The 274,380-nt window shown below is 51.7% G+C and overlaps 4 protein-coding genes across 13 annotated transcripts; 3 read left to right on the top strand and 1 right to left on the bottom strand.

Annotated features, from left to right (window-relative positions):
• The first annotated feature begins 64,334 nt into the window (after positions 1-64,334).
• TMC5 (transmembrane channel like 5) lies at positions 64,335-114,412 on the top strand. 3 transcript variants are annotated; one of them, XM_062180301.1, is made up of 20 exons: positions 64,335-65,017; positions 68,306-68,478; positions 71,240-71,329; positions 77,967-78,066; positions 80,355-80,442; positions 83,943-84,191; positions 87,347-87,498; positions 89,352-89,496; positions 91,129-91,284; positions 93,428-93,579; positions 96,235-96,313; positions 97,481-97,578; positions 99,931-100,026; positions 101,907-101,982; positions 102,140-102,273; positions 105,078-105,251; positions 107,925-108,003; positions 110,400-110,504; positions 113,584-113,626; positions 114,366-114,412. In XM_062180301.1, exons 1-20 carry the CDS (start codon positions 64,335-64,337, stop codon positions 114,410-114,412), a joined length of 2,919 nt encoding a protein of 972 aa, XP_062036285.1. The 3 variants fall into 3 exon arrangements, with proteins under 3 accessions (XP_062036285.1, XP_062036286.1, XP_062036287.1); XM_062180302.1 differs by lacking the exon at positions 105,078-105,251; XM_062180303.1 differs by lacking the exons at positions 64,335-65,017; positions 68,306-68,478; positions 71,240-71,329 and adding an exon at positions 75,773-76,082.
• Positions 114,413-124,069: 9,657 nt separating this feature from the next.
• GDE1 (glycerophosphodiester phosphodiesterase 1) lies at positions 124,070-139,844 on the bottom strand. 3 transcript variants are annotated; one of them, XM_062180171.1, is made up of 6 exons: positions 139,493-139,837; positions 135,718-135,893; positions 131,904-132,009; positions 128,449-128,541; positions 125,855-126,066; positions 124,070-124,688 (listed from the first exon to the last, which is right to left on the bottom strand). In XM_062180171.1, exons 1-6 carry the CDS (start codon positions 139,751-139,753, stop codon positions 124,541-124,543), a joined length of 996 nt encoding a protein of 331 aa, XP_062036155.1. In that variant the 5' UTR covers positions 139,754-139,837; the 3' UTR covers positions 124,070-124,540. The 3 variants fall into 3 exon arrangements, with proteins under 3 accessions (XP_062036155.1, XP_062036157.1, XP_062036156.1); XM_062180173.1 differs by having other exon boundaries at positions 135,718-135,889; positions 139,493-139,569; XM_062180172.1 differs by lacking the exon at positions 128,449-128,541 and having other exon boundaries at positions 139,493-139,844.
• Positions 139,845-142,347: 2,503 nt separating this feature from the next.
• Positions 142,348-167,639, top strand: CCP110 (centriolar coiled-coil protein 110). Of its 5 annotated transcripts, XM_062179792.1 has the most exons (16): positions 142,348-142,527; positions 145,282-145,410; positions 147,116-147,271; positions 149,993-150,121; positions 152,344-153,988; positions 157,892-158,022; positions 158,504-158,681; positions 159,225-159,364; positions 159,834-159,950; positions 160,278-160,379; positions 160,568-160,684; positions 161,563-161,636; positions 162,170-162,232; positions 162,904-162,963; positions 163,471-163,556; positions 165,840-167,639. In XM_062179792.1, exons 3-16 carry the CDS (start codon positions 147,131-147,133, stop codon positions 165,890-165,892), a joined length of 3,036 nt encoding a protein of 1,011 aa, XP_062035776.1. In that variant the 5' UTR covers positions 142,348-142,527; positions 145,282-145,410; positions 147,116-147,130; the 3' UTR covers positions 165,893-167,639. The 5 variants fall into 5 exon arrangements, with proteins under 5 accessions (XP_062035776.1, XP_062035777.1, XP_062035775.1 ...); XM_062179793.1 differs by lacking the exon at positions 145,282-145,410 and having other exon boundaries at positions 157,895-158,022; XM_062179791.1 differs by lacking the exon at positions 145,282-145,410.
• A 2,564-nt stretch (positions 167,640-170,203) lies between these two features.
• On the top strand, positions 170,204-272,433 carry VPS35L (VPS35 endosomal protein sorting factor like). Of its 2 annotated transcripts, none has more exons than XM_062179780.1 (31): positions 170,204-170,283; positions 173,561-173,660; positions 174,239-174,406; positions 176,424-176,546; positions 178,180-178,204; positions 180,971-181,047; positions 183,543-183,671; positions 192,195-192,279; positions 196,462-196,521; positions 198,963-199,059; positions 199,804-199,851; positions 200,555-200,648; positions 204,690-204,767; positions 205,127-205,249; positions 215,385-215,431; positions 216,175-216,286; positions 216,814-216,930; positions 218,613-218,666; positions 222,229-222,309; positions 227,972-228,034; positions 229,649-229,734; positions 230,506-230,586; positions 233,038-233,101; positions 234,536-234,634; positions 235,632-235,709; positions 237,010-237,124; positions 247,357-247,496; positions 258,008-258,173; positions 266,590-266,708; positions 271,000-271,146; positions 272,177-272,433. In XM_062179780.1, the coding sequence occupies exons 1-31, from the start codon at positions 170,267-170,269 to the stop codon at positions 272,273-272,275; spliced, it is 2,892 nt and encodes a 963-aa protein (XP_062035764.1). In that variant the 5' UTR covers positions 170,204-170,266; the 3' UTR covers positions 272,276-272,433. The 2 variants fall into 2 exon arrangements, with proteins under 2 accessions (XP_062035764.1, XP_062035765.1); XM_062179781.1 differs by lacking the exon at positions 272,177-272,433 and adding an exon at positions 272,024-272,148.
• The last annotated feature ends 1,947 nt before the right edge of the window (positions 272,434-274,380 follow it).

Genomic DNA, 274,380 nt, shown 5'->3' with positions numbered 1-274,380 from the left:
TTTGGAGAGTGAATCAGTGGACGAGAGCTCTCTCTCCCAGACAGACAGACAGACCAACCTAGCCAGGAGGATGAGGAAAACCAGAGCTGATGGTAATGTAAAACGGTGCCAAACACTAGGAAAAACAGTTTGGTGCTTCCTCAAACTGTCAAACACAGAATTACCCTATGACCCAGTACTTCCGATCCCATGCAGACCCAAAAGTGATGGACCAAGAGTTCTCAAACACAAGTGTGTCACGGACGCTCATGGCAGCATTTCCAAAAGGTGGAAATGACCCAATTGTCCACCAGCGTGAAATGGAAACACACATGAGGTCTCTCCATACAGGGAGTACTATTCAGCCGTAAAAAGGCATGAAGTCCTGGTACATGCCCGCAACACGGATGAACCTTGGGCACACCAAGTGAGGGGACAGCAGCCAGACACAGCAGGTTGCACACACTGTATGATCCCTTTGACATGGAATATCCAGAAAGGGCTCATGTATGGGGATGGAGACAAAGGTGGTGGCGGCCTGGGCCGAGGCGAATGGGTATGGATGGGGCTTCCATTTGGGGTGAGAACTGTGCAGATCTGGACAACGGTAAGAGTTGCGTAATATCTATCAGTGCAGCAGACGCCACCGAATTTCCACCTTCAAATGATTAAAACGGCAAATTCTATGCAGTGTTTATGACAATAACAACAGGTTTTTTTTTTGTTTTTGTTTTTGTTTTTGTTTTTTGACAGGTAGAGTTATAGACAGTGAGAGAGGAGAGAGACAGAGAGAAAGGTCTTCCTTCCGTTGGTTCACTCCCCAAATAGCTGCCATGGCCAGCGCTGCACCTATCCGAAGCCAGGAGCCAGGTGCTTCTTCCTGGTCTCCCATTCGGGTGCAGGGCCCAAGGACTTGGGCCATCCTCTGCTGCCTTCCCAGGCCACAGCAGAGAGCTGGACTGGAAGAGGAGCAACTGGGACTAGAACCAGTATGCTGGCACTGCAGGCGGAGGATTAACCAAGTGAGCCAAGGCGCCAGCCCCAACAACAGATTTTAAAAACGAGCCCCGCCGCGGCTTTCAGAGGCTCAGTAGAGCCGTGCACACCCACCTGGCGATGCTCTGCCTCCAGCACCATGCCTGCAGGTTCACATCTGAGCCCCTTCCCAGCCCAGCGCCAATCCGGGCCCCACGCTCCAACTCCAGGGACACCCAACCCTCTTCAACTGCGCCGTCACTTCACTGATGTCTCCCTCCCGCAGGCAACGGCACAGGAACACACAATACTCAGGAGCGGGCGCTTGATGCAATGATCAAGATGCCAATGATTGGGGGCCGGTGCTGTGGCGCAGCAGGTTAAAGCCCCAGCCTGCAGTGCCGGCATCCCATATGGGCGCCAGTTCTAGTCCCGGTTGCTCCTCTTCCGATCCAGCTCTCTGCTATGGCCTGGGAAAGCAGTAGAAGATGGCCCAAGTCCTTGGACCCCTGTAACCTGCGTGGGAGACCTGGAAGAAGCTCCTGGCTCCTGGCTTTGGATCAGCCCAGCTCTGGCCGTTGCAGTCATTTGGGGAGTGAACCAGCAGATGGAAGATCTCTCTCTCTCTGCCTCTGCTTCTCTCTCTGTGTAACTCTTTCAAATAAATAAAATAATTTTAAAAAAAAGATGCATGATGAAGTTTCTGATTCAAGTCCTGGCTCCTGCATTTTCGCGCAGCTTCCCACGAAGGTGCACCCTGGGAGGTGGCAGGTGATGGCTCAAGCACTTAGGTATCTGCTGCGAGAAGGAGACCTGGACAGAGTTCTTGGTTCCTGGTTCCAGCCCTGGCACAGCCCCAGGCACTATGGGCATCTGGGCAGTGAACCAGTAGTCGGGCACATGCTGTGTGTGTGTGTGTGTGTGTGTCTGTCTGTCTGTCTATGTGTCTGCTTCTCAACTATTTGCTGAAACACTGGCCAACTCCAAGTCCAGAGGGGGACCCACATTCTGAAATCAACAACTACATACCTGTGGGGAAGCACTGCCTGTGGGAATCTGGGGCTGGGGAGGCCCAGAGGAGGCACCCCAAGTCCAAGTTGGTGCTGGGAGGCGAGATAAGAGGGAGCAGGGGAAAGGTGAGAGGTGAGAGGAGAGCAGCCAGAGTGGCTGGAAGGCAGTCGAGGCGTGGGGTGTGTGGACACCCCGACTTCAGCCGTGCCCCCCACCCAGCAGTGGGGTCTCACTGTCAATGGCACCTGCCTCCACTGGCCCTCTAGGTTGTCCTCCTCCATTAGATGGGGAGCTCTTGGGCAGGGAAGGGCCATGGACCCTCCATTTAAATGGGCCTCGTTGTGTTATGCCTGTTTCCTTATCTATAAATTAGGGTTAGTAAGGTACCCACCCTCAGGCCAGTGGTTCTCAACTGCGGTGATTTTGCCTTCCAAGGGACATTAGACAATGTCTGGGGAATTATTTTTAATGTTCATTTATTCATTCTTATTTATTTGAAAGGAAGAGTGCCAGAGAGAGATAGAGAGAGAGTGTTCTTCCATCTGCTGGTTTACTCCCCAAATGGCTGTGACAGCCAGGTCCAGGCCAGGCTGAAGCCAGGAGGCAGGAGCTCCATCCTGGTCTGCTCACATAGGTGGCAGGAGCCCAAGGGACTTGGGCCATCTTCCGCTGCCTTCCCAGGTGCAGCAGCAGGGAGCTGGATCAGAAGAAGAGCAACCACTGACTTGACCCGGTGCTCCAATATGGGATGTGTCAGTGTCTCGAGTGGCGGCCCACCACGCTGCACCACAACACCCAGCTTTTGGAAGTGTGTTCATATACTGAGCCCAGTGGAAACAGGAATGGCCCAGCTGACTTGCAGACTTAGGAAACTGTTGTTAAGCTATTAACTCGTGGGTATCCAGGTGCTTGCCTGACACGCTCACTCCTTTGCATCTCCCCCTTTCTACTGGCTGGATCCTAACGATGGCGCTTGGAGCGGGGTGCAGAGCCACGGGATGGGAGGTGCCTAGGTCCCTGAATGGCTGCAAAGACCCCACCAACCTGAACTTGGGACTTTATGTGCGCAAGAGGCAAAGTTCCAATACGTTGGGCTCTTCCAAGTTCGGGTGTCTTGGTCCCAACAGCCCAGCTTAAGGAATAAAGTTCTCACGACGTGAGCTCTTCCAGAAATGTACTCAATGCCCCTACCACACATCACAGCCTTGCACGTGGCTACAGACCTGAGCCGCCGCTTCTCAGAAATGTTCAGGGCGTACTTCCGAATGGACTGGCTGCTGAGGTTCTCAGCTATGCCTCCCTCCACGTGGGAGCTGTAGGAGTCCGTCGGCTTCAGCAGAGCACCGCTCTGCTTGTCCCGGGCCGGGATGGTCCTCCTCCGTGCCACCGACCGGTAGCTTGGCAATTCTTGAAGGAAGTTCACGGGCGGCGAGGAGAAGCTACTGGAGTCCAGAGAGAGGTTCTCTGGTCAGAGAAGAAAACCGTCATTCACTCCTGTGAGCCTGGAAGCCAAAAGACACAACTTGCCCAAGATTTGCATCTCTGAGACTGTCACCAAGGCATGCAGATGGCCATCAGCCTGGGTTGGCGACAAAAACTTGCGGATCTTTTTTTGTTTGTTTGTTTGCCATGATAATGCTAAGGGAAAGGACAGGCTGTGGATGAGTTCACTTGTGGTATGCATGTTTGCCAACACAGCTCTTGTGCTACAATACTCGGGGCAGGCTATCTGTAAAGTGTGCTTCTCCCTTGTCCAGTGGAGGTAGCAACTGCTCCCGCCATCCCCACACTCACACCATGCAGGGTGTCACAATGCAGGCAGCAAAACTTGGAAAAGCAAAAAGCACTATACAAATACATGGCAATAATAACTTCCACTTCCTGGGCTTTTCCTAGGTGCCAGGCATGGTGTTGGGGAAGGGATGCTGCGCCGGGGCCAACCCCAGCCTCGGGAGGGCTTGCAGGCTCCAAGTCCTGCCTGGAGCAAGCTGGAACAAGCCCGAGCTAACCTGCAGGAGGATGGCCCTGGCTGAGACCATCCAGACCAGCCCTCGGGGTGTTGAGCCTCCGTTGGCTCGGATGCTCCCAAGTACCTAGGTGAGTACTATTATTATCCCCATTTTGAAGATGAGCAAATAGTCATTGATGATCTGACTCCACCTCTCTGGTTCCTCCGCTCCCACATCTTATAGGGTCTCTAAGCTACTGACACGGGCTCAGCTTCCTCCCCCTCCTCCGAGCCTCTGTGGGTGCTGTTCCCTGTGCCCGGATGAACCTGCTCCACCTCATCTCCCTATGAACTACTCAGAAGCCACTTCCCCACGGTCCCCGCCTACCCGCACCACAACAGGTGCCTTGTTATACATCTCCCTGCACCCAGCAAGTCCCCGTGAGTCACGGCTCTCTCCCCCATCAGACGCTACATTCTCAGAGGGGCATGCACCGTGCTCATGGCCTCACCACCACTCCCCAGGACCCAGCACGGCCCCGGCACACGTTATACTCTGTGGATGAATGAATGAAGGGCGTAACTGACGTGCTGTCTTTAGAAAGCGTGTGACCAGGGGTTCTAGAAAAGCGGTCTCTCTGACGGCAAGACCCACGTTCTTTCTAGAACGTCAGGCCACAGCCGAGGCTCAGCTTGGCCGTGCCCTGCGCAGTGGTCTAAAGGAGGTGGGATCTCTGTGGAGGGGGAGGGTAGCCACCTTCACGGTGGGCCTTAAGTCTGATCGTATCTTCACCGCAGGAAGGTCACTGAGCTCAGGGGAAGGAGGACACAGGCAGCCATTATGACCCCAGGCATCAGCCCAGTGGGAGGAAGCTGTGCTGGTCTCCTGCTAGGGGCTGAATCCTGCCCCTGTAGATGACTGGCTGTGTTTCTTCGGGAGAGTTATTTAACCTGGCTGAGTTTCAGTTCCCTCATCCTGAATATTCATTCAACAAACATAACCACGGTGAACAAAGTGCCCGTCCTACTCACGTGGCACTTATACTTTGAGGCAGGGGAGAGGGAAGTCAGAGAATAAACTGGCAATAAGGGGTGATGTGTGAGATGAAGGAACCCATGTAGAGGAAGGGGATGGAGGCAATGGTTGCTAGGGGGGCTGCACTGCTTGTGCTAAGGTGGGGTCAGGTGTGGTTTCTATCATGTGACATTCAGCTGGAGTATTCTGGGGACGAGCACCCTGGGCAGAGGGACACAGCAGGTGCAAAGGCCCGGTGCAGAGGTGAGAGCAGCCTGTCTGAGGCACAGCATTGCAGACTGCCGTGGCTAGAAGAGAGGGCATGAACAAGGGTCTGGTAGGCTCTTTGGCTGGTGTCCCCTTCCCTTAAATCTGAGCTGGGTGTGACAGAATGGAAGCTCTGCTGGCTCCAACCCCACATCATCAAAGGGCCTGGGGCAGCTTCCACTCTGTGCCCTCAGGAGCCCAGGGCTGCTGCCTAAGAAGCTGGGCTATGTTAGCGCCACCCTGTGGACAAGGAAGAGGCCTGAAACCTAGAGGGAGGAGCCCCAGGAAATGGGTGGACAGTGAGAACCGTGGCCCCAGCCTTGCAACCCAGCTCCTGGGGCATCCTCACCGGGCACCGCCGAGAAGAGGCCGTCTTGTACGCTCCGCCCCCGGCACACATCACACGCAGCGGTGCGAGCCGTCTCCTCCAGGCCCTGCTGCACTCCTGATGTACAGAATCAGCAGAAAGAACAAAACAGCTTAAGCCACCGCTGCAAGGGGAGCTGCATGTTGGACAACAATAGGGGGGCCCAGAGCAGAAAAGCTGAGGTCAGGGAGGCGGCAGGCAGCCCCTGAGTGCTGTGGGTCAGACATGTTTTGCCCTGGCCACTGTTAGGGGGTCACCATGGAGTCTGTGAAGCCAAGCAGGGGACGGGGCACGCCAGCCCCATTACGCGCACCAGGGGCGGTGCTCTACGTGAAGGCGTTGGCACAGAGCCGGTGCCGAGTTCAAGGAAGAACGGTTGGGCGAGGCTTGGGAAAGTAGCCAGGCCAAAGCTTGCTCTGACACACACACCTGTAATCTTTGCCTCACTCTGACAGCCAGGTTCAGACAGGAAGGCACAGCGGTCCCAGCACAGATGAGCCAGACACGTGCACCTGCCTGTAGGCATGGGCAAGTCTGTCCGGGGCTTACTCACCCTTGGTTTCCCTGCCCAGCACCCCCTGAGGCTATGACACACTGCTGTCCGCTGCTCCCCTCAGCAGACACGGGGGGCGGGGCGGGGCCCTGGAGGCCACTCCTGCTCTGAGCGGCAACAAAGCACTATTATTCACCAGGAAAAAAGGTCTTTGAACAGAGACCAGCACCGACCTCCTGAATATTCAGTGGCCGAGTGAGGTCAGGGCCCAGGCTTGCAGCTGCATCCTGGCTTGGTTTCAAGTGCTGGCCTGTCACCCTCCAGCCGGGCCACCCGGGGCGGCACAGCGGTCATCCTGGAGTCACAATTTTCTCAGAAATGGAGGATACAAGACCACAGGCCTCATCAGCACGATAGTGATGACAGAATTAGAAACAATATAACAATACTGGGGTTGGGGCTGGCGTGGTACAGTGGGTAAAGCCGCCGGCTGTGATGCCGGCATCCTAAATGTGCACGGGTTCCAGTCCTGGCTGCTCCACTTCTGATCCAGCTCCCTGCTAATGCGCCTTGGAAAGTACTTGGCCAAGTACTTGGGCCCTTGTACCCACGTGGGAGACCACATTAAGCTCCTGGCTCCTGGTTTCAGCCTGGCCCAGCCCTGGCTAGTGCAGCTATTTGAGGAGTGAACCAATGGATGGAAGACCTTCCTCTCTCTCTCTGTATGTACATGTTTGTGTGTGTTTACCTCTCCTGATGGTCACTCTCAGATGCCTACTGAGGGTCTGGCGTTGGGGCACAGAGGGTTAAGCTGCTGTTTGTGAACCAGCACAGCTGGGTTTAAGTCCTGGCTGCTTCACTTCCCACCTAGCTCTTTGCTAAGATGCCTGGGAAGGCAGTGGATGATGGCCTAAGTGCTTGGACCCCTGCCACCCATGGGAGACCCAGATGGAGTTCCTGACTCCTGGCTTTGGCCTGCCCTAGCCCTGGCTGTTGTGGCCACTGGGGAGTGAGCTAGAGGATGGAAGAGTTAGAGAACTCTGCCTTTCAAATAAATAAATAAATCTTGAAAACATAAAACGTCTAACTCACTAGTGCACCAAGAGCGTCACGACCAGCCAGGTCACTTTAAGGCCCACGGTCACCCACGTGGGAGGAGGGACCACACCGTGGCCAGTGGGACGCCTCCATCCAGGAATGCCCAGAACTGCTTGGCCTCTGCAGCCAGAGCTCGGCAATCAGGAGTTTATTCTTCAGGCAGGAGGGGGCCTGGGTAATTACAGGGAACCTGGGGGCAGGGGCGGCCACAGCTACTTTCTCTGCCCTCTGGTCTTCTTCCCGTTAAGGACAAAGTCAGTCTCTCTGGGGCTCCGGGCAGTGCCCTGCTCCGCGAAGGCCTCCATCCACAGAGGGAATGTATGAACGCGTGAGCGAATGGGTGGACACAGGCAAGTCTGGAGAGCACCCTCACGTCCTAGCTTCTTCCCGGACAGCCTTGCCACGGGAGCCCCCATCCCACCAGTGGACATGAGCCCTGCCAGGGCGTGGGCATGAGCCCAGGGTGATCTCAGAGGCACGAGAGCCACCGCCAGCTCCCAGGCGCCCACGCCGGCCGTGTTTGGTGCTCAGTCTCCTGCAAGGTTCGGCTTCCCACACACACAGGATCGTGGAAACTCTGGGTAAGAAGGGACCTCGCGGGTCACTGGGCCTGGGCTGCTGGCCAGCTGCCGGGGCAATGCGTTCTGTGTGATGGCTGGCGTGCGTGCAGCCCCTCCCTGTGCCAGACCTGGGCTGGGGGTCGCGGCTCTGGAGAGGTGGAGGAGGACTTGCTCCTGCCTCCTTCACTCCCACTCAGCCCCGTCACAAGTCCAGCCTTTACCAGTGTTCTGTGTTGCCTCTGACCCTCTCGCTGCTCACTCAGCTAGAGCCTCCACCGGGACACGGCCCTGTCTCTCTCCACCACCTCTGCCTCCTTGGGGCCCGGCACAGAGCCCGGCGCCTGCTGGATGCTCAGTGCACACCTGCTGAATGAATGAATGAATGAATCTGATGCTGGTGAGCATTGGCTCACCCACCAATCCAATCAAAGTAGACGCTTGGGGGGCGTATTTGGCACAGCAGTTAAGACGTCAACTGTGCCACCTGCACCCAATAGCAGAGAGCCAGGGTTTGAATTGTAGCTCTGCTTCCTTCTATAGTACACCCTGGGAAGCCACAGGGTCCCTGTTATCCACGTGGGAGACCCATATTGAGATCCAGGTTCCTGGTTTCAGCCTAGCCCAGCCCAGGCTGTTAGAGGCATTTGGGGAGTAAACCAGTGAATGGAAGATTTCTGTCTGTCTCTCTGGCTTTCAGATAAAGTGACAACACATAAATAAAAACTTGCAAGAAAAGAAACAAGCGAGGCCACACAGGGGCGTGTGGGTAACGATCAGGACACGGGCTTCCACTGCAGAGGGGTGGACGGCAGAGAAGCGATGACCTAATTCAGGCTTCTGCCTCTGAGCTACGTGGGGTAGCAGGCGCCAGTCCAAGCCAGGGCACCCTCTACAGAAGGCAGATGGAAGAGCACCCGCTGTATTTGTGCTGCCCAACACGGGGACCCCGTAGCCACGGGGACTCTCAGGCAGCTGAGACGGGGCGGCGTGGCAGAGGGAACGCACGATGTGGGCACACACGGCCCAGTCGTGGCTACTGTCCTGGCCAGTGGGGAGGAAGCCCCAGAGCCTGCTCTGAGAGGGGAGGAGTCAGAGGCCCCAAGCGCCTCCTCCGCCTGCCAGACTTGAGAACAGCTGGGCTGGCAGCACCTGCGTGAGTCATGCCAACCGGCACCCGGGTGGGGCCTGGGCCTGGCTGGCTCCCACGCTTTATGGCCAGATGAGCAACCCGCCTTCAGGAGCCGTGACTACCTGGGTCTCAGGGTCTCAGAGAGTGCAGATCTCCTGGTTTTCAGGCCCGAGGGCACCTGGTGGGCTGTCTGTGGAGCATGTGCTGGGATTCTGTCTGTCATAGGGGGTGGCAAGGCAGGGTGGTAGCAAGCAGCACAGCCTCTGAAGCTCCACTTGCCACCTGGGCAACCTAGCCAGTTTCTCGACCATTCTGTGCCTTTGTATTCCCACCTGCAAAATGGGTACAACAGTTCCCACATCATGCTGCCATCATAAGGATTAGGTGGCTATCATAAGAGAATACATCAACAGACTCAGGGCAGAACGTAATTAAAAGGTAAGTTTATCTTGGTACAAAAAAACTCTTGAAATCCATGTGCAATTTTCTTCTTGATATGCATTTTCTAAGAACTTTTCCCAGAACTCCTTGGGTTTCAAAACATTTTTCATCAAAGTAAATGTATTTTTAATTCCATTTTTCCAATTTTTTTTTTACTTTTTAAATGTATATAAAGGGAACAAATTTCACGTATTTCATACATACAATGAAACAGGATCTTTTTGAAGTACTCTCAGATGTAAAGTGCTTGGAACTCAACAAACCTTTCCTACAATGAGCCAGAGAGCCAGTGTTTAGGATTTGCAGCAACTACCATGGGAAGGCAGCTACAAACAAAGGGGCCTGGCTGTGTTCTAATAAAACTTTATTTACAGAGGTCGGCATTGCAGCACAGGTTAAGCCACCCCTTGTAACCCTGGCATCCCATATTGGAGTATTGGTTCAAGTCCCAGCTGCTCCGCTTCCAATCCAGCTCCCTGCTAATGCCCCTGGGAAGGCAGTGGAGGATGCCTGGGGCGCTTGGGCCCCTGCACCCTCGTGGGAGACCCAGATGGAATTCCTTGCTCTTGCCTTTGGCCTGGGCCAGCTCCAGCTCCAGCTGGTAAGGCCATCTGGGGAGTGGACACGCAGATGTCCACTGGGGCTTTCTCAAGTTTACCTGCGTCATTCTCACCTCCAGCCCTTCACTCTCGCCGTACCCTCCACCTGCTCTTCCTGCGACTGGCTCTGGCTCATTTCTACTCATTTATTTGCATTTTATTTGAAAGGCAGAGACAGGCCGGCACCGTGGCTTAACAGGCTAATCCTCCACCTAGCGGTGCCGGCACACCGGGTTCTAGTCCCGGTCAGGGCGCCGGATTCTGTCCCGGTTGCCCCTCTTCCAGGCCAGTTCTCTGCTATGGCCCAGGAAGGCAGTGGAGGATGGCCTAAGTGCTTGGGCCCTGCACTTGCATGAGAGACCGGGAGAAGCACCTGGCTCCTGGCTTCAGATCAGCGCGATGCGCCGGCCGCAGCGGCCATTGGAGGGTGAACCAACGGCAAAGGAAGACCTTTCTCTCTGTCTCTCTCTCTCTCTCACTGTCCACTCTGCCTGTCAAAAAAAAAAAAAAAAGAGAGAAAAGGCAGAGACAGAGAGACAGAGATCTTCCATCTGCTGCTTGTCCAGCAGGCAGGAGCCTGCACCCAAGTACCTGAGCCGTCATCACCAGCTGCCTTCCAGAGTGGGCATCAGCAGCAAGCTGGGTTGAGAAAGAGCTGGGACTTGAACCCAGGCACCCTGAGAGGGGATGCAGGCATCCTGAGCAGCGACTTTTCTGCTGCACTGCCCCCATGTAACTTTATGAATCTTTAGGCGCTCAAGCCTCGCTCAGAAGCCACCTCCTCCGGGCGACCTCCGGGTGCTCTTCACCCGCTGAGTGTGTCTCCCCTTAGACACAGCTCGGTGCAAGCAGGGCCCCTGCATCTCAGGATCCAGGGGCCTGGGACAAGGTCGCAGTTCAAGGTCACTTCTCCTCCCTTCCTCCTCCTCAGGGAGAGGCGAGGAGGGGGCAGGGACAGCCCAGCAGGAGGCCTGGGTGGTCACAGACTCAAACAATGCTCCTTTAAAAAGCGATCAGACGGCAACAAAAGTCGCAACACCCAAAGGTTATTTCCCCCTTTTATCCCTCTCGAGTCTTCACTTCCTGAAAAAACAAACAGAAAAAGCCTCGGAGGGCCGGGAGGCCTAATCTGGGCCTACAGTTGCTGGGCAGAGCTGTGAGCGCCAGACAGAGGGGCAAAAAATAGCTCAAGTCCAAGGGAGGGCTGCCAGAGAAATGGCCTGGCCGGGGTGTCCGGAACTCGCTCCCTCCTGGGTGACCAGGATGAAAGGGCTCCGCAGATAAGCGGGAGAAAAATAAATACTGCGGGTCATTTCATTATGACGGGCTCTCAGACCGAGGCCCAGAGCACCGCTGTATAAACGGCCAACAGCACATCTGCAGAAAGTGCAGGTGCACCACCCCCCCGCAGTCATCAAGTCTTATACTATCAGGGTTGGAGAAGGCCCGATGATAACAGTAGGAGCGGGGCTCAGAAGCTCATACCCCGAGGTACGGCCCCGTGGGCCTCAGAAGCAGCCCCAAACACCACTTTCTCTCTGAACACCTGCTGTCTCCCATTACGCTTTCTCAAGCTAAGGCTGCGTTTCCCCAAAGCCTAAAAACCGCACTCTGTGAGCTACCTTGGCTGAGAGTTGATCATGAAAGACCCCAATCCAGAGAGGGTCCTGGGGCATTCTGGGAGGAGGCAATGCTGCCAACCACAGGGGCCGTGAAGACTCTGAACAGACAGGCTCTGCCGGGGGTCCCTGCGCCACCTGTCTCCTCTCCACTGGATCACACCCTCCCTTCCTTCAAGATGTATTTATGTATTTGAAAGGTAGAGTCTCACACACACACACACACACATCTTCGATCCGTTGGTTCACTCCCCAAATGACCACAATGGTTGGGCCTGGGCCAGGCTAAAGCCAGGAGCCAGAAACTCCATCCAGGTCTCCCATGAGGTTGGCAGGGGTCTCAAGCACTTCGGGCATCTTCTGCTGCTTTCCCAGACACATCAGCAGGGAGCTGAATTGGAAGCACAGCAGCCAGCATCACAGGCGGTGGTTTATCTATGGGGCCGTAAGCCCAGCCCTTAGATCACACCCTTTGATGCAACTACATTTCTGCCCACCTGCCCCTGCCTTGGCTAGGACGCCACCTGGGCCACCTTCATCCCCTACTGGAGTGCCTGTAGTGGAGTCCTGGCTCCACTCTCAACCCAGCTCCCTGCTAACGCACACCCTGGGGGGCAGCAGGTTCAAGTAGCTGGGTCCCTGTCACCCATGTGAGAGATCCAGATGGAATTCTAGGCTCCTGGCTTCAACCTGGCCCAGCTCTGGCCATTGCAGGTATTTGGGGAGCGAATCAACAGATGGAAGATCTCTCTCTTTCTCTCTGCCTTTCAAATAAATAACTTTTTTCATAGATCATTCACCCTGGGTCTTTGGGTCTTTATTCTGAAGCCTCCTGGGCATACAAAACTCTGATAAAATAAATGCGCTCTATCCTGCCTCTCATCAACCTGCCTTGCGTTACAGGGGTGTTGGCGAGGACCCTCACGATGGGTGAGGAAGGGACCACCCTCCTCCCCTCCCCTGCAACCTCAACTGCTACTATGTGGGCGTGCAGTGCCTGTGGGCTTAGTGCTGAGTCCTGGACACTCATCTCGCCAAACCCTCCAACAGATAAGGGCATCATTACTCCACTGGGCAGAAGAGAAAGCTGAAGGTTCCAGGCTTGCCCGGGCCACATAGCTGATAAGCTGGGCCAGCCAGGCTCGATTAAAAACCAGAGGTGCTGCTCCTTTGCCTTACAAAACAGAACAAAACCCAGGTCCCAGCCCTGCAGGGGGAGCTCCCAGGGACTGCTTTGCTGTTTGCCTTTTCCATTCCAGGTGTTCCCTGCTCCTGGTGCCAGGACCAAGCCCCGCCCTCCAGCAAGCTGGTCACCCAAACATGGTCACTCCAGGGTCTTCCCAAGAGCAGCCTGGCAAGGGAGGGGAAGGGGAGTAGGGGGAAGGCCAGGTTCTGTAGACGGCACACGGGGTTCCATGTCGCCTGGGCCACCAGGAAACAGGGAGCTGGGGATCCTGGCTGTGTCACTGGGCAATGATCAGTCAGCCCGCAGGGAGGTCAAGTCCCCGACCCTGGTTCATCCCTGTCCGATGGCCCAGCCATCCCGATTCTCGGCATGGATCCAAAAGAATAGAAAACTGACATTCAATCGAAAACTTGCACCAGAGCACCCACAGCAGCTGGGGACCCCGACGCCCACCAACGTTGATCTACCCACACAATGCAAGATGTGGTGGCCAGCACTGGTGCCGGCTGCAGCACCTGAGCCAAGGAAACATGGTGCCGAGTGCAAGAAGTCAATGCTTTCTATGGAACGTGTAGGGCAGGCACATCCATCTGTGTGCACAGAGAGCACGCGGCTGCTTGCTAGAGGCTGCGGGACATGGAACTTGACACCGGCAGCGGCAGCCGGCCACTGTGAAGACTTTGAAATGGCTGAGCTTCTGAGAATTATACATCCGCAAAAGGAAGCAAGGGGAGCAGAGAGGAGAGAGAGCAGGCAGGGCTTTTAAAGCGGACCTCACAGGAAGCACTTAGTGACCGCAAACCTTGAACACAGGGAAAAAGCCAAGAAGACTCCCATTCAACAGAGCAGACGCCAGGTGCCACGGGGTCCAGAAGGCCCTGGGGTAGGCAGAGTGGCTGTCAACAGGGATGTTAGTTAGGGTGAGGAGGCGACATTGCAGCTGAGATCGGAGGCCGGCTCTGCTGCCCATCATGGGAGGCCCAGAGTGAGGTCCCTGCTCTTGGCTTCAACCTTGCCCAGCTCTGATGGCTGCAGGCATTTGGGGAGCAAACTAGTGAATAGGAGCTCTAAACTTATCTTGCAAATAAAATGAAAATGAGTAAATATAACAGGAATAACACCAAAGACACTGCGGCTCTAGCTTGCTCCGTCTGGGATCATGAAAGCCAGCCGCCACAGCAGGTGCACGCCCACACCTTTTGGGTGGGCCCATGTACAGGGCAGCAGGTGCCGAGTCAGCAGCCACGGGAGAGGGCCACACGGTGAGGGTCCCTCCAACCCCCATCTGTAGCATCCCTGGACGACACTTCCACTGCCATGTCTTGAGAGAGCTTGCGGCACAGCCTCCAGATCACTGAGAAACTATGAGATGGCAAGTTATTACTGCTATTACTGTAAGCCACCAAGTTTTGGGGCAATTTGTAATTGCATAGATAACTGATATAATTACTTACTAAGCTTGTTGCCCCCTTGCACCCACGTGGGAGACCCGGAAGAAGCTCCTGGCTCTCCTGTCTCCGGGCTGGCTCAACTCTGGCCATTGCAGCCATTTGGGGAGTGAACCAGCGGACGGAAAACCTCTCTGTATCTGCCTCTCTTTAACTCTGCCTCTCAAATAAATACCCAAGGACACTGAGCCACCTAGCACTTCACCGCCTCACCCAAGGACATGAGCAGTAAGTGGGAAAACGAAGACTTGGCCCTGGAGACTCCGGAGTACAGACCGGTAACCCTGGCATCACAGCGGCCGGCATGGCTACAGGTGAGCGCCACTCATCATTCATTCCTTCAAAACAGAGGTGGCATTTGCCACATGCTGGACACCATTTGGGGGACAAAGGGAATGAGACAAAGCCCCCATTTTTCATGGTACCACGTCTTTTTTAAAAGTTAATTTGAAAGGCAAAATGACAGAGAGCGAGAGACAAAGAATGAAAGAGAACTTTCCAACTGCAGTTTCATCCCCCAAATGCCCACAATGGCTGGAGTCAGGAGCCAAGAACTTCCCCTAGATCTCCCACAGGGTGGCAGGGGCACAGCAGAAGCCCTTGGGCCATCTTCCAATGCTTCCCCAGGCTCATGAGCAGGGAGCCAGATGGGAAGTAGAGCAGAACCGATCTGGCACCCTGGAATGGGATGCTGGGGCCACACATGGCAGCTTAACCGGCTGCACAGCAATGCTGGCCCCTAGGAGAGACGGTGTGTGGGGGGGCACTCCTTTAGAGAAGACAGTCCCAGATGTGCGCCTGTCTGAGGCAGCGTGGGAGCAGAGAGCCGACAGCAGGAGGACCAGGCTGTCACGCGAAGAGCAAAGACAATGATAGTCCAAGCACAAATAGCAGATGCAAAGGCCCTGAGACAGAAACAGCCCTGATAACGCTGGAGGAATGGAAAGACAGCCAGAGCAGCTGTAGCAGGGTTGTAGGTGATAAAAGCTTGGTCCGGTGGGCTGGGGTTCAAGCACCAGGCCTTGTTGGCTGCCACAGAAGAGTCCAGAGAATATTCTCAGAGCAGTGAGGAGTCACTGATAAGTTTTGTTTAGGCAGGGAGCGATCTGTTTTATCACTGAGAAGGATGAGTAGTTCCGGTTCTTTAAGCCAGACCCTCTGTCTCCTGCCCCTACCCAGCTGTCCTCCCATGATGTGCATAGAGCCAGTGACTGTACACAGAGCGCTACAAAGTGACAGTCACGGCCCCTTCCAAGCTGCCCATCTATGTAGGTTCAAGGGTTCAAGGTCAAAAAAAGTACCACCTGTGCCAGGAGCAGAGGAGACCTTTGAGTGAGAGGGGCCAGTCACACTACGAGACGGTGCATGGGGCAGACCCTGAAGGGCTCCACAAAGATCCAAGAAAGAGGCATCTCCTGCCCTCTCCAGGGGAAATGGGCGTTGGCCTCGTCTTAAAATAAAAGGCAGATAAACAGAAACCACTAGGAAAATACTGGACGGCTATTAGCGAGAGGCTGAAGCGGAGCGGGTGCCAGCAGGACAAACACTGAGCTAGAAAATGACTCTCGCTCTGACCTCGCCTGAGCACTTTCCCAGGCTTTGGCTCCTTCGGGGTCTCTCCATGCACATCTGGAGGGGCCCCGTGGCCGCACCCACACTCACCGACTGCTTGCTTTTCTTAAATTTCTATTCTCAGACAGAAACAGAGAGAATGCAGCAGCTACAGCTCATAGCACAGGCTTGTGTTGGGTTCAGGGCAAAGAGACATCACAAATAGAACAAGGAAGGCTGCCTGGGGACAGTTTTTCTATCTTGACTGGGTGGCAGTTGTATGTGTCTGTAGAGTCCACGCTGGACATTTTCCTGGGTTTTATACCCAATTAAAAAAAAGAAAAGGATCATAATGATTTGCTAACTTCACCCCCCACCCCAGGTAGAAAGAGAATGAAAGAAATCTCCCATCTTTTGGTTTACTTCCCAAATGCCCCAACAGGAGCCAGGAAGGCAATATGACACAGGTGGCAGGGATCTAACTACCTGAGCCACCCCCCACTGCCTCCCAGGAAGCTGGAATCCCCCTACCCCAGCCCCTAACTCTGATATGGGATGTGCAAGTCTTAACCACTCAGCCAAATGCCCGCCCCCAGGCTACCACTTGGCTGTGCCTTTGTTTGTACCTAGCCCCGGGCTGGGCGTTGCACAAGTTTCTAATGTCCCCGCCAGGCTATCCCCATTTCACTGCTGAAATCTAAGGCTCAGAGAGAGCGAGCCACTTATCAAAGGTCACGCAGCAATAAAAAGCTGAGGCAGAATTCGGTTTCACATCGGGGAATGGTAAACACGGCCTGGCAAGTGTGGGAGGCACGCACCTTGCCCCAGGCTGTTGAGGCTGGCGGAGCCCTGTAAGCTCAGAGACTGGCCCGCGATCCCTCGCCCAGCTAGCTGTCGGGCAAACCCATCACGGCCCGGACTGCCACCCAGAGCCCCTTTGGAGCGGAGCCGGCGGGGATGGGCGGAAGGAGGGAACCAGAGGGAGCCCTCTTTCCACCTGCTTAGACCCAGAGCCCGGAGCCGCGGGCGCGCGGAGCTGGGTAGGGACCATGGCTGCGCCCAGCCTCCCGCACCTGGCGCCCCGCGAGCGCCCCCGGCCCCCGACGCCGCCCTACCTTGATGGACGCTCCCATGTCTGCTGGGCCTGCCCGGCGGGAGCGCACTGGCTCCAGGCTCGCTCATGGCTGCGCGCCGCGCCGCCTCCCCGCCTTCCCTCCCGGAGCCGGGATTCCAGGTTCCGGCGCCAGCGTCACAGAGGCCGGGGCGGGGCCTCGGGGCGGCCCCACCCACACCGCCACCCCAGGGACCCCCGAGAGAGAGCCCGGGCGCGGGGATGCCGGAGGGGCCCGGAGAGGCGCGGGCTGGGCGGGCTCCGTCCCCGCGGCGTTGCAAGAAGTGGCCACCTGCAGGTCTCGCTGGAGAGCAGGAAAGCACCTCGGAGCCCGACGAGGGGACGCGGGGAGCCGGCCGCCGGGTGTCCGTCCGTGCGGGGAGGTCTCTCCAGTCCCGGGCACGGTGGCGAGCACGGCGAGGCGGGGACTTGCACGACGCGCAATTTGGGTTTTAAAAGTTTACACCAACGGTACACAAAATTGGCCCCACATCCACGGTTCATTCTACGTGTACACAGAGCCATGTGCAGCTTTTTTTTTTTTTAAAAAAATGATGGATTTATTTATTTTAAAAGCGGAGTGACAGGGGCGGGGCGGGGAGTGGGGGGAGAGAGACTTCCACCCTCTTGTTCACTCCCCTAACGCACGCAGTAGCCCAGGCTGGGCCAGGCTGAAGGCGGGAGCCATGAACTCCCTCCAGGTCTCCCGCATGGGTGGGAGGAGCCCAAACCGCCTTCCCGGGGCGCACCAGCTGGAAGCCGGATCTGGCTTTTTGATAAAAGCATCCGAAGTGGATGCTTAACGCCCTGGGCCCCAACGCAGGTCCCCTGTGTGCACCTTAAAAGAAAAATTTAAAAATTGCTGCGCATTAGGGCCGGCGCCGTGGCTCAACATGCTAATCCTCCACTTAGCGGCGCCCGCACACCGGGTTCTAGTCCCGGTCGGGGCACCGATCCTGTCCCGGTTGCCCCTCTTCCAGGCCAGCTCTCTGCTGTGGCCCGGGAGTGCAGTGGAGGATGGCCCAAGTGCTTGGGCCCTGCACCCCATGGGAGACCAAGAGAAGCACCTGACTCCTGGCTTTGGATCAGCGCGGTGGGGCGGCCGCGGTGGCCATTGGAGGGTGAACCAACGGAAAAGGAAGACCTTTCTCTCTGTGTCTGTCTCTCACTGTCCACTCTGCCTGTCCAAAAAAAAAAAAAAAAAAAAAAAAAAAAAAAATTGCTACGCATAAACTATTAAGTAAATAGGGAGATGTGATTGTTGTGCAGAATTCCAAATCTTCCCTTCCTGCTCTAAGGTGGCTTAGACCAGCGTGGAGGCCGGAGACGAGCAGCTTTAGTGGGCAAGACTTGACCACGGTCCTAGGACAGGCAATGGCCCGGAACACCATCAATGGCTGTCACCTGGCTACTGGGCACCGGGATAGGACGTGGTGAGAGTGCCGTTTGGTCTCTGTGCTTTCTCCTAAAAACCCATCAGCCCAGGCGAATTGCAGAGAAAAAAGACAAACCCCAGCGGAAGCGTGTTATACAGAATCCCTGATCAGGACTCCTCACAAGGTCAAGGTCATTTATAAAGATAAACACCCTGAGAACCAGTCACAGCCAAGGGAGCCTCAGGAGAGGTGACAGTGATCTTACACGGGACCCCGGGACACATGTCAAGCAAAAACTGTGGCAATCTGGACAAACTACAGAAGAGCTAACAGCCTTGTGTCCACAGCCACGTGTCGGTGTAAGACGTTACAGGAGGGGGAACTGGGTGTAGGCACGTGGAAACTCTCAAAGCAGCCTCAAAATTTTTCTGTAAATCTGAAAGTATTCTAAAATAGAAACCCTTTTTTTTTTTTTGAAGTGTTATTTTAAGTAACTGCCTGTCTCAACGTACAGAGAAACCTTCCATCCACTGGTTTACTCCCCAGATGCCTACAACAGCCAGGCCTGGACCAGACTCCATCCAGGTCTCCTCCTTGGATGACAGAGACTCAAGCACTTGGGCCATTACTGCCTTCCCAGGGTCCCCGTTAACAGGAGGCTGGAATCAGGACCAGAGCCAGGGGTCAATCCCAGGTACTCTGATCTGTGAGTTGGGCTTCTTAGCCACCAGACTAAGCAAACGTTAACTTAAAAACCACCACTAAAGAATGCGGCACAGAAGAAGCGTCAAGAAATTATAACTAGGGGCCAGCATGGTGGTGCAGCGGGTTAAGCCGCCACCTGCCACACTGGCACCCTATACCTAAACGCCAGTTTGAGTGCCGGCTGCTCCACTTCAAATCCTGCTCCCTGCTAATGCACCTGGGAAAGCAGTGGAGGACGGCCCAAGTGCCCCTGCTACCCACATGGGAGACCAGGATGGAGTTCCTGGCTCCTGGATTCAGCCTGGCCCAGCCTGTGCAGCCATTTGGGGAGTAAATCAACAGTCTCCCCCGCCCCCGCCCCGCCTTTCAAGTAAATAAAGATTTAAAAAGGAATGACTATTTTCAGTTGAGAGTCAGCCTCTCTTTCCCTCCTCACCAAAGACCACCTCCCAGCCCCCAGTCCCAGCCAGCAGATCTGCAAGGGTTCCTGGGACGGAAGCACGTGATGCACTTGTCGGGACGGGGATCCCCAAATCTTGTTGTGGGGACCGAGAGCGCTGACTGAGCTGGGTGGGGGGAACCCCAGCTAGGCTTAGCCCAGGTTCTGTCCTCCCGCGTGTAAGAATCCAGCCGGGACACGCGGACACAGGTGGACTGAAGAGAGGCGGAGGACTGCGCATGCTCGGATGTGAGTGCGCGCACACGCGGCCGGGCGGACCCCGCCTCCCAGGCTGGGGCCGACCCCTGTGGGGCAGGGCCTGGTGGGCGCTCCGAGGGCTGAGGGGTTGTGTGGGGCCGCGGTGCACGTGGGCGTCCCAGGCAGGTGTCACGGCGTCTGGGGCGTGATGGGAACGAGGCCGAGCTGCTCGGCGAGGGGCTGCGCCGGTCGTCAGCCATGTTGGGTGGGCGGGAAGATGGCGGGATTTGGGGGAGCTCCCGGCCTGGCTGCCGGCAGCCCTTAGCTCCTTCTCCCCCACCCCCCGCCTCGCCGCACCACAGGGACCGAGACAGGGGCCCAGCACTCCAGGCGCTCGTCTTCCTCCTGCTGGCCTCCCCTGGCCCCCGGCCCTGGTCAGCTATGCATCCTGCACCAGGTAAGGCCTCGGGTTCTGTCCAGGCCGCGGAATGAGTCCAGGACCCTGAACGGTCGCTTCTCTCCCCGAACGGGACAAGGTCATCCCCGCGCATCCTAGGAAGTATGTCCCGGGACCCCGGTGGACACCTGAAACCGCAGAGGTCCTGCGCCCTCCCGGTACTGTTTTTTCCTGGACAGGCACACCTGTGATAGAGGTGAATGTACAGTTAGGACACAACACCTGTGATAGAGGTGAATGTACAGTGAGGACACACACACCTGTGATACAGGTGAATGTACAGTTAGGACACACATACCTGTGATAGAGGTGAATGTACAGTTAGGACACACACACCTGTGATAGAGGGGAATGTACAGTGAGGACAGGCACACCTGTGATAGAGGTGACTGTACAGTGAGGACACACACACCTGTGATAGAGGGGAATGTACAGTGAGGACACACACACCTGTGATAGAGGGGAATGTACAGTTAGGACAGACACACCTGTGATAGAGGGGAATGTACAATTAGGACACACACACCTGTGATAGAGGGGAATGTACAGTGAGGACACACACACCTGTGATAGAGGTGAATGTACAGTGAGGACACACACACCTGTGATAGAGGGGAATGTACAGTGAGGACACACACACCTGTGATAGAGGTGAATGTACAGTGAGGACACACACACCTGTGATAGAGGTGAATGTACAGTGAGGACACACACACCTGTGATAGAGGTGAATGTACAGTGAGGACACACACACCTGTGATAGAGGTGAATGTACAGTTAGGACACACACACCTGTGACAGAGGTGAATGTACAATGAGGACACACACACCTGTGATAGAGGGGAATGTACAATGAGGACACACACACCTGTGATAGAGGGGAATGTACAGTTAGGTGCAGCAAGACAATAAGAGCTATCATAACAGACCAATGATCACAATGAAGTACAATAAGTTATTGAAAACTTGATAATTTATTTGACATGCAAAGCATGAGAGAGATCTTCCATCTGCTGGTTTACTTTCAAATGCCCATAACAATCAGGGCTGGTCCAGGCAGAAGCCAGGAGCCTGGAACTCAGTCTGGTCTCCCACGTGGCTGGCAGGGACCCAAGTACTTGAGCCATCACGGCTTTTCTTAGAATCAGCATTCATAAAAGAGAAATTAAATGAAGTTTTTACTTCAAAATCCATTATAGGACACCTATGCTTTTTACCCCTGTGTTTTCTCTTGGATTAGACGCTTAATAGACAACTACAAAGATGCTGAAGACACAATTTTGATCATAGTGAAACCAGTAAATATTAGGCCAGCTCCTTTACTGACTGGCTGTGTGGAGTCCACAGCCACCCACATGTGCAACATAAATGGGCTGCAGCATCGTGGTGACTCCTCCCCCTGGGGGCACTTGGTGGAAAGGCAGTTTGAAGTCACCACCCATAGAGGACTCTAGTGGGCTTTTCATTTCAAGGCCAAGGCCGAGGTTGCTCTAGCAAGCAGCAGCCTTCCCACCAGGTAAACATCCTTCTTCCCGGGATGCTGGCTCAGCAGGTGAAATCTGATAAGATGACCTGCGCCAAGAATAAGCTCCATTTTTTGCAAGGAAGCACCTGGTATTGTATATGCTTTCAATATGCAGTGGATTTTCTTTTTTTTTATTTTTTTATTTTTTTATTTTTATCTTTTATTTTTTGACAGGCAGAGTGGACAGTGAGAGAGAGAGACAGAGAGAAAGCTCTTCCTTTACCATTGGTTCACCCTCCAATGGCCGCTGCGGCCGGCTCATTGCGCTGATCTGAAGCCAGGAGCCAGGTGCTTCTCCTGGTCTCCCATGCGGGTGCAGGGTCCAAGGACTTGGGCCATCCTCCACTGCACTCCCAGGCCACAGCAGAGAGCTGGCCTGGAAGAGAGCAACCGGGATAGAATCTGGTGCCCGACTGGGACTAGAACCCGGTGTGCCGGCGCCGCAAGGCGGAGGATTAACCTAGTGAGCCATGGCACCAGCCATGCAGTGGATTTTCTAAGAACCCAACTGTCACGCATGTTGCGAGAAGAGTATATTTTCCTTAGTCTCGAGTTTTTCCCAGACTCATTCCCTGTTTCAGAAAATCAAAGCCGCTTGGAGTGTTTGATCACTACCACGTTCCTGTATCATTCGCTTTTATAGCTGTGGCATTAGTGGTGTTCATTTACATATATACAGTTTCACTTATTGGTTCTTTAAAAATGTATTTGAGAGACAGTGAGAGAGAGAGGGAATGAGAGAGAATGAATCAGCCATCCACTGGTTCATTCCCCAAATGCCTGCAACAGCCAGGGCTGGACCAAGCTGAAGCCAGGCGCCTGGAACTCAATCCAGGTCTCCCATGTGGGTGCCAAGTACTTGAGCCATCACTTGCTGCCTCCTGGGGTGTGGGTAAGCAGGAAGTTGGACGGGAAATGGAACCAGGACTCAGATCTAGACACTCTGATTCAGGACTTGAACTGGTGCTCACATACGGGGTGTCGGCATCATGAGTTGCACCTTAACTTACTGGGGCCCCTGTGAAGTTCATTTTAGAGCTGTCCTAGGGAATTCCAACCTCTGGGGGCACTCCTGGTGAGTGTCCTCTGGAGCCTGTAGACATCCAAAAACCACTGGCAGATGGGTGTGAAAACATGATGCTTTTTCACTTGTAGTCAAGAGACACAATTTTCATGCACAGGTTAGGCAAGGCACAGCCTGATGTCAGGAGACACGGGCCCAGATCACGTTCAGCTTGGGGGGCTCCCAGGCCTCCTGGCAAAGGGCCACTGCCAAAGGTACTTTGTCCATCTGGAGACAGCTCAGTGGCTGGTTTAGACCCTTGGGCTCTCAGCTGTTGGGGCTCTGTACCCTCAGGCGCAAAGTCGCTGATGGTGTCCTGCTGCCTGCTCCTCTGGCTTCCGCTAAGGCAGGCCATGGACACTAGGAGGCCACACCCCTTTTCCGGAAAGCCAGCCAGAAAACCGGAAACTCGTGCCCTGATCTTCCAGAGCTGCCTTGCTGTCTTAGAGCTGGCCAAGGACGTCCTGAGTGGTCTCGTCTGAGAGTCGGTCATACACCCCCGATCCAGAGGGGGCTCTGTCCCGTTCCCAGAAGGAACCTGAACACACAGGCCTCCCCCGACCTGGGCCCTGCTGTGCTACACCAAAGTGTGCAAACCGATCCTTCCCCCTGGGGCTTTGGGTTTGCCACCAAGAGAGCAGGGTTTAGGCAGAGGGGGAGCACAGGGGCGGAGAACCCAGCACAGTTCTCTGCCTTGCGCTGCTTTCTCGAGGCCGTCCAGGAAGGCCCCTCTCGCAGCACTGTCCCTGAGGACCCTGGGTTCCGGTCAGTTTGGAAAGATGTGCGGCTGCAGCAGGAAGGGCCCTCCCGCTCCCCCAACCCTTGCTGTTACAGCCTTGGAGGCAGCTGCCCACCTCCCCTCCACTTGTCCCAAGGAGATGAAGCTCTCCTTTGAGCAGCCCCAGAGTGGGCGACATGCCAAGCCAGCAGACCCCTCACACCCCTCTCTTGTCCCCTAACAGGTCCTCATGCTGAATGCAAACTCCTGTACACGCAAACCTCTTTGCTATTGGAATGTCAATCATGATCCTGCCCCTTCCTTCCCCTCTGGGGTCCTGCCCCTGCCCCCACCCCATCCCCCAACCAGGGAGCTCAGCATCTCTTCCTGCCCTAGACTTCCACCTCCCTACCCTGCAGCCAGCCCCAGCCAGGCCCTTTCCTGCTCACCACGCCCAGCTGCTGTCCCCTCCCCAGCTCCTGGGGGCGGGGTGGGAGAGGAGGGTTCCAGTTTCAATCCCCTCCCCACCGCCAAGAACCAGCTGCTCACAGATGGCCAGCCTTCCCTCCTGGGGATGCACACAGCCTAAAAGCCATCTGCCCATGATCATCAATCATCGGAAAGACCCAGGAGCCCCCACTGTGGGGCAGGAAGGGAAACCAAGTTTTCAGCTGCTTTTCACAGAGGCCAGAAAGCTGTAGGGCACAGGGCAGCTGTGCCATTAAAAGTTTGCCATGGGGCTGGCGTTGTGGCCCTGTGAGCTTGCGGCATCCCTATGGGAGCTCCACTTCCCATCAGGCTCCCTGCTGATGCGCCTGGGAGAAGAGCAGATCATAGCCCAAGTGCTCAGGTCCCTGCACCCAGATGGAGTTCCAGGCTCCTGGTTTTGGCCTGGCCCTGCCCTAGTTGTTGTGGTCCTTTGGGAAGTAAACCAGCAGATAGAAGAGCGCTTTCTCCTTCTCTCTCCTCTGTATGTCTCTCTGTCACTCTGCTTTTTGAATAAATCAATCTTTATATATAACTCTTTGTTACAATCCCCTGCCCATGTGGCACGCCCATGTGCACACGCACGTGCTTGCAAGTGTTTTAAGTTGCCAAGTGCCCTTTCTTGGGGAGGACTGTCACCATGTGACTTTTCGTCCGCACAGTGTCCTATTTGCAGAGAGGAGGTGGTTAGGAGCCCGAGAGCCTGGGGTCCACGGCTGGGTCTGTGGCTCCCCAGCCGTGTGACCCTGGGCAGTTTCTCAGTCTCTCTGTGTATCACTCTCCCATGGCACCTGCTAAAGCTCCAGCAGGCAGACTCCACTCAGGGCTCTGGTGATAAGGGTGAGGACCGGAGTGTAGGGTTTTTGCAGCTGGGGAGAGATGGGGCTTCACTCCACCCACTCGCAGCGCGGACAGGTGGAAGTTTACAGCCCTGGAGCCGCATGCGGGTCAGTGGATAGGAAGTAACTGGGAGGAAACCTCAGGGGTCAGGGGGATTCTGGCTAAACCAACCCACCCACATTCTTGATTCTCTTGGAGTAGGAACTCAAGCGAGAAAGAAAAACGCAGAAGTAGCCCTGTCTTTTGTGAGCCAGCTTGTAAATCACATATAGCAGTGTCCTCTCTCTGTGTGGGGGATGTGGTCCAAGACCCCCAGCAACTGCCTGAAACCAGAGATAGCACAGAACCCGAGAAAGACTGTGTTTTTCCTATGTATACACACCTGCAGCAAAGTTTCCTTATAGAGCAGGTGCAGGAAGAAGTGGACAAAATAGCTACCAGTAATAAAATAGAACCATTATAACAAGACAGGGATTCTGTAATTAAGTTGCTAGTATATCCCGACTCTTGTGCTTTGGGGCCATTTTTAAGTCAAAAATATAAAAGATTATTTGAACAGAAGCACTGTGATACTGTGACAGCTTATGTGACAACCAAGATGGCTACCAAATGACTCACAGGCGACTGATGTGTACAGGGTGAGTGCACTGGGAAGAGAGATGGCCTACTCCGTGTGCAGGGCGAGGCACACGGCACAAATTCTATAGCGATGCTCAGAAGGACGTGCACTTTCAAAACTTCCGCATTGCTTATTTCTGGAGCTTTCCATTTGAGATTTTGGGACCATGGTTGGCATGAGTAACTGAAATATCAGCAAGGGGGACCTCTGGGCCATCATTGCTAGAGTAGCCAGTGGGCGGAAGACTCGTAGTGGCGAGACCCCGAGGGGGCCAGGAATGGCCGCTTTGCCAAGCGCATAACTCAAGGGCTGCTGCAGGTGCCTTAGCCTATGGCAGGGGTTCCAGACCGACGCCCTGGGTGCAGGAAGTGCTCATAGCGCTCGCTTCTGCTGTTCTTGGCGCACAGGAGAGGAGACTCAGCTCACGCCACGGTCAGATTGGAAGGTGACCGTCTTTCTGCTGGCCCCCGTATGTCCATGGTAGAGCGGCTGTCCTAGTGTTAGGTAAACAGGCTGAGTGTGCGCACGTGGTCGGTGATGGGTAGTTGTGGGAACATTTCAGCCCAGGCGTGGGGAGGGCGGCCTGCAGCCAACTGCTCGCCATGCATGGGCACTGCAGGAGGTTTTGCTTTTTCCAGGGGGTAGGGGGTGTTTGCACAAACTGTGACTCCCCGCAGCGTGGAGCGGAGGCACTGTGATGTACTGGATGCACTCCGTTCCAGTCCACAAGGCGGTCCTGGGGGCAGTGCGTGGACGTGGAGGCCAGGATGGGCCTGGGGCTGAGAGTGGATGCTGACCCACCAGTGGCTGACTTCAGGCAGTTGCTTCTGTCCCAGTTTGTCTGCATCTCTCTCAGTTTCCACGGCCACCAGCCCCCTAATGGAGATATCAAGTGAGCTCACTCATACGTGATGTCCCATGTCGGGTTGGGTGCCAGCCTAGGGCTTCTCCTCGGACAACAAGATTTCCTTAGTCTAGGTTGATCCGCTCCTCAGTCTAGGTTAGGCCCATCCCTTAGCCTAGGTTAGCCCCATCATTAGCCTAGGTTAGCCCCATTTATGTCTAGGTTACCCCCATTCTGCAGTCTAGGTTAGCCCCATCCCATAGCCTAGGTTAGCCCCATCGTTAGCCTAGGTTAGCCCCATTCCTCAGTCTAGGTTACCCCCATTCCGCAGTCTAGGTTAGCCCCATCTCTCAGTCTAAGTTAGACCTATCTCGTCTAGGTTAGCTCCATACCTTAGTCTAGGTTAGCCCCATTCCTTAGTCTAGATTATCCACATTCCTCAATCTAGATTAGCCCCATTTGTCAGTCTAGGTTAGCCCCTCTCCTCAGTCTAGGTTAGCCCCTCTACTTAGCCTGGGTTAGACCCATTCCTCAGTCCAGATCAGCTCCTCTCCTTATTCTAGGTTAGCGCTATTCCTCAGTGTAGGTTAACCCCATCTTTTAGTCTAGGTTAGCCCCATCTTTTAGTCTAGGTTAGCCCCGTTCCTCCCTTAGGTTAGCCCCCTGGCCTAGGTTAGCCCATTCCTAATCTAGGTTAATCCCACTCCCCAGTCTAGGGTAGCTCCCATCCCCTGGTGAGGGTTAGTTTCCTTTTCTAGGCCAGCTCCGGACTCCTGCCGCAGCGCCTCTTGAAGGCAGCAGGAACGTCCACCAGGTGGCGCACGTGAGCACCCCAGTGATTCGCCGTCCGGGAGCAGTGCGCGGTCGGTGCCCAGGGAGCTCAGGTTTGTGTTTACTGCAAACATCTCTGGGCACGTAAACACGTTGGTCTCAGGAGACGTGCAACCAGCGCGCGTCGTGCCTGTAACGAGTGCTCCAGGGGGTGGCCGCAGCTCTGCTTTGCCTCCGGGGAGCCTGCCTTCCGGTTGCTATGGGTTTTTCACAGCCACTCTCCCGAATGCACGAGTCAAATCCCCACTTTGCAGTCTGTCTCCAGCACGAATGATGGCAAAGGAACATGTTTACATTAAAAAAAAAAACCAAAAAAACAAAAAAAAAACCCTTTTTTTTTTTTAACAGCTACTCAGGACATTCCGGATCACAACGTATTTAGGGCTCAAACTCAGCCCATGAGGGAGATGCCAGTTTTACCCCCATAGATGGAGTGAGAAAATGGAGACCGCTTTCCCGAAGTCAGGCAACTAGGAAACACTGGCGGCGAGGTCCTGTCTGCGGACTGCCCAGCGGGTGTCTACCCATGGCACTCACAGCCTCAGCCCAGGTTCAGGAGGACCGGGCTTGGGAACCAATGGCCCATGGCCCTGGGCAGTGGACTGTGGCTATTTGTGCACGGAGCACTGGGGTCTGGGGGGCTCCCGCGCATGCGCTGCGAAGGTGCTGTCAACCTACAGATCACCCAGAGAGCGATTCTTCAAGGACCCAAGCAGCACACTGTGCCCATCTCGTGTTGCCGTGGACCAGGAGCGGATCCGAGGAGGCTGCGGCCAGGGCAAACTTCTGAAGGTAAAACGGGGCAGGAGCACGCATTCTGGGGCCATCGCGCACGGCTGCAAGGATCAATACCAGGTTGGCAGCGGTCCAGGACTCAACAGCCGGCTGCCGACCCGGGGTCCTCTGTGAATACGCGCCGATATCAGCTGGCATTCGTGACACCCCTCCCCCACCCCCTCCCTGCTTTGTCTTCCCCCCCCCCAGCTTATGGATGGGGCTGGACAAAAGCGACTCCGCTTGGATTCAGATAATGTTCACGCTTGGTAAACTGATGACGACAGGAAGGAAACTTCCCCGAGCCGGTGCTGTGGCCAGCGGGTTAAGCTGCCGCCTGCCGTGCTGGCATCCCATGTGGGCACCAGTTTGGATCCCGGCTGCTCCACCTCTGATCCAGCTCCCTGCTGATGGCCTGGGAAAGCAGCGGAAGATGGTCCAAGTGCCTGGGGCGCTGCCTGGCACGTAGGAGATCAGGGCGGAGTTCCAGGATCCAGGCTTGGACCTGGCCCAGCCCCAGCTGTGGTGGGCATTTGGGGAGAGAACCAGAGGATGGGAGCTAGCTCTGAGCTAGCCCAGGACCCAGACTGGGTCTTCATGTGGGCGGCAGGGATCCAAGTACTGAGCCGTCGCCTGTTGCCACCCGGAGTGCGCATCAGCAGGAAGCTGGCTCAGGAGCAGGGGAGCTGGGGCTTGAACTCGGGCCCTCCTGTTGCCACCCGGAGTGTGCATCAGCAGGAAGCTGGCTCAGGAGCAGGGGAGCTGGGGCTTGAACTCGGGCCCTCCGAGAGGGAAGCAGGCGTCTCAGGCGGTGGTCTAACCGCTGTGCCGAATGTCTGCCCCCGTGCATCCGCCGCTCGTGAGCTATCCCAGCAGGCCAGCGTGGCAGGCCCTGGCACTGTCCCTGTTTACAAACGAGGAGAACAGGCACAGAGCTGGATTTGCCCAACATTGTGGGGCTCGGAAGGCTATGGCAGAGCTAGAACCCAAAGCCAAGTAGTCTGGCTTCAGAATCCCGCACTTAAGCACTGTGTCAATTAAGTACTTAAATAATGAATTATTTTCCGGTGCACATTGGCTGTTACATCGTCATCAATATTGAGTCTGTTCCCAAAGTTGTTCAGCTGTGCACAGACCTGCACTATCTAAGATAAATTCAGGAGCAGGTGTTTGTTTTTTAAGCAACAGAGAACAGTTGCTTGGGATGTCCACGTTGTATATCCAAGGGCCTGGGTTCGAGTCCTGATTCCACTCCCAATTTCAGATTCTGGCTAATGCACACCCTGGGAGGCAGAAGTGATCACTGGGTCCCTGATGTCCACTTGGGAGACCCAGATGAATTCCTGGCTCCAGCTGTGGCCGGGCCCAGGCTCAGCTGTTGTGGGTGTTTGAGAAATGAATGAATAAGTAAAAAAAAAAAGTCTGAATTGCCCCGTGACCCACAGCCACAGTGCCTTTGCGCATCTGCTCGCCGCCCCTCCTCTGCTTCCCAGACTTTCCCCAGGGAACCCTTCCGTGACACTAGGCCAGCCCCCAGCTGTGCAGTCTTACAGCACGGCTTCCGGCTCCCTGGTTGCCGTCCTCACAATTAGGTTTATGTCTGTGCATTTTGAAACTTGCGGGAAAGAAACACAATGTGACATTTTCCTTAGGCGTTCAGCTCAGCCTAATGCAACAGATCCCTAGCGCCTCTGTCTTGCAAATCTGGAACTCTCAGCCTTTTAAGCACTGGCTCCTCCACCCCCAGTCCTTGGCAACCCCTCTCCTGTTGCTGCTGTTTTGACTGTTAGATAGCTCACACAAGCGGAACCGCACCACATTGGCCCCTGTGTGCCTGGCGCGTGTCACTTAGCCTCATGTCCTTGAGGCTCGGCCATGTCGCCGCAGCAAGTGACAGCAAGTCCCTCTCTGAAAGCTGTGCAGTACCCACTGCGTGTTTCCTTGTAGGGTTTCTCCCTCCACGCATCTGTTAATGGGCTCTTGGGTTGCTTTTGGCTCCTGGCTCTGGTGAAGAATACTGCGATGAACACGAGTTTGCAAAGGTAATGTCAAGCTCCTTCCTGAATATTTTGGAGCCTATATAGAGAAGTGGGATTGCTGGAGCCCACAATAGTCTTGTTTTTAATTTTTAAAAAAGGTTTATTGGGGCCGCTGTTGTGGCATAGTGGGTAAAGCTGCCGCCAGCAATGCCAGCATCTCATATGGACACCAGTTTGAGACCCAGCTGCTCCACTTCTGATCCAGCTCCCTGCTGACGCGCCTGGGAAAGCAGCAGAGGATGGCCCAAGTGCTTGGGCCTCTGCACCCCAGAGGAAGGTCCTCACTCCTGGCTTCAGCCTGGCCCAGCTGTGCCATTGCAGCCATTTGAGGAGTGAACCAACGGATGGAAGATCTCTCTCTGTTTCTTCCTCTCTCCATGTAACTCAAATTTGAAAGGCAGAGAGAGAGAGAGAGCGCATCCATCCCCTGGTTCACTTCCCCAAGTGACCACAGTAGCCGGGGCTGGGCCAGGCCCAAGTCAGGAGCCAGGAGCTCCATCTGAGTCTCCCACAGGGTCATCTTCTGCCGCCCTGCCAGGTGCATCGGCAGGGAGCTGGGTCAGAATCCCCGCGGCGCCGGCCGGCCATCTTTAACTCATTGAAGGAACTCTGCGCTATCTTCTGTAGCAGCTGCACCAAGTCTTCCAGCCCTGCCCACTTTCTCCATGGCCTCACACGCACACACCTGTTTTCCGTTCTCTCCAGAGTGACCATCCTCCTGGGCTGTATCTGTATTCAGTGTAAACGGATAGCTCATTGTGCATTCTAAAAATATATGTATATTACTTAATTGAGATGGGGCAGGGAGAGAGAAAGAGTATATTTGAGACATCCCACCCACAGGATCACATCCCGAATGCCTGGAACCAGGAACTCAATCGGCTCTCCCATGGGGGAGGCAAGAACCCGGCTACTTGGTGCCCACAGCTGCCTCCCAGGGTCTGCCTTATCAGGTAGCTGGAGTCAGGAGTCCCTAACCAGAAGTGTGTGGGACGCTGGGTCATCACCCCGCCCCTTCACTGGGGTTTTATTTGCATTCGTTTTATGATTCACGATAATCCCAAGATAATTTGCTTATTTCCTCCTATTAAATGATGTGGCTGCTGGCCAGTGTTTTGGGGGCGCGCAGCCTGGTGCGCGCACCTGCTGGCTCCTCCCAGGCGCCAGGCAAGGGGGCCTCGGAGGGAAAAGGAGCCCAGGGCGCAGGGTCGAACGGAGGTCCCTGGCGCCAGCAGGTGCCCCAACCCAGCACTCGTGCAGGGACTCGGCTCCTGTCCAGGAAGAAAGTGATCCGGCCCTCCAGCCAGGAAGTCCGGCTCCCCTGCCAGGGCGCGCAGCCTGGGAGCTGCCCCAGGCCAGGGGCGCCGACACCACCCGCCGAGAAGCGGCAGCGGATGCGGGCTGAGAGGCGAGGCGTCCCCCTGGTCCTTGACTTCTCGGAGATCGGTAGGGGAAAGGCGGCAGCGGCGCGGTGCTCAGGGGCGGCACCTGAGGCGGGGGAGCGGACAGCAAGCGGGGTGGGGAGCGTGATTGCGGGGGGAGGGGGGGGCGGCAGCCCCAGCCCCAGCTGCAGCCGGGTGGTGCGCGGACCCTCTGCCTTCAGAAAGTTGCCGAGGCCTCCGCCTCCGTGCAGCCGCCCCGGGTTGTATTTGTGCCTTTTATCTGGCGCCTGATTCCACGAGCTTTGCATCTTCGCGGGGACTTGGTGCAGACCGAAGGCTATGGAACCGCTCTGTTTCCTCGCTGTGCGCCTCTGGACAAGTTCCTTACTTTCTCTCGGCTCCAGTTCCCACCCCTGCAAGAAGAAAAAGAAAATGTTAAGGCTGGGACTTCCCTCTTAGGATTTCTGTGAGCCTTCTGTTAAACGCTGTTTCTCCCAAGTTGGTAGACCAACTTGCCCACAGAGATTAAACGGAAACTCCTGGATCTGAACCCAGGCAGCCAGAGCGCCACAGACTGGGTAGGGGTGGGCATTTGGTGCTGAGGGTAAGCGGCTGCCTGGGACCCTGCATCCCATGGTGGAGTGCTTGAGTGCCAGCCCTGGCTCACTCTCCATCCAACTTCCTGCTTCCTGCTAATGCACACCCTGGGAGGCAGCGGTGATGGGCTCAAACACTTGGGTCTCAGCCACCCCTGTGGGAGATCGAGATGGAGCTCCTGGCTCTGGGCTTCAGCCTGGCCCAGACCTGGCTGTTGCAGGCATTTGGGGAGTAAGCCAGGGAGTGGAAGCTCGCTCTCCCTCCCTCTCTCTCCCTCCCTCCCTTCCTCTTCCTCTCCTCCCTCCTCTCCCTTCCCTCACCCCTCTGCTGCTTTGCTTTTTTTTTTTTTTAACAGGCAGAGTGGACAGTGAGAGAGAGAGAGAGACAGAGAGAAAGGTCTTCCTTTTCCATTGGTTCACCCTCCAATGGCTGCCGCGGCTGGCGCACCGCGCTGATCTGAAGGCAGGAGCCATGTGCTTCTCCTGCATGGGGTGCAGGGCCCAAGCACTTGGGCCATCCTCCACTGCACTCCCGGGCCATAGCAGAGAGCTGGCCTGGAAGAGGGGCAACCGGGACTAGAACCTGGTGTGCCGGCGCCGCTAGGCGGAGGATTAGCCTATTGAGCCGCGGCGCCGGCTTGCTTTGCTTTTCAAATCAAATATATAATTTTTTCTTTTAAACCTCCATGGATTGGGCATGAGCATCTAGTCCAGGTCCTACCATTTTCCTGGAAGGTTCCAGATGGATAAGCTGCCTCTGGGACCTCCTGGTCCCTGGGCATGTGACAGGTGCACACATGTGCCCCCTGCTGGTGTGTGCCTACCGCAGGAGCAGGGGGTTTCTGTGGTTGGTTTGTTGACACATCCCCACCCAACTGAAGAGTGCTGTTACTTTCCTGCAAATCTCTGTCTCCCCATGACGGGACTGACGTTCAGACAGAGCGTGGATAACTTGCCCCATGTCACGTGGGAGGTCCTGGAAGGCATCAGCATTTGAACCCGGGTCTCTTTGGCCATGAGGCGTGGTCCTGACATCTGGTCCAGGTTCCGTCTGCCGTAGCAGGGTGAAGGTGGCAGTTATTTGTCTCCTTCGCGCCTCGGTGTTCTTGTCTGTAAAATGGGGTTGGCAGTGGCACCCATGAGGATAAAACAATGAGGAAGTTCTCAGAACGGTGGCTGGCACCCAGCGGGTGTCAGTGAGCTGGAGCGACGGTGACGGTGCGTGCTGTGACCGCTCACGGTGAGGGTGGAGAGAGTGGTGGCCCAGCCGGCGGAGGGGGGTGGCGGGGATGGCTGGGACGGAGGTGACCCAGGAGCTGCCCTGCCCTCTGAGTAGCCCCCAGATCCAGGGTCCTGTATGTCTCTGGGGGATTCCTGTGAATGCCCCCCACCCCTGCTCACTGTGTACCTCTGCTCTCCATCTCGGGACTCCTCACTTAGGTGTTAGATGAAGGCCTTAGGAGGAGGATTGCGACTTTTCTTTCTTTGTCTGAAGGGAGACAGAGGAGGGAGAGATCCATCTGCTGGTGCACTCCCCACATGCCATCCACAGCTGGGGCTGCAGCGGGCCAGGAGCTGGGATCTCCAGCGGGGTCTCCCCCGTACCCGGCAGGGATCCAAGCCCATGGGTCACCACCTGCTGCCTCCCAGGACTCTGGTGGCCCAGGCAGCCCTGGGCAGGGGTGGGGTAAGGTGGGGGTAGGGATGGGGGAGGGAGTGCGGGAGGGAAAGACCGAGTTGCTGCATTGTTCTAGCTGGGTTGGGGTTCAGATTTCGGGTCTCCCACATGGGTGGCAGGGGCCCGAGTACTTGGGCCATCTTCCACTGCTTTTTTCCCAGGCTCATTAGCAGGGAGCTGGATTTGAACTGGCACCCATAAGGGATGCCAACGTCACAGGTGGTGGCTTAACCTGCTACGCCACAAACCCAGCCCCAGCCTAGCCTTTTAACGTGATCGCTGTCTCTGAGGTCTCTTCTGCTGGCTTTGAGCCACACAGCGCGCTATGCCCTAGAGGTCTGTAGAACCCGAGTTCCCGAGCCAGACTACCTGGGTGCACCAGTACCTCTGCCACTTCCTCCCCGTGTGGCCTCGGGCCAAGCTCCTTAAGCTCTTGGTGCTTCAAGTGAGTCCCTGTCAGCTGGGGTCCGTCTGGTGTCCCTAACCACCAGGCCCCCTGTGAGGATTAAACACAGCCAGCACGCATAGGGTGGTAAAGACAATGCACTGACACATGTCGGTCATGTCTTCAACAGTACTTCTGGAACTTGGTGGAAAATGCAATTAATTAAAGGGTAAGCTTATTTTGGTGCAATTTTTTAAAAAATCCATGCATATGTGAGGTCTTCAAAAACTGAATAAACAAAGCTATATGATGACAAAATGAAAATATCATGTCTGTAAACTACATTGAATCTGTGCTCTTTGTATTAATTTTACACAAACATGAAAAAAAAGTCTCAGAAAATGGTGCGTGGATTTCAAACTCTGTGCATCACAATAAACTTATCTTTTAATACCATTTTTCCATGAACATTTTGAAATGCTCGCATGTATTATCATGAGCTCCATTTCACAGCTCAGGAAACTGAGGCCGGCTTGGGGAGATTATAACCTGCCGGACGGCACCGAGCTGCGCCTTCTCGTCCCACATCTGCCCCCTGCTTCCCTTTCCACGCCCACCATCTGGATTCACGCCTCCCCCCCCATTCCACACCCGGGTTCCCTCCTCGGCCCCTGTCCGTACGTCCCGTGTCTGGGGGCCTCAGCACCTGCTGCTTCCAGAAGGTTCTTCCTCTCTCTCTCTTCCAAAACGTCAGGGTTCCCAGCGACCATGGAAATACGTCTTTCCCTTTTGCTCTTCTAGCTGTGCGCTGTGTGTGTGTCTGTGTGTGTGTGTGATCCATCCGCTGTGGCCAGTTTACAATCCACCTGCCAACAAAGCGAGACACGCACAGTTAGAGTTTATAGGGCAGACCGTGTGGTTCATGAACCGAACAGGTAAATGGGAGTGCCATGGAGAGGGAATGAAGTCTGTGGGAGGCAGTGTCGCGGGGCCGAGGAGCTTGTCTTCCGCGGGAGGAGGGGGGAGTGGGGAGCTGGCCCAGGTCGCTGCCGGGCGTGGTGCTCAGTGGGGCCATTTGGAGATATTTTTGGCAGTCTTAGCTTGCAGGTTGGGATGTCCTTGCTGGCGTCTGACCATTGGAAGCCAGGGATGCAGGTAACCACCCTGCTGTGCACGCGCTGGTGCCCCCCAGCCGACAGCTGGCCCACAGCCATCAGCAGTGCCCAGGCTGAACATCCGATGCTGGGGCCACAATAGGATCAGAGTGACTGCTTTGCTCTTTCGGCTCTGGCTCCATTTTGGCTCCGCTCCACACGGATTGGCAGGGGGCACCCCAAAATCCAGTGTCCCAGGAGCCTCACGCGGCCAGGCGCTGTTCTGTTTCATCCCAGGAGCTGCAGTTCTTGGGGCAAAGGGAGCTTTCTTCCTGCTGGCCACCAGCCACCTCCTCCGGTTCAAGGTGTCTCCCCTGGTGGTTTGGTACTCAGGCCTCTGCTGTAGGAGAAAATTCCATTTCTCCTTTGCATTTGATGTGGCTGCTGCTATGTCGTCAGAGCTGGGGGCCCCATTCTCCCTGTGCATCATAGACACCGGGCTCTCTTTTTCTTTATCTTAAATGGTACTCACCCAGATTCAAACACCACAGGCAATGGAAGTTGCTTTGACATTCATGAAAATAGAGGGGTTTCACCTCCACATCCTGCTTTCTTCCCGTGGAAGTCTACCCCGTGGACAACCTGCCAGGAGAATTAGCCTGCCAACACCCAGGGCTTCTCTCTGGGAACCTGAGTTAGTTGTAGGTGGTCAGGGCTAGCCTGAGCAATGAACTAGTGCAGGCTTCCTCCAGTGTAGCCAGTGTGGCCCTTGCCCCTCCTCCGCCTCCAAGTCGTTCCCATTTTGCGGCTGTGGGGAGTCAAGTTGAGGCCCAGGTGGGTGGAGGTCTCCCAGTAGGGGTTTGGATTCGAGTGGGGCCACCAGGACCTGTGGGCTGGTGTCACACTGTGAGTCCTTTACCTGTGCTACCTTTCCCATCGGAACCTGGCCCCAGGGGACACAGGTTAGGGAACAAAGTGGCCAGTGCCCTAGGGCGCAGGGGGTGTTTAGGGGAATCTCATGTTCCAGAAGAATGCTTTGATGAACAAATCAATTCAGGCATATTCCTGGAAGACCTCACGCTCTGAGGTTCAAAGGAAAATCCACTTCCTCATGGTGTCCAAGAAATAGAATAACCTTCAGACCGGACTTCGTGCTTTTTATTGAGCTCAGAGAACTTTGCTGTGAGGGAGGGGCTCGGGTCCCGGAAGGGAGAAATGCACAGTCTGGGGCCCGAGGGAGGGCTTCTTCCCTGCACAGATTCAGAGCACGTTAGCCCCAGGCACGCGGTGATGTCGCAGGGGCAAGACTGATAGGCGTTGCCGCCAAGTGAGCCCCCGGGGTTCACCGGCGCCAGGAGACAGGTGGCCCGAAGCCGCACCGGCCAGGTGAGCAGCCCCTCCCCAGAAGCATTACCCAGAGGGCGTGGAGCTCCGAGTTGTGGGATACGCGGGCTCCCAAACCCTGCAGTCTGCGCCCCTGGCTTTGGGCCACACATGGAGAGGAGACTTTGGGCGTCTTTCCTCCAGGGGCCAGGGCGAGGGATGAGAGAGGGGTGGGGGGCAGGCACAGGGGTAAAGGGGACAGCCTGCCAGGGTGTCCTGGGGGATGGCAGAAGCGGGGCTGCCCTGTCGCGGATCCCTGGCTGCAGGTGCGGTCAGTGCCCCAGAAATGTCTGGTAGAGGGAAGAGTGACTCTGGGGAGGTGAGGGGCGAGAGAGTGTGTTGGTTGGGAGAGCGCGCTCTGGAGATGCCACACGGGGAGACTGGGGGAGTCTGGGCATGGCCGGCCTTGCTTTCCTTGTCTGTGGAATGGATAGTGCGACAGAAGCTCCCACCTCCACGGTGGCTCTTGGAGCTAATAAGACTTGATGCTGCATAAACTCTCAGTAAATGTTAATTTACCAGCTCCTTCTCCTTCCTGTCCTTCTCTTCTTCCTCTGATGACAATGTTGAAGATGATGATGATGATCCAAGTCCAGGGTCTGCAGGCAGAGAGGCAGGGCTTTGAATCCCATTCTTTCTTTGTTTGGCTGTGTGATCTTGGGCAAATGACTTAACCTCTCTGGGCCTTTATGTTTTCATCATAAAATGGGGACAACCTCCCACTAAGGTTTCTTTAATTTTTAAAAAAGACTTATTTATTTGAGAGGCAGAATTACAGACAGAGAAAGGGAAAGACAGAGAGAGAGAGGTCTTCCATCTGCTGGTTCACTCCCCAATTGGTCACAACGCCCAGAGCTGGGCCGATCCAAAGCCAGAAGAAGCAAGGAGCCAGGAGCTTCCTCCGGGTCTCCCATGCAGGTGCAGGGGCCCAAGGACTTGGGCCTTCTTCCGCTGCTTTCCCAAGCTGTTAACAGAGAGCTGGCTTGAAAGTGCAGCAGCTGGGACTCGAACCAGTGCCCATATGGGATGCTGGCGCCGCAGAGGGAAGCTTATCTATTACGCCACAGCACTGCCCCCCAACCCCCCACTGCAAGGTTTCTTAAAGATTCAGTTGCTAATACATATGGCTGGCATGCCTGTCAGCACGCAGTCAGTAGCATTGTCTGTATGCTTCTTGTTGTTGTTTGTGTAGATCCCTCCTGCACTGGAGGGTAGTTCAGTGGAGATGGACGTCTACAGTGGGGGTGTAGCCGTGGGATTCCAGGAAAATCCTCTCCTTGGGAGACAGGGTGAGGTTGGAAGTGTTGACTTTCTCATAAAAGCTCAGGGCGCCACTCGCTGTATCCTTTTTGCCAGGATTTTCCTGTGTGGGGTGACTGACAGGTGACAGGTGACAGGCGGCGACGCTGTGATTGCTGGGGTTACTCCCTGGCACCCAGGGTTCGGTGTTGGCAGCCGTAAACCTCAGCCACTGGAGTGCCAGTCATCAGGGAGGTGATCTCGACAAGGCAGTTCGCGGGGAAGGAGCAGGACCAGAGCAGGCAGGCTCCATTTTCAATGGCATCTGAATCCAAGGTGAACAGCGTTTGAAAATGGAAAACGAAGGGCGGGCATTTGGCCTAGGGGTTAAGCTGCTGGTCGGGACACCCGCATCTCAGAGTAGCTGAGTTCAAGTCCTGGCTTCCCTCCCGGCTCCAGCTTCCTGCTCACAGGGACCTTGGCAGGCAGCAGCGATGGCTCGAGTCACTGGGTTCCTGGACTGAGTCCCGGCTGTTGCATTTGGGGCACGAACCAGTGGATCTGTCTCTGTTCTGGTCTCTCTGTCTGTCTCTCTGCCTCTCAACAAACAAACATACGCAATTTTAAAGAAAAACAAAAAGGCAAGTTGTGTTTGCGTCATTGGGAGCCCACAGTTCCTGATGTGATCTCCATTGTGTTAGCGCCTAGTTAAATGCACGCTAGTGAGGCAGGCATTTTCACAGTGGTTAAGACGTTTGGGACGTCCGCAACCCTGATCAGAGAGCCTCGGTCGAGTCCCAGCTTTGCTTCTGAGTCTAGCTTCTTGCGAATGCACACCCCGGGAGGCAGCAGGTGATGGTTTGAGGGCTTGGCTTCCTGCCAACCACATGGGAGAACTGGGTTGAGTTCTGGGCTCCTGGCTTCGGTCTGGCCCAGTCCTGGCTATTACGGGTATTGTGGGGGAGGGTGGTGAACCGGCAGCTGGAAGCTCTTGCGCTCGCTCTCTCGCTCTCGCTCTCAATAAAAATAAATACATAAATGAAAAGAAATGCAAGCTAGTGATTTTTCAAAGGAGAAACAGAATTTTCTCCTGCGGCAGACCCTTGAGTTGTAAGTGGTACAGAAGAGGAAAAGCTTTAAAATGAGCAGAGGTGGCCGGTGGTCTCCAAGAGGATGGCCCGCTTGGCCCAAGAGCTGGCTTTGCAGGGGTCGGATGATGGCTCCCCGCCGGCTGAGACCCTAGGCGTATCTGAATGTGGAGGTTCTTCCTGCCAGTGCAGGTGTAGCTGTGCCCAGGGACACGGCAGTAATTCTGACCTTGGCTTTGTTGTAAATGTTGATACTTTATTCATCACCGGGTCCTCTCTGTTTCCCTGCTACAAAATGTTTGTTTTGGGAGGGCACATTGCCCCCAGCGGGCCAACCAAGTGGCTGGAAACAGAGATGGGCAGGAGATGGGGGAGTGGCTGCCACCTGCTCCACCCTTGCTCAACTCTCACGGTAGGCGTCAGGGACTGATGCTGTTTCTGCCTTACCCCGGGCATCTCTGAGATCCCCCCATCACATTAAAAAATGTATTTGCAGGCAGAGAGACGAGAGAGACAGACAGACAGACACAGAGAAATCTTCTATCTGCTGGTTTACTCTCCAAATGCCTCCAACAGCTGGGGCTGGGCCAGACTGAAGCCAGGAGCCTGGAACTTAACCCAGGTCCCCCATGTTGGGGGTGGGGACTCAACTACTCAGGCCATCACTGCTGCCTCCTGGGGTTTGCATTAGCAGTGAGTGGAGAGGAGAGCAGAGCCGGGATGTGAACCCGGCACTCTGATAGGGAATGTGGGTGTTGTGAGCAGCACCTTCCCCACTGTGCCAGTCGCCCACCAACCCCTCACACCAGCTGCTTACAGCTTCACAAGCTTGGTCAGCAGCTCCTGGTCCCTGCTTCAGACAACGAGGACTTTAGCACCTTATTCCCCTCTGCACCTCCCCACATACTGATGTTTACAAACATGTAGAGTCTGTGCTGTAATCTAAAATTGGGTGTTTCTTGTGTGGCATGGTGACTACCGGGGGAAAACAGATCGTTTTCTCCAACTACGCTCTCAACACACAACACTTTCATGACGAGACGGGTGTTTTCCCCGCACCAGCTGGTTACCTGCACTTGAACTCACTCTGGCACCTGCTACCTGCAGTTGGCAGCAGACCCCACAGTTCTGCCCTGACTTTAGATGCCAGTCATCTGTCTGGGCCCCCTGTGAAAGACAAAATGGTAACAAGTTTAACTTGGAGATCTTGATCGATCTCTATTAGTGATTCTAGAATTGGGCAGTACCTCATTCTACAGAGAGAGTGTTCTGATGAGCTGAGTGGTGGAGGTTGGGTTTACAGACAGGAAAAGGCTGATGAGAGCAAAAAGAAAAAGCCAAGTGGTTGCTTCACAGCGCCTTTATTTTTTCTTTCTTTTCTTTTGTGAGAGGTAGAGTTACAGACAGATAGGGAGACACACACACATACACAGAGGTCTTCCATCCACTGGTTCACTCCCCAAATGGCATCAATCGCCAGGGTCAGGGAAGGTCAAAACCAGGAACCAAAACTCCATCTGAGTCTCCTACAAGGTTGGCAGGGAACCAAACACTTGGACCATCTTCCACTGCTTTCTCAGGTGCATAGTAGGGAGCTGGATCAGAAGTGGAGCAGCTGGGACTCAAACTGGCGCTCAAATGGGATATGCCACAACACTGGCCCCTCAAAGTGACTTTCTTGGTAAAAGATTAAAGCTAAAGGGACTTCCTTACCTTGCCTAACACCAGCTTGTTAAGGGGTTGGCTATTATCTCTCACTCTCTTGATTTCTCAGCAGTTCTGATGACTTAGTCATGGTTTGGTGAGCTCAAACTTTAGCGTGAGTGACTCCATCTTGGTTCGGTCTGTTGGGCCCAGTGCAGGAGCACATTCCAAACTAGTCAGCCTCCTATCAATTTTAATTAACACTCTGGAGCTTCTGACTGTCCAGTTATTTAAAAAAAAAGTTCCAGTGATCTTCTTTGGTTTCAGTCATTTGTTGAAAAGGTCATACAAGTCAGTAAACACATTTACTGGCTTATAAAAGATACAGATGGACACCCATATGAAGAAATGCAGAGGGCGAGCTCCAGAAGGGACCCAGTGCAGGAGCCGCTGTCCCTGTGGAGTTGGGGTGCACCACCCTCCTGGCATGTGACTCTCTTCAGCTGGAAGCTCCTTGAACCCCATAGCCCTGGGGTTTTTATGGTGGCCTTGTTACGTAGGCATGATTAGTTATTAACTCAACCTCCAGCTCCCGTCCCCTTCAACGAGGATGAAGCTTCTGCTCATGACTTGGTCTTTCCGGTGTGGCCTCCACGCGGGGTGCCACAGTAGAACACAGGACGCTGTGATCACATGGGGAATTCCAAGGCCCTGGGAGCTCTGTGGCAGGAGCTGGGGCCAAACACTAGCAGCAAAGAGTCTCCCGGTTCTCTACTGCCCAGGAAATTGCAAGGGCTTTAGAAGCTCTGTGCCAGAAATCCAGGATGCAGACTGTGTGTGTGTGTGTGTGTGTAATAAACCACAGTATCGCCTAGGTGGATTGTAAGAATGCAAAAGAAACATACATGGCTCCATGGCTCCTGATCCATGCCTATTAGGGAAATTAGGTCCTTAGAAAAGGACATATCACTCCATGTAATGTAAGCCACTTAAGGGAATAGATTCTAAGGTTCAGGGGAATTGGCTTGGCTTCTCTTTTCCCTCCCCTCCCCTCCCCTTCCCTCCCCTCCCCTCCCCTTCCCTCCCCTCCCCTCCTCTCCTCTTCCCTTTTCTTAGATTTATTTTACTTATTTGAAAGAGTTAGAGAGAGAGAGAAAGAGAGAGAGAGAGAGAGAGAGAGAGAGAGAGAGCGTCTATCCATTGGTTCACTCTTCAGATGGCTGCAACAGCCGGGGCTGGGCCAGGCTGAAGCCAGGAGCCAGGAGCTTCTTCCATGTCTCCCACATGGGTGCAGGGGCCCAAGGACGTGGGCCGTCCACCACTGCTTTCCCAGGCCACAGCGGAGAGCCGGATCAGAAGTGAAGCAGCCAAGACTCGAACCGGTGCCCTTATGGGATGCTGGCACTATATGTAGTAGCTTTACCCACTACGCCACAGGGCCGGCCCGGTGTACACAGTCTTCACTGGGCTTGGCTACGTAGATACCGTTGGCATCCAGGCCATTGAACTCCATCTCCAGCCCCCTGAAGGGTGCATGATACTGCATGGCTGAAACCCCCACCCTAAATTACACTGTTTCCGTCTGGCTGAACCAAAGCCCCGGAGAGGCAAAGACACATTTATTGGGTAGGACGATCCCAGAGATTGGGAATGACGTCCGGAGTGCTGAGGGCAAAGGTCAGACCTCCCTTTGGATGAAACTGACTTCTGTACTGCACGAGATCCATCCCAAGTCCAAGAGGACCCTGCAGGGACCAGGGTGGAAGCAGCCTTCTTGTTCTCTACCCAGTCCGTGAGTTAATACCACACTGCTCAGTGCCCACTCCAGTTCCCCTGACTTGCTTGCCCTGGGTGTGGTGTCTTCACAGCACGGAGCTCAGCAGAACCTTTGACCTCTGACCATCTCCCGTGGACTCTACTCTGTGTAATAGTTTCCCACACTCTGGTTTAGCCAACAAGCCATCCACTCGCTTTCTTTCTTCTAGAAATTCAACGTCACCTCCGGCCCGATGGTTGCCACCCTCTTGCCTTGTCCATTCCGTTATGCATTTGTGCCCTGTGAACTTTCCCTCTAACTTCACTGGGACTTCAGAGGGAAGAAAGGCCGGCTTGTGTGTTTAGTCTTCCATCTTGAGTTGGGATGCAGTCTCATTTGTAACATGCTACCACGTTACACAGTTTAGCATCACACAGTAATGTTTGAGTCAGTGATGGATAGCAGATACCATGTTGTCCCGTCAGACTGGGACCACCCGGTGATGTCAGACCACTCTCAGTGCAAGTGCGCTCTGTGATACTCCCACCACAACAAAAATGCCTGGTGCCGCGTTTCTCAGAATGTGTCCCCATCATTAAATGACACAGCGTGTTATTCCTTCACCTTGAACCACTTCAAGAAATTTGCCATGCAAATCCAATGGCTGGCGATAGGGTGTAGTGGGTAAGGCCACCGCCTGCAGAGCCAGCATCCTGTTTGGGTGCCAGTTCGAGTCCCAGCTGCTCCACTTCCAATCCAGCTCTCTGCTATGGTCTGGGAAAGCAGTGGAGGATGGCTCGAGTCCTTGGGCCCCTGCACCCATGTGGGAAGACCCAGAGCAAGCTCCTGGCTCCTGGCTTCAGCTTGGCCCAGCCCTGGCCATTGGAGCCATTTGGGGAGTGAACCAGCAGATGGAAGTCCTCTCTCTCTCTCTGTCTGGCTTTATTTCTCTCTGTAACTCTGTCTTTCAAATAAATAAAGTAAATATTTAAAAACAAAAAAGATCAAATCCAACTTGTCTTGTGGCTCAAGGAAAGCGCTGACATTTGGAGCTTGGTTGACCGAGGTTCTGACCTCGGCTTGGGAGAAGCTGTTTGACTTCCGGCAGATCACTTGAAATCGCTGTCATGGGTGCCCATTTCTGTTTTCGTCTCTGCAAATCTGGAGCAACAGTGCGCAAGTTGTGTTATGTAACTTCTGTGGAGACATGATACAGCCTGTTGTATTATCACAGTCTGCATTTTTCTCACCAAGCCCGTCATCCCAGACATGCTTGGATCCAGGAGGTTCTTTTTCTTCTAAAAAAAAAAAAAGGGAGTCTTGACACAGACCCCCGATTACTTACTACATGTGGCTAGAGTGCACCCCAGCTTTATCGCCCCTCCCACTCCTCTAAGACAACAGCAACAGAGAATGGGAGGATCCCCAGCCATAGAGGGGATTAAGCCGGGTTATTTTTCACTGCCCCAGCAGGATTCTGACTCTGACAGTGGGGAAGGGGAGGAGGGCAGGTTTCTGTAACATGCAAGTCTCCAGGAAGTGGCGTCCTTCCTTGTTGGGTAGTAAAGGAGCCACGCCTTGCAGGCCATATCAGGTACCAGAGCTGGAATGTGCCCCTCGGGGGTCCTTGCTCCTTTGGCATAGGCAGGGGCACTCTAGCCCAGCACAGAGGGGCCGTGCTGCCAAGGCCCAGGCAACCCGTGGCTCTGCTGGTGTCCTACTGCCTCTGTCTCTCCTGGCCAGCTCATCTGCACTGATTCTCACACTTTGGAGCATAGAAGACTTACAATAAAAAAACAGATTCCCAGGTCCCACCCCAGCTCTCTGAATTGAAACTTCTGGGCATGGGACCTCAGCTGGGGTGGTTTCCCTGGGCCTGGCAGGGGTCCTTAATACGGAAATCCCAGTCCTTAACCTGGAGAAGTCCAGGGCAATCTGGGATGATTGGCTAGTCCTACACAGGCCCCCGTGTCCAGCAGGCTCCCAAGTGGCTCTCACAGGCAACAAGCTGCGTGTTCACTGTTGTACCCTCCAATGTCAATGTCCTCCAAAGGCCCTCCAAGGCGGGCGTTTGGCTTAGCAGTCAAGACACCTGCATCCTACCAGAGGGCCTGGGTTCAAGTCCTGGCTCTGATCCTGATTCCAGCTTCCTGCTGATGTGCACCCTGCAAGGCAGCTGGTGGTAGTTCAAGTAACTGGGTCCCTGCCACCCATGTAGGAGGCCTGGACTGAGTTCTTGAGTCCCGGCCTAGGCCCGGCCCAACCCCAGGAGTTGCAGGCATCTGGGGAGTCGAACTAGCCGATGGGGGTTCTCTCTGCCTCTCGACATATAAATGCTGAAATTCTTGTATGTTCCATTTCATACTTTCCTTCCTGGAGAAGGAAGACACTACATGCAGTCTGGCTGCCCCATGTTTAAAGTTAATTAAAAGTGAGCACAATTTCAAGTTCAGTTCCTCGGTTGTACTATCCACATCTTACTCCACGGTGATGTGTGACTGGCAGCCGCCATGTTGGACGTGCAGGTGTAGAGCAAGTCCCTTATAGAAAGTCCTATGGGATGGCGTCAGCCTAAGCCAAAGTTTCTCAGCCTCAGCACTGCTGACTTTTGGCCTCAGGGAAGTCTCTGTTGCGTCGGCATTGGCCTGTGCATTGCAGGGCATTGAGTGCATCCCAGATCTCCACCTGCTAGATGCTAGTGGCCGCCTGCCGCCTCGAGCTGTGACAACCAAGAGTGTCTCCAGATACTGTCAAATGCGCTCTCAGAGGCCACGCTGCCTCCTGTCAAGGCCTACTGCTGCAGAGTCATGGTTTCCACCAGCTTCTTTCTAAAACAGAGTGAAAGCCAGCCACGCACTTGCATGCAAACGCTGGCTTTCCAGCTAAGGGCTACACACTCCCCCTGCTTTGGGGGACAGTCAGATTCAAGAAAGACAATCTGTTTACAAAGAGGCGTTTGCATGGAGGAAGGCTTAAGGTTTTAGCCAGGGTGAGAGCCTTAGGAGGGGTTGACTCACGGACTTCCTGCCAGGAAAGACTACAGTCAAAGAGAAGACATGTCAGCGGGCACAGTGAGATCTGAGGCGTTTCAAACCATCCGCAGAAATGAAAGCTACTTACCGTTCCAGCTTTTCCTTGGATTTTACTCACGGAGTTTAACTTGGTGACATTTGCCAGCTCCTTAATCCCCAGTTTCCCAATACTTATTTAATTTTTTGCAGTTTTTAAAAGGAAGATTTATTTTATAAGTTTTCACTTATCATAATGCATCTCAATGGAATTTACAATACACATTTTGATGTCTTCAGCTTGATTTTTTTTTTTCTTTTTTGGCTTAGGGTCACTTTGACTATTCTAAATCTATTGTGATTCCATATGAATAATAGGATTCTTTTTGCTAATTGTGCAAAAAATATAATTGGTGTTCTGATAGGATTTGCATTGAATCTATGGCTGGCTTTAGGTACTATTTAGGTAGACATTTTAAATACATGAATTCTTCCCAATTCATATTCTTTTTAAGACTTACTTTATTTATTTGAAAGGCAGAATAATGGAGGAGGGGAGAGAGAATGAAAGAATGAATGAGAATATTTCCCATTCACTGATTTACTCCCCAAATGGCCACAATGGCCAGGACTGGGCTGGGCCAAAGTCAGGAGCCCAGAACTCTACCCAGATTGCCTGCGTGGATGGCAGGAGCCCAGGCGCTTGGGCCGTCTTTCCCTGCTTTCCCAGGCGCGGTATCAGGGAGATGGATCAGAAGTGGAGCAGCCGGAACTGGAACCGGCGCTCCTATGCGATGCTGGTGTCACAGGCAGCGGCGTCACAACACCAGCCCTCCAGTTCTTATTGCAATATATGTGACAACTCGCCTTAACCTGGTTGTATAGGAAGTGGCAAATGCAGTAGTTAGACCATTTTCCTGATGGGTTTTTGTTATGTGCAGAGGATCTTGCTTTCTGCATTAACTCATTTTCCTTTTCAAGCCTCCTACTCTCGCTAGCTTGTTTGACAAGCTCAATGTCTCATATTTTCCTTGCATTCTTAGGCCATAGTTATCTTTCCTCAGAAACTAATGTCTTGAAAACACAGTAAACTCCCTTGAGGAAGGAAAACATTTTAAAGATAAAGAAGAGAAGACGATTTTTGCTGTTTAGAGGTTCCCTCTTCCTTAGCTTCGATGTTGCTGTCTTGAAGCCTTGGACTTTATCTTCCTAGAGGCCCAGACATCTGGCTGTGAACTTGCCTGGCTCCAAGGCTTCCGGAAGCATGCTCTGAAAAGCGCCAGGGACCTCAGGTTAACTAATATTTAATTAGGGGACAGTTTTGTGAGTGAGTGAGTGAAGGTATTGGTCACGTGCTGTTCAGAGAGTATTTAAGTTACCTTTATTTCCTGGTTTAAACACTACAAACAGCGGGGAAAGCAGTTCCGTGACGTTTGCAGTAGCATTGAGGCAGAAAGCCAAGGCAATTGGTAAGCTAAGACGACAAGCCCAGAAAGAACGGAGACGCACGCACAGGCCTACAGAGTCCGTGTCTCCACCCAGACGTGCGTGAGTCTGAGGGATGGCTGGCCCAGTCCCAGGACTGCTACTCAAGAGCTGTGGTGGTCATTGTTGGGATTGTCTTTCCAAACTGCTGCTATGGAAGTTTGATTGACTTGACATCAGCCTGAAAATAATTGATTATCATTGGTTTTCCTCCTTCTCCTCCTCCTTTTCCTATTTTATTTATGTAAAAGGCAGCGTGACAGAGAAAGGGGAGAGAGATCTTCCACTTGCTGGTACAGGAACTCCATCCTGGCCTCCCACATTGGGTAGTAAGTTCCTGAGTTTTGGGCCATCAGCCATGACCTTCCCAGGTGTATTAGCAGGGAGTTGGATCTGAAGTGGAGCAGTTGGGACTCAAACCAGTGCTTCAATATGGGATGTGGGTGCCCTAAGCAGTATCTTAATCAGCTGTACCACACCTGACCCGTGATTTCTTCTTGGAAAATGCTTTTTTCTTCTCCTTTCAAGAATTCTTAGAATTAGAGCTTGGAGATCAGTGTGTGTGTGTGTATGTGTGTGTGTGTGTGTGTGTGTAGGGGATGGGGATATAGGGAATCATTGCTTAAAGTCCACCGTTTCCCAGACTTTGGACATTTGCATTCCTCCTCCATCATTTTTGCCCCTTCTTACTATAATACTACACCTATCTATTTTTTAACTAATTAATTTATCTATTTAAATTATTTAAAATTTATTTTATCTATTTGAAAGCAGAGCAGAGAGAGGTAGAGGTAGAGGTAGAGGTAGAGATCTCATCTGCTGCTTTACTCTCCAAATACCCAAAATAGCCGGGACTGGGCTGGGAGCTTAGTTCAGGTCTCCCATGTGTTGACAGGGATCCACTTGAGCAGTAGCCATCACTGCTGACTCCCACTGTGTGCATTAACAGGAGGGTGGAAATGAGAGTGGAGTCTGAGATGCCAGCATCCCAAGCCAGCGTCTTAACCACTGCATTAAATGCCCACCCCAGACTTATTTTTAAAGGAAGCTTATGTTTCCCTGTGGTGCAGGGAGTTAAGACGCTGTCTGCATGGACCAGCACTTTGGCATGGTGGGCTAAGCCTCCACCTGCGGCACTAGCATCCCATATGGGTGCCTGTTCCAGTCCCAACTGCTCCACTTCTGATCCAGCTCTCTGCTGGTGGCCTAGGAAAGCAGCAGAAGATGGCCCAAGTACTTGGGCCCCTGCATCCACATGGGAGACCTGGAGGAAGCTCCTGGCTCCTGGCTCCTGGCTTCAGATTGCCCCAGTTCCAGATGTAGTGACCATCTGGGGAGTGAACCAACAGATGAAAGACCTCTGTCTGTGTGTCTATCCCTCTTTCAGTCTGTGGCTCTTCCTCTCAAATAAATAAATAAATCTTAAAAAAAGAAAATAAAAGAAAAGACAAGACTACATCTTCAGTGCCAGCATCCCATATGGGCATCAGTTTGAGTCCTGGCTGCTCCACTTTTGATCCAGCTGCCTGCTAATGCACCTGGGAAAGCAGCAGAGGATGGCCCAACTCCTTGGGCCCCTGCATCCACTTGAGAGACCCAAAAGAAGTTCCTGGCTCCTGGCTTTGGCCTAGCTGAGTCCTGGCTGTTGAGGCCATTTGGGGAGTGAACCCATGGATGGAAGACCTCTCTCTGTCTCTCTTCCCTCTCTCTGTAACTCTTTTAAATAAATAAATAAATATTTGGGGGAAAAAAAAGCAAGTGTCACTTGCTTATCAATATTGGTGACAATGTTTTTATGTACATAACAAGCTAAGAGAAATATTGTAGACAAATTAAATTTAGTAGAGCTTATTTGGGCAAAGAAGCGATTCATGAGTCAGGAAGCCCTGAGGCAGTGAATTCCCAGAGAGCTCCCCCTGAGGAAGTGGGCAGGTGGTATTCACAGACAGGAAAAGGAAGTGACATGCATCCAGAGCCTGATTGGTCACAGCTCCCTCTTTGCCTTGTTGGGATGGGTCTGAGCAGTGTGCAGCCTGTGATTGGCAGAGACTCCTGCCTGTTGTAAGAACACACTCTCAAGTTGAGTTGTGGCTTGTTTGCATATTAAGTTAGGCTGCAGTTCGCTACCATGGAGGTAGATTTGGGAAACTTAGTTTAACAACTTATGTATTTATAGCATACATACCTTCAGGGCAAATAAAACCATATTACTGAATTCTGGCTGTGGGATGCTGGGTGAAAGAAGCTGTTTCCAAAGGCTGCGCTTATTAAGTGTCTCCAGTTCTCTGATCATTGGGTAGGACACACTGTAGGGACAGGGAACGCCAGTGGTGGGAGGCCAGGTTGTGTGCGGGAGGCTGCAGGAGCAACATCTTGGGGTGATGGCTGTGTGCTGGTTGTCCCCAACTTGCCTGACTACACGCGTGTGGGAAGTCACGGAACTCTACACCCACGCTTGTCTTCCTGGGTTCTAGTTATAAGTTGTGGCCATCTTGAAGGTTCTGAGTTGGCACTTTGCTCTATACTTGTTGAAAAAGAGACCATGGCAGATTCAGAGAGGACCTGTTAGTACCAACCGAGACTTTATTTAGTTGCTACTTAGAAATGTTGGATGGATGCAGCTCAGTTCACAATGGCTGAGACAGGGAATCCACCCAGATGCCCATCAACTGATGATTGGATAAAGAAAATGTGGTATACACACATGATGGAATGTTACTCAGCCACAGAACAGAATGAAATCCTGTCTTTTGCAACGAAATGGGTGTGACTGGAAACCATTATGCTTGGTGAAATAAACCAGTCCCCAAAAGACAAATATCACATGTTTTCTCTGATATGTGGCAGTCAATACAGAATACAAAAAAGTATAGGATTGAAATGGGAAAAAAAAAGAAATGTTGAATGGGAATTAAAAAGGAAGGAACTATTGCTGGGAGGAACCTTATTATTTTTTCATGTGGGAAGTTATTTTTTTTTTAAAGATTTATTTATTTATTTGAAAGGCAGAGTAACAGAGAGGCAGAAGCAGAGAGAGAGAGAGAGAGAGAGAGAGACGTCTTCCATTTGCTGGTTCGCTCCCCAGTTGACCGCAATGACCGGAGCTGCGCCAATCAGAAGCCAGGAGCCAGGAGCTTCTTCCGGGTCTCACACGTGGGTGCAGGGACCCAAGCACTTGGGCCATCCTCTACTGCTTTCCCAGGCCATAGCAGAGATCTGGATCGGAAGAGGAGCAGTTGGGACTAGAACTGGCATCCATATGGGATGCTGGCGCTGCAGACGGTGGCTTTACCCTACACCACAGCACCGGCACCTCTCATAGATTTTAATTGTTGAAAAATATCTGAACAGTCACACACATTTAAATAGGTGTTGGTGTTGCCTGTGGCTGCTTTTACAATTCAGCAGCAGAGCTGAGCTGCTGAGACAGAAATAATGAGGCCCACAAAGCTAACATTCTGTATTCCAATTCTTAGCAGAAGCAGCGTGTTAACCTTGATTGACAGCACGAGCCTGGGGCCAGCTCCTAGATCCTTTTTAGATCTTGCTAAGGAATGTGGATGAGACTGTGGAAAGCCACTGAAAAGTTTTGAGCAGAGTTGGAGTGGCGAGGAAGAATTACTGACTTTTTAAAAATGTATTTACTTGAAAGGCACAGAGACAGAAGAACACACACACACATACAGACAGAGATCTTTGGCCACAACAGCTGGGGCTGAGCCAGACCAAAACCTGGAGCCAGGAACGCCAGCTGAGTGTCCCACTTGGTGTCAGGGGCCCAACTACTTGGGTCACATTGGCTGCCTTCCCAGGCACATTAGTGGGGAACCGTGCTCTGATAGGGCATGCCAGTGTCCCGTGCAGTGGCTTAACCTGCTGCTCCACAGTGCTGTTCCCTGATATTTCTGTTTTCACCTGTGCCCACCCCACCCCGGTCTGATTTTTCTAGAGCTCTTGAGAAATTCCTTCCTCTGTATCAACAAGGCTGGGCCAGTCTGGAAATGGTTCAGGAAGTTGGTTTTCTAAATGTCCCTTTATTGCTGGTGAATGTTCAGCATGTCAATGACAATTTTATTGTGCTTGCTTTGTGACTTTCAGAAAACATAACACAGCATGGGGCTGGTGTTGTGGTACAGAGGGTTAAGCCACCATTTGCAGTGCCAGCAGTGTGTATGGGCACCAGTTCCAGTCCTGGCTGCTCCTCTTCTGATCCAGCCCCCTGCTAATGCTCCTGGGAAAGCGGTGGAGGATGACCCAAGTGCTTGGGCGCCTGCCTTTCACATGGGAGTCCCTGATGGAGTTCAGGCTCCTGGTTTATCTTTGGCCCAGTCCCAGACATTGTGGCCATTTGGGGACTGAACCAGAAGATTCTCTCTCTCTCTCTCTCTCCCTGTGATTTTGCTTTTCAAATAAATAAAATCTTTTAAAAAAAAAAAACCCTCAATCAACACTGTAGCTAATTTAGATTTATTTTATAGTGTCCCTAGCTTATTTGGAGCCCGGGGGAAAAGGGAATTCACATACTCAGCGGATTCCAGCGTCTCCCCCAACACAGTGCTGTAGTATTTGCTTTTTTAAAAACTGCTTTTCAATTTAAAGCGACTGTGATTCTGGCAGATTCTTGGATGGTGTCACTTAGGCTTCTTCACTGTCTTTCTTTCTATGTAGGAGTCTTTGTTTTGCAATGGACCTATTTTGGTTTATTTTCTTATCTTTAATAGAAGGAGAAGATTTGTCCCCGTTTCTCTTGCTGCTTAAGCAATCTTCATCGCTTTTTCAAAATATGTAATTAAATAAGAAAATAAGAAATGAGCCAGTCAGTCTGGGTGGGAGGTGTTCCTAAGAACTCTCTCAGCTTAAACGAAAGCCCTTGTGCTGTCTGTGAGAACGTGGAAGAGTTCTGGAGTCTTCGTGAGCCTCAACATACTCATCTGTAGAATGGGGGCGTGGCCCCCCAGGCTGGGCTCAGGTGAGGACCGAGGGAGAGCACGCATGGACATTGTTCTGCTCGCACCCCGGTCAGCTCAGCCCGTGGGTTCTTCTGTCTCGGAAGTGCATGTCTCCTTTGCCTGTGTCGCTCCCTAACTTGGGTTATACCTTCGTCTAAAATGTTTTTCCTGTGTTACTTTTTTTTTTCTCTTTAAAATTTTTTTTCTTTCAAATGTAGACTTAAAACGTAGGAAAAGCCTTTTTTTTTAAAAAAAAAAAATTTATTTGAAAGTAAGAGCTAGATAACTAGAGAGAGAGAGAGAGAGAGAGAGAGAGAGAGATCTTCTATCTACTGGTTTATTTCCCAAATGGCCACAGCAGCTGGAACTGGGCCAGCCTGAAGCCAGGAGCCAGGAGCTTCATCCAGATCTCCCACATGGATGGCAGAGGCCCAAGCACTTGGGCCATCTTCCGCTGCTTTCCCAGGCTATTAGCAGGGAGCTGAATCGGCAGTGGAGCAGCCAGGATTCGAATCGGCACTCACATGGGATGCCGGCGCTGCAGGTGGCAGTTTAACCTGCTACGCCACAGCCCCGGCCCTGGAAAAGCCCTTTCGGTGTCTTCCTGTGTGAGTCTCAGTTTAACTCCGCCATTCTCAAACTCCTGGGTAGGGTGGAAGAAGGATGATTTTATTCCCAGAGGTTGCTTCACAGTGCCTGGGGTGGTTTTGGTTGTGACAGCTTGGGGCAGGTGCACTGGCATTTAGTGGATGGAGCCAGGGATGCTGCCAGACATTCCTGTGCTGCCCAGGACAGCCCGTGCACCACCAGATCATCCAGCCTGTAGCGTCTGTAGGCTGAGAGACAGAAAGCTCTCTTTAAATAAATCTTAAAAATAAAAAAAGGTGGGCCGTCTGTGGTGTAGTGGGTTAAGCCACTGCCTGCAGCGCTGGCATCCCATATGGCACCGGTTTGAGTCCCAGCTGCTCCACTTCCAATCCCACTCCCTGAAGTCCTGGGAAAGCAGTGGAAGATGGCCCAGGTACTCGAGTCCCTGCACCCAGGTGGGAGACCCAGATGAAGTTCCCGGCTCCTGGCTTTGACTTGGGCTAGCCCTGGCTGTTGCAGCTATTTGGGGAGCGAACCAGCAGATGGAAAATCTGTCTCTCTCTCTCTCTCTCTCTCTCTCTCTCTCTATCTCTGTGTCTGTCTGTTCCTCTCTGTCTCTAACTCTGCCTTTCAAATAAATAAGTCAATCTTAAAAAAAAAAAAAAAAAAAGCTTGTTTAACTGAAGCTATCCTGCCTCAATTCTCGTTTCCCTGTTGCCTTCTTGCAAACCGCACCGAGAACTGTGACTGGTGTAGTGCAGTGAGAAGGAAGAAGGATCAGTTTGGGGTGGTCTTCATTTTGGGGTTGCTACTTCCTGCAGCTATTGGAAATTAGTCCAACTACTTGGAGGAACAACTGGGCCACCTCCAGTGAAATTGTAAACGCTGAGACCGAGCCAGCCAGCCAACCACTTCTAGGTCTCTGCCTTGGAGAGCTGACTTTTCACAAGTGGGTCCTGGACACTCAGATGGGATGCACCTGCTTTCTGTTTGAAATGGCAAAAGATGAGAAGCAGTCTAAGTGTCCACAGGTAGGAGAAGGAGCAGATACAACAGCGTCTGGCCACATAATGGAGCAGCATGCAGCTGTTAAGATGAATAAATTGGGCTGGCGCCATGGCTCACTTGGTTAATCCTCTGCAGCACCGGCATCCCATATGGGTGCCGGTTCTAGTCCTGGTTGCTCCTCTTCCAGTCCAGCTCTCTGCTGTGGCCTAGGAGGGCAATGGAGGATGGTCCAAGTGCTTGGGCCCCTGTACCCACATGGGAGACAGTGGAGGATGGCCCAAGTGCTTGGGCCCTGCACCCACATGGGAGGAAGCACCTGGATCCTGGCTTTGGATCAGCACAGCTCTGGCCATAGCAGCCCTTTGCAGGGGGGGCGTGGGGTGGTGAACCAACGGAAGGAAGACCTTTCTCTCTCTCTCTCTCTCTCTCTCTCTCTCTCTCACTATCTAACGCTATCTGTCAAATAAAAAAAAAAAATGAATGAACTTCCAGGCTGACCCATGAACCACTAGTTTTAGCTTCTAGCACAATCAATGTGGGTAGATTGCAAAGCTAATTTTATGTCTAAAATAAAGCAGGTTGCAGAAGTATATAGGGTATGACATTTTATATGTAAAACAACTTTATATGCTATATAAAATAGTTTTATTTAGATATAATATAAAATGGTCTTAACTAATATCTAAGATGCCTAATTTTATATATATATATTAAAGATTTATTTTTTTATTTGAAAGGCAGAGTTACATAAAGTGGTAGAGCCAGAGAGAGAGAGAGAGAGAGGGATCTTCCATTTGCTGGTTTACTCCCCAAATGACCGCAGCGGCCACAGCTGGGCCGATCTGAAGCCAGGAGCCAGGAGCTTCTTCCAGGTCTCCCATGCGGGTGCAGGGGCCCAAGGACTTGGGCCATCCTCCACTGCTTTCCTAGACCATAGCAGAGAGCTGGATCAGAAGTGAAGTGAAGCAGCCGGGTCTCGAACCAGCCCCATATGGGATGCCGGCACTTCAGGCCAGGGTGTTAACCCGCTGCACAGCGCCGGCTCCTGCCTAATTATATATTAACATGGAATATTTATAGAATATATAGAATATTATATAATATCATTTAAAGTCAATATGTTTATTAACATACAGTCTTTTTAAAAAAATACTTGTTTATTTGAGAGGCAGAATTACAGAGAAAGAGAGAGGGAGAGAGAGAGAGAGATCTTCCATCTTCTGGTTCACTCCCCAATGGCCAAAATGGCCAGAGCTGTAATGATCTGAAGCTAGAGGCCTGGAACTCCACCCAGGTCTCCCAAGTGCATGCAGGGGCCTAAGTACTAGGACCATCTTCTGCTTTCCCAGGTGCATTAGCAGGGAGCTGGGTCAGAAGTGGAGCATCCAGAACTTGAACCAGTACTCATTCTGGCATTGCAGGCAGTGGCTTTACCCAATGCACCATAATACCAATCCCTAAAAAGGGTTTTTAAGAAAGCCTGCTCTATTTTAAGTCAGGTTGATGGTGGCTCATTGGATCCAGCTAAGGGTTTCTACAGAATCACCTTCATAATTTTGACTGTGGGTCTTTTTTTTTTTTTTTTTTTTTTTTTTTGACAGGCAGAGTGAATAGTGAGAGAGAGAGAGAGACAGAGAGAAAGGTCTTCCTTTACCGTTGGTTCACCCTCCAATGGCCGCCACGGCTGGTGCAGCGCGCTGATCCGAAGCCAGGAGCTAGTACTTATCCTGGTCTCCCATGGGGTGCAGGGCCCAAGCACTTGGGCCATCCTCTACTGCACTCCCTGGCCATAGCAGAGAGCTGGCCTGGAAGAGGAGCAACCGGGACAGAATCTGGCGCCCTGAATGGGACTAGAACCCAGTGTGCCGGTGCCGCAAGGCGGAGGATTAGCCTGTTGAGCTACATACTGTGGGTCTTAACTCTGTACGTATCTTGTATCATCTACCTGGTTGTAAATGCTACTTGGTAGTGTAAAGAAGGCAGATTCGACGTAGGCTGAAAGTTGACTTTGTCATGTGTTTTGGTACCGTGAAGGTCACCCCTGTGGCAGATAAGAAGTATGGCTGAGATTAGGAGCTGTTGTCTCCCCTTGTCGCATGCTGAATGATTTCCTGTAATTGGTGCTGATCAGATTCCCTCTTGCGCAAGGCCCTGGCTTCTCTTTCTTGTCTGCCAGGTAATAAATGGCCTCAATGAGCACCATTAACCTTTGGACAGCCCAGAGGCTGCACAGCCACTATCTCCTGACCCGGGTCGGGGCTGGCGATGGGAAAAGGAGATTAGAGACTGAGAACTGGACTGTGGTTTTCTGCAGGTACCTGTAGCTCTAAAGCTCCGTGGCATCCCATCGTGCAGATTCCCTATAACCGCCGGCCCCTGTTGATGGGTTTTTGGGCCATTTCCAGCACTTTGCCATTACCCACAAAGCGTGGCCTGCCAACCCTTAGTGATTCCATGCCCCTGTGTTTTGAACGATCACTTTGGTGATACAAAACAGAGCTCGTGGGTGGCTTGCCTGGGCGAGTGCTGACTTGAGTCTGGGAGAACTAAGAGCTGGCACAGAGCCAGGTGAATAGCCCGAATGTGACCTCAGCCATTCCCACACTAGCTGAATGACAGACACAGGATACTTATGGTGGCTGATTCAAACCGGGAGCCCTGTGACATCAACCTTAGAAGACACGTCATGGCTTGGGAACGTGTTGGAATTGTTCAAACAGGGAAGTGAGAAACCCCAAACGGGCTCTCAAAAGGAAGACACAGAATAGATGGCTCATGGCCTTGACCGAGGAGGTTCAAAAGGAAATAAAAACTATGGGAAAGCAAAGATGGCACTCTCTCTTTGTGCTTTCCCCAAGCACCAGGCAAGGTCATCCTTTGAGAGGGCAGGATATCTTGTTTGCTTCTCTGGTAGTTAGTGGGAAACAACGGAGAAGGTTCCGAGCCAGGCCCTCCTGCGTCATCTGATGGTCAACATGAGATATTTCCTTGTAGTCATTGCCTCCTCTTCCTTCTCTCCCAAGCCTTGCTGTGCGCTTAGCTTTCGTTTGTTTAGGGGTTTGTTCTGGTGCAGGTGGTAGAGGTTAGACGCGCCATCTGTGCCTGGCCTGTGAAGAAGATATGTCATGTACAGCACCCGTCGAAGATGCTGGACCTGCGAACTGTGCGAGTAGACTTGAAGCTAATTGCTGATCGCATGTGACAACTGTCTGTCTTTCTGTGTGTGTGTGTGTGACTGTATGTGCATATAGAATATACCTGTGGGTATCTGAGTAGCATGCATACCTTGTGGGTGTGTATGCAAGGGTACTGCAAAAAAGGTCATGGGAAGTGGACTTGAGAAGTAAATTTATTTTGATGCAAAAAAATTCAAATCCATGCATACTCATCTGTGTGTGTAAATATACACTCATCCCTCAATGTCGGCTGTGGATTGGTCCCAGGACCCCCCAGGATTACCACAATCTTCACATGCTCAAGACCCTGATGGAAAATGATGCAGTATTTGCACAGAACCTATACACATTGGCCCACATACTCTAACTCATTTCTAGCTTATTTGTAATGCCTACTGCAGTCGTCATTAATACTGTACTGTTTAGGGAATAATGATAAGGAGGAAAAGTGTACATGTTAAGTACAGATGTAATTTTTGAAAAAATATTTTCAGGGGTGGGCATTTAGCTGAGCAGTTAAGGTGCTGGTTAAGATGCCCACATCCCACGTTGGGTTACCTGGCTCTGACGCCTGCCTCCAGCTGTCTGCCAATGTGGAGCCTTGGGGGGCACTCAGGTGATGGCTCCAGTAATTAGCTTCCTGTCAATCAAGTGGGAAACCTGGATTGAGGTCCTGGCTCCCAGGTTAGGTCATGGCCCATCCCTGACTTTTGCAGGTGTTTGGTTAGTGAACGAAACTTCTATCACCTGCACCAGAACAAACCCCTTAACAAACGAAAGCTAAACGCACAGCAAGGCTTGGGAGAGAAGGAAGAGGAGGCAATGACTACAAGGAAATATCTCGTGTTGACCATCAGATGACGCAGGGGGGCCTGGCTCAGAACCTTCTTCTTCGTTTCCCACTACCTACCGGATGTGAGATTCTCTGTCTCCCTGTTTCTATCTCTGCCCCTCAAATAAGCAGATAACCTTTTGAAAAATATATTTTTAATCCATAATTAGTTGAACCCGTGGGCAAAACCTATAGATATTGAGGGTCAACTGTACATCTGAAGGCTCCTCCAAGATTTTATGAGAAATGCATATTATGAAAAATTATGCATAGGTGGCCGGCGCTGTTGTGCAGTGGGTTAACACCCTGGCCTGAAGCGCCGGCATCCCATATGGGCACTGGTTCGAGATCCGGCTCCTCCACTTCCGATCCAGCTTTCTGCTATGGCCTGGGAAAGCAGTACAAGGTGGCCCAGGTCCTTGGGCCCCTGCACCCACGTGGGAGACCCTGGCTCCTGGCTTTGGATCAATGTAGCTCTGGCCGTTGCAGCCAGTTGGGGAAGTGTAACATCGGATGGAAGAACTCTCTCTCTCTGCCTCTCCTCTCTTTGTGTAACTCTGACTTTCAAATAAATAAATAAATAAATAAATATTTTTTTTTAATTTTTTTTATTTTTTTATTTTTGACAGGCAGAGTGGACAGTGAGAGAGAGACAGAGAGAAAGGTCTTCCTTTTGCCGTTGGTTCACCCTCCAATGGCCGCCGCGGTAGCGCGCTGCGGCTGGCGCACCGCGCTGTTCCGATGGCAGGAGCCAGGTGCTTATCCTGGTCTCCCCTGGGGTGCAGAGCCCAAACACTTGGGCCATCCTCCACTGCACTCCCTGGCCACAGCAGAGAGCTGGCCTGGAAGAGGGGCAACCGGGACAGGATCGGTGCCCCGACCGGGACTAGAACCCGGTGTGCCGGCGCCGCAAGGCGGAGGATTAGCCTGTTGAGCCACGGCGCCGGCCAATAAATATTTTTTTAAAAAAGAAAAATTTTGCATAGGTTTTGAAATTTTTCTGCCAACATAAACTCCTGCTAACTTTCTGCAACATGGCTGAAGAGGATCCAGATGGATGCACTTAGAAGGACAAGCCACTTGCTGGGAAAGAGCCCCTATCAGAGTACTGGAATTCTGTTAAATCGAAGCACATTTGCATCAGATTTATTATGAAGCTTGAGTGGAAGAATGATGAAATCCGTGATGGTTTAAGAAGAGTTTATGGGGACAGTGCCCCCAAAGAAGCCAGCAGTTTTCAAATGAATTACTCCTTTTAAGAAGGGACAAGGTTGGGGCTGGCACTGTAGTGTAGTAGCTTAAGCTTCTATCTGCAGTGCTGGCATCCCATAGGGGCGCTGGTTCAAGTCCCAGCTGTTCCTCTTTTGATCCAGTTGTCTGCTAAGGCCTGAGAAAGCAGTGGAAGGTGGCCCGAGTCCTTGGGTCCCTGAACCCACATTGGAGACCTAGAAGAAGCTCCTGGCTTTGGATCAGCCCAGTTCTAGCCACTGTGGCCATTTGGGGAGTGAACCAGTGGTTCACTGTCTCTCCCTCTCTTTTTCTGTAGCTCTACCTCTCAAATAAATAAATAAAATATATTTTAAAAAAGAAGGGATGGGACAACACAGAAGATGAAGCCTGCAGGAACAGACCATCCACATCAACTTACTAGGAAAAAATTCATCTTATTTGTTAGCCCTAACTGAAGAGGATCAATTATTAACAGAACAAATAATGACAACTCTGTAGGTGTCTCAGTTGGTTCAGTTTGCGCAGTTCCGACGGAAAAGTTGACGTCGACAAAGCTGTTGTGCCCAGATCAGCTGCAGACCGGAGCAGAACGTTCTATGGACATTTTTGAAGTAGAATGAGTGTTGTAGCACAATGGGTTAAGCCGCCCCTGGGGATGCCTACCTCCCACACTGGAGTGGCAGTTCAAGATTCTAATCCAGCTTCCTGCTAATGCTTCCAGAGAGGTGGGAGATGATGGCTCAAATGCTTGTGCCCCTGCCACCCATGTAGGAGACCCAGATGGCGTTCCTGGCCCCTGGCTCTCACCTGCTGTAGCCCAGGCTATTGTGGCGTTTGGGGAGTGAACCAGAGGATAGGAGATCAGTAGCAGTCAGTCTCTCTCTCTCTCTCTCTCTGTCTCTGTCTCTATCTTTCATGTAGATGAAAGAATAAATAAACATTTTTGAAAAGAAGTAGGACTAAGATGTTGAAGTTTTTCTTTTTTTTTTTTTTTGACAGGCAGAGTGGACAGTGAGAGAGAGAGACAGAGAGAAAGGTCTTCCTTTGCCGTTGGTTCACCCTCCAATGGCCGCCATGGCTGGCACGCTGCGGCCGGCGCACTAAGCTGATCTGAAGGCAGGAGCCAGGTGCTTCTCCTGGTCTCCCATGGGGTGCAGGGCCCAAGCACTTGGGCCATCCTCCACTGCACTCCTGGGCCACAGCAGAGAGCTGGCCTGGAAGAGGAGCAACCGGGACAGAATCCGGCGCCCTGACTGGGACTAGAACCCGGTGTGCTGGCGCCGCTAGGTGGAGGATTAGCCTATTGAGCCACAGCGCCGGCCTGAAGTGTTTCTTCAAAGAGTTGTGACAGGGTAAATCGTGGCCTGACCAGCGCAGTCCTGAGGACAAAGTACGATCGGGACAATGACTTTGGGCTACAAAGATGTGAAAGTGAGCTGACCGTCTCTGCTATGGCCTGGGAAAGCAGTAGAAGATGACCCAAATCCTTGGGCCCCTGCACCTGCTTGGGAGACCCAGAAGAAGCTCCTGGCTCCTGGCTTTGGATTGGCGCAGCTCCAGCCATTGCAGCCATCTGGGAAGCCAGCAGACTGAAGACCTTTCTCTCTTTCCATCTCTGCCTCTCCTTCTGTGTAACTCTGACTTTCAAATAAATAATAAATAAACTTTTTAAAAAATAAGAAGGTTGCTGGGGTTTACACTATGCATAAATAAAAACAGTGATAATTAAAGATTTCTTTCAATGAGGGTTTCCTTGGTGCTGGCTGCTTTGTGTGCCTTATCCCATCTATTCCTAACAACAGCCCTCTGTGATGTTACGAGATATTACTCATACCATTAGCATCACGTGAGACAGAAAACAGACTCGGAAGGGTTCGGTGACTCGCCCACGACCACGCATCCAGCAAATGGGCACTAAACTCGGGTCTTCCTGATGCCAAGGGCTGGTTCCTAACCACTGTCCTTTCACCACGTGGCATCGATGGATGATTGAGCTCAGTTCATGTGTCCGGTCATCGCCTAGCTTTCTTTCTCCTTTAACCCCAATTTTCTGAGATTTAAATATAAGAAAATTGGAGGGGCCGGTGTTGTGGTGTAGTGGATTAAGCTGCTGCCTGCGACCTCAGGATCCCGTATGGGTACTGGTTTGAGTTCCTGCTTCTCCACTTCCTAATCCAACTCCCTGCTAATGCTCCTGGGGAACAGTGGAGGATGGCGCAAGTATCTGGGCCCCTGCACCCATGTGGAGACCTGGAGAAAGCTCCTGGCTCCTGGCTTTGTCCTGACCCAGCCCCAGCTGTTCTGGCCATTTGGGGAGTGGAGGGAAGATCGATCAATCTCTCTTTCTCCCTCTCTATCTTTCTCCCTCCCTCCCTTCCTCCCTCCCCCACCCCTTTTAACTCTTCCTTTCTAATAAATAAATAAATAAATAAATAAATAAATAAATGTTATTTAAAAGAAAATTGGAAATACTTGTGAGCCAAAGTATATTTTTCAAAGGATATAATTGTCTTTTGTCAAAACAGAAGTTTTTATAATATGGCATTTGGTTTTGGTGTTTTGTGCTCTTTTTCTTTTTAGAATTAGGAGCAATGTATTTACAGAGATGAGCCAAATTCTTTTTGTAAAAAAAATATAGACCTATCCTTTAATTCCATTTTCTATGAACTTTTAAAGGTACCCTCATAAATATACACCTTTAAAATTTGTTTATTGGGAAGGGGGAGTCTCACCTGGTGGTTCATGCCCAGATATCTACAACGGCTGGCTGGGACTGGGCTACAGCCAAAGCTGGGAGCCAGGAATTCAATCTGATCTCCCTTGTGAGTAGCAGGTACCCAAGTCTTGAGCCATCACTACAGCCTCCTAAGGTCTGCAGAAGCAGGAAACTGGCATCAGGAGCCAACTGGGAATTGAACCCAAGTACTCTGATACCGGATGCAGGCATCTTAACTGCTTTTTCTGTTTAAAGGTTTATTTATTTTATTTAAAATGCAGAGAGAGAGAGAGAGAGTGTCTTTCATCTGCTGGTTCTCTCCCCAGATGGCTGCATTGGCCAGGACTGGGCCAGGCTGAAACTAGGAGCCTGAAACTCCATCTGGGTCTCCTACAAGGGTGCAGGGGCCCAAGCACTTAGGCCATCTTCCGCTGCCTTCCCAGGCCATCAGCAGGGAGCTGGATCAGAAGTGGAGCAGCCGGGAATTGAACCATTGCCCATGTGGGCTGCCTGTGAGGCAGGTGGCAGCTTAGCCCACTATACCACAATGCTGGCCCCAGGCATCTTAACTTCTAGGCTGAACACCTGCACCTGCAACATTGTTCGGTGCACAACTTGATGAAGTTTTATACTCATACATTTCTGTCTACCCAGGTAACAACTGCATGAGGTCCCCGCTGAGCCCTCCAGAGATTTCCTTGTGGCAATCCCCAGCCACTCTCTCGGCCTCCCTTCCCCAGGGTATCTGCTAGTGTGGCTCCTATCACTGTTTACTACTTGTTTGTGAACTTGGATCAGTGGTGTCCAGGATGCACTGCTCTATGTCTGACACTTTTCCCTCCTGCAACATCTGTGAGATTGATCCGTTTTCTTGCATGTTCAGCCTTTGCTATTGCTGTGTTGTATTTCATGGTGCAGATATCCACAGTGTGTTTACTGATTCTGTTGTTGAATGACATTCGTGTTGTTTCCAATTTTTGGCTCTTATACAAAACTGTTTCTTTGAACATTTTTGTTGTCCTCTGGTAGATAAACTCATTTCTCTTGGGCTGGAGGAGCTGTATCTATTTTCAATTTCTTAAACTTACTGGGCATAACTCAGTTTGTTCGGTGCAGTAGGTTGGGTTTAGGTAGACTGTGGACATTCCTAAAATATGAATATATTAATTCTTAGGCTTAGAACACAAGTGTATGAATGGGTTAAATTTCTATGTTATAAAAAATAATTTGCAATAAATCATAGTGATCAGTCTTGCTATAATTACAGCTCATTTGTACAGATGTCCCAGTTGCTGACACTCAATGTGTTAGTCAGGGTTCACCTGCAAATGGCAGAAACCCAATTCAAGCTAACTTCCTTGAGAGAGAGAGCATAAGTGCTCGAGTACCCAGTGGTTTGCTGCCCTCCAGTACAGTCAGATCAGGTGCTTCCATGATGTCAGCAGTGTTTGGTCCTTCTTTATATCTACCTGTTGGCTCTGTTCTCCTCCCTGGTGCCTTGGGCAAGCTTTCTCCATTGGTGACCAGTGGCAGCGTCCAGCCTAAATGTTCTAGCTCCAGATCTAGCAGGGAGAAAGCCTCCCTCTTTCCTGTAGTTCTGATAAAATTCCCAGAATTGACTTTCACTGGCTTTGACCGGGTTATGTGCCCTGAGCCAATCCCGTAGCCAGAGTGACATAATTCTGACTAGTCATATGTTTACACCTGGCCCACGGGAACTGAGGGAGGAATGTTACCTCAAAAAAGAGAATTGGGTGCTGAGCAGGGTCAAAATAAAGAAAACAGACTTCTATGTCAAAAAATAGTTGGGAAACGAGCATTCTGAGACTACAGGTGATGGCAGTTAATACTTTTAAAAAAGATTTTATTTATTTATTTGAAAGGTGGAGTTAGAGAGAGAGAAAAGTCTTCCATCTGCTGGCTCACTGCCTAAATGGCCACAATGGCCAGAGCTGGGGCAATACAAATCCAGGAGCCAGGAACTTTTTCTGGGTTTCCCGTTTGGGTGCAGGGGCCCAAGCACTTGGGCCATCTTCTAGTGCTTTCCCAGGTCATTAGCAGAGAGCTGGATCGGAAGAAGAGCATCAGAGACATGAACCATCATCCGTATGGAATGTCAGCCCTGCAGGCAAAGGCTTAGCCTACTAAGCTACAACGAGGGCCCCAAAAGGTTAATGTTATCTTTAGCTTGATGACTCAAAAAGTCTAACCCTTATTGACATAGAGATAACAGAGATAAATTTGTAAAAGTTGGCTGAGGTTTAAAAATGTTCTATTTCCTTCTTTCAAAGCCATCACCCTCCTTCTAATCCTGCTGTTTGAAACAATGGAGATATGTTTGTCTTTTGCGTTCCTTACTTTTCACCCTTCCCATGTTAGGTCAGCAGATAAATCCGATGGAGTCTTCCTTTAACTTTTTTCCTTTGCTTGTTATTTTTTGCCCCTGTATTCACACTGATGCCGCAGCAGCAGCTCGGGCCTTGGTGGCCTAGTGAAATGAGAGCATCTCTTCCCCAGGAAACCTGGTGCAGCTTCTGGAGGATGGGCTCCGGTTCTGTGCCTGTCAGTGAGCCTAGCCCCATAGCTGTGGGGATGCTGGACACGCATTGGCCAGGCCTGGGTCATGTGTCCATCTGGGAGCTGGCCAGGAACTCAAACTGGAAGGGGTTACAGCAGTTTTCTCCTTACTTTGTTTCCATTGGCTGTTCTTTGTGCAGGCATACTGCTTTGCACCCTGAGCCCTGGAGCCCTAGTGTAATCAACATAACTGAAAAGTCTTTATTCCTTCCGGGCCTTCAGCGCATCGTTCCCCTCCCCCTCAGCTGGGGAAATTCATTGTTCAGGAGGTAAGCCTGGCTGCCTGCATCTGAGATCCAAAAAACAGTGGTTTCAGCAAATGAGTTTATTTCTCCCTTCCGTGGTAGGGATGATGGCTGTGCTCTGGGAGGTCACCAGCAACCAGGGCTCCTTCTTTTTATTGTGACCGTAACTCTACAGAGAGTGCTGCCTTGGTGTGCGTGGCCCAAGATGGCGCACCAGCAGTTCCCCATTCCAGCCCCCGGGAAGTAAGAAGACTGAGAAAGGGAGGGAGAACCCCGTTCTGTTAACAGCACAGCCTGGAAGTCGTGTCTGTTGCCTCTGCCCACATCCCATTGACCACCCTCCTGTCCAGGACTAGGTGCAAGGGAGGCTGGGAAATGAGTCTTTGTTCTGGGCAGCTGGGGATGTGGCTACGGGAGAGAGGAGAACAGACTCTGGAAGACAAGCACTGTTGTTTGCAGAACAGCGAGCAGAAAATTCCTGACTTTTCCTTTTTTTTTCCAGGTTAAATACAAAGCTCTCCAAGTGACTGCAAATGTGGGACTATTTTAACTCTCTGTCCCAGCATGTCTGCCTTCTACAGGAATAAAGGCTATGAGGAAACTCCAGTGTACTCTGGCCACTCGGGCTCTCAGAACTACACGAGGGGGTATTCGAGCACTCGGGATTATCCGGATTTTCCAGATCCTCTGAATAAACCAGACTACCCCAGTGCCAGCAGTAGCCCGTCCTCTGCAGGTTCTAGAAAAAGTCCAGACTACCTTCTGTCTCTGCCGGAGCCAGATTACAGTGACTCTCAGAGCAGTCCATACCACCGTGACTCATCCAAAGATTTGGACTACCGTGGATCTCAACGGAATCCTGAGTTTGCAGGTTCCAGAAGCAACAGGAACTATGAAGGCTCTAGAACAAGTCCAGATTATCTTGTCTCCTTGGGAGAACCAGACTACCCTGGAGCCCAGGGCACCTTTGACTCACCCATCCCCAGAGCGAATTCCAACCTTCTAGGATCCAGAAGGAATTTGCAATATGCTGGTTCCGGAGTCAACCGATCCACGCGATCTCTGGGACAGCCTGATTACCCAGGTGCTGAGAATCAACCCAGCTCTTCACACTTTTTAGGGAAGCCAGGCTATCTTGTTGCTGAGAACTTCCAGAACTCTCCAGACTTTTGGGGGAACCCTGATTACCCAGGTGCTGAGGATGGTCGGGATTATGGCTCTTCTGATACCCTGGAAGTGACCAGAAGGTAAGTTCAGGCACCTCCTCGTTAGTGGTGGGGCTGCACCATCATCGAGCCAATGGAACTTGATTTCAATTAGGGCTACCTGATGGTTTCTATAACCTGAAGTTGGTAAGACTGTCATACTTACCTGAAGAGCTCATGTGGGCTGTGGGTGCCCAGCCTCCAGCTGCAGGCTGTTATCTGAACCTAGTCGCCCATCACCTCTTGCCTGGATCTCTTCCCAACTCTCCTGTCTCCCTCCTGATCCGGACCCTGGAAGAGCCCATTATGTGGATTGCCATGATGTTTGGATTAAGACTGGACAATCATGAATCCAAACATCCTAGACAGAATCACAGATTTTTATCATGAAAATATTTTTAAATTTCTTTTTAAAAAAGATTATATATTTATTTAAGAGGAAGAGTTACGTACAGATAGAGGGAGAAAGAGAGAGAGAAATATTCCATCCACTGGTTCACTCCCCAAGTGGCTGCAATGGTTTAAACTGAGCCAATGCAAAGCCAGGAGCTTCTTCTGGGTCTCCCACACGGGTGCAGGGGCCCAAGCACTGGGGCCACCTTCCACTACTTTCCCAGGCCATAGCAGAGAGCTAGATCGGAAGTGGAGCATCTGGGACTCAAACTGACACTATTATGGGATGCTGTGTTGCTGGCAGAGGCTTAACCTACTATGCCACAGTGCCAGCCCCTCATGAAAATCTTTTGAAAGTCTAACTCTTTGAAGTCAGTGTAATTTCTCAATTTTTTTTAAAGATTTTTTATTTATTTATTTGACAGGTAGAGTTACAGACAGTGTGAGAGAGAGATAGAAAGGTCTTCCTTCTGTTGGTTCACCCCCCCCCCCAAATGGCTGCTACGGCCGGCGCGCTGCGCCAATCCGAAGCCAGGAGCCAGGTGCTTCCTCCTGGTCTCCCACATGGGCGCAGGGACCCTAGCACTTGGGCCATCCTCCACTGCCTTCCTGGGCCACAGCAGAGAGCTGGACTGGAAGAGGAGCAACTGGGACTAGAACTGGCCCCATATGGGATGCCGGCGCCACAGGTGGAGGATTAACCTAGTGTGCCAAGGTGCCGGCTCCTCAATTTGTTTTTTATACGGGCTGACTGAGCCACTCCTACCTTTTTCTACTTTCATTTTTATTTTACCAAAATAATTGTCACCAGAATCGATTACTCTTCAGGTAAACATTACTGCAGACTTGATTTATCAATCTGTGTTTTTATTTTCATTTAATTTTATTCATTATATTTTCATCATTGTCAGTATTCCTTTAAGGCCATTTAAGATTTTATTTTCATTTTATTTGAAATGTGGAGAGACAAACATAGACATTTAAGGAAATCTTCCATCTGCTCATTCCCCCGCCCTCCCAAAATTCCTGCATTGGCTGGAAGGGAACCAGGGTGAAGCCAGGAGCCAAGAACTCATTCTGGGGTTCCTATGTGAGGGGCAGGTACCCAAGGACTTGAGCCACCACTGCTCTTTCCCAGGCTACACTAGCAGGAAACTAGAAGTGGGAACAGAGCCAGGACTCAAACCCAGGTGCTCTGATTTGGATGTGGGCATCTTACCTGATGGGTTAACTGCTAGATCTAATGCCTGCTTCTACCGTCTTAACCTATATGAGCCTTATTTTGCCTTATTTTGGACTTACTGTTTCTAACAGTAGTATTTATGATTTGATAAAGTTGGTGGCTTAAGATTATCTCTGGGAACAAAGTTAAAAGGTTTGGGTTACAGAAATCAAAATGTGTTTAGAACCCAAATAGTAAGGTTAGCAGAGCATGGTCAAAATGTCCTTCTGGGGCCCAGTGCTGTGGTGTACCAGGTAAAGCCTCCACCTGCAATGTCGGCATCCCATATGGGCAGGCTCTGGTTCAAGTCCCGGCTGCTCCACTTCAGATCCAGCTCTCTGCTATGGCCTGGGAAAGCAGTGGAAGATGACCCAAGTCTTTGGGTCCCTGTACCCGCGTGGAGACATAGAAGAAGCTCTTGGCTTCGGATCAACCTAGCTCTGGCCATCACAGTCATTTGGGGAATGAACCAGCAGATGGAAGACCTCTCTCTCTCTCTCTCTCTCTCTGCCTCTGTAAATCTGCCTTTTGAATAAATAAATAAATTTTTAAAAATGTCCTCCTTGGTTGAAACTCTCACCACCTGACTCATTGTCCCTAAGTCCACGTTTTAATCTGTCACTCCTCGGCATCTCATATTCCACGAGTCCCCATCGCCTTTGGGAGAAAGGCTGTGTGGCCTCTTGTTTGGAGCGTTTATTAGGAGGAGACACTGTGCTGACACATGCTGACAGATGAAGACCAGCACACTGATCTCCCTCCCTGTCTGGTACCCACTCCCTGCCTTGACCCTGTACTCCGTGCTACTGGTTTTTGATCTTCAGTGATCCTTGGCACTAGACCACTTGGGGGACTAGTTTGGATTTCTGTGCCCAGTCTTTAGAGCTTGTGGTTTGTCTGGGACAAGTCTTGAGAATCGGTATAGAATTAAGGACCCTTGACCCAGGCTAATTGGATTTCATAGCATTGAGGTCCCTTGACCCAGGTTAATTGGATTTCATAGCATTCCCTTTGTATCTTCCATGCTTTCTGGCCTTTGAGCTATTGTTCATCCTTGGAATGCCCTCCCCCTAGTTATGTATGAATTTATCCTTCTGACTTCTCCTCGGACATCTCTTTTCTTCATAGATTTCCCCCAACACGAATTCTTCTCTCCTTCCTCTGAACTCCTTGAGCCTGTCTTTGGATGTTCATCAATTTCTATTTGTATTTTAATTGCTCATGGCTGTGTGTAAGCCACTGGGCCAGTTCGTACTGGGAGTTCCTTCAGGGCAGATACCCTATGTCTTTACTTTCGTGTCCTCGCCACTAGCCCACGCCCAACACGTGGTTGGCATTCAGTCAGCATTTGTGGGATGAATGGGTAGATGAATGGACAGATGAATAAATATATGGATAGATATATGAATGATGGATGAATGGATGAATGAATAGATACATGAATGGATTGATGGATCAATATATGAGTGATGGATGAATTGATAGACGAATGGATACATGAATGGATGGATTGATATCTGAATGATGGATAAGTGAACGGATGAATGGACAGATAAATGGATACCTAAATGGATGGATGGATTGATATATGAATGATGGATGAATGGGTATGTGAATGGATTGATGGATTGATATATAAATGATGGATGAATGGATGGATGACTGTCCTCATCACACTACTGAGTGGATAGTGCTCTGCCCTTTTGGAATTTCAGGGTGCTCACCAGAACGTCTTCAAACCAGCCCTCCTTTCATTGCAGGAGCAGTGGCCCCTTGGGCGTTCTTGGTGGAGACCATGAAGATTACCCTGAAAACATTGAAATGACATCCATGAGAATGGCAAATCCTTACGACCCCTCTCTGCCAGGTGCTCCTGGAAATGGCTATGGTAAGCATTTGTCAAGAGGAGGATCATGTCCTGGGAGGAAATTAAAATCCAGTTGATGCACATGTGCAATAATTATGGCAGTAGAAGCATTGATCTCTTCTTCCCCCCTCCAACATCTCACTGGATGTAGGAGTTGAGAGCTCAGTGTCTGGAGAAATCAAGTGTCATGAATTATCAAAGGCCAGGTAAAGGTTGTGGAAGACCAAGGCCTGCACCTGTGCCTACCTGAGGTGCTGAAGTCAAGTCTGGTCCACCTTGGCTACATAGGAATGTAGGCTCAGTGTACTGAGATCCTCAGAGTTTTCCAAATGAGTCAGATTTAAAAAAAAAAATTTATTTTTAAGGCAGAGTTAGAGAGAGAGAGAGCCTGCTGGTTCACTCTCCAAACAGCTGCAACAGCTGGGGCTGAATCAGAATCAGGTTGAACTCCTTCTGAGTCTCCCACATGAGTGCCCAGGGCCTAAGGACTTGGGCCAGCTTCTGCTACTTTCCCAGGCACGTTAGCCAGCAACTGGATCAAAAATTAAGTAGCTAGGATGTGAACTGGTGCTCATATGAGATGCTGGTGTGGCTTAACCTGATGCATTACAACACCAGCCCCAAAGTCAGACATTTTTTAAAAAATATGAAATCCCCTGTATTAGTCCATTTTCTGTTGCCATAACAAAATAGCTGAGGCTGTTATAGAGAAAAATGCTTTATTTAACTCTGTTTTGGAGGCTACGAGTGCAAAACCAGAAATGTTTAGCCTCTGGCGTGGGCCCCCTTATGCCACACCTCAACATAGCAGAGAGGCAGGAAGCAAAGTGAGCCTGTGCAGAAGGGCCAAGTGCATTGTCTGTGAAGGTAAGTTACTTAGTGCTGCGAAGCAAAGGAAATCCTAAACAGGTCTGACCTGTCAGGAGAAAAAGGGACTCATTGCCGTGTAGGGGAAAACCAATTCTTTACACAGGAGAAAACAATCCTGGCTCTGTTAAGGAAAGTTAGAGTGTGTGTGTGTGTGGGGGGGGGGGGGGGGGGTCAGAAAGCGGAGGCGGGGCTCTACTAAGAATGGCACAAAGAGCACAAGTGTGGGGAGGTGCAGTTGGAGGGTTGGGCAGCCGTGAGCAAGGTTCAAGGAGAAGGTTTTGAAGAAAACAGGGATGCATTCCTTCCATCCTGGCAAAACCATCACCGGTTGAAAATACCGTAGGTGGAAAATGAAGTTGCTGCACCCAACCTGCCCAACATCATGACTTTGCCACACAGTGCCTCCTGGGGTATTGGTGTGGGAGGCATCTGCTCAAAGTGGAGGGGGTTGACTGGCAGTGGTGCCTCGCTGGCACTGTCCAGCTTCGCCAAGAGAGGATTGGACCGCGTGTCAGTAGCGTGGGGAAATTTTCAAAGTGCAAAATTCTCAGTATGGCTTCTACTGAATGCATATCGCTTTTTCACTATCATAAAATAAAAACTGAAGTTAAAAATCATTCAGTTGAACTGTTGTTAGGTCACTGAAGGTGTGAGCTCATGAAAAGCGTGGGCTCTACTCATTTGCATAAAAAGTATTCATCCGGGAGTCCAGACATCAGTTGCTCACCGCACAGCTATTCCAAACCTGTGTTCAAGTCTCAGTAGGGAGCAGTAGCATCTCAGGGAAGGGAAATTCGTTCTTGAAAGGCCAATGTCCATCTTCCTCTTCTTAGGTCTATGCATATTTTCTCTCTTGAGTTTGCATTTAATGTTTACATGGATGGCGGGAAGCAATTGATATCTGACAATGTCATGTAGGAGCTGAGAGTGGACTCTGTCTCTAAGGAAATTGTGCGTATTTCAAATTTATCCTTGTGTCGCCATAAAATGCTGGAGCTGGAGGGAACCTTTGAACTCACCTACGCAAGTGTGGTTGTAACTCATTGACAAGTTATTAAATGAATTTTTAAACTGAAATAGAATTAACATTAAGTACAGGGGCCAGCACTGTGGCGTAGCGGGTAAAGCCGCCACCTGCAGTGCCGGCATCCCATATGGGTGCCGGTTCAAGTCTCAGCTGCTCCACTTCCAATCCCACTCTCTGCAATAGCCTGGGAAAACAGTAAAAGATGGTCCAAGTCCTTGGGCCCCTGCACCCATGTGGGAGACCCGAAACAAGCTCCTGGCTCCTGGCTTTGGATTGGCGCAGCTCCGGCCGCTGCGGCTACTTGGGAAGCGAATCAGAGGATGGAAGACCTTTCTGTCTCTCCATCTCTCTAACTCTACCTCTCAAATAAATAAATAAAATATTTTTAAAAAATCATCTATCCTGGGGCCGGCTCTGTGGTGCAGTGGGTTAACGCCCTGGCCTGAAGCGCCGGCAACCCAAGTCCTTGGGCCCCTGCACCCACGTGGGAGACTGGGAAGAAGCTCCTGACTCCTGGCTTCGGATCGGCATAGCTCTGGGCGTTGCGACCATCTGGGGAGTGAAACATAGGATGGAAGACCTCTCTCTCTCTCTCTCTCTCTATCTCTCTGCCTCTCCTCTCTCTGTGTAACTCTGACTTCCAAATAAATAATTTTTTTTAAAAAATCATCTATCCTGGCTGATTATATTTAGTAGCATTATTTTGATGCTTTGTCTTATTTTCTATCCGAGATCTTTATTGTTTGTCTGTTAGAACCTCAAAGACAGAGTTTCATTTCTTTGTGAATGGTTACTAAGCATTACTAGCACATCCTAATTATAATGCACTCCGTGATATCTGGTATGGTGGGAATAATTTCAATGTCTCCCTCCCTTTTATTCCAGTGAATCCTGCTTTTGGGGGTGAAGGTAGCCCTATCCCTGCTTATGGAAACCCACCGTTGACTGAAAGTCACTGGTACAAATCACCCCAAGGTAAGGCCCGGTGAACAGTGACCAGAGAGATGACCGTGGAGAAGGAGCATCTGCGAAGCAATGCAGGCTTTGCCATTTCCCACTGGACTCTGGTGTGGCAGTGGACACTGTACTGGCCTAGTTTATCATAATGAAGTTTTCTTGTAGAGTTAACAGGTGACTTCATTAGCAATCTGCGAAGGACAGGAACTCTATTCAAATGGGCATTAACCCCAGGGGAATTTATGGGCTCAGAGGGTGGGAAGGTCTCTTGGTTTTCTGTTGCTATAACCATACACCTGAGGCTGGGTGTTTTACAAAGGAGGGTTTGTTTAGCTCACAGTTTGGGCGGCCCCCTCAGTTCAGCGGCAGGCTGAAGGCCTCCTGGCTGCATCCCAGTGTGGCAGATGAGCTCAGCGTGGGGGAGAGGGGGAGTAGTCACCTGGTGAGTCAAGAAGCCAGGCTTGCCTTTTTTTTTTTTTTTAATGGTTTGTTTATTTGGGGCCAGCATGGTAGCATAGCTGGTTAAGCTGCTGCTTGTGATATTGTCACTGACATCCCGTATCTGAATGCTGGTTTGAGTGCCAGCAACTCTGCTTCTGATGCAGCTCCCTGCTGATGTGCCTTGGAAAGCAGTAGAAGATGACCAAGTGCTTGGGTCCCTGCCACCCATGTGGGACACCTGGATAAGTTCCAGGCTCCTAGCTTTAGTCTGGTCTAGCCGTGGTACCTGCAGCCATTTGGGAAGTGAACCAGCAAATGGAAGCTCTCTCCCTCTCTCTCTGTCTCTTCTTCTCTCCGTGTCACTCTGCCTTACAGAGAGAGGAGAAACAGAGACAGAGAGATATCAATCTTCCATCTGCTGGTTCGCTTCCCAAATGCCTACAACAGCTTGGGCCAAGCTGAAGCCAGTAGCCAGCAACTACATCCTGATCTCTCCCGTACGTGAGCGGAACCTAAGTACTTGGGTATCATCTGCTGCCTCTCTAAGCTGGATTGAATGCTTAGAGAGGCTGGGACCAACCAGGCACTCTAATAGGGATACAGGCATCCCAAGTGGCAGCTTAACCTACGGCACAAGTGCCCACTCCAAACTTACCGTTTTTGTTTTTTCAATAACAACTCATTTATCCAGGAAATAACCAGAGGGCAGAGAGAACTCCATTAATCCCTTCTGAGAGTGGCAGCCCCAGGATGAAGGGACACTCTAGTCCCCACTGCTAAAAGGCTCTACCACCTCTCCACATTGCCGCACTGGGAGCCAAGCTTCCGGCACCTGAACTTTTGGGGGACACTCAAACTAGATCCAAATCATAGCAGAAGGACACAGGGGAAACACCAGGAATTAAAGTAGAAGTACTTTCGAGGGCCTAGTTGAGTGGCTGGCACAGAGTAGATACTTTAGAGCTAATTGATGAGTTGATTTGTTGAATGGGTTATGGAAACCAGGGCCTCACAGTCTAATGCCAGGGGCCCAAGGTCACCTGGACCCTACGGTTTCCCATCCATGTTTCATCTCATTGAACTTGACCTTCATCTCCATAGAGTCAGGCCTTTCCACCTGCCCTTCAGCTTAGCTACCTCCTTAGAAGACCTCCTCACACACACCCCCCCCCCCCCGTCTGTCCATCATGTGAGAGAAGATTCTGACCTCTTAGCTGGAGCACATGCCTGCACTTGAGTCAGTCGTTTTTACCAGCTCCTGGGGGTAAGTCATGTCTGTCTTGGTGAAGAGGAGGTGCACTCATCAGAAATGTTCTGAGGAATCATGCGATTGTGATGATGGCGGGGGCTGAAGCGGTCACACTGCCGAAACAGAGAAGCCAGTTAGAATGCTCACTGAGGATCACCGTGTGCAGTGAGTCGGTCTGCCCAGAGGCAGGGACTGAGAAGTGGGAAGGGAACAATGGAGGAGAGCGGTGAGGACATGCTGGAACCAACAGACGAGTCTGTGAACAGCAAGGAATAAACTAACGGGGTCCTCTGTGACAGTGGAAAACACCCCTCACGTTCCAGCCCCACAGCCTCTGTGCTGACCTCGGGGCTCACCCTTCAAGGGCCTTCCCAGGGAGGGTCTGATCTTGCTCCCTGGGAGGGAAAACCATGGAGAAACAAGTGAGCACAGTCTCCATTGAGTGCTTACTGGACAGACGATGCCCTTGGCAATGTAGAAGAGGAAAAGCCTTGACATGTCCTGAGACTGCTCTGTTTGGCCCACCTGAAGTCTGGGGACCCTGGAAGAGGAGGAGTCCCACAGAGGACCCAGTGATGGACCTGGCCTGTTCACTTTGCCTTGCTGGGTCCTGATTCTCAAATCACATACAATTAGTGGGTGGCCAGTTTTGTGATGTGTTATTGCTTTGATGGATTAAGTTATACCCCCGGGAGCTCCTGGAATATAGTAGACACTCTCATAAACATTGATTCATTACTTCATGAATGAGTGAATGATGTACCAGCCTCTTGTTACAGGAAGGCACCAGGATGAGAGGATTCAGAGCTCCTGCTTTGGGGTTCAGCTCAACATAGGTTTGACCCCCCAGTTCTGCTACTTGATGATTTTACGATCTTAGAAAAAATTATTCCATTGAGCCTGTTTTCTTAGCTCTATAATGGGGTTGACAATCGCACCTCCCTTACAGGGTGATGATAAACGAAAGGATATTCTGTTTAGAGTCCTTGCCTTGTAGTAATCCCGGGTATCATTACTGTTCATTATCGCTGCTGGGGGGGAAGGAGGACTTGAGTTTCTGTCCAGTTCTGCCTTTGAATGCGAGTGTGATGGAAGGGAAGCCAGTCCATCTCTCTGCACCTTGATTTCCCCAACTATTAAATAAACACCTTGGCCTAGGTGGTTTCTAAATCAGATCTGTTAGAAGGGAATTGTGTTCAAGTGCCTGGCACTGAAACAGAGCAGTGACTTTGTAATAAAGAGATTTGTTTTTCTCTCGTAATAAGCAGTGTAGAGGGAGGAGGCTCATGGGTTGTATAGCACCACTGCCCACAATGCACTCAAGAACTGAGGCTCCTTCTATAGTTTCTTTTACTTACTATTTTAAACATTTTTAACTTTTAATTTTATTTGAGAGAGAGAAAGATTGAGAAATCTTCCACCTGCTGGTTCACTCTCCAAATGCCCACAACAGTCAGGGCTGGCCCAGGCTGAAGCCAGGATCCAGGAACTCCATCTGGGTCTCCCACATGGGTGGTAGGGACTCAAGGACTTGAACCATCATGTACGGCCTCCCAGAGTGAGCATCAGCAAGAAGATGGATCAGAAGTGGAGCTGGGACTCCAACCGTGTACTCCAGTATGGGATGTGGCCATCCCAAGGGACATCTTCATTATACCAAACGCCTGCCCCTCTATATTTTCTTTCTCTGCCATGCTTAGCAGGTGAATGCTCATCTTCTTGCTTTCAGCCGGCTGCCTGCAGGCACACAGGAAGGTGAAGGGCTAAAGGCAGACTCAGGCAAACCGGCCCCCTTTAAAGAGCATTTCTGGGGGCTGGTGCTGTGGCACAGTGGGTTAAAGCCCTGGCCTGAAGCGCCAGCCGGCATCCCATATGGGCGCCGGTTGTAGTCCCGAATGCTCTTCTTCTGATCCAGCTCTCTGTTGTGGCCTGGGAAAGCAGTAGAAGATGGCCCAAGTCCTTGGGACCCTGTACCCACGTGGGTGACCCGGAAGAAGTTCCTGGCTCCTGGCTTTAGATGGGAGTAGCTCTGGCCGTTGCGGCCAGTTGGACTTGAACCATCGGATGGAAGATCTCTTTCTCTCTTTGCCTCTCCTTCTCTCTCTGTGTAACTCTAACTTTCAAATAAATAAATAAATCTTAAAAAAAAATAAAGAGCATTTCTGGACATTGCATGTCTCTTTGGCTAAAACCACATCACAGGGTACCCATTAGCTGCAAAGGAAGCTGGGAGAATTGAAAGTGGGTGCAGAGTCTGTACAGGAAATGGAGCGTCTGCTGGTGTGAGTACAAGGGAGAACGCATGTTGGAAGGCAGTCAGGAGATGACAGTGGCAACACTAGCAACCCGTCTGGATTTCTATGAGCACGTGAAATTGCATTTGAAAGTTCTAGGCCAGAGACATGAAATTAAAAACCTTACCCTTTGATTCGTGTAGAGTCGTGTAGGGGAAGCTCCGCCTTCTGTTTGTAGAATCCCCCAGTGTGTAATGAAGGGTTCTGTTTCCAATTTCTTCCCTAGCTACCAAGACAGAATTCTCTGCAGAGAAACACGCCTCCTCCCCAGGAGACCCTTGGGGGCAGAGGCAGGCGCTGTGCCGTGGTCTGGGTGGGGCTGGCTCAGGAGCTCACCCTGACACATAGACAGATGTGAATGGCGCACCGCTTTGTGATTGTCATCACTTTCCCCACCAGACAATGCTGGTGTGACCACGCGGTGAGGTGTTGGGAACCCCACCCCCAGGGGAAGATAAGGCTTTTGGGAGGCAAGCGATGCTGTCAGATGACCAAGTGAATGAAATCGTCGTAGAGGTTGAGAATGTTCCCGCTGGGGTCCGGAGCCATCCATCCCCAAATCCGCTTTTCCAAGAAAGGACCCTGCTAAAGCCCAGCTTCAGCATGGTTTCCTCAGCATCTGACGTCGACGTGCTGGACCCGCCGCTGTCCAGCAGCGGGAGTGACCGGAAGTGCAACCGCTTGCTGCGGTTCTCGGCTTCCTTGCACGGGTCGATGTCTCAGACCGTTCACAGCCCGGAATGCACGGGCATGGACGGTCCTTGTGCTTCTCGTGAAACCGTTCAAGGTATTCGAATGCCAGGGAAAGGAATGAGGGAGGGGGCCAAGAGGCCTTCCGAGTTGTCCACAGAGTTTCTACTTTTTAAAAGACCATTTTTTGTTTATTTTTTTTCTACTTGAAAGACAGAGAGACAGGGGGGCAGAAGGATAGAGATCCTCTGTCTGCTGGTTCATTCCCCCAAATACTTGCAACAGCCAGGGCTGGGCCAGGTTGGAGCCAGGAGCCTGGAACTCCATTTGGGTCTCCCATGTGGATAGCAGGGACCCAAGCACTTGAGCTGTCACCTGCTGCCTCCCAGCGTATGCATTGGCAGGAAGCTGGGATCCAGGACAGAGCCAGGACTTGAACCTGAGACTTGAATCCAGACACTCTGCCGTGGGATGCAGGTGCCCCAAGCAGCATCTTACCTGCTAGGTCAGATGTCCACCTTGTGTCTCGTTTTATTAACCATCTCTTTGATTTTATTTACACCTCACACCCCACACCTTAAGGCAGGCATTTCTGCCTGATGGATGAGGAAGCTGAGATTTCGGGAAATTCGGTGATCTGGGAGGTCAGATTAAACACCCCACTGTGAGCTTTTCCTTTATCTACTTGAGAGGGGTATGTGCACGCATATACATACACACACAGAGATAGAGAGGGAGAGAGATCGCCCATCTGCTGGTTCAAATGCCTGCAACAGTGAGGGCTGGGCCAGGCCAAAGCCAGGCATCTGGGACTCAAACCAGGTCTCGCAGGTGCATGGCAGGGACCCAAGTACTCGAGCCACTGCCTGCTGCCTCCCCGAGTGCCAGGCCACCCCTCTCTGGTCCACTTCTTCCTCACCTGCTCCCAGGGAACATGCATCTGCATGGTGTCTTCCTTCCCTCCCTTCTTCTGCTCCAGAGAGACACACATTCCTTGTCTTCAACAAAGTGACCTGGTGGCCTTCCCTTGGGGATTCCCCATCTCCCTCAACTATGTCATTTGAGTGCTGCCTCACAAGGAGTTCCAGCTCAGTGATGTGACCGGGAAACCATCCCACTCTGCCATCCCTCTGCCACATCCAGCTCGTTACTGATTCGTGGTTACAAGATGGCAGCAGCAGCTCCAGGCATCACATGCACACACAACAATACCCAGAGGAAGAAGGATTTGTCTTTCCCTTGTCTTTTGCTTACTGGGGGAGAAGGAAGAAACCTTTCGCAAGAATCTTAGCCCATCACCCCCAGAGAGCATCAGCTGACACCGTGTCACCTGCTTGTGCCAATCCAGTCGCTGGCAAGGGAGCATCAGGATTGACTTGGCTGAGTAGAAGCTGCCTGGCCCTTGTGCCTGGAGGTGGTCTCTCCCCAGGAAGCTCAGGGTTTTGAGGAAGGTGAGGTAGATTCCTCAACACAGCAGAAATTGTACTAAGAAGGAGCGAGTGACTTCAGGGTAGGCAACCCAGCAGTCTTTGCCACCCTGAGCACAGATGAGAATCTGAGTTGATGGGGAAAGTGGGAGGGATAGTGCACCTCCTGGGGAGTGTAAGAGCATCTGAAGGTGTTTGGGCCCAGAGTTCAAGGGCGCAGAAGGAAATGAACTGGGAATTGAGAGGAGAGAGGAGAAGGAGGCTGATTAAGCGTAGAGGGTCTCACTGACTTTACTAATTTTTTTTTGTCATGAGAAAGAGGAAAACATTGATTTGAAATAGCGCACAGACATCACCCTTTGGTTTGGCCTTGGCTTTTGCAATCACCTGTCTTAGGGTGAAGGGTTTTATTGGGGGAGGGGGTGTGATCTTGGAACTCTGGGTTCATATATTCTTCTTTCGTTGTGATCTTTAAAAAGCACTTTCTGATTTCACTGTATTTTAAAATGTCATGATTCTGCTCAAAAAATTAAACTGTTTCTTTTATTCCACAGGACAGAAATTAATTGCATCTCTGATCCCCATGACATCCAGAGACAGAATTAAAACCATCAGGAACCAACCACGGACCATGGAAGAGAAGAGGAACCTCAGGTAGGGACCAGAAGCTGTTCTGCTTTCTGAGGTTTCATGTGCACCCCACTCTTCTACTTTTGTCTCATATCAAAAATTAAGAAATAAAATGAATGCAAGAGAAGAGACAGCTCTTCCTCCTGGAAGAATTCCAAATACTAATCCAGGTGGGAATTCTTCTCTCCAGAACCTGGAGTTTAAACTCACTGGGTTAGCTGGTGTGTTAGTCACGTGCTTGCTGACTTCTTCCAAAGAGCAGATTATGGAAGGAGGAGAAGAGGAACTTCCCAGTACAGTCTGGCTGCCGCTCCCTGGGCCAGGTGCTCGGGTTAGCATCCCCAAAGCTAAGCCATGTGATGAGCTGGGCTCACCATTGGCTGGTGCTCTCTTCTAACACCCATCACCTCAGTCTAACTAGAGGAAAACATTGGGAAAATCTTAATTGAGGGACAAAATATCTGACCAGGACTTGAAGCTGTCAAGGTCATCGAAGAGAAGGGAAGTCTGAGAAACTGTCGAAGACTGGAGGATTCTAAAGAGTTGTGACAAGTCAGGGAATGCGGTGTTGTGGATGGGATCCTGGAATAGAGTGTGGACACGGGTGAAAAAAACAGATAATGTGGAATCATGAATAGTTTGGAGTTTAGGAAACAGTGATGTACCAGCATTGGTTTCTTAGTTTTGACAAATGTAATGTGAAGATGTAAGATGGAAACAGGGAAGATTGGTCTATGGGAACTCTTGGTACCATCTCTCCAACTTTACGATTAATCTCAAACTACTCTAAAAAAAAGTTTACTTGGGGCCAACACTGTGGCACAGCAGGTTAAGCCGCCGTCTGTAACACCAGCATCCCATATGGGTTCAAGTCCCAGATGCTCCACTTCTGACCCAGCTCCCTGCTAATGCGCCTGAGAAAGCCTAGGATGTGGAGGATGGCCCAAGTTCTTGGGCCCTGGGATCCATGTGGGAAATCCAGATGGAACTATTGGCTTCTGGCTATTGCAGCCATCTGGGGAGTGAACCAGTAAATTGAAGACCCCCCCCTTTATTTCATTCTCTCTAATTCTGATTTTCAAATAAGTAAATCATTTTAAAAAGGAAGAAGTTTACTTAAGAAATAAAGAAGACCTTATGAGCTTCCTAAGCCCAGGGATTCAAAAGCAAGAAGTAGACTTACTTTAGCATCAGACATTAACATTACTTGTCGTGTAGTCATTTTCTTTTTGTAGTTTGTAGTAGTTGGCAAAAGTGAGTAGAGTGAAAGCAACAACAGTTGCTAATAAATTGTTCAATGACTCCATTTTTCTGAGATTGCAAAGATGGATTTCAGGGCCTGGCTGGGGAAATAGATTTGTCAACAAACCACTTACAGATGGCAGAAAGAAAATCGGGCCAGATGGAGGGGGAAGGAGATTACAGTGGGAGGGTCAGGAAGCAGGGATGTGGTAGCTGGGGGCTAATAGGGCGGCGCTTGTACTGGAAGGACGGTGTCATAGGGGTGGACTACAGAGAGGGACCCAAGAAACCCAGGAAAGAACCAGAACAAAAAAGAAGTGCTGAGTCTGTGGAAGGGTGAAGACACACTGTGACTGTGGCCTTCTCCAAACGCTGGTCCATTTCCAAGTTACCATAGCTCCCTTTGTCCTGTGCCCCACAGACCTAACGGCACAATTTCTCAGCCTCATTACCACTGAAATCTTAGGACTGGCTCATTCCCTGCTGTGGGCGTGGTTGTGTCCATCTATAGGGTGCTTAGCAACCAGCTTAGCAACCAGAAAAGTTTTCTGGCATGACTGGTTGTCCCCTGGGAGGCAAAATGCCCCAAGTGGAGAACTGCTGACCTACGGGGACCCCTACCTCCCACCATGGCTCCTCTCTGCCCTTTGCTCATTCCACAGTCTGCATGCTGCCCTGTCCTGCCCACTATGGGGCTTTGCCAGGCTGTTCCTGATGTGCGGGGTGTCCCCGATCTGTACACTAACCCCTCCTCACCTCAAATACAGTGATGCTCAGATATCACCCCCAGATTGTAACACAGTCCCCATTCCAGCAACTTCCATCTCCTTCCCTGGTTCTGGGTTTTCCTTTTCTTTCACATAGTGTAATCTCCTAACACAGTACTGGCTTGCCATTGTACTGTGAGTATTCAGTGTTCTTTGTCTTTCTTTTCCAGCTAGGATGCAGTCACCCACTCAGGGAAGGTGGTCTCTGGCTTCCTGGTGCACATTGTTAACAGGCAGCCATTTTCCGAGCAACTGAATCACGGCCTGGGGGGCTCTCATGTTCTCCCTCCTTGTTCCCCACAGGAAAATAGTGGACAAAGAGAAGAGCAAGCAGTCCCATCGTGTCCTAGAATTCAACTGTTGTGCCCAGTGCCTGAGCTCCATCTCACTGGTGAGTTAGCCTGCGTGGCGGTCAGTAAAATGGGTACAGCAAGAGGCTGAAGATGGGGTGGGCAGGGAGGGAGGCTGGGAGGAGCATCGCCATTCAGGGCCCAAAGCTGCTGGTTGCTTAGGGGTCGGGGAAGCAGGTGGGAAATGAGGCCTAAGAGGTTGTGAGTTAGTTGGCCATCTTGGCCATCCTGAGTGGTGGATTTTTTTTTTTTTATTTTTTACCCCCAGAAACCTTTTATTTAATGTATACAGACTTCATGCATTTCATAAATACAGCTTTAGAAAACATAGTGATAATGATTCTTCTCACTGTACCCAGCTTCCCACCCCCACTCCCACCCTTCTTCCTCCTCCCTCTTCTATTTCCATTATATTTTTTACTAAGATCTATTTTTAATGAACTTTATCCACAGAAGATTAACTCTATACTAAATACAGAGTTCAACAAATAGTATGAAAAAAACTGTTCAAGAGTTTTTTTGATTTCTTCTACGACCTACTGTTCCTTCAGGAGCATGTTGTTCAGTCTCCATGTGTTTGCATATGCTCTAGATATTCCTGAGTTGTTGATTTCAAGCTTCATTCCATTGTAGTCAGAGAAGACGCATGGTATGATCTTGATTTTTTTTTTTTAATTTGCTGAGTCTTGCTTTATGGTCTGGCCTGTGCTCTACCCTTGAGAAAGTTCCATGCACTGCTGAGAAGAATGTGTATTCTCCAACTGTGGGATGAAAAGTGCTGTAGATATCCATTAGGTCCATTTGGTCTATAATGCTGATTAACTCTTGTTTCCTTGCTGATTTTCTATCTGGTTGATCTGTCTATTGCTGAAAGTGGGATATTGAAGTCCCCTATTGCTACTGTATAGGAGTCTATGTCTTCCTTTAGATTCAGTCCCATTTATTTTAAATTGCCAGGTGCCCTGTAATTGGATGCATGTACATTTATTATAGTCACATCTTCCTGTTGAATTGATCCCTTAATCATTGCACAGTGCCCTTCTTTGTCTCTTTTAACAGTTTTTATGTTAAAGTCTATTTTGTCTGATATTAGGATGGCTGCACAGCTCTTTTTTGGTTTCCGTTAGTATGGAATATCTTTTTCCATCCTTTCACTTTCAGTCTGTGTGTATTATTGTTGGTGAGATGTATTTCTTGCAGGCAGCAAATAGATGGGCTTTGTTTTTTAATCCATTTAGCTGGTCTGTGTCTTTTAACTGGAAAGTTGAGGCCATTTACATTCAAGGTGACTATTGTTAAGTACTGACTTTGGCCCTGCCGTTTTTCTATAAATATTCCCGTTGTTTACTTTGGATTTCCTTTGTACTTTCACTGGGAGATTTTCTGCCTTCACCTTCTTTCTTAGTGATGACCGTGTTTCTGTGTTTCTGTGTGTAGCACATCCTTAAGCATCTTTTGTAAGGCTGGACGAGTGGTGACAAATTCTTTCAATTTGTGTTTGTCATGGAAGGTCTTTATTTCACCTTCATTCATAAATGAGAACTTTGCCAGGTACAGTATTCTGGTTTTCTCTTAAGACTTGGAATATATCTTGCCATTCTCTCCTAGCTTGTAGGGTTTCTGATGAGAAGTCCATTGTGAGTCTAACTGGAGATCCTCTGAAAGTAATCTGGTGTTTCTCTTGTGCACATTTTAGAATCTTCTCTTTATGTTTTACTGTGGTGAGTTTGACTATAGTGTGTTAAGGTGAAGATATTTTCTGGTCACATCTATTGGGAATTCTATGTGCTTCCTGTACTTGGATGTCTCTTTCTTTTTCCACACTAGGGAAGTTTTCTGTAATTATTTCACTAAAAAGGCCTTCTAATCCATTCTCTTTCCATGCCTTCAGGAACTCCTACAATCCATGTGTTGGGTCATTTCATAGTATCCCATAGATCTCCAACAGTGTTTTTTAGTTTTCTAATTTCTTCTTTTTCTCTTTTGGTCTGACTAAAATTTCCAGAGTTCTAACTCAGATATTCTTTCTTCTGCGCCACCGATTCTGTTGTTAAACTTTCTACTATATGTTTTATTTGATCTGTTGAATTCTTTATTTCCAATATTTTGTTTTGGTTTCTCTTTAAAAATCTCAATTTCATGAGAAAAATACTCTTTCATGTCATGTACGAATTTCTTTAGTTCATGGATTTGCTTCTGATTACTTCTGAGCAATCCCATGATCAATTTTAAAATTTTTGTTTCTGCGATTTCTTCAATCTCTTCATTTTTACATTAGTACTGAAGTGTTGTGTTCCTTTGGGGGTGTCGTGTTGTCTTCCTTATTCTTGTTTCTTGAATTGCTGCATTTATTTTTAGACATTTGTGGAGATACTTATTGGTTATGTTTTTTCCCCTGTGATGGATTTTATTTTTGGACTATGCCTCTGTGGATTAATGGAGTGCCTGCTCTTTCAGTGAACACCCTGAGGCACGTGCTGGGTGTGGCCAGGGAGCTCTCTGTTCAGTGCTCTAGGGGAGGGAAGTGTCTAAGGTGACTCCCAAATTGGGTGTGGTAAATCTCCTTTTTTAAAAAAAAATCAGAGGGGAGTTTTGTTCTGCTCTGTTGGTAGTCTCACGATTACCTCCTCTCCTCCAAGGAGACCAATGCCTGGGCGCTAGCCCCAGTGGGTACAATATTCATCTATGCTGCCACAAGAACCACACAAAGGATCTGTGTAGTCTTCAGTGTGAACACAGATCCTGCAGCAATGACCCTCACCAGTGAATCAGGGAGCTCTGAGTGTGTGGAGCCGCCCAAGGTAACTGCCCAAAGACCCAGCCACACCCTGCACCCTCACATGTAGCTATAGTGTTTTCACAGTCCCAGTACACAAGGCTCCCACAGTCACGGGCTCTCAGCCCCCTGTCAGTTCTGCTAGTCAGACTCAGGCATCTCCTCTTGGCTGGTTACTGGGCATGCGGACATGAGCTGGTGCACCTGTTATGTATGTCCAAAGTGGCACCCGCCCCCTCTCAACTAGTTACAGGACACTGGAGCCAGGTGGTCTGGAAGAGAGAAACGTGCCTCCTTTTTTTTTCCCTCTAGGTTGGTCACAGGGCTCCAAGCCGGACTCACACCAGGTTCTTCCATGGCTTTATTGCCAGTGGCTTGGGCTGCTACAGTATGGTCTCACCTCATTCTCCAAAGCTGGTGCTGAGGCTCTAGGCTGCTGGGGTCCTTGGCTGTGCATATCCACACCCTCCACATAGATCCACAGTGTCCCTCTAATTTGCATGGAGTTTCCTCTGCTGTTTTCTCCCTAACTCTTCCCTGAGATTGCACTCTCTGAGTGTCGGGTTCTTCAACAGCCCGTTGGGAAATTAGTGATGGCGCTGCCCTAGAGTGTGGCTCTGGGAACTCAATGAGATAGCGTTCATAAATGCACTTGCCATGCCTTGCACTTTTTACTGCTCCAGGCATGGTTGGTGGTCCTTTTGGCGGTTCTGTGGGTGTTTGTTGAGTGAATATCAAATGGCCCGCTTTGTTCCCTGACTGCAGGGCTACCGGAGGGCCAAGAGCAACCTGTCGGAGCTCCTCAACTCCGTGAGCCTGTGGCAGAAGACGCTCAAGGTCATCGGGGGCAAATTTGGAACCAGCGTCCTGTCCTATTTCAACTTTCTGAGGTGGCTCCTGAAGTTCAACATTTTCTCGTTCATCTTGAACTTCAGCTTCATCACGATCCCTCAGTTCACCGTGGCGGAGAAGAACAGCCTCCAGTTCACTGGGCTGGAGCTTCTCACGGGGGCGGTGAGTTCCCGGCTGCCCCCACCCGGGGTCACCATCTCGGTAACGCAGGGGCGCGCCTTGGCTCTGGTGTTAGCCAGCTGAGGGGGAAACTGTGCATCGCAAATATCCTCCCCGGAAGTAACGGCACCGCGGCGTTCCGGAAGTTCCGCCCCCGGACATGGCCGCCTCAAGTAGTTTCTGTGGCCGCGGCTTTTCTGCCCACGGATCCACGTGCCTCAGTGTCTCAGCGTGTACAGGGGACCCCATCGTTTTCTCTTACAAAAGGTGTGTTAGGACAGGCTGGCTACAGTTTGCTTTCTTTCATCTGGTAGTTTGTGGTAGCCATCTTTTCCTGCTAGTGTTCCATCGATCTATGTTTTCTTTTTAAATTTGTATTTCTGCAAAATACAACGTTCTTCTGAAAAATTGCCACTGTAGACTAGAACCAAGAGAAAGTCCATTTTTTTCCTTTTCCTTTTTCTTTCTCCTCAGTTTCAGGTATCTCTTTGTAAACTGTTCTCTTTCTTAAAAAGGCAGAGTTTCAGAGAGAGGGAGAGACAGAGAAAGATTTGAGATCATCCATTTGCTCACTCACTGGCCATGATAGCCAGGGTTGGGCCATGCCAAAGCCGGGAGCCTGGAGCTCCTTCCAGGTCCCTCACATGGGTACAGGGGCCTGACTTTGGCCATCCTATGCTGCTTTTCCAAGCACATTAACAGGGAGCTGGATAGAAAGTGGAACAAACAAGACTTGAATCACTGCCCATATGAGATGCCAGCATTATAGGCGGTGCTTTAACCCACTGTGCCAAAATGCCAGTCCCTTGGCCTCTTCTTAAAAAAAAAAAAAAGATTTATTTTATTTATTTGAAAACAGAGTGAGGCCGGTGCCATGGCTTAACAGGCTAATCCTCCGCCTTGCGGCGCCGGCACACCAGGTTCTAGTCCCAGTTGGGGTGCCGGATTCTGTCCCGGTTGCCCCTCTTCCAGGCCAGCTCTCTGCTATGGCCCGGGAAGGCAGTGGAGGATGGCCCAAGTGCTTGGGCCCTGCACCCCATGGGAGACCAGGAGAAGCACCTGGCTCCTGGCTTCGGATCAGCGAGATGCGCCGGCCGCAGCGGCCATTGGAGGGTGAACCAACGGAAAAGGAAGACCTTTCTCTCTGTCTCTCTCTCACTATCCACTCTGCCTGTCAGAAAAAAAGAAAAAAAAGAAAACAGAGTGACACAGAGAGGGGGAAATAAGAAGTGTCTTCCACTCACTGGTTTACTCCCTGAATGGCTTTGATATCCAGGGCTAGGCCACGCTGAAGCAGGAACTGCATCCAGGTCTCCCACATGGTGACAATGGGTCCAGCGCTTGGGCCATCTTCTGCTGGGAGACAGCAGTGACTACTCCAGAACTTGGGTTTACTGCCACCCAAGTGGAAGACCCAGATTGAATACCAGACTGTTGCTTTTGGCCCGCCTGGGCTCTGGCTGTTGCAGGCATTTGGAGAACGGACCAGCAGTTCTCTGTCTGTCTCTCTGCGCCTCTCAAAGAATAAATTAATGCATTTTTAAAAACTTCAAAAGTGCGGAAAAATAAAGAGTAGTACAATAAACATTCATGTACCACTATATAGATTTTAAAATTCCATGTTGGGGCCAGCTTTGTGGCCTAACAGGTTAAGCAACTGACTGTGGCACCGGCATCCTATATAGGTGTCAATTTGAGTCCCAGCTGCTTCACTTCTGATCCAGTTGCCTGCTGATGTCCTGAGAAAGCAGTAGAAGATGGACCAAGTGCTTGGGCCCTTGGACCCATGTTGGAGACCTGGAAGAAGCTTCTGGCTCCTGGCTTTGGATTGGCCAAGCTCCACCCATTGTGGCCATCTGGGGAAAGAATCAGCGGATGGAAGACCTGTCTCTTTTCTTTCCCTCTCTGTGTCTGTAACTCTGCCTCTCAAGTAGATAAATAAATCTTAAAAAAAAAAAAAAAAAGATGGCCGGCGCCGCGGCTCACTAGGCTAATCCTCCGCCTTGCGGCGCCGGCACACTGGGTTCTAGTCCCGGTCAGGGCACCGGATTCTGTCCCGGTTGCCCCTCTTCCAGACCAGCTCTCTGCTGTGGCCAGGGCGTGCAGTGGAGGATGGCCCAAGTGCTTGGGCCCTGCACCCCATGGGAGACCAGGAGAAGCACCTGGCTCCTGCCATCGGATCAGTGCGGTGCGCTGGCTGCAGCGCGCCAGCCGCAGCGGCCATTGGAGGGTGAACCAACGGCAAAAGGAAGACCTTTCTCTCTGTCTCTCTCTCTCACTGTCCACTCTGCCTGTCAAAAAAAAAAAAAAAGTATTTATAAACTACACAAATCAATTTACTGAAAAAAAAAAAAAACAAAGAACTTCCATGTTAGCTTTTCCATACTATTTTTGAAAGCATTTTAAAGTAAATTACAGATACCAGGTTGTTTCACATTTCAACATACATCTCTAAAAATTAAGACACTTTGTTGCAACCACAGTATTGTTCTCACTCCTAATAAAATAAAAAATATCATCTAAAATATAGACCACATTCAAATGTTCTCAATTCTCCCCCAGATGTCTTTCATAGCTTATTTATTCAGACCGGGATTCTGTCAAGGGCCAAAGTTTTGTATTCTGTTGGATTTTTCTCCTCTCAGTCTCCACTAATCTAGAGTCTAGAATAATCTCCCAGCCCTCTTCTCCTTGACCTTGGCTTACATCAGAAACTGGACCAGTTACCCTCGAGAGTCTCTTTCCTGACCTTTGGGAATTGTCTGATGATACAGTTCCTCATGGTCTCTCTCATTGCTTTCCTGTAAACAGAAATAGAGATCTAAAGGTTTGATGTGTGTCCTAGTAAACATGATTGGTGGACACTTCATAGGGGACAGAGCCACACGGTGGCTGGCTGTCCTCCCACTGACACTCTGCTGGGTCCCTGGGTCCCTCCACTGGGAAGTGACATTGCCTGGCATTCCTCCCCAGCTCTGTGAGCCTAGGGACAACACATCTACTTGTCCCCAGTGGCTGTGGTACCCCTTTCCTGGTGAATGAAGTGTCTAGCCCCACTGGCCCAAGCTTCTTGCAGACTGAGGTCAACCTAGCTGCCTGTAGTCACTCATCTTTGTCTCAAGAGCTGCCCCTGATGGAGAGCTTGCTGTTCCCTTCAGGGTTATTTTCGGGACACCGTGCTGTACTATGGCTACTACACCAACTCCACGATCCAGCACGAACACAGTGGGGTCGCCTACAACATGCAGCTGGCATACATCTTCACCATCGGAGCCTGTTTGATCACCTGCTTCTTCAGTTTGCTCTTCAGGTACAGAGTTGTCCACGCATCCTGATTCCGAGGCTCGTTTTAGACTTCGGCAACCTCCGAGTGATGCAGGAAACCGTTTCTCTGCTTTGACTTGGTGTTGCTGTCTGATCCGTCCTCGTCCTGCCACACAAAACAGGAGTTTGGACAGAGGAAGGGAGGTTTTCGTGTGCTTTTAAAGAAATTGGCCCATCTGAAAATAGAGACAATAAAAGGTGTGGATGAAAAGTTGTCAGAGTTGAGACTGAAGGAAAATACACATAGAAAACCAGTGTGCACCTGCTGTGTTCACTCGCTGGGGCTAGTGTGATAAACACACAGTCTGGGCACCTTAGACAGGACCAGGCTGTCTCTTTCATGGGTGGCAGGGACCCATCTGCAGGTGGGACTCCAAATTCAGTCAACCTACAGCAGGCTGTTTTAAGCTGATAATTTTATATGGTCTGCAAGTGAAGTTATGAATCTCCAGATGGGGGCCCGTGTTGTGGCGTAGCAGGTAAAGCTGCTACCTGTGATGCTGGCATCCCATATGGGGGCCAGTTTGAGTCCCAGCTGCTCCACTTCGATCCGGCTCCCTGCTAATACTCTTGGGAAGGCTGTGGAAGATGGCCTAAGTGCTTGGACCCCTGCACCCATGTGGGAGACCTGGAAGAAGCTTCTAGCTCATGGGTTTGGCCTGGCCCCAGCCTGGGCCACTGTGGCCATCTGGGGAGTGAATCAGCAGATATAATAGCTCACTTTCTCCTTCTCTCTCTCTCTCCTTCACTCTTTCTCTATAACTCTGCCTTTCAAATCAATCAATTAATCCATCAGTCTCCAAATGCCCTTTGCAGAAAAGGGTTCTGAAGCCCTGCAGAAAGAGGGACTTTGCAGATACGATACAGTTGAGGCTGTTAAAATGGGGGAGATTATCCTGGATTATTGCAGTTGGTCCAAAGGAATCATGAGGATCTTTATTAATAGGGAGAGAGGGAGAGACAGAGAGGAAGAGGGAAAACTATTGATTTGAAGATGAATGTTGGCGCCACACACCAATGGCTGCAGGCAGCCTCTAGAAGCTGGCTACGACAGGGAATGGATTCTTTCCAGAGACTACAGAGGGAACCGCCCATGCTCACCCATGATTGTAGCCCTGTAAGACCCCAGTTCTGACCTCTGACCTCCAGAAAGGTAAAATAATAAATGTATGTTGCTTTCAGCCATGAAGTTGGTGGTAGTTTGTTACAGTAGCTTTAGAAACCATTTGAAAGAGAGAGAGAGAGAGAGAGGTCTTCCATCTGCTGGTTCACTCCCCAGATGGTTATAATGGCTGGAGCTGCGCTGATCCAAAGCCAGGAGCCAGGAGCTTCTTCTGGGTCTCCCACATGGGTACAGGGGCCCAAGCACCTGGGCCATCTTCTGCAGCTTTCCCAGGTACATTATTAGCAGGGAGCTGGATTGGAAGTAGAGCATCTGGGATTTGAACTGGTGGCCATATGGGATGCTGGCACTGCAGGCCGGGGCTTTAACCTGCTGTGCCACCACGCCGGCCCCCCAGATACAACTCAGATACAGAGTTATTGTAAAACTCTGTGAGGTGGGAATTACCACCATCCCCAATACACAAATGTGGGAACAGAGGCTCAGAACAGTTTGAAAGGACAAAGACCTCACCGTTAGCAGAACCAGGGTTGGAAGGCTGGTGAGTGTGGTCCTCAGCATTCTGGGTGGAATCTCGGTGTTCTGGGCGGAGAGCTCAGGGCTGCCTGTCTCGTGTTGCTTTCCCCTGTCCCTGACGGGGCTGTCCTCTGTGTAGCCCCACACTCCCCCGTGCCTGTCGCAGTAACCTCTGGTCTCTGGGCTCCCACCGTTTCTAGCATGGCCAAGTATTTCCGGAACAACTTCATCAACCCCCACATTTACTCCAGAGGCATTGCTAAGCTCATCTTCTGCTGGGACTTCACCGTCACCCATGAAAAGGCCGTGAAGCTGAAGCAGAAGAATCTTAGCACGGAGATCCGGGTAAGGGGAACCCAGCTTCCCACCCCCTGCCTGGGGCCGGCCTCCCTCCCTCCTCTAGGAGTCCAGAACTTTCCTAAAAGTAATAGCAAGTTATTATTATTATTATTATTTTGACAGGCAGAGTGGATAGTGAGAGAGAGAGACAGAGAGAAAGGTCTTCCTTTTGCCGTTGGTTCACCCTCCAATGGCCGCTGCGGCCGGTGCATCTTGCTGATCCGAAGCCAGGAGCCAGGTGCTTCTCCTGGTCTCCTATGGGGTGCAGGGCCCAAGGACTTGGGCCATCCTCCACTGCACTCCCTGGCCACAGCAGAGAGCTGGCCTGGAAGAGGGGCAACTGGGATAGAATCCGGTGCCCCAACCGGGACTAGAATCCGGTGTGCTGGTGCCGCAAGGTGGAGGATTAGCCTGTTAAGCCACGGCGCCGGCCAGCAAGTTATTAATTTTTTATATTGCCCATGAAATCGGCAAAAATTAAAAATTCCTAATGCCCCGTGCTGATGACAGTGTGGGGGAAGTGAGCATTGTCATACGACAGGGGAGCTTCGCAATGTGGACCTGTCTTGGTGTGTTTGTGGGGCTATAGCAAAATATCTGAGGCTGGGTACCCTAGCAAGAAAGGGGTTTCTTTGGCTCACTGAAAAGCTCAGCGCTGATGTCTGGGCAGTCCCCCCCCCCCCGCCCCGGCTTTGTAACAAGGCAGAGAAGTGGCAAAGGGAACGGCCGTGTGCGAGAGAGGCCAAGCACGTGGTGGGCGTCACTTTGTCACAGCCCCGTGTATGAGAAGTAATGTGCTCTGTGAGAGTTATGCCAAGCCCACCAAGGGGCGGAGCCCCCTTGCCACGAGGTCCCATCTCTTACCAATTTCATCATCTCAGTCGCACCACTCTGGGGACCACGTGCCAGTGCATGAACCCAGCCCACAGCCCCCACACAGCGGTGCAGCTTTCTGATGGCCAATGTCTGTCAACATGTTACACAGGGGTACTTCTTGATCCCATAGTTCTGAGTTTTCTGAGTTTAAAATTCATTTCTGGGGCAGTGGTTTTCAACCCAGACAGCGTCATCCCTCAGAGAGACAATTGGCAAAGTCCAGAGACTTTTCTGGTCATGGCAGCTGGAGGAAGGATGCTGCTGGGATCCAGTGGATGGAGGCCAGGGACCCGGCTCTCCATCCCACAGCGCAGAACTACAGAGCCCAAGATGTCAGTGGTGAGAGGCTGAGAAACCATAGGCTGTAGAAACACTGAGTAAAAAGAAAGGGCGAGTGGAATTGGTAAATAAAGGAGCTTTGGCGAGAGGGTTGTGATGTCACGTCTTCCCTCCCTGGACATCTCGGCTTCTTCTTGAAGAGAGAACTCGGTGACTTCCAAGTGCTTTCCACAAGAATGTGGTCCCAATCCATTGGTCTCGTGTGTCCTTAAATATGGATCCTGGTATGGGTGACGGGGGTTCTTGGCCATTTGGGGATTTTCCCAAGGGTCTCCCATCACCCACGTATACCAGGAGGTTGCCCCCCTCCCATCTGTGGGCCTGGGCTGGGTTTGTGTCTTCAGGTGTGGCAGGAGGTTGAGCCTGGGGGCTTGGCTAACAGTGGTCGGGGATCTGCAGGTGAACTTGATTCTGTGCTTCTAGGAGAACCTGTCTGAGATCCGTCAGGAGAACGCCAGGTTAACGTTCCATCAGCAGCTGACCCGCTTCTCTGCTCACATAGTAGCCTGGGTGGTCTCCACTGGAGTGGCCGTGGCCTGCTGTGTGGCCGTTTACTACCTGGCTGAGTACAACTCGGAGGTAAGCAGAGAGGCAGGGTCACCAGGCGAAGGGAGGCGAGGCTGGAGGGAGAGGCTGGTGGAGAGCCCAATACTCAGGCTGGGACTTGTGCCTGGAACTCTTGGCATAGGGAGACACTTGTTATAAATGGCAGACTCTCCCCTCCTTCCCATGGGCTCAGATTCTGCATCGCAAACAAGGTCCCTGGGTGATGTGAATGCACGCTCCTGAGGGAGACGCACTGGGTTAGAAGAAAGACGAGAACCTTGGCTATGGACCTCAGATCAAGTTCTCCTTGCTTCCTCTCCATCCCTTAGGGTTCCCACAGCACCTGGCACAGATTAGCTGCCCACCAGTGCTAGGAACACATGGGCTCTGGCAGGGGATATAATCTCATCCAGCTGTGGATTTCCCATCTGTAAAGTGGGAATGGTCCTACTTGGCTTTATAGGGGTGTGGGCAGGGCTAGAGCAAAGTTACATGGAAGGTTTGTGCTGGGCCTGGGACCCCGAGTGATAAGAGAAAGTCACAGTGAGGGCTCTGAGGCTTGGTTAGCTGGGTGGCATGGACGAAGGGCTATGTTTCTGTAGATTTCCACTCTCCTTCTGAGAATAGGGCCATTGTGTCTGGTTTGCCAAGCTCTAGAGTTGTGAGTGGATAGGGCTCATGACATCACTCTCTTAACTGGCTTCCGTTACCTCCAATATTTATTCTATCCTCCCTGGCACCATGGGCAGATCTTTGTATGACCCATCTCCCACACCAGCAGTACTAACTGGTATGCCCATAGGTCTCTGAACACTGTCCTTTCCCTCATCTCTAGGTGGGAAACATGCAATTCATTCTCCTCCCTTTACTTCCCTTCATCCGCAACCTTTCCTCCTTCCTCCAGACCTTAGCATGGGTGTTGCCTCCTCCAGGGAGTCCCCACTCACTGTCACCACCAACCTCACTGGGCCAAGTGGGGTGCTCCCGACTTTGCAGGCTTCCCTGTGCACTTGTCACACGAAGCACTGAACTGCCTTGTTATGTGTCTGGTTCTTTTGGGCACCTGGCCTTATCTCTGCCATGTAGCAGGAGCTCAAATGGATGAATCAAGAGTGAGAAGTGGCTGCCACCATCATCATCATGGTGTGGATTTATACAAACCTAGTGTTTGTCATTAGACATAATAAGATCTGCTCTGAAATGGGTAAACTGAGTCGCAGTCCTCAGGGCCTGGCAATACCTGCCCAGGGTGGAAGCCGTACCCAGGCAGCTGCAGGCTTGAAGAAGACAGGCCTCTGGGTTTCTTCTGTGCCCTTTGGATTTTCTCTGCACCCAGCTGGAGTGGAGGGAGAAGCTGAGGAGAGAGCAGGTGGAGATGGAATTCCCGGGGCTTGAATGGCTGCTCTGGACCTGGCAGAGTCAACCTTTGGCACCACCCTGGTGGTCGTCATCCCTGGTCACTACGGTTTCATGTGACCAGGGCCCCAGCAGTGTGGTTTAGCACCCTGGGGCCAGACTGTGCCTTACTTGATCTTACGGAATTCTCGCAAGGTCTCCATGGGTTATGCAATAATCTCCCCCATTTTAAAGATGGGGAAGGAGGCTCAGGGAAGCGAAGCGTCTGGCCACAGAGTTCGCTTCTTAGAAGTGTGGGGAGGATGGGGTTCCCGTGGCTCCAAAGACCTTGCCAAAAGTGCGAGCAGTGATTTCAAATCATGCACAGGGGGATGGCGGCAGGGTCGGGCCTTGAAGGAGTGGGTGTGGGAGACAGATCAGTCCACTGGAATCCCTTACCCCAGACCCAGGGGAAGGACGCCTGTCAGAGCAGAAGCCCAGCCAGCTCCACTCCCAGACAAACGCCAGGGTGCTGGGTCCCCCTGGAGGAAGCGCACCTCTCCTGACCTCACACGGTGGAGCCGCTTGGGCTGTAGCAGCGCCTCCTGCCTCTCACTAAGACACTCTGAGGTTCAGATCCGCCGCTTCCTTGCTGGGCAACTGTGACCAGTGTCTCCGCCTCTCTGAGCCTTAGATGGTTCAGCACAGTGCTAAATAGCTTAGTGGTTAAGCCCAGAGGAGCTAGTTCTGGGGTTTTCCCCATCATGGGGGTCTTCTGTGCGAGGCAGAGAAGGGTGTGGCACCCGCTTGGCATCCAGGGTCTCTGTTGTGTCCCCTGCAGTTCCTGAAGAAGCACAGGGACCCCTGGGCGGTGCTGCTGCTGCCCTTCGTGGTGTCTTGCATCAACCTGGTTGTGCCGCGCTTCTACTCCATGTTCAGGCTGGTGGAGAGGTACGAGATGCCGCGGCATGAGGTCTACACGCTCCTGATCCGGTAGGTGTGTCTGCCGCAGCCCACGCCAGCCTCCGTGTCCACAGAGCTGGCCGCAGAGGGATTTCATGCATTGGCAAGGGGTGGGTCAGAGCTGTGACATCTGAAGAGTGCTCAGAAGATGCCACCGTTGAGTGCAAATGCCTTTTGCTCAAAGCCACGGCTTGCCTCTCCCCGTGGCTGCCGGCCTGCTGAGGGTGACCAGAGTTGTCAGGTACCGGATGTACAGATGGGCAGGCAGTGCACTGCACAAGGGTTCTGGCTGAGGACTGTGTGGGGGCTGAAATCCTCCAGTGTCCACATTGGTCAGTCGGTGAGTCCTGGTTCCCCAGGCATCAGCCAGGAGGAAGAGAGGAACTTTTGTCATTAACCCCCTGCCCGGACAGCGATGGCCGGAGTGCCTTCAGCAATTCACTGGCTCGGAGCAGGTGCTTTTTGGTGATTCTCATAAAGGCATCTTTTTTTAAAAAAAGATGTATTTATTTGTTTGAAAGGCAGAGCCACAGAGACACCAAGAGACAGATCTTCCATCCACTGGTTTATTCCTCAAATGGCTGCAATGACCAGGGTTGGGCCAGGCTGAAGCCAGGGGCCTGGAACTCCATCCAGGTCTCTCACATGGTGGCAGGGGCCCAAGCACTGGGACCATCCTCCACTGCCTTCCCAGGCACACTAGCAGGGGGCTGGATCGGAAGTGGAAGCAGCTAGGATTCTAACCAGCTCTGTGATATGGGATGCTGGCATCAGAGGCAATGGCTTGATCCCAATATTGACCCCAAGGCCTCATGTGTTCTAGAAGTAACCCCAGGGATTTGATAAACCAAGCCTGGAACTGCCCGAGGCTGCCCCTCTAGTGTCCTCCCCACTCGTTGTCTGATTGCTTCCTGGTTGTGGTGCTGTTTCTAGCAGTGGGTCCAGCCCTGCAGCCTGAGTTTCTTTACGGATCGTTCCAGAGCTCCTGCCTTACCTTGGGCTCTGAGACCTGGCTCCCACGCTCCAGCCTCCCTCCTTCTTGCTGCTACTGTTCACCTTCATCGGCCTCCTAAGCGTTCATAAATATGCCCCCAACTGGCCGGCGCCGCGGCTCACTAGGCTAATCCTCCGCCTTGCAGCGCCGGCACACTGGGTTCTAGTCCCGGTCGGGGCACCGATCCTGTCCCGGTTGCCCCTCTTCCAGGCCAGCTCTCTGCTGTGGCCCAGGAAGGCAGTGGAGGATGGCCCAAGTGCTTGGGCCCTGCACCCCATGGGAGACCAGGAGAAGCACCTGGCTCCTGCCATCGGATCAGCGCGGTGCGCAGCGCGCCTACCGTGGCGGCCATTGGAGGGTGAACCAACGGCAAAAGGAAGACTTTTCTCTCTGTCTCTCTCACTGTCCACTCTGCCTGTCAAAAAAAAAATATATATATATGCCTCCAACTGTCTACCTCCCCCCACCTGCCCGGGCCTTTTGCCTGGCTGTTCTTCCCACCTGCCTTGCCTCTTGATCTTCTTTGGGCTTCTGCTCCAGTGTAGCCCTCGCAGAGAGCTGCACCCAGTGAAGATAACCACTCTTCTGCTGCATGGCACATGTGCCTCCCACGTCAGAGTGCCCGGGGTCGAGTCCTGGCTCTGCCTCCAGTTCCAGCTTCCTGCTAATACATACCCTGGCGAGGCAGCAGATGGTGGCTCTGCCACCCACACGGGAGAACTCGAGTGAGTTCTGGGCCCCTGGCTTCAGTCTTTCCCAGCCCAAAGGTGCTGCAGGTGTTTGTGGGGGCACCACTGGGTGGACGATTGATCTCGCTGTGTCTCTGCCTTTCAAATAAAATGAAAACAAACACAACAGTTCCCTTTTCTTCCCTGCATTGTCAGCGTCACACCAGGTCCTGACATTTTTATTTGTTTAGCTTCCTCCGCCACAGTTCACGGGTGAGGCTTTGCCATGCTCACAGTGGACACAGTGGGCACTCAAGAATAATTGCTGAATGAATGAATGGGCCAGTCAGTCATTACATCCAATTCATATGAACACTCCAACTGTGATGACCACCTTACCCCCATTATTCCCCCATAGCCCACCCACCAGTCGAGGGTGCTGTGAGGGGAAGAGTTAGGTCTCACGATCACCCACGGCTTTGCATGTTGGGTAAGATGGACACAACATACCAGCTACCTGATGAGAGAGGGATCAAGACTAAGAGGTGCTTATCATGGTGTCTTGGCTCAGCACCCAGCGCATATTGTACTCATTTACTGTGATGATGTAAGTGACTCAGCTAGTGTGGGGACGCAACCAGAGAGTGTCCACCAGAAAGAGTTCAGTTCTTCTGCCATCACGGATGCCCCCCTTGTCTCAGGAGCTTGGGGCACAGAGGTATCTGTCTCCCCTGCGCCACGTGTGCAGTAGGGGTTGGCAGGAGGGTTCTGTTCTCATCAGTCATGAAGAGATCCAGGCTGAGAGAGCAGCCACCTCCTAGATATTTCTGACTGCGTTTCCCAAGGGAAGACAGGGCTGGAGGAGGGGGTGACACAGAGCCGAAGCTTCTACGCTCCGCTGTTCTCCGCCCAAGCACAGGGGCAGGAGTCCCTGCGTCCCCAGGTGTCCCAAAGGAAATATTGGCAGACAGCTGTAGAGCCGGCGTGGGAGTAATGGCTGTCATTTTCTCTTTGGCTGTTTAGAAACATCTTCCTGAAGATGTCGATCATTGGCATTCTGTGTTACTATTGGCTCAACATCGTGGCCCTGTCTGGCGAGGAGGTGAGATTTCCGTGCTGTTCTGGTCTCTCAGTGTTTGATCACAAGGGAGGGAGTAAAGGTCACAAAAATCCGTCAACACTCAACCCCTATTTGGCATTAACTCCTTGTGGGAAGAGACCAGAAGCTCATCTGGGAGGCGTTTCCACAAACAAAAGCTCAGGAAGACCTGGCTGGAGATGAGCTCTGCAGTCCCCTACACTCTCAAAGCCTCAGTTTTCTCTTGCTGACCTTGTTGGGGTGGCCTCTGCTTCTACTGCTAGGTCTACTGCAGAGTAGGAAGGGGCTCCACAGGGACCATTCACCCTTGGCTGATAGCTGTCCTGAGCCCTCAGGCACCTGGAATGCAGGGGCCTCTCTCTAACTCTTTTGTTTTTGGGTCTCAAAAGAACACCGCCTTGGCCAGACTTAAAACATCTTCCAAGAACATTGTACCTTTGCCTTTCTCCCCTAATTATCAAAGAAATTTAAAGCTGGCCCTCCAGTTAGGCTAGTTAGAATAGATACCATGGATCCTTCCATCCGTATGTCCATTTATCCATTCATCCATCTCCCCACATGCCCTCACTATCCATCCATCCGTCCATCCATCCACCCTCTATCTGTCCATCCATCCATCCATCCATCCATCCAATCCATCCCTGGGCTGTGCACTCAAAACTCCTCTCTCCTCCATCCAAATCTAAAAGCTTCTGACCAATCCGCTCATAACTCTGAATCCTCCAAAGGTCGTTGGTCATCATCAGTTTCATGAACTGACTCCACTTTACAGTTTATGCTAGCCTAGAGGCTAAACTTCTAGACCACTTTCTTAAGCCTGGACATGTTAACTGATTTTTGCAATGTCAGTCAAACAAGAAAATAAACATGGAGCCATTGTTAGCCATCACTATCCCCAGCTGTTCTGGAGAAATGGGATCCAGAGGGCAATGGGCAGAGATGTGAGCTTTTAAGAGGGGAGATTACAAGAAGGGAAACTTTGGGCGCACATGGAAAGCAAGGCATATTGGGGGAAGAAGGAGCCTATCAAGAATAAACACTCCTGCAAACAAATCTTGCTGCATTCTGTGGGGAGAGTGGGGGAGAGTGGAGGAGCTTTGGGGGTACAAGGACTCAGTCACATGTGAGGCTACCGCCCCATATCACGTCCTGACTCTTGTTTGCTCCTAGTGTTGGGAAACCCTCATCGGCCAGGAGATCTACCGACTCCTTCTGATGGATTTCTTGTTCTCTTTGGCGGATTCCTTCCTGGGGGAGTTTCTCAGGAGGTAAGGGTGTGCTGGTCGGGAGGCGTAGGTGCCTGGTGCCGGAACCAGAGGGAAACGGAAGGGCCCCTCACTTCCTGAAAGGGGGCATTGTTCCACGTCTGCCTGGTCTGCCTGTCGTGCTTGCAATAGGGTTCTCTTCCGCACTGACTCACTTTCACTGTAACCTGATAGCCCTGTGGTCCTAGAGTTTTTGGTTCACTTGATGCTTTGTAGCTTTCTCTTGAAAAAGAAAAAGCAACAAACACCAGAAATGAAGCTCCAAGATGGAGCTATCTGAAATCTTAGCCACTGAAGATAATTTTGAAACTGGGGTGCTTTGAAAAATTCATGGGCAAATGGAAATAAAAGCTAAGTTGATGTTGGTGTGAGGAATTTTGAGGAATGAGCCTGGTGGTTAAGACACCCACATTCCACATTGGAGCACTTGGTTTTCATTCTTGGCACCAGCTTCTGACTCCAGCTTCCTACCAAGGCAGATCCTGGGAGGCAGCAGTCATGGCTCGGGTGATGGATTCTTGTTACCCACATGGGAGACCTGGATTGCATTCCTGATTCCTGGCTCTGGCCCTAGCCCAGCCCCAACCATTGCAGCCATTTGGGGAGTTGAATCAGTTGCTGAGAGTTCCTTCTCTGTGTCCACCTGCCTATATTTCTGTCACTCTGCCCCTCAAATAAATTTTTTAAAAATTAAGATATTTTGGGGCCAGCACTGTAGCATAGTGGGTACAACTGCTGCCTGCAGTGCCGGCATCCCATATGGGTGCCAGTTTAAGTCTTGGCTACTCCACTTCTGATCCAGCTCTCTGCTAAATGGCCTCGGAGAGCAGCGAAAGATAGCCCAAGTGCTCAGGCCCCTACAACCATGTAGGAGACCCAGAAAAAGCCCCTGGCTTCGGATCAGCCCAACTCCAGCCATTGCAGCCATTTGGGGAATGAACCAGTGAATGAAAGATTTCTCTGTCTCTCTCTGCCTCTGCCTCTCTGTAATTATATCTTCAAATAATTTTTTTTAATTATATTTTAGATCCATTTTAATCCCATCCTTTTTCCCTGTCTGAAAAGGTTTTTTTTTTTTAATAGAAATTTTTTTGATTGACAGCTCTACTTTACGAAGAAATAAGTATGTTCTCAACTTTTCTCAGAGTAAATGGAGAGTTCTCTTTCCTCCTTATGGATTTAGGAAACAGGAGAACTAAGGGCAGACATTTGGCAAAGCATTTAGGACGTCACTTGGGATACTTGTATCCCGTACCAGAAGGCGCGGGTTCGACTCCTAGCTCCGATCCTGACTCCTCCTTCCTGCCAGTGCGCACCCTCGGAGACAGCAGTGATGGCTCAAGTATTTGGGTTCTTGCCGCCCACAAAGGAGACCCAGCTGAAGTTCCACACTCCTGGCTTTGGCCTGGCCCAGCCTGGGATGTTGTGGGCATTTGAGGAGTAAACCAGTGGATGGAAGCTCATTCTCCCTTTCAAATAAATTTTTAAAAATTAAAAAAAAAATAGGGAAACATGGGGGCCGGTGCCATGGTTCACTTGGTTAATCCTCCGCCTGCGGTGCCAGCATCCCATATGGGTGCCGGGTTCTAGTCCCAGCTGCTCCTCTTCCAGTCCAGCTCTCTGCTGTGGCCCAGGAGGGCAGTGGAGGATGGCCCAAGTGCTTGGGCCCCTGCATCCGCATGGGAGACCAGGAGGAAGCACCTGGCTCCTGGCTTCGGATCAGCACAGTGCCGGCTGCTGCGGCCATTTGGGGGCTGAACCAACGGAAGGAAGACTTTTCTCTCTGTCTCTCTGTCTCTGTCTATAACTCTACCTTTCAAATAAAAAAAAAAAACAGGGAAACATTAATTTGATAGCAGCACCTGTAGATTTAAGGGTCTTTGGTTCAACTGTGTTATGAGGCACTGAGTTTGGGCAATGAAAAAGATTCAATAAGCAAGGTATGGAATATACAAGATAACACGGGGCCCCAAGTACTTGAGCTGCCACCTGCTGCCTCCTAGCATGGGCATTAGCAGGGAGCTGGATCAGAAGCAGAGCTGGGACTTGAACCTAGGCACTCTGATTTGGGATACCAGCATCCCAGGCAGTGACCTAACCACTGGGCCAAATGCCCACCCTGCTCTAGAATATTTTAAAGATCATGTCCACAATGCCCTACTTGACTGCATTGTGTTAAAATTTATTTCATCAAAAACATGCTTATATACTTGAACTTTTCAAACATTTGCAAGGGGACTTGTGATTTTTATTCCAAACTGGTGAGGGTCTGCTTTGCCGATTGTCCTGGCCTGGAGGGAGCATTTGAAGGAGGGCATTATAGTTTGGGTACTAACATCAGGTCATTTTTTACAGGATCATTGGGATGCGATTCATCACGAGTCTTGGCTTGCAGGAATTTGACATCGCTAGGAACGTTCTAGAACTGATCTACGCACAAACTCTGGTGTGGTAAGTTGAAGAACTCTGCAGGACACCTTTGCTGGCCACCTCACTGTGGACTGGGAGATCTGTTCTTAAAGCTGTGAGCGTGGTGCCAAATCGGGCCAATCCGAGAGCCCTGAATCCAGCATCTAGGTTATTCCTTTCCTTTGGGGGGGTTTGAGCTCTGCTGATGAGAATCAGCACCCTGCAGCTGTGCTCTGTTCGTTGTACAAGGTGCTTCCTCCAAAAGTCTCCCCAAATTCACATGTTAAAACCCAGTGCCCAGCCGGCGCCATGGCTTAACAGGCTAATTCTCCACCTTGCGGCGCCGGCATACCGGGTTCTAGTCCCAGTCGGGGTGCCGGATTCTATCCTGGTTGCCCCTCTTCCAGGCCAGCTCTCTGCTGTGGCCTGGGAAGGCAGTGGAGGATGGCCCAAGTCCTTGGGCCCTGCACCCCATGGGAGACCAGGAGAAATACCTGGCTCCTGGCTTCGGATCAGCGAGATGCGCCGGCCGCAGCGGCCATTGAAGGGTGAACCAATGGCAAAGGAAGACCTTTCTCTCTGTCTCTCTCTCTCTCTCTCTCACTGTCTACTCTGCCTGTCAAAAAAAAAAAAAAAGAAAAAGAAAAAAAGCACATGACAACAGCTATGCTGAGGATTAAATATGACGATGGATGAAAACGGCTGTGTCAACTCCCATATGCCTTGGAGCTGGAGAGACTTTCATTTTCCAACGCGCTCCAGTTGCCCTGGGAGAGGTGCCGAGTGCAGATAAGTCACCAGGGCCCCTGGGTTTATGTAAGCAATGGCATGGCCTTTTCTCCGGTCGTGGAGGTGATGTATTTGCTCCCTGCCAGGTCACCTGCGAGCAGCTTGGCAGCCGACACTCTCTCACTCACATTATTTCAGCCAGCGGGACAGCTTTGGGCAAGTCGCCCCAGCTCTCTCTAACCCTCAGCTTTCTAACCTCTTGGTGAGAGATGATAGTTTCTGCTCCCAGGATCTTGGAGAGGATTGAGAAAATGTCTGAGCTCTTTGTGAGTGTCTGCCTCAGATGTGTTGTATAAGCACGGATGTTATGACTATGGCTGTCCTTATGAGCATCCTTTAAAATATGTTTGTATTTTTAAAACGTGTAAGACATGCAATCACATGGCTGTATAACCAATCTTCAGGACCTTTCCTTCTTGCAAAACTGAAACTCCAAATTGTAAAACAACCGCACGTTTCCTCCTTCCCTGGCAACGACCCCTCTGCTCCCTGCTTCTCTGAGCCCGACCCCTCCAGATTCCACCCACTGGTGGAGCCAGACGGTATTGAACTTGGTGTGCCTGGCTGATTTCCCACAAGGTTCGCCCCTGTTGCAGCCTTTCCTTTGCACACCTGGACGTAGCATCATGTGCCCATGAACGCCTGGATTGCTTCTGCCTTTGACTCTTATGAACAGCATAGCCATGAACTTGGGCGTGCAGTTATCTCTGCGATCTTGCATAGTTCTTGTGGATATCCACCCAGAGTGGAATTTCTGCATCTCCCATGTTTTGTTTTTTAGAAAACCGATGTAGGTAATTGATCTGACACCAGGTAATAGCTTGACTTACAGATAGATGGCCACCTGCTCCTTGTGCCTTTACCTGCTCTTCCCTCCGGGCAGGTGGCTGTATTCTGTGTCCTCTTCTTCTAAAGACCCCAGTCCTATCAGCTCAGGGCCCACCACAGTGACCATGTTTTAACCTGATTACCAATGTAGAGGCCCTCTCTCTGGGTTCAGTCATGTTCAGAGGTATGCGTGAATCTTGGAGAACACAAATCAGCCTGCAACACCCCCTCTCCTTCCCTCTCCAGCCCCATACCTGCCCCCATCTCTCCCACGGTCTCTGATGCTCACCGTCTCTCCTTCACAGGATTGGAATCTTCTTCTGTCCCCTGCTGCCCTTTATCCAAATGATCACCCTTTTCATCATGTTTTACGTCAAAAATGTGAGTCAGTCTGAAGCTGTGAGCAGTGGGCTTCACCCTGTCCCCCGTGTGACCTGACGTTGGCTGGAGCTGGGGGCCGGGAGGCAGGGGCGTGGCCGGGGTCCCTCTGGCTGCTTGTCTGGCTGTAGACAGCAGGAGACCGCGTCTCTCCCTGCAGATCAGCCTGATGATGAATTTCCAGCCTCCGAGCAAAGCCTGGCGGGCCTCTCAGATGATGACTTTCTTCATCTTCTTGCTCTTTTTCCCGTCTTTCACCGGAGTCCTGTGCACGCTGGCCATCACCATCTGGAGGTAGGAGACGGCGGCCTTGGGCGAGGTTTTAGACGCTGGCTATGTGACCGTTCATTTCAAATGTGGCTTTAGGGATGGGCTATTGACCTGGCAGTTACGATGCTAGTTAGGCCTGTGTTTGAGTCCTGGCCCAGCTCCTGATGCCAGCTTCCTGCTAATGCACACCAGAAGGTGCAAATGATGGCTCAAGGCTCGGCCCTCTGCCACCTACACGGGGGACCCAGCATGAGTTCCAAGCTCCTCACCTCAGTGTGGCTGGCTCCGGCTGTTGCAGGCATCTGGGGAGTAAGTAGATTAATGGGAACTTTGTCTCTTTCTCGCTCTGGCTTTCAAATAAATTAAGTAAAACATTTAAATGTGGGCTTATAATATTGTTCAGGGGTGATGAGGCCAACAGAGCAGCAGACGATTGCCACTGAGAAATGTAGTTGTTGCTCACGGTTCCCAAGAAGAGGGGGCCACTGCTTGGCATGCAGGGCCACACGGAGGAGCCCCAGGGTTGGTCAAGGTCAAGTGGGAAAGGAAGGGAAGGGGAAACCTGGGCAGGAGGTAAGAAACAGGGAAGGTAGAGGAAGCAGGATTTGGACTGGCTACTCTGAATAATTTTAGCCAGCTCTGGAAGGGAGGGGCTGCCCTAAGTGGTGTTGTACCTGGCCTCGGGTATACAAGGGCAGGTGCATGGTGGCCCGGAGTATAAGAGAAGGCAGTAAAGGAGGCAGCTGGAGATGTGGGCCCCGGACTGGCTGGTTTGCCTACAAGAGCCACGTGTTTCAGTCTAACCCTGGGAAAGACAGTCTCTCCAGAGTCGGTGAGGCCTCGGCTGTCAAAGCACCAGACCATAAAGACGTACTCCGTGAAGCACGCAGCCCTCCGTCCCTTGGTAGCCAGCAAATAGTCCAGCCATGGAAGGGAACACGAATTCCAGTCTGGTCACTGCCACCAGGCACCCAGGGTGAGGAGCAGCTTCCTCACGTCTGTCGAGAATGGAAGCGTCTCAGAATGTGCAGAGGCCCGGGCCGGCGCCGCGGCTCAATAGGCTAATCCGGCCGGCGCCGTGGCTCACTAGGTTAATCCTCAGCCTTGCAGCGCCGGCACACCGGGTTCTAGTCCCGGTCGGGGCACCGATCCTGTCCCGGTTGCCCCTCTTCCAGGCCAGCTCTCTGCTGTGGCCAGGGAGTGCAGTGGAGGATGGCCCAAGTGCTTGGGCCCTGCACCCCATGGGAGACCAGAAGAAGCACCTGGCTCCTGCCATCGGATCAGTGCGGTGCGCCGGCCGCAGCGCGCTACCGTGGCGGCCATTGGAGGGTGAACCAACGGCAAAAGGAAGACCTTTCTCTCTGTCTCTCTCTCACTATCCACTCTGCCTGTCAAAAATAAAAAAAATTTAAAAAAAAAATAGGCTAATCCTCCGCCTTGCGGCGCTGGCACACCGGGTTCTAGTCCCGGTTGGGGCACCGATCCTGTCCTGGTTGCCCCTCTTCCAGGCCAGCTCTCTGCTGTGGCCAGGGAGTGCAGTGGAGGATGGCCCAAGTGCTTGGGCCCTGCACCCCATGGGAGACCAGGAGAAGCACCTGGCTCCTGCCATCGGAACAGCGCGGTGCGCCGGCCGCAGCGCGCCTACTGCGGCGGCCATTGGAGGGTGAACCAACGGCAAAAAGGAAGACCTTTCTCTCTGTCTCTCTCTCTCTACTGTCCACTCTGCCTGTCAAAAAAAAAAAAAAAAAAAGAATGTGCAGAGGCCCGTTCCTCCCCGTGGAGAACAGACCTTCACCCAAGCTAGCTGAGAGGCTGTGTCTGACCTGGCTTCCTCCTACCCCAGCCTCACCTCCCTGTGGCTCCACTGTGCTCTGGCCCCATGGCACTTGCTCCATTCCTGGGACCCAGCATCCCCTCCGCACATGGGCACGGTCCTCTCTTGGAAGTGCCCCAGCGCCAGCCCCTCTCTTTGTGTTTCTTAATTCAAGTTCCCAGGGAAGAGAATCTGATTGCCCTCATTCATTTCTTCAAGCCAAGATGTCACAGAAGTCATTGTTTGGCCTTTGGGTTGGCCACTGTTGGATCTGGTGATACGTCTGGTGCAAGGTCTCATTTTCAGAGTGATATGAGCAAAATAGGCAGGTATATTAGATAGGAACAGGGGAGCTGTAAGATTTTTCCACAGTTTCTGCCTCTAGCCTTGCGCTGTAACTCCACCCCCTTACGTGTCAATCCAGTATGCCCACTTTCCCATGATGCACCTGCTTTCCTACAGCAGGAAGGAGAAGATGCCATGATAGCCAGTGGAAGTTAGGCTCCATGTGGAGGCACCATGAAACTCCCAGAAAGCTTCATGCACACTAAACCCCACCCTCTACCCCTGAAGGGGACAGTTGCACATGGGGGTGGCCCCTTTTCTCTTGGTTTCCTGCCACTGTTGCTGGTCCTTCTTTGGCCTCCTCCCCCTTTCTTTTCTCAAAGGCAGCTCTCTGGCCCACTCATGATGGGTATCTCTCCATGTGGGGTTGCCCACACTCTCACGTGAATGTATATTCACTCTCTCGCTTCTAAGTAAATCCTGCTCTCACTCACACACCTTACTTATATCTGTGCTTTGAAGTCTTAGCTCTATGAAGACAAGGACTTGGAATCTAATAATTGGGATTCATATGCCAGCCATGGCTGGGGCAGGAATCCCCTTTGGAAAGACCGTGGGGGTGGAGCAGGCCAGAATCGCTATTTCCAGGTCCAGAGCCCAGAGAGACAGCCTGATTCTAGAATGACTCGGGTGCTGTACTAGGGATGATTCTGCACCCTCGTTCTCCCAGGTTGAAACCCTCCGCCGACTGTGGCCCCTTCCGAGGCCTGCCTTTCTTCATTCACTCCATCTACAGCTGGATCGACACCCTCAGCAGACGGCCTGGCTACCTGTGGGTCGTTTGGATCTATCAGAACCTCATTGGAAGCGTGCACTTCTTCTTCATCCTCACTCTGATTGTGTTGTAAGTGGGGGCGTCTCAGGGAACCAGTAGAGAAAAGCCACAGCTGTTGGGGGAAGCACATTTCACTGACACAAGGCGTGGACAGCCCTGGGGATGTCAGGGTGGCAATGACGGTCATGGCGCAGCTCACTGTCTGATGACCCTAATGTGTACCCCTGGACAGGCAGGATTTTTTTTTTTTTTTTTTTTGGGCAGGCAGAGTTAGACAGTGAGAGAGAGACAGACAGAGAAAAAGGTCTTCCTTCCATTGGTTCACCTCCCAAATGGCCGCTACGGCCGGCGAGCTGCACCGATCCGAAGCCAGGAGCCAGGTGCTTCCTCCTGGTCTCCCATGCGGGTGCAGGGCCCAAGCACTTGGGCCATCCTCCACTGCACTCCCGGGCCACATCAGAGAGCTGGACTGGAAGAGGAGCAACCGGGACAGAACTGGGGCCCCAACCGGGACTAGAACCCGGGGTGCTGGCGCCGCAGGCAAAGGATTAGCCAAATGAGCCGTGGTGCTGGCCAAGGCAGGATTTTTTTTATGTTAGTTAGTATTTTATTTCCCTCCCTCCCTCTCTCCATGTTACACCTCTTGTAAAAGGTGATGTGAGAAGAAAATGAAAACATGGATATGAGAATGCCTAGGACAATCATACGTGCGGTTCTTTCTGAGACAGTGATATGTTAAAATGGTCAAGGCAAGGCCGGCGCCGCGGCTCACTAGGTTAATCCTCCACCTTGCGGTGCCGGTACCCCAGGTTCTAGTCCCGGCGGGGTGCCGGATTCTGTCCTGGTTGCCCCTCTTCCAGGCCAGCCCTCTGCTGTGGCCCGGGAGTGCAGTGGAGGATGGCCCAGGTCCTTGGGCCCTGTACCCCATGGGAGACCAGGAGAAGCACCTGGCTCCTGCCTTCGATCAGCATGGTGCGCCGGCCGCGGCGGCCATTGGAGGGTGAACCAATGGCAAAGGAAGACCTTTCTCTCTGTCTCTCTCTCTCTCTCTCTCACTGTCCACTCTGCCTGTCAAAAAAAAAAAAAAAAAATATATATATATATATATATATATATATATATATATATATATATATAAATGGTCGAGGCATCACTGCTGCTTCGGATACTGTGCTTTCACTTTTGAATTTAAAAAAGATCGACGTGCTGAGAAAGCACCTTTGCTGACGCCGCGCCTGTTTCTCTGTGCGGAGCCGTGGGTTGGGCTTTACGGCGGCCCCCTTCTAGAAGCGTGGCCCCTATGGCGTCTGAGATTGCAGGCTCCTCGTATGGGGACGCAGCTGAAAAGCGCAGACTGTTGGAACAAGCCGACGTAGACCATAGAGCACGCTCTCAGTTTACAGAGATGGAAACATGCAGAGACAGGTTCCGGGCCATGCAGCCTGTTGGGCCAGAGGCTAGACCCTAGGTCTCCCAGCTGGCAGGTGCCTGCCCTCCCACACCCCAGGCTGCCATTGGCCCCCTTAGAGTGATAACTTCTGGTGCTTTGCCCCTTCAAACTCCCAATCCACGGAGTCTGTGCTGTTTTCACTCACACTTCTGACACGTGTGTGTGTGTGTGTGTGTGTGGTTTTCCCCTGCACCAACCAATTCTCCGACTTCCAGGGCACCAACTGAGTGACCTACAGCTCCGTTCCACCCTTGTGCTCTCCACCTGGAGTTAGCATCAGATCCGATGCGTTAAGGAACTGCTTCCATGTCAGAGGCCGACTCGCACGTCCCAGATCATCACCTTGTACTTCTGACCAGCTGGCCTTAACTTCCAGGGTTCCCACTGCCCAGTCCTCGGGTTTGATTAATTTGCTAAAGTGAATCCCAGCACTCAGGAAGGCAGTTTGCTGTTGCCAGTTTATTACAAAGATGCATTTCAGGGGCCCCCAGTGGGAGAGATGCCTGGGACGAGGACTGGGGATGAGTGTGAGGTGGACCCCCCACGCCCTCCCTTGGGCAGGCATCCTTGAAGAAGTCTTTGCTGCCACTGATTAGCTCAATTTCAAGCCCCTCTCTCCTCCCTGTGGTCAGCAGGGGCTGGGGCAGGGGCTGAACTGTCCAGTCCTCTGATCCAGCCTTGGTCCTCCTAGTGAGCAGCCCCTGCCACGATGCTATCTGAGAGTCCTCAGCCACCAGTCATCTCACTGGCACACAAAAGACATTCCCTACTCTGGAGATTGCAAAGGTTTTAGGAGCTCCGTGCCAAGAGCCAGGGACAAAGACCAAGGATGTGTTCATCACATGGGGAGCTTATCAGAAGTGCAGAATCTCGGCTGCGGCCCGGACATGAGCAGCTGCACTTGAGCGGCATCCCAGACACCTGCAGTTTGAATTGCACCGGGCAGATCCTGGAGCCCTGACTGCACATTCAAAGCATGCGCATTTAAGTGATGCTGATGCGTTACAACATCTGGCCCCATGTCCACAGATGCTCAGCTAATTGATTGGAGGAGGAGTCAGGACACAGAGCCCATTTCTACCTTCCAGATGATTCCATGTGCAGCCAAGTGGAACATGCATTTCCCTAGAGATTTTAACCAGTAACTCACCCTGACATGACTTTCTGGGGACACATCTGGGACAAAATCCATTTGCAAGCAAATATTCTACTTCCTTTGCACCCCGCTGAAAGTCAAAACCTGCAAAGCATTGGCAAGAGCGCCTGTCATTCACTTATGTCTCCTCTTCCAGAATCATCACCTATCTTTACTGGCAAATCACAGAAGGAAGAAAGATAATGATCAGGCTTCTCCATGAGCAGATTATCAACGTAAGTCCTGTTGGATTCCTGGTATAACCTTCCCACTTTATAACAGACATCGTCAAAGATTTGTTTGTTTATTCTAACTTTAAAGGCAGAATTACAGAGAGAGCACAAGAGGCAGGGGGGAGGGAGGGAGGGAGGGAGAGAAAGAGAGAGATCTTCCATCTGATGATGGTTCATTCCTCAAATGACTGCAATGGCTGAGACTGGGCAAGGCTGAATCCACAAGTGGCATGGGCCAAATGACTTGGGCCATCCTCCTCTGCTTTCCCAGGCACACCAGCTGGGAGCTGAATCGGAAGCAGGGCAGCCAGAACTCGAACTGGCTCTCGTATATGGGATGCCGGTATTGCAGGTGGTGGCTTAACCAGCTGCTCCACAATGCCAGCCCCTGTAATGAACATTTTCAAAATGCTACAATGGAGGGAGTAATAAGAGGATCCCCCTTCTCCATAGCACCCGGCAATCCTTACCAAACACCAGCAGTCATATACTCTTTTTTTAAAAAAAGATTTATTTATTTGAAAGTCAGAGTTACACAGAGAAAGGAGAAGCAGAGAGAGAGAGAGAGAGAGAGAGGTCTTCAATCCAATGGTTCATTCCCCAATTGGCCCCAACTGTGTCAGTCCAAAGCCAGGATCCAGGAGCTTCCTCCAGGTCTCCCACGTGGGTGCAGGGGCCCAAGGACTTGGGCCATCTTCTACTGCTATCCCAGGCCATAGCAGAGAGCTGGATGGGAAGTGGAGCAGCCGGGACTAGAACCGGTGCTCATATAGGATGCCAGCACCTCAAGCCAGGGCGTTAACCTGCTGCACCACAGCGCCGGCCCCCGGTCATATACTCTTATTTCATCTACACTATCTCTTCCCTGCAGATCTCTTGATTATTTGAAATCAAATCTTGGGCTTTATATTATCTTTTGATCTGCTAAAACTTTCATATGCAGCTTTATGAGGTAAAGACTTTTTAAAAATCATGACCACCATGTCAGTATCAGGCCTAAAAGAAAACGTATCAATAATTCACTACCTATTTGCAGTAGTCAGTCAGGGTTCATATTTCCCAGATTGTCCCATTCATCGCCTTTACAGTCAAAGCAGGATCAGAAGAAAGGGCCACACACTGCATTTGGTTGCTATGCTAATTGTATGTTGATCCTTTTCTTCCCTTTTTATTGTTGAAGAAGTCAGGTCTTCCCACATTTGACACATCCCTGAGTTATGACCCAGCTAGTTTAGTGTGTTTTTTCTTTTCTTTTTCCCCTTTGTATTTCCTGTAAACTGGTGGTGAGACCTGGAAACTTTGATTAAATCCAGATTCACCTCTTTTAGGCAGAATGCGTCTAGGTAAATCTGTCGCCTTCTCTGCAGGTGAGGCTGTCTCTCTTCCTGTGATGCTGAGAGTGCTCGGTGGGGCCAGGTTTTGTTAGCCTGATCCATGCACTCCACGCCCCCATTCCCTTTGCCTAATGAATTCAGCAGCCTTCCGAAAGAAAGCATTGCCTGGAAGACGCATGGATCTCATTGGGGATTACAACCTAGCAACTTCTGATTCTGTAATTCCTCCTGCGTTTATTAGCTAGATTTCTATTTAAAAAAGAATTTTTGCTCTTTAAATCTTTACCTTGAAGTGGAATTCATAAAGGAAAGGCAAGGTCAGTGATTCTTTCCTTGGATTCACATTTTCAGAATGCTGAGATGGTGTTTACAGACCACAGTCTGAGCACAGGGTGCTTATTGCAACTGGGTTCCCTTTTCTTCTAAATCTCAACATAACTGTAGCGTGAGAGCTGGCATCTATGAGCATGAGAAAGCTGGCATCTGTGAGTATGAGAAGACTCCTTCAGATCACAGATAATTTGAGCTGGTCTTTCTGGAATGCGAAGAAAGGGTATTGGTTCCTTTTTGCTCTTTCTTTCCTTGTCCCCAGAAGCATCACCAGTATATTTCTGATGCAGAGTTATGAATCATTTGGGCAAGTTTTAGGAAGAGCTCAACATGGGAGAGATTTGTTCTAATGCCTGGAGTTGTAGGGGCAGTGGCAGGTGTACTGGGGAGATAGTTGGATGGCGTTTATTTGAAGGCAGCGTACCAATGGACCACGAAGGCAGGGGCGCTGTCCCCAGAAGAACCCAGACAGTGGAGTGGAAGTCGCTTCTGGCAACAGGCTAGAGCAAGTGCCGCTCAGGCCTGAGAGAGGAATCGCTTTAGAGGAGAACGTGGCAATGCAGGAGGCTCTGCTGGGCCCTTGGCTTCGCTGTGCAGTGTTCCTTCTCTTTTATCAGGAGCAAATACGGCCACGGTCTCCAAAGGACGTCTGGATGCTTCTGGCCACCAGTTGCTTCTCAACCGCACACTGTTGTTCATCCGTCATGTTTTGATTTTTTTTTTTTTTTTTTGCAGGAAGGCAAAGATAAAATGTTTCTGATCGACAAGTTGATCAAACTGCAGGATGCAGAGAAGAGAGCAAACCCCAGCTCACTGGTACTGGAAAGGAGAGAGGTGGAGGTGAGGCCAGGGGCTGCCTTGGGAACCCGCGGGACCCACGCTTGTTTCCTTGTGCCAAGGGCATCAGGGAGCTAGCAGACACTGAGCTCTTGGGGTCACATAAGGACCCCTTTCTCTCCAGGTTGAAGCATTTCTGTGTTTTTTTAAATTGAAAACATTCATCCGTCTAACACTTCCCACGCCTGGCCTTGTTCTCAGTGCTGGGATATTGGGAACAAAATCAAGCCTCTGCCCTCATGGGGTTCACATGCTGGTTTTATGGAGTTCAGTAACATGGAAGTAAATCCCACTGAGAAGACAAGTACCCTGAAACCTCACTGTACTATATTTTTAAAAATTTATTACAGAGAGAGAGGGGAGAGAAGGGAGGGATGGAGGGAGGGATGGAGGAGGAGAGAGAGAGGAGGGGAGGGGAGGGCAGGGGGGAGAGGAGAGGAGAAAGAGAATCTTCCATCCACTGGTTCATTCCCCAAATGGCCACAATGGCCAGGGCTGGGCCAGGCAGGAGCCAGGAGCTTCATCCAGGTCTCCTATATGAGTGCAGGTGCCCAAGTACCCGGACCATCCTCTGCTGCTTTCCCAGGTCATTAGCAGGATTGGAAATGGAGCAGCTGAGGCACAAACCAGTGCCCATATGGGATACTGACACTGCAGGCAGAGGCTTAGCCTTCTAAGCCATGGTGCACTATCAGTGCTTTCGTGTGTGGCCTTCAAAGATTTTTCCTCCCAGGCATCTGCAAACATAACCACATTTACTCACACATTAAATTATTTATTCATGGAGCCGGTGCTATGGTGTAGAATCTTTTTTTTTAAAGATTTTATTTATCTGAGAGGCAGAATTACAGACAGAAAGAGGCAGACACAGAAAGAGGTCTTCTGTCCACTGGTTCACTCCCCAGATGGCTGCAATGGCTGGAGCTGAGCTGATCTGAAGCCATGAGCCGGGAGCTTCTTCCGAGTCTCCCATGCAGGTTCAGGGGCCCAAGGACTTGGGCCATCTTCTACTGCTTTCCCGGGCCACAGCAGAGAGTTGATTCGGAAGAGGAGCAGCAAGGATATGAACCGGCACCCATATGGGATGCTGGCATTGCAGGCAGAGGCTTAGCCCACTATGCCACAGCACCGTCCCCAATAAATCTTTAAAAATTATGTATATATTACAAAAATTGAGCTATATTGTACAATAGTATCATAACTCCCCCATTCCCTGTTAGTGCAGTGTCTGAGATGTTATTTCATTCCACACGGATTTGGATTGTTCCTGGGCTCTTGAACTATTAATAGCAGTAGGTAATGAAATATTAGTGCTATGATTATGTTAGGCGAGTATTTCTGCCACAGGGCACGTGCGAGTACACAATAATGCTAATAGATACAGTATTGCTATAGCACACTCCTAAAGAGATTTCACCAGTTTCATTCCTACCAAGAGGGTACAAGGGTGCCTGAAACCCTGCCCTAAGTTGAAAGCCCTTGTGGCTTCCTTGGTGTCCTGGGAAACACGAGTAAACAGTCAATGCACCCTAACTCCAGCACCACTGGGAGTCGGAGGTTGCGGTCTGGCAGAAGAGACTGCCATCTACTTTACTGTCCCTGCAAACGAATAGCACCAGCAGGATTTACGTAAGGCGTCTGGAGACCCCGCTCCAAATCCTTTGAGGCCGGGGACCATGTCTGTCACCTGGTGTCCTCCGCCCCTAATACAAGGGTGTTTCAAAAAGTTCGGGGATAAAAAGGAAAGTTTATTTTGGTGCAAAAACTTTGAAATCCCTGTAGATGAGGTGTCTTCAAAGCAGTAGTGCAGAGTGTACATTATGAAAAACTATGTATGGATTTCAAATTTTTTTTGCACTAAGATAAACTTACCTTTTACTTGCATTTTTCCATGAACTTTGTGAGGTAGCCTCATATATGACCCAGTATTCTATAAATGTTCACGAAATATCAGTGGGATAAGTGAGTGAATGAAAGATGGAATCTTTGTTCCTGGAAAACAAAAATGATTGCTATTTCTATGAATGAGCCTTGGTCTTTTTTTTTTTTTTTATTTACTTATTTGACAGGTAGAATTAGACAGTGAGAGAGAGAGAGAGAGAGAGAAAGGTCTTCCTTCTGTTGGTTCACCCCCTAAATGGCCGCTACGGCCAGCACTGCACCGATCCGAAGCCAGGAGCCAGGTGCTTCCTTCTGGCCTCCCATGCAGGTGCAGGGCCCAAGCACTTGGGCCATCCTACACTGTCCTCCTGGGCCACAGCAGAGAGCTGGCCTGGAAGAGGAACAGCCAGCACAGAATCTGGCGCCCATATGGGATGCTGGCGCCGCAGGCAGAGGATTGGCCAAGTGAGCCACGGTGCCAGCCCCTGAGCCTTGGTCTTAATCTGTCACTCCCCTGCTTTTTTTTTTTTTTTTTTTTTTTTTGAGAGACAGAGACATCTACTGATTCACTCCCCAGATGCACGCAACAGCCTGGCTGGGAGCTGGGTACTCAATCCTGGTCTCCCACATTGGATGGCAGGGACCCAACTACTTGAGCCATCACCTGCTGCCTCCTAGGGTCTGCACTGGCTCTGAATCTGGAATCAACAGCTAGGACCAGGAATCAAACCCAGGTACTCTCATATGGGATGGAGGCATCTGAACTACTAGTCCAAACCCCTACCCCACAATCCCTTAATTTAAAAATGTGATAGGGAGACCAGCATTTAGCCTGGGGTAAAGCCCTTGCTAAGACGCCTGCCTCCCATGTCAGAGCACCTGGCCCTCAGCCCGCGTTCCAGCTCTGACTTCATGCAGACCCTGGGAGGGAGCTGTGGTGACTCCAGTGATAGGGTTCCTGCCAGCTGTCCCAGAAACCTGAATCCAATTCCTGGCTCCGGCTTCAACCCAGCGCAAGCCTGCCCCGGTGGGTATATGGGTAGTGAGCCAGGGAATGAGAGCTCGCTCTCTGTCTCTCTGCTTCTGGAAAACAACAACAGCAGAACTAAACAGTAGGGTGTTCACAGATCTTCCCAGCTAGACAGGAAGCCGCAGGCCCTGCAGTCATTGTGATGCGGCTGCCCGTTCTCTTGTCTTCCAGCAGCAAGGTCCTTTGCACTTTGGGGAGCATGAAGCTACTCCTGGTGAGTAACCCACCTCTCACCGGACACACCATGGATCTCTCCAGGTGATACTGCCCAGGACCGAGGGTCAGAATCGCTGGTGCATCGTTGCTCTGTCCATTGCAAAACCAGTGTGAATTGTGTTTGGCAAAAAGCAAGAATAATTCTTGTTTTTAGGCCGTGTCTGACACAGGAGCTCACGACAGCACCAGAACCTGGTCCGTTTCTGTTCACTTCTTTCCTGTGTTAGTTCCTTCTGCAAACAGGCTCTTCCTACCCCCTGGGAGGCGGCCTTATCAACTTCTTGTGTCTTCTCAGAGTCACTGTGTAGGGAAAGAGTGGGGTCCCGGAGCCTCCTATTAAGTGTTTTCTTGGATCTGATTGGGGATGTTCCCATCTGTGATCCAGTCACTATCGCTGTGAAATTTCCCTGGTCAGCTCGGAGTCACTTCCCTGGTCTGCAGACCCCAGGGACTAAGAGTAGGGAAGAGCGGGTGCCCAGAAATACCTGGGGCTGATCCCAGAGGGGAGTGAATGCTGGGGAGGGAAGGGGCCAGCCCATTGGGCTTTTGGGTGTTACATTTTCTGCTAGCATCCGATGGTGCAGGTTCAAGGTTGAAGAGAACAGAAACGGCCAAGGAGGAGGCAAGGAAGCTGTGAGAAGTCGTGGGATGGTGAAGGACCATGTGGTCGCTCTGCTGCAGCGAAGGGGCCAGGTGTGCGTGTCCACATTAACTTCTCTTTCCTGTGTCAAACCCAGACCTGCGATACAGGCGGTCCGTTCAAGAAGACAGTACAAAGGCGTGATGGCTGTTGCGGTAGGCGGACGCCAATCAACAACTTCTTTGTGACACCTGAGCCTTTGGGGGTTTCCCAGAAGGGGGGGGGGGTCCCAGCCTTTAGCCAGGAGCAGACACTGACCACGTAGTAAACACCGAGGAAAACTGGGCATTCCCTGTTCTGTTTTACTCCTGGATTGCTGAGTTTTCAAAACAAAATATTTGGAGTTTTCCAATAAAGACTGTTGTACTATACTGAGGCTAGCTTACAAAGACCTGGGACAGAGGTAGCCTGGGAATGATGGATTTTATCTCCGAGAGATGTGTGCACAAGGGACTGTTCCTTGGGATTCTCGCCTCCCAGATCTGGCAAAGGTTTAGAAACCGGTGCTGAGAAAGGTGATTCCCTCTCAATAAACATGGGATCTGCAATCAGATTTCATGCAACCTGTGAACTGTGGAACCTGCGTTTGTTTGTGACTTTGAACTAGAACTGTCCCCGTGTCACTCAAAGGTCTCCTCTCTCTGCTCTATGGCTTGTGAAGTCATAAGCCTTTGGGGTTGGACTGGGGTGGGGGTGGCGTGGGACCCCGCCCCTCGGAGGGTTTATGCATGGCCATCCGTGCCTTGTGTTGAACCAAATGTGAAACCAGCTGTGATGTGTGGAATAAATGTTGTGTACATGTACATGTAATGCATATATGTGTGTATATGTATCGTGTCTCGGCCTTTTGGCGGAGATCAAGTGTGTGTGTATGTTTTTTGAAAGGTTTGCCAGGTGATTCACAAGGCATCTGACTATCCTTAAAATGGAAGGGTTTGGGCAGGCGTCTGGTGCAGTGGGCTCAGCTTCCGCTTGGCCTGCCAGCATCCCCCATAAGAGCCGGTTCAAGGGGCCGGTGAGATGGTATAGTGGGTAAAGCTGCCTTCTGCAGTGCTGGCATCCCACAGGGATGCTGGTTCGTGTCCCTGCTGCTCCTCTTCTGTTCCAGCTCTCTGCTATGGCCTGAGAAAGCAGTGGAAGATGGCCCAGGTCCTTGGGCCCCTGTACCCACATGGGAGACCCAGAAGAAGCTCCTGGCTCCTGGCTTCAGATCGGCCCAGCTCCGACTGTTGCAGCCATCTGTGGAGTGAACTGGTGGATGGAATATCTCTCTCTCTCTCTCCCTCTCTCTCTCTCTCCCTCTCTCTCTACCTCTCTGTAACTCTTAAATAAATCTTTAAAAAAAAGAAAAACTTAAAAAAAAAAAAAAAAGACCCAGTTCAAATCCAGGCTGCTCCACTTCCGATCCAGCTCCTTGCTAATGTGCCTCCGAAAGTAGTGGAAGATGGCCCAAGCGCTTGAGTCCCTGCACCCATGTGGGAGACCAAGCTGGAGTTTCAGGCTTGTGGTTTCTCCCTGGCCCAACCCCAGCCATTGTAGCCATTTGGGAGTGAATCAGTGAATACAAGATCTCCCTCCCCTTCCCCCTGTCTCCCTCTTTCACCTCCTCTTTCTCTTTTTTACTTTCCCTTTCAAATAAATAGTAAATCTTTATAACTGTGGGGTCTAGTAGAATGGTCAATTACCACTTAAGGGACACTGTCCACTTCAGTAAGCACTGTTGCGAAGTCTCATTGGAACTGAATTCAGAAAGCATTTAAATGTGTTCAAAACACACTCGACCAGTGCTCGGCGGTCGGTTCAGTTTGTCCTTTACTTACTGATTGTGGTCCTCTTTTATCTGAGGTTTTGATATTCCGGGCTTCCGTTACCCTCGGTTAACTGCAGTCTAAGGACATTAAATTGAAAACTCCCAAAATGAACAGTTGATAGGTTTAGCATCGTGATGACGTCCCATGCCACCCCGGCCAGTCTTGCCCGTGATGTGAAAGCTCCCCTTGTCCAGTGGCTCCACGCTGTATCTGCTACCTGCTCATGAGCCACATGGCTGCCTCTGTTATCAGAGCTTGTGAGCAAGGCACCCCTGTTTAACTTAACAGCAGGCCCAAAGCACAGGAGCAGTGGTGCAAAGGAGACCTCAGGGCGTACGTAAGACGTGGGAGGGAGAGGAACTCGGATCTCACTGGCAGTGCTGCAGGGCGTAGAGAAAAATGTAGCACATCTAGGGTTCAGTCCTTGGTTTCAGGTATCCACCAGGGGTGTTGGGGTGTCTTCCCTGGAGATAAGAGGTTGGAACTGCTGTATTCATTAATTAACCCCATCAACCTGACTTCTTTTTTAAAGGAAGATCTATTTATTTATTTAAAAGAAAGAGAGATCCATCTTCCATGTGCAGTTTCATTCCCCAAAATGGCTTCATTTTGAGCTGGGGCTGGACTAGGTTGAAGCCAGAAGGTTAGGACTCCATCTTGGTTCCCAGCATGGGTGGCAGTGGTTCAAGCTCTTAGGCCATTGTCCACTGGTTTCCCAGGATCAAAAGCAGGAGCTGGATGAGAACTGGCACTCCAATATGGGATGCCAGCCTCACAGGTGGTGGTGTAACCTGCTGTACCATGCCACCAGCTCCCACCAACGTGAGTTCTTTTGTTATTTATTTATTTATTTTTTGACAGGCAGAGTGGACAGTGAGAGAGAGAGACAGAGAGAAAGGTCTTCCTTTTGCCATTGGTTCACCCTCCAATGGCTGCCGCGGTAGCGCGCTGCAGCCAGCGCACCGCACTGTTCCGATGGCAGGAGCCAGGTGCTTCTCCTGGTCTCCCATGGGGTGCAGGACCCAAGGACTTGGGCCATCCTCCACTGCACTCCCGGGCTACAGCAGAGAGCTGGCCTGGAAGAGGGGCAACCGGGACAGGATCGGTGCCCCGACAGGGACTAGAACCCGGTGTGCCGGCGCCGCAAGGCGGAGGATTAGCCTAGTGAGCCGCGGTGCCGGCCCAGTTCTTTTGTTATTATCTTTGCTAGTGGTTGCTAGTAGTGTTCATTCATTCAACAAATACGGGCCAGGTGGGGATGAATCACTGTGCTGTCTAGCACAGTGATTTAGTCAGGAGCTTCACACTGTGCTTGCGACAGGTGTCTGGAGGAGCAGCCCAGGGCATTGTCCTGGGATCAGTAAAGGAGCCCTTGGCATTGAGGTTTGAAGCAATTCCGTGCCCCGCCCTCTGTCAGCCCAGTACTGCTTGTGCTGATCTGGCTCCCACACTGCAGCACGAGTTCCTCACTCACCGGAAGTGAAGTGATTACATCTGGGTGCTCCTTTCACCTCCATCCCTATCTCCACTTCGGCGCAGCTTCTGCTCCTCCTGGGTGCATAAATGCGGTAGGAAGATCTAGTCTGTGGGTTGCATGCATACATGTGGATCGGAGTAGGATGTTTTACCACTTGACCTTGCGATAGGGGATGCATTAGTTTGCTAGGACTGACATAAGGAAGTACCATAGTCTAGATGTCTTAACCCAGACGTTTTTTATACAGTTAAAAAAATATTTATTTGAAAGGTAGAAGGAGAGAGAGAGAGAGAGAGAGAGAGAGAGAGAGAGAGAGAGAGAGAGAGAGAATGGCCACACTGGCAGGGACTGGGCCAGGCAGAAGCCAAGAGAGCCTGGAACTCCATCTGGGTCTCCCACATGGGTGGCAGAGACCCAAGCACTTGGGCCATCTTCTGCTTCTTTCCCAAGTGCCTGCTCAGAGAGCTTCCTGGGAAGGGGAGCAGCCAGGACTTGAACTGGCATCCCGAGATGGGATGCTGGCACCACAGGCAGCGGCTTAACCTGCTGTGCTACGGCACTGAGCTCCCTCTCCTACAGTGTTGAGGGCTGGAAGTCCAAGGTTAAGGTGTCAGCAGGGCCGTTTGTTCTGAGGCCCCTCGCTGTGGCCTTCCTGTGTATTCTTGCACCTCTGATGTCCCTTCACATCAGATACCCTCCTCTTAGAAGACACTGGTCAGGTTGGACTAGGGACTCCCTGATGTAATTGTGTGCTTATAAAAATTATCCCCAAGTTACAGCTCCATCCTGAAATACTAGGGGTTAGGGCTTCAACATAGGAAGTTTGCAGTAGACAACTCTGTCCGCACCAGGGGAGGATGGTGCCAGCCAGCCCTGCCCAAGCCCTGCAGAGCCCGTTAGGCAGCAGAGCATTCCGAATCACGCAGGGAGCTGTGCGTGTCAGCTTGTAGTTACTATAATAAAGCACCTGACCTGGGCTTTGTGGAGAGGCCGAGAACCCAAGTGGCTGGATGCAGGCTCCGGCGAGGGCCCCACAGCAGATGGTGGGAGCCTGTGCAGGAACAGGTGATCATGTTGAGAACTAGAGGGCAGAGAGCTCTGTGGCCAGGCCTGGTCCTTCTGTAAGCCTCTCCCGAGAGCTACTTTTTTTTGTTGTTTTTAAAGATTTTATTTATTTATTTGAGAGGCAGAACTGCAGACAGAGAGGGGGAGAGAGAGAGAGAAAGGTCTTTCATCTGCTGGTTCACTCCCCAGGCCTATCCGAAGCCAGGAGCCAGGAGCTTCTTCCAGGTCTCCCACATGCGTGCAGGGGCCCAAGCACTTGGGCCTTCTTCCACTGCTTTCCCAGGCCACAGCAGAGAGTGGACTGGAAGAGGAGCAGCCGGGACTAGAACCAGTGTCCATATGGGATCCTGGTGCTGCAGGCGAGGGCTTAGTCTGCTATGCCACAGCGCCAGGCCCAAAACGACACCTCTTTAGAACTTCTTTGGGATCTGCCCCTTCAGTGGCTGCGGTGAATGGGCCGTTCATTCCTTATGAGGCGAGGAGATGGTGATTTGGGGTGATGTTCAATTACAAAAGGAACAACTAAAAATAGCACGGGACTTGCGTAGGTTGTCCTAAGTTTGAAGTGAGGACAGTGGATAAGAGTTAAGCTCACCAATAGAGCGTGCCTTCAGAATGGTAGCATGTAACAGTTCCTCCCTAAATTCTCCAAGTTAGAACTTTTCCACAGCACTGACCTCTGATCAACCTTGAGATAGCACCCAGAGGGAGGCGCTCAGGTGTGGAGCAGGGCCCCAGGCTTGGCTCCGGGTGCACCTGTAGAGGGCTCACACCTAAGCCCTGAGCAGTGCTCCTGTCCCTCCCCTCCCAGTGGTTTTCCAGCCCAAGTCACCTGCAGATCCGACAGAAGGCAGACTGCCACTTGTGGGGTCGGAAGCGGGACCCAGAGAACATTTCTCACAAGTGCCGCGGATCTGAGGACCGCTGGGCAGTGTGGTTTGCAGACGATTCCACAGTTCTTCCTTATTTTGTCATCGAAACAGTGGTGTTACACTGTTCACGTGTTTTCTTCCTCATTCGAGCCATTGCTATGACACTTAGGGCACATGCTGTGACTTCCAGCCACGTGACAGATGACAAAGACTCAGGCGCACACAGTTACAGCCACCCCTTGTCTAAGGTATCAGAGCGTGCAGGTGACGGCATTGGGGGCGCTGGCTCTCCCCAAAGCCTGTCGGCTCTGTTTCTCTAGGCGTGGGGTTCTCCCACTCCAGTGTGCGCCGGAAGTCCAGGTGGGCACGCAGGCGGCACTTCCGAGGCAGTGGTCCCCCATGGGGCTGGAGAGCTGCTTCTAGCACGGCCCCTGGGTGCTGGTGTTGAGTCAATGTCAGAGAGGAGACGGGGAAGGAGAGGCACGGGGCCGAGACTCAACCTCTTCTTAATGTTGGGTAGGTTCTGCTGATGGTTAGATTTTAAGCATCAAGTTGGGTAGTAGAACAAATGAGGCCAGTCGTCTTTAGTATGTTTGATGGAGAAAGTCACACAACCTTGCTGTACACTCCCAGGAACCAAACCTCCGAGCTAACATGGGGTGAGGGGTTGTTTGAAACAAGTCATTGACCCTTCCTGGCCCTCAAAGCTGGGGTTTACTGTCCAGTTGAGGCCTAGCCCTGGCCCTAATATAGGAAATTGCAGGTGTAATTTTTTTAAAGATTTTATTTATTTTATTTGAGAGTTAGAGTTACAGACAGTGAGAGGGAGAGACAGAGAGAAAGGTCTTCCTTCCATTGGTTCACTCCCCAAATGGCCTTAATGGCTGGAACTGCGCCGATTTGAAGCCAGGAGCCAGGAGCTTCTTCCTGGTCTCCAACATGGTTGCAGGGGCCCAAGGACTTGGGCCATCTTCTCCTGCTTTCCCAGGCCACAGCAGAGAGCTGGACTGGAAGTGGAGCAGCCAGGACTAGAACTAGGCCCCATATGGGATGCTGGCGCCACAGGCGGAGGATTAACCTACTGCATCATGGTGCCAACCCCAGGTGTAATTTAAAAAAAGAAAAACTTACTTTATTTATTTGAAATGTAGAGGGAGAGATTTTTCATTTGCTGGCTTACTCCCAAAGCCAGGAGCCCAGAACCCCATCTGGGGCTCCCACAGGGGTGGCAGTCATCCAAGCACTTGGGCCGTCTCTACCGCTTTCCCAGGTGCATTAGCTGGAAGCTGGATCAGAAGCGGAGCATCTGGGACTCGAACCAGCCCTCCCGTATGGGATGCTGGCACTGCGGGTGGCAGCCACAGCACCAGCTCCAAGGCAGGCATGCTTTTTGGAAAAATCTGCATCCAACAGAAGCCTTTATGTCTTGGTCAAATTCTTGTTGAAGTAGGATTGCAGACACCTCTCCCCTAAATAAGAAGACGGGCATTGCGTAACCAAGGACACAGCGGGTTTCCTAAGCCCTGCGAGGCCGCTTCTTCACTGTTTCGGTCTCCCATGAGACACAGAAGTGCAGTGCGCTGAGCAGCGGCAGTGGCTTAATTCGCAAGGACTTTCTCGGAAAGACCTCCCGTGGCTTTGACCGTCACTCCGTGCTGCCGAATCCTAAGTCGTGTATCCACGGCCCGGCACCTCTCGCTCTAGGACTCTCAGAGACCTCTCCACTTGGACACCCCAGAGCTCATTCCCTCAACACTGACTGAGCGTATACTGGGTGACAGGCACCGGGCATGGTGAAGCTTTCCCACGGACTGAGCGTATACTGGGTGACAGGCACCGGGCATGGTGAAGCTTTCCCACGGCTGCATGCTGGCTGTGGCCCAGGGCGGGCTCTGGGGTTAGATCTGGGTCCACATCCTCATTCTATCACTGCTGGGTGACAGCAAGATGCTTAGCGTCCGTGCGCTCTGGTTTCCTTCGTTATAGAGTGGGATGATGATGGCACCGACCCCATGAGAGTTGTTGCAAGGAGGAACTACCTGGGTAGCATTTGAAGCAGTGTCTGGTACACAGAAGATGCTTAATAAGTGTTCATGAACAAACACTTCATATACAGTCGTTCAATCACAGCTACCTCCTCATCAGGTGGTACTAATCCCACCCTGTTTCACAGATGAATTAAGTCACTTGCCCAAGGTCATACAGGAATTTAGACTTGGCTTTCTCTGATCCCAAGTTCCATTTTTAACCCTATATTATGCCTTCCAAGGAAGTGCTTAATTTGACATAGGCAAACATTCTTTGGAGACACACACAGAGAGAGAGAGAGAGAGAGAGAGAAATTGAGAATCAGAGTGAATGAGGATCTTCTATCCGCTGGTTCACTCCACAAACGGCTGCAACAGTGACAGCTGGGCCAATCCGAAGCCAGGAGCCAGGACTTCTTCCAGGTCTCCCATGTGGGTGCAGGGGCCCAGGAATTAGGCCATCTTCTCCGGCTTTCCCAGGCTATCAGCAGTGAGCTGGATCAGAAGAGGAGCAGCCGGGACTCAAACCAGCGCCCATGTGGGATGCAGTATGGCAGGTGGTGGCTTCACCTGCTGTGCCACGACGCAGACACCCTTCTTTCTTCTTACAGATTCTCTACTCTTTGAGGCCTGGACCACCTTCACGTAAGAGCCAGATTCTTATTTGGGCCAGATAGAACCAAGGACAAAATGGGTTTGGGACGAAGCTTCTCGAGGCATTCACACCACAGAAGGGATGCTGTGTTATTACTGCACGCTGCCTCCCAAGACAGCCTGCCCTGCCTGCTGCTGTCCAGTCTCAGGGTGCCCCAGGGCCGACCTCAACCCATGGAGGTGTTCTTCTGGGCCACTTTTCCCTCCCTCTTGCCACTCGAGTCATAATGTGGCGTGGAAGCCTATGGGCTCTAGACATTTGCCCCATTCAATGAACAAGTCTTTGTTCAAGTGGAAATTCTAGACAGTTTCTTTGTAAAGGGCGACTGAAATTGTCCCAAGCTCCCTCTGTCACACCCCAGGCAACACCAGCTGTAGCACGCACCAGCTTCCTTTCCACTGCCACCTAAGCTGTGTGCACCGGGAATTTTTCCAAAACTCACACTGCCAGGCTGTTGCAAATGGTAGGCTGCGACTCACGGGAGGGAGGAGGCCATTAGGCCCGTGCTGTGGGGCTGTGACAGAAGCCCCAGATGGGTTCAGAGGTGGAGTGGGTGAGCTAGAGAAGACAGCTTTGCCAGTAAACAAAGAATTCAGAGGTGGGCGCTTGGCCTGGTCGATGAGATGCCCACGTCCTGTACCGGGGTGCCGGGGTCTGATGCTCAGCCCTGGCTCCTGGCTCCAGCTTCCTGAGAAAAGACACCCACAGGCAGTAGTGATGGCTCAAGTGACTGGGTCCCTGCCAGTGTGGAGGACCTAGACCGACTGCCAGCTGCCAGGTTTAGGCCCTCGCCCTGGGGTTGCAGGTGCTGGGGAGTGGAGCAGCAGATGGGAACTTCTGTGCTTGTCGTCCAAGTAAATAAATACAATTCAAAAAAATCAACTTCATATTCAGTATCGTTACGTCAGTTAAGAAAACCCCAGGAAGCTCAGGTGGTGGGGGCAGGGTCAGGAGCCACAGATGCGTGCTAGGAGGTGGACCTGGTGGGTGGTTAGGAGCAGCGGCTCTGCAGTCAGACCCACTTGGATTGGAACCCCAGTTGTCCCAGCCGTGGAGACTGGGGGTCAGGGACTTTGACGCTGCAGTGCCTCCATTCCCAAAAGACGGCATCACCGCCCTATACTTTCCGTGAGGGATGGACAGGCGCCGCCCGTGAGGTCAAGCCTAGGGTAGGGTTCTGGGCCAACAGTAAACCAGAAACTTGTCATGAGCTCGGGCGGTGTGATCTGGGAGGCGGCCCCTTGCCATTCATAGATTTTTATTTTTGACGTTGATTTTTTGTTTGTTTTGACAGGCAGAGTTAGACAGTGAGAGAGAGAGACAGAGAGAAAGGTCTTCTTTCCGTTGGTTCACTCCCCAGATGGCCGCTGCGGCCGGCGCTGTACTGATCCGAAGCCAGGAGCCAGTACCTCCTCCTGGTCTCCCATGCGGGTGCAGGGCCCAAGGACCTGGGCCATCCTCTGCTGCCTTCCCAGGCCACAGCAGAGAGCTGGACTGGAAGAGGAGCAACCGGGATAGAATCCGGTGCCCTGACCAGGACTAGAACCCGGTGTGCCGGCGCCGCAGGCAGAGGATTAGCCTAGTGAGCTGTGGCGCCGGCCCCAGATTTTGATTTTTCTTGTTTGTAAAATGAGGATAAGCCTAGATGTTCTGGGAACTCTCTTCCCATTTGTTCTAATTCTCTGTGCATGGCTATCATCCATTGTACAGCTGTCTACTAAGTCTGAATCGGTACAACTGTGCCCCCTGGTGGTTAGTAGCTCCTATTGCGAGGCACCCTAAAGAATTCTGGGGATGGGTTTCCAGCCTTTGCAATGGTTTTGGTTGCAGCACATGGAGGCCTCGCTGGATCACGCGTGGCAGCTTCCCCAAGTTCCTAGGCCCTGTGATGTGATACTTGGAACACAAGTTTCCTCCAGGGATCCTTTTAATGATTTTATTAGTATTCTCACAAGTTTGACATCTACAGTACGTCGTTAATATAGTCGAAGACAAATATTTAAAATACGGGAGTTACTGAAGTGTGGCCAGTTTGGAAACGTCGCCTCCGCGTGGTCATGCAGGTCCCATGCATTGCCTCTGCTCCCCCCGCCGCAGAGCGCAGTCTGCTCGGCCTCGCTGGCTGCGCTGGAGGGGCCCTGGTGCCTCCTTTCAGCCCGAGGCTTTCAAGAGCAGCCGTGCTGAACGCGCGCATCCTGTGGGGCGCAGCTGCGACCTGGGTCTGTTTTGGTTCAGGTAAAAAATGCAATTACTGACAAGGGTGAGCCCCCCAGTGCTGGGCCGGGGCTGGCCCGAGGGTGTGCGGATATCCCCGCGGGGAGCTGCCAGGTGGTTCTGAACCTGAGCTTCGCCTCCGGGGCCAGGTCTAGAACTGAGGTGCGCAGTCCTCCAGCATGCTGTCGGTGATGTAGCTGGAGCCCAGGTGCGATTCGTAGTAGCTCTTCTCGTCAAAGGTGTTAACAGTCCAACCGACCACCTGGATTCCTTTAGCCGACCACTTCTTCAAGTAGTCCCTGGAGAGAGAGCACACACTGGCCCTGTCGGAAGGATGCCACTTGTCCCAGGAATCCATCACGGCCCCTCGGCCTGTATTCACTGAGCACCCAGCGTGCCCAGAGCCTGCTGAGCGGCCCCTGCGCTGCAGGTGGAGGCTGGACACCTCCCTGCACTGCCACTGGCTCCCTGGGACCCTGCTGCTTCCCTCCCCACCCCCAGCCCAGCAGCCACTGCGGGTGGGCCTGGCTTAGCTCCTCCTCTCTCTCACCTCACCCCACCCCACACTCCTCCTTTCTCTTCTGGGCTGTGCAATATGGATTTTCTTTCAAAGCCTCAAGAGACCATGCTCCTTCCTGCCACAGTGCTCTTGCGAGGGCTTTCCTCTCTGCCCTGTAGCCCCGTCATTCCCTGCAGATCTGAGGTGGCCGTCACTTCCTGGGGGATGCTCTCCCTGAGCCCGCAGACAGGGTCTAACTACATAGCCTACGCACTCCGTTCTCCTGCAGAACACGCGTCTTAGCTGTGATTTCCTATTTACCCAATTTTCACGGCTTGGCATCTCTCCCCCTCCACTGTAAACTCTGTGAGGGCAAAAACCATGGCTTTGCTCCTTCCCCGCTGTAGCTCGCTAACACAACAAGCACCGTGCGATACCATAGCATTCACCAGGCGTCTGCTGCATGGAAGCTGACAGCTCTAATGAGCAGAAACAAGCAGCTCTCAAACTGCGCGGAGACGGGGTGAACACGGATGGCCGGTGGACAGAGTTCTTAGGAGATGGGGAAGAGAGACGTTAGGTGCAGGGAGCGGGAGGGACGCAGGGCGAGTGAGGCTGGTGCCCGGAGGACATTCTCCCGGTGGCTCTGCCCTGGGGCTTGTGTTGGTTCTCAAAGGGAGCTGGGGAACCAGTGCTGTGGCACTGTCACCACAGTGTGGCGGTTTCCTCTCTTCTTTAAAATGCACGGAATAGCCAAGAATGTCTGTCTGTCCAGGAATCAGGGAGACACGTCTGAACCCTTCCCTCCTGGGAAGCTAGTGCCATTCCAACGTCCCGCAGACACGGTATGCTTTGGGGCGGAGCCAACGTGGATGCTCCACCCTCCTCATCTTTTTCCAGAACATTCTGGAAGTGTGTCAGGGGAAGAATACAACAACAACAACAAACCCCAAACCGTGCACTTACGGGGACACGAAGTCCTTCTGCATGAGGAAGGCGGAGACCCCGCACAGGTACCAGAGGACGTTGTGCATGCTCCAGTCGAGCAGGATGTCCAGGCCCACAAACACGGCCTGCCGCCAGAAGCTGCTGTAGCGGGGCTTCCCGTCCCCCGTGTGGCTCAGGCTCCAGGGCCTGTGCGTCAGCGCCGTGATGACGTTCTGGTCGGTTTGCCTCATCTGCAAAGGAGTTCCGGACAATGACGTCACCATCACATCTAGTCTGCTCCTTCCCGTTAGTTCAGATCACTCCGACCGGGTGGTCACAGCGGCTACGCTGCCCCACGTATACTAATGGGTCCGTCACAGAACCTCTGGGAAAAATGACGGCGATGGGTGTGAAGCATTCAGTATGCTGTGAACAGAACACGTTTCCACAGTCCTAATCGAGCTGCAATCCTATCCTCACAAGGAGAAAATTACCATCTCAAGGGCAAATTTATTTTAAGATTTATTTATGTATTTAAAAGTCAGAGTTAGGGAGAGACAGGGTGGGTGCAGGGGCCCAAGCACTCGGGCTCCATCTTCTGCTGCTTTCCCAGGCCATTAGCAGGGAGCTGGATCAGAAGTGGAGCAGCCGGGACACGAACTGGCGCCCATATGGGATGCCGGTGTGGCAGGTGGCGACTTTACCTGTTATGCCACAGCGCCAGCCCCCAAGGTCGACTTTTAATGATGTCATTAAGAATAAACGTTTAAAGACATTTTTTAACAGACATGTAAAAATCGCACCTATCTCTGGGGTGGGCACGATTTGCTGTTTTGGCACACGTACACATTGTGTGATGTCCAGTCCCTTGTAAACATGTTCATCTCCTCAAAGGTTCCACAGCTAAGAAGAAACTTTTAATTGGATGCTGATTAAGTTCTGGCCAGAGATGACAGAGCAGAACTCCTTGAGGATGGACACAGGACCATTTCAAGGTGGCCTGGAGAGCTGGGGTCCTCTCCATGGCGCACATTTGGAAAGGGCACGGGGTAGGGGAGTGAGGAGCGAAGGAAGTGAGCAGGGCTGGGCGGCGGGGGAAATGGAGCAGTCAGAACTGACCACACACGGCCACAGCCTCCGTGGTGAAGGAAGTTGGGAAACACTGGCCAAGGGTCAGAAGGCCCCACGGCCTCTTCACGCCAGTGACAGCTCGTACCTGGCCGGGCTGCGCCCTGGCCTCTAGCACCCGGGACGCATGCTCTGTCGGTCAACGGCGTTACTTAGCGGACCAAGTCATTGTTTTGGAAACTGGTAAATCCAGGGGGAGGCGAAGCACATACTCTGCCTGCCGGGGGAACTAAGTAGCAGAGGAGAACTTTCTTTTTACAGATGGATTCTTGCTAGTACACCAAGAAGGAATGACAGAATTCAAACTCAACATTTTGCAACCCCTGGCCACTGAGTGTGCACAGCTGAAGACAAGAGTCAGCCGGGTGTGGTGTGGTGTGGTGTGGTGTGGTGTGCCTGATGCTGGGAAAACACCCTGCCCCTGAAACACCGGCCAGGAACAGCCAGGCCTAGTCTCATCAAGCCTCCAGCCCGCACCGGCAGTGACGGAGATAACAAGGGAAAGTGTGCTGTCCCAGTCTAGCCCGGCCTCTTCAATATATACAGCACAAAGGCAAAGAGAGAACTTGTAACTTCCGCTTATGATTGCAATACACAGCCCTTATCAGGGTCCTGATTTAAATGAAGAATTTGTGGGGCCGGCGCTGCAGGCGCAGTGGGTTAACGCCCTAGCCTGAAGAGCTGGCATCCGGGATGGGCACTGGTTCGAGACCCTGCTGCTCTACTTCCGATCCAGCTCTCTGCTGTGGCCTTGGAAAGCAGTGTCCTTGGGCCCCTGCACCTGTGGGAGACCCGAAAGCAGCTCCTGGCTCTGGTTCGGTGCAGCTCCAGTCGTTGTGGCCAACTGGGGAGTGAACCATCGGATGGAAGACCTCTCTCCTTCTCCCTCTCCCTCCCTCCCTTTCTCTCTCTCTCTCTCTCTGTGTAACTCTGACTTTCAAATAAATAAATAAATAAATCAGAAAAAAAAAAAAAGAATTTATAAAAGCAGCAAGCAGACAGAAAACGGTTCCTGACATTTCTGAGCCAGGTGACAGTGTGCACACGGATGGGGTGTTTGTTGACATTAAGCACTAACTATTAATAGTTTCTGGACGGGGGAAAGGCATCGCTTTCTAAAGACTGCAGTTTTTATGGAAGGGAAGAGAGGATTTGCTTTAAGATACTGAGGAAGATCGCTGAGGGTCTGGGTGAAACAGGCTGGGTCATGGTTAAAGGGGATTCCTTGTACTATTCTACTTTTGTGCGTGTTTTAATTTGCCATCATTAAGAGGTGTTATTTTTTAAAGGTATTTTTGGTTATTTAGTGAGAAGTGGGGACACATAATTCTTTTCCATTCTGAGAATGTTTATCAAAGTAATTGGAATGAGTCTATCAACAACAAAGAAGAATGGGCTGAAGTAGATTCCTGCCTTTAAAGACTTAAAGTTTTAATTTTAATTTAAAATCTAGTATCTCTAGAAATTAATCTAACATTATGTACAAGAAGATTCCTGAACTTTACCTTATAGATAACTTCAGGCAAGAACGAGCAGACCATACTGCTGTTGTAGAGTTGTGGGAATTCCATATACATTTTCTTTAGCGCATCCGTAGCCTGGAGAACAGAGATTCGTGCACTTAGCACCTGTGAAAACACGACTTGCAGCCAGCGAAGCACAGAATGAGCAGCCCTCATCTGCAAACCCAAGATCAGAAATGCTTCCAAAATCCAAAGTGTTTTGAGTGCCAACAATGATATCACAAGTGGAAAGTCCACATCGCTATGTATTCCTGCACAAACTTTAAAAAAGAATGCATAAAACTGGCCGGCGCCACGGCTCACGAGGCTAATCCTCCACCTGCGGCACCGGCACACCGGGTTCTAGTCCCAGTCGGGGCACTGGTTCTGTCCCGGTTGCTCCTCTGACAATCCAGCTCTCTGCTGTGGCCCGGGAGTGCAGTGGAGGATGGCCCAAGTCCTTAGGCCCTGCACCCCATGGGAGACCAGGAGAAGCACCTGGCTCCTGGCTTCGCTGCGTCGGCCGTAGCGACCATTTGGGGGGTGAACCAACAGAAGGAAGACCTTTCTCTCTGCCTCTCTCTCTAACTCTGCCTGTCAAAAAAAAAAAAAAAAAAAAAGCATAAAACTACCTTCAGTCTAGGTGGATGGGGTATCCATGAAACAAATGAGTTTCCTGTTTAGACTCGAGTCCCATCGCTGACTACTTCACTGGGAATCTGCCAACTTTCTGAACTTCGGAAAAAAAAAAAAAAAAAAAAACCCAATCCAAAACACCGGTGGTTCCAAGGATTTTGGAAGAGGGCCGCTCTATCTGCACAGGGGAAGACGCGGGGAGCTGCTCTGTCCCGTCTTGCTGAGAGGCGCACCCGTGTCACACGCTGTCACACCCGTGTCACATGCTGCGGAAAGCATGGCGGGCTGTAGGCCAGAGGCCGAGAGCAACCTTTCCTTAGAGCCTCGTCTGGCCACCAGGACAAGTTCTGTTAGGGCCCCAGTTCTATCAGCCTCTGCCTCTCCTAGAGGAAGCACGAGCCGACCGGCGTGGGAACGAGAGAGGACAGACTGTTCTCAGTCCAGGGATGGAAAAGATCCACAGTCTGTCACCAACCTGGTGGTGGGGGAGAGCGATAGGACAAGGTGGGGTATAGTCTGGGAGGAGAGAGATCTCCCAGTTCTTCCGGGTGAACAGAAGTTCCCTGTTGCCAGGGTCTAGCTAAGGAATGAAGAAGAAACACCAGAATCTAAATATTGACACTTTGTGACGCTAAGAGCATTAGTATCAGCAGAGGCTAACCACAGCAGCAAGACTCAAGCAGAGGTCCTGTGGGTGTGCAACACGGCTAATTCTTGGAGCATCACGCACACGCCTATCCCAACACACGCAACAAAACGCACTGCGCTCCGAAGGAAAGCAGCAGAAGTACTACTGATGTCTGAATAACACTCACTGATGGAACTGTGGCCTACAGAACCACCGTGTTCTTGCTCTTAGAACTACACCTGCGCTCTTCACCCCCCTTAGTTAGTTTACTCTCACATCACCCCTGTGTGGTAGTTTCTTTGTTGCACCCAGGAAACCGTCAGGGTCCCAGCGACCCTGCAGTAAGTTCCTGAGCTCAGTCAAGGTCTGCTGGAGCCCGCCGCCCACGGTCTTGTCTGCAGGACTCTATGAGCTCCAGTCTGTGGTCCACATTTGCCCCTGTACACCATCTGAGCTGGATCCCTATGTTCTGCCCGGTCTTGGCTCAACTCCTGGGAGCACCCATCCAGAAAACTCAAACAGCAGGATGTTAAAAAAGCAACAATTCTCCACCTTCTCCTTTTTGTTTTTTCTCTTTCTGAGAGAGTACGATGGTCAGTACACTGTGGGAGGAATGGCGGCCCTGTCACTGTTCCCAGATGTGGGCCACATCCTTAGCAGAAGCTGAAGCGCCCATTAAAAACACAGGTTCCCTGACCTAGCCCTAGACACTGGCAGAATCTCTCCTGTGGGGAGGGCGGACCAGAAATCCATATTTTTCACATGTGGATTCCAGGTGATTCTGAAGCAAATCAGCTGGGAAGCCTGGAGGTATGCACCTGTCAGCTTACCAGAATAACACATCAGTTTCCATTCTCTTTCTTCCAAAATGGAAGTTTACTGTACTAAAGTGAGAGTACACTTTAGGCTCCCATTTTAGGTTTTTAACAACTGGCTTCTAATGAATGCCCTGGGGTTAACAAAACAAAATGGCATCCCCCAACTTCTAAACCAGCAGAGGGCCAGTACCAGTTACAGATACTGCTAGGGGGAAATACTCAAGGAAGCCAAATAGGGGGCAAAAACCTACTTGACAGCTATAAAGCTGGTTATATGAGAACAATATAATTTGAATCACAGTTCCCTGTTCATGTTCACTGTAATATGCTTTTATGTGTGAAAGTACAAAATTTATTTGTACTTTTAAAGTGCAAATTTAAAGCACACAACTTATTTTAAAATGCCATCCTTATTTGAAGAAACTACAGTAATTTTGTGAATCATACTTTCCCATTGCAATATATTCTTATGAGCTGAAGTATAAAATTGAAGCAAAATTGTATTTTCAAATATCATATGTACTTGAAAAAAAATACCAATTTTCTGATAAAAGTATAACCTACTCAACTCACTGCATAACAAAACTATACAAAAGAGGTAGAAATCAGGAGGCTGGCGTTGTGGCATACTGGGTAAAGCCTCTGCCTGCAATGCCAGCATCCCGTATGGACACCAGTTCAAGACATGGCTGTTCCACTTGCGACCCAGCTCCCTGCTAATGACCTGGGAAAGCAGTGGACGATGGCCCAAGTGCTTGGGTCCCTGCCACCCACTTGGGAGACCTGAAAGAAGCTCCTGGCTTTGCCCTGGCCCAGCAGTGGCCATTGCAGCCATATGGGGAGTGAACCAGTGGGCGGAAGATTTCTCTCTCTGTATCTATCTCTCTATAACTCTGACTTTCAAATAAATAAATAAATCTTAAAAAGAGAGAGAGAGAGAAATCAGAGGAACAAACTACACAAAAGCTATCCTGGCAGTGACCTGAAGCCTGGAATATGGATGTTGTACTCCGTGGTTGTCCATCAGCTGATGAGCAGGGGCAGCCCGTCTCGTGTACAATCCCTGGCCTTCTCCATATGAGCCTCTGAATTGTTCCTTACGTTCTTTTGTTTCAATGCTTTACAAATCCCAGAAACTTGACTCTTGTATTTTGTGCCGGTTGTAGATTATCAGGGCTTGTAAGGTTAAAAGGTTCCATAACTGACTTTCTTTAAAGATGTGGATTTTTGCATTGTACACACATCCATTAAACAGATATAATTTGTGAAAGTAATTATAGAAAAAAAAGAATCAACGTCAAAATGTCTAGTTAATTTTGGAAATGATTAGCAATGACATGTCTTTGACACAGCGAAGTTCATGGTAGAAACTGTACCATATTTGCATGGCCTTTGACATCAAAGAAGATTGTGAGGTTATTTTTTAGGCACTCTGCAACAGCTTCCCTCAGGGTGGGGATCTTTTCATCAGGGAAATCATTCCTACAAGAGAAGGAAAAGGAACAGTACATCATAGGAGAAAGGAAAAGAGAAAAGTTTAGTGGAACGAGTCTTTTACAAATGTCCCCCAGGCTAAAGGGAAGCGTGTTGTCCCCAACCTCCTTCCTCAACCATGCCAAGGTCCAAGGATAACTGACTCTTAAGTGCTTGAACCACGCCACGGATATACTTGACTGGGAAACAGCAGCAACAACAAAAATCATTTAGTTTTTGGGAAATCACTGAATTTCCACTTAATAACATAATTAGTGGCCGGCGCCGTGGCTTAACAGGCTAATCCTCCGCCTTGCGGCACCGGCACACCGGGTTCTAGTCCCGGTCGGGGCGCCGGATTCTGTCCTGGTTGCCTCTCTTCCAGGCCAGCTCTCTGCTATGGCCCGGGAAGGCAGTGGAGGATGGCCCAAGTCCCTGGGCCCTGCACCCGCATGGGAGACCAGGAGAAGCACCTGGCTCCTGGCTTCGGATCAGCGAGATGCGCCGGCCGCAGTGGCCATTGGAGGGTGAACCAACGGCAAAAGGAAGACCTTTCTCTCTGTCTCTCACTATCCACTCTGCCTGTCAAAAAAAAAAAAAAAATTATAAAAAAAAAAAATAACATAATTAGTAACAGTACTCACCAAAGGACAGAGTACTTGCCATCTCTGGAGAACCCAGAGGCTTATGGTTAAGATGAATTTCCATACATATATTGGGATGTGTGTGTGTATAAAATATATAGCACAATTCTAGGTAAATATATATATTACATAATATACACATGCCATAATTCTATGTCACAATATACAAACGCCATAATTTTAGAGGAAATACTTTTCCTACAACACAGTCCCTGAACGCAAGCCAATGACTTCATTTGAAGTTTAATGAAAGAAAATCCAACCTGTTTCAACTGAGAAGCAAAGACTGGTTGTGTTCAAGATACAGAGATTGATGCCTTTTCAAAGGATTTTTAAGAGTGATGTGGCCCTTACGCATGTTTTATTTTAAGTATTAACTGCAGTTATCAGCTGCAGGGCCATTAGAATGCCAAACCCAGCCTTTTTCTCACATTGAGCAGCTATGTCTGCTGACAGCCAACAGCATGCTCAGAGCCCAGCCCCGGGACTTGGGAGTGCGGCCAGGTTCTGCCCAGCCCGCACTGTCACTTCCTGTGACTGGTTTTACTTCCTCTCAGATCCTAGGAAGATAAGGCCTAAGTCATTGTCAGGGAAGACCGCACCTTTACCATTGGGTCAGTCAGTCAGTCAGTATTTAGGGAGTGCTGATCAGTGTGCAGAGAAATGAAAATTGCATGGGTAACAGTGGACACATACTTCTCAACAAGACAGAGGACAGGAGGAGAGGGATTTGAAAAACCACATTCCAAAGTTATTCCAAGTCTACATCAAGTCCAAGGGTGTTTACTGCTGGGTAATGGGGAGAAGGGTGTGGGTTTGGTGGGCACGTAAATTTGAGACACACAAGCTGAAGGTACGAATTGACTGACAGAGGCTCTTTTTACCAAAGAGGATTGTCCGTGGCTTCGTGTTTGATCTTATTTGATCATAGAACCCTCTTGGGGAACAATCAGACAGGACTAGCTTTGGAAGCTATTGGTGTAAGCTGTACCAGAAAGGAATTAAATCAGAGATCTGAAAGAACTCATATTTTGTAAAAAACATGTTGATTAGTTTTTATTGATTTCAAGGCAGAGTGACCAAGAGAGGCAGAGAGAGGCAGAGAGAGAGAGAGAGAGAGAGAGAGAATCTTCCATCTGCTGGTTCACTTGCTTGCCCTAGAACTTTCACTCTTATAGAGTTGAGAGACCTTGGGGGCAGCTGGAACAGCAGGTGTAGTGGGCTTTTCTTTAGACTGAAAATTAGGATATACAGATTCGTATCCTGGTAGTTGAGGGACTCGTCATTTGCTCTTGACTAAATGTCCTCGCCATTTAACTTGTCCAAGATCGCCTTGAAATGCAGGGTTGATCTAGATCTCTAGGGTATAATATAGCAGCCACGTGGCTATTTACATTTACATTTACATTTAAATTAAAAACCCATTTCCTCAGTTTCCCCAGCCACAGTTCACACACTCAGTGGCCACGCGTGGCTACCATACTGGCCGATGCAGACACAGAACACTTTCATCAATACTATTCTGTATTATATCTAAGATATCGCCGTTCCTAGGATTTTATGATTCCTCAGACGCTGGGTGTAAGGAGCTGAAGAGTTAAAAGAGCGAAGGACAGGGGCTGGCGCTGTGGCTCAGCGGGTTAACGCCCTGGCCTGAAGTGCTGGCATCCCATATGGGCGCTGGTTCGAGACCCGGCTGCTCCACTTCCAATCTAGCTCTCTGCTATGGCCTGAGAAAGCAGCAGAAGATGGACCAAGTGTTTGGGCCCCTGCACCCGTGTGGGAGACCTGGAGGAGGCTCCTGGCTCCTGGCTTCAGATTGGCGCAGCTCTGGCTGTCCCAGCCAATTGGGGCGTGAACCAGCAGATGGAAGACCTCTCTCTCTCTCTCTCTCTCTCTGCCTCTCCTCTCTCTGTGTATCTCTGACTTTCAAATAAAGAAATAGATCTTTAAAAAAAAAAAAAAGGGCTGGCGCCGTGGCTCAACAGGCTAATCCTCCGCTTTGCGGCGCTGGCACACCAGGTTCTAGTCCTGGTTGGGGTGCCGGATTCTATCCCGGTTGCCCCTCTTCCAGGCCAGCTCTCTGCTATGGCCCGGGAAGGCAGTGGAGGATGGCCCAAGTCCCTGGGCCCTGCACCCGCATGGGAGACCAGGAGAAGCACCTGGCTCCTGGCTTCAGATCAGCGAGATGCGCTGGCCACAGCGGCCATTGGAGGGTGAACCAACGGCAAAAAGGAAGACCTTTCTCTCTGTCTCTCTCTCTCTCTCTCACTATCCACTCTGCCTGTCAAAAAAAAAAAAAAAAAAAAAAAAAAAAAGAGCTAAGGACTAAGGTGATGTTACTGGAAGATTTGAAGCCTGGGGTGAGCCTCTGGAGCAGTGGTTACGTCATCACTTGGGATGCCTGCCTGCTTGGCGGCGTGCCGGGTCGAGCCGTGCATGCTTTGGTTCCCATCCAGCTTCCTGACAATCCAGAGGATGATGGCTCGAGTCCTTGGGTCCCTGCCACCAACACGGGAGATGCTGAGTTCTGAGCTCTGAGCTCCTGATTGTGACCTGGCCCAGTCCCGGCTATCATGGGCACTGGGGAGTGAACCAGTAGATGGAAGCTCTCTCTCCATCTGGTTCTATCTCTCTTCTCTCTCTCTCTGATTTTCAAATAAAATGAAAAAAAAAAAGAAGAAGAAGAAGAAGAAGAAGAAGAAGAAGAATGGACACTTTGTTTCTTGGTGCACCTGCAAGATTGACAAACAACTGCTTTCAGCTTCATGATTCTATAATTAAACTAACAGTACAGAGTAACTGTCCTGTTAGTGACTAGACAGAGTATCATCTTGAGAATAATTCAGAGGCTAAATTTGGCCTCAGTGGGAAAGATGAAAAACATACATGCTGTGTTTGTTGTTCCTGGCACCGGCTTATTACTTGGGAAACCTGTACACAGTTCAAAACACACCAAAGCAAAACAAAACAACCCTCCTGGAACAGAAGATATGATTGGAAGGGTCCAGTGTGGATCTGGGCTCTCCATGCGAAGCGAAAGGGCACGTTTCCATGACAACCAACTACTTACCTCAGTCTGTGATTTGCTGCAGGATTGAGCTTCCGGATTTGTTCAAACGTCAAATCACACAAGCGGCCCGACCCATCAGTGGTCCTGTCTACTGTGCTATCGTGCATCAAGACAGGAATCCCGTCAGAAGTAAACTCAATGTCCAGCTCCACGCCCGTTGCTCCATTCTTAGCTGCCTTAACAAAAGCATCAAGAATGTTAGTGTCAAATGGCCACCGGCGTCACCGTGCATCCCGACTCCCAGGAAGACCAGCAGGGATGCCTGGGCGAGAGCTGGGCCCACTGACTCCCTCCCCGCCCAGGCTGTTCTATGTCCCGTGGATGCTAACCGATGTCAACTCCTACCTTGCGGACTTACTACAAACGTCAGTTTCCCCTCTCAGTGTTCCATTGGGGAACTTCCGTTTCCTCTGGATGCTTTAACTCAGGGACCACGGTGGCTGACCTACATTTAGCCACACCCCTCCGTTCCCCTCCTACCCGCTCTGGGCCCAGCAGCTCTGAAGAGTCCAGGTGTTTGTTGATTACTCAGAGTTTGCTACTTTGGCATCAACAAGATGAGTCAGCGTTTTCTTGGTTGAACTCCACCCTCTCTACCAGAAACACCCGGCTGCTTCCAGGGGATGCTACATTCTGCTTATGTGAGCAGTGCTGGCTGGGGGCCAGCACTTGAACTTGAACACTGAACTTTGTGAGCCACACTCCTGAGACGGACGCCTAATGTCTGTTTCCTCGGCTGCCTCATCAGGATGACAGCAGAAACGCTCATTAAGATCAACATTTTTAATTTTTTTTTTAAACGTTTTAAGTCATGGTCCAGTACAAATATACAGGGTATACAGTAAAAAAGACAACAAATATTCACATTTTGCTGTTTTCCTCAATCTCTCTCTGCCCTAAAGAAAAAGAAAAAGAAAAAAAGAAAAGCTATGATTTATTGAGCACATTCTCCTCGATAGGCACCAGTCTAAGTGCTTTAAATGCATGAACTCGTTTGACCCCAGAGTTGCATGCTAAGGGCAGGGACTGTAGTAAGAGTCCCATTTTACAGATGGGAACCTGAGACAACAAGAGGTCGGGAAACCTGCCTCGGATCACACGGCTGGCGGGTGGTAGGGGCCAGCGTGACCGCGCTCTCAGCACGACAGGTGAGCTACGGTGCTCCCATTCACGCTCCTCCCTGCCTCCTGGGGGTTCACTGCCCTCTCTGAGTCGGTGGGTCTCATTGGCATGCTACTCCCTCAGCTACCATCAAATGCCTGGCTGGGCCACGTGGAAGCCAGCAGTCCAGAGCTCCCTCTGGGTCTCTGGGTGGCAGGGACTCAAGTTCTGAGCCGTCACCTGCTACCTCCTGGGGTGTGCGTGAGCAGGAAGCTGGCTGGGAAGTGGCGTGGCTGGGACTCCAGTGTCAGATGGGAGCATGGCGAGCAGCCCCCCGAGCCCCTGCACCAAACACTGGCCCCCTGTGTTTACGCTTTTCCGAGCTGCCAGGCTGTTTCCCCTGCTGGTTCCTGTTTCTCCACACTCCACATCTTTGCCAACACTTGCTAGTTTCTGTCTTGTGGTTTGACCGTCGCCCTCCTGATGGCCGTGCAGTGGTATTTCACTGTGGTTTTGATTTCTGTTTCCCGATGGCCAATATCGTCGCCTGTCTTTCCTCAGTGGACTTCTTGGCTATGCATACATCAGAGTTTCTATTTACTGAGTACCTACGATGTATCAGGCGCTGTTCTAAGCAGTATCTCACTGCCCAGAGAGGGATGAGCAAGGATCACAGATCACAGATCCTACGTCTCAGCGGAGAGAAACGGCTTACCACGTGTGACAGGCACATCACGCCAGCGGTGAGTGTTCTGAAGAACATGAAGGAGAATGGGATGGTGAAGGCAGGTGGGGGTCGACACACGGGGCAGCAAGGTAAGGACTCTCTGGCTGGCTCCTTCTCCTGACTTCCGGTCCAGGGCCACGACTTTGGAAAGGACGTCTCGACTACTCCACCCTCCCGCTCATTGTCCACCTCACTGCCCTCCTCCCCTGGAGGTGTCGCCTGCACGGGTCACCTGCCCCACTCGGACACAGGCTCTGGGAACGCGGGGCCACTCCTGGCTGTAGCCGCAGAGTCTGGCGCGCAGCCGCTCTGTGAGTAAGTACCCAGTCTCTCTTCCATCCCAGAGAAAGGACCAAGGGGAGACGAGCCGAAGAGAAGTTTGCGTGGGTTATAAACCACAACGTGGGGCCTCCTGCCTTGTTCGGATGTCACTTTTGGATCTCTACTTTAAGGAATCCAGCCATCTTCGGATTCTTTTCTTGGAGGTCACCCTCATGGAATCTGCACAACCTCTTTGTAGACTCCATTGTTATTCCCATCTTACAGATGAGGAAACTGAGGTCCAGGCTTGCCCGTGGCACCCCAGGCATGACACTCACTGGGGCAGAGGTGGCTTAAGTAACTTGCTCCTTATGCAACACGGGCAAAGTAAAGAACAGGTAGTCCAGGTTTTTACATCCTGGAACGTATTCTAATCTATGATAAAGAGCTCTGGGGCTTGGTATCAGACGGCTGAAGTCTAGAAGGAGCAGCGAGTGAGTCAGTGTTCCCCACCTAGGCAAAGTCGAGATGACGTCAGAGAAATGCAAGAATCGGATACATTTATAGAGATGCAGAAGTGCCGACTCCAGCACTAAGCTCTCCCACTGCCCAGGCTGTGGCCGTTACCCATCAGGAGCCTGCCATGAGCTGGGAGGTACCAAGAGTCTCAGGAGTGCCTTGTGAGAACGGGATGCAAAAACCCATGGTGAGGGGCTGGTGCTGTGGCGCTGCAGGTTAAAGCCCTGGCTGCAGCGCCAGCATCCCCTATGGGGGCCGGTTCGAGTCCCAGCTGCTCCACTTCCGATCCAGCTCTCTGCTGTGGCCTGGGAAAGCCGTGGAGGATGGGCCAAGTCCTTGGGTCCCTGCACTCGCATGGGAGATCAAGAAGAAGCTCCTGGCTCCTGGCTTTGGATCAACTCAGCTCTGGCCACTGCAGTCATTTAGGGAAGGAACCAGTGGATGGAAGACCTCTCTCTCTCTCTCTCTCTCTCTCTCTCTCTCCTCTCTAGCTCTACATCTCTCTGTAACTCTGTCTCTCAAATAAATAAAATAAAACTTAAAAAGCAACAACCCATGGGGAATCTGGCTGCTTATCTGGGAGTGTGAATGTTTGTCTTTGGGCGGGGGAGGAAGCTGATAAGCAGGTGACTCAGGACCAGGAAAGACATCTGCTGTGTGGGGTGACCCATTTAGGCTACCCAGGCTCACTGTCCAGGACCCCACTGCACTTGCTGGGTGCCCCAGAGTATTCAGACACGGCCTTTGTTCTGTTCCTGGAAGGCAGCGCACACACCGTTACCAGAATGCACCTGATAATCTCATTCCTACCTCCGGGCCTTTGCACCTGCTGTTTCCAGTTCCTGGAACCCGTTTCCCCAGATGATCTGTCTCCTAACTTCAGTTCCAGGGTCACTACTTTAGAAAGGATTTCTCGGACTACTCCACCTCAACCGGCCTCCTTCGGCCCTCCCTGTCACTGTCCTTCTCCTTCGCCGGCACGGGTCACCGGAGGCTCTGGGAACGCGGAGTCCTGCGCGCAGCGACTCTGCGTGGGGAGACGCGGGGCTCCGGGACACGGGGCTCCGGGAGGGGTCCCTGCGGACGGCGGGTGGGAAAGCAGCCCAGGGAGGCCCCGGAAGGGCAAGCTCAAGCCCGAGCTCCCACGAGGGCCGAGGGGGTGCTCACCTGCCGAATGGCCGCCAGCGTGTTCTCGGGCGCGTCGTGGCTGCCGCCCCGGTGGGCGATGGCGGACACGCGGTCCCGGGGCTTGAGCACCTGCAGGGCCCGGCGGGAGGGCACCGGCTCAAAGCTGAAGAACCGCAGCAGGACGTAGAGGCTGCCGGTGAGGAGGCAGGCATTGAAGGGGCTGCGCGTCAGCAGCAGCAGCAGCAGCAGCAGGAAGGAGAAGGGGCCCAAGAGGCCCCCCTGGTCCTCCCACAGCCACATGCCGGCGCCCGCACCGGCAAGGACGGGAGTCCCGGGCCGGCCGGGCTCCCGGGCCGGGGCAGCGACTGGCGAGGGGGCAGAGGCCCAGGACTGGCCGCCGCCGGCACCCTCCGAGGGGACCAGCGCCGCACAATGGCGGCGGCGGCCACATCCCGAGAGGAGCTGGCCGCCCAGCCAATCAGCGCCCGAGATCGCCGGCGCGAGGGGCGGAACCGCTGCCGTGGCAACGGGGGCGGTCCCAGGCCCCAGGCTCCAGTTCCAAAGAGGCTTGGGGGTTTCTCCGGGGTTTGGGCTTCTGGGGTCAGGCGTGGAGGGGAAGGGGACAGAGCCCGCCGACGACTGCAGGGGTGGGAGGGACTGAAGTGACTCCTTCATCCGTCCTCGAGGAGAGGGAGGTCCTGGGGAGCGTGAAGGTGCAGGGAGCTAAGACTATGTGTTCCGATGGAGGGGTGCCCACACAGGCATGGGTGCTCCGGACCCAGTCCTGACCGGGACCGCGGGGTCCCTGCCCTATGGAGGATGATAGTGTTCACGGGTACGGGTGACGTGTACACAGCACTGATCGTGCCTCGGGCGCTGTCCAGCAAACACCGTCTATGCCTAGCTCGCGTACTCTCACCACATCAGCAGCAGTGGGCATTATCTCAGAGGGGTGGTTTCAGTCCACTTTCGAAGGATTTTTGTGATTCCGAGAGGATGAAAGAACAGAGCAAAGGAAGAACAATTAGACTATAAACCTGGCAGGAATTTCAATGATTTCTTTTTAGAAGAAAAAAATGTTTTATTTACTTGAAAGGTAAGGAGGTAGAGAGAGAGAAAGAGAGAAAGAGAGAGAGAGAGAGAGAGAGAGATTTTCCATCTGCTGGTTCACTCCCTAAATGACTGCAACAGTCAGGACTGGGCCAGGCTGGAGCCAGGAGCCAAGATTTCCAACCCTGTCTCCCACGTGGGTGCAGCGACCCACGTACCTGGGCCATCTTCTGCTGCTTTCCCAGGTGCATGAGCAGGGAGCTGGATCGGAAGTGCAGCAGCCAGGACTTGACCTGGTGCTCTTATGGGCTGCCGGTGTTGCAGGCAGCGCCTTAACCTATGTCAGCATGCCGATCCCAATGGTAAGGAAACCAAGGAGAGGGAAAGAATGGAGTGGGTAATGGCAGGGTCAGGGCTAACATGAAGCCAGTGGCTTGTGACTTTTCCACTGCCACCCTCCTAATCTTATTTTTCTACTACTAAAGGTTAATGTACCAGGCACTAGGAGAGTTATCTCAGTTGTGCTTTGCAACCACCCTGTGATAGCAGTTCTAACCTTTCCCTTTTATAGAGTCAAAGACAAGCACCACAAAGAGGAACAGAGACCCAAGGGGAAGCCTACTCGGGGAATGGAGAGAGGCTGCTAAATCATATTTTGAATGGCTGGTGACACATTTTTCCTTTTTCTTTAAGATTTACTTATTTTGAAAGGCAAGTTACGGGGAGAGACAGAGACACAGAGAGACACAGAGAGAGAAAGCGAGTGAGCGAGAGAGATCTTCCATCCACTTGCTTACTCCCCAGATGTCTGCTATAATGGGCTGGGTTGGGCCAAAGCCAAGAGCCAGGCGCTTCATCCAGGTCTCCCTTAGGGGTACGGGGGCCCAAGCACTTGGGCCATCCTCCAGCTGTTTTTCCCAGGTGCATCATGATGGCTCTAGATCAGAAGTGGGGCATCTGGGATGAGAACTGGCACTCATATGGGATGGTAGCGTTGCAGGCAGTGGCTCCACCTGCTATGTCACAACGCCGTCTCCCATGACTTTTCAATAGACAATTTTGGTAAAACTTTCAAAGAGTTTTCTTCCATCTTGAATCTGTTACCTGTTTCTCTTGGACAAACCTTTCCATTGGAATTCAAGAGTGTATGGATTATCTTCAGGCTTCCAATTGGCTTCTATGATTTAGTAAATTTTTATCTACAGAGCAAAAACATTGCTGAGCGGCTGGCATTTGGTGCAGCCCCAAAGACACTGCTTAGGATGCTTCCACCCCACATCAGAGTGCCTGGGTTGGAGTCTCCTATCTGCGTCTGTCCCAGTTCCCTGCTAATGGGCACCCTTGAGAGGGGACAGGTACACTCAAGTACTTGTCCCTGCCACCCTGCGGGAGACCCCAAGGAGTTCTGGGATCCTGGCTTCAGCCTGGCCCAGCCTAGGGTGTTGCGGGCATTTAAGGAGATCTGTCTGTCTCTGTTCCTGCCTTTCAAATAAAATACATATATTTTAAAATATTCGTGAATTATATGTTTTCCAGAAACCACACAGGGAGAGGTAATAGCTATAAAAATAAGAAGAAAAATGGCAACTTTATGGAACACTTTAGGGGCTTCAGACCCCAAGCAGCGTTCTGGTTATTGAAAAGTTGTAATTCTAGAAGGGCGGTGTAGCAGAGAAGACTACATTTCCCAGGATGCATTCCGCTCGCCGCAAGCACACGCCCTCGGTCAGGGGCGCGCAGTGCATCTCGGGGACTGTAGTTTTCTGGAGCCCAACCGTTCCAACTGCCCGCGAAGCCACTACCGGAAGTGCCCGCCCTGAGAGGAGGAGTCTAGGTGGCGGCAGCGGCGGCGGTTGCCAGGAGCCCGCGTTGTCGCTTCTGAGACCCGTAATATGGCGGGGAGGAGGAGGCGAAGGCGGCGGCGGACCGAACTGTGCTCTGTCAGTACAAGTTGAGCCATTTGCTTCCTGCCTGACAAGGCTCGTGGCGAAGGGAGAAAGCCTGACGGGGCCGTGGGGCTTCAGGTCTGTGCGTGAGGAGGGGGCAGGACCCTCGGCGGGTGGCTGGGGAGAGGCGAGCGGGAGAGGCGGAATTGGCGCCCTGAGGTGCCGAGGGCGGGCTGTGTGCCGGCTCCTGGGCCTCGGGCCCCTGGACGGGCGCCGGGCGTGGGGAGGCGGGGGCCCGAGGCCGCTGGTGCTGGGAGGCGATGCTCGGATGCTTCGGGCAGGAGCCGGCTGGAGGGTGCGGCGTGCGCCCGAGGCCGAGAGCCCCGTCCGGGGGTCGAAGCTGGGGGTGTTTTTCCCCGTCTCCGTCCCGGGCTGTGCCTGAACCTCTCGAAACCGGCGACCTGGGAGCGCCGTTTGCCTCGCCTCTGCGACCCCGGGGTGGAAGCATGGCGAATCCTCTGGATTGCCCCTGATGCTGCTGGGTGGTTCCCAGGCTTGGCTTCTTCTCTGGTGATCACCCCAGCCCCCTACCCCTGCTTGGGCACGTGGCAGCCGGCTAGAGATTGCCCTGGTGGGAAGGGGTCTGCGCACGGCGCGATGAACAAGCAGTTGTCCCCTGTCCCGTGGTTTCAAGTCGTATTTGCATCCTAGCAGGAACCCAGCACTGTCACTGCCCGCCCTCTCCCCCTCTCGCCTTGGAGTTCCTAGTCTCTTGCTGCAAATCATCATTGTCGTTCTCTTCTTCATCACGTGTGGACGGTTTCTGTGTGCCCTGTGTACGCTAAGTGCATTCGCTCCTTGGGTTCTCACGAACTACCTGTGAGACAAGTGTCCCCATGACCCGCACTTTACAGAGGAGGAAGGCGAGCTGGAGGACAGTCGCTGGCTCACCAAGAACGTGCAGCCAGGGTGTGCCCGAACGTCACATCTTCCTCCTGGCGTCTCGCACTGCGTGTGTGTGCTGCCCGTGTGAGGCGCGTTCTACATTTGTTATGTCCCCCCCCCCCCCACCTGATTAAAAAGAAGAAATGTCCCTTACTGCTGCTACAGGAATTTTATGCCGGCGGGGGTCCCGATGGGAGCGCAGTCAGCTCGCTTCTGCCCACAAGGCCGGATCTTGGCCGTGTTATTTTTGTCATTCTCTGCGGTGACATTTCTGGCTGGTAAGGAGCAGATAGGACCCTGAGTCCCTTGGGTGTGTCAAGAGGCTCATTTGAATAAGGCTCAGCAGAACTCTGGCTCATAAGAAGGAAGAGGAGGCACACAGCCGACGTTATTCCTGGCTGTGGGCCGGCAACGCTCTGTGGTCGGATTGGCCTGCTAGCCAAGGCTCCGTGGAAGTAAAACCTGGCCGCAGAGGGATTGTGGTAGAGAAACAGTGCCTGTGCCCCACGCCACGCGCGATGCAGACGGCTCACTTTGTGAGTGGCTCCCTTTGCAGCTCACAGGGAGCCGGGTCAGCCGGGAAACTTGCGTTCTCTGGACTCCATCCTTCCTTGCTAGCTCCTCTGCGGTGTCGCCCACCCTCTTCCTTTCCCTGGCTTGCCTTACTGTTGGAGCGGATTAGCTAACTCATGTATTCACCGTTCTTTACTGAGTGCCCGCACTGTTCTGTGCAATGGGGAATGCAGCAGACAACGCTGCGAAGGTACCGGCGCTTACACGGCTTACGTTTCCACCGGGGCAGACAGACAAAACCAGAGAAAGACAAGAGAGTTTCAGAGAGCGCTACGTCCGAAGACTGGAAGACGGCAGGGTAACGGGGTGGTGGCTGGGGCAGGCTAAATTTAGAAGGGCGCTCCGGGCTGGTCCTTGTGAGGAGGTGGCACCTGAGCTGAGACCAGAGGCAGGAGGGATCCCGCTGTGGCCTGGGATCAGCTTGCAATTTCTGTGACCTCCATATCAGCACACGTACTTGAATAGTTGAAGCATTGTCGCACTCTGTACGTTATGCTACAATAATAATACCAGCGTATTGCTTGTGAAGATATGTCACAAGGTTTATGGGAAGATGGAGCTAAAAGTCAAGTTTATTTTGGTAGAAAAAACTATTTAAAAACATTTATTTCAGAGGCAGACACACACACACACACACACACCCCAAGAGATTCCCCGTCTGTTAGTTCACTCCCCAAATGCTCGTGGCAGCCGGGACTGGGCCTGGCCAAAGCCAGGAGTGGGAACTCAGTCCAGGTCTCCTACATGGGTGGCAGGGATGCAATCACTCGAGCCGTGGTCACTGCCTCCCACAGGTTGCATTAGCAGGAAGCTGGAGCCTGGAGCTGGGGCCGGGTATTGAGCCCGGGTGCTCTGGTTGGGGACCCAAGCATCTTGATTAACAGCTGGGCCAAATGCCTGCCACCTGGTGCAGAAGGCTTTTCATTCTATGCATTTCCCACGGATTTTTTGAAGACTGCTCATACATCTGCAATTTGTAGTATATACATTTGTTATTTAAAGAATGTAGATAACTTTCTGAGACAATGAGGCATCTGTGACGTTGAAAGAAAAGTAAAGCTGTTGCCATGGAAGTATTTAATTTCCTTAAATTTCCCAGATCTTTAAAATTGAATGTTGTGCTCGTGTATTTATAGAAAGCATATTGCATGATTGGCATGCATAGTCTATTTCTGTTCCCTGGGATGCTGCATATGTGGATTGGGTTTTAAAACATACTTTTGAGATATTTTAGCATAAGTGATTTATCTGAATTGCTCTTTCAGCTTAGCTGCTGCATATTTTGGTTAAGATAACATAGTGTAGGTTAAAACATAGACTAAAACATGGTTATGTAGGGACCGGCATTTGGCTCCTGACTCCAGCTTCTTGCAGGTGTGGACCGCAGGTGGCAGCAAAGATGGCTGAAGTAATTTCGGTCCCCGCCACCCACGTGGGAGACTTGGATTGAGTTCCCGTTTCCTGGCTTTGGCCTGGTCCAGCCCTAGGTGTTAGAGGCATTTGGCGAGTGTGCCGGCGCATGGGAGCTCTCTTTCTCTGTCTCTTTTTGTCTCTTACATAAATAAAGTTAAAACTGTTTAAAGATGATTATGCAGTAAGGTTTTTTATTTTTGCTTCTTTTAATTTATTTTTGCTTATTTTATATGAATATAAGCTTACAAAGTAATCTCATTCACATGCTAGAAAACTGTTTCTTTGAAACTGAACTCGCACTTTGCATATGATGGGTCATCCCTCCTAAATTACATAGACATACATAGTTGTAATTGATAGAATGGTAGCAAGAGGTTTTATTGATAGAACTGCTAGTTGATCAAAAGCAGCTTTACATTTTATTTTCCATAATCGAATCATAATTTTGAATATACTCTTTCTTCATTTCTTATTGCATTACAATCTGTCCGTTTCACTTTAGTATGCTGAGTTTTTAAGTGCCTAACACAGTGCCATATTCTATCTTATTTCATCTTTGCATATTCTATATCATGAACTGAATTCCTCTGCCTTCTCTTTTTTTGTTGAGTGTTAGTTGTTTGAACAAGAACACTCACGGGAACATTATTGCACGTAGGTTTTCTGTTGCCGCACCTCATATGACTGCTGGTTAGGACTCTGATAAAGTCTTTTATTTTCCCTTGCTTATTTCAAGGACGCAGTGCTGCCTGTAGTGTTACTCAGACAGGCAATCATAAATATTTAACATTTGCTGAATGAATGTCATGGCTAGTCCTAGGTGCATTGTGTTTTCATAACCACCATCACCATTTTCCTGAAATTGCTGGGCTTGTTTGCCGTAGTTAATGATAGTTCCAATTTTAAGCAATAAAATAAAATTCATACCAGAGACAATAGGTGTTCTGTTTGCCACTTTTATTTATTTATTTTATTTTAGAGACAGAGATCTCCCATAAGCAGCTGGGGTGGGGCCAGGGCACAGCCAAGAGCCTGGAAGTCTGTCTAGGACCTCCCGCATGGATGGCAGGGACCCACGTACTTGAGCCGTCACCTACTGCCTCCCAGGGGTGTGTATCAGCCGAAAGCTGGTGTCGAGAGCAGAGTCAGGACTTGAACCCAGGCACTCCAGTGTGGGACATGAGCATCCCAAGTTGTGTCTTGACTGCTGTGCCAGCTGTTTTCCATTTCTGCCTGAACTGTTCTCCGCTTGTGCCTGTGGAATCAGGATATAATTTTAAGATAAGCCAAGCCTCTGAACTTCATGACAGAAAAAAGGAAGTAAATAATTAAATAGCCTTCCCCTCTTTGTTGTTGTCTTTTGTTATTTGCCACAAAGCGTTTCTACCTTTGTCTGATAGAGTTTTTCCTGTGCTGTGTGGATAAGTCTTGCTAAGGAAGATGGAACACCCTGTTTGCAGTCTGAAGTTAGTAAAGCGGGACAGAGTGTGCTTCCTTTAAGGTTTCACGGGGGGTTTTGTGCTCTTCGACCCGGGTCATGTCACGTTTAGAGGCTGATTTACAGGCAGAAGGGTTCAGATGTGTTTCACGGAGGAGCAAGTCTTGGCTGGGCAGGGCCTTGAGATGACTTCCTGGACCCAAGACTTAGCTCCTGACCAGAACTGACCCTTCTGGGAAGGCCAGTTTTAGGAACTGTGAACGGTAGGAATATTTAATGCGCTACAAAATGGGCCAGATCGGTAAAGTGCATTTTCAGATCTCAGCTCGCGAAAGCTAACCTTTTGCTGTCTCGCAGTGTGACTGTTGGACGATGGAGGACTATGAGACGTTCTGTGAGAAGAGCCTTGCCAGAGCCCGGGAGGCCTGGGTACGCAGCGAGAGCTTCCTGCCCGCGCAGTGGGACGGCGTCTCGCTGATCCGCTTCCGTGGAGTGGCCGTGCTGTCGCCACTGGTAACCTTTCTTTCTTTGGAAATTGCTTCTGTTCTGTGGTTCGCCACTAAGGCAGTTCATGTAAAAACAAAAGAAAGGTGTACAAGCATTTGAAAAAAATGCCTTGACCTGACCCATAATTAGAGAAATACAAGGGAGCAGGTTTTGCCTCCTAGATTGGCAGACATCTGCTAGAACCAGGCGTCCTTAGGTGTGGAGAGACTACTTTTCAGCCACTTTTGCTGAGACACTCAGTGGATGCTGTATTTTGGTGAGCAGTTTGATAATACTGATCAGAATTTAAAAGTGTATATATAACCTTTGACTCAGCAATTCCAGTTTTGAGAATATCCTCCAATTACATGTGTGGCAAAGAAATACGTACACGCCTTATTTCAGATAGCAGAGCACTGAATGCCTATCGGTAGTGGACCACATTAACTAACCGTTAGAATAGAATAGAATCCAAGCCATGCTGTTGAGATGAGGTAGACCTGCCCGTGCAGGCATGGAGGGACCTCAGGGTGCCCGGAAGTCGCGCTGTAGCCATCAGGGGCCGCGGAGCAGGGCTTACAAGTCCAGGCTCTGGAGCGTTATAGCCTGGTTTCCAATCATTGTTTTACCACCTGTCTACTAGGTGAGCTTGGGGTCTATTTCTTTATTTGTTAAATGGGCATAAAAGTAGGGTCTCCTTTGATGAGGCTGTTTGAGGATAAATTAATACACGTAAAATGCTTAGAATACTACCTGGATCATAGGAGGTACTCAGTGTACGTTAGCCATTTAGGTGCTTATCGGAAAAGGATGGTGCTCAGGTATTCTTTCTCTGGGAGTGGTAAGGAAATATAAGATGGTAGAGAAGACACACTTTTTGACTTATACCCTTTGGTAGTCCTTGAATATTTTACAAATGTGTGTGACTTTAGCTTAAATCAGAAAATTAATATTGGAAAAACTGAGTTAAATTTTTTAATGTAACAGAAGTTCAGAGATCAATATTTTTTGCCAGGCTTTTAAATTGTCAAACACACAGAAAAATTGGAAGGACAGGCCAGTGACTACACAGATCTGCCACTTGAAGTCAACATTTTAATATTTTCCCATCTTTGCTTTTGTTATGTTTGTGATTTTTATGTATATGTGTGTATACATATATACACGTACCAAACTTTAAAAATAGCTTAGGCATTTGAAAATTGCAGATTTATAGCATTTCTCCCTTAAATATGTTATATAGGACATTCTGTGTAAAGCTTTATATTGTTGTTACACTTTAATAATAGTAACTTTTAATGATTCCAGTATTTTTATACTCAGATTTTTCCTTTTGTGTTTAAAATGCTTTTTACAGAAATTTTTTTCTAATCTGGATCCAAAGTTCATAAATAACATTTCCTTGTTATATTTCTATAATCTCTTAGTCTAGAACAGGTTTTTTTTTTTTTTTTAATGTATTGAATTTTTAAAGGAGTAGACTAATTAGATTTTGGATTTTTTTTAATTCATCTAATTGTTTCCTCATGATTTAAAAAATTTTTTTGTTTATTTTTCGCTTTATTTGAGAGACAGGGAGAGGTCTTCCATCTACTCTTCACTCCCCAAATGCCAGCAACAGCCACTTGTAGAAATTTATTTGAAAGACAGGGAGACACGGAGAGAGAGTGAGAGAGATTTCCATTTGCCGGTTCACTTTCCAAACACCTGCATCAGCCAGGGCGGGGCTGGGCCAGGCTGAAGCCAGGAGTCTGAAATACAGTCTGGGTCTCCCACATGAGTGGCAGGGCCCCATGTACGAGAGCCAGCACCTGCTGCCTCCCAGGGTTCACAGCAGGAAGCTGAGTCAGAAGCGGAGCCAGGGCTGGAACCCAGGGCACTTGATAGGGGATGTGAGCGTTCCAAGTCGTGACTTAACTGTTGAGCCAGACACTCGCCCATTGAGCATCTCTTGAGGCTGCAAAGGGGAAAAGGTGCACTGATGATAAAATTTAAAGTTGAGGGGGCAGGCGCTGTGGCGTAGTAGGTAAAGCCGCCGCCTGCAGTGCTGGCATCCCATATGGGCACCGGTTAGGGTCCCAGCTACTCCACTTCCGATCCAGCTCTCTGCTGTGGCCTGGGAAAGCAGTAGAAGATGGGCCAGGTCCTTGGGCCCCTGCACCCACGTGGGAGACCTGGAGGAAGCTCCTGGCTTCAGATCGGTGCAGTTCTGGCCATTGTGGCCATCTGAGGAGTGAACCAGAGGATGGAAGACTTTCTCTCTCTCTCTCTCTCTCTCTCTCTCTCTCTGCCTCTCCTTCTCTCTCTGTGTAACTCTTTCAAATAAAGAAAGAAAGAAAGAAAGAAAAGTTGGGGGTTCTAACTTGTTAGTGAGGAAAGATTGCCAACTGAAAAACTCAGCAGTGGCTATAAAGGACTCATTTGATTTGCAGTGTTTTACAGCATTTGATAAGTGGACAGGCTTTTTTTTTAATCTTTTAACTTCTTTCTCAGTTGCAAATCATTTATTTATATACAGTGAAGTGCACAGATCTTAAGTATTAAGGTTGCATTAATTTTGCTGTATGGCATATGCCTAATCCCCACCTGCCCCATCCCAGGTAGCACTCCCCTCCATAGTTCATGTTTCTTTCACCATTGACTAGCTTTGCCTGTTGCAAATGTTTTTAATAATCCTAGTTCAAAACTTCCTAATTTTGTGACATTTTCATCCATAAGAAATGATTGTGTATTTATGATGTTTTGCAGCTTAGCACTGAGAGAAGGAAGGAAATGCAGCAAGAGAAGCAGAAAGCACTCGATGTGGAAGCGAGAAAGCAGGCCAATAGGAAAAAAGCCTTACTAACTCGTGTCCAGGAGATTATTGACAACGTTCAGGTGTGTAACTTAAGCTCTTTTTAGATTGTAATGAAGAAATCACAAGGTAAGCGTTGATGCTCATTTTTCAGAAGTGTATTTGTGCTGAGCTAGAAGTGGATTTGCACTTAACCTAATTACCAGTATGCTTTCCTGTTAGGTTTGAGAAGCTTTGTAATTTGTGTTATTCTATTTCAGTTACTTACTTGCTTGTCAGTGATGCTGGGTACTCGAGTCAGCCGATGCTCAGACAATGGGGCCATACCCTGAATATAATTGCTTATTGTCTGGATCTTGTGACTGCCAACATTGAACTCTCAGTGACAAAGTGATGTGGTTGGCTATTGTAGTTCACCCCTGAACTAATCAGACTGTTGACTAAATGACCTCTTTCTTATTCTCTGCTAACATAAATAAGCGCACCGATTTTTCTGCTCTTAGATACGCAAAATACAGTTTAGGTTACAAAACAGAATTGCTTTGATGCATCCTGAATCTAAACCGAAGCCATTTAAATAGCACATTCACAACTTTTGCAGTTACTTTGATCTAGGTTAATATACATTTGTGGAAACAGTTTGCTTTAAGATCTGAATCATTTCACAATAAAAAGAAAAACAAATTAGGCTGGGCAAATAATTTCTTCCTTCTATGGCACTATTTTGCTGGTTATGTCTTTTTGTTTTTTATAATCTTAGTAGTTTATGGTTTCGCTTTGTGATTCATTATGGGTGACCGCTGTGTAACTATCTTCAGGTAGCTCCTAGTAACTAACTGCTCACTTCATCTCTCTGTGGGTAGTAGGTAGTATGGGTAGTAGATTTTAATGTGCAGATTATAATTACCATGCATATTAAGTTTAAAAATATACTTAGCACTAATTTAACAGTAAAAGGTGGGTTTTTGACTTCTTAGATCATTTCCTATTATAGAAACAAAATCGTCCATTGAGGGAAGATGTCTGATGTGCCCCCTAATAAAATTATTACTGAGCCTGAAAACTTTTAGCTTAAAAGAACATGTACAATGTTGAGCTGTAATGAGTTATTCAGATTGAGAAATTTTATATAATAAAAATGTATTTCTGCTTCACCTGTGATAGATTTTTGTGGTTGTTGTTTAACTTGTCTAACCAAAGGCTTAGGGGTGTACGGAAAACACGGCTGCCGAATATCGTAAGTGTGAAACATGAGATATCTTATGTGAGGAAATAATCTCTTCTGCCTACACCCATGAGTGTGTTCATGGCTTTGGGGAACATGAGTCCCTTTTGCTTCATTTTGGTCCTGAGGTTGTGACTACACCTTGTTGTGCTGTTTGTTGCATAGTTCAGTACCTGGAGACCATTACATGTCTTGGGATTTATAAGGTAAAATAGGAAGACCATATGGTCTGGGGAAAAAAAACAAGCACTTTCAAAACAACATAAAAATCTTTTAATATTTAGTGTTTGGAAGTCTACATTCATGTGAGTAATACTATAATGATTTCTTCCAGTTTAATGTATGCTTGTATAACCTGTATGCAATTCTCATTTTAAAGTATCACAATTTTACCTACTTTGCGTATTTCAAAACAGGTTGCTATTTTAACTTTCAGTGCATCTTACTGAATTTCATTTTTAATCAATTGAACTTTAAGTTGCAGTATTTCTAATTTCTATATAATTTAATCTATGTGGTGAGCTGTCATTTGGAACACATCTGCTTTGTTTTATGGAGGGGTTTTAGTTAAACCTTGATGTAAACATGTGAGAGAAAGGGGCATTACTAAATTATTTTATTTTTAGTTTTTTTTGGCTTAATCAGTATCCTGGACAAGTTAGTCCTGATTGGAGGTGGAGTCATTTGTGTAAGACATTTAATTTCTTCTATTTATCACATATATTATCATTCTCGGATGACAGCTATCATAGAAGGAAGTGTTGGTAATGTTGATAATCTATAACCAGAAGAAAGGTAAGGAAAATACTCCTATTTAAAGATTAAATTGCACATGGATATACATATATATATATATATATATGGATATAAATCATATTTGTATCAGATTAGAAACTTTCCTTCTTTTCTCTTAATAAATAAGCTAGGATGACCGACTGATGCCTTTTATAATTGTTTCAGCTCCATGTGATAAAATGTCCCAACTCGAAATCTTCTATTTTGGTTTTATTTCAGAAAACAATAAAATGGAAAGCTTTCTGTGCTTGGAGAAAATACTAATTTTTAAATTTCCTTGATCAGGTTAGGAAAGCACCTAATGCCAGTGATTTTGATCAGTGGGAGACAGAAGCTGTTTACTCGAATTCAGAAGTCAGGAACTTGAATGTTCCTGCTACACTTCCCAGTAGCTTGCCAAGCCCTCCTGAGCACTCTACTTCAGCAAAGCTTGAAAAGATAACTGGAATTTTGCCATTGGATGATGAGGACCCGGGTGAAACGAACGGGCTGGACTCCTCTGGAGATTCAGGGGGGCTGACTTCTCCAAAGCAGTGTGATGGCTCCGATACCAGTCGCCCAGACATGGAAGCTTCTCCAAAGCCCTCCTCAGCCACCCCACAAGAGATGCTTCTTTCTGATGGTCTCCTCCCCACAAAGGAAGAACAGCATCCATCACGCTTGGCAGAGGTCATCCCAGATCCCTACGTAATGAGTCTCCAGAACCTGATGAAAAAGTCGAAAGAATATATAGAAAGAGAACAGTCGAGACACAGTCTGAGAGGTGGTGTGCGGAGGAGCGTTCATGAGACTCACTCCGACAAAGAAAATGATGCTGTCAAGGTGCCTGATGGTCTAAAGGAGAAGGCACCGTCGACGAGCAAGCACCACGGCTCAGGCCTTCCTGACAAGCCAGGCCTTCCTAAGTCAAATGCCCTCCAAGGTGCTTCCACCCAGGCAAGCAGCATGACCCTGTCTGTTTTAGCTAGCTTTCCTAAAGTGGGCATACCTGTACAAACTGGCCATCCCACCGTTCCAGATTCGGATTCTGATTTTAAAGTTACTCCCACTTTGGTTAGTGAAAATAATGTTGTCAAAAGTCTTACAGGTTCATACGCCAAATTACCTAGTCCGGAGCTAAGCACAAGTCCTAAGATGCACCGGAGACGTTCCAGGCCGTCATCAGCATGTCATATACTCATTAATAACCCGATAAATGCCTGTGAACTAAGCCCTAAAGGAAAAGAACAGGCAGTGGACTTAATTGTTGAAGGTACTGATGAAAAAACAAACGTACCTGAAACCGTGCCAGAGTTCCCAGTTGATTTACCAGGCGTGTGTTCGAGCAAGGTGCACGTCAGCAAAACTGCACATGAAGCCCCAGAAGACAGCACTTCAGGTCGGTCAGGTCAGGTGTGCCAGTCTGCACGCCATCAAGTAGAAAATAAAGTTTCTCCTGGCCTTGGTACCGCGGAAGGTCGGTCAGCCTCCGAGGAGAGAGGAGCACACAAAATGAACAGTGCGTGTACTGCAATGCCAAGATTGCCTGAACTGCGTGCCACTAGTCCGTCTCGAGCAGGTCAAAACTTTGGACCCGCGAGTGGACTCCAGTCAGCCAGTACGTTAGAGAAAAACTACAACTTACATATGGAACTGAATAAGTCTTATGATGTAAAAAACCCATCTCCTTTACTGATGCAGAACCAAAACACCAGACAGCAGATGGACACACCCCCAGTGTCCGGTGCAAATGAGCAATTTCTGGATAACAGTTTTGACAAAGTTAAACGGAGACTTGATTTAGATATCGATAGTTTGCAAAAAGAAAACTTCCCCTACGTCCTAACAACTGGAATGGCTGAACAGGAAAGGCAACATTTACCGGAGAAAAGATACCCTAAGGCATCTGTCTACAATAACAAGAATAAAATATTGGAAACTAGTTTGAAAGGTAAGGAAACTTTGAGGTGTTTGTTACCTGCCAAGCAGATGGCGTCTTATTGTAGTACTGTTGAAAATTTTTATGAGAACAGAAAGATCCCCCATCTGCAGGCTCACTCCCCAGATTTCTGCAATAGGCTGCGGCGGGGGCTGAAGCTGGAAGCCCGGAACGTGGTCCAGGTCTCCCGGATGTGTGGCAGGAACTCAGTTACTTGAGCCGTCACCAGCCACCATCCAGGATCTGAGTTAGAGCGAGCTGGAGTTGAGAGGGGGAGCTGGGAATCAAGCCTAGGTATTTCATGAGGGAGGGAGGCATCTTAAGCAGCATCGTAACCACTAGGCTAAATACTGACCCTGTGTTAAAGCTTTCGATTGCCATTTTGCAAAAAAAAATTTTTTTTCAAAAGGACTCTTAATTTCATTTACCTTATTAAATAGCAGATACCTGGCTTATTGCAATTTAGATAGGCTTTTTTTATTTTATTTTTTTTATTTTTGACAGGCAGAGTGGACAGTGAGAGAGAGAGACAGAGAGAAAGGTCTTCCTTTTGCCGTTGGTTCACCCTCCAATGGCCGCCGCGGTAGCGCGCTGCGGCCGGCGCACCGCGCTGTTCCGATGGCAGGAGCCAGGGGCTTATCCTGGTCTCCCATGGGGTGCAGAGCCCAAACACTTGGGCCATCCTCCACTGCACTCCCTGGCCACAGCAGAGAGCTGGCCTGGAAGAGGGGCAACCGGGACAGGATCGGTGCCCCGACCGGGACTAGAACCCGGTGTGCCGGCGCCGCAAGGCGGAGGATTAGCCTGTTGAGCCACGGCGCCGGCCTAGATAGGCTTTTATCAAAGGATTTTCTCACTTAAATGATGAAGCATTCAAAGCACACTTGATAAAAAGATTTATTTATTTGAAAGACAGAGTTACAGAGAGAGGGAGAGCCAAAGAGAGATCTTCCATCTGCTGGTTTACTCCCCAGATGGCTGCAATGGCTGGAGCTGAGCTGATCTGAAGCTAGAAACCAGCTTTTTCTGGGTCCCTGATAAGGGTGTAAGGGCTCATGGGCTTGGGCCATCTTCCACTCCTTTCCCAAGCACATTAGTGGGGTGCTGGATTGGAAGTGGAACATCTGGGACCCGAACTGGTGCCCATATGGGATGCCGGCACTGCGGGTGGTAGCTTTACCGGCTGCACCACAGTGCCAGCCATATCAAATAAATAAATAAATCTTTAAAAGAAAAGAAATAGTTCTTTTTTAAAAGATTTTATTTATTTGAGAGGTGGAGTTACAGTCAGGGAGGGAGAAACAGAGAAAAAGGTCTTGCATCCACTGGTTCACTCCCCAAATGGCCGCAACAACCAGAGCTGGGCTGATCCAAAGCCAGGAGTCAGGAGCTTCTTCCTGGTCTCCTACATGGGTGCAGGGGCCCAAGCAATTGGGCCATTTCACACTGCTTTCCCAGGCTATAACAGAGAGCTAGATCAGAAAGGAGCAGCTGGGATATGAACCAGTGCCCATATGGGATTCCGGTGCTGCAGGCAGAGGCTTAGCCCACTACACCACAGCACCAGCTCTAAGGAATGGTTCTTCATTGACAAACAAATTATTTTAAGTTTCTGTTGTATTACATTGATAATAATTTGTTGTCATAATTCATAATTCTTCATTATGGGTAAAGAAAACATATACATCAAATAAAGTTAGTGCTTGGGCTTATAAGGAAAATAGGGTAGAGCACACCACTTAAAAGTTGGGCAGTTTTGGGGCTGATGTAGAGTGGGTTGTACCTGAGACATCAGCATCCCATATTGGCATTGGTTCGAGTCCCAGCTGCTCCACTTTTGATCCAGCTCCTTGCTAATCCTCCTGGGAAAGCAGCAGAGGATAGCCCAAGTATTTGGACCCCTGCCACCCATGTGAGAGACCCAGATGGATTTCTGGGTTCCTGGCTTTAGCCTGTACCAGCTGGGCCATTGTGGCCATTTGGGAAGTGAACCAGAGGATAGAAGAGCTCTGTCTCTCCTCTCTCTGTGACTCTGCCTTTCAAATAAATAAATCTTAACCAAAAAAGGAAAAAACAAAACAAAACAAAACTTGTGTGCAATTTTATAAGGGCTGTAATAAGAAATAAAATTGATACATGAGGAGCCAACCTGATCTTCCAATTGTACAACAGCGTGGTTGGATACTGCCTCAGTAAATATCAGAAGGACACGGAGCCCAGCTAAGTGGCAGTGCTGGCAATGTTTTAATAAGCCTGTGGGAAGAGGCCAGTCATGGAGGCAGCTGGGTAGCTGTCAGAGCCAGTGAGGGAGGTGTCACAGTGTGCTGAGAACTGTTTCCAGCATTTGTTGGTGCACCTCTTTATTTGTAAAGCTCTTGGGCTGAAGTTGCCGCTTACCAGGCTAAAATGCTGCCTGCAGTCCTGGCATCCCATGTGGATGCCGGTTTGGATCCCTGCTGTTCCACTTTGGATCCAGCTCCTTGCTGATGCGCCTGGGAAAGCAGTGGAAGGTGGCCCAAATGTTTGGGATCCTGCACCCACATGGGATACCTGAATAAAACTGCTGGCTCCTGGCTTCAGCCTGGCCCAGCCCTGGCTGATGTGGCCATTTGGGAAGTGAACCAGAAAATGGAAGGTCTCTCTGTCTCTATTCCTCCCTCCCTCCCTCTCTGTAACTCTGCTTCTCAAAAAAAGCGCCCACCCGAATTGCTGCCTGCCTCCACTGGCTGGCTTTAAAAAACAAAAAGAAAAAAAAGGTTCTAATAGAGTTGAATTGATCCCTGCCGTCAGGTTGAGCAGTTGAACAGAGGGGTCTTTTCCTGTTTTGCTGACGGTTATAATTTTACTTCTGTTCTTCTAGCTCCCCTGGCCTATGAAAAGCTGCACATAGACCAATGCCTGGCTCAGCCCTGGGTGCTGAGGCCGTTTGGGGACTGAACCAGTGGATGGGAGATTTCTCGCTCGCTCTCTCTCTGCTTCTGCCTCTGCCTTTCAAATAAATAAATATTTTTAAAAGATGTAGTTAGCAACAATTTATGAAAAGACTACAGCAGTAGAACAGTAGCATACAACATACTTCAGTGAAAATCATTGAAGTTAGTTGAATTGTAATGGATCCATGAATATATGCTATATCTACATAATACTTGGTTAATGTTTTAGTTAGGTACTAAAATATCTGGAATGGAACAAAAGTATAAGTTACAATAAGTTACAATACCAGAGATCCTGGAGAAGGACAAGGGTAAAAAATAGTGGAGTAGCTGGCATTGTGGTGTGGCAGGTAAAGCCGCCATCTGGGATGCCGGCATTCCACATTGGCACTCGTTCATGTCCCTGCCACTCCATTTCCTATCCAGCTCCCTGCTAATGGCCTGAAAAAAGAAGTAGAAGATGGCCCAAGTGTTTGGGGCTCTGCCACCCATGTGGGAGACCAGGATGAAGCTCCTGGCTCCTGGCTTTGGGCCTGACCCAGCACTGGCTGTTGTGGCCAACTGGGGAATGAAGCAGTAGGTAGAAGATCACTCCCTGCCTCTCTGTCTCTCCCTCTCTCTAGCTGTGACTTTCAAAATAAATACATATTTAAAAATAAGTAAGTAGCAGAGAGTTGCCATGTGGGAGCACATCCTGGAGTTCATGGGAGTCAGGAGGATCTTGCCTGAGTGGGAAGTTTGGCCTCAGCAGTTCTGGGGGGATATGTTGATTGGGTGAGGAACAGTGATGAGATGCAGGCCTTGGCTGGGTACTGTGAAATGAGAGTGGCAAAACGGTGGTTCACAATGAAGACCCTGCCGTATCTTGATTGTATTATGTCAGATCCAGGCTTAGGAGCATAATTTAAATTGATTGTATTTAACTCACCAGCTATCAGACTGTTGTAACTTTGCTAATTTGAGGGACTGTCTTTGTTTCCAGAAGGTGAGGGGATCCTAAAAAGTAAGATGCTGGCGTTTGAAGAGATGCGGAAGAGACTAGAGGAACAGCACGCCCAGCAGCTATCACTGCTCATCGCTGAGCAGGAGAAGGAGCAGGAGAGGCTGCAGAAGGTGGGCACTGAACCGGAAGGGCAGGGCTCACAAGTGTCAGTTAACCCGGGAGACCTCGTGTGTAGAAACTTCTGATTTCTTCTCTAACTTTAATATGAGGTGGCTGTTGATTTTGATACATGAATAGAATAGTATTTTTACTGTCCCAAATGTGACGTTGAGTGTTCAGATTCTTATCTGAAAGTAATGGTATAACTTACCAAAAGTAGACTTTATTGAATCCTTGACTTGAAATTTTTAATATTTTTAGAAGATGTTTTATAGATACTGAAATATACATTCTTCAAGAGCTATGTTTTAAGATTATTAACATTTATACATCACATTTTTAAAATCAGTTAAACTCATAATTTTATTTCAAGGGGAAAACTTAAATAATAATTTACTACCAGTTACATATACTTTGGCTAAGCCTAAAATGATAGTATTTGGGGATGTAGTTAAAAGATCCGGCACGTTATAATATACTGTTAATCTACAGGAAATAGAAGAACAGGAGAAAATGTTGAAAGAGAAGAAGGCGATTACAGTGGAAGCCCCTGAGTTGGACGTTAACAGTGTGGTAGACTTGGAGTGGAGAAAAATCAGCGACTCTGGTTTGCTAGAATCAATGCTGTCCCAAGTGGACTCATTCCATACTTCACATTTAAATAGTTCAGGTAAACACTTAAGAATCCTTTTGCATTAACAATAAATGACCCCACAGTCAGCTGCTTTACTTGGTACACTTTCTTAGAGCTGCTTTCTCCAGTAATTTCATGTCCAGCCCACTGCTATTTGCCAGCTGCTTAGTAACCAGAGAAAAATGAAATGATGGCAGATCAAAGAACAGTGGGCAGGTGTCTGTGAGAAAAGACTACCTCAGCTCGGAAAAGACCGGGAGGTTTGGCTGAGAGCCCGGTTGTGTTCATTCGTGCGGCAGGTGATACACTTCAAGTCCAACACAGCTGTCTCCTGAGTGCTGTTGAATTGCCTCTAATCCCCAGTCCCTGTAAGAGCCTATCTTCACATCTTCAACTCTCCGGAGGTGTTTTGAGTGTTGAAAAGATCCATCTGGTGCATAAGCGGAAGGCCCATCAATATTCAGGCCTGTGTGTGGATCCGTTGCAGGGACATTGTTAGAGTGTCCCAAGCATTCACTTGGATGTTTTACATAGTCTCATATGACATCAAGTATGATAACATTTGTGTGTTTTCTTTAGGTTTCACGAATTCTGCCCTGCAGTACAGCTTTGGTTCTGCAAATGAAGCACCATTCTACCTCTGGGGATCGTCCGCTAGTGGCTTGACCAAACTCTCAGTCCCAAGGCCTTTCGGAAGGGCCAAAGCTAGATGGTCTCAGGTAGACAGATTTAATGTTAGTCTATTTATCTAGGTCTGTTGTTGTTTGAATTTTTATATATTTATTTGAGAGACTGAGAAACAGGGAGGGAACTCCCAAGTTCCCATCTGCTGGTTCACAGTGGCCCCAGGCTGGGGCCAAAGTGGGAATCAGCAACAGAAACCAATCGTGAGAGCCTTCAGTGCTCCCTCTCAGGGACTACAGAAAGCTGGAGTCAGGAGCCAGCGTCAGTCCCAGGCACTCTGCTACGGGACACAGGCATCTTAACTTCAGGCCAAGTGCCCACCCTGCTCTGTTTTTCAGACCTACGTCATCTTAGGCTGTAAAATGAGCATCATTATTTTTGCCATACCACAATCAAATAACTTGATTTTTAGTACAAATGAAACTTCACAGAGTTCATTGTAATAGATTAAGAAAAACTAATGCTCAGATTCTTAAAACATCGTGTCTGTCTTATTTCTTCTAGGTTTTTAGTCCAGAAGTACAAGCGAAATTTAACAAAATAACTGCGGTGGCAAAAGGATTTCTTACTCGTAGGCTTATGCAGACAGATAAGCTGAAGCAGCTTCGACAAACTGTGAAAGTAAGGTGGTTGTAAAATATTTGGATTTTACTTCATTCTTGGTCTCTGACAATCTTCTGAAGGCTGAGCTGACACAAGATCAGACCTTAAGCAGATCAAACATTTTTAATCACTGTAATATAGGCAGTTTTATAGGTTGATTTTTTAAATCAACTTAGAGAAGTTTAAAAATACTATGTAAATGAAGTCATTTGTATGTTTTGACTCAAGTTAAAGTGAGTAGTAGTAGTTGTGGTTTTGTTAGTACTTTTGGATTGATTGAGAAAAGGAGCAAAAGTGAACCGTGGTGATCATGAATCTTTAGAGACAAGTGTTTTTCTGTCTTAGGATACCATGGAGTTCATAAGAAGCTTCCAGTCAGAAGCGCCATTGAAGAGAGGCGCTGTGTCAGCACAAGATGCCTCCCTTCAGGAAAGAGTGTTGGCTCAGGTAAGGCATGCATCCACGTCCTGGAGGAGTCTGGAGACGGAAATGCTGGCTCAGGCACTGAAAGTGAGTTTCAGTGAAGACCAGTTTCACCTTTTACTGGAAATCAAAGAAGCACCCTTCGAGCACAGTATTCTGAGCCCCAACCTCCTCTTCTAAGTGCATACGCTGTTTTCTCCCTTTGACTCTAGCTGCGAGCTGCCCTGTATGGTATCCATGACATATTCTTTGTCATGGACGCGGCTGAAAGAATGTCCATTCTACATCATGATCGCGAAGTTCGCAAAGAGAAGATGCTCAGACAAATGGTATGTTAAAGATTTTCTAATGAATGACTTGCTTCTGGGTTTGGGGTAATTGATACCACTCCTGTCATGTTTTACTGGCTTCAGCACTCTTCCCACGAGCATGAGTAATTCCCAGGATGACCAGCAACATTAAAAAAATTATTATTTACTTGAGGGTGAGAGGAGACAGAGGGAGAGAGAGAGAGAGACACTCCACTCCCCTCCACTGCTTCAGTCCCCAAATGCCTGCCACGGCTGGGGCTGGGCTACACTGAAGTCAGAAGCCAGGGACTTAATAGGCGCTCCCACACGAGTAGCAGGGACCTAACTATTTGAGCCACCACCTGCTGGTTTCCCTGGAGCACATTAGCAGGAAACTGGGATTGGGAATGGAGCCAGGACTTGAATCCAGACACTCCAGTATGGGATGTGGCTGTCCCACGCCACCAGCAACATTTACATTTGTAGACAGACATAAAAGGATTTGGGAGGTGAAGTCTTGGATATTTTGTGTGGATGGCTTATAAAAATACATCAGCTGCCCCAAGTGGAATTGTTTTGAAGCTTACCATGTGAATTTGACCCTTTTTGGCATGAGTAAACAGGTTCCAAGTTCATCTGAAATGCTGTATGCCAGAGTATCAACTTGTATATTGGCAGTCTGTGCTGTAAACCAGTGATCTTAGCGTGGTTGGCAAAAGAAGAATGAACAAGATTTATATTATTCTTTGGAAAAATTAATTAGCTTTTCGAATCAGATTGCTTCAATTATAAAGAAAGACATAGGTCAAAGTTTAAAATGTTAGTAGGAGAGCTTTTCCGTGCGATTTGGGAGCATCCTATGTTAAAGTGGTACTACCGGCACCAGTAGAGTTTGATGTCACTTTTGGTTTTTAAAGGATAAAATGAGAAGTCCACGGGTGGCTCTTTCAGCTGCAACACAGAAATCACTTGATAGGAAGAAGTTCATGAAGTAAGGTTTTGTTTTTTTAATCATGTCACCATGTTGCAAAACCCATTAATTTTAACCATCTCTTGGTCTATTTGTTCATTCATATTAGAAATAAAGAACAGTTAACATTTCTGCAACTGAGCTGTTAGAAATCCCTTTTTTTGTCTAAAGACATTCATTAAAATCAGGTGGTAAAATCTGATTTCATATTTTGATAATGCACATCTTAAATTTATCAGCATTCAACTTGTGTAATGTATAACTGATCAAACAATCTTAAAAATAGTTAATCCTTTTATTCAATGTTTAATTTTATATAATCTAAATATATTCTTTTACTGATATCCTTCCACTTCCTGGAAGGAAAACTTAGTAGTAAATGTATCCTAGAAACCGGTTTTTACAAATTCTCTCTGAAAAGTGGTATTTAATATGCTTAGTACAGGTCTTTGCACTGCTAAGTGATGACTTGTCTCTGCCATCCCATATCATTGGGAAACATGTTTTCTTCTCTTTTCTAAATACGTTGTGTCCTTATTTTTATATTGTGTTAGAGCTGCTGAAATGGGAATGCCAAATAAGAAATTTCTGGCTAAACACAATCCCTGTGAAACAAGGTGAGAAAAATCACTTCGTCTCATTTAGAGGCTTTTTTTTTTTTTAAGAAAATTTTATAAATCCCTAACTTTTTGTTGATTTTGTTCTACTTTACATTAGCAGGACACTTGTTGCTAAGTAGCTGGAGGCACTCAGGCTCAGATTAATATGTGTTACCATCTGGTCGTGTACTGCTCACGTCAGACTAGGTATTTCTGGACCTTTTAAACTACATGCTATCTGTCAGGAGTTTGAGCCTGATATGTGTCTTGAGTTCAGTCCACAGTCCACAGGATCTTTGATACTTATTAAATAACCTTAGAAAGCTAGCTTAATATTTTTGCCTTGTTTTCTACTCTTGTAAAATGAGTAGTATTTTCTTCTATCACATGGTTGAAAGGAAAAGTTGGCTTTTTAGAGTATGTAAGTAAATTAGCCATAGCACAAGGGTTAATATATATGTTAGACATCTCTTTCCTGATAAAAAAAAAAATCTAGAGGTTTTTTTGTGAGCAAAATATGTGTCCCATATTAATAAACTTTAACCAATTTGCTTTGCCTGGTGGTAACACATAGACCATATCTTTGCATTGATGACTCCTACCTCACTGTTATCTTTCATCCATTGAAAGAGAATCAGGATAACAGAATTTGTCCTTTCAAATTAATTTTTTATTTAATTTGTCAACAGAGTCCTTCAGCCAATCCAAGGACAGAATGCACCCGTTCATAGGCTACTTAGTAGACAAGGGTAAGAAAGCCCACCCCCTACACACAGATGTTTACAAGATTTCAAATAGAAGTTAGCCTTGTAAGGGAAGAATCAATATGGTGTTCTTTACATAAAGGATAACTACTTCAAATGTGATACATTTCATAGTGTTGGGAAGATCTTTTAAAGTTTTATCTTTAAAGATAACCCCCTTGCTATACTGTTGTGTGTTATATTGTAATTATCATCTTATGTTGGCATGTTTTTACTTTTCACTCCATATCATTTTACTCATTAACTATTTTAAATATCCATGTAGTAACTTCAGCATCACCAAAGTGATTCTCCAACAAAGTATGAGCCATGTTGTAGTCTACTACTGAAGCCACAGTTTAGCTTTCCTGACTGTGCGTATGCGTGAGACTTAAATTCTTGTCAAGCTTTTTTGTGCTCTGAACAGTTGATGCAGTGTGGTTGCTTTCTTTGAATTTTGAACATTTAGACCTTAATACAAGTGACTTATTAAATTTTTTTATATTCAATTAGAACCCCTAAGACATCAGTGAAGGGGGTTGTGCAAAGTAGACAGAAGTCTTCACAGAGCAGAGTGCCTAACAGAGCGCCTGTTTCAGGTGTGTAGAAAATGAATTCCTGAAGTCCAGTTGATAGAAAGAAGTGCCCAAGCTGCCCATAGCTCTGGCCACACAAGTGGAGTCTGCTGTCTTTCCTTGCCACCATAACATTGGCATATTCACAGTCATTCCTATTCGTGACCCCTCTGTGCTAGTATTTTGTGGCGGTCAGAAATGTTAGTCACACTGTGGCTCCTATCTTGATTTCTGTTGTTCTGTGGGAAGTGTTACATGTGTTGATTCTGGAACATTTGTAGAATTATCCATGATTAATTCAGAAAACCTTTTCATAAATGAATAAAAGATAATGATCACCTGATGCCTAAATCTACATATGTCTGTTCATCTATGGATGAGTCTATTCCCCAGGGATATTTATATCTGTGCGAAAGGGGAATACATTTCTCTCTCTGACCACAAGATCACATGTGAATATGCCAAGTGGGAGTGGTCTCAGTCTTTTGTTCTGTAAGAGGTTTGAACTAAATCTTTCCTGCGTTCATTATTTGAGGGTTATTTAAGGGCTAAGCTAAAAACTATTTTAAAATTGTATTTATGGTGGCAAGAAGACCGATTCAGTACTGAGCTAATCCAAAACACCTATCTAAATGCTGTAATATTTTTAGGTATGTTTGTTAAGACACCTTGATTAAGCTAACCAAGATTACATGATCCATTTAAAAACTACTTTCACAATGCTATGCTTTAACTATACTGCTTTCTAAACATTTAAAAGAAACCCAGATTAATCATCAGGCGTTGGAGATTAAACTTTTAATCAACTCTAATCTTTCTGTTAATATGCAATTAGGCAAATTTTAGAGCTTTTATTACTAAGTGATTTCCTCCAAATGAGGAAGGAACAAGCAACGTAAGCAATTTGTTCACGTTATCACCATTTGTTCACGTAAGTTCAAAGACGGAACAATTTATTGATCGTAACGTTGAAATGAATACTGACTTTTTGCAAGTATGTAGTGAATATAATTCATAATGCTGAGATGGATGTGGGGTAATTTGAGAGGTCATCTTTAGAAATCATTAGAAGAGCTGGTGGACTTGGTTTAAAGATGATGTATCTGGAAGACCCTGCTTACTCCAGAGGGAGTCAGAATCAGCTAGCGTGAAAGATTGCCATTTGGGAGAACTCAGACCAAACCCCAGATCTGTTGCTTGTGAAGATATGTGAAATCTACATTTTTCTCCCGTTGGTGTTACGTATTAGGATAAATCTTGGCTAGTTGGAAAATCACTGTGGAGTTAGTATTGTTTTGCCTAATATTATCACGTTGCCACAGTGATTACTCTCCATGTTCTTTTCTCATGCATTTCATCTCCACTACTTTGTCACGTGTGAACTTATAAGCAAAGTAGCAGCTACCGTTTCTATTCAGTAATCCTCAACAGTATGGAAGGTGGACAGGCAGTCACTGCAATTAGGAGGGCACAGGGAAGTTCAGTATTGGCAGGCGTGGCAGCCTAATCATTAGTGCGGATGAACTTAACCTTTGAATTAGCGTGTATAATTAATATGTATCAAAGTACACAAATGTCCTGTTTTATTATTTATACACAAGTACATATTTAGACAATTGAAAGAGGCAAAAGTATTTTATTCTGTTCCATAAGCTGCGAATTTGGGATACTGATCACAATGCTAGCAGAAGCCCATCATTTCTCTTGAAAAGATCACTCTTGCTTAGGTTTTTTAATGGCCTCAGTTGTTCCAAACAAATTTGAAATTGTTTCAGTTTGATCTACATGGAGACTAGCCCTGAGTCAAGCAATTTATAGAAAACTCATTTTTTTTCATGGTGCTGGACTGTCATACTCTCAGGTTGAAGTAGAATGAGAGAGTTAAAATATGCTGCAACACATAGGAAGTTCCTGTTTTTACAAACTGAGTTGTAATCTCTGATGTCAGATGTTTTAGAAACATTTTTTCTTATTTGATGTCTTGTGTTTGACTAGAGAGTTCGTAGTGCAATCCAGAGACCACCAATTAAAGCAGAGGAAAGAGGTGATTCTGCAGACATGGTTAAGGAAAATAAGCAGGCAGAGGTAATGGGTTCTCAGCGTTTCTACTGCTAGCGTTATTACCTTAGGCAAGTACTCTCAGCTGTGTTGTCCATAAAGTGGCAGTAATAGCTTTGAGCTAGAATAATTGTAGGTAAGGATTAGATACGATGCTCTGTGTTGCTTAGCCTAGTGCCTGGGACATGGTAAGCATTTATTATAGAAACACTAACATTGCAAAATAACACTAGTTTTGCTCTATTTTAGGAGTATATGCAGGAAAAATCCAAAGAAAGCGGCCAAATGTTGCGACAATTTAAGAAGACAACACTCATTAGGATAAAAAGTGGGGGAAGATGTAATAATCTGTATATTTTTTCCCCGTGCAAGACTTTATATTTAACCCTGGACTGTTTACACTGGCAAAGTGACATCAAAGCGCTGAGCAGTTGTCTGGATAATTTGGTCACTCTGGTTAATCCTGTCCCACACCCCCGTTTTTCCCCTCATACTATTAGGTTGGAGTGAAGACAAATGAGAGTTGAGTAATTGCCTCACTCTGTTCTTAAGCTATAAGTTTGTTTTATGCTCCCAGATGTCTACAGAGACCCTCTTTGTAAACTTAAAGGACTTTGGATTTATTTTTCAATATTGAAAAGACTTGCAAAGTTACAACCAAGTTCTGAAACATACATGTCGTTCATCTGTGCATACCGACTGCTGAATTTGATAAACAAGTTGGATACCCTGCTAGCAAAGGGGAAATGACTGCAGAAGAGCGTTTTTTCCTACTGTGGCAGCTTACAAGCATGCGGGTTAGTCTCTCAGTGGCCTGACTCTCTGACTGACATGACCACGTAGGATAAGACACTGGCCTGCTCACTGTGGTCCACCTAAGGTCTATCACAGGAGACGCGTGGGTCACCAGTTTGGTCGGTAGCATACATGCTGGTAAATGACCAATTGTCTTACAGAAATGCGAGGTTTCATGGATGCTGTCCTAGTACTGTAAGAACTAGATTACTGGATTAGCAGATCTTTGTGCGGGACAAGACAGCACACTCTTCAGGAATGTAGCTCTTGAGACTGTGTTATCATGGCCATCTCTGTAGAATAAGAATACCATGTTGCATGCCATTCTGTTTTCCATGTCGTCTGTATGTTTTATTTCTTCATAGTCTGCTTTATCTAGCATGCTTGATTTAGAAGAGAGGGAAGGGCTATAGCATACCATGACATACCCATCTTTCACACGGGGTAGTAATATTACCGAGTTAGAATTCTGCATCACTAACATATTTGTTAAAAGTCCCAGCCAACCACTGTTACCAAGAGAACATCATTCGATCACAGAGAAATATTGCTTAATTTATCATGCCATTTCTAAAAAGGGCTTTGTTCTTCTCACATGGACCTGGGCCTGTGTATATTTAATCTTTCTAACTTGAATTTTAAAGAGATGCTGGTATTTTGAAAACGCAGCCTATATTTATTCTTAATACCTGTAAGAATATGGAGATAAACATTGTTTTTCCCCCCTAATTTTCTGTGTCATTTAAAATTGAACTTACGTATCCAGCTGTAGGAAGAAAATATAATCTACTCTGGATTTCAATTTGGCTTTCGTTATTGGGATGCATCATTTATTGAATGAGTGAACCAGAAAACTAGGAGACAGTCGAAAAATGTCCAAGTTACCAACTTTTTTATTTATGGGGAAAGTATACCGAAAGATTATCTTCTGAATAGGGTCGACTGCGTAATAACTCCGAACACTCAGGATACGGCTTGTCCATGTCATTGTAAGTCTCCAGTAAGACAGAGCTAAAGATTTTGTGCGTTGTAATACAGATTAGTTGAAACTCATAGTGCATTTGAGAAAAAGTTGTAACTAGTTTTAGGTTAAGAATGAGAAATGTGAGTGTGTTTTTAATTTAAAGACTAAAGTGTGGGGTTTTATTTTTTTCAACGTTCATAGCTGTTTCTCATTAAGTGCCATTGTTTTGTGCTTTTGATGAATTTTTATTTATATACATTATTTTTATCATTATTTTTACTTTGACTGGAATGTCCATTAATGTAAATTGTATTTATTTTTATACTTTAATTTTCACTAGTTTTGCTTCTAGGCAAAAAGGAAAATAAACTTTTTTGTCTTATAGAAATCTAGTTTGATCTTTCTTATTTAACCACGGAATGGACTAGACTATTAAAGGAATAGATATTAAAATGTCAGGCCAAAATGCTGTGGATCCTGTTTTACAGTTCAAAGTCCCGCTAGAGCTGGGGTAGCCCGTTACTTAGTGACCTACAGCGGTGCCCAGTGCAGGAGCTGCCTTTGCACGCATTGTGCTTCGTGGAAGGCAGAGGAAGCGGCCTCACTGTCAGGAGCAGAACCCGGGAAGGAGAAGGGACAGCACCTCCAACTGAAGCTCCGCTCAAAGCTGCTGATTCGCACAGCCCTAAGGATCCCTCTCGGTAACTCCCCAGTCTAACCTGAACGCAGCTCCTCATTCACACCCACTGAGGGGACATTCTCACCTCCCGCCCACCGAGAAGACACTGCCTCCCACCATCTGCAAGGCCCAGAGGCCCCTCACTTTTCCCCTCACTGCCCCTCACCTCCTGTGGACTTCCCACGTGGGAAACAGCGGCTGTGACTGCGAGCTCTGACCACTGCTCAGACAGCCCAGCAGGAAGGACCCGCGTGGAGGTCCTGGCTTTGGCCTGGCCAAGCCCTGGCCATTGTGGCCATGTGGGGCGCAAACCAGCAGGTGGAATCTCTCCTCTTCAAATAAATAAAAGATATCTAATCATTGAATAGAGCAAATAAACCTGGGATATGATATGGTGGAATCAGGGCCTTGGTCAGGTTCTAACAGCAGCTCTAAGAGTAACAACCACGTCTAACAATAAAGTACTTTTCTATGTATTTTTATCTTCTCAGCCCGTGGTGGGGACATCCCTTGGTCACGCTCTGCATGAGGTAGCCTGTTTCAGGGTACCGTGACTGAACATGTCAAAGGGCCCGCGACCCTGTCTCCACCCCGCGCACTGCACCCAGGGGACCAGGAACAGCCCTGCCCCTGGGAGCTCCCTAGGAACGCAGAGACGTTGCACGGCCTCGCAAGCTGCGTTTTAAGAAGATCGCCAGGCGAGTGGCAGCTGAGAGGCGCTGCTCCCTGAGACAGGGCACCGTTTGTCGCCACGGAGAGAAAAGGCACAGTGCGTGCTCTTGCCTGCCTGAAACCCGGCTTCTGCTGGGTGCTGGGTGCTGGCCCTGGGACAGGGCCTGCAGAAAAGGAGCCCTCCGCAGAGGGACCTGGCTTTCCCACCGCCTCCGGGAAAGTCATGGGTCCGATGGGGTTGTCGGGTTCATCCGGCCTCTGCTTCCCAGCTTGGGCGGCCTGGCACGGGAGCCAGTCACGTGTCTCCGATGGGCCGGCAGAGGTGTTTATTCCAGAGGTTTGCAGGGCCCAGCGCTGTGACGCAGAAGGTTAAAGCCCCGGCCTGAAGCGCCTGCATCCCATATGGGTGCCGGTTCGAGTCCCGCCTGCTCCACTTTTGATCCAGCTCTCTGCTATGGCCTGGGAAAGCAGTAGAAGATGGCCCCTGCACCCACGTGGGAGACCTGGAGGAGGCTCCTGGCTCCTGGCTTCGGATCGCGCAGCTCCATCGTTGCGGCCATCTGGGGAGTGAACCAGCAGATGGGAGACCTCTCTCTGTGTCTCTACCTCTCTGTAACTCTTTCAAATAAATAAAATGAATCTTTCTTTTAAAAAAGAAGTTTGCAGAGAAGACACGAAGTTACGCACACAGCATTGCTTGAAGGGTGGCTGTTTCTGTTTTTTTGTTTTGTTTTTTGTTTTTTTTTTTGCAGGAAGAGAAACCCTGGGGCACATATATTTAGTTACAGAGAGGCAGAGGCAATCTTCCATCCGCTGGTTCTTTCCCCAAGTGGCCGCAAGGCTGGAGCTGAATCGATTGGAAGCCAGGAGCTTCCTCCAGGTCTCCAACATGGGTGCAGGGGCCCAAGGCCTTGGGCCATCTGCTGCTTTCCCAGGCCATAGCAGAGAGCTGGATCGGCAGTGAAGCAGCCGGGACTCGAACCGGCGCTGATACGGGATGCCGTCACTGCAGGCAGCGGCTCTACCCACAGCGCACACACATTGTCCCCCCCAAACGGACCTACACCTGCACAGAAACATGCGGCCGTGCAACAGATGGGTGAAATGCGAGCTCCAAGCTCCCAGTTCCGTTCATCGTATTTGTCTGGGACAGCCCTTGCACGCCCAATCGTCGGTGCTGGCCTAGAGCTGGGGCGTGGGTTACCACCCCCACAGCCGATTTGCCCTAAGGCAGCGTGCGAGAGGAACCCCGAGACCCTCCCTCGTCCCAGCGCAGGTCTCGCTTAGCGGCTCGGCTCCGCCCCTTTGGGTTTCTTCTCCTCTAGAGGGCGCAGCTGCGCCAAGCCCCGCCCCTCGTCATCAGGGCGCCGGCGGAGGCCCTTGCCCTTCACCATCATGGCGCCGGCGGAGGCCCTTGCCCCTCACCATCATGGCGCCGGTGGGCGGGCCCCGCTCGGGGGGCGGTGCCGGCCACGGGATCTCTGGGGCCAGGCGGGGCGTGGCGCGGTTTTAAAAGAGAAACGCGGGGCTGGCGGCCCGGAGGCGGGTGGTCATGTGATCGGCAAGATGTCTGCCTTTCCCTGGTAAGGAAGGAGCGGCGGGTGGGCCTCGGGCAGGGGCTGCGCCTGGTCCTGCCCGGGTCTCTCTGTCTGTGCGGGTTGTGCACGGTCTCCCACGGCACCCCGCGAGCTCTCGGGCCCCGGAATCTCCCGCGATTTCGGGGAGCAGCCTGAACCCGCGCCGAGGGGTTCGTGATCTGCCCAGGCCCCGAGCCGGCCGAGCCCCCCTGTCCGTTCATCCCCTAAAGCAAACCCGAGTTCTGCGCGCCGGGCTCCCGGTTCCGGGGAAGGCGGGACCCGTGGCCGCCCCGCGTCCGCCCTGGCCCGGACGGCTCGGGGGCGGCTTCGCGGGGGGACGGCGCCCGAGCCGGGTCCCGGAGGCCGAGCCCGCCGCTCAGGGAGGCCGTCTTGCGGTCGCGGGCGGTGTGCGGTGCGGGGGCTGCAGCCCTCCGCCGTGGGCGCGCGGGGCGATGCTGGGGCTCGTGTTGGGGGACGGCTGCCCGCCCTCGCCACAGCAGTGGGCACCTCCGCGCCCTCACTTTGCTCTCCCGGGGAAACGTCCGCCTTCTCCGTGCATCTTCGACACTGCAGACAGAACACCCAGGGAAATGCTGCCTGAATTGCTGCGGTGTCAAAATCCCTTTCGATGTCTGGAGTTTGTGTGACGGTGCTGGTCATCTGTTTCCCGGCTAGACTGAGCTGTGATTGCAGATGCTCAGTACCGGGTGTGAGTACTGTGATGCAGGCGCTCAGTACCAGGTGTGAGTACTGTGATTGCAGGTGCTCAGTACCAGGTGTGAGTACTGTGATTGCAGGCGCTCAGTACCGTCTGTGAGTACTGTGATGCAGGCGCTCAGTACCGACTGTGAGTACTGTGATGCAGGCGCTCAGTACCCTCTGTGAGTGAGTGGGGACACCAAGGAGGACCCCAGGGGAGAAAGGTGTTTCTGCCGCTCTATTTACAATGATTATAAACGTTTCACCTTGCAACATTTCATGGAAGCCTCTTCACCACCTGGGTTCCACTGTGTCTCACCTGGGTTCCAATCCTGGCTCTGATTTGGCTCCCAGCCTCCCACTAATGCGCACTCTGAGAGGCTGCAGGTGACCGCTGCTGGGTTCCTCCCACCCACGTGGGAGAGCCAGATGGAGTTGCTGGTTCCTGGCTTCAGCCTGGCTCCTTCCCGGCTGCTGCGGGCATTTGGGGAGTGCAGATGGGAGATTGATCTCTTTGTTACTATGCCTTTCAAATATTATTATTATTATTATTATTATTTTTTGGACAGGCAGAGTGGACAGTGAGAGTGAGAGACAGAGAGAAAGGTCTTCCTTTTGCCGTTGGTTCACTCCCCAATAGCTGTGGTGGCGGCCGGCGCACCACGCTGATCCGAAGCTAGGGGCCAGGTGCTTCTCCTGGTTTCCCATGGGGTGCAGGGCCCAAGGACCTGGGCCATCCTCCACTGCACTCCCTGGCCACAGCAGAGAGCTGGACTGGAAGAGGAGCAACCGGGACTAGAACCCGGGGTGCCAGCACTGCAGGCGGAGGATTAGCCTATTGAGCTGTGGCGCCGGCTCAAATATTAATTTTTTTAAAGATTATTTATTTGAAAGAGTTACGGAGAAGGAGAGACATAGAGGTCTTCCATCCACTGGTTTACTGTTCAGTTGACCGCAAACAGCCAGAGCTGTGTCAATCTGAAGCCAGGAGCTTCCTCCAGGTCTCCCACATGGGTGCAGGGGCCCAAGGACTTGGGCCATCTTCTGCTTTCCCAGGCCACAGCAGAGAGCTGGATCTGAAGTGGAGCAGCTGGGACTCGAACCCATATGGGATGCAGGTGTTGCAGGTGGCAGCTTTACGTGCTATGCCACAATGCCAACCCCAATTTTAAATTTTTTAAAAAATAGCATTGAGGGAAGTGTGTAGTCAGATGCAGTCGGTAATCAAAAAATTACTTGAGAATTAAAAGCTGGCAAAAAAGCATTTAGTATTTCCAGGATAAGGACATTGATTTGGTAAATTGCCAAGGGATTTCTGTTTGTGTACAATCAGAGGTAAATCACTGAAAAATAAGGAGTCGTTGGCCTTAATGTGCCTTTAAACCACCTGGAGGTCTTGTTAAGCTGCAGATGCTGGCTCTGTGTCTGGGCTGTTTCAGCCCTCCCCGTGTGGTGCCATCACTGGTGGTCCGAGTTTCACACTTGGAGTAGTCGAGGGTTAGCCCCAGCCTCCAGGGGAGGTATGGAGAGTTTTGCTGCAACTCTGTGGCAGCTGCCAGGGGACCAGACTGGCCCTTTGCACTGGTGGAGGTTGGCACTCGGGAGAATTTTTTTTACCAACTCTATTAGCTGTGGTGGCAGCAAGAAAAAGAAAAAAAAAATCCGGGATTTTGAGAAAGTGTCCAGTAGAGGTCGCTATTAGCTGTTAGCCACAGACCCAGGACTAGAAGAAAATGCTTTAACTTCCCCAACTGTAGGAAGTGGCACAGAGCAGAGAGCACATTGGAGAAAAATAACAAAAAATGATAGAAAGTGGGAATACAGTGGCTTCACAAGGGCTCGCAGGAAGGGAAAATGTTTTCTTATTTTTTAAGTTATTTACAACAGCAGTATTAAAAATAAAAACTCCCTCCTTTTTTTTTTTAAGATTTATTTGAAAGGCAGAGTTATAGACAGATCTTGTATCCACTGGTTCACTCCCCAAATGGCCATGATGGCCAGGCTTGGACCAGACCAAAGTCAAGAGCTTCATCTGGGTCTCCCACATGGCTTCAGGGGCCAAAGGAGTTGGGCCATCTTTGGTTGCCTTCCCAGGCCATAGCAGGGATCTGGATCAGAAGAGGAGCAGCTGGGACACAAATGGGTGCCTGTGTGGGATGCTGGCTCTGCAGGTAGAGGCTTAGCTTGCTATGCCACAGTGCTAGCCCCCTCTCATCTGCTCTTCTGCACCCCAGATGCCCATAACAGCCAGGGTTGGGCCAGGCCAAAGCCAGGAGCTAGCAACTCAATCCGGGTATCCCATGGGGTGGCAGGGACCCCAGTACTTGATCCATCACCTGCTACCCCCCCAGGGTACTAACCAGCAGAAAGCTGGGCTCCAAAGCGGAGCTGGGACTTGAACCCTGGCATTCGGTGATGGGTTGTGGGTGTCCCAAGCAGCGTTTAACCGCTGTGCTGGGTGCCCACCCCGCTTCAGGGTTTCTTAGTGGCCTTGGTAGGAACATTCTGCTCTGAACCTCTCCAGCATCGAAGTCTCGGCAGGAGGTTCCTGTCGCCTAACCCGTTCCTCTGCCCGGCTTCCCAGGCACTCCAGGAATCGGGACTACAAAGCTGAGCTGGCGTCCTGCCGGCTGGAGGCTGTGCCGCTGGACTTCGGGGAGTACCACCCACTGAAGCCCATCACCGTGAGTTTGCCAAGAGGTTCTCGAAATGCTGGATTTTGTTTCTTTAAAGATTTTAAATTTTATTTGAAAGGCATAGTGATGCAGGTCGGGGGAGATCTTCCATCCCCTGGTTCACTCCCCAAATGACTGCAATAGCCAGGTCAGGGCCAGGCTGAAGCCAAGAACCAGCCACTCCATCTGAGTCTTGCACGTGGGTGGCAGGGGCCCAAGCACTTGGCCATCTTCTGCGTTCCCAGCCACAGCAGCAGGAAGCTGGGTTGGAAGAGCAGCAGCCGGGATGCAAATGGGCGCGTGGCTGTGGGATGTGGGTGTTGCATGTGGCAGCTTAACCTGCTGTGCGTGTTGGATTTTCTCCACACCTGTTAGCCTTATCCGCCTGTCTTCCCGGCCTCGACAGCCTGAGTCTGAGCCACGTCAGTTTGTGACAGCAAAGTCAGCCTCCATGCAGGTCGTCGATAACTCGCTGTGCCGCTGACCGTGGGCTGTGACACCCAACGGGGAGGAAAGAGCCCACTCGAGGGTTGCACTGGGGAAGGGTCTGGGGGACCGCGCTTGACCTCGGCAAACGTTCCCCACAGGTCACAGAGTCGAAGACGAAGAAAGTGAGCAGGAAGGGAAGCACTTCTTCCACGTCCTCCTCCTCCTCCAGCTCGGTGGTGGACCCGCTGAGCAGCGTGCTCGATGGCACCGACCCCCTCTCCATGTTTGCGGCCACCGCCGACCCCACAGCCACGGCAGCAGCCACAGTAAGGCCCCGGCCTGTGGTGCTCCTGTAGGGGCTGGGCGGTGGGGTCTGCAGGGGGGAAAGGGAGAGGGGGGAAGAGAGAGAGAAAACGCAAACTCCCATCTATTGGCTCACTCCCCAACTGTCCCCGCCTTGGGGCCATGGCCAGCAGCTGGGGTGCAGCCCCGGAACCCGAGCACTTGCGCTGTCACCGCCGCCCCAGGTCTGCATTAGCGGGGAGCTGGAGCCGGGTGTGGGACTCCGGTACTCGGACGTGGGCATCCCTGACCCACAGCTTAACTTCTGGGCCAAATGCCCACCCTTTTTGAAAGCTCCTAAAAATCTTTTCATTTCCTTGTTTTTATCATTCTCTGTTCTTACGTAATTCCCGACGTAATTCGCTGACGGTTATTGTAAGAGTCGAGCGCTGCTGACAGAGTCCTGCAGAGGGGAGCCCTGATTGCGTTCTGTATCCCTGGAGCCCAGGGCTGGCAGCGTCCACGGCGTTCCCTTGTCACTTTGGCAGATCCCTGTGGTGACCATTTGTGAGCACGTCCACACGTGTGTGTGTGGCAGTGGTGACGGCAGCAGCAGCGCCTGCTTACTACACTGCTTTCCCAGGCCACAGCAGAGAGCTGAATTGGAAGAGGAGCAGCCAGGACTCAAACCGGCGCCCATATGGGAATGCCAGCGCTGCAGGTGGTGGCTTTACCCGCTATGCCACAGCACTGGCCCCATTTTTTTTTTTTTTTCTTAAGAACAGCAGAGAGGGAGAGAGATCTTCCATCCTCTGGTTCACTCCCCAAAAGCCCACAATAACCAGGACTGGGCCAGGCTGAAGCCAGGAGCCAGAAACTCCATCCAGGTCTCCCATGTGGGTGGCTGGGACCCCCAAGGTACTTGGGCCATCCTCCACTGCCTTCCCAGGTGCAGTAGCAGAGAGCTGGATGGAAAGTGGAGCAGCTGGGATTCAGGATTCGGGGTTTGTACCAGCAGTCTGATGTGGAATGCTGGCTGTGTAACCGACAGCTTAACTCACTACTTGACAGCGCCGGCTCCTGAAATTTACTTTTGAAATATTTTTTCTTGTCTTTTGAGAGAGCAATCAAGCTCTCACCTGCTGGTTCACTCCCCCTAGGGCTCTGCTAGAGCGGGGAGCCAGGAACACAATCCAGATCTCGCACATGGAGGCAGGGTACCAGTCACTTGGGCCATCAATTGCCACCTCCCAGGGTCTGCATTGGCCTAAAACTGGAATCCGAACCCAGGGTGAGGGATCAAACCCAGGCGCTCTGGTGTGAGACGTAGGTGTCGACTTGCATCCAACACCCTGTGCTGTGTTGTTACCGTGACCCTGTGTCCCAGAGAACCTTCTGTGTGAGTACACATAGAACAGCCTCGGTGCTCGGCGTGGCTGCCTTGTAACCCTAGGCTTTGACCCCTGATGTCCACGTGGGTGGGTTCTGGTATTGGCTATGGTGAATGGTGACGCCCTGTGTCCCTCGACCATACGTGTGACTTGGTGCACACGTGTACGGATTTCTGCAGGACCGCTTCCTACCGGTGGCACCTGACTGGGCACGGGCACTGGGTGTTTGGGGTTTGGTAGGCCACCATCTCATCGTCCTGCCGCCAGCAGTGTTGGGTGTCCTGTCTGTTGCCGAGCTGGCTGTGAGCAGCCACCATAGCACTGCCACCCTGGTAGTTGAAAAGTGCTGTTTTTCCATTGGCCTTCATGTGATTCTCAATGATGGGGAGCTTTTTATTTTTTTCTTAATTGGCCATTTGTGGTGCAATGACCTGAAAAAAAATTTTTTTTGTCACTATAAGCCTTTTGACAGATCTACTTTATTCCCCAGTAGGACGGTTTGCCTTGTGCTTAACATTTTTTTTTTTTTTTTTTTTTTTACTCTTGTGTGTTTAATGACTGCTACGCACAGTGCTTGGCCAGGGACCAAGGGGGTTCAATGCACAGGACAAGGTTGGAGCCTCTGGCCCAGTGACGCTGCTGCTGAAGACCCCGTCTTGCCTCTCTTTAGGATGGCGCCAGGAAGAGGCGTGACAGAGACGACAACGCCGTCGTGGGATCGGATTTTGAGCCCTGGGCCAACAAGCGGGGAGACATCCTGGCCCGGTACACGACCACGGAAAAGCTGTCCATCGTGAGTCCCACGGACCGCGGCTTGGGCCCCCAAGTCTCCCCTCGCCCCCCCGCCCCAAGTCCTTGTCGCTCTGCGAGCTTCCTGTCTGACGCCAGCGTTCCTTGGGGGAAAACATGCTGATGGGTTTGTCCGGTTGGGGCTGTGGCACGGCGTGGAGACAGAGCTGCCATGTTCCAGTCCCGTCCTGGGGTGGCTGCGGTGCGGAACAAGGAGAGCGCCTCCAGGTGTGGGGCAGCTGCCCCGTGCTTCTTTGCGTGGCCACTCCGTGACACAGTGGCACACACGCGGGGGTCCTGGGTGGGGCTCAAGGTTCGCCTTCCCCTGAGCACGTTGTTCACGGAAAGCCAGGCCCGGGAGCGCTGAGAGCAGGTGCACCCAGAACCCTACTCAGTTGCTCATAAGCCTCCCTGGCCACTGGTCTGAGTCAGCTTTTTGTTAGGTAACGGAACCCCTTCGAGAAGCTAACCTGGGACGGGAGGGGCTTCCTTAGCTCATGTCCTGGAGGTGGGCGGCCCAGGGTGGGGCATGGAGTATGGGTGGAGACAGGGTCCTGTGATGAACCAGCAGGCAGAGTGAGGGGCATACCCAACCCCCTGGCCAGAACACCTTCTGGGGCACAACCCCCCCCCCCAACCTGCTCCACACCCTTATCTGATTGCTTCCACCCGAAGAGTACTGTTAACTTAGGCTTTGGAGTTTAAGTGGCATGAGCTCAGAAGCCAAATCCAGTTCCCACCTTGCTGTGACGTAGACAGGAGTGATGTGCATCTCTCCCTCCCCTGAGAAGGAGGGGGACAGACCGGGGCTGGTGTGGCACCTCCAAGGCTGCCAGGGTTCCGGCTCTTTCCATCTTGCTGCGCTGCTGAACCCAGTGTCGCCTGGTGTCCAGATCGGTGGAGCAGAGGAGCAAAAAGAAAGAAGGGTGTTTGCCTTCCTGGTTAGGCAGACTTGCGGAGCCTCCCTCGGTACCTCCGGTCACGTGTCTCCCACACGTGCGGGGGAAGCCGAGAAATGTGACCAAGTGCCCTTCCCAGCGTGGGGGCTGTGAGTAGGGAGGGAGCTGAGCTCACAGACTCCGGGGAGGGCTCTCCCTTCCCTGTTGGCTCCAGAGTGGCTCCTTGTTGAGCACAATGCCAGCCAGAGCTGCTGGACCACGGAGCAGTTCTCTCGTGGCGTTCCTGAGCGTGTCCGAGCAGTGATTGTCGGCCGGAGTACATGCGCCTCCCAGGGCTCTGCAGGCATCTGTGGTCGTCGCAACAGGGGAGAGGGTGTTGCTGGCATCTGATGGGGTGCAGGCCCCAGAACGGCCTACTGTGCGCAGTCCAGGGCCCCCCAGAAGAGACTCGATCAGCCCCAAGTGGCAGCGGCGTAGAGGGCGAGAGACGGTGACTTGAGAGCAAGCGAGAGCTGGTTCAGTGGTAGCCCTCTGCGGGCGCTGGCGCTGGGCTCACAGGCCCCCTGGGAGGACCCGAGACCGAGTAGAAACTGGAATCTGGGTTTCTATAGTGACCCGTGTTTCCCTTTCATAATGTGGATTTCCGTCTTCAGTTGGATAAGTGATAGTTTTTAGGAAGATGATGACTATAGGATTGCTTTAGATTAACAATATTAATGAATTTTTATGTCTCTGCAGAATCTGTTTATGGGGTCTGAAAAAGGTAAGATGAGTTTTTTCTGTTTTTGATGTGAAAATTCTGCCTTTACATTTGATGTAATTTTATAAAATGTGTTGTGCAATCCTACTGTTTGGTTGAAAGTTGTCTAGACTTTAAAGACACAGAACTAAAATATAACAAACATGGGGCCAGCGCTGTGGCTCACTTGGTTAACCCTCCACCTGCGCCGCCAGCAACCCATATGGGTGTCAGCTTCTAGTCCCGGTCGCTCCTCTTCCAGTCCAGCTCTCTGCTGTGATCCGGGAAGGCAGTGGAGGATGGCCCAAGTGCTTGGGCCCCTGCACCCGCATGGGAGACCAGGAGGAAGCACCTGGCTCCTGGCTTCGGATTGGCACAGCGCCGGCTGTAGCAGCCATTTGGGGGGTGAACCAACAGAAGGAAGACCTTTCTCTGTGTCTCTCTCTCTCTCACTATCTATATATATCTACCTGTCAAATAAATAAATAAATATAACAAACTAGAGGATTAGAGCATGGGAAAAAAAAAAAAGACCAAAGAGGTTACTAGGAGTAAAACATAAGCTTACTGTTTGATTTTACTTATTTGAAAATCTTTTATTCATTTGAAAGGCCGAGAGAGAGATTCTCCATCTGCTCGTTCAGTCCCCAAGTGCCTGGGGTCTGGGCAGGCCAATGCCAGGAGTCAAACTCCTCCTGGGTCTACTCATATGCGTGCCAGGACCTCAAGTACTCAGCCTCATTGGCTGCCTCCCGGGAGGCGCGTTAGCAGGAAGCTGGATCAGAAGTAGGGGTGAGATTCAAACCCAGGCCCTCTGATAGGGGGTGTGAGCCTCCTTTTTTTTTTTTTTTTTTAAAGATTTATTTTATATATTTGAAAGGCAAGGTTACGCAGAGAGAGGAGAGGTGTTCCATCTGCTGGTTCACTCCCCAAATGGCTGCAACAGCCAGAGCTGAGCTGATCCAAAGCCAGAAGCCAGGAGCTTCTTCCAGGTCTCCCATGCAGGTGCAGGGCCCCAAGCACTTGGGCCAATTTCTGGTGCTTTCTCAGGTTATGGCAGAGAGCTAGGTTGGAAGTGGAGCATCTGGGACTCGAACCAGTGCTGGGATGCCAACACTGCAGGCGGCGGCCCTACCCACTATGCCACAGCACTGGCCCCCAGAATTATTCTTGTAAAGATTTATTTATGCATCTATTTTCATTAATTTGAAAGGCAGAGTGACAGAGGGAGGGACAAAGATCTTTGATCTGCTGGTTCACTTCCCACTTGGCTGCCATGGCCTGGTCGAAGCCAGGAGCCCAGAACTCCATCCAGGACTCTCACATGGGTACAGGAGCCTGAGTACTTGGGCCATCTTCTGTTGCCTTCCCAGGCACATCAGCAGGGAGCTAGATTGGAAGTGGAGCAGCTGGGACTGAAGCCAACACTGCATGATGGGATGCCGGCACTGGCGGCTGTGGCATAATCGGCACCACAGTGCCAGCCCCAGAATTCCTCTAGAGGAATTGTGCCTGTTGCTGGTAAGGCAGCTGCTGCTCTCCTCCCTTCTCTGTGGCTCTGGACAGCACAGAGGAAGTCAAAAAGCAGCTTTGTTTGGGGCGTAACTGACTCCCAGACCTTACACAGTTGCCCACTCTGTTACCCTCACGTACCCACGTGCTGGCCATTCCAAGTGTTGGAGAGAGCGTGGAGCAGCAGGACTCTTGTACCCTGCCTGTGGGGATGTAACATGATCCAGTCACTTTATGGGGTGCTTTTGCATGACTTGCTATATTTGAGCGTGGGTGCCATGGTCCAAACGTCCCCCTGCGTCCCGCTGGCCCAGCTCAGCCCTGGAGTCCCAACCCTCAGCGTGTTGTCAGCTGGTCACAGACTCGCCTGGGAGTCCACCCAGGAGCTTATGATCGGCGTGTTCAAGAACAAACGTCAGTTCCTAGTAGTGGGTTTGGTAGGGAGTAGCAGAGGGGAGGCAAGCCATAGGGACCCCAGAATAGAGTGGAAGCCCCTTCAGATGGGGAGCGGATGGTGAGAGGGCAGCAGCCAGCTGGCCACATCAGCTTGCCCTGGGGCTGTCCCGAGGCCTGGAGTCCCTTCACCTGCGCTACAGGCGAGCGCTGTGCTGACGGATGCCGGGAGAGTGGGCGGCCAGCCGGCCTGCTCTGGGAGCTGGCTTGGCAGCCCCGGCAGACAGTGAGATGGTGTTTTGTCAGTGGAAGGACACAGCAGTTCTACTCTGCACGCGTGAGCCGCAGAGGGCCTTTTGTTTTTGGGACACGATGGAGAAGGTGGATTTTAAGCATCCTTTCTTGGCGGGGGGTAGACAGGTGACACAGTCTAGAGTTTGTCATGGCCAGAGGTTGGCCTTTCCCAGGCCGGCCCTCCGTGTTGCAGGGGGTACCATCCGAGTGGCAAGTGATTCTGATGGAACTTGGGTCCCGTGATGAAGGACTTGAACCTGTGCTTTTCTGATCGTGGATTTTTCTGGAATGAAATCATGTCCTGGCTTCTTTACTCGTGGGGCAGTGCAGAGTGAAAGGTGCCTTCCATCGGGGGTGTTGGTGTAAGACGGGCTGGGGCCCTTTTCTCCGCCAAGGGTTATTGGAGACTTAGAACATCGTCCGTGAGCCATACAAAGTGGTCAAGTTCAGACTTCACCTGCTGTAGATGTACCGAAGCTCGAGCTGCAGACCAGATGATTTTGCGGGCCATTTATGGCCCACGGGCCGGACGTCCCGCGGTCCTGGCGTAAGAGAAAAGCCACCTGTGTGACACACATCCGTTCTGCCTAGGCAAAGCTGGGACCGCCGCGTCCGCCATGTCGGAGAAGGTTCGCACCCGGCTGGAGGAGCTGGACGACTTTGAGGAGGTAAGCATGGCGTTGGTGGGGGTGGGGGGTGGGGAGGGCGCTTCTCAGCCCGTCTGCCGCGTGAGATCCGTGTCGCTGGCAGCTCCTTGATGAACATCCAAGCTGCGCCGTGTGCTCGGGCCTCCTGAGGCCTCGGCTTGATCTGGGACAGAATGCTAGGGTGGCCGTTGGCCAAGCTCTTGGGGATCTGACTCGGCCTGGTGGTGTTCGGAAGGCTTCTTTGCTCACTCTGATGCCTCAGCAAACCCTGGTTGCCTGGGGACAGTGTCTCATGACAGCTGGAGCCACCTCGCTGGGTGGCAGCTCGTGTAATACAAAGGTGGTACTCCATCTGGCCACCGTGCGGGCTGCCTATGGCCCGCAGGAACCTTTTAATTGGCCTGTGTGCGCTTTGGAAAAAATGGGCACCATTTGCCGACTTCTAAAGACTTAGAAAGTTAACAGACAAATGCAGCTTTCTGGCTTCTCTTTGAAAGATTTCACCAGGCAGCCACAGACCCCACCTTCTTGCCCTGGGCCGGGGCATGCGCTGTTCAGATGCCCACAGTCCTGTCCTGACCCGCCTGGTGCTGGATGGGGGGGAGGAGAGGCCGCATGGCATGCTGGGTGAGAGGGTGGTCTCGGGCCAGCCTGCCTGGACGTGCATCCCAGCTTTGGTAATTCTGCAGTTTTGGAGCAGGTGTTTAACTGCTCCTGTGCCTCAGTTTCCTTACCCGAGGGCTGCAGCAGCGAGTGGGTGAGTTGCCGTACGTGGGTGCTCAGTGCTGGGCACGTGTCCGTTGTGGGCGTGTTGTTACCCTCAGTCTGCAGACGGCTTCCTGGCAGAGTGACCTTGGCAGTCACCTCTCTGCAGTGCCGATAACTTAATCTGTAAAGGAGGGATAAGGAGCAGTTGTGTGGATCCGGTGAGGCTGCTTTGAAAGCTACCACAGGCTTCATGGGGATTGCATTGCCCGGTCCTGTGTCTTGCCCCTTGGTGCAGGGGCCTCCTAGGTTTTTTTTTTTTCTTCTTTTTAAAGATTTATTTATTTATTTGAGAGGCAGAGAGAGTTAGAGACAGAGAGAGGTCTTTCATCTGCTAGTTCACTCTCCAAATGGCTGCAATGGCCAGAGCTGGGCCATTCTGAAGCCAGGAGCTTCATCCTGGTTTCGCATGCAGGTGCAGGGGCCCAAGCATTTGGTTTGTTTTCCACTGCCTTCCCAGGCACATCAGCAGGGAGCTGGACCAGAAGTGGAGCAGCCAGAACACAAACCAGCACCATATAGGTTGCTGGCACCGCAGACAGAGGCTTAGCCTACTACACTACAGTGCTGGCCCCATGGGTCCTCAGATGGTGGCCGTGGCAGCCAAGCGATTCCAGGAGCTTCCTATGGGTCTCCCGTGTGGGTGGCAGGGGCCCAAGCACTTGGGTCATCTTCTGCTTTCCCAGGCGCATTAGCAGGGAGCTGGATCAGAAGCGGTGTTGCTAGGACAGGAGCCAGCACTCTGATATGGGATGCTGGGGTCACAGGCAGCAGCCTACCCTGGTGCACCACAGTGCCCACCCTATGCGCTCACCCTTATTTCCTCCATGAAGACTCCTTCCTGTTGGTTTTGGGAAGTCGCGCGTGGCCGTGCAGTTTGGTCCCCAGTCTCATGGGCGGTAGCCAACCTCCCTCTTGCGAGCCATGGGGACAGCTCCTGAGGACAGCTGAGCGTGAAGGAGCACTTGCTGTGCGCCGTGGCTGTGCCCGGTCTCTGTGCTTGGCCCCTGTCCTGAGCACCCTTGTCCCCAGGGCCTCCCTGTCCCTGGCCTCCACTGAGTTGGTCTCACGTACCACTTCCTCCAGGAAGCCTTTTCTGAGCCTGTCAGTCTGCAGTCTGCCGTGTTTCTGTTTGTCTTTCGTTCCGAGATGAACCTTTTCCCTACTTGACTCTCTCTTACATTCGGGTGTTGAAGCCAGCATTGTGGCACAGCAGGTTAAGCTACTGCCCGTGGCACTGGCATCCCACATCAGCACAGGTTCAAGTCCTGGCTCTGCTTCTGATTCAGCTCCCTACTAATGCACCTGGGAAAGCAGAAGATGTCCTGAGTGCCTGGGGCCCTGCCACCCACATGGGAGACCCTGATGAAGCTCCTGGCTCCGGCCTGGGCCAGCTCCTGCCACTGTGGCCATTTGGGGAGTCAACCAATGGATGGAAGCTCTCTGTTTCTCTGTCTGCCTCTGTGGCTTTGCCTTCGAAACCCTTGTTTCCCTGGGCGTGGTCCCCAGCTGGTACACATTGGTGATGGGCATGGCTTTCTTTTCTGCGGCGTGTCAGACGGTTGACTTGGGCCTGCCGGGCCCCCGTGGCCAAGCTCAGGCTCTCTGAGTGCAGGACAGAGCTGTCAGTCCCGGGTTGGACACTGGCAAAAACCAGAGACTGGTGTTCCCTTAGCACTCGGGGTGTGTGCAGGGGTGGTGACCGAGTGGGGGTCTGCTTCTGTGCCTACACCTTGCGCTTCCGCCCCCAGGGATCCCAGAAGGAGCTGCTGAACTTGACCCAGCAGGATTACGTGAACCGCATCGAGGAGCTCAACCAGTCGCTGAAGGATGCCTGGGCCTCCGACCAGAAAGTGAAGGCTCTGAAGATCGTCATCCAGGTCAGGCCTCGCTCCCGCGCTCGCCCCCGCGGTCTCCTGGGCGAAACTTCCCTGAGGGTGCTCGGGGTTTCGGAGGCTGGTCTGCAAGGCCTTAGCCTCGTTTTTTCATTTCCATTTTCATATATTTCCTCTGAAGGGCCGTTATTAAGAATGGATTTTTATCAGGTGGGTAATCCCAGGAACCACCGTGTGCAGCTGCACAGGCTCTGCACTGCACAAGTCCAGGAAGCACTCTTCATCCTAGATTATGGGATTAGGATAGCTCCGAGGATGCGATGTGGTGTGCCAGCTGTGGTACAGCTGTGACACATTGATAGTTTGTGCACATGCGGACTGAGCAGTTTTGTTGACTGGATTGGCCTAAAATCATTGGTTTTTTTGTTTAGTTTTTTTAAAACTTCCTTATTTGAAAGTCAGAGTTAGAGGAGAGACAGATCTTCCATCTGCTGGTTCATTCCCCCAAAAGGCTGCAATGGCGGGGGCTGGGCCAGGCTGAAGCCAGGAGCCAGCAGCCAGGAGCTTCTTCCAGGTTTCCCCTGTGGGGGCAGGGGCCCACGTACCTGGGCCATCCACCACTGCCTTCCCAGGCCGTTAGCAGGGAGCTAGATGAGAAACACAGCAGCTGGGACTTGAACTGGCACCGACTGGGTGGCTGGCGCTGCAGGTGGCAACAGTCCACTGCGCCACAGTGCCGGCCCTGCGTCTTTGGATCTCATGGTTGTGGGTTCGCACCATGTGTATTTTTTTTCCCACAACAGAAAATACTTTATTTTAGTTCTCCCGAAAAACTTGAGGAGTTACACTGGGTTTGAAGGGAAAAAAGGCCAACTTCAAAAGACAAAAAGCTTCTAGCCACGTTGTACCCAAAAAAGCTTCCAAATGCCCACGCCACAAGCCCATCAGGCCGACTGGAAGTGCCCCCAGGGTATGTATTTTTAAGGCCGATAGCGCATGAATGAAGTGACAAGGAAGCACAATTGCGTCGGCAGGAGAGGCACTGCCATTGCATCCGCTTGGTTGGGATGCGCTGCCCCAGCGAGCGAGTCCTGCAGGGGAAGCAGCTGGTCCTGGGCCCCGGCTGAGCATGCGCAGAAGCACCCATGATGGGAGCCGCTCCCGCGTGCGTGCTCACTGTCAGAGCGGAGTCCACAGAGGACCTCAGGACTGCCATTCAAGGGGCCAGTGGCCGTTCTCGTCCGATGTCCTGGGGCCGTGACCTCTGTTGCGTGACCTCTGTCCTTGCAGGGGCTGTGCGGAGGGTCTGGGCGTGTTCACACAGGACACGGGCAGTCTCTGCTGATGCCGGCTCGTGTGGCACAGGTGATGGTTTCGGTGTTGCAAAACCACGCGCTTCTGTTTCGGCAGTGTCTGGCTTGCAGAGTCGGCACTCGGGAGGAGTGTGCCGGGGCCGATGGCCGAGCGGTGCGGTGAGAGCCTCTGACCCGGCCCGTGCTCCTGCACCGGGCTTCCGACGGCAGCGTCTCTCCACGGGCGACTGCCGCCTGGTTTGCCGTGGTGGCTTCTCAGAGCTGTGCCTAGTGCTCACCCCTCTTTATACATTCTCAAGAAAAGGAAAGAAAAAGATTGATTTTAATTGAAAGGTGGAGTTAGAGACTCTTCCATCTGCTGGTTCACCCCCTAAATGGCCGCACTTGGGCCATCTTCCTCTGCTTTCCCAAGTGCGTTAGCAGGGAGCTGGATCAGAAGTGCACAGACGGGACTCGAACCAGTGCTCATATGGGATGCCCACGGCCCAAGTGGTGGCTTAACCCATTACGCCACAACTCTGGGCCCTCTCTATATGTTCTGGAAACAAGTTCTTGATCTCCTCTTGGTCTGTGGTTTGTCGCTTCATCGTCTTAGTGGTGTCTTTTTTTTTTTTTTTTTTTTTTTTTTTACAGGCAGAGTTAGACAGTGAGAGACAAGAGAGAAAGGTCTTCCTTCCGTTGATTCATCCCCCAAATGGCCGCTACGGCCGGCGTGTTTTGGCCGGCGCACTGCGCCAATCCAAAGCCAGGAGCCAGGTGCTTCCTCCTGGTCTTCCATGCGGGCACAGGGCCCAAGCACCTGGGCCATCCTCCACTGCCCTCCTGGGCCACAGCAGAGAGCTGGACAGGAAGAGGAGCAACCGGGACAGAACTGGCCCCCCAAATGGGACTAGAACCCGGGGTGCCAGTGCCTCAGGCGGAGGATTAGCCTAGTGAGCCGCGGCGCCAGCCCATAGTGGTGTCTTTGTAAGTGCCGAAGCATAACATTGTGGTGGACCCACTTAGGAGTTTTCTCGTCTTAGCTCAGGCGTTTGGGATTATGTTTGAGGCCTGTCTTGTCTTCTGTACACATTCATAGGGGTACAGTGTAGCATTTGAATACACGTGTGTGCCGTGTGGTAATGATTTGACAGGCCTGTCACCTGAGACGGGTGTCATTTCATTGTGCTGGGGACATTTGACGTTGTCGCCCGTTAGTCCAGTGTCCTTTGGGCAGCCACGGCGCCCTCCTGTGCCCCGAGCATCTGCCGTTCCTCCTCTGGTGCACCGGCACCTGAGCCCATCACCCTCCTCCCCCTGCCCCTCCCCACCGCACTCCGCTCGCTGCCCTTCCAGCCCCTGCTGCTTTGGGGTCAGCCTTCGCTTGTGCGTGGGAGAGCAGCCCGGGGTGGGTCCGTCTGGGCCTGACTTGGTTCCTGGAACACAGCGTCCTCTGGTTGCATCCGTGTCCCTGCAGACGGCAGGGCTGGGCTCAGTTATGGCGGATTGATGTTTGCCCTGTTTTCTTTGTCCCTTTACATGCCAGCGGTGCCTAGGTTTACCGCCTGCCTTCGTTATTGCGTGATTGAGTGGCTTTTGGACGTGTTCCCAGTAGGGGGCGTGCTAGATCAGGTGCTAGTTCCATTTCTTGCTTTTTTTTTTAAAAAAAAAAACCTCTAAAATTTTTATCTCTTATTTATCTGAAAGGCAGAGAGACGGATCTTCCATCCACTGGTTCTCTCCCCAAAAGCCTGCAAAAGCTGGGGCTGGGCCAGGTTAAAGCCAGGAGCCTGAAACCCACGTAGGTGGCTGGGAGCCACGTTCCTGGGTTATCAGCCACGGTCTCCCACCGTGTGCACTAGCAGGAAAGTGGAACAGAGTAGGCAGGCGCCCTGATGTGGGCTGCGGGGGTCTGAGCCGGCTTCTTCACCTCTGCCAGGCACCTGCCTCTCTTTCTTGGTTGCTTATTTTTTATTTTTGGAAGAACCTCCCTACTGTTCCCACACTGGCTGTGAACATTCACATTCTCACCACCAGTGTTGGAGAGTGCCTCCTCCTCTACATCCCTGCCAGCACTGTTGTTCATCTTTCTGTTTTTTAAATGAGATTTGTCTACATCATTTGAGAGGCAGAGTGACAGAGAGAGGGGGAGGTGCAGAGAGACATCCTCCACCTGCCGCTTCACTCCCCCAGTGCCTGCGACAAGTGCCAGCGTGGGGCCAGGCTGAAGCCCGGAGCCTGGAACTCCACGCGGCTCTCATGTGGGTGGCAGGGGCCCAGGCCCTTGGGCCGTCGTTCTCTGCCTTCCCAGGTGCACCGGCAGGAGGCGAGATGGGAAGCAGGAAGCTGGCGCTGAACCAGCGCTCGGATACAGATAGGACGCGAACACCCGCAGTGGCGCCTGGACCCGCTGCGATTACAGTCGTTCTACCCGGAGTAGGAAGTGAGATGGTCTCCCTCCGAGGTTTTGGTTGGCAGTTCCCTGATGACTTGTTAATGTTCTTGTTGACTGCTTGTCTATCCTTTGTTGAGAAATACCTATTTGGGTTGTTTGTCCATTTTAAAATCAGATTGTTTGGATTTTTGCTGTTAACTCTAGAAATGAATTCCTCGTATCTAAGAACTCTGCCTTTCTCAGGTCATGAGGATATTTTTTTCCTGTCTTCTAGAAATTTTATGGTGTTAGCACTTACAGTTACATCTACAGTCCATTTTGAATGAAAGTTTGTGTGTGCTAGGCGGTAAGGTCTGTTTGGTAGGAGATAAGGCTATGTATGATGTCTCTATGATAGAAGGTCTGATGATAGGAGGTGAGGGTCTCTATGGTAGGAGGGTCTCTATGGTAGGAGGGTCTCTATGGTAGGAGGGTCTCTATGGTAGGAGGGTCTGTGTGGTAGGAGGGTCTGTGTGGTAGGAGGGTCTCTGTGGTAGGAGGGTCTGTGTGGTAGGAGGGTCTGTGTGGTAGGAGGGTCTCTATGGTAGGAGGGTCTCTATGGTAGGAGGGTCTCTATGGTAAGAGGGTCTCTATGGTAGGAGGGTCTCTATGGTAGGAGGGTCTGTGTGGTAGGAGGGTCTCTATAAATGGGAGGGTTCCTTCTGGACTCAGTGTTAGTCCACGGCATCACTCTTACCGCTGAGCCTGTCTGATGGTAGCCCCGGCTGTCTTGGTTTCTGTAGCAGTATAGTAAGTTTTAGATACTGTGTAAGCCGCTGCTTTTTTTTTTTTTTTTTTAAAGATTCATTTATTTGAGAGGTAGAGTTACAGACAGTGAGAGGGAGAGAGAAAGGTCTTCTATCTGCTGGTTCTCTTCCCAACAGCCAGAGCTGGGCTGATCTGAAGCCAGGAGCTTCTTCTGGGCCTCCTGTGTGAATACAGGGGCCTAAGTGCTTGGGCCATCTTCCACTGCTTTCCCAAGGCATAGCAGAGACCTGGGTCAGAAGTTGAGCAGCTGGGTCGTGAACCTGCACCCATATGGGATGCTGGCGCCGCAGGCAGAGGATTAACCTACTGTGCCACAGCGCCAGCCCCACTGAAAGTCTTCTAACTTTGTTGTTACGCAGAATGGTTTTGGCTGTTGTGATTTCTTGGCATTTCTGTCTGAATTTCAGGATCCGCTTGTCAATTACCAAACAAAACCAAAAAACCAACCACACGGCCCTTCTGGGTGGGCATCTGTGTCTTTGCTTTCCTTGAAATATGTGCTGGCGCCCAGAGGAGCTGGCGCTCAGGGTGAGGGCAGGCACCTTCAGTGGGTGGCCCAGCCCCGGGCTCTGTGCCTCTCCCGCTGTCCAGGCGTGCTGGGCTGTTTCCCAGAGCTGCAGGGCCAGCGCTAGCCAGAGCAGGGGGACGAGGTGAGTCTGGTAGGAACAGACTTGCCATGTAGGTGTCCTGATGTAGGAGGTGATGGGACGTTGACTTCCTGTGGTTTGAATCCGCAGCTCCTGGGTTGCTAACCACGGAGTGTCTTATCACATGCTGTTAGGGCACTGTGGGTCTTTCAACGTAAAATGCCTTTTGCTCCTTTCTCTTGTCCATTCTTGGACATGGATGGTATTTTTCTTACTGTTAGGATCTTTTTCACATATCCTGGATATAATCGCCTTATTCTTCATTCCACCTTCCTTCCTTTCTACTCAGCCATTAGCCATCATTGAATTTACCTGTTTGTTATCATCATTGAAATTTTTATTTATTTATTTGAGAGGCAGAGAGAGAGAGAGAGAGATGTCTTTGATCTGCTGGTTCACTCCCCAAATGGCCAAAACGACTGGGGCTGGGCTGATCCAAAGTCAGGAGCTTCTTCCTGGTCTCCTACATGGGTGCAGGGGCCCAAGCACTTGGACCACCTTCCACTGCTTTCCCAGGCCATTAGCAGGGAGCTGGATTGGAAGAGGAGCAGCCAGGTCTCGAACTGGCGCCCACATGGGATGCTGGCGCCACAGGTGGAGGCTTATCCCACTATAAGTCCCATCATTGAAATATTTCTTAAAAACCTTCATTTTAGAGACTGCTGGTGTCCTTCTAGAATATCGCTGATTGGGAACAAATGGCAAGCAGCCTTCCAGGACTTTCCCGGCAGCGTTCGTGGCAGAGAGCAAGTGTGGCGACAGTGATTCTCAACCTCAGCTACACATGAGCAGCATGCGTGAGCCTCCAGGTCTCCCTGGATCCAGGCTGTACCCCAGGTCATTCCCATGAGTCTCGAGGGGTGGACTCCAGGCCCCGTTAGTTTGAGGTTCCCCCTCGTGATTTTGAAGTTGAGAGCAGTGGCTGATCGGATGCTAATTCCATTCCGAGTGTGCTGCTGACCGTGGAGGGACAGACCCAGTGTTAGCTTGAGTGTGTGGCCTCTTGGGAAAGATGCTGAATCCCTGGTACCGCAACCAGAGATCCCGAGCAGGGAATTGATGTTGGTGACACACAACTTTATTTTTTAAAGATTGGTTGATTTGAAGAGCAGAACATTGGAGAGAGGAAGAGACAGAGATCTTCAATTCACACCAAATGCCTGCCATGGCCAGGGCTGGGCCATGCTGAATCCAGGAGCCCGAAACTCCATCCAGGTCTCCAGCGTGGGTGCAGGGGCCCACAGACTTGAGCCATAACCGCTGCCTTCCCAGGCTCATCCGCAGGAAGATGGATTGGAAGTGAAGCAGCCGGGACTTGAACTGGCGCCCATATAAGATGCCATGTTGCAGGTGGCAGCTTAACCCACTGTGCCAGGACACTGGCCCCATCTTGGGGAACCCCGTTCTTATCAGATAAGATCAGGAAATGGCATTAAAGCTCTACAAATTGTGACAATATCAAAATAGTGATTTAAATGGTAATGTCAATTTGTAAGATTATTAGTTTTAACTTTAGATTTTAAAAATGCTAGTTCTTATTATCCTTTATAGCATGTGTGTTCTGTGAGACCCGCTTGGAGGAAGTCGGTACACAGAGGCTTGGGAGGGCCCGGCTATGTTTGAGCTGAAGTCTTCAGTTTGAATTCTCTCGCTCACCTCTGTCTTCTCTGTGGGGGCCCCCACAAGCCAGGCCCCGGGGAGGAACCTCAGGCTGGCTGCTGGCCCCAGTCCCTGGGACTCGGAGCTGTTTGGCTTTCTCCCGCAGCCCTGACATCTCCTGGGGGCAGTTGTTGACATTGGAGCTCTCCTAGAGGGCACGTGGAGAATCCCTAAGCGAGGCATCAGGAAGCAGTTCCCCCCCGACACACACAGGAAGAACCTGGTGACCCCACAACTGGATACTGGGTCACAGCGGCAAACTGCAAACACGTGTCCGACGGGGAGAATGCGCTAACCCTGCTCTGCGGGCTGGAAAATGCCCCATAAAGGAGTCCTGGTGACTTCACAGTTTCCAAAGTGACTTGTTGTCACATGAGGGTCAGCCGTGGGAATGATCCAATACAGCCGAGCTATTTAATTCTGCGTGCTGACTTTTGAGTTTGTAAGGAGTTCGGGGCGTTTGGTTCTCCCAAGTAGAAAGAGCTTTTTCATTTGTGCTGATGAGAGGTGGCTTACTCAGGGCTGAGTGGGGCCTCGTGGCATGGCTACGGTCTCTGCGTAGGGTCTGCAATGCACCAGTGGCCCTTGGCATGAGCCAGAGCGTTGGGACCAAGCAGTTCCAAGAAAGCCAGGATGCTCGCAGCGATGAGGATCGGAGTCCAGAGAACCCTGTTCCCTTTGAAGCCTGTTTCCCATCAGAAGGAACTTGAGGAATGGTATAGATGACCCATGGCAGTTAAGAAGACGTGGGGGCCTAGTGAGGCAGTGGTTACGTTGCCCCTTGGGACACCTGCACCCATATCAGAGCGCCCAGCTCTTCCCCCATCCAGCGTCCTGCTCATGGCATCCTGGGAGGCAGCAGGTGACGCCTGAGGTTCTTGGGTCCCTGCCACCCACGTGGGAGACCCAGATTGATTTCCGGTCTCCTAGCTTTGGCCCAGCCCAGTCTGACTGTTGGGGGTCTTTGGGAAATGAACCAGCAGATGGAACACGGCTGTCTCTCTGCTTTTGAAATAATAATAATAAAAAAAAGCCTTGGTGGGGGTGAGGCTTCTTCCAGGGCCATTGCGTAGAAAAGCACATTTAAGAAGCCAGATCGCATAGAAATAACCCAGAGGCAGGCTAGGACAAACCCTGGGCCACCCGAGAAGACTGACGGGGAGACGTTGTTCACTCGTTCTGGTGACTGTGAGTCCAGGACGTGGGCAGCATCCGGGATGAGACTGCCTCGGGCCTTTGGCTTCCCCAGAGCAAGGCTTTCCAGAGCCTTCCTGGGGAGGCTCCGTTGTGAGCAGAATCTGCGTCCCTTTGTCGGAAGCACAGTGGTTTTATCATCTCCCCGATGCCTAACATCAGGTCAGGCACCTGCCGAGTGCCTCATCGGAATCGTCTTTCGGGGGCAGGCGCAGGCACAGGGGCTAAGCCGCCTCCTGGGACGCCTGCATCCTGTGTCAGGGCCTGGGTTCAGGTCCTGGCTCGGATTCCGATCGAGCTTCCTCCTGAGTGTGCACCATGGGAGGCAGCAGGGGTGGCTGTCCAGGTGCGAGGCCCTGGTGGAGTTTGGGCTCCTGGCTCCTGCCTGGCCCGGGCCTGGCTATGTGGGCATCTGGTGGGTAGACCAGAGGTGGAAAACCTCTCTCTCCCTGCCTTTCAAATAAGCTACTTAAGCAAAAGAAAGAAACCGATACTTTGCCGGGCCTGGGGCGTCCCGACCACGGCTGCCCCCCGCCCCGCTGAACGAATTTTCTGTTCCTTTGTGCCTTTCTAGTGCTCGAAGCTTCTTTCGGACACGAGCGTGATTCAGTTCTACCCCAGCAAGTTCGTGCTCATCACCGACATACTGGACACCTTCGGTGAGTGCCAGTCACGCTCCTCTGAACATCTCGGGAACGGGGCGCTCGTGTCGCTCTAAAGCGCGTTCTGCCACGGTGTAGGGTACTTGGGTGAGTTAGGAGGGAAGCCGAGCTGGGTATGTTCCTACAGGTGCTGTTTAGCAAAGATCCCTAAATGATCTTCCCTCTGCTCCTGGGTAGGCGGCAAAGTGGGGCGCCCAGGGCCTGTCCGAGCCAGGCCTGCTCCCGCACTGTCACCTTGGTTCAGAACTGATCTTGGCTGCTCCTCCCAGCCCCTCCTCGCCCCGCTGGGAGCGGCACCACCGCGCTCCCGGCCGCCCACGCGGGATGTCGGCGTGTGCTCCCCTGTGTGCCTGTGTCCCATCACGTCATTCTGCAGCTCCCCCTCCTGCACGTCTCCCCAGTGTGTCCGTCCTGTGTCTTCACGGCGGACACCTTCGTCCTGGCCATCGCTCCTCCTGCCCGGGCACTGGTTGAAGCCTCGCTGAGGTCTGTGTCAGGGTGGCTGCACAGTCCCGTGCCCTGCACCTGGCGCCCCAGGCCGAGTGAGCGCTCTGGGACCGGTGGAAAGGTCCGGAGTGACCAGAGCAGCTCTGAGGAGCATGACGCTTCTGTGCTCTGGGCAGTGGTTGGTCAGGCCAGAACACCCGGCTGTTAGCACTTCATCCAGACCCGGCGGCCCCCTAGGAGCAGCGAGGGGCCTCACAGGGGCAGGAAATAGGGTTGCTGGCCTACAGCTGGACGCAGGACACCAGAGCAGGGATAGCGACTGTCTTAGCAAAGAGGTGATCGCGGGCTCCCAGCCGGGCAGGTCCTGTCTGTAACCCACCGAGAGCTGATGTGTCTGAAAACAAAATGTTGACCAGAGAGATCCTTTCAGTTCCACATCCGGGTGCTGTCCTGGAGCCCGAGTGTAATAGTGAGAACGCGCAGCAGGAGAGGGCCCGACACAGATGGTGTCTGCCTGCAGGTACGGCTGGATCCAGGAGCCGGAACGTCATCAGGACCTTGTGTTTTCCCAGTCCTTTCCCCCCGGCTGGTTTCACTGTCCAGCTTCACAAGCTGTCCCAGCTCTGTCAGCTTATTCTGCTGGTGCTCCTGGGGCAAGGGTGGAGCTGCTTGCCCCAAACATTGCAGTCACCCCGGGATCCCATCTCATTGGCCAGGCCTGGCTTCCATGGCAGTGCCTGAGCCAGCTGGGTCCGGGGGGGATGAGATGCACATCTGTGTTACCCCAAAAGAAGCGAGGTGGTGCCGTTGCCAGCAGGGGGAGATGCGGACTTGGGGGAGGAGCTGTCCCAGCCCAAAGGCAGGCGGTGGGGTTCTGATGACCCGGAGAGGTGGCGGAGGTATTGGAGCCGAGAGGAGGCATGGCTTCTGCTCCGGCCAAAGACAGAATTCACCAAACACCCGAGCCGGCCTGATTGTGCGCGAGATACGGGTACCGAGCTGGTTGGGGGTGGGGCGCTCAGAGAAGGCCCTGCTGAGAAGCCAGGAGCAGTTACTGGGAGGAGGTGAGACATGAGCCACCCGGCTCTGGGGCGGCAGGTGAGGCCACAGAACAGCCGTGCAGAGACCCTGGGGTGGGAGCATACCTCGCAGGCGAGGAGTGGGGTGAGCAGGAGAGGGGCTGGGGCTGACACGCGGGGCCTCGTGGACCACGGGCAGGAGTTGGCTTTGACCGGGAAGGCGTGAGGAAGTGGAGCAGAGGGCCAGGGTCTGCTTCCGGTGTTAACAGGCTCCCTCTGGCTGTAGAGCCACACTAGACTGGGGCAGGGCTGGAGGCAGCTGCAGCACTTTGAATGAGAGGAGAGGGGGCGGGGCCCTGGGTGGGCGTGGCAAGGAGCTGCCAGGATGAATGGGTGTGGGGCCATGCACCGCTTGGGTCTTGGCATCCTGCAGGCTCCTTTGGCATGAACCAGCACAGCACCCCTGAGCTCCCGGGCTGCCGACCTGGCCAGAGCCAGCCAGCGCCTGCGCCTTGCAAAAGCTTTGGGCAGCCACTCTACTAGCCCCTACTGGTGCAAGCCACGAGACAGTGCGGAGGTGCCAGGAGATGGCTGGGCTGGGAGTCGGGAGGCCAGCCCTCCACAAATGCTGTCATTGGGCTCGGCTCCTCTAGATGCCTTATGGGCGTGATGTCGTGTGCCCAGCAGCACCGGGAGGCTGGGTCTGTGCCCACCCCTGTGTTAGAGGCGAGGAGTCTAAAAGCTTGCCAAGGTCACCAGCACGGGAAGCCCAGAGCCGGAGCTCTGCACTGTCTGTGCTTGCGAGGCACCTGCTGTTGTCTGGTGCACTGCTCGCACTGGAAGTTCCCTACTCCATCAGAGTTACAAACACCAATGCCACCCGAGGGAAGTCATTCCATCTGTAGCAGCCAAAGACCAAAGACAGGAAGCCACACCAGTGGCCAGCCGTCGGGGGTACATTGTGGGAAGGGCGAAGCGGCTTTGTGGTCTCTAAGGGTGAGGCCGCGCAGTGGTCTTTGGGAAGGGTCTCCAGGGTGTGTGATTAAGGGGAGAAGTCAAGAGGCAGGGCAGCTGGGGAGTGTTGTGTGTAGGAAAGGAGGGAAAACCGGAATTCATGTTCACGTTCACTATCTGCACCAGGTGTGGCCCCAGGTAACAACACTGTCGGGAGGAAAGAGGCTGAGAGTGTGGGTACCGGGGCCTATTCTCTGAGGCTTCTTGGAGCTTCTAAATGGAACCCCTGGTTCCGAGCCACACTGCTCCTGCCTGGCCATGCTTCGCAGTCACCCAGGGGTCCAGTCGCGCCCTGACTGCTCATTTCAGAGCCTCCGAGGACAGACACGGAGCCCGCAGGTGCTGTGCACGTGCAGCCAGGTGTGAGAAGCCCTGGGTGGGTGGGTGGGGGAGGCGTGGCTGTCTCTGGGGAGCCCAGAACCAGGGCAGTTTCAGCCCTGAGGCTCTGAGGCGGCTGCCCAAGGGAGGGACTGTCCCCTGAGTGTGGCTCAGAATCCGTGTTCCTCTTCATCGCTCCAACGCGTGCCTCTCAGTGGTAGCGATGGGGTGGCTCCCATGGAGGGAGGCGCCTTGGCAGGGCCACTTGCTGGGCCGGCTTCCCTCACCGTCTCAGCACTGCCACCTCCTGGCCACGCCGTTTGCCCCCGTGTTTGACCAGACGCGACCCGCGTAGCTTTTCTGATTCTTTTTCCGCTGGTGAGCAGTGTGTGGTGTTCTTTACTGCTCGGATGACGGGCTTGCCGAGGGGAAGAAGAGGGGACAACGGGAGCAGAGGGAGGTACTTTGACGTTGAAGGCACTGAGGAGGCTTCAGAGACGGAGGAGGAGCTGTTACTTCTACCCCTGTGTAGTAGGACCGCTCTCCAAAACACGTGCACAGAGCAGAAGCTGAGTAGTTGCGACGCTGACCTGTGACCCACAGAACCTCCGATGTGTTCATTCAGTGATGAGTGAGCGCCTATTATGTGCCGGCCACTGGGCAGTGCTGGCGATAAACTCTGTTACGGTGGAGCTTGGCCTTCTACTGGCAGCCTAAGTTCCAGGGTCCCTAGGCGCCAGGCAAGGTGCGTAATGAGCGAGTGAGGCTGGCGATGAGGCAGAAGGGGGCAGTGGAGACTGTGGCAAGCCGGGTAGTGTCCATGCTGTTTCGCAGGGCAGCTTCTACCCCTCCCCCTCAACTGCTGTTAGCCTGTAGGGCTACGGGTACGTTCTCGCACATCTGACATGAAGAAGGAAATCCAGTGTTCTGTGTGAATCCTCCCAGTGTTTGCTGTTGGTAACGAGTTCCAAAAATATGGTAACACTTGGTGAGCCGTGATGGTGTAGGCCAAACAAAACCGGTCTCGGGCTGGATCCAGCCTGTGGGCTACCCGTTTTGGCCTCTGGTCTGGAATAGGGTTTGGCCCGTTCTCCGCCGAGCCAATGGGGATAGATGTATCAGGATCCTCTGGCCCCTGGTTGCAGCTAAGATTCTACAGTGGTCCCGTTCCTGCTCTCACAGGGCGTTCATGTCCCTTTCATTTAAAACAAGAAACAAAAGGAAATGTGACCTACAGTTGTGTCCCACTAGGGGGCAGCATCCCATCGCAAGTTAGAGCATAACTGGGTCCACACAGCGCCTTGTCCCTAATTAACGAGTGTTTATTTAGTGTTTGCTCCTGGGGAGCGTGATGCTGACACCGCCTGTCCTTTTCCCCCAGGGAAGCTCGTGTACGAGCGCATCTTCTCCATGTGCGTGGATAACCGCAGCGTCCTGCCAGGTAACGTCACAGCTGCCCCGCAGAAATCCCAGTTAGAAGGCTTTTCTTTCTTTTTTTCTCTGTTTCTGTCTTTTTCTTTCTTTCTTTCTCCCTCCCTCCCCTCCCCTGCCCCGCCCTCCCCTCCCCTTCCCTTTTCAGATTTATTTTACTTATTTGAAAGGCAGAGTTACAGAGAGGCAGAGGCAGAGAGAGATTTTCCATCTGCTGTTTCACTCCCCAGATGGCTACAATGGCTGGAGCTGTGCCGATCCAGAGCCAGGAGCTTCTTCCAGGTCTCCCACGCAGGTGCAGGGGCCCAAGGGCTTGGGCCATCTTCTGCTTTCCCAGGCTGTAGCAGAGAGCTGGATTGGAAGTGGAGCAGCTGGGACTAAAACCAGCACCCAAATGGGATGCCGGCACTGCAGGCAGTGGCTTCACCCACTATGCCACAGTGCTGGCCCCTCAGTTGGCCCTTAAGGCATTTGTATTGAGCAAGTAAAAGGCAGGAATGTGATACTGAGTTTGACGTGAGATGTTAAAGTCCTGCTCTGTTCCCAAGTTCTCCTTCGAGCTGGAGCTAAGCATAGAGACATTGTCTTAGTGTATAAAGATTGTCGTGTAGCTTGCAGTCAGTGTGTGTGTGCAGGGCGACTTGCCTGGAGCACGGTTCCCAGATCACTGTTCTGCCTCTGTGAGCTCCAGTGCCCCATGCTGTAGAGCGAGAGATTTTATAGATGACGTCAGGGACCTACTTTTGCTTTTGGATTTCAACCCATATAATTCATTCATACGAAGGGAAATTAACCCTGTGCCCCTCCCTGTCCCAGGAGACAAGATTAACAAATGAATTTAAGAATAACCCATATCTTTTCCCAACTGAGTTTCTTGAAACTGAAAAGCAGGTTACTGAATGTGTGCGAGTTCAGGCCAGGAAGGGGACACTGGTTACTTCTGTCCTGTTGGAAATGGTGAGCCAACAGTTCCCAAAGTGTGCCAGGCACCCAAAATAGATAAATACTGGAGGCTGCAGCTTCAGAAAACCTGCAGGTGTGTCAGTGAGTGTTCTCTGTGACGGAAGTGCCCGGAGGTTTCTCTCTTGTGCCGATTCCTTAGGAGTTGGGATCACGTCAGTCACGGACCACCATGTGGCAGAATCAGGGGTAAAAAATGCTGAGAGCCCACAAGCTAAGTTATTTGTTATAGTGACTTCTGCCTTTTTGATGAAATCCTGAGACAGTGGGGTGCTATGGGCCACCAGTGTTTGCTGAAATCATTTTCATGTGAGGGTTCAGCCCTTTGTGGTGTTAAGTTGATATTTTCTTTTGTTTTTTGTTTCCTTAATTTTCCCATATTTTCTTTCATTCCTTGTTAAGGTATGTGTCAAATCCAGAACTGTGAGACATTTTCATTGTTTCTTTCCAAAGTATATAGGCATGGTGCCTGGGTGCTAGGAAGCTAAAACTAACACTAACAAGGGTCAGGAGTGTTGGGGCAGCAAGCCCTTGGTGCCAGGGTCCTGATTGGTGTCTGGTCACTTTTGTGCTTCAGTGTGGCTGCAGAGGTCCCAGCAATCACACCCACATTCCAGTTGGCAGGCAGAAAGGAGTGAAGGAGGGCACGCTTTTCCCCTTAAAGATATTTCCTAGAAGTTGCACTGTTTTAAAAGTTTTATTTATTTAATTGAAAAGCAGTGAGATCTTTCGTCTGCTGGTTCACTCCCCAAATGGCAACAATGGGCGGGGCTGAGCCAGGCCAGAGCCAGGAGCTTCATCCAAGTCTCCCATGTGGGTGGCAGCCATATTGGAGTCCTTGGTTCAAGTCTCAGCTCCACCCTTCGTTCCAGCTTCCCGCTAATGCGCGCTCTGAGAGGGAAGTGGTGAGGACTCAGGTGGTTGGGTCCTTGGCATGCACAGGGGAGACCTGGGTGGAATTCCCGGCTCCTGGCTGCAGCCTGGCGTAGCTCCAGCTGCTGCAGGCACTTAGGGAATAAAGCAGCAGATGTAATAGCTCTGTATCTCCCTGCCTTTCAAATAAAATAAGCAAAAATGAGGGGTGGGGAGAGATTAATAACGTTACATCTTCAGAGGGCCATTGTGGGGATGAGGTGAGCTAACATCAGGAATCTGAACAGCGCTTAGTGCACGCACACATGCGCATTGGGGTATGTGTGTGAGTATGTGTGTGTGGTGTGCAGTTGTCGGCGTGTGTGTGTGTATGTGTGTGTGGTCTGCGGCTGTCGCTGTGTGTGTGCATGTGTGTGTGTGTGTGATCTGCGGCTGTCGCCACGTGTGTGTGTGTGTGTGTGTGTGAGATCTGTGACTGTCACCATGTTTCCCAGGGAGGAGGACGCTGGAGAAAGGGCGCGGAGGGTCTGAGTGCCCTCCCCCTCCTCTGTCCCGCAGTGGTACCGTGCAGGAGCCCGCGCTGCAGGGGACTCAACGACCCTTGTGTTGATCTTGCAGATCACTTTTGTCCAGAGAATGTGAACGACACAGCCAAAGAAACGTGCCTGAATTGGTTTTTCAAGATTGCGTCCATCAGAGAGCTCATTCCGCGATTGTATCCTTTGTGTGTGTGTGTGTGTGTGTGCGCGTGCACACGCGTGTGTATGTATCCCAGGATTTTCCGGATAGGCAGAAAGTACCACATTGTTCATCGAAGCCATGTGCTGGGATGCCCCTGAAATTCCTACAGAAAGCTGGGTCCCGTGACGGCTGCTGGCCCGAAAACCCAGCGCAAGCCACGCCGTGGGAGCCCTCACTCGCGCTCCCGATCTGTGCAGGTGGCTTTTGGTTTGCCGCTTGGAATACAATGCCACGTGTCCGCCTCTGCCACCTTGAGGAGCGGCCACACAGTCCTTCTCTCAGTCTAAACGCTGCGTCCTCCTGTGTTCTCTCTGCTCCCTGAAGATGGAAAGCGCAAGGTCTTCTTCGAACGCCAGCATGGGAGACCAGAGAATGTGACTTGCGTGCACAAATTATATATCTTAGCTGTGTCAAGTTCCTTCTCCCCCTCGCGCTATCCATCTGCACCCCCAGAAAGCCTTGATCGGGGAGGCTTCCATCTCAGATTACATTTCAGCGCACAGCCAACAATGTAACATTTTCCAAAACTCAAGTTCACAGAAAACCTTGAATTCCATCTGTGGAAACCACAAGCCCCTCCCTCCCTCCCTCTCTCCCTGCACTGTGGAGGGCCCCAGGGGCCTCCCTCCCCTCCCAAGACCCTCCTGGTTCTGCTCTCTGACTCCTGTAGGGAGTCGGTGACCTGGAAGATGTCTTCCTTAATGGGGTGTTTTTGCAGTTATGTGGAAGCATCTATCCTGAAGTGTAACAAGTTCCTGTCTAAGACGTAAGGCTCTTCTCTAACACCTAGACCCACCAAATGTCTAAAAATCCAGGCATGCAAGCGTGTGCACGCGCACACACACACATGCACACGCATGCACACGCCCCATGGTGACATAACAGCAGCCAGCATTCATGGGGAACTAAGGGTGTAGAAGACCAGGTGCCAAGTCCAGAGCAGGTGCCATATCGCAGATAACTCCTGATTGGATAGAATGTATCCCGAAGGTGCTGGCGGGGACCCAGGGGTGCCTGGGATTGTCTTGAGGGGAACACGGGTGCTGAGGAACCAGCTGCTTTGTCTGGCCGGCGGGGGCAGTGCCTTGGGCAGAGGGAAGTTCCCCGTGGCAGGAGAGAGGAACCAGAATTGAGGTAGACGTGTGCCGTGCCGTTAGGAGGGGATGGGTCACGGGGTAGATCCATGCCACAGAAGTGCAAAGACAAGATCCGGGCTTCCAGTTGTTGAAAAGGAACTGGGGACAAAACAATGTTACAAATGAGTGAGGTGAACGTGGCCTCCAGCCCTGCGCGTGGGACACAGACATAAGAACTCTTTGAGCGCAAGAACCTATCAGAGGGCAGTGCTGTTAGACGCCCCCGGGTGCTCCGAAGCTCTGACCTTGGTAGTTTCCCCCCAGCCCCAGGTTCAGGGAGTTGGGCTCTGTCTTGATTGCATGTGTGTGACACCGCCCTCCGTGTCTCTCCAGGGGGATCTCCGAGTGCCTGCCGCGGCTGACCTACATGATCCGAGGCATCGGGGACCCGCTGGTGTCAGTGTACGCCCGTGCCTACCTCTGCCGGGTAGGCTGTGTGCGCCCCGGTGGCTGCGTGCCACCCCCTTCAGCCCCTACATTGAGCTCCTCCTGCCCCAGCACCCCACCAGCCCCTGAAAGCAACATTTCATGAGCTGCTAATTTTAGAACCTGGCTCGTGCACGGAAAATAGAGCTGCAGAGTTCCTCCTAAAAAATTAGTTTCCAAGTAGACCAAGCTACCGGAGCTCTAATTAGGGGGATGTTTGAGGTCATCTCCTTAGATGTGAACTGGTTCCCCGAGTTAATTGTTTCCTGGTTCTTGGCTGGGAAGCAGACTCCCGGGGCCTGTCGGACTTCGGCGTGCTTGGCCCTGACTTGAAACATCGTGTTCCCTTTGTCTTGAGCTGGATGGCTTTATTTGTGATGTATCCTCGCTCACAGCGAGTTGGCAAGGGCCCTCAGCAGGGCAGGGAGCAGTGCTGCGTGTGACGGCAGACCCCAGGGTTCCTAGGACCCGGCCCCGGAGGGCTGCAGGCCCTGCTGGGGTGGGTCCGGGGGCACCCATGGCCTCTGTCTCCTGAGAAGTACCTTGAAACTTCAAGCTGCAGCTATCCCAGGTTTTTTGTTGATGAAAAACAGAAGCCACGGAATGGGTGATTGTGACGCCTCCGCCCGCACGGGGCCTTTCCTCTGTCCCATCATGCCATGCGTACTGCAGGGGGTTGTCCTAAGTTACAGTTGGAGCCTCCCCCAGGAGCAGTTAAAACCGCGGGTTAGCAATTCAAGAATCTGGGGCAGCCAACCTTTGATTTCCCTCCTCCCTGTGACATCCAGCAGGTGACAGAAGCCCTGAGGGCCTGCAGTGTCTCAGAGCACCCAGCCACCCCCTGGGAGTGAGTAATACACACCCATGCTGAAGGCAGAGGTTTCTAGGTCTGTTCCTTGTCGCTGATTGTGAGAGGAGCACTCTTCCCTCTACGGGCACCTGCTCCTCCCACCCCTGTAGCAGGCCTCATGCTGTGTGCTTCCCCCTACCCGAAGCATGGGGTGGGCTTTTTTTTTTTTTTTTGACAGGCAGAGTGGGCAGTGAGAAAGAGACAGAGAGAAAGGTCCTCCTTTTCTGTTGGTTCACCCCCCAATAGTCGCTGCGGCCGGTGCACCGCGCTGATCTGAAGCCAGGAGCCAGGAGCTTCTCCTGGTCTCCCATGTGGGTGCAGGGCCCAAGGACTTGGGCCATCCTCCACTGCCTTCCCGGGCCACAGCAGAGAACTGGACTGGAAGAGGAGCAGCCAGGACTAGAACCCGGTATGCTGGCGCCGCAGGCAGAAGATTAGCTTAGTGAGCCATGGTGTCAGCCTTTTTTTTTTTTTTTTTAACATTTATTTATTTCTTTGAAAGGCCGAGTTACAGAGAGGCAGAGAGAGGGGAGGTCTTCCATCCACTGGCTCACTCCCCAGATGGCCACAATGGCTGGAGCTGGGCAGATCTGAAGTCGGGAGCCAGGAGCTTCTTCCGGGTCTCCCAAGTAGGTGCAGGGGCCCAAGGACTTGGGCCTTCTGCTTTCCCAGGCTGTAGCAGAGAGCTGGATGGGAAGTGGAACAACTGAGACTCGAAGAGGCGCCCGTATGGGATGCCGGCACTGCAGGTGGCAGCTTTACCTGCTGTGCCACGGCATGGGGTGGGCTTCTCATCCGGGAAATTCAGGTATATTTCCGGAAGCTTCATCTCCTGAGTGTTCTAAAGTCCAGATGCTCTCAGGTGAGGGTCTGCCGAGGGCCTCCTGTGCGCGTCGCAGCCTGCCGGATCCTGTGGGCGCACTGGCACTCACCCTGCGCAGTCAAGGCGATTCTTTGATCTCACCTTGACCTCTGTTGAATAGGAGAGTAATGCATCGGACAAGGTCACTTGGTGCCTTAGTGAAGATGATTTCTGGTTATTAAAGAGAAACCAGAAAAAGGGAGGACACTCACTCTCCCTAAGCCTGTTGGGCTTTAGCGTTTGCAGTTAGGGACGTGAGTGGACGGAAGCTCCCGTGTGTCACTTCTCACAGCCTTTGAATGCAAATGCCCTGCGGGACAGTGGACATCGGAATGCGCTTCTCCACTGGGTGGTTACTGAAAGCCTTGGGCCGGAACAAGACGTGGCCTGTGCGTAGCACTCTCAACAGAAGCGGCAGAAGCCTGGTTCATCCGACCGGAAGCACACAGGGCACTTCCGGGCTTGTGTGCCAGAACTGCAGGCACGGCTGGATCCAGGGCCTCCAAGAGTGCTGTCAACAATCCACCGTCCTTGGGGTTGACTTTGCCGTGTGGCTGGCTCTGTCCACAGTGACTCCCAGCTCTATCCCGTCAGCGTCAGAACCGTGGTGGAGAGAGAACTCCTCTTCCCCAGTCCATCCCCAGTCTCAGTGGCCTACCTTGCATCATTCATCTATCCCTAGGCCAATCACCGTGACTGTGGGATGAATAGGCATACGGACTGGGCTTGAGTAATGGCTTGGATCGTGTGCTCACCCTTGCAACCCAGGATGGGGTAGTTCCATCTTATGATGCAGGGGTGGGCAGCATCTGCTCTCTCCCCAAAAATCCTGCAGTCTGTGTGGCCTACAGATAATGTCATCAAAATCCAAATGGCACCGGGGCAGAAGAAATGTTCCCCACTGTGTAGGAGGGTTGAGTTCCCCCCAGACAAATCAGTTCACCCCAACAGAGGTCTGGGCAACGGAGGCCGGGCGGGCACAGGCAGGGGTGGGGGATCTCGCACTGTTGCCCTCGCTGCTGGGGTAGGATCTTTCAGACCCCAGCAGGTTGCCGGGCTGCTCAGCTGGCGTGATGGGAGATAAACAAGCAACAGAGGCAGTGAGTGGGTCGGGCGTGGGGGAGCCGAAGCTGTTTATTAAAGGAAAGTGTGATTAGCTCCTCGCCTGCGTCATGGCCCCTTCAGCTCACCCCCAGAATGCCTGTCCACCCGACTTGCCTTCGCTGTCACCCAACGGCTAATTATCGCCTCTTCCACGACCTGATGAAATGAAAGGGAAGACAATAGACCCAGCGCTTGTTGTTAATCCCTTTTTTTTTTTTTTTTTTAAATCTGGGTGCTTGTCCTTGCCAACACCCTTCCCATCCCCAGCAGCCATAGAGCTGCTCTCGGAGTTAACGCATTTGTTTTTAACTGACTTGAGAGATTTTCCATTCCCTGGTTCACTTCCCAAATACCTGCACCAGCCAGGGCTGGGCCTGTCTGAAGCCACAGGCCCAGAGCCCAATCCGGGTCACCCACGTGGGTGGCAGAGACCCAAGTGCTTGAGCCATCGCCTGCCGCCTCTCCGGGGGCACGTTAACAGGAAGCTGGAGTTGGAAGTGGAGCCAGGAGGTGAACCCAGGCCCTCAAACGGGACGCACCAGAGGCCACGCTCCTCCTGGAATCTGGCACTCTTGGTTTTCACATGATTCTCAAGGGGGTCGTTCACAGCCATGTTAAGAAAAAGTCATTAATCATCAAGGAGGAAGTGAGTGGGGAGAAATCCATCCCCGGAAGAAACAGCGTCCCTGGCCGAGCTGCCGCCGAGCTGGGCTTCAGGAATGCCCCGACGTCTGGTCAGGGGTGCAGGGCCCCTCTGCAGCCCATTCTTGTACTTTCCCACCTAGCGCCAGTGCTCTCCTGCAGCTAGAAACGTCACGGTCTGTTTCTGCCCCGTGAACTTGGGAGCTAGCCTATCCTAGCGTTGTTAGACCTCATCCTGGTCCCATATCGAACTGCGCACAACCTGTTCAAACCCGCGTCCGCTTGCATGACTGCCTAGGACAGAGTGAATCCGAGTGGCTTTTTGCAATCCAGCGACTCAACGTGGCCTCGCCTCCGGACCCTCAAACCCTTTTTGCTTTGTCTTGGAAGTCCTCAAGCCCCCAGGGTGTTCTTACCATCTTGCGAGAGGAAGAGAATGTAGTAAACGGGGAGAAAGAGTGTGTCCTCCTTAGTGCCCTGTTGATGAGTTCTCCATCCAACTTCTCAAAAGGGTATCATGCCTGACATGAGGGTTTTTTTTTTTTTTCCCGTTGCCAAGGTAACCTCTTTCTGCTTGGCCGCAGGTGGGAATGGAAGTGGCACCGCACCTCAAGGAAAACCTCAACAAGAACTTTTTCGACTTCCTGCTCACATTCAAACAGGTAAGAGCCCGCTGGTGGCCAGCCAGGTCGCGGGTCGCAGCCTCCCAGCTCTCTGGAGGTGCGAACCCCAGAGAATCACCCTCGGCGTGCTGTCGTCTGGTTAGGCGTGCTGGGTCAGTGTGCGAGCGGGAGCCGGCACCAGTCGCCCTCTGCTCCTGGCTGTGTTTCTACCAGGTTACCTGTGCACGCGGCTCGGCGGCACGGGGAACTTGCTGTGTGTTTTTCTAGTTTGAGGAAAGTGACTGAGGCCGCAGGCTGGTTGGGTCCATCCCAGTGCTTGCAAGCCTGCGAGTTGCGTGAGTTTTGTTTGTTGCACACCTGCCCACGCCGTCCCTAAGTGCTTCTCTGGTCTCCTGTAGATTCATGGCGACACGGTGCAGAATCAGCTGGTGATCCAGGGAGTGGAGCTGCCGTGCTACCTCCCCTTGTACTCGCCCGCCATGGACTGGATCTTCCAGTGCATTTCCTACCACGCCCCCGAGGTGAGTGCCAGGGCCGCCACCAAGGAGCGATGCTGGGGCCCCTCTCTCCTCCGCTGCGTCACTGTGCCTGCACTATGCGCCCTGTGATGTCAACAGGGCCCTCTCCTAGCTGGATACATTCAGCTGAGTGTTACAGGGCCACTTTAAAAATATTTTTTATTTTGAAAGAGTTACAGACTTACACATACAGAGATATTCCATCCTCTGGTTCACTCCGCCAAGTGGCCAGGCTGAAACCAGGAGCCTGGAACGCCATCTGGGTCTCCTACGTAGATGGTAGGATCCCAAATACTTGGGCCACCTTCTCCTGGCTTCCCTGGTACATTAACAAGAAGCTGGATCAGAAGCAGAGCAGCCAGGACTCGACCCTGTGCTCCTCTATGGGATGCTACTGTCACAAGCAGTGGCGTGGCACTCTGTGCCACAGTGCCCACCCACGGGTGGGGCCGTTTACCATGACGGACGTCTGCAGGTGCTGGCATGAGCCTGTGGACTCATGTGGACCAAGGCGGCTGGACGCAGTGCTATGTGTTGTGGCCCCCTGTTCAGGCCTGGGCTCTGTAGTCGGGGTGCCTGGGGTGGGGTAGCCTCAGCTCTGTACAACTGTTGTGAAAAAGGTAAGGCCAAATAGCTTGTCTGGAATCGCTCCGAGCCTTCCTGCTTTGTCTGTAAATGGAAGCAGTGATAATAACCCCTACTTGCTGGACAGTTGCAAGGAGCGGCCGAGGGGTGCGTCTGCCTTTACGGCTCCTGGCTTAGAGCAGTGCCCTGGGTGTCCTTGCAAACTGATGTTTACATCTGTGCAAGAGAAGCTGGGCAGCAGCTGTGACAGATTGTCGCTGCAGGACGAGACTTGGGGCCACCTTTTCTTTGCACACCTGTGTTTTCTAACTGTCAGCGTGTGTAGGCTGCTTAGATTTTTACTTTTTTTTTTACATTGCAAAAAATGGGTAGAAAATCAGGGGCATCTTGTATTTTGGGTGCATTTTTTTTTCACCACTAAGTGAATTAATTTTACTTATTTTTAAAGATTTAATTATTTATTTGAAAGGCAGAGCAATAGAGAAAGATCTTCCATGCACCAGTTCATTACCCAAATGGCCGCCAAACCAGGAGCCAGCAGACGCATCCAGTTCTCTCACGTGGGTGGCAGGGGCCTGTGTACTTGGGCCATTGTTCGCTGCTTTCCCAGGCGCATTGGCAGGGAGCTGGGTTGGAAGCGGAGCAGTCAGGGCTGTAACTGGCACTCCAGTAGGGGATGCTAGTGTTGCAAGTGGTAGCTTAACCGACTGCCACTCGGCGGCCCCAGCAGATCGGTTTTAGATGAAGTCAGTGTAAAGGGACGATTGTGTGACCTTGTCTTGCCTGTTTGCTGTGACCTCAGCCTGTCCCCAGCTCCTGGGGAGGTAGTACCGTGAACTTGGCTTAGAGAGCTGCCCTTGCTCATCCGCTGAATGGCTGGAATGTACAAGCAGGGTGGTCATGTTGGAAAGGAGAATGCTTATTTTCTTCTCCTTATTTTGCCAAAAGGCAAAATCAGATTGAAAACAAAAGGTCCGGATTCTAAGGCATTGTGCCTTTTATTTTAAGCACCGGAAATCGCAGGGGATGGCAGAAGCTGGGACTGGAGCCCTCCCAGGGAGTCTTGAAGCTGGGGGAGATCTTTGTTGCACTGGCAGAGTGATTAAAAAATTAGGTCACCCGAATAATAATAAACTGCGGTTCTTGGGGCACTTGAATCAGGGACTTGCAGTGTCTTGTTAAAAAAAAAAAAAAAACAAAACCCTCCGAAATGTGGAAGAACCGATGGCAGCCTGGGAGGGGGAGCTGAAGGCGTGTCGACCACTGGGCCCCAAGGCTCTGATGCGAGCTGCAGTGAGCCCACTGGGGAGCAGAGCCTCCAAAAAGTGGAGGTGGTGGCGTTTGGCTCCAGCAGCTGGTGATCTGGCTGGCAGGTGAGAGGAGGGAGGGAAAGGAGAAATCGCCTTCAGCTGTGAAGATCTGACCCGCAGTTGTAGATCGGAATTGGAGCTCCAAATTGAAAAAGTTGGGGAGTGTCTGTGTGTCTCTGGACTGCTGTGTCCCCCCAGGGACCTCATCAGGAACAGGAGCTTCTTCCCTGCAGTCCTGGAGGCTAGAAGGTCAAGGTGAGGGGCCAGCCCAGATCTGTTGGAGCCTCGCACGGTGGAGAAGGGCACCGATCCTGTTTGTGCAGGCCTTGCCTCCTTGTACCATGACCTTGGAAGTTAGGGTTTCCATGCCGGGTCGTGATGGGACATAGCATTGCGTCCGTAGTTGGGAATGCTTCATTCCAAAGGGCAGCTTCTGTTTGAAGACAGGCTCTACTTCTCCCTCAGAAATTGAAACAAGACTACTGAGGGCTGGGCATTTGGCCTCCTGGTTAAGCTGTTTTGGGGACAGCCCCATCCCATATGGAGTGGCTGGGTTCAACATCGACTCCACTCCTAATTCCGGCTTCTTACTAGGGCAGACCCCGGGAGGCAGTGGTGATGGCTCGAGGAGTTAGAGAGAGACCCTGGGTTGAGTTTCCAACTCCCTGCTTTGGCCTGGCCCAGTCCAAGCTGTTGGAAGCATCGGAGGACCTTGTGTTTGTCTCTCTACCTCTCAAGAAAATAAATAAAAACTAAAATGAATATAAAATGAACTTACGCCCCTGATTTCAGGCACATCTTATATAGAAACAAAACAGATCCCTTGATAAGCGTCTCATCGTCATCACCCAGCAGCTGCCTGTGTATCGGAGTGGGGGCGTGCAGGGCGAAAGGCCGGACCCCTGCCATCAGCGTGGCTGGTGTGGTGTCTGGGGATCGCTGGCTGGCTGAGCATCGGGAGCCGGTGCCCAGTGCTGGATGGAAGAGGAAGGTGCATGAGCAGAGCCTGGGGCAGGCAGCCAGACACAGCTGGGTTGCCTTGGGCTTCCTGACCTCCATTTTGCCCACTGTAAAATGGGTCTAATAATAGCACCTTCCTCTAAGGGCTGTTGTGATGGTGACTGGGACACATGGCCAGTGGGGCTGGCGTCCACTCCTAAGGTCGGTCCTGACAGGCACCGCTTGCAGGAGATCAGCTTGGCAGAGGGCACCAGATGGATCAGGGCAGGTCGACCAGTTGATAGAACAGGCGAGGGAGGCTATTTTAAAAAGTAATATTGCAGTTTTGAAAGGCAGAGGGATTGATCAATCAATGCATTTTCTGTTTGTTGGTTCACTCCCCAGATGTCTGCAGAAGCTGGATGGGGCCAGGCCGAAGCCAGGAGCTCCATCTGTCTCCCATGTGAACGGCAGGGACCTAAATATTGAGCCATCATCCACTGCCTCCCAGAGTGAGCCTTAGACGGAAGCTGGAATTGGAAGCAGAGTCGAGACTTGAACCCAGGCCCTCTGATATGGGAAGCAGGGTGTCCCAAGTGGTGTCTTCATTGCTGTGCCAGGGCCTGGTGCTGTGGTATAACAGGCTAAGCTCTACCTGCGGTGCCAGCATCCCATATGGGTGCTGGTTCGAGTCCTGGCTGCTCCACTTTCGATCCAGCTCTCTGTTTATGCTCTGGGAAAGCAGTGGAAGATGGCCCAAGTCCTTGGACCTCTGCACCCATGTGGGAGACCCGGAAGAAGCTCCTGGCTTCAGATCAGCCCAGCTCTGGCTGTTGTAGGCATTTGGGGAGTGAATCAGCAGATGGAAGACCTCTCTCCCCTCCCCCCCCTCCCCTCTCCCCTCTGCCCTCTCCTTCTCCCTCCTCTCAAGTAGATAAATAAAATTAAAAAAAAAAAAATTGCTGTGCCAAGTGCGTGCCGTGTGATTGTTTCATACCAAGAAAAAAATGTTTCACTAAAAATACAGACTCATGAGAAAGAGTTTAGGAAAAAACAGAAAGGCTGCAAGAAGACAACAACTGTAAAATCCTACATTCCCTAACTGGTCCGTGCCGGCCTCCTGGTGCGGTTCCTGTGAAGTAGTCTCTCTCTGTGTCACTGTCTCTCTCATTTTGTAGATGAGACCGTGTCCCTGAATAACTTTGTGCTGCTTAACTTAGCCTCATGACACACGCTTCCCCTGCTGGGAAGGTTGGAGGCTGTCTCTCACCCTGGGAGCTGGACGTGGCGGTCACGGGACGGGGACAGCTCCCAGGCACCGCGAGCTCGTGTTTGAGGCTCGCTCCGTGTGGGCTGCTTGGCTTGGATTATCTTCGTTCGCCTTCCCAGCTTTCCTGGGCTGGGGACCGTTGCTGTCCATGTTTGCAATGTGGGCACGGAGGCTTGCTCCCTGTTCAGCGGCTGGAGGGAGTCCCTGCTGTGAGCCATTTTGATGCTGGCTTTGAAACCGGCAGGTCTGTCCCCTCCAGCTCTCCTTCCTGGTGTCCCCTGACCTCCCTTGAGGGACTTAGAGACCCTGACAGACCACCCGTGGGCTATTACTCCAGTGGCCACACTGCAAATTGTACTTTAAACATTTGAAAAATGTGGTTAGGCTAATAGCAAATGCTTAAACTCCCCTTAAGCATATAGTTTTTTTGTTTTGTTTTGTTTTGTTTTGACAGGCAGAGTGGACAGGGAGAGAGAGAGAGAGAAAGGTCTTCCTTTGCCGTTGGTTCACCCTCCAATGGCTGCCGTGGCCGGTGTGCTGCGCTGATCCGAAGCCAGGAGCCAGGTGTTTCCCCTGGTCTCCCATGCGGGTGCAGGGCCCAAGCACTTGGGCCATCCTCCACTGCATTGCCGGGCCACAGCAGAGAGCTGGCCTGGAAGAGGGGCAACCGGGATAGAATCCGGCGCCCCGACCAGGACTAGAACCCGGTGTGCCGGTGCCGCAGGCAGAGGATTAGCCTAGTGAGCCATGGCGCCGGCCAAGCATATAGCTTTGTTATTTCTATCAGTCAGGTTAGGAAAAAATTTCCAATGGACAAGAAATATGAGGGAATAGTTAAAATGTCCTCTTTTTTAATTTTAATATTTATTTGAAAGGCAGAATTAGAGGGAGAGGCAGAGAGAGAGAGAAAATCTCTGTCTCCTGGTTCACTCCCCAAACAGCCACAGCAGCCAGGGCAGGGCTGGGCCAGGCTGAAGCCAGGAGCTCCATCCGGGTCTCCCACTTGGGTGCTGGAACCACCAAATACCCGGGCCATCTTCTGCTGCTTTCCTAGGCACGTGAGCCAGGAGTTGGCTCAGAAGTGGAGCAGCTGGGACTCGAACCAGTACTCCTATGGGATGCTGGCACTGCAGGCAGCGGCTTAACCTGCTGTGCCACAGTGCCTGCCCCAAAATGTCTTTTTTTTTTTTTTTTTTTTAATGTGTTGGGTGTGGGATTTCTTTTCTTTTCTACACTGAAGTAGTTCTTTGAGACTGGAGCATATTAGCTGTGGGTGTGGGAAAGGTTAGTTTCTGGGGGCAGGTGTGTGGCGCAGTGGTTAACACGGCCCATGGGACACTGCATCCTCTATGGGAGGGCCTGGTGTGAGTGCTGGCTTCTCCGTTTCCAGTTCCAGCCTTCCGCTGGCGTACCGTGGGAGGCAGCAGCAGGCCCTGACGTGCGTTCCAGGCTCCTGGCTTCAGCCTGGCCCAGCCCTGACTGTTGTGGGTATTTGAGGAGGGAGCCGGCAGATGGAAGAGATCTTTCCGGGTATCTCTGCTTTCTAGTAAAACGAAAAAAAGATTTGTTCCTGATTCCGCTCACCCTTTGTAGTTCTGCTTCATTTGGAAACATGAAGAGGAAACATAAGGAAAATATAATACGCATATCATTTTATTCTCTTATGAAGCAGTGTTTGTAAACACTGGCATTACTGAATAAAAGCCCAAGTAGAAATCTGTGACCAGCCTGAGCTATGTACGAGTTAATTTTAGTTTAGGGGCCGGTGCTGTGGCTCACTTGGTTAATCTTCCACCTGTGGCGCCAGCATCCCGGGTTCTAGTCCCAGTCGGGACACCAGATTCTGTCCCGGTTGCCCCTCTTCCAGGCCAGCTCTCAGCTATGGCCTGGGAGGGCAGTGGAGGATGGCCCAAGTGCTTGGGCTCCTGCCTCTGCTGCAGGAGACCTGGTCCGGCCCTGGCTGTTGCAGGCATTTGAGGAGCCAGCCAGTTGGTGGAGGATGAAGGTCTTTTTCCAGCTGTTTCTCTCTGGCTCTTTTTCTCTGCCTTTCAAATAAAAAGAAAATAAAAAAGCTAGCTGATGATGCTGCTTACCCTTCACAGTTCTGCTTCCTTTAGAGAATTAAGAAGGAAGAGATGGCGTGAGTGACATTTCACTTTCGCATGAAGTGTGTTTGTAAGCTCTGGGAGGTGACAGAGCACAGGCACAAGTTGGGGAGCACTCTGAACGACAGATGAGTTCCTTTTGGTTTAGAAAACAGGAATGCAACCTTCGTCTGACTTCTCTTTCTGTGTGCTTTTGAAGTGAAAAAAATAACCTGAAATAACCCTAACCTGGAAATAACCTTAAAAATCCATCCTTTAAATATGCTAATGGTTGCATAAACCTATATAAATGCATACAGTGTCATAAAGTTAGACCAGAGACATACCCTTCCCCACCAAAACCAAAACAAGACAATAATAATGGGTATAAGACCTGCTGACATAGTCTAGTTCAGGGTCCTGGCGTTGATAGTGCCGTGTAGGATGTTGCCAGTAGGGTGGGTGTTGGGTGCACCTGCATACCCGTATCAGAGTACGTGGGTTCAAGTTCCCACTCTGCTCCTGATCCCTGCTGCTGTACACTCTAAGTGGGTGTGTGTGTGTGTGATGGTTCAAGGACTTGGGTCCCTGCTACCCATGTGGGATACCCGGACTGAGCTCACCTCCTGTCTTTAGCCTGACAATAGTCACAGCTGTTGGAGGCGTTTGGGGAGTGAACCAGTGGATGAAAATTTGCTTTCTCTGCCTTTCAAATAAATAAAACTTTAAAAAGTCACCACTGGTGGAAGCTGGATGTTGGGTAGCCTGGACCTCTCTGTTCTTGTTGAACAGTGTCTGTCCATGATACAGATTCCATTAAAGACAGAGGTGGGTTTGTCTCAACTGATTACCCTGGGAAGAGGGGGGCCATCCTAGGTTCTCGCGTGGACGCGATGATTCCAGTTTTGTGAAACCCAAAGGCAGGCTTGCACGACAGCTGGCATTCATCGGGCAGAGACCGAGTTCTAGCAGAGTAAGCACTCAATGTTGACCCTGGGAACAAGCACCCAGCGGCGTCCCTGGGAAGGGGGTGTTGGGAGGGAGCACAGTCGTTTTTCTTGGTGCGTGCCAGTGTTACTTAACCTTCTGCCCATAGCCACTTCTCAGCTTTATAGTTGTTCTAAGAGCAGTGAAGTGTTATCTAAGTGGAATGTAGGAGCAGGAGCCCCAGTGACAAAAGCCTCACACACAGATGGGCACCCACAGTGAACGCCCGCCTTGGAAGAAGCCCGCAAGGGGAATCGCCTCCCCCAGACCCGCCAGGCCCCCTGGCCACGCGTGTCTCATCCCGTCCCCTCTGCTGTTTATCAAGGTATCTCCTTGTACGCATTTTTAATGCATTCCTTTTTTGTGAAAAGGACAACATTCTGAGCGCCGATCTGGTCTTCATGGCCAGAATCCCATTGATATGTCGGCCTTTGTCCTAGTTCACCTTTTCTGTGTATGTGTGTGTGTGTGCACGCACACGTGGATATGAGAAGGAAGCCCCATGAGGACACGGGGCTCTGTTTTGCTCACTGCTGTGTTGCCCATATTCAGTGGTCCCCTGTTCTCTGCAGGGCCGTGTTGCAAGACACCCCATAGATTCCTGAAACTACAGAGGGTACCAAACGCTTTATGTGCTGGGTCTTTGCCTGTACCTCGCACCTAAGAGAAATGTGTATGTTAGGCTTGGTAAGAGGCCAGCAACATGATTAGGAATGGGGTAGTTTTTTGTTTTTGTTTTTGTTTTTTTTTTTTTTTTTTTTGAGAGGCAGAGTGGACAGTGAGACAGGGACCAGGCCCACGTGACTTTTATGACAGTCAGTTGTTAGAACTATCCCATTCTGCATTCTGGGCTAGCGCCACAGCTCACTAGGTTAATCCTCCGCCTGTGGCGCCAGCACACCGGGTTCTAGTCCCGGTCAGGGCACTGGATTCTATCCTGGTTGCCCCTCTTCCAGGCCAGCTCTCTGCTGTGGCCAGGGAGTGCAGTGGGGGATGGCCCAAGTGCTTGGGCCCTGCACCCCATGGGAGACCAGGAGAAGCACCTGGCTCCTGCCTTCGGATCAGCTCGGTGCGCCGGCCGCAGCACGCCAATTGCAGCGGCCATTGGAGGGTGAACCAACGGCAAAGGAAGACCTTTCTCTCTGTCTCTCTCTCTCTCACTATCCACTCTGCCTGTTAAAAAAAAAAAAAAAAAAGATGGCTTTTTAGATATAAATGCACTGCGAGTAGGTCAGGGAAGCCATTTGTGACATCATCAATTTTATATCAGCTGAGATGTTTCTGACCACAGCCTGCACATATAACTCAGTGTGTCCTCTTCCAGGACAGGTCTGACCCCAAAGGCCAAAGATAAAACCTCCGGGCCAGGCAGCCTGCCTCTCTGTCTCTCTCTGTAGCTGGTAACAAGGTGACTGCTGCCACTCTGGGCATTACATCCGAATGTGACCTTATCCAGAGGCAGAAAGACAGGAAATCTCAGTTACCAACAGGGACACCTTTCCTCAGAGTCCCCAGAAGATTTCGCATCCCGGCTCAACAGCTGGAAGTGGGTGATGTGCCCAGGTCTGCACCTGCCACTGGCTGGGGCAGTGTGACCACCCTGGCTGCTTTGGCCCTGTGTTAGTCTGCTCAGTTCTGGAGGCTGAAGCCCAAGGTCAAGGTGCAGGCAGGGCTGCTCCCGAGGACTGTCCTTGTACAGACGGCCGCCTTCTCACTGGAACCTCACCTGGCCTTTCCCTTGGGCATGGCATCCTGCTGGGCCCTCCCCTTCTGGGGAGAACACAGCCCTTCCTATTGGATCAGGGCTCCACCCTTAAGATCTCATTTAACCCTAATGCTTCCTTAAAGGCCCTGTACCTAAATGCAGTCACTTTAGGAGTTCAGCCTGGAACAGGACCCCGCCTGATTTATGTGGGGCAGACACAGACGCCTGGATAAAACCAAAGTTCTAGGATGGGGGTGTTGACTACGTCTCCACAGTCAGCTCTCAGCTGAATTACCCAGCCACACCTGTGACCCGGGGTCACAGCTGGGGGAGGGCACAGTTTTTAGACACAGGTCTCCCCCCCTGCCACTTGCAGGGAAGTGGCTTCAGCTGTCCGAACTTGACTTCATCATCTGCACAATGGGGATGCTGTCACAGGGGTCTCCCAGGGCATCTGGGCCCGGGGCGCGCTCGGTGTCCAGGCTGCCGTGGCTGGCGCTGTCATCTTAGGGTTGACCTTATCTGAGCGCTCACAGCTTTCCCTGGAGGATACTCCCATTGATTTTTGTTAAAACCAGGAGCTCTTTGGAAGACGCTCAGTTGTCTTAAGATAGCTCTGAAGCCATCAGCAGTGTTCCCAGTGAGTGGGACTTTCACTTCCTTTGGCAGGGAAATGTGCTGCAAATTAGGTGGAGAGGAAATTGGAGATAAGAGCCCGGCCGCAGGTGCCAGGCTGCCTGGGTTCTGCCCTGGCTGTGTTGCTCAGTGCGTGACCTTGGGTGCCGAGCACATGGCTGCTCTGGGCCTCATCTTCTCATCTGTGAAATGGGAGAGTAATACGCCTGCCTGATCAGGGATTGCGACGGGGAGATGGCGAGTGCAGTGTGCTTGTCCCCGTGACTCAGGCACTAAGTGGGGCTTCGTGCGTGGGCTATGAGCTGGGGGGTAGGGAGGAGGAGAGGCACGGAGCAAAGGGACTTCCAGGCTTCGCAGAGTTGGCGACTTGGCCAAGGCCTTGCTGTTGGTAGTTGGTGAGGCTGGAGTGGAGCCCACGGGTGCCTGATGCCAGAGACCCAGGTGCTACCCATGATACCGATGCCTTGAAGGTAAATTTTTTTCCCTCCCTCTCCCTGTCTGGCACTAGGCCTTAGGTAAATGGGTCTCTGGCCACATTTGATTCTAGAATTTTCCTTTGGGAGTGTCTTGGAGATACTGCTTTAGATCCTGTAATCTCATGAATTTTTCATTAATTTCTTAGGCCCTGCTGACCGAGATGATGGAGAGATGTAAGAAACTAGGAAATAAGTGAGTATCTGAAGAGTCACAGAGTCTGAACTTGAAAATGGGCTTGGTTGCTGATTGGAGGTCAGCCTGCTCCCCTGAGAGCTGACAGAGGGGTGATAAATAGTGCAGAGATTTCCGAAGCTGGGGTTCAGTTTCCTGGCCTCAGACCTAAGCTCCCCACGGTCGTGGCTTTGTGACTGTGGCCTGCTTCCTTGATCCTTGCACGCCTTGGTGTCTTTGCCTTTAAAATGGGGCTAATAATAGTTTTCTCCCCGTGGTGCTGTGGTGAGACAGGGCTGGGATGAACCTGGCCATCCTGTCTCCAGGCAAGGGAGGTCTCCTCTGTGCCCCTGGCGATGGTAGAGCTTGTGTTCACCGCTGGGTCCCTGGTGCCACCCTAAGAGAGACGGGTGTGTGGTGGTGGTGGTGTGGGTCCTCGTGCCTAGTATTGGCGGTGCACCAGCAACTGAAAAGCTTGCTTGGCTTCCATTGCGAGTTTACCTGTCCTCCCACCCCTCCTTCCTTCCATCCACTCATCCGGTTAATTCACTAATTATCAAATGCCAAGTACATGCATCACACTGTGTTACTCTCTAGAGGGTGCCCTTTTACTCGGCTTTTTTGTTTTTGTTAAACTTCACTATTTAAAGACTGCTTTTCATCCCAAGATCTAAAATTTGTTTTATATATATGTAAATTTAAAGCCCTTGAAGCAGCCTTCACGCAGGGGCTGCTCCGCTGACGTGGGCGCTTGTGTCTCGCAGTGCCTTGCTGCTGAACTCCGTGATGTCCGCCTTCAGGGCCGAGTTCATTGCCGCGCGGGCTATGGACTTCATCGGCATGATCAAAGAATGTGACGAGTCTGGCTTCCCCAAGGTGGGTCCTGGTTCAGCCGCGGTGGGAGGACGATCAGCAGTCTCTACCTGGCAGCTGTCGGGGGGCCGCGTCCAGGGGTGGGGTCAGCGAGGGCCAGCAGGGACCCGAGCACAGGCTGTGTGTGTGTGACAGACGCCAGGGGAGAGTTGAGAGGGGCTGGGAAGGTTAGACGCCATGACATTGCTGTGAGTCCTCAATCCCCAGACTCGCTCACCGTGGCGCAAACACTTTGGTCTTAAGTCTTGACAAATACATCTGCTCCCTTTGCTTACGTACGAAATGCTTTCTGTGGTGGAATATTGGGATACGGTGGCCCACAAGTTAGACCAGCACGCGGAGCCAGTGCCCTCCCTCGAGCTGCTGGGAGTGAGGCGGGTCGATCCGTGCTTGACCTTGAGAAGGTGGCCCTTGGAGCAGAAACCTGAGATGGCTGACCCGTGCGCAGCTGCTGCTCTTTGCCTCGCTGAGCCTCCAGGGACTTTGACTTTAAAATCCCCAGTAACGTGGTGGTTTGGTATTTTTCTCAGCACCTGCTTTTTCGCTCCCTGGGGTTAAACTTGGCCTTGGCAGATCCTCCCGAGAATGATCGTCTTCAGATTCTCAATGAAGCTTGGAAGGTGATCACGAAGCTGAGGAATCCACAGGTGGGTGGCCGCTCGCACCCCAGGCTGACGGCTTTCTGTGCAATCACGCATCCTCCTTTGTTAAAGAATTTCTTTTGAAAAGAAACCTGCTTCTGTTCCCTGTACTGTTTATTAACCTGTGACGGAGCACTGCTAGCCTTAAAGGCCTTTGATTTTTCTATCCTAATTGTTTCTTATTCTTGAGGCCTCAAATGCTCTCAGAACAAGATAACAAATACGGGAAGCTTTGAAAGACCTGTGACGGAGAGGATCCGGATCCCCAATGCAACAGTCTGTAGGGTTTTGGGCTTGAAAGTTCCCGTTTTAGTAGAGTATTCCTAACTTCCAGGTCAGCCATTGAGCAAACAGAGAGCAAGAGGAACTCCAGGCTCCAGGCCTTGCATGGAGTCCCCTGGCCTCCCTGGCCCTGCACTGCAGGTGGCCCCGGAGCCGGTCTCACGCCAGTGACTGTGGCACGTGTGGTGGTGGCCGTCGTGCTGCGAGTGTGGCTTTCGTGTCCACTCATCCTTTGAGGCAGTTTCCAGCAACCAATGCAGTGGCCGGTCAGGAAGGCCGGCGGGCTGAACAACTGTCCCCACACCCTGCTAACAGCACCGTTGGGGGCATCGCAGGCAGGCGAGCACCTGGTACCTTCCCTTGCTGTCACTTAGGAAACTAGAAATGACTTCCAGAGTCACACGGGGAGACACTGGTAAACTGTTTAATCCAGGAGTGGGGAGCTTTTTTTTTTCTGCCGAGGGCCCTTGGCTATTTATGACATCATCCGCAGGCCATACACGATTATCAGCTTAAAAATTAGCCTCCTATCGATGTACTGAATCGAGTGCCGCCTGTGGTTGCCGTGGGAGGACCCGACCAAATGGCTTCATGGCCTTACAAGGCCTGCGGGCTGCATGTTCCCCAACTCTGTTGACCTAACACCGATTGGCTGACTGTAGCAGCCTGTTCAGAAGTGTATGAGACTGGTTGTACTGCCTGGTGACTGTAGTCAAAATCAGTGTGTGGTGTACTTGGAGTCACCAAGAGGTTAGATTTTAACTGTTGGCACCACAAAAGGTGATGCGTATATGAAGCAGTGCACGCATTGAGTAATTACCTCCATTTAGCCGTTCCTCAGACTATACATACGTGTGTCTAAACAGTATGCCGTGCACCGTAAATACCCATTGCACAGTTTCTGGTGGTCAGAAAACCCCCTGCTCATTCAGGATCTGCAAATGATGAACCTCTGGGCCCCGGCCCCTCTGCTCCCCGGCTTCAACATGGCCGCGTTCACCTGCACAGCCACCTCCTTGCGTGTCCCCTAACATTGCAGTTAGACCTTGAGACGTGAGCTACTCAAAGCTTCTGAATTGGTTCTGGGATCTTCCATGACTTAGTTTTGGACTGCGGTGGACGGCAGATAACAAACCGTGGGAAGAAAAGCCCTGGGTGAGGGGACACTTGCTGCTGTTCTCGTCTCTCCCTTCTGTCTTCGTTGTGAAACATCAGAACCGTTGACCTTGACCATTTCCCCTGACCGAGTCTTTTCCTGGGCGAGTAGCCTGACTCGGCGGTCATTGTCATTGTCAGTCGAGAGCTGATTGCCAAAGCCCTTGAAGGGGCTCAGGGTTGGACGTGAGTTGCTGTGTGGTCAGCCGCGTTGCGCTCACCGTGAGGACGTCTCCCTCTTCTCTCCGCAGGACTACGTCAATTGTGCCGAAGTGTGGGTGGAGTACACATGCAAGCATTTCACGGTAAGCATGGCTGTGGCGTTTCTCGTGTTTATAATAGCAGATGAGCCCTGGGCAGACAGGCATTTTACCGTGGTAATTGTTCTTATAATTTCTCTAAAGTGGCATTCTTTGTAACAAAAGACGATGGGGCAGTGTAAGAAGTGCTCTGTGCTGGCGTGTTAAATTTGGGAATCCTGCATTATGCAAAGTTAGGCACGTTTTTCCCGCCTAGGACACCTTAGCTGATGCAAAAGCACATTGTGATATTTTTTCCCCCAAGGTGGTCCAGTAAGTGGCATTACCCAAACAGGTTTGACTTGTATAGGATTTTTTCCCCATGCTTCTTTCCTTAGGTACATACTAAAAACAATTTGGAGAGCACGGGGCTTGTCAAAGAGCAGGGACTTTTAGAACAGGTAGACATGGGTTTAAATCTTACTGCCAAATCCACTTTTAAAAACTGAAGTTGAGCAGTGCTATGGTCTGAATGTCTGCTACCCCTCACAATTCTGGCAGAGAGCGATAGAGAGGGAAAGAGGTCTTCTATCCAGTGGCTCACTCCTCAATTGGCCGCAACGAACGGCCAGAGCTGAGCTGATCTGAAGCCAGGACCCAGGAGTTTTTTCTGGGTCTCCCACGCGGGCGCAGGTGCCCAAGGACTTGGGCCATCTTCTGCTTTCCCAGGCCACAGCAGAGAGCTGGATCAGAAGTGGAGCAGCCGGGACTCAAACCGGTGCCCATATAGGATGCCGGCACTGCAGGTGGCGGCTTTACCCACTATGCCACAGTGCCGGCCCCGACCCCTCACCTTTCTGTGTTGCAACCTAATTCCCAAAGTGAGGATGTTAAGTAGTAGACCCTAGGGCCAGTGTTGTAGCTCAGTGGGTTAAGACACCACCTGCAATTCCAGCATCCCATATGAGCACTGGTTCCAATCCTGGGTGTTCCACTTCCACTCCAGCTCCCTGCTAATGCTCCTGGGAAGGCAGCAGAAGGGGGCCCAAGTATTTGGGCCCCTCCCACCTACATGGGAGACCCAGTTGGTATTTCAGGCTCCTGGTTTCTGTCTGGCCCAGCGCTGACCATTGTGACCATTTGGGGAGTGAACTAGCAGGTGGAAAAAGCTCTCTCTCTTTGTCCTTCCTTTCCTCTGTAACTCTTTCAAATAAAAAAAGAGAGGGGATTAGGTCAGGCGTGGGATTTGTAAAAGGGGCCCCCAGGAACCTGCCAGTCCTGTCTCCATGTGAAAAGCTTCTGTCTTTAGGAACAGAGCCTTGCCACACGGAGTCTGCTGGCGCCTTGGCTTTAGACTCCCATCCTCCAGAACTAAGAATTACATTTCTGTAGCTGAGACACAGAATTAGCGTAAATGTCCATCAACTGAAGACTGGATAAAGAAATTATGGGGTATATACACTATGGAATACTACATAGCAGTAAAAAAAAAAAAATGAAGTCTGGTCATTTACAACAAAATGGATGGATCTGGAAGACATCATACTTAGTGAAATAAGCAAGTCTCAAAGGGGCAAACACCTTTTGTTTCCCCTGATCTGTGAGAACTAATAGAGCACCTAAAAGGAAATCTGTAGAAGTGAAACTGACACTGGAGAAGGGATGACCTGAGCTGCCCTTTTCTTGACGGTCAAGGAACAGTTGAGTTTTTTTCTTTGTACTATTTGTTGTATTCTTTACTTAACATTGAGTTAATCGTATATGTATAAAGTCAATTGAAAATAGATCTCAGTAAAAAATAAGAGTGGGAATCAGGGAGGAGTAAGTTTGTGACTGTAAAGCTGTATAGTTCTGCATACATTCCTACGGACTTACTTCTAAGGGTACAGTTTAAGAACTTGTCATGGGACTCCAAATCCCATTCAACTTGGTGGTAAAAATGCCATCTTAATTGTTAAAGTGATCATGGTAAGTGTTAAAGTGAACATCTAGACAGGATTAAGTGTTAAATAGGATTAAGTGTTCAATAGAAATATCATATAAATAGGATCAAGTGTCTGATAATAATAATGATAGAATTAAAGAATATTCCAACATGGGACACAGTCACACAGCAGACTCATAGAATGACAGTTGCTTTAAGTAGCAATTGGGTTGCAAGACGGTGCTGGGTGGAGCTTATCCTTTCTGCTTTCTGTGCCAGCTGGAGAGCTTGTGTGAGGGGAGACTTCCTTTGGTTGGGTGTTTGGCTAGCACAGGTCTGGTGCTTGGTTTGCTCCCTCTCACTGACCAGTTTTCAGAATAGGAATCGGTCCTCAGTATCCCAGGGGTGCCCAGTAACTGTTGGTGTCTTCAGGCACTCAGGGACATACAGACATTGGTAGATTTTGGTCTATCGCAAGTGCCTGATTCTTCCCGATGCTCAGTCCTGCCTCTGCTGTCCAGGGGCTGCCTGTTCAGGCTGGCGTCTGGGTTTTTCTGACTTGCTTCGGATAACATTCTTTTATGCCTTCCTTGCTTGCTCTCCTTTGCATATTTCCTATCCCAAATTTAGAATCGGCTGTCTCCAGGGAGCCTTGGGTACTTTTAGTGCTGTAGCTAGGTGTTTTTTTTTTTTTTTTTTTTTTTTTTTAAAGCTGAAAGGCAGAGTAACAGAGCAGGAGGGAGAGAGAGACCTTCCATCTGCTGATTCACTCCCCAGATGTCCCCAGCGGAAAGGGTTAGGCTAGACAGAGTGAAACCAGGAGCCAGGAACTCCACCCAGGTATCCTTCCTGGGTGGCAGGAACCCAAGTGCTTTGGCCATCATCTGCCAGCTCCAAGGTGCATTAGAAGGAAACTGGATTGGAAGCGTGGAGTGGCCAGGACTGGAACTGGCACTCTGATTCTGGGTGTGGGGATCCCAAGCCATGGCTGAATCTCTGAGCTTCCAGCCTTCCTTTCCTCACCTGGAAAGTGGGGATAATACTGTGCTGGGGAGTTTGGTGAGCGTAAACTGGGCGAGGGAGCTAATGGCAGCTGTTCAGATAACGCCCGCTGGGTGCTGCCTTCCCTGGAAGCCGCCTCCCCTCACGGCAGCCTTGCCTGGCGGCTGTCCTGTTCCCTGTGTGTAGACCAGAGGGCAGCACACTTTGGCGAAGGCAGCCAGACAGTGTTTGAGCCTCTATTCACCTGCCAGTGTAGCACCCAGACAGCCACGGACAAGGCATGAGTGAGAACGGCTCGCTTCCGGTCAACTCTGCACACTGCCGCATAGTCTCACTGTTAGTAAACACTCTTCTTATTGAACGTGGAAACGCTCTTTGCCTTCGGGTCCTGGAACAGCAAGCACTGGGCCTGATCCAGCACGCACTTGGCTCATTGGCTGGTTCCCCGCCCTTCCCACAATGCCTCACCGCGTGCTCCCTGCAGGTGCCTGAGCAGGATGCTGGGACAGGCAGGAGAAAGGACACAGCTCAGGCAGAGGGCTTGCCGTCTGTAGGACCGTGGTACTGGGCCAGGTGGCCGGGTGAGGCGGCCCCTCTGTTTCTATCTTCAGCACAACGCCCTAAACTGTTCCTGGAAGATGCGTGCTGCATTCGCAACCTGTCAGTCCCTCTGTGTCTAACTCAGTGCCTCTTCCCCACCAGAAACGAGAGGTGAACACCGTTCTGGCGGACGCCATCAAGCACATGACCCCGGACCGCGCCTTCGAAGATGCCTACCCTCAGGTGAGGCGCTCCCCTCTCGCAGCTCTGGGCCGCGTTGCATGGACCGGGCTGTGCAGCCAGATCCGCCCGTGTTTGAGTCCCAGCTCTGCCGTACTCTTGCTGTGGGCCCTCTGGTCGGTTATGTGATCTTGCCGGATGTCAGTTTTCTCCCCTGTGAGATGGGAGCAGTAGGAGGCCAACCCTGAGAGGTGGTGAGGGATCCCTGAGACAGGTGCCGGGCGTGTGGCCAGTGGCGGGTAAGCATTGTCGTGGCTGTCGCCGGTGAGTGAGGGAGGGATCTGTGTTTTTCAGTTAACTTTTTTTCGGAAGGTTGAAAGACTAGCAGAGAGAACCCTGTCTCTCCTTAGTGCATTCAGTGTCATCACATTTGCCACGTTAGTGCATTGACTGTCACATTTGCCGCGTTGGCTGCGTCAGCTTCGTTGTGCACCTGTGGACACGCATGCACGGTGGCGGTTTTCTCCGACTCATCTGAGTGAGTCGCTTTCTTCGTGTTGCCTTGTGGTGCCCCAGGAGCTCAGGGACGTCCTCCTCCCTCCCCACAGTTCCTCCATCTGCTTCGGGGACATCAACAGGAAGATGTCTCTGCTGGGTACTCCGCAGCCCACATTCCGGCTTGGTCACTTGACTGTCCATTCGGGCGGAGATTTTAGAAGGCAGCTCGGGCTCCCTTACTGCACAGTAACTCGGCCTAATGAAAACTCTTCCTTTCCATTTAATAGCATGATATTCCGGTGCTAGTGCCTGCGATTGATTTTGAACGTTTACTTAATATAAAGCCACGAGTGGCATATTTTTGTAGGGATTTTTACATTCGGGTAATTGGAGAATTTTTCACCATTTGCCAGTTGAATTGATTTTTGTTTTTTTAATTTTTATTTATTTTTTTATTTTTGACAGGCAGAGTGGACAGTGAGAGAGAGAGACAGACAGAGAGAAAGGTCTTCCTTTTGTCGTTGGTTCACCCTCCAATGGCCGCCGCGGCCGGCGTGCTGTGGCCAGCGCACCGTGCTGGTCCGATGGCAGGAGCCAGGTGCTCATCCTGGTCTCCCATGGGGTGCAGGGCCCAAGGACTTGGGCCATCCTCCACTGCACTCCCTGGCCACAGCAGAGAGCTGGCCTGGAAGAGGGGCAACAGGGACAGAATCCGGCTCCCCGACCAGGACTAGAACCCGGTGTGCCAGCGCTGCTAGGCGGAGGATTAGCCTATTGAGCCGCGGTGCCGGCCTTGATTTGTTGTTTAAGTTTATTGAGCCACTCTGACTCCCTGACATTTTTCTTTTTTAAAAGAATATTTTATGTGACATGCAGAGATATGGGGCTGGGAGGGCAAAACAGAGAACTTAAATTTGCTAGTTCACTCCTGAAATGGCCTGCAATGGCCAGGGATGGGCCACGTGGGATCCATGAGCCTGGGACTCCATCCGGGTCTCCCGCGTGGGTGCAGGGGCCTAGGTATTCGGGCCATCTCCCACTGCTTTCCCAGGTGCATGTGCAGGAAGCTGGATCAGAAGTGGGGCAGCCAAGACTCACACTGGCACAGAAATGGGATGCTGGCATCGTAGTCAGTGGCTTAACCTGCTACGCACAAGGCCAGCCCCACCCTGGCGTGTTTCTAGACGTGATAAAGACAGGGCATGTTTGTGCACAGCATCTGGTACAAGGCAGACAAATACCATTGTCTGAACACAGCGTGGAAGGGGGCGGCTCAGACTTCGCGGATTGTCCATACTTCACATGGAAATCGATTAGCCTTAGAATTTTGTAGACACCATTTATTTGTGTTTTTTTCTAAAGATTTATTTATTGACTTAAAAGAGTTAGAGAGAGAGATAGATCTGCCATTCACTGGCTCATTCCCCAGGTGGCTACAATGGCCAAGCCTGGGCCCAGGCCAAAGCCAGGAGCCAGGAGCTTCTTCCAGGTCTCACACATGGTGGCAAGGGCCCAAACACGTGGGCCATCCTTTGCTACTTTTCCCAGGCCATGCACGGGGAGGCTGGGCTGGGAGCGGAGCAGTGGGGTACCAACAGGCACTCGTGGGAGGCCAGTGGAGGCTTTACCCTCTATGCCACAGTGCCGGCCCCAGCGTTAGAATTTTTGGTGGGGGTATTCAGTAAGACCTTGACTGCTAGAGACTCAGTTACCGGAAGCTTCAAGTAGCATTTGACAACTTTAAAGAAGCTCATCCGAGAGTGGGGAGTCATTCTGTCCTCGAGTTCTGTCTTTGCTGAAAGCAACTTGGATGCCTGGGGCCAGCTGTCACCCACCGCATCCGCGTGGGTAGGAAGGCCCTTGTCGGCAAGGAGGGCCCCGTGGAGAAAGTGAGTTTCCTATCTGGGGCAGGAAGCACACGGGGAACCTGGAGCTTTGTTCGTACCAGAAAATAAGGAGAGAGATTTTTTTAAAAAATAAAGCTCTTGGGCACAGGTGACAAGGGTGCAGGAGCAGCTCGCAGGGACTCTTGCATGTCGCGATCTGGGCATCAAAGGGAACCAGGACCCTGACGGAGTAAAGCCGTGGAAGAAGTAGGAAGCCAGGCATGCATTGCTAGGATACTAGATCATCGCCTAGGTGCGGGGAGAGGCATCTCTCTCTGTTGCCCTGCCTTTTGAGTAAATAAATAAATCCTAAAAAATTAAACGAAGAACCAACAGCAGTGGATGACCCCAGACTGGATGCTGTACGTAGGCGAGGGAAGGTGGTGCTTCCACAGAGCACTTCCTGAGCTGATGGTGCTAGAATATGGATGATGGGCTGGATCAGAGTGTTTCCATCGCAGCCGAGCTGACTTCCCTGTCTGTTCCCAGCAAAGTGGAAGTGTCAGAGGATTTGGTTATTCTTAGGAAACGTATAAATGGAGTGTCAACGGGCAAGGGACGTGATTCGCGCGGTCTGTTTTATGTGGTTCAGGGAGAAGATAGTATGTCTTACATGTACCGATAAAGCACATTTAGCAAAATATTAAAAGTGGATTTAGATAATACGTGGGAGTTCTGTGTTTTACGCTGTCAGGTTTTCTTGAAATTTTTTGAAACTGCAAAGTTAAAACATGCACGCAGACGGGGCGATTATGGATTCTTCGTCAGAGGGCCGGATGGGAGGGAAATAAGGCGATGTGGCAGAATGTGAGCTTTTGTAGATTCCCAGTGGCCTTTGTATCATTCTTTCCATTTTCTTCAGGTTTGGGCATTCTCATAAATGAAATGTTACAGGAAAATACCTCTCTTTAAAGTCACAGTGTAACTGTACTTACGTATTAAGAAAAACTCTTACTCTATGGGGGTTGGTGGCTTTGCATTTTAGAAGCTTTTTTTTTTTTTTTTTGACAGGCAGAGTTAGACAGTGAGAGAGAGACAGAGAGAAAGGTCTTCCTTCCATTGGTTCACCCCCCAATGGCCGCCACGGCTGGTGCACTGCACCAATCCGAAGCCAGGAGCCAGGTGCTTCCTCCTGGTCTCCCATGTGGGTGCAGGGCCCAAGCACTTTGGCCATCCTCCACTGCCTTCCCAGGCCACAGCAGAGAGCTGGACTGGAAGAAGAGCAACCAGGACAGAACCAGTGCCCCAACCGGAACTAGAACCTGGGGTGCCGGTGCCACAGGCGGAGGATTAGCCTAGTGAGCCACAGCGCCGGCAGAAGCTTTATTTATTTATTTATTTATTTTGACAGGCAGAGTGGATAGTGAGAGAGAGACAGAGAGAAAGGTCTTCCTTTTTGCTGCTGGTTCACCCTCCAATGGCCGCTGCGGCCGGCGCATCGTGCTGATCCGAAGCCAGGAGCCAGGTGCTTCTCCTGGTCTCCCATGCAGGTGCAGGGCCTAAGGACTTAGGCCATCCTCCACTGCTTTCCCGGGCCACAGCAGAGAGCTGGCCTGGAAGAGGGGCCACCAGGATAGAATCCGGCGCCCCAACCGGGACTAGAACCCGGTGTGCCGACACCACAAGGCGGAGGATTAGCCTGTTAAGCCACGGCGCTGGCCAGACAGAAGCTATTTTAACCACACAATATTGCAGTATCTTGTAATGCTTTGCCTCTGAAAATTGTCGTGAGAGTTTTTTAATTTATTGATTGATCTATTTTTATTTAGGAGCCAGTGCTGTGGTATAGGCAGGAAAACTGCACCCTGTAGCATTGGAATCCCATATGGGTGCTGGTTTGCATCCCAGCTGCTCGGCTTCAGATCCAGCTCCTAGCTAATGCACCTGGAATGCAGCAGAAGATGGCCAAGTACTTGGTCCCCTGCACCCGTGTGGGAGACCTGGAGGAAGCATCTGGCTCTTGGCTTCAGCCTGGCCCAGCCCTGGCTGTTGTGACCATTTGGGGAATGAACCAACAGATGAAGATCTCTCTCCCTCTCTCTCCCTCTCCTTCTCCCTCTCCCTCACTCTCCCTCTCCCTCTCCCTCTCCCTCTCTCTCACTCTCTTTCTCTGCCTTTGCCTTTCCCTCTCTGTAACTGCCTTTCTAATAAATCTTAAACAAATTTTATTTTTATTTATTCAGAAGGCAGAGCGAGAGAGAGATCTTACATCTACTTGTTCACTACCCAAATGGCCACAAGAGCCAGGGCTGGGCCAGGCCAGAGCCAGGACCCAAAACTTTATCTGGATCTCCCACACGGGTGTCAGGAACCAAAGTACTTGAGCCAGAAGTGCATCAGTAGGAAGTGGGATGGGAGGCAGAGGCAGGACTCGAACCCAGGCACTGCAGTGTGGGATGCAGCTGTCTGTGGCAACACCTTGGCCCCAGCCTGGAGTACCCACTCTGGTTGTGAGGTTTTGAAGTCCTGTCTTAGTCTGTCACTTGAGTGACCTACTAAGCTGCTTAATTGGGTTAAAATAGCATAAACAAAGTATTTTTAGTATGAACAAAGTTCTTTTCAGTCAATTTTCTTGGTATTTCTAAGTTTTGTTTAGAAATAGCACCTGCTTGGTTGTCCTAGGCCAAGACCCCGTGTGCTTTTGGCTGGGACTGGTGTCTCCCCTGCAGCGAGTGGTGCCCATCAGAACCCGAGCGTTAATCTGGGGCAGGTCTCACGGGCTGGGCCCTCATCCAGGGGTGATGCCGTGGCCTTGGACCCCACTGGCAGACCCTCTCCACTGAACAGGTCAGGAAACACGGGGCCACGATGGCCTAGAACAGGTGCCAGCAGATTGGCCCATAGGCCCTGTGTAGCCGGCCACCTTTATTTGCGAATCAGGTTTCCTTGGCACACAGCCACACCTGTTCATCTCCAGGTTGGCCTCCCTGCCTTCCTGTGACAGCAGGAGCTGACTGGGGAGACCTGTGGAGTGCTTGGCCTTCTGCAGAATAAGGTGGCTCAGTCCTGGCACAGTGACAACCACTGGTGTCACCCGAGCTCTCCGAGAGCAGGCAATGTCACTCAGCACCTTACCAGCCGTTCCATTTGATCCTCTGCGCCGCCTAATGAGTGGGGTTCTGCTTTGATCCCATTTCCCAGATAAGGTCACTGAGGCGTGGTTGCCTCTTCAGGCTACACAGCAGGATGTAGGGAGTCAGGAGGGCAAACAGAACTAAACCAGGGCATTAATTCCTCATTCCCTGGGCTTGCCTTTCTGTAATTGTAATCACAAACTGTGAAAATTGTCTTTTTAAAAAACATCCACATTGTAATGAATTTTTTTTTCTTTTATTTTGCAGCTTCAGTCAATCATTAAAAAAGTCATTGCCCACTTCCGGGATTTCTCCGTTCTTTTCTCTGTGGTAAGTAGCTTCCCTTAGTTGTCTTTGGAAATTTGTGTCTGAATGTCTCCGTCATCATTCCATGGAGCCTGGGCTGGCAGAAATGCTCAATGGTTCTTTCCCTAAAGCAGTTGGATCGGATCAGCTGTAGTGTTAAACGCTGGTGTGCTGACAGCCTCAGCAGCAACTGAACACCAACACACGAACACTGCGAGAAAGCTGCTCGTTCTGTTTACCTCATTCCTCACTAAGGGGGGGGGGGGTGCACCTGCTGGGTATCATGCAGGCGTTGCACTGGACGTCCTTGCCATCCTCCCAGCTGACTGGCACGTGGTGCTTGCTTGTTTCCTCCAGCAGTCCGATGATGGGAAACTGAAATCAAGCGAGGAGCTGTCCTGATGTGGGACAGAATCGCGCGTCACCGTGATGCCCTCAAAGATCTAGAACGTTCGGCAGAGTCCTTTCAGGCTCACTGCCGTGTCCCGGGAAGGCAGGGAGCTTGAGGATTCTCTGAAGGAGCATTCTCTGTCCCTTCCTTAGCTTCCTGCTTCTGGGTTGCTTTTGTGTGTACTTAGAGGATTGTAAGTTTTGGGGTTTTTGTTTTGTTTTTGCGATAATAGAAGTTTGTATTGATGGGACACATACCATATTTCAAGCATTGTGTTGGATCTTTTTCATGCAATAAAAACATATTTTTTAAAGGTTATTTTATTTATTTGAAGGGCATTGACAAAGAGAGGGAGAGGCAGAGAGAGACCTTGTGTTTGCTGGTTTACTCCCAGATTGGTCGTAGCAGCTGGGGCTGGGCCAGGCCGAAGCCAGGAGCCTGGAACTTCCTCCAGGCAGAGAGAAGGAGAGCACTCTTATCCACTAGTTCACTTCCCAAATACCCACAACAGCTGGGGCGGGGCCAGGCCAAAGCCAGGAGCCTGGAACTCAGTCTGGGTCTCCCAGGTGAGTGGCAGGGCCCCAAGCAGTTGAGCCGTTACCTGCTGCCTCCCAGGGCGCGCAAGAGCAGGAAGCTGGAATCAGGATCAGAGCCGGAATCTAACCCAGGCCCTCTGATGTGGGATGTGGGTGACCCTCGTGGCGTCTCAACTGCTGGGCCAAACGCCCACCCCTGTGCTGGAGTTTTGCATCGCCTCTTACCACTTTCACACCCCCCACTGGGAGGCAGGTGTTCTTATGATTCCCACTCTACAGATGAGAAAACTGACGATGGGAGAGGTGGACTCTCTCGCATAGATGACGGTCCCTAAGAGCAGGGCCAGGACTTGGAGCCAGGCAGTCAGGTTCATGGCCACTCTACGCTGATTCATCTTCTCTGATCGTCTGTCTGTGCTGAGTTGTCGGCCTGGCCTAGCCCTGGCTGTTGCAGCCTTTTGGGGAGTGAACCAGCAGGTGGAAGATCTCTCTCTCTGTCTCTTCTCCTTTTCTCTCTGTAACTCTGCCTTTCAAATAAAATAAAATAAATCATAAAAAGGGCAAGAAACAAGAGTATCAGGGCTATACATCCCCAGTGGGGTCCTGTCCTCTCCCACCTTCAAGACATCCACAGAGTTTTCGCTTTGCTTGGGTCTCCCAGGGGAAGATGACCTGTGGGTTCCTTCCTTCAGGTGCTTGTTTTGTTTTTAGGAAAAGTTTCTGCCGTTTCTGGACATGTTCCAGAAGGAAAGTGTGCGCGTGGACGTGTGCAAGTGCATCATGGAGGCCTTTATCAAGTGAGTGCAGGCGTGACGCCCGCGCCCCGGGGGGACTTTCCCCTGCTGCACCTTAAGGGAAAGCTGATTGAAATGTTCAGCACGTGTGGGTCAGCTGGAAATCGGAGTTTGAATAATGCTCGAAGCGTTTCTTGTTATCTCTGAAAGATGGATTCCTTCCTAAGGCTTCATAGTGACTAATTCATAATCAATACGCTTGGAGCAAATCAACCTGCCTTACTAACAGACAGGGTTGTTAAGACCTTGTCTGTTGATGCGATTTGAGAAAGCAAATTAGGGAATTTTCCCTGGCACTTCCCACAGGTACTGATGGGCTGTGCTGTCACAGTTGTATTTTTTTTTAAACGTTTTATCGAAGTAGAGTACAGGAACTGCACGTAGCTGTAGATGAATGAGGTCTTGGTGCTCTGATGGCCCTCATCACTAACACGCACCTCACGAGTACCCCGGGGGTCCTCACCCTTACCCTCCCCTATTTCTGTTTCTGGAAGTGTAATTTTGAAAAAGCAGATCTGTGCTCTGGCCGGCTTGGGAGATGCCGCTGTTGGACCATGGTTTTGTAGTTGGGAGGAGTTAGAGTGTGTGTGTAGAAGAGCAAAGATGTTCTTTAGAGAAGAATTAGGAGCAAAGCAGAGTGCTCGTCCTGCCTGGCGAGCTGGGCCCTGAGCCACGCCAGCGGCAGGATTTGCTGTTTCTCAAATACCTGCACTAGGTGAGAACCGCGTCCTTCCGTGCTCTCCCCGAGCGCTCTCACCTGCTCTCATCTCCTAGGCACCAGCAGGAGCCCACCAAGGACCCCGTGATCCTGAATGCCCTCCTGCACATCTGTAAGACCATGCACGACTCGGTGAAGTAAGGCAGCTTGCGGCTGAACCGTGGTGGCGGCGGGGGCAAGGGAGGGGGAGCCTCCTCCTGAGAGTACGTGGGGAGCGGCCGCTGGGCGTGATGTTCCCTTAGTGCTGCCATGGAGGGTCTTGCTAACGAGGCCGTTCCAGGCCAGCGGACCAGGGCCACTGAGGTTAACCTTTATGAGAAAATGAGATGGCAGGTGTTTTTATAAAGGGATTCCTGTCGGGGGCAGGATGGGGTGGGGAAAGACTGATTTCACCCAAGTGAACTCAAATTCTATGTCTCCTGGAGACCTCTTTGTTGTTCTTTTAAACAATGTGTTTTATTTGAAAAGGCAGTTAGAGGAAAACAGAGTTCATCTATTTGCTGAACACAGAGAGAGAGCAAGTGAGAGTGATCTTCCATCTGCTGGTTCACTCCCCAGTGGCCGCAACAGCTGAGGCTGGGCCAGTCAAAATCTGGAGCCTGGAACTCCATCCAGGTCTCCCACATGGATGGCAGGGGCCCAGGTACTTGGGCCATCTTTCACTGGTTTTCCCAGGTGCATTAACAGGGTGCATAACAGGGAGCTGGATCAGAAGTAGGGCAACTGGGACTCGAACCCTTGCTCATAGGGATGCCAGTATCGTAGGCGGCAGCTTACCCTGCTGCGCCGACATTGCCTGCCGCTCTTGGAGCCCTCACTCCCTTTGGTGGTGTTGCATTCTTGGCCTGTTGTTTGGAATTCAGATGGAACTGCTTGAGTTTCTTACGTGAAGCACTCGATGTGCTCCGAGTATTGAGACCCAGATCTGTGTCCACGGCCTCCCTCTCCGTCAGAGGTGGGATTCTCACTTCCCAGCTGTCTTTCTGCTGGGGAACTGTTTCCATGTGGCTGTGCTTAAGGCAAAACCTGCTTGTTTGTGGCTGAAATTCTAGTCCCCGGAGACTTTTTAAACACAGCAGCTTTATTTACCGGAAAATGTTACAAGAATTGAGAAAACCATCTTGGAACTAAACCATCAACAAGATGAACTGTGTTTCTTTTCTTCTTGTTTTCCCTCTTCATGTTAGCGTCTTTATTTCCAGGGCTCTGTTATTTCAAATTCAGGGGTAGAAAGCAAAGACCCCAAAGCACAAGAGCGCTTCAAAAAGTTTGTGGGGAAAAAAGGGATGAATGAAAAGACATTTATTTGGGTGCTGAAAGTTTTTTTGAAAACTGTGCCAAGTTGTTTTCATTTAAAAGTTAGAAGAAAAGTGCATATTATGAAAAACCTATGCTTGCTTTTCAAAAATTGTTCTGCACCAAAATGAATTAATCTTTTCATTCTGTTTTTCTATAAATTTTTTGAAATGCTTTGATAATTGTCGGATATTAGTGTTTGGCTTAAGTTACATCTTTCTTGGCAAAAGTGTGAGTAGGTAGACCAGGATGTGGGGAGGGCTCTCTGGGCCTCGGAACACCGTCCTGGGACCGAACTTCTTTCTCTCTCACTGCTCTGTCTGCCTTTGGGGTGCCGCCTCTGTTCCTGCTGGGAGCTGCCCTACTCAGCCCCGGCCATGAGCCTGCCTGTGGGCATTGGAAGGCTCCCACGTCGCTTGCGTTAATGTCCTGTGGTCCAGAACTGTCACAGGGCCACATGGAGCTGCAAAGCAGGCTGGGGATCATTGCTTCCAAGAACTGAGGGGACAGTGCTTTGTGGGGGGGTGGGGGAGGGGACAGTGTGCACAGTCTTTGCCAAAACTCAGTTCCACTAGAACGAACCAGCACACAGAAACCATGAATCCTGTTTTTTCTCTGGGTTCCTAATTAAAAAAAAAAAAAAAAAGTGGAGAACTATCTGTAGGCCTTCCCGTGTATTAAGCAAAACTATAAAGACTTGGCATTTTCTTAGTGCTTTTTGTGTTAAATTTCCTAGTAAGTAGAAGTGACTCGGATCAGCGATTGATTTTAAAATGCATCCAGACAAGATGGATTGGCAGATGGAGGGGGCACCAGCGAGTGAGGTGCTAAAGCAAGGGCTGTGGAGTGGCCATGGCAGGATCTCAGATCTCAGTAGTGGGTGCAAGTGTTTGCTGGAAACTAGAAAGTTCTTTCCACCTTGCTGAGCATTGGAGGTGTTTTACACTGAAATGTTGAACAGAAATCTCTCCGCAACACAAACTGAGATTGTCCACCTTTTTTTTTTTTTTTTTTTTGCTGCCCAGATTCCAGAGATGAGGAAGCTAAACTTTGTCTTTTGCTGGTAATAAATATTATCTGGAGAGTGGCATCTTTGAGGGAGACAAGAAGGTCATCTACACTATGTGCATTTACATTTTTCCACAAAACAAAAACTCACAGCCTTACTGGGAGTGTTTTAAGTTCCAAAAGTGCACAATGTTGTCACCTGTTAAATTGTTGACCTCTCCGGGCGTGTTCTGCAGGAGTTTTGTCTGACCTCGGTGTTAATTATGTACAACTATTGATTTCAGTGCACTCACTCTTGAGGATGAGAAAAGAACGCTGGCGTATTTGATTAATGGATTTATAAAAATGGTAAGCATGGGGGAGGGTTCAGCGCACTGGGGAATGTGATGTCATTGTTTACTGCTGTGCGGGTGAGAGTGGGGGCACGGTGTGTTTCTTGTTTGCTTAGAACATGTCTTCTATTAGCCAGGACTCCCCTGGGGGCACAGAGAGCCAGGACAAACTGGCTGGTGTGCGCAAAAGGGAGGAGTGGTTTCTGGGTTCCTATGACACTGAGCCCCGAGATGGAACTCTGGGGAGGAGCTGCCGGAGGGGACCCTCCCTGATGTCACTGGGGCCTGTCATCTGGGTCCCTCTTGGCTCAGGGCTCTGCTCTGTTGGCTTCCCACTCAGAGAGGCTGCCTCCCCACCCTGGAGCGCCCTAGCTTCCCATCCTCCGAGCTCTGCAGCCACAGGGGGGCCCCAACAGAAAGTCTGGTGTGAGGTCTTTTGGGATTGACTTGGGTTGTGGCCCAGGCCCCCCCGGGAAGACACAGTTGGGAGCCTCCTGCATCCCGGGGCGGTCGAAGTCACAGCACTGAGGGTGAGGGAAGGTGCTCCCGAGGTGGCTGATGGGGACCGTGCAGGTGGCCAGGCCGCCACATGTCCTCCTCCTCAGTTCACTCACCGAGGGCTGTGTCGCAACTCGTCCCAAAACAGTGCCTTTCAGTACCTGCTCTGAGTTCTGTAACTGTGGGTTGGCTGAGACTCTGCCGAGAGCAACCAATGCCGACGAATTGAGATGAGCCTTTGCATTCCCGCGTTAGGAAGCGCACCTGTGGCTTTGCCGGGTACCTCTTCCTCACCCTTGGGTTACCAAGCCTGCTGCCCGTGTGGAGCTGATCCTCTTAGGGGCTTTTCTGGAAGTCCCATGAGTAAACATGAGGAAATAAGACGAGCAAACCCGAGAACTGTAGTGGAAGTAGCGAAGTTAAACCTGCTCAGGCAAGCGATCGATGGAGCCGGAGTTTCTCCTCCTGGCCCGCTGTCCGTAAATCTGAGAGCAGGAGAATTGGGGGTTTTTAACGGTGGGGAGGCTGCTCCTGCAGCCACTACTAAGCCACTGTGGGCCCCCATCAGGAAGCAGAATGGCACAGCTGTTATTAGGGAAACCCCTCTGGCGAAGGCTCCCGGTAACCCAGCCTGTGTTCTGTGCAGAGGCCCCTGCTGACCCACAGCATCCCATAATTTCCTTTCCAGTGGTTTCCTGCTAATCCTGGAAAACCCTAGTACATTTTGAGCTTCTGTTTTACCCCTTAAGCCCCATGTGGTGTAGTCCAGTGCTGAGTCAGCAAGTCGAGACGGTGATGGTGACGTTTCTGTGAGACACGACTTGAAGCAGGGGAAAGCTGTTCTGGTTGGAGTATCACAGCCGTGTGTGTGTGTGTGTCCGTGTGTGTCCATCCGTCTGTCCGTCCATCCACACGTGACCCTGCTCCCCAGCACCTCTCTCCCTGATTCCAGGTCTCCTTTGGCCGTGACTTTGAGCAGCAGCTGAGTTTTTACGTGGAGTCCAGGTCCATGTTCTGCAATCTGGAGCCTGTGCTGGTGCAGCTGATTCACGTAAGGATTTGCATCCATTCGTTCCTTCGTGTTCTCGGCTCATCGTCTGTGCGCCACCCCCGGGTCTTCCTCCGGGATCCTCCCGCTCCACTTTGCTGCTGCTGTCCAGGGTACGAGAGGTAGCTTCTCGCGGTCAGTGAGACCCACGCCTGTGAAGTCTGTGCGTGGTGGTCTGGACCCCCTTCTCTCTGGCACTCACGCATTCTCAGCGCTAGACACAGACTCTACTGGGTTCCAGCTTTCACGTCTTGGTAACTTTTCATGGCACCCTGAGGCCAAAAGAAATAAGAGTTCTGTTTATTATTAAGGAGGCAGGTCCAGAAAACTCTCCTGTTGTTGCCTTAACAACTTGAGAACCATTTGAAAAATGCATAATATACGTCAACTGCAAGAACAGCGTTTTCCCTGACAAATCACCAATTTCCTCTCTAACGTGGTGTGTGTGTGCCTGTTGGACACTGCACAACCATTCAAACTCCAGAATCAGCTTGAAGGCTGCAATCTTTATTTCCCACTCCACGCTGGGTTACTTTTCCCATGTTGATTGTTGCCTAATACTCACTGTTGATGCCATAGCCACGGGACGCGTGTGGCCTCAGGGGCTGGGGCGAAGCCCCCCAGCAGCGCTTTGTAGGGTCTTCCGCCAAGTATTGCTGCTTTCGTTACAAATGGGGTGCCTGTGAGTTTGCTGCCGCCCCGTGGGTGCCATGGTACACAGCTGCCCATGTGCAGGAAAGCTCCCTAAGGCTCGTGACCTGTGTCCTCCCTGTACACGGCGAGTGGAGACATGGCCGCTGTCGCCGCCGTGCTGATCAGGGGTATCACAGGCTGAGGTGCGCTGTGTGCTCTCAGACTTGCAGCTTCCTCTGTGGTCTCCAAGCCCTTGAACTTAGCACATAGGATTTCTGGAAATCAAGGCGGTGAGCCCTGGCTGGTGGTTAAACTGGAGAATGGCCATTTGCAACACTGTTTCTCCTATGTTCCCAAACAAATCCAGAGTGTGAACCGGCTGGCAATGGAAACAAGAAAAGTGATGAAAGGAAACCACTCCCGGAAGACGGCGGCGTTTGTGCGGGTATGTCTGGAGGATGAGGGCGCTCAGACTTGGAGCCCTGGGGGGCTGTTTGGCTTGCAGGTTGACTGCTTCACTATTCCTGGACGAAGTCACGTGCGTCATGGTGAGGGTAACATTGACCTCTCAGGATTAACTTTTCCCTGGGTTTTTGAGGATTGGGCAGTTTGCCTAATGTTTCCAAAAGAAAACGATCAAAGGGGTCTATGTTTTAACACGGATTAAGCAGCCCTGATCTGGCGGTCTGGAACCCAGAGACTCTGAGTGCTGGCCTGACGCTGCAGGTCGCAAGTCCCGCGCTCTGAAATTTCGGGCCGTGCACAGTTACTAGAATCACCATAGAAGATCAGCTTCAGGCTGGATGTCTAAGTCGTGTCTGGAACATAGATGGATTTTATGTTTAGATGTGGGTCCTGCCCCCCCCCCCCCCCATTTCTCGTGTCTATGCAGTTCTTGCAAAATCCGAAAAGAAAGTCTGGAAAGTTTCTGGTCCCAGGCATTTCAGAGGAGGTCGCTCAGCTTGGGTGTGTTTGGGGAAGGAGTTGGGAGGGAGATAGCTTAGTGTGCCAGCTCAATACCTCTAATGTTCTCTAATGTAGTCATAATATATTACTGTAATATGTTGTAATAGCCCTCTACTATTTGTATTATAATCTTTCTCTTACATTTCTTTAGTGTTCTATCATATTCCTCTAGTTGTGTATGTTGCTCTGAGATTTCACATGCAGTGCTCTGCTGTGACCAGAGGCTTAGTTCCATTGTTTTCCCCGCAGTCAGAATTATGTTCAAGCTTGGAGGGAGCCATCGAGCTTCTTGAACGTGCTGCCCAGGTTTCTCTCAAAGCAGCACACGTCCCTCTCTTTAGAGATGCAGTCCACGCTGAGATGACTGTGATGAAATACAGGTGTCCCGAGTCCCCGGGTCTCACCTGGTGCCTCCATCTCCAGGGTCCACCCCGCCTGGGCTCTTTTTTTTTAGCGACTTCCTTCTGCTCACCTGGGTGGTTTTAAGCCATTGGCTTACACTGCTCCGTGTTCCCTGAGCAGGTTTCCGTGTCACCAGTCTCCCTCCCCTGGCAGCGGGTGAGGATTTATCTCGTCACGCACCCCTCACTTCCCCTCCCCATACTCCCCCGGAGTTGTCAGACACCCGAGAGGCAGGAGGGCAGAACTGGGGCTCTGAACGGGGGCCTTGGTAGTTACAAGCGTGTCTACCTAGAAGAGCACAGTGAGCGAGGCCGGGGGGAGAAGCCTGCCCCCGTGGCATCGGCAGCGTCACCCACCGCACCCTCTCCTCTCTCCAGGCCTGCGTCGCTTACTGCTTCATCACCATCCCCTCCCTGGTGGGAATCTTCACCCGGCTCAACCTCTACCTGCATTCCGGTCAGGTGGCCTTGGCCAACCAGTGCCTCTCCCAAGGTAAGCCTGGCCTGTGCTCCCCTGTGGCACTCTCCCACTGCTTAGGAGAGAAAGAGAGAGTATTGGTGTGTGTATGTGTGTGTGTGTTCTTTAAAGAAGAAAGAAAAACAATCCTCCGTGACGTTTGAGATGGGTCTCCCCAGTAGGGAGCATGTGGGACCCCTGCCCACCCACAAGCAGACAGACTGTGGAGCACAGGTGTTCTGTAGGACTCGCCTTAGGTCGACCTGGGCCCAGGCTCGGGACTCGCATGGCCTGGAGACTTTGAGCAGTTCGGACTGCTGGTGCAGAGCGGAGTCTTGTTTGTTTTGTTGTTGTCGATGCCTGCTCGTGTGTTTGTAGCCCCAGAGACACACGGGTGGAGTCTGATCTGTGTGGAATGAATCCCCTACAGCTTGCTGTCTCTGATAGAAACTCGCTTCCAGACCGACAGATCTCTCTGCACTAGGGCAGAAGTCATTCAGGCCATCTCAGGAGCGTCAGAGGGCGATGGGGAAGGAGAGGCCGGGAGGGTGGGCACCCGTGAGCAGGGCACTGCTGTGGCCCCCGAGCTCCATCCCTTTCTGGGCAGTGGTGCTGAGCACGCCCTGGTGTTGCCCCCGCCCGAGTGCCAAGGAAGACGGGTTCCTGATACTCCTTTCCACCTGTCATCAGCTAAGTGCTGCTTCTGGGACGTTAACCTCCCGGCACTCTGTCCTGATCCACATCTGAGCCGGGCGAACACCTGCAGGTGGGGAGTGCAGGACACCCTGGCCACCTACTGCGAGGGCAGGTGCCCAGGGCTTGCGGGCAGCTCTGGGCCAGTAAGCAGCAAGGTGTCCACCTAGCAGGCCGTGTCACGGAGGCCGACACTGATGGGGCATTTGTGATGGGGCAAGACCGCTGCACACATGTTCTCATTTCGTGCTCCCAGCAGCACCTTGAGGCTGGGCCAGGGGTTGGTGCATCATTTCCCCGGGGAGAGAACTGAGGCAGGGAGCAGCCAAGTAGCAGGCCCAGGGTGGGTCCCCTGGTGTGTTGCTGAGCCCGCGCCAAGCCCCAGGCTGTCTGACTCAAGGCTGTGGCCTTGCAACACTCGGCGGACTGGGCATCTACAGTGTCAGCTGTCGGGCAGCTCAGGTGGACCCTGGGCGTTTCTGTAGCCCCACACCAGCTGGACTGAGCCGGTATCCGTGGTGGTCTTCCCCCGACCCAGCCTCACAGATTGTGCTGGGATTGGCCCCTCACCCCTCGCTGCCATTGGCTTGCATAGGTTGTCTGGGCCACTCAGGCTGTGCCCACTCACGCTCCTGCCCTGGTGAGCCTCGGCATGGCAGTTCTGGTGGTCACCCATATCTTGGTTCACCTGGGGGTGGCTCTGGGCCAGAATCTTCGAGCTTGATTGCTGTCCAAGAACCTGTTCAAACTCAGCTCGATTGTGTCGTCAGCTCCTGGGGGACCCCAGTGGCTTCCCAGCACTGTTGGGATTGAACTGAACACCCTGCCCCCAAAGTCCCTGCCGTGATCTGCTGCCTGCTGTGTTCTGGCCTTTATCCACGTGGGCTTTTTTCTGTTCTTTTAATATACAGGACACTTGAAAAAGCTCTTGGAAAATATGCTTCATCTTTTAGCTCTGTATTTTTTTTTTTTTTTTTACTTGACAGGTAGAGAGAGACAGAGGACAGAGAGAAAGGTCTTCCTTCCGTTGGTTCACCCCCAAAATGGCCGCTATGGCCGGCGCTGCGCCGATCTGAAGCCAGGAGCCAGGTGCTTCCTCCTGGTCTCCCATGCGGGTGCAGGGGCCCAAGCACTTGGACCATCCTCCACTGTCCTTCCGGGCCACAGCAGAGAGCTGGACTGGAAGAGGAGCAACCGAGACAGACCCTGACACCCCAACCGGGACTAGAACCCGGGGTGCTGGTGCCGCAGGTGGAGGATTAACCAAGTGAGCCACGGTGCCGGCCCAGCTCTGTATTTTTTTAAGATGTATTTTTGAAAGGCAGAATTAGAGAACCCTGTAGCAGAGGGAACCTCCCCCTGCCTGGGCTCCCCCACCCCCGCCTGTTACACTGCCAGCTGTCCTTGTCGTGTGTGATCACACTCGTTTCTGTCTGGAATGTGTTCCTTGCACGGAGAACAGGCACTTGCCCTCACTGCCTGTCAGTCAGCCTGGAACTTTCTCCCAGTGCTTAGCAAGAAGCAGAATATAGTCACGTGCCTGGAAGCGATGTTTTAGTCCCTGATGGGTTGCATGTAATTAATGTCACTTGTGCTTTCGGTGATGTTGGCTGCCAGTCAGATCAATGGACAGCACGAACAACTGTACACCCCGGGTGGTACTTGTGAATGGGAGACCCAGCTGGGAGCCCCGAGTTGGGTTTCATCTGCAGCCTTCAGAGCAGTCGTGAGCCACAGGTTGCAGAGCTGTACGTGGGCGCTCTGGACGCCTGGATCTTTTGGTGTCGATCCCAGGCAAGTTCATGACCAGATCCCCTGTGGGGCTTCATGCTGCTTGATGAAAACAAAAAAGCAAAACAAATTCTCAAGCTACATAAAGGCTCCCCTTCCCCAAGGCTGCTGCTCCAGGAGAGCCGTGCTGCCCTGCCCTGCCCTGCCCTGGAGTGGCCTCGGTCCTCACCCGGGGACCCACAGGGCCTGAGCACCCGGCCCAAGACGCTGTGCGTGGACAGGCCAGCACCCTTGGCGTTAGAACACTGGGCTTCTCGCTCTCCGTTGCTGCAGGGAGCGGGAATATGGTGTCCACTCTGTTTTTAAAAATTGATCTGAGGATTTTTATTGGAGCCTCTAAATGCTGCGACACCAAACTTTAAAAGCCTGTTATGGCTGTTCTGAAAGCCACACGCAGCCGCTGCTGGCCAAAATAAATAATGCATTCAATTACTGAGAATGGGAAGGCTAAATATAAATGAAATAAAACTTGGAGACGGGCTGCTTTTGTTTGTCTCCCTAAACTTCCTCCCTTTTCAGCTGCTTATAAAACCGTCTCCTCCCCCTTCCCAGTTCATTTTCTGACCTCCCTTAATCCAGCCTGGATTGCGTCTTTGTCCTCTGTGGCTTAACCAATGTGAATTCCAGCCCAACAAGTAAACTCCCCTTGAGCCTGGGGCAGGCCCAGCTCTGTTCCTCGGTGCACTCGGGCACTGCAGGGCGTTGGTGCCGATGCCCTTGTCCGTGACCCCAGGGTGCCCAGGGGGAAGAAAGGAGGACAGATGCTGGAGTCTTGCTCCCGTTTGCCAGTGGCTCAGTTGAGCAGGTTACCAGGTTATTTGGCCCTTTAGCTTTTTCTTTGTTCTGTGAGCTTTCTGGTTTCTAATCTCAAAGGCAGGGGTGGGGTGCAGGCATCCCTTATCCTGGGGTCTGAAGCCAGAGATTCAATCAACCGCAGCTGGAAAATACCCGAAAAAACAAAGTTGCATCTGTATTGAACAGGTATGGTCTTTCCCTGCCCGCCTGCCATCCCCTAAATGACGCAGTGTAACAACTAGCTACATAGCGTTTGTATCCTGTTAGGTGCTGAAAGTAATCTAGAGCTGAGCCAGGTATGTGGGAGGGAGGGCGTGGTTCCAGGCAAGCACTACACCACTTTGCAGGGGCACTTGAGCATCCTCCGAGTTTTGCACCCTCAGAGGCCCTGGAGCCAATCCAGGGAAGCTTGCTTTGCAATGGGAAGGGCGTTTAAGGTGGGTCCTGAAAGAAGGGTGCGTGAGGAGCCTTCCAGAAGTTCATGGAAAATGCCTACTATGAAAAAAACAATGCATGGCTTTCAAAAATATTTGCCCTGAAATAAATGTATCACTTCATATCACTTTTTTTTTTTTTTTTGAGATTTATTGATTTACTTGAGGTGTAGAATTACAGACAGAGGGAGAGACAGAGAGGTCTTCCATCTGCTGGTTCACTCCCCAAATGGCTGCAACAGCCAGAGCTGGGCAGATCCAAAGCCAGGAGCTTCTGGGTCTCCCACATGGGTGCAGGAGCCCAAGCACTTGGGCCATCCTCTACTGCTTTCCCAATATCAGGGAGCTGGATCAGAAGTGGAACAGCTGGGACTTGAACCAGTGCCTATATGAGATGCTGGTGCTGCAGGCACAGGCTTAGCCTACTACGCCACAGTGCCGGCCCCTTCAGCTCACTTTTTCCCTGAGTTTTCTGAAGTGCCCTGAACAGTCTCTGAGCAGCATGTGGGAAAGGGAGATGGAAGGGGGGCCTGCCAAGGGGGAGGAGCTTCTGAGCAAGGGCGTGGGAGCAGGTGGGGTGTTTGGCCTGCTGTAGGATGATGGGGAGGGGTGTGCGTGAGTGGTGACATCCAGGTCTCTGAATGCCCAGTCCTGACCCCACTACCAGAAACCAGACATCCTTAGACAAGTCCGTCTTCCTGGGCCTCAGTTTCCCCATCTGTCAAGCGGAGATGACAGCAGGGGTACCTGTCTGCTGAGGGTTGGTGAGGTGAGGGTCTAAGAGCTCTTGGCCCTCGGGCACATGGCTGCTCAGGAGTTACTACCTTACCGGACCCGTCTGGGAGCTGCCAGAACCTGCCGTGGGGTTTTGGGAGCCAGCTGTATACACTGACAGCTCTGTGCTTTCAGAGTTTTGAAAGCCCAGTGATTTCTTGCTAAGCCTTGAGGAATCTGCACGAAAACCGATCTTTGTTTCAAGATTATTGGAGTGGGCGCTGGGCACAGAGGTTAAGATGCCACTTGGGGGCCAGCATTTCTTATTGGGAGTGCCTGGGTTCCAGTCTTGTCTCTGCTTCCAATTCCAGCTTCTTGCCAGTGTAGACCCTGGCAGGCAGCAGGTGGTGGCTGAGATAGTTGGGTCCCTGGCACCGATGCAGGAGACCTGGATTAAGTCTCCAGCTCCTGGCTTTGGTTCCGCCTAATTGGGCATTAGACGAACTGTGGGCACTGGAGGAATGAACCAGCAGATGGGAGATCCCTATCTGTCTCTTTCTATCTTTCAAATAATTAAGAAATAGATTCAAGGCCTGTGCCGTGGCTCACTTGGTTAATCCTCCGCCTGTGGTGCCGGCATCCCATATGGGTGCCGCTTCTAGTCCCTGCTGCTCCTCTTCCAGGCCAGCTCTCTGCTGTGGCCTGGGAGGGCAGTGGAGGATGGCCCAAGTGTCCCTGCACCCGCATGGGAGACCAGGAGGAAGCACCTGATTCCTGGCTTCGGATTGGCACAGCGCCGGCCATGGCAGCCATTTGGGGGGTGAACCAACGGAAGGAAGACCTTTCTCTCTGTCTCTGTCTCTCTCTCTCTGTCACTGTCTAACTCTATCAGTCAAATAAAAAAAAAAAAAAGATTCAACTGCTGTCTTGTGCTGGAAATCAAAGCTCTGCACTTCCTCCAAGCTGACACAGACCAGCAAGGACAATTAAAGCAGTAAAAAGAATGGGCTTTGTCACTACCAAGATTGTCACCACCCATGTCATCATTTTGAACCTCTGGGTGTCCTGTCTACTTAATGCAATTTCCAAAACAGGAGTGTAAGAAGTAGGCATCTGAAGAAAGATTTTAATACTTCCCTTCCTTCTCCAGAATTCTCTCCCTTTCAGATTTTCTTTTTTTCCATTATATTTTGCATCTTCATTTTCTGAATTTAGCTCACATTCCATGATTTTAGGAAAATTATCCTAGACCACTCCACTCCCCAGACAAACCAACCAACAGGTAGCCCAGGATGTGTTGTAACGGGCGTTAGCCTTCTCCCTGCACTCAGCTATCTGGGGTACGATGGTTGCTACTGCACAGGTGCTCTGCCAGTGGTGCCTGAGTGAACGGTGGTCATCCAGTGATAACTAGTGATGACGCCCACCCAAGTCAGAGGCTCGCGTGGTCATACGACGATAACTGGTGATAATGCCGATGGAAGTCAGAGGCTCACCTGGTCATGCTAGTTATCCGATGATAACTAGCGATGATGCCCACGGAAGTCAGGCTCACGTGGTCGTATGATGATAACTAGTGATAACGCCCAGGGAAGTCAGAGGCTCACGAGGTCATCCGATGATAACTGGTGATAATGCCAATGGAAGCCAGGCTCACGTGGTCGTACGATAACACCCACGGAATTCAGAGGCTCTCAAACCTCATGGCGCGGGCAGTACTATGGAGTAACAGTTGCTCTTCAGAAGAGAGTCCCGTTAAATCGTAAGAAGTACCTACATGGGAGAAAAATGGCTTCTGCCCCCCTGCTGAGTCTTTGGGGTTCGTGTTTACCATCACGTTTACTAATTCTGTCCATAGAACATTCTCTGAAGACTCTTTGGCATGGCCATTTTCTCAAACCATGAGGCCTCTTTGGTGAATGGAGACAAAGCAGACTATCTTAGCTGCCCACTCACACGTGGGCAGGTGGCACGGAGCGTGTCCCCCACATTCACGGGCTCCACGTGTGACCCGTCCACAGTAGGAGGGGATAAGGACGAGGGCTGGATGGCAACTGCTGATGGACCCAGAGAAAGGGGCATGGGCGAGTCCGCCCCTTAAGGTTTTGATTCCGTGTGATAATAAGCGCCTGTAGTTCATTTCCTTCTGCTGGTGTTTCTTGGTCGTTTTTAAATGTGTGAGCCGCTGTGCCAGGCATCGAGTGGAAGCAGGTTCTCTCTTGCAGACCCTGGTAGAGGAGAGCCAGGGTTTGCAGTCACCACACAAGGCAGCACCGGGCAGGACAGTGTAAAATGCGCCTGGGCATTTGCGAGCGGAGGGCAATGCCCCTTGGACAGGGAGAACAACCAACTTCATAAAAGATGTGGCATGGGAGAGAGAGTCTAGAAGGTGCAGGGAGTGTCTGGATATGCTGAAGCGAGCCAGGGGCCATTCCAGGCCATGGCAGAGGCCCACGCCAAGGCCTTGGGGCTGGGGGAGCAGGGCATCTGGAAAGAATGTCTTCTCTCCTCCTAGGGCAACCCAAGCCTGATGGAGACAGCACACAGTGCCCGTCATCCCTGTGGTGTCCTGGAGGGGGCAGTCGGGTATCCTGTGGGATGAGGTTGCCCGGCTCAGCGAGAGAGACTTTGGCATCTTGTAGAGGAGAGAGAGAGAGCAAGCATGCCAAGGCTCCTGGTGGTGGTGCTCAAACTGGGATATCATTTAAATGTTCCTGGTGGACTTCTCGATGTTGTTAATACTCAGAGTAAAACCTATTGGGTATTCCAGCAAAATCAAGGTTAGATAAAGCTGTCACTTTAACTTTGACACACTAACGGACAAGGTTGTTACGAGACATTCGTATTTCTTGCTCTACCTGCATATCCCCAGAACAGCAGCCCTTGAATCCTGGGATGTACCCGCTTTCATACCAAGTTCATTTACAAAATCACAAGTTGGTAATAACTAGTTTTAGATGTCTGGTCGCTCAGTTTTACCGAAGGCACCTGCATCCCTGAGTGACAGCCCGTCTTCACAGCGGAGTCCACAGGAATAAGATAGGTCCCGGGGTGCACCGCACACAGGAGTTGCCCCATCTAGATCTACACCTAGAGGAAGACTGGGAGGGAGGCTTTGTGCAGGGGCTCCTCGAACCCGAGGAGGAGTGAATGAGTCTTGTGGTCAGAACCCTGTGTTCACAGGAAGAGAATCCTCACGTCCTTGGAATGTTTTCTCCTAAGAAACCGGGGTGTTTCCTTTAGCTTGCCCTAGACTAGGACGGCTGGCTGCCTGACTTACCCAGGGAGTCGGGTGCTGAGGTAGGGGCCTGGGGATGGGGTGAGTAACCCAGGAGGCCTGCTTTAGCCTTGGCAGTGTCAGGCCCTGGGAGTGGTGAGGCTTTCGATTAGCCCTGCCCTCCTGCGTGACTGAAGAACAAGCCAGATGCCATGTCTGAAGGTGGGCTGGGTCATCACGTTCTTCAGAACAGTCTAATTCTAAAATTCACTAGAGAAAGTTGCTTAAACAGATGGACTCGCCCGGCGCCACGGCTCAATAGGCTAATCCTCCACCTTGCGGCGCCGGCACACCGGGTTCTAGTCCCGGTCGGGGCGCCGGATTCTGTCCCGGTTGCCCTTCTTCCAGGCCGGCTCTCTGCTGTGGCCCGGGAAGGCAGTGGAGGATGGCCCAAGTGCTTGGGTCCTGCACCCCATGGGAGACCAGGAGAAGCACCTGGCTCCTGGCTTCGGATCAGCGCAGTGTGCCGGCCATGGCGGCAGCCACTGGAGGGTGAACCAACGGCAAAGGAAGACCTTTCTCTCTGTCTCTCTCTCTCCCTGTCCACTCTGCCTGTCAAAAAAAAAACAAAAACAAAAACAAAAAAAAAAAAACCAACAACAACAACAAAAAAAACCAGATGGACTCAATGGTGACTCTTATGTGTATTTTACCCGACACTCAAAAAAAAAAAAAAAGCAGGAGTAAAACCCCAAACGGGCTCGATTCCACTTTGTGGTTATTAAAGAGCGTAACGGTGTTTCTGTACGTGTGGTGGTGGAGTGTTCTCCGCGGGCCGCCCAGCTGGGGAAGGCTGCAGAGTGGTGTCTGTCGTGGGCCGTCTCCGTGTGGAAAGAGGGGTGATGCCAACACCCGGAGGCCTTCCCCAGGGCATGTCCTTGGCCTCTGGGAGGACGTCTTAGTCCATTTTTGCTGCTCTGACGAAATACCGCACGCTGGGTTACTTAGAACACAAATGTGTTCCTCGCGCTTCTGGGGCCCGGGAGTCCAAGATGAGGGCCCAGTCCCTGTGCTGGAAGGGGGGTGCCTCGTTGATCAACTTGGGACCGCTGCCGGCTGCTCCCAGCGACGCCCTGTGTCCTGCACACCTCACCCATCAGGGCACCGAATGACGTCAGCCCTTCATTCCTTCCCACGCCCGCGTGATCCATCGTGTGCCTGGATCCCACTTTACATGCTCTTTACCGCAGTGGATCCTCAGGTTGCTACCCGCTGGCTGTTGTGAGTGATGCAGCCGTGACCGTGGCGTGCGAGTGCCTGCCAGGAGGCTCCTGCATAGAGCGAGCCTTCGGCAGAGTGTGCTGCACCGAACGCCCTGCCGTGGCTTTTTTTTCCCCTTTGAAGGAAGAGAAGGGGAAAGGCCAGCGGCCGGCTCCAGACACACACCATTCTCATGAAGCCGAGGCCCGGTCCCCAGGCTGGCCGGCGTGTGTCACTCTGCCGTGTCGGCCGCGGTGCCTGCTGTCGGCCAGGGTGCTGTGTGCCGCTGCTGCCTTCTGCCTCACTGGCAGTGTCTCTGGGCCATGGAAATGTTTGATCTTGTCGGGGAGATGTAAATTTCAGATGTTGGATCTGTGTTCTGTCTGGTTTGACCTTGGGGCTTTTTCTTGTGATGGGCACTTGGGCAGTTCTAGGAAGAATTCTCTCCGTCTCCCTCTGCATCTCCTCCCTCATCCCTTCCATCCTGCCTCGTCCTGTTGTCCCACACCCTTATACACTCTCCCCCCAGCCCTGTCTCATCCCCTCCCTCTCTTCTCCTTTCCTTCCTCCCGTCCTTTGAAGTGCTCTTCCGTTTTTGTTTTATTATTATTATTTTATTACTATTATTTAAGAGGCAGAAAGATAGAGCCCTCATTCTACTGGTTTGCTCTCCAAATATCTACAGCTAGCAGGGCTGGGCCGGGCTGAAGCTGGGAGACGGGAACTCAGTCCAGGTCTCCCACATGGGACCCAACCACCTGCCACCTCCCACAGTGTGCAGTGACAGTGACAGGGTTGGGGCTGGAGCCAGGGCTCAAAGCCGGGCACTCCACTGTGGGAGGTGGCACCGTAACCTCTCGGCCAAGTGCCCACCCCTGACGTTGTCTTGTTTTATGGATCATCTCATACAGCCATTTCCCAAATGATTGTCTGGAACTGTTAGCCAATCAAAAGTCTCCAAATTGTACGTGTGTGTGCATGTGTGTGCACATGTGTGTGTGTGCGTTCCTGCAGTCATGGCAACGGCTTCCTCATGGGCTGGGCATTGAGGGTTCAACGAACCAGTGCAGGCCAAGCCCTTTGCCCAGGCAACTGTCGGCTCTGTACTTGCCATAGAAATTTGCCGCCTGCTTCTTCCACTTAGTAATCCCCAGGCCGTTTAACCGCGGTCCTGTGAGCTGACCCGCCGACACCGACAGCAGTGCCTTTGCGCCCGATGTCACACCACGTCCACCATGGTTGGCAGGAGCCCCTGCTGCAGCTGCCTGCCGGATGCCCATGTGGTGCTCGGCTCTGGCCGCCAGGCTGTGGGCAGGGAAGAGCCAGCCACACTCTCACCCTCGGCCTCCCCTCCTGTCTTGTAGCTGATGCCTTCTTCAGAGCCGCCATAAGCCTCGTTCCGGAAGTTCCAAAGATGATTAACATCGACGGGAAGATGCGGCCGTCGGAATCGTTCCTCCTGGAATTCCTCTGTAACTTCTTCTCTACTTTATTAATAGTTCCGGTACGTTCCCCCAGAAGAGCGACCGGTGCCCTGCTTCTTGGGTGTTTTTAGCCCTAAAAGCGCAAGGATTTCCATCTCCTGCGTGTGTGTGTGGGGTGGGAGAGGGGAGGTCTGGTTAGATGTTTGGATGGCTCAGCGAGTTCTCCATTGCTGCTGTGTCCGGTGTGGACTGGTTGAGGTGTTCTGTGTTTGTCCAGCTTGGCTCACGGGAACACAGGCCTTGCACAGCAGACATTACGGCTCACAGTCTGGAGGCTGGATCGCTGAGGCCGTTGCCGGCGGCTGGGTTCTGGTGAGGGCCCTCTTACTGGGTGTGGACACTGTCGTCTCGTTACGTCCTCGCGTGGCAGGCTCACTGATGTGGGACCTAATGACCTCCCCTGGCCCACCTCCAAATACCATCACATTGGACTCGGGGTATCAGTATGAATTTTGCAGGAACACCAACCCCCATCTGTTGCCGTTGAATTCTCCACAATGTTGCAGTGGGTTCGTTTCTGAGAGGAGCAGCGTGGTGGGGGCAAGAGGCGCGGAGTCAACACACAGACCCCGGGAGTCCGGTGAGAGCAGGCTTGAGGCGAGCAGCCTGCAGACTCGTTTATTACAGTTGGTACAACAGCTTATATAGCCAAGACCAGCCAATCTGGTCAAGGGGCGGTCTATACCCCAACCAATCACAGCCTGTTGCCAGGCAGTTTCCAGAGCCATCCAATCACAGCCTGTCGCCAGGCAGTTTCAAAGCCATTCCTGACTAACTGACGCTCGCTTGCCAGTGGCCACCTTGGCATGGCCTTCTCATTCCACTACACCCATCCATTACATGCTCTGTATGGCCACCACAGGGTGTCCCCTACCGGCTAAGGGCACAGCCCTCTGGAGCAGCACGCCTGGGTTGGAATCTCAGCTTCTCCTCTGTGCGGCCCTGCGGTGTTGGGCAGCTGGGTGAGCTCACTGGGCGGCCCTTCCTCGGCAGTAGATGGGGTAACTGTAGCATCTGGCCCTCTGCGTCGTGGCGAGGGTTAAATGAGCAAGTACACATGCCGTGGTCAGGACACCACCTCGGCACAGAGCAGGCATCAAGAGAAGGTACGTGGACGGCAGGCCCTTCTGATGGCACGTGCTGGAGACCAGAGCAAGGTAGCAGGGGCCCAAAGGACACGGTTGGAAGGAGGCCATATATCTTGTGGAATGTAGGAGAGGAGCGGTCAGGCTTGGGCAGGAAGGAATCCAGGCAGGGTGGGCATTGATCTCATAGCCGGTTCAGCTGGTGTCCCCTATCGGCGTGCCTGTTTGAGCCCCAGCTGCTCTGCTTCCCATCCAGCTCCCTGCTAACACACCTCAGAAGGCAGCAGAACCTGGCCTAAGGGCCTGGGCCCCTGCCATCCCTGTGGGAGACCCAGATGGAGTTCCAGGCTCTTGGCTTCAGCGTGGCCCAGCCCTAGCCATTGCAACCATTTGGGGAGTGACCCAGCAGTTGGGGCTAGCCCTCCCCACTCCCACCTGTCAGATAGATAGATAGATAGATAGGTAGATAGGTCTTTAAAAAGGAGTCAGGGCCACTCAGACCCAGCAGGAGCAGCTGTCAGACCCTCTCACTCTCTGGGGCGATTAACCCAGGGCTCCTAACCCAGGGTCCACCTGCTCTCTGGGGGCCTGGCAGAGTGACTCTGAATAGGGGGAAAGGAAAAAAGTGACAGCTTGATTTTCACAAAGCTTTACATTCACAAACCTCCTGGACAACTTTGTTTTCACAAACGTAAACTCTACTGTTTTGCTCGGTTATGAACTCGCTGCAGTTGGAGCAGCCACGGGGGCTTTGTTACCAGAGGAAGTGAGCAGGTGTGTTCCCATCGCATTCCAGGTACAAAAGGTGTTTCAGGGCCAGTGCTGCGGCTCACTAGGCTAATCCTTCGCCTTGCGGCGCTGGCACACTGGGTTCTAGTCCCGGTCGGGGCACCGGTCCTGTCCCGGTTGCCCCTCTTCCAGGCCAGCTCTCTGCTGTGGCCAGGGAGTACAGTGGGGGATGGCCCAAGTGCTTGGGCCCTGCACCCCATGGGAGACCAGGAGAAGCACCTGGCTCCTGCCATTGGAAAAGCGCGGTGCGCCGGTCGCAGCGCGCCTACCGCGGCGGCCATTGGAGGGTGAACCAACGGCAAAGGAAGACCTTTCTCTCTGTCTCCCTCTACTGTCCACTCTGCCTGTCAAAAAAAAAAGGTGTTTCAGAAGCGTCGTCTGCTCCACCTTCCTGAGCAACTCCCACTTCTCTCTGAAAACAACAAATTACTATATCGAAATTCATTGGAAAAATATATTTTAGGATAATTGATTTCCCTTTTTAGTCTAATGTGCTTTATTAAAAATAGTATTCCAAAGAGTACCTAGGCTTCATCTGGTGGCCACATTTTTTGTGTGTGTGTGTGTTTTTTTTTTTTTTTAATTTATTTATTTAAAAGGCACAGTTAGAGAAGGCAATCTTTCATTTGTTGGTTTACTCCCCAGATGGGTGCAGTGGAGCCAGAAGCTTCTTCTAGGTCTCCCACATGGGTGCAGAGGCCCAAGGACTTGGACTATCTGCTGCAGCTTTTTCAGGCACATAAGCAGGGAGCTGGATCAGAAGTGGAGCAGCTGGGACTTGAACCGGTGCCCATTTGGGATGCTGGTGTTGCTGGTGGCAGCTTTACCCACTATACCACAGTGCCGCCCCCGCAGGGTTCTTGACATGAGTCGGTAAGCCCCTGGGAGGGGCAGGAATTGGTGTCATGGTTAAGCCACTGCTTGGGGTGCCTGCATCACATCTCGGAGTACCTGGGTTCAAATCCTGGCTCTGTTGCTGAGTCTAGCTTCCTGTGAGGCTGCAAGTCATAGCTCAAGTCCTTGGGTCCCTGCTACCCACAGAGGAGACTTGGATTGAGTTTATGATTCCTGGCTTCTGCCTGGCCCCACCCCAGCTGTTGTAGGCATTTAGGGGAGTGAGTCAGCAGATGGGAGATCTCTGTATGTCTTTGTCTCTCTGTCTTTGCCTTTCAGAGAAACTTAAATTATTTAAAAAAAAAAAAATAAAAAAGAACTCCAAGTATAGCCAAATGTGCATAGTAACTGCAGGGTAGCTGCTAAAATGCAGGTTCCCGGGCCCTCCCCCCGAGTCTCAGCCAGTCCAAGTAGGCCCCGACTTGGCATTTGTGAAAGCCCCCTGAGAGATTCAGGAGGAGGCTCAGAAACAACAAATGCTCTGAGCTTGGGCCGTGCAGGGCCTCGGCTCCTCTGGGTACAGGGTCCCTCTGTAGGGTGATGGAATGTTCTAGAACCGACGGTGGTGGTGATCCATGCAGCCCCATGCGTACACCGAGTTACTGCAGTGTGTGTTTCAAACAGGTGCGTGCTTTGGAATGCGAGTCCCTTGTCTGGCAAAGTCGAGGAAGGAAAAGCTGACTCTGTCCAGATCCTGCCTGTTCAGACCGCAATACCTCTCTGGGGAGAGAGGACCAGGAGGCCAGGCTGTGGGGCTGCAGCCTCGGCTGTCGGGGAGCGGCCTCCCTTGTCCTGTGGGCCGGCCGGAGCAGGCAAGGCCAGAAGGATCCGGCTGCGTTTGCAGATCCGCCATTTGCACCGTGTGATCCTTTTCCTCTTTGGACGTCTGCTGGTTTGTCAAGCGAGCGAGCAGTAGAAGCATGTCAGTTCCTTGCACAGCCATTGATGGGATCAGTTAGGATGTGCGGACTCCCGTCCGTGTGTAGGGTTTTCTGGGTGTTCACAGTAACTGGAGCCTCTTTGAGAAGCCTTGGTCTTGGAGTCAGAACTTGGTGTTCAGGCTCTGGGACCCGGGACAGGCTCTGTAGCCCCTCGGTGCCTCCGCTGTCCCCTTCTGAAGATGGCGTTGAAGTGCCAGCCTCCCAGGGTGGCTGTGAGGGTTGAATGGAGTGGTGGCCATGGAGGCGATCACCAGCCTCTGGGAACCCTCTCGAACCCTGCGAGGTAGGGATCCTTGCACCTTCTTCCCTTGCGGAAGCTGAGAGCAGGAGACACGGCACAGCAGGCCCGAGGCCCCATGGCTGGTCAGTAGCAGGGCTGGGAGTTGAACCGGGGCTCTGCTACTCCGGAGCACCCACCGAGCCCGAAGCATCGGCAGGGGGTGTTATTTGCTCAAGGTCACCAAGCACCAACCACCCCACATCCCTCAGCCGCCTCTCAACCAGTTTCGCCTTCTGCAGGTTCAGCTACAGTTAAACATGGTCTGAGAAATATCAAGTGGGTGCTTCAGGCAATAAGCAGTTGATGCATTGTAAATGCTGCACTGTTCTGAGTGTCAGGGTGAGGTTGCACACTGTCTCACTCTGGCCCATGCACGCTGCGTGTGGCACCTGCCTGTTAGTCACTTAGCCGTCTTGGTTATCAGATGGATTGTTGTGGTCCCACAGCGCCATGTTCAAGGAGTCCTTGATCTACTTATAATGGCCCCAGTATGCAAGAGTGGTGATGCTGTGGTCCAGCTACTCCAAGGAGAAGCTGGAAATCGTTTCCTTTCATCAGGAGTGCAGAACGGCTGGCCCGCAGGTGCACCCGGCCCTCGGAATCACTTGGTCTGGCCCTGATGAGGCTGCTACAGGCAGGCTTGAAATTTGAGTAATCCATAGTAGGCTAACTTTGTTTATTTGTTTTAAAGGTTTTTAGTTATTTATTTGAAAGAATTAAAGAGAAGGAGAGGAAGAGAGAGAGGGAAAGGTCTTCAGTCTGCTGGTTGACTCCCCAGTTGGCCACATCGACCAGAGCTGTGGTGATCTGGAGCCAGAAGCTTCTTCCAGGTCTCCCACATGGGTGCAGGGGCCCAAAGACTTGGGCCACCTTCCATTGCTTTCCCAGGCCATAACAGAGAGCTGGGTCAGAAGTGGAGCAGCCAGGACTCGAACCAGCACCCACATGGGATGCCAGCACTGCAGACGGTGGCTTTACCTGCTACACCACAGTGCCAGCCCCAGCAGGCTAATTTTTAAGCTGATGATTTTGTGTGGCCTGTGAGTGGTGTTCTAAATATCCCAGTGGCCCTTGGCAGCAAAAAAGATCCCGACCCCTGCCTTAAGTGAAAAGGCGCATGTTCTCAAGGACAGAAAAGTGTTGTGACGTTCATTACAGCACATTCTTGTTGTTCTATTTTATTATTTATTGCTGTCCATCTTTTCCTGCGCCTAGTTGACGAATTGAGCTTTATCACAGGCATGAACGATTAAGGGTAAAACCTGGTTTGGTGTTGTCTGCGGTTTCAGGTGCTCACAGGGGGTGTCAGGATGTACGTCGGGTAAAGGGGGCCTATGGACTGCGGTAACTACTGGCCGGCCGCCCCGTGCAGGAGCTGCAGAGTCACCAGCCTGGAGCGCCACGGCTGAGGGCTGTGAGCTCCCAGGTGATCGTGTGGACCAGGGCTGAGCCAGGCCCAGCGTGTCTGGATTCAGCGATTCAGTGGGAATCGTTCACCCCCACTCTCCTGATTCACCTGACTTGTTGCCTTCCGCCTCCCCACTTCCGTTTTAATTTTGGAATGCCGTCGGCCCTTCTAGCAGAGTGAGCTGTGCAAAGTGTGGGCTGCAGGACCCAGAGTGGGCTCAGCCTGCTCCCCCGGCCCCCAGCCCCGGGCAGCCACCGCTGCGGTCTGTGTGAACTCAGCAGTCTTGGGCGCCTGGTGGAAGGGGACTCAGGCCGCGTGTGTGCTGCCATGAGGGTCATCGTGGTGTCACATTTCACGCACTTCCTCTTTAAGGCTGAATAGTATTTCCTTACATGTCTGTGCCACCTTTTTTAAAAATCCATTCTAGTTTCTGCATGTTGGTTATTTGTGAGTAATGTTACAATGAACATCGGATGCTAAAATCCCCTTTAAATCCTGCTTTCAATTCTTTTTTTTACATTTTAACTTTTCATTAATTTTTTTAAACAGATTCAGTGTGTTTCTTGGGTACAATCTTTTTTTTTTAAGATTTATTTATTTATTTGAAAGGCAGAGCTGCAGAGGCAGAGAGAGAGAGAGGTTCTTCATCTGCTAGTTCACTCCCCAAATGGCCGTGATGGCCAGGAGCCAGGAGTTTCTTCCAGGTCTGCCATGTAGGTGCCAGGGCCCAAGCACTTGGGCCATCTTCTACTGCTTTCCCAGGCCACAGCAAAGGGCTGGATCAGAAGTGGAGCAGCTGAGACTCAACTGGCGCCCATATGGGATGCCGGCACTGCAGGTGGCGGCTTTACCCACTACGCCACAGCACCAGCCCTCTTTCAGTTCTTTTGAATGTACCTGGAGATGGCTGGGTCATAAGGTAGTCCTACTTGTAATTTTCTTTTAAAGGACTTATTTGAAAGAAAGAGAGTGATCTTCCATCTGCTGATTGACTCCGCAAATCGCCAAAACTGTTGGAGTTGGGCCGAAGCCAAGAGGCTGGAACTCCATCCAGGTGTGGTGGCAGAGCCCCAAGCACGTGGGTCACCTCCTCTGCTTTCTCAGGCGTGTTATCAGAGAGCTGGATCGGAAGCAGAGCAGCCAGGATTCCAACCTTGCTCTGATTTGGATGCTGGAAGTCGCAAGAGGCAGGTTAACTCACTGCCCCGCAACTCTGCCTGAACTGTTTTTCATGGCAGCTACACCATTGTGCTTTCCTACCACCAGTGTGCAAGGGGATTTTAAAGGGTAGGCTAGGAGAGTGCTGACTTATTTGTTTAGAAGGATTAGAGCCAGGTAAAGGACCTGGTCCAGTTGGTACGTGTTTACAAATGCGGAAGCAAGCCCTCCCCGGACGGCCCTCCCCCTCTGTAGATCATGAACTTGGGGAATGTCTGGAAGCCCTTTTTTTCCTTCATTTTATTTAAAAGCTGGGCAGACAGTTTCTTCATCTGCTGGCTCCCTCCCCCAAATGCCCACAGCAGTCAGGGCTGGGCCAGGCCAAAGCCAGGAGCTGGGAACTCCATCCAGGTCTCCCACGTGGGTGGCAGGGGCCCAGGCACTTGAACCATTACCTGCTGCTTCCCAGGAAGCTAGAATGGAGAGCAGAGCTGGGACTGACGTCTCCGCCCTGCTAGGTGGGATTGGGCATCTAAAGCAGTGATGCACCCCACTGTGGCAAACACCTGCCCCCATCCCATGTCATTTAACACCTGGTAGGAGGCGCAAAATAGGGTTGCCGAAACAAGTTCAGTGTTGCGGCTTCAGAGCCTCGTTTTGATTCAGCTTCTGTTTGTAGGGAATGGAAATGTCACTTCCATCACTTCCCCAGTTTTCTGGCACAAGTCACCAAGGACACAGCAGGGCAAACGTCTTGTGCTCCTGCCCTTATTAAAAGGCCCAGCCGTAAGCAGGACAAGTTAGCCCAGCGCTAAGCTTCATTCCTGCAGTCTGTGCCACCACGTTTGTGGATGTGTGACTGCAGGAAGCACCTGGGGACTGTGGGGACCTCTGAGAGCACAGGGGGCTTGGCTGAGGAGGTGCCTCTTGAGCTGATTGGCAGGAGACTAGTAAGTGGCTAACGAGGTGTGGAAAGGGAGGGGAGGGCCTAGTGTGGGCCCTGAGATGGGAAGGAGCCCCTGCACTGGGGGCCAGGAAGAGACACAGTGACTGGTGCACAGTGAGGTGCAGAGGCCGCTGGGAAGCTGGGAGGACAGACGGGGTGGCTCCTGTGCTAACCAGTTACCTGCGCCTGGCTGCTGCCTGCTGGGAGGCGGGCTGTCTCCTCCCCCTCCCCCAGGCCCCTGCTGCCCGTCTCCCAGTCCACCTGTGTGCTGGCTCCTTTCCTAGGGGCCTTATTATTTATCTGCCACACACTTAGGCCTCTTGCAACAAACCAGTCAACCGTCCATCAAGACTGGGAACAAGCCTGCTGTTTTGCTCACTGCACAGAAATGGAAACTGAGGCAGAGAGGTGGAGGGTCATTGAGCCAGGATCCAAAGCCCCCACTTCGCTGCGTCTCGTCCTGGCTCCCTGGGCAAGTCGGTTGCCTTCAGGGTTATTATCCCAAAGAATGGGGTGGGGTGGCAGGATCCCTGTATCCAGAGGCCCAGAAGGACAAGGCTGGGAGCAGCCATCGGGCCTCTGTCGCTTCGGAGCCCTTGCCAGTGCTTGGCCGCTCTGCCTAGGGAGCAGCCCAGCCAGGGTCCTAGGGGGAGCTTCCCCTACTGGGAGCAAGAACTTCTCCTCCATCTCCTCAGAGTCCGGGTCTGCCTTGCTCCAGGCGCTAGCACTGAACCACCAGAGTACAAAATTGCTTTGTTAAACACGTCATAGCCACTGAAGCGTGGATATCACGCACAGCCATCTTTGCTGGTAGGGAGGTTGGAGCCGCCTGTCGCCGCTCTGGCTGGCAGCAAGAGCTCCTGGAAGTGGCTCCTGGCAAACCTGCATGGCCCCGGTGCCCCTCGGTGCAGCTGCTTGGAGGCGTGCTGACCACTGTCCCACGAGAGCTAGGGTGTCCACATGGATCCCTCCATGGAACACCTCTGTGCGCATCCACGTGGCAGGCACAGCAGTGCCCCATGTCCCCTGTCTTGGTGGCACCTGGGGAACAGTCCCTGGGGATGGTGCCGGTTCACACCAGACCTCTCGCGTGTCTCCACCACGGTGCTCAGCCGTGCACTGTGCATGTACCACGTTCACTAGGTCTCCACCAACCCCCACCCTCCTTGGCCCCGGCACTTCTCATGCTCTGGGCTTGTGTTGGAAATAGTTAGCTCTGTCTGTGTGTCCCGCAAGTCACAAGTTCCGTAGAGTCAGCGACAGGCCTCGGTCATCTGTGCAAACACAGCCGTGGGAATGTCCCCAGGCTGCTGGGTGGGACTCTTGGGTCCCCTGTGTGCCAGCAGCATCACCTTGGGCCACTTAAGCTCCCTGGGCCCCACTTCCCAGCTGTGAAATGGGCGTTCGTACTAACGTTGTCTTCCCAGGATGTGGAAAAGCTGTGGCAGCTCCTGGCTGGATCGTTGTTCTGTTGTGGTCGCCAACCTCGGGCAGAATCAGTCCATGTTGCTGACCCGTGCCTGCCTTGTGACCACCGTCCTGGGAGGCAGGGACCGTGCTGCCAGGCGTGTCATTGGCGTGTCATTGATGCAGCGCCCAGGTCCTGCTTCCAGAGGCGCCATTAACACAATCTGGCCTGGAAGGGTCTGGCCGGGCAGTGGACAGCACACACAGTGTGCAGAGGCTGTGGGTTCCTGTGAATGAGGGAGCGGATCAGCCACGAGGTGGCGCTGGCCGGTGCACAGAAGGAAGCCGGCGGGTCGTGGCATGTGCTCTGCAGGGAATGAGGCTGGGGGCTCAGGCCGCTCACAGGGAGGGCCTTGCTGAGAGGGCGACGTGTGTGATGCAGTCTGAGCGCTACCGAGGAGCCAGGCCCAGTCCGGGGCAGAGACCAGGACATCCTGGGCCAGCCCTGCTCCGTGCCAGGGAGACTGCCCAGGAGGACTCCGTCGGGACCGTCCTGCCCACCTGCCCGCTAGTTCAAACTGCAGGAGATACCGAGAGCATCCTCAGTGCCGATCCCCACCCGGGGCCGTGATCTGACCGTGGCTTTGCTCCTGGCCCAACATCCCATCTTGTGGGGGGCCTCCTCAGAGCTGTGAACGCCCCTGCTGGGCCCTCAGCCTGAAGGGGGGCTCAGCGCCCCGACATCGCCAGGCGCCGAGCCTCTCCCTTTGCCTTGCTGTGGTTCCCATGTGGTTCATCTGCTCTCACCTGTACAAATCCTGTCCTTAAACCTTCCTCTTCCTGCCTTGTGCGTGCGCCCCCTGTGTGCTGCTGGACCCCCAGGCAGGCAGCAGGAGAGTGTGAGAGGGTGCTGTGGGGGGCGGGGGGCTGGCCAGGCATGGATCCCACGTGGATGAGAAGCCTCTGGGGAGTTGTAGCAGGGGCCCCCTGAGTGTACATTTTAGGGACCAAGTGCAAACCACTCTCAAGTCGCCACTGCCTCCTGAGAGTCAGGTCAGCATCTGCTAGACACTTGGGGGTCTGTCTCTTGGGCTCTCCCTGTGCCCAGAGCGCATCCTCAATTCCGCTGTTCCCGTGTGGCATGTCCTGAAGAGTGAGCCTCTATTGAAATCAGTGCCCTGAACAGTGACAGCGGCCACGGGGGCTCCATCTGCCACCACACCCACGATCTCGCTTTTGTGGTTGGAGGGGCAGGATGTAGTTTGCTTTATTTTGTTTTTGTTTTAACTGCTGCATGCAGAGAAACAAGAGGCTAATTTTGGAAACAGGCCATTAGAGCTGACAGGTAACTTTGTTTTTTCATTCACAGCCCCAAAACAGGGCAGCTCTTGGAGCTTGCATCCGGGGTGGGAGTGTTGATGAGTGGGACTGGCAGCAGGGCGGGGCTTGTGGCTCGGCTCTGAACGCCGCACCCAGGCTGCGAGCGGGCCCTGGCTTCATGCCAGAACCAGCGCTCGATTTCCTCTCCCTCCAGCTGCCAAAAGGGGGAACCTGGGTTTCGATGTTGGGTTCTTGTGAAGAAATCCTGGGTACGAAGCACATCCTGTTTGGGTTCCCCCCTAGGATCATCCCGAGCACGGGGTCCTGTTCCTTGTCCGCGAGCTGCTCAACGTGATCCAGGACTACACCTGGGACGACAACAGCGATGACAGAGTCCGCATTTACACCTGCGTCCTGCACCTCCTCTCCGCCATGAGCCAGGAGACCTTCCTCTACCACATAGACAAAGGTAACAGGTGGCGAGCCCCTGCCGGCAAACAGAACATTGTCGGTCCCCCCTCTTCTGTTGTTGTCTCCAGTGTCTGAGCCGCCACGAACGTCTCATTCAGGGTTTCCCTGTTCCAGGACTCGCCCAGGGCGGTGCTGAGGTGTGCAATGCCTGAGCCCCCTCTTCCCCTTCTACATTGGAAAGTTCAGGAGGAGACCGGAGTGTTTTTGTCTTTAGCAAGCATCTCTGAAGGTCATTGTGACTGTCAGACAAGTTTGGAGGAGCATCCTCTTTGGCCAGCATCCTGTGTGTTAGTGTCATCCCAGGCCTGGTCTAACCCAGTCTCGGGCAGGCTCTGGCACAGGTTCCCGTAACCTGTTCCTTGGGTGGCGTGGAGCGCTGCAGGGCCACAGGTGTGCTGGAGGAATGAGGCAGCCTCGTCTCCCCACCTGCTGCTGGCCACTTTGAACTTGATCATGTCTTAGACATCCCATGGCCCCATCCCGGTTCCAGGCTTTCTCCCCCTGAGTCTCAGTATCTCCCTGGCTGTCAGACACTCTTTTGTGTCTTTGGGTGACAGGTGCTTTGGCGGTTATGCTGCCCCCTAGGGTTTAGAAACCACCTATGCTCTCGGAAATCGCAGTGACCACACCCGCAGCGCCAGGAGCCAACCCTCTGACTCTACAGCCGGGACGTGGGGGCCACTGTAGAGGTGTAGTGCCATGCAGGGGACGGCGGTGGCTCTGATCCGTGCACCTGCGCATGCCAATGCCATGCCAGACTCCACCGGCCTTTCGGTCCTTTAACCCTGACAACGCTGCACGAGGACGGGCACTTATGTCCCCATTTTGCATTTGAGCAAGGGGAGACCCAGAGAGACGGTGGGGTTCACTTGAGGGTCCCTGGCTAGTTCTTGGACAGCTGTGGAATTCACACCCAGAGGTGTGGGGCACGCATCACGCTGCTCCCTACAGTACACCTCACAATGTGTGTGTGTATGTTAACTTTGTATTCATTTTTGAAAGGCAGAGAGACAGAGAAAGAAAGCGAGTGAGAGAGCGCTTCTCTCTGATTCACTCCTCAAATGCCTACAACAATCTGGGCTGGGCCAGCCTGAAGCCAGGAGCCCAGAACTCAATCTGGGTCTCCCACATGCGTGGCCTGCACCAAAATACCATAATACCAAGATACCTGCTGCTCCCAGGGTGTGCATTAGCAGGAGGCCGAGATTTGAACCCAGGCACTCCAATACAGGATACTGGCTTCCATAAACATTTTTCTTGGTGTACTTTTCTGTCGTGATTAGGCCTAGGGGTGGAGTTTGGTGGCCCATGAGATGTGCTCAGGTCTGGCCTTGGTAGACATTGCTTCAGTTTTCCAAAACAGACTAATCTCGTTCCCATGGGGTGTGATAGAGGGTTCCATTTGTCCTTTTGGGATGCTGCTTTTCATTTTTGCTATTCTTTTTCTAAAAAAATTAACGTATTTGAAAGGTAGAGTGACAGAGAAAAAGGGAGAGATCTTCCATCTTCTGGTTCATTCCCCAGATGCCTGCAGCAGCCAGGGCTGGGCCAGGCCAAAGCCAGGAGCCAGGAACTCCATCCAGGTCAGGAACCCAAGTGCATGGACCATCGTCTGCCTCCCAAGCACACGGGAAGAACGCTGGATCCAAGGCAGGGGCGGGACTCCATCCCAGACACTCTGATCCTGGCATCCTAAGTGGCTCTGGCTTTTGCCATTCTAATGGTATAATTTTACTCTCCTCTGTTGTCTTTGCTTACATTTTTATTTCCCTTTTTGTGACATTGAGGACTGTGAGGCCCAGACAGGGACCTGGAAGCCTGTAAACTGTGCGTGTGCATGCGCATGGCTGGTGTGTGTGTGCACCTGCTCTCCGCCTTCCTCCCTTCTCTCCACTCTGGCTTGTGCACCTTCAGCGGATCCTTGTCTCTGAGGCACACGGTCTCTCGCAGGAGAGCAGGCTGTGTTTACTAGGTGGAGTCCACTGTCCCAGCTTTTCAAGATGAGAACAGGCGCTGGCTTTTCTTTCCTCCTCCTCAGCCCAGCTGCATTGACTCGATGCACAGCGCGGCCTGGCAGGTGTCTTAGAAGAAGAGCAGAGGTGGAGAGCCGAGGCGGCTCTGCAGGCCGGGGGGCTCCCTGCTTCTGCCCCCATCTGGTTGCAGGCAGCCTGTCAGGCAGTGTGGATGCAGCTTGTTGGGCCTTCTGGAAAAGGCGCGTTGGATAAGTGTTGCATTTTTGAAGGATGCCTTGGCTGCTTTCTGTCTAGATGAGCAAAGAGGGAATCTTCTTTTTATTATTATTATTATTATTATTATTATTATTAGGCAGAGTTAGTGAGAGAGAGAGAGAAAGGTCTTCCTTCCGTTGGTTCAGCCCCCAAATGGTCACTACGGCCAGCACACTGCACCGATCCAAAGCCAAGAGCCAGGTGCCTCCTCCTGGTCTCCCATGCGGGTATAGGGGCCCAAGCACTTGGGCCATCCTCCAATGCCCTCCCGGGCCACAGCAGAGAGCTGGACTGGAAGAGGAGCAGCCAGGGCTAGAACCTGGCGCCTGTATGGGATGCCGGCGCCACAGGCGGAGGATTAACCAAGTGAGCCACAGCGCCGGCCCCGGGAATGTTCTGTGACATGGCGCCATCACTGTAGTACTTGCACGCAGACTTGCGAGGGTGCGCGTGCTGGCTTCAGATGGGGATGTGCCTGGACGCTGAATGTGTATCTAACAAACCAATGGAGTCGGTCTTTGTCGCAGGAGCACAGCCGTGGAGGCTTCCAAGAAGCCCTCGTAGTCGCTGTCCTCCCTGTCACCTGCCGGGCCCCTGAAGCATTCGGGTTTGTGACCTTGGCTCAGACAGATGCAGAGGTCCAGAGCTATTTTTGATGGCCATTTGCCAGGGACATCATTTGTCCCTCTTGTGAGAGCCTGATCTGGACTCACAAGCCCCCTCTGCACTCTTAGCTTGGCCCAGTTACTTCTGATTCTCAAATTTCCTTCCTATCTGCTGTGACCAACAAGGGTGAGCATGGAAAATTCACCTCTGAACCCCCATTTTTTCATTTTCTCTCCTGAATTCAGCTTTCAGAGCTCAGCCTGTCACTGATCCTAGAATTCTGATTCCTAAGCCTAGATTTTTGAGATCTGATGGCTCACTCTCCAATCTGCCCCTTGCTGTTGCCATTGTGTACCTGCGTGTCTTTATCTCTTAGTGGACTGTCAGCTCTGAGGGCAGCTCTGGCTCAGCTTTGTCCCCTGCTGCCTCCCAGAACCTGGCACAGAGCAGGCCCTCATTCAGCAGGTGCTCTGTGTGCCTGCCCCGAACACACCCCTGGTGACCCTGGGTGGTGGGTCCCTCTCTCTTCTCCAGTGCTGGGCTGGTAGGAACAAGAGGAGACTGCAGTCCCAAAGACGACCAGGAATTTAGGCCAGGGACTATTCTGGACGTGAGGAATTCCTCCACCAGCTGCAGTTTCGTGGCCCTGCCAGATTGGGTGGCAGTGAGCGGCTGAATCGGATTCTTGCACTTCTTACAAGAATAACTGCCGCTTTGCACTCGGAGACAGCAGTTGCGATGCTATCTGAGAAATGCTGCAGCCGGGCCATCCCTGGCGTTGGAGCAGCAGCCGCAGAGGATACGATCGCCCTGGGAACGCCCCCCTCTCCCCCGGCAGAGTCTCCTTAACTGGGTGGCTCAGGACTGGACCAGAGAGTGCTCACCCGCGGCGGAGATGCTGGGGAGCAAGGGAGCAGGCAATCCCCTTACTCTTAGGCAGTTGTCTGCAACCTGCTTCCCAATGGTTCAGCCAGAAAAACCCCAAATGTCAGGGCACGGGGAGACCAAGCCGGGGAGCTGCCCATGTGCAGCCTAACGTTAGGGCTTGGTGACCCCAGGTGAGAGGTAGACAGGAGCTTGCTCTACTGCCTGCATTTGATTTTTCTTTAGCCTTGATGTTTTTCACAATAAGAACTTGGGGCGAGGTCGTGGTGGGGAAGAATGAAGAGTAATTGTTCCCGGAATCTCTACAGGAAACGAACCTAGAAGCATCCCTGAATGTGTTGTATCCATTAGTTAACTGTTCTATGTTAGACCTGCCCGTGTCCAAACAGTTCCAGGCAGATTACAGGAAATACACAAAACAGTAACACAGAATTCTTTACATGAGAACAACTGGTTGGTAGGCTGTTAGCAGCTAGGCAGTATATATGGGTAGATGTGCTGTAGGGGCTGCACTGTGTGTGCTGATTAGTCATTTATCTTTCTTCATCTAAGCAACAATAGTGCAGCCAGAGATCGCACACTCTGGTTGTCTTCATAGCCCTGAATTCAGTGCTGCACCACAGAGTCCAACCAGCGCTCTGTCGAGGAACACTGCTGTCGCTTCTGTAGGAACTCCTGTGCCGTGAACGTCACTTACAGGCACCTCCAGGCACCTGTTGGGTGATTCTCTTAGGATAGATTTCCGAGAGGGATTTTCCCAAGTCAGAAGATCTGGACATTTCTGGTTCTAAGACTTTTTTTTTTTTTAACATTATTGTGATGATATGGTCATAGCATAAAACTTGTAAGTGCACTGTTCTGTTTCAGCAAGCGTAGTCACAATTTTCTCACCAGCTCTGCAGAAGCCCCATGTCCAGTAAGTAGCCCCTGGTGGCCTGTAGTCTGTTCCAGTCGATTACCTATTCTAGGAACTCATCTGAGTGGCATCGTGCGGTACTCGCCCCTTTGTGTCTGGCCTCTCTCACTTTAGTGTATCATCCTTAAGGCTGATTGGTGTCGTAGCGTGCGTCAGCATTTCTTGGCTTTTGAAGGTGGAACGTGATCCCGTGGTACCGGAATGTTTACCGTGCGTCTGGGTCTGTTGACGGATGCTTGCGTTGTCTCTGCTTGTTGACTGTTGGGACGGAGGCTGCTTTGTGCCGTGTGTAAGTCCCTGCTGTCCTGCACAGAGTGGAGATTGTTGGAGCAGGCAAGCTTTGCCTTGAGGTCCACCGCGGTGGCGCCACTGTCCAATGCCCCCAGCAGTGCCGAGGGATGCCAGTTTCCCACGTCCTGACCACTTGTTCCAACTGTTCCCCTGCTGTGTCGGTCACAGCCACCCTGTGTGACATGGGACCGAATGTTCTCGTTTCACGCCCCTTTCCACACTAACACACCTACTAACAGGTTTCCTAGACCGCCATCAAAACCAAGTGTTAGCATTCTTTCTCAAGTCTGTTAATGTAAATGGTTTTTTAAAATCTGTTGTTTTAGTTTTCTGCTGTGAGTACCATGAAGTCCTTTATATCTATTATGCATTTACATATGTATATAAATTATAGGTCAAATCAACATTTTTCTTTTTTACCCAGAAACCTTTTATTTAAGGTATACAAACTTCATGCATTATTTCTGATGTATATTGTTTGCCAATTTTGCTCTTAGTGACTTTAACAGAAGTAACTTTTTTTCTTTTTCAAGGTTTACTTTATGTATTTGAAAGGCAGTGTGACAGGGAGAAAGAGATCTTCCACCTGCTGGTTCACTCCCCAAATGGCTGCAGAGGCTAGGGCTGGGCCATGCCAAAGTCAGGAGCCTGCAACTCCAACCAGGTCTCCCACGTGCGTGCAGGGGCTCAAGAACTTGGACTATCTTCTGCTGCCTTCCCAGGCCATAGCAGAGAGCTGGATCTGAAACAGAGTGGACATGGGATGCTGGCCTTAAAGGTAGCAGCTTAACCCACTGCATCACAATGCTAGCCCCAGGGGTCACTTTTTTTTTTTTTTTTCTCAAGATTTATCTATGTATTTGAAAGACAGAGAGGGAGAACACAGAGAGATCTTCCATTCACTGGTTCACTCCCCAAATGGCCGCAATGGCCAGAGCTGAGCCTATTCAAAGCTATGACCCTGGAACTCCTTAGGGGTCTCTCCCGTGGGTGCAGGGACTCAAGCACTTAGGCCATTTTCTGCTGTTTTCCCAGGTACATTAGAGGGAGCTAAATGGGAAGCTTAGCAGCCAGGATTTGAACCACTGCCCATAGGGGATGCCGGCATAATAGGCAGTGGTTTAACCCACTGTGCCAGAAAGCTGGCTTGGAGGGCACTATTTTTTTTTTTTTTAAAGATTGACTTTATTTGAAAGTTACAGAGGGGTAGAGACAGAGAGGTCTTCCATCTGCTGGTTCACTCCCCAAATGGCCACAATAGCCAGAGCTGAGCTTATCCAAAGCCAGCAGCTTCTTCTGGGTCTCCCATGTGGGAACAGAGGCCCAAGTACTTGGGCCATCTTCCACTGCTTTCCCAGGTGCATTAGTAGGGAGCTGGATCAGAAGTGGAGCAGCTGGGACTAGAACTGGTGTCCATACGTGATGCTGGCAGTATACGCTGGGCTTTTAACCCACTGTGCCACCGCACCGGGCCTGTGAGTCACTTTTCTTTCCTTTTTTTAAAAAAGATTTATTTGAAAGTCAGTTACACAGAAAGGAGAGGCAGAGAGAAAGAGAGAGGTTTTCCATCCACTGGTTTACTCCCCAATTGACTACAATGGCCAGAGCTGCACTGATCCAAAGCCAGGAGCTTCTTCTGGGTCTCCCATGTGGGTGCAAGGGCCTAAGACCTTGGGCCATCTTCTACTGCTTTCCCAGGCCATACCAGAGAGCTGGATGGGAAGTGGAGCAGCCAGGACTCGAACTGGCATCCATATAGGATGCCAGCACTGCAGGCAGTGGCTTTACCCACTACACCACAGCACCAGCCCCGAATCACTTTCTTAAAAGCTCAGAGGCCAGGGTGAGCCTTTGGCCTAACAGTTAAGAAACCCACGTCCCACATGGGAGTGCCTGGGTTTGATTCCCACCTCTGGCTCCCGGACTCCAGCTTCCTGCTCGCGCAGGCTCTGGGAGGCAGCTATGATGGCTCAAGGCATTGGATGCCCGCTCTCCACACGGGAGACCCAGACGGACTTCCTAGTTCCCATCTTCAGCCTAACGCAGTCCTGACCTTTTCTGGCGTTTGGGAAGTGAATCAGCAGCTGGGAGTTGTGTTTCTTAAGACAAAGGTTTGACCTCTGTGGCAGGTCTCTGTCGAACATGACGCTGTTGCCGCACAGACAGCAGGATTGGCAGTTGTGGCTCTCAGCCTCACTGTGCAAATGAAACCTGGTGCCGTTGTCCTTTGCTCGTACAACTTTGCAGGCCCTTGATTTGTGTGACTGTCATCCTTACCAACCATGCCTTGGAGGCCTTGATGTGTGCTCTCTGGTGAGAAGCTCAACACATTCCACTCCAGTAGATGTGCAAGTGAAGCCGAGTCTTGTTTGTTTATTTTTTTGGACAGGTAGAGTTAGAGAGAGAAAGGTCTTCCTTCCATTGGTTCACCCCCCAAATGGCCACTACGGCCGGAGCTACACTGATCCGAAGCCAGGAGCCAGGTGCTTCCTCCTGGTCTCCCATGCGGGTGCAGGGCCCAAGCACTTGGGCCATCTTCCACTGCTTTCCCGTGTCACAGCAGAGAGCTGGCCTGGAAGAGGAGCAACCGGGACAGAATCCGGTGCTCCAACCGGGACTAGAACCCAGCGTGCTAGTACCGCAGGCGGAGGATTAGCCTAGTGAGCCGTGGAGCTGGTGCCCAGTCTTGTTTATTAAAAACACCCCTAAACCATACAGCTAGATCAGCAGTATGTGGCCACGTGTGCACAGGCCCGGCCCCTGGAGTCTTCGCTGTCCCCACACCTGGGACAGGGGCCCACGTGTTCACCCTCAATTGCACTCATTGCCCTTGGCTGTGCACAGATTAGCATTTGGGAGTTAGCAAGCAGGCAGCTAAAGCGGTTGCGGTGAGACAAGGGGGATAAACCCAAGGGAGCGAGCAGGGGGCGAGTGAGCTCTGTGGGGCAGAGGGGGTGCAGCAGGCTCGTTCTAGCCACAGACAGGAAGTTGCCCACCGGGGGGTTTGCAGTGGGAACCGAAGAAGCTCTTCTGGTCCGTCCTAAGTGGCATCCTGTTCAGCCGTCACACGCTAAGCACCAGGTCTGTGCGTGCTGCGAGGGAAAAGCTCCAGGCTGCGTCCCCGTGCACGGTGCGTGCTGTGCGTCTGCCTTCCGTTAGCCACAGCAGGCTGTGCTTGGCTGACAAGGAGCCACAGCGGGACTCAAACACACCCAGCCTGGCCTGGACCCGGCTCACTCCAGGCAGTGACCAAGCAGAGAGCGCACGCTGTTTTGTCGAGAGGCGACGTCAGAGGAATCCGAGCCTGGGGAGGGGATGATACGGGGAACAGAACAGCTCGTGCTGCAGAGGGGGTGATGGGCCGGCAGCTGGCTACGGTGGGCAGGAGCTTGGCCAAAACTTCCCAGTGGCAGTGGGACCACAAAGAAAGCAAGTTTTGGCCATTTCCCTCGGTACCACCCTTGTGACACTCTTGTCTGTTGAACCAGTCGACTCCAACGACAGCCTCTACGGGGGAGACGCCAAGTTCCTGGCTGAAAACAATAAGCTGTGCGAGACGGTGATGGCTCAGATCCTGGAGCACCTGAAAACTCTGGCCAAGGATGAGGTAGGCACCCCGCCTGCACAGGAAGCAGGGGTTCCCGGGGCGGCTGACGGTGATGCGAGTGATGTGTTCATGTGCACGCTCTCTACCCCGGGCACCAGGGCCTTTGCCCCTGCTGTTTGCTCTGCCTGGACCGCACCTGCCTGGGGCCTTCCCCTGGCTGTGCCTTCTCGTTGTTCAGACCTTAGCTCCCCCCCAGCTGCAGCAGCCACTATTCTACCCTCGACTTCTACGAGATCAACTTTCTAGACCATTAGGCAAAATCTCAGCTTGAAAGTAGATCCCGGGACCCAGCGCCTGCACACCTGTGCCTTCAGCACTTGGTACCCCAGTGGGCTGCCATGGTGTGTGTGCCTGCTGGTCAGTGGTTCCCACCCAGCTTCCTAGGGAAGCCCCATGGGAGCAGGGACCTCATGGGTCTCCAAGTCCTGCCTGTGCAGGCACAACCTCGCACAGCAGATAAGGCAGGTGCCTCGCCTGTACCCGGTGCTCTCCACACCCGAGCCCTTAGTGCTCCCAAGAACTCTGCGAGACGAAGGTGCCGAAGTGGTTGTCATGGAATAGAGAAAGCAAGGAGCGGCTCAGAGCTCACCTAGAGCCGTGGGCTCCTCTGGTCGTGCCTGAACCCTGCACCTACTGCCCTCCTCCCCCAGGGCCTTCCCTCGGGTCTGTAAGGAGGCGGCCTGTGGTCTGGAGTTGATGCCAGGTGGCATCCTGCAGCCTCCATGACCTACCGTACGTTGGGTGCAGGGCCGAGATATTCCCAGCAGCCCTTGCACACTTTGCAGACCAGGCTGCTGTGCCCCCAGGCGGGGCCGTGCACTGTGGTCCAGGTAATCCTCTAGAACCCCTGCTCTTCTGCACAAAACAGGTTCTCTTCCCGAAGTCCCATCTCATGTGCTCTCGGAGCAGGTCTTCCCTATTGTCCTTTTGCACAGGTAGCTGGTTGATTTCAAGGTCATTACCCAGTTCCTTTCCCAGATCTGTGGTGACCACAGCTTGTTCACTTGGTGTAGCTGTAGCTTTGGCCTGAAGGTGAGTCACAGCTGGATCCCAGAGGCCCTGCCGGGGGCGTGGCTCTGTCACCTGGGGCGTGGCTGGTTGCTGTCTGTCAAGGTGAAGTTGTGGGAGGGGCTGTCAGCGCCTTAGGTAGGGGTCAGGGCTGCATCCTTCCCATGAGTGGCCGGGGCCAGACTGTGCCTCAACAGCCTTCCCCGAGTCTGTCCTTCACCTACTCTGCCCGAAGCTCCGATTGCAATGGTTTTCATTCCCACCTACAAAAATAGCACATGGCTATAGATATCCACACGCTACCATGGCCCAGGGTGCTCAGGCAAGTGCTGGAGAATGGGATTCCTATAGTGTCTTCTGCCAAGGTCAGGGCCGTGGTCTAAAGGACTAGCCTTAGGGCTGGCAGTCTGAAGGGCAGACCTGGATGCCAGCCCAAGTGGCGGAACTCCTGCTGCCCTGGGGGCCATACACCTGGAATCCCCCCCTTCGTGGGACCGTGGGCAAGGTCATGCAGGGAAGGCACTTGGCTGTCCTGGGGAGCAGCAGCACTGGACTCCCCGTCAGGAAGACTTGCTATCAAACCGAGCCATCTACTGTCCCTACCTGAAAGCCCTCTTACAAACTTGTCCACACTCTCAGGAGGTGAAGGACCATGATTCTCTGTGGTCCTTGTTCAGTTGTTCTGCACTACAGGAGACAGAAGTCCTGTACCTGCAGCTTGCACTGAGATCCCTCCCCTCCCCCACATCAGTTCTTCCTAGCTCTTGCTCCTGGTTTTTAGTTCAGAGTTAGAGATAGTGTCTCTATATTCACTCTCCCGCCACATGCCTGTGACAGCTTTGGACTGGGCTGGGAGCTCAATCCAGGTCTCCCCCTTGGGTGGCAGGAACCCAATTACTTGAGCCATCATCACTGCCTCCCCAGGGTCTACTTGAACAGGAAGCTGGAGGCAGGAATCGTAGAAAGTTGTAAAAATCTACCACGACACCGGCCCCAGTACATGGCTAACTGGGTAAGCCACTGCTTGAAATTTCAGAATCCCATAGGGGTGCTGGTTCCAGTCCTGGCTGCTCCACTTCCGATCCAGCTCCCTGCTAATGTGTCTGGGAGAGCAGCGAAAGGTGGCCCAAGTGTTTGGGCCCCTCGCTTTAAGCCCGGCCCAGCCATGGCCACTTGGGAAGTGATCAGTGGAGGAAAGATTCTTCCCCTCTCTCTACCTCTGCCTTTCAAATAATTTTTTTAAATTAGCCCTATGGTTTGAAAACACATTTCTTCATGCGAAGCAGCAGGCTGGCTTTAATCAGAGACAACTGCTCATAGCGTCTATGACCATAACCTAGAACTCCAAAGCTCACAATAAAAGCCCAGAACCATGTAATCTGGAGCTATTTTTTAAACAGATGTTTGTCTATTTGAAAGGCAGAGTGACAGCAAGGAAGACACAGCTTCCATGTGCTCTTCACTCCCATTAAATGCCCACACCAACCAGGGTTGAGCCAGGAAGTCCATCCTGCTCTCCCACGTGGGCCGCAGGAACCCGAGGACTTGGGCTATCATCAGCTGCCTCCCCGGCGCATCGGCAGGATGCTGGATGTAAGCGGAGGAGCCGGGATTATGAAGTAGCATTCCCGTATGGATGTGGGTAGCCTGTCGTGGCTCAACCCGCTGCTCCTAGCACCCTCCCTAGAGCTGTATGTACTGAACATGTACCTGTCTTTTCTGAGAAGCAGGGGTTGACGGTAGAGGGTTCTCGAACAGTTCTGGAAGCCTAGCAGAGCTGGGCCATGGGGGAAGTTTCACCACCGGTGAACACAGCGGCCTGGCCCTCTCTGCCCACCATTTATCAGACAAACCCAGGTGGACATGGCTGACACTGGACCGAGTCACGCTTCATTTGACAGCAGTGCCCCTGAGGTCCAGGACAGGCTCCTGGGCTTACCACGCTCTGCGGGCCCTGTTGGTGCCAGCCCATCCCATCCCAGTGGGGGCGAGCTGGCCTGCTTCCTGCGGTGGGCACACCCCGCCGCTGGCGCTCATCCTCCGCGTGGCCTTTGCATCGTCCTCCGAGGCCGCGAGAAGGAGCCAGCTGTGTTCTGACCGTGAGCTCCATGCACTTGTTTGCTGGGGCGTGGTGGGGCTGGGCACCGGGCCAGGCCCTGCGAGGCAGTCCTCCGAGGAAACGCACGGGGAGCAGCCATTTCCTATTTATGAGCGTGGAGGAGGAGCGGCCTGGGGCCCCGTCTCTGTGCACGGCCGTGCTCTCTCTCCCGTGTCTGTGTTGGCTGCGTTCTCATGCCAGAAACGTCTCCTCCGTTCATTTCCCGCTTCTCAGTCTGTGGCATCCGAACACTTGTCCGTGGAACGCTCTTGGCTAAAGTGCTCGCTGGGAAGACGGGGAGCGGGGTGTCGGTTAGATACTGTGCACCGCGTTCGCCCACTTCAGTGCCACATAGTTAAGTCTTTACTCAGGGAGATTCTCTGAGCAGGACTTGAAATCACATTTTCCTTGACCGTGGGTCACAGGCCGTCCTGAGGGCCAGGCTCCCAAGGGGACAGAAGTGCACCGGGTGCTGGGGAGCCCAGCACACAGATGAGGCTCCTGGGGGGTCATGGGCATTCTGCAGGGGAGCCAGGACCACCCAGCCAGGGCCTGGGGCGTCGGGGTCGTCCAGGATGGATCCGACCTGGCCCTGTGGCCTTTCCACGTGCTGTGACTGACTTGGGGGACACTGTACCCCTTCTGGACCCTTTCCCTTTGTTCTACCATGTAAAGCTGGGGCTCAGGTTTGGCCTGCCTGGCCACGGTGGCTGGCTCTTGGCTGGCGAGGTACCTCTCCGGGGAGAGAGGCTAAGGTGTTCTTTGTGAAAGTGTGTCATGGCATTGTGCCCGGGGGAGCCCTGCTGGGGCAGAGCTGTCTCTGGTCTTTGTGTTCACTCCCAGGGGCAGGAATGAGGACTTCAGCTGTGGGCGGTATGAGAACACATCTGAGTCCCACTGCAGGCTTCGGGCTTCAAGAGCAACCACAGAGGCCTCTCACTGCCGGCCTCTTTAATCCCCCGACCTGGCCACTGCTCAGTCCCTTGCCTTTCATGGGTAAAGACCCGGGGGGAAGCGCCGAGCTAACGGCTCTACCTGCATCATGGAAGCCTCACCCCGTGAACTTGCAGGTGCAACCGCTCCGCGGCAGCTGGCTTTGAACCCACATGACCCCCGTGGAGTCACCGCTGTCCACAGCCACCTGCGGGCCCGGCCCAAGGTGCTGACCTCACTTTTCTCCTGCAGGCCCTGAAGCGCCAGAGCTCGCTGGGCCTCTCCTTCTTTAACAGCATCTTGGCCCATGGAGACCTGCGCAACAACAAGCTGAACCAGCTCTCCGTCAACCTGTGGCACCTGGCCCAGAGGCACGGCTGTGCGGACACCAGGACCATGGTGAGGCCCTCGGGGTTGGGGGTCGGCCGGAGCCCCACTGGGCTGCACTTCCAGTCCCTCCGTTTAAATCCAGGAATTCTGTAGGGCCATTTCCTAGCGCTGAAAGCCATGGCCTTAGCACTCTACTCCCTCAATAAAAGCCATGGAGTTAAAAACATCAACCAATACTGCTCATACCCAAACATGATTTAAAAAAAAAAAAAACTGGGGGCCGGTGCTGCGGCTCAATAGGCTAATCCTCCACCTTGCAGCACCGGCACACCAGGTTCTAGTCCCGGTTGGGGCGCTGGATTCTGTCCCAGTTGCCCCTCTTCCAGGCCAGCTCTCTGCTGTGGCCCGGGAAGGCAGTGGAGGATGGCCCAAGTGCTTGGGCCCTGCACCCCATGGGAGACCAGGAGAAGCACCTGGTTCCTGGCTTCGGATCAGCGCGGTGCACCGGTCGCAGCGCGCCAGCCGCGGTGGCCATTGGAAGGTGAACCAATGGCACAAGGAAGACCTTTCTCTCTGTCTCTCTCTCTCCCTGTCCACTCTGCCTGTCAAAAAAAAAAAAAAAAAAAAAAAAATTAAAAATTGGCAGAGTTAGGGGACAGAGACAGACCAACCTTCCATCCACTGGTTCACTCTGCAAATGGCCAGGACTTGGCCAGGCTGAAGCCAGGAGCTAGAACTCCATCCGGGTCTCCTATGTGGGTGGGGGTGGGGGGGCACAAGCAGCACTTGGGGCATCTTCCGCTGTCTTCCCTGGCACCTTAGAGAGCGGGTTCAGAAGTGGCACAGCCGGAACTGGATGCCGGCAATCGTAGGTCGTGGCTTAACCTACAGTGTGACGCCGCCAGCCCAGCCAATCTGATTTTAAGGCCGGGTTGCACTCTAACAGGTTTCACCGTGAAGGCCGGGACTTCTTCCTCTCCCTCCTCCTGCGGAAGACTCCTCCCTCTGTGCCGGAAGTGTGAGTGCCCGGAACAGCTGGCTCGTTGGAGCCCCGGGCTCGGAGGACCAGAGGGGAGACGGCTCTCTGCTTTCCTCCTAGGTGAAGACTCTGGAGTACATCAAGAAGCGAAGCAGACAGCCAGACATGAGTCACCTGAGCGAGCTGGCCCTCAGACTCCCGCTGCAGAGCAGGACCTGAGGGCCAGGCCCGCCACGACCCCGTCTGTGCCCGGGGCTCGCTGGAATCCAGGGGCCGCCTTCTCACACGTATGCAGATCGTCCGGAGCTTCGTTTTCCTGAGAGGGGAAGAAGCAGGGATCGTGGGTGCAATAAAAACCACGTCTTGTTCACGGAGAAGTCGTGTCTCCGTGTTTCTTTTCGCAGGCGGCCTGCGGCATCTCCATCAGCCCCAGAGGAGGGTCAGGTGGGCCTTCAGCCAGACAGGAACCGCGACTGCAGGTACCGCCTTTCTTTCCTGGGGGTGTTGGGTTTTTCATAGCTTAGAAAAGCAGTCCACTCTCAAGGGCCACCAGACCTGTGCAGTTAGACTTTGCACCCAAAGATTCTGGACGGAGCAGACAGATGGGAAAAGCAGTTACTGGCGCGATCTATGGGCACCGCTCTTGTCTGCGTGGCGGCCATGCTGGTGCAGGACAGGAGACAACCACGCCCTGACTCCTGGGACTCGGCCGCGGGACAGGGCACCTCTGAGCACACGCGCCCTGCTGGCGTCACAGCCCGAGTCCATCTGCTCTCCCGCCACCTGCTCGCTGGAACCTGGTTCCTGTGCCATGGCCACCGGGGCTTGATTCTGAACCTGTAAGAATGGTACTACCGATTGGTGATTCACAACCTAGAACCTATTGCTCATGAAGCTGTATCCACACTGTGGATTAAGAGGCCTTTAGCCTAACGGTCAGGATGCTCGCATCCCACCCTGCAGCACGTGGGTTCCTGCTGCCCACATGGGAGGCTGAACTGTGTTCCCAGCTCCTGGCCCTGCCCCAGCTGCTGTGGGCATTTGAAGGGTAAACCAGCAGATGGGTGTGTACTCTGCTTCTCAAAGACCCCAAAAGATTGTTCTTCTGGAAGACATATCTTGGGCCGGCACCGTGGCTTAACAGGCTAATCCTCCACCTTGCGGCACCGGCACACCGGGTTCTAGTCCCGGTCGGGGCACCGGATTCTATCCCGGTTGCCCCTCTTCCAGGCCAGCTCTCTGCTGTGGCCCGGGAAGGCAGTGGAGGATGGCCCAAGTGCTTGGGCCCTGCACCTGCATGGGAGACCAGGAGAAGCACCTGGCTCCTGGCTTCAGATCAGTGCGATGCACCGGCCGCAGCGGCCATTGGAGGGTGAACCAGCGGCAAAAAGGAAGACCTTTCTCTCTGTCTCACTATCCACTCTGCCTGTCAAAAAAAAGAAGACGTATCTTGGACAGATTGTACTTCCTCTCTACCTGATGGAACACAGTCCAGCGACCTCAGTTAACCTCCAGAAGTGGAAGGAGCTAAGATACATCTTAAAAATTTATAGAAACTGAATAATTTAGGACCAAAAATCAAGCTGTGGACGTTCTGGCCAACTGATGACAACCCCCTCCAGCCGGGCGTTCTGCTGGGCAGCTCGCCTCCACACTGCCTCTCCTCCTCCCCTCTCCTCAACAAACCAAAGCAACTAAGGACGCCAGGCGGTGGGCACCGCTCAGATAGCCCACGCGGTCTTCACCTCCCAGCTCTTGCCATTAACCCCGGCTCATGGACTGCTCTCACCGGACGCTGCTCCCATCAGAAATAACGGGCAAATTCCCATTCCTTTTCTGTACAGCCTGCTTCCCAGGCCTGGGCTGTGGGCTTCCACGGCCCTGCCACTAACCTCAACTTGGACTCTGCTGTTAGGACAGGCAGGCATTGCACCAGAGGACCTTCCGAATGACGGCACAGGCCCAGGCAGGGGCCCAGGCTGCCTACGTTCTCGTAGGCCGCTTGCCCAAGTCCACTGCTGGAGCAACAGGGACTCAAGGAAGCATTTCAGGAAACCCCAAGGCACACAGGTGCTGCTTTCTCCTCTGGAATGTTCCAGGCCCTTGACAGGCTGCCATCCTGCTACCTCCTGGAAGCCACCACTTAGGGAAGAGCGAGCGCCTTAGCTGCGGAGTCAGCTCCTCCCAGCCGGCCCCCCGCGGGACACACAATTTCCTGGCCAGTGAGGGCTGGGCTCTCTATAGGAGGCACTCCAGAGACGATGTGACGGTGTTCCAGTCGGAACCTGTCTCTGGGCTCGTGCAACAGGAAAAACAGTCAGGGT

Source organism: Lepus europaeus, chromosome 21 (assembly GCF_033115175.1).
Source record: "Lepus europaeus isolate LE1 chromosome 21, mLepTim1.pri, whole genome shotgun sequence".
Classification (NCBI taxonomy): domain Eukaryota; kingdom Metazoa; phylum Chordata; class Mammalia; order Lagomorpha; family Leporidae; genus Lepus; species Lepus europaeus.
This window is presented reverse-complemented; position numbering and strand designations above follow the sequence as displayed.

What these genes read in the sequence shown, in the direction of transcription:
- TMC5 (XM_062180301.1), top strand. Translation starts at nt 64,335, where the DNA reads ATGTCTGCCTTCTACAGGAATAAAGGCTATGAGGAAACTCCAGTGTAC. An exon ending in GAAGAGAAGAGGAACCTCAG is followed by an intron (nt 78,067 to 80,354) that starts GTAGGGACCAGA and finishes TGTTCCCCACAG; the next exon opens with GAAAATAGTGGACAAAGAGA. An exon ending in TGGAAAGGAGAGAGGTGGAG is followed by an intron (nt 110,505 to 113,583) that starts GTGAGGCCAGGG and finishes CTTGTCTTCCAG; the next exon opens with CAGCAAGGTCCTTTGCACTT.
- GDE1 (XM_062180171.1), bottom strand. Translation starts at nt 139,753, where the DNA reads ATGTGGCTGTGGGAGGACCAGGGGGGCCTCTTGGGCCCCTTCTCCTTC. An exon ending in CGCTGGCGGCCATTCGGCAG is followed by an intron (nt 135,894 to 139,492) that starts GTGAGCACCCCC and finishes GCTTTTGTTAAG; the next exon opens with GCAGCTAAGAATGGAGCAAC. An exon ending in TCAAAGGCCATGCAAATATG is followed by an intron (nt 128,542 to 131,903) that starts GTACAGTTTCTA and finishes TCTGTTCTCCAG; the next exon opens with GCTACGGATGCGCTAAAGAA.
- CCP110 (XM_062179791.1), top strand. Translation starts at nt 147,131, where the DNA reads ATGGAGGACTATGAGACGTTCTGTGAGAAGAGCCTTGCCAGAGCCCGG. An exon ending in ATTGGAAACTAGTTTGAAAG is followed by an intron (nt 153,989 to 157,891) that starts GTAAGGAAACTT and finishes CTTTGTTTCCAG; the next exon opens with AAGGTGAGGGGATCCTAAAA. An exon ending in AGGCTACTTAGTAGACAAGG is followed by an intron (nt 162,964 to 163,470) that starts GTAAGAAAGCCC and finishes ATATTCAATTAG; the next exon opens with AACCCCTAAGACATCAGTGA.
- VPS35L (XM_062179780.1), top strand. An exon ending in TGTAAGAAACTAGGAAATAA is followed by an intron (nt 215,432 to 216,174) that starts GTGAGTATCTGA and finishes TGTGTCTCGCAG; the next exon opens with TGCCTTGCTGCTGAACTCCG. An exon ending in CGAAGCTGAGGAATCCACAG is followed by an intron (nt 216,931 to 218,612) that starts GTGGGTGGCCGC and finishes TTCTCTCCGCAG; the next exon opens with GACTACGTCAATTGTGCCGA.